At 39.3% G+C, this 266,640-nt stretch overlaps 1 long non-coding RNA gene across 3 annotated transcripts; it reads left to right on the forward strand.

Annotated features, from left to right (window-relative positions):
• Positions 1-5,041: 5,041 nt before the first annotated feature.
• Positions 5,042-231,595, forward strand: LOC109025663 (uncharacterized). 3 transcript variants are annotated; one of them, XR_008677186.2, is made up of 6 exons: positions 5,042-5,164; positions 8,087-9,614; positions 10,297-10,450; positions 95,618-95,718; positions 227,184-227,336; positions 230,856-231,595. It is a non-coding gene; the product is annotated as an uncharacterized lncRNA (long non-coding RNA). The 3 variants fall into 3 exon arrangements; XR_008677185.2 differs by lacking the exons at positions 5,042-5,164; positions 8,087-9,614; positions 10,297-10,450 and adding an exon at positions 84,435-84,943 and having other exon boundaries at positions 227,184-227,377; positions 230,856-231,589; XR_008677184.2 differs by lacking the exons at positions 5,042-5,164; positions 8,087-9,614; positions 10,297-10,450 and adding an exon at positions 84,435-84,943 and having other exon boundaries at positions 230,856-231,589.
• Positions 231,596-266,640: the final 35,045 nt, after the last annotated feature.

A 266,640-nucleotide genomic window follows, 5' to 3' on the forward strand; every position in this document is an offset into this window, starting at 1 on the left:
GTGCATTGGGATACTATTTGGCCATAAAAATGAATAAAATCCTATCATTTACAGCAACATGGATGGAAATGGAGGTCATTATGTTAAGTGAAATAAGACAGGCACAGAAAGACAACACATTCTCACTTATATGTGGGAGCTTAAAAGGTGGATCTCATGGAGGTACAGGAGATAGAGAGTAGAAAAGTGGTTAGCAGAGGCTGGGAAGTGTGTGTTGCAGGGAGTGGGGATGAACAGAGGTGGGGTAATGGGTGCAAACATACTATTAGATAAAAGAAAAAAGTTAGAACTTCAACATCAGAATGTTTAATAGCACTGTAGGATGAGTACAGTTAAAATCAATCTGTTGTATATTTCAAAATGCTAGAAGAGAGAATCTAAAATATACAAACACATAGAAATGATAAATGCTAGAAATGATGGATATCCTAAATAACCCGACTTAATCATTACACGTTGTATGCATTTAACAACCTATCACATGTACATTACAAATATGTACAAACATTACATATCTTTTTTATTTTTTTAAGAAACCAAGTCTAAGCAGGTGCAGGGCAAGAAGGATCCTATTCCAGGCAGATGGGAAACAGACTGCAAACCTCTGGGGAAATCCAGAGCAAAGAGACCAGGAAGGTCACACAGACCTAGGCTTTATAGAAAGTATCTCTCATTAGGTAGAAGAAAAATGAAATAGGGCTGTACAACCAACATCCAAACAGGCCCCAAATACCAGTGAGGATTGTAGGTTGGTCACCACCTTTTGGCTTGATGACCGCTTGACAGACAATAGGGGTCTTCGCTACAAGTTTTCCCCTCTGCAACCTAAGGCTAGCATCTGAAAAGTGCTATGCACCTTGCCAACGTTCAATGAACATCCAACCACACTGCGAGTGTCTTTAAATAGAAACAACTTTTATCCAGAAGGGGAGATGTTAAAAAAAACAAAACAAAACAAAAAACCCTACAACTTCATCACTGAGAACAAGTAATAAAAGTGTTAAGATCTCTGCTGATAAAAGATAGCAGTAAGGCAGATGACTTAAAAATGCCCTCTGGTTTAGCAATTGTTCACATACCTTTTTTCTCCCAGATGAGTTACCCTCCTTGATTTCCTTAGTTATAAGAAATAAGAAAATAGGTGCACAATTCTCAAGGAAACATTGGTGTTCTGATCTACTGAATAAAGTTATTGCAGCAACAATATCAATGGGAATGGGGGAAGAAAACCTCAGTCTGTTGTCTTTCTGGAGGGGTGTGTGTGAGTATGTGTGTTGTGTGTGCGCACTTGTGTGTGTGTGATTGAAACACAACATTGAGTGCCTACCTTGGATCAGGCCCCTGCCAGACGTATTACATATATTATTTCAAATCCTCTTCAAAATCCTGTGAGATCATCATCATTATCCCTTCTTTATAGATCAGAAAATACATTCAAAGGGGTTAAGAACATTTCATCAAGTACTGTTCAAATCTGATAGCCAGTTGCACAATGAACACCAGATCCACCTGGGGCTACAGTGTGGGCTCCTTCCACCACATCACAGCAAGGCTGGGCAACAGCTTGGGGTCTACAGTGCTGAACTCTGTGGTTGTCTGAGGAATGAAGTCAGGGCAGGCCGAGGTTCCAGCAGGCAGTGGAACCGGTGAGAATGCTCTTGTGCTGAAGAGCCACCTTTTCAGTTCCACGTTCCCCTCTGTCCTCCACAAAAAAGCCAAAAATCCATCATGGATCAGGGTAACACGCATTATTTACTTGACAAAGGATTTCTGCAAAGAATTTGACCTTGAGCTCCTGCCCTTTCCCTGCTTTCATTCTATGTGGACTCCAGTGACTATCCTTTAAGGAAATTACAGTGAATCAAAGCCAGATTGACGTCAACGTAACTGAGGACCTAAGCAATCTAAGAAAAGATTCTCTATGAGATCCATTTGGCAAAATTAACATTTATTGGGTAATGGTACAAAAATATTTTCATTCACAATACCAGTTACATAAACATATTGGTACATAGTATATATATATAGAGAGAGTAATCATATATATATAGTAATCATATATATATACACACACACACACACACATATATATATATACACACACACATACGTATATTTTTAGTTGAAACACTATCTGACCAACCAGTTAGTTTAGTTTGGACACTTAGGTCATTAAATGATATCAGAAAATGAATTTTTATATATATATATATATATATATATATACACACACACACATACACATGAATATATATATATATACATATTTCTATCCCTTTGGTCTACTGATGTGATTGCTTCAGAACTGAACAAGTGTCCTCTGTAGGATTACTTTTCAAATAATTCCTTTCTTAAAAATTAATCCATTAACTTCACTTGCCACCTGGTCAGAATTCAGCTCCTCCAACTCTGAGGGTGTTCTGTCCAGAACTATAGCAGGAGAGAAGAATTTCAGTCTATCACATACACATTAATTCATTTTAAACACTTTGCATTTGATCCTTCAGGATATGCAAGACTACATTAGTCAACCCAAGGAATATAAAGTAGAGACGTGCTAGTCTTTTCTTAGCCTTGAGAATACGCATTCTATGTTGCTATAGAATGGAGAACACATTCCTATTCTAATTTATTTCTATTCTCATCTTTGGAAGATATGTTAATTCCTTGTAGTTCTCAGGGGTGATATAATCCAAAACAGAATTAACTGAATATCCTATTTGAAAAATTGCTATTGCTAAATGGCAACCATGCAGTTTTATTGTGTGAGTCATAAGAAATCAGCTTGCATGGGCATGCCGGCTTGGGAGCATCAGCCTGCTTCATCCATGCTCTGATTTGAGAGGTCGAAGTGCTGGTGCTTTCTTCCTGCAGCTCTTTGAAGATAAGCTGTGGGAGTCGTGAGCAAAGTCTAGGGGCTGGAGGTTTTCCATTGTAATCCACCAGCTAACCAGACAAACCAATGCACATCCCTGGGCCTTCAAATGTTGTAAGACCTGGCCCTGCCTGTGAGAGGACAGCCAGTGGCCCACCTCTTGAATTTCCCTACCTCCCGCTGGTCCAATATAGATGCTGACTTTTGAACTGTGGAAGGAACGAACTGTGTATAGAGAGATGTTTACAGATGCCCAATTGTCAGATCATCTTTATTTGCAGGGCAGTCACATATATTGGGCAGAGTTTGGGCTTCGGAATCACCTAGATAGACAGACACTAGAATCCCAATGGTTAGTACCTTGTTCAGGGACCTCAGGCTACTCAGCCTCTCTGAACCATCATTTACTCATCTGTGGGGATGACTGTCAGCTGTTTAATGAGGATTTTAAGAAGGCAATTCCAGTGTGCTTTCCCAAATTGCTAGATCATAAAATTCACCTGGAAAGTCTGCCGTCATTCAAGAGATCTAGAATGTTCCCCAGAAAATTTTATTTTTTGAAAGCAAGTTTGGGAAACATAGATAACTTGTTAATATGAAACATTAAATACATTTTAAAAATGTGTATCCTTTTTCACAGAACATTTAAAAATTATTAACGTTCAAAGATTAACAAAATCTAAAATGACAACGATTTTTTGATCCAGTCATCCGTGAAGGCTTTTTAAAATCCCTGAATGGAACCATTGTTCTTAATTCTCATGTGTCCATTCTAATATCCGAGCAAATCTCATTCTGCTGAAAATCTTCCTTGCCTGTTTTTAAGGTGATGAACAGACTTCATACAATCCTACTCAGTACGAGCACTGCATTTTTATTTACCTAAGTTATTTCTTTGATTCTTCTAAAACTAAACTCACATGAGTTATTTTTTAAAATCACAAATATGAAAAATGTTACACTTTAATTTGACTTACTCCTAAGGATATATATATATATATATATATATATATATATATTCTTTTGATGTCCAAATATCTCCCAAGGAGGACTGATGACATTTGAAGCATATTTGCCCACCAAAATAAATAAATAACGTTAAAGTATTAGTGTGAGTGTGATCAATATTCTTCCCAACTAGAGATTCCCAGAGTTTAACTAGAGTCAAATCTAAAGATCACAGATTTTTTTTGTAAAAATCTTAGCTTTTCCTTCCAATGAATTCACATGGTTTTTGCCTCATGAATTTCCAATACTTCATCCCCCATCCCAGCAGGCAGTAAAGTCCAACCTTTTCATTCAGGGTTAAGGTTGCCCTGAGCCCTCCTGAACTTTCTAGCCCTGCCTCTTGTATCCTGCACACCCAGCCAGATGTGTGGGGGGCACCCTGAGCTAACTGACCTCCATGCTCTTTTATGCCAATTCCCTCCACCGTAAATGAGCTTCTTCACTTTCGATCATCAAAATGTGAAGACTTGCAAAAAGTCACTGCCAAGCCATTTCTGATTTTTCTTCTATGCCCAATGCTGCTTGGTCCACAGTTAGTTAACTTTCACAGGCACGTTTCTGTAACATTCCCGCTGTACTTCCCACATGAGAAATGCTGTCCTCCGGTTTGTGTTCAACTTACTGGGTGTAAAGCCCGTCTGCATACAAGCTCCTTGCGACTGTGTGACTCCCTGTCTCCACGGCCAGCGCCTAACACTGCTTCAACCCTGAAGTGTTGTACAACTTTTTTTGGTGTGAACTAAAATCACCAATAAAAATGATATTGAAATGATTGAGCTTGTTCAACTAGTCAGAGAACAGCTGGGTCCATTTGGTTTTACATTGGCCAGAATTAGTCTCAGCTGCTGTGTGAATGATTATTTTTAAATGTAAATATACGGGATTCTGGAGCTTCATTCTGTCCTGGTTCTTATGACAGAATAGTCTCTTTATTCTGCTCCCATTCCCTGAACTACATACAGCTTTAATGCATTGATAAATCCTTTGCAGGGTGTTTTTGTCTGTCGCTGGTAGCCTTGGAGTTACAGGAAAAATTCTAGGAATAATCACCAGGTGGCGCCAGAGCCACATTACAAAGCGCCTCTGAGGTCTCCTCCCAAAAACGGGGTGTGTTTGTCCTCCAGCACTAGGTGGGTTTGCTTCCTGCCTAGATTTTCCATCCAGGATAGTCCTGGAAATGATCTTGATGCTGTCTGTTCCTCGTTACAGCAGACCTGCTCAACTTCAGCAGCTAGAAGGAGGATTGTCTTTCACCAGCTGCAGGAGCCTGTTCCCACTACAGTGAGATAATAATTTCGTTTTTTCAAGCCAAGAAGTATTTATTGAAAGCCAGCTATGTGTTTTGTTTTATTATCTCTTGATTTAAAATCTAGCATTTTGCTGCTGTAAGGGAACTTAGAGTTCTTCTATCTATCACTATCTCCAGTTCTATTTAATAGGGAGAGACACTGAGGCTTAGAGAGGAAAGGTTACCCGGCTAATACTATTCACAGAGTTTGTAGCAGCAACTGTATTTAAGACCAGACTTCCCAGCTACAAACCACCTCCTTCACGCTCAATGGTGCTCCAAGGCCGCTGGACTATAAGCATCTCGAACACACAGATGTGGTCCCATTCTTCAAGTCTTGACATAGCAAAATGCCTTTTTAGATTCTCTAAGAGATGTGCAATTGATTGATGAGTAAACTGACTTTATTTTTTAAATTCTGATTTAAAAGGGTAAGTATTTGACACAGAAATGCAAAGATTTTCTTTTCTTTAGGAATATTATGAATTTTTAATTCAACCCAGTATTTTCGATAAAATTTAACAAAATGAAACTTCCAAGAATTGAATAACAATCTCTTGGAAGTCAAATTTAAGTGCTCATTTGTGTCTTTAGCAAGTCATGGGTATGCGGCATATCAGAAATGTTCGTAGGAGGTTTAATTCTTACAACACTGAAATTGTTTTTAATGACATGCTAAAGCATAGTTACTGTGAAGACTCACTCATGTTTTCACAAGCTATGTAGGAAGTGCCTTTTACATGGCAGGCACTGTTCCAGCTCTGGGGGTTCAGCAGAGAACAGAAAAGATAGAGGCCCCAGAATTCACAAACTTATATGCTGATAGCAGCAGACCTACAATAAACCAAAAAAATAAATAAATAAAATAAAATACCATAGTATGCGGGAAAGTGATCGGGGCTGTGGAGGAGGAACAGAGGCAGGAAGGAGGACAGGAAGCACTTAAGGGAAAAGGCTGCACGGCTATAAAGGATATGTGCAGGAAGAAACGGCCAGTGCAAAGAACTGGAGACAGGAATATGCCTGATGTATTGGAGAAGGGCAAGGAAGCCAGTGTTTCTGGAAGGGCGTGAGCAAGAAAGAAAATGCCAGCAGTAAAGAGGAGGCCCGAGACTATGATAGCAGTTTTTTGTTTTGGTTTGGTTTTTGTGTTGTTGGGTTTTTTCTTGTTTGTTTTGTGTGTGTGTGTGTGTGTGTGTGGTTGTTGTTATTGTTTGTTTGGTTTGGTTTGGTTTTGCATAGCCAAAGAAGAGAGACACTGACTTTAGTCTCTGCAACAGGTTCAACTCTTATGAAATAATACATGGTTTTCCTTTCGCCAATGTAGAAAATACATAAAATGTCCAGGCTGCTAATTGAGCTTCAGGACTTGGTAACAGGGGAAAACTGTCATCTCAGAACAAGTAAGGATTGATTAATATCAAAATAATTTCCATCTCAGACTGGAAATTCTACCTATCTATTGGAGCTGACAAGCAAGATTGATCACCTAAACTAAGTTAATCATAACAAATGAAAATGTTGAGGCACCTATAATTAATTACTACCCAAATGAGATTCCCATCTTTGCTAGAGATAACCCCTGAATATATCAGGTCATCCATCTTTCAGTTCTTCTATTAGAGTCATAATTTCATTTTCCTGCTGGTTCCACTCAGAACCCACCACGTGACTATACAGGCAATGTGTGTGTTTTTCCCTTCGGTTTTTAATATAATTATATGCAACAAATATGCAACTAAAGAAAATGTTGAGTTCTAGGAAAATGAACGTCATTCTCTATTTAAAAACTGGTGAAATGGACATTCTCTATTTAAAAACTGGTGAAATGACTTTGAAATTCCTGATTTCTTTTGCACTTTATCTTTCTGATCTTTCTCCCAAACACTGTGAATTGGATGTTTTTGTTATCATTATTATTATTCATACCTTACATGTGAGATATGGTTGTCAAAGTGTTTAAAAACTTCTCAGTCCTCTTCACCCCCATCGAACTGCAATTTGTTTTTAACTTGCTTAATGTCTGTGTCCAGCTTGGTCTCATTCACTATTTTAAACCCAGAAATAAGTTCTGTGCTAGTCATAGAATGGCAAAATAAATGTTTGTTGGATTGAACTGACTTGATCGCCATGGAAATCAATTATGGGGAGACCTGCACTAGCACCCCAGCTTTACCACTGACTTTGTGTCCCTAAGCAACTTCTCTGGTTCTGTTTCCACATGTGTATGACGGAAATTTCAACCTTGTTGTACCTAACTTCATTTTCTTAAGTGCTGGCCTTCATAACAATACAGCAGAATAAGAATCATTGCTGCCATTTTTACAGATGAAATATAGAGTTGTCTGGGGCATATATTATAATAACTAGAGGTTCTGCAGTTTAAATTCCTCCACATGCCTTTGTATTTATTCACACAAGTAGAATCAAATTGCGATTTCCAATATTCTTGAACAAATTGTTGCACCTTGCTTAGAAAAAAAATCTGTACTTAGATGCTACCTCCCTGAACCCAACCCTTTCTGGACATGTTATTGATTCATTAAGGACTTGGATTGCATAGACACTCAACATTTAATTGCATTGCTATCAAACATGTATCTAACAAAATAATATATAAGGTTGTTTAGGTTTCTAACTGTGTAATTATACTGTTCTATGTATGTAGAGTTTATAAAACCGTTCACATGTTACAGTAGCTGTGTTCATCAAAGCCCTGGAATTGGCAGCTCCTTTCCATATATGGGAACTAGATCAAGTCCTTCTGCTGCCTTCCTCATACATTTCTTAAGAGCTTTAAATTATCAATGTTTGCAGTTTATAGCACAATAGCAATAAGAAGTAAGTGCTTATCAAATGTCAGTGTAGTTTTCAATATCATCATGTTTGTCATCAATGTATTTTTTCTTCCTAAGAGCCTGGTGGAGTCTTCGGAGCACATGTGACTGTCCTACTTGTATAGAGAAGAGAAACTGAGGCTCAGAAGAGACGCCTGGCTGAGTTTAACAGGACTGCAACAAGAATTTTGCCTTTCTACTTTCTGGTACAGTGGTCTTTCCTTTGCCATCATGCCTCAGCATATCCATGTTAGTAAATTCTCCCAGTTGGGGAAAAGCTTGGCAGCAATGAAAGTTAATGTGATGAATCATTTAGATGGACAGATTGGAAAAATGTTGTTCCTTTTGCATGTGATGTTCTTGCCAGAAATCAAGTAGGTGGAGTTTTTGAAGCGTAATCAGTTAGATAAGTATGGTGGTTTTAAATAATCAAGCGTGGAGCCATACCGGTTATGTTTAATTTATAACAAAATCAGACAATTCAGGCATGATGTTGAACTCATTGCGCTTGGCTCACTACTACATTTCTCTCACCAAAAGCAATGACTATAAAGAGTTACAAATACCATGACCTTATATCATAAAGCATAAATTATTCCAGGAAGTTTTCCATTTAAGTCACCTTCTCAAAATCTTAGGAGAAAACTACCAATATTCAGTTCAAACCCCAGAGGCTTAAGGAAAAATATTAATGTTGAAATAGCAAGTAAGTGGTAGTATCCTCGCTATATGCACAATTGCATCTGCTCGGGGGTTAGTCTTTCTTTAGCTCCTGTCTACAACTCACACCAGTCTCCGTAAAAGAAATGAGGTCTCACTGATACCATCTAGCTTAATGAGATAAAAATCCTGGTGATCTCTGCAAGAAAATAAAACTAAGATAAACTAGTATCTGCTACTGATAAATATTTAACAGATGTGGTCCAAATCCCTCTGCCAGCTGGAGGAAGGAAAAAAGTTCTATTTTACAGCTTGGATATAATTATTGGCCACATTTCTCCAAGCAAAGACAGTGACATTGGCTCACTCCCCAGGAGAACTTTCTTCTGATCTTGGCACTAGGATTTGCTTTTCTTTAACAGATTGCAGCAATGTACCCTTCACTTGACCCAGTTTATTCATTCAAAAGATACCTGGAGCCAAAACCATGTATGAGAAATAGCAAAGGAAGAGGCAGGCACAAGCTGTGTTTATATACCCACCAAAGGACTACAGCAAAACACATATATTCTAGTCAGCACTGAGTGCACCTATCTGTGTCAACAGTAGACCAGCTTGGTCTGGCAGATGACCATATGACCCAGCTGATTCACTCCGGAGTTAGAGGAACTTTTCCCAGACCCTGAAAGTCACCTTTTTAGACAACTTCGCAAACAGCCATCCTTGTTCACGGTATCATGCCCCTTGTCACTGCTAAACAGACCGTTTGCAAAGAATTTTCCTAAACATCACCACTGAGGCTCCTTCCAGCAATGACTCTGGTCCATCATTGGGATTGCTGAGCAGCTGTTTCATAACATGAACAAGGATGTTTTAACCATGTTTCCTGACCTGGCCATTTGGATCCCAAGGATGTTTTGGTCCAAGAATAAATTCCAGAGCTTAGGTAGGTTACATACCACAACTATATTCATTTCCTACTTCTATTCTTTCCCTGTGCAATCCTTTTCCTAGCACTGTAACTGAAAGAATTTTTCTAAAACATTAATGTGATCATACTATGTCTCTGCTGAAAAGCCATCAATCACTATCTACCTATTACTGACAAAAACATGACATTCTGATCCCACCTGATCTGCTCTTTCTCATCAACAACTCTTCTCCTTATGTAATTTCTCACCTGGTGACCAACCACACCCTGCATGTGCTATACATTCATTTATGCTTTTTCACCTGCTCAAGGCCCCCAGAATTATTTTCAAGTATTATTTTTCCCAACACAAAGCATCAGTCGATACCTGTAGTAAGTCTGAAGCATCTCAGAAGCATTTATTGACAACCCAGTCTTCTACTCTCCTCTGCCTCTAAACACACAGCACATACATTTTGTCCCAAACATTTGTAGGCCATCATTGTCTTTTGCCTGGCATTTCTTTACTAATTAATATATATTTTTATTCATGTGTGTATATTTATCTCACCAATATTTGGGAGCAGAGCCTATGTGTTATTTTAGTTATACAGGTTGTTGGGTGATATGGCTGTGAACCTGATATGCTATAGATTATAAGGGGAGGTGGAACCTGTCACACTTCCTCTTCCTCCATCACTGGTTGTCTGTCTCAAAGTTCACCGAAGAAGACAGGAAAACTTGTCAGATGGGGAAGAATGTGTCAAGAGCATGCACACAGATTTACTCTTCAGCTAGAAGCTCCAATTCCTAGATGATCTGAATCCAACTCAGAGTGCTTGCACCTGTTTCCTGCCACACAGCTAGAGCTGGTGAGTCTGATTTAAGTAATTCTACGGGAAGACAAGGCTTACATAAGAATAAGTAGTCGAGTAGACAGATATTTCCTACATGGAATCTGCCTTGTTCAGGAACAAGTTTAATCAGTTACTGACTTATAGTAAGAATGTGAATGTGATAATTTTATTAAAAGTTTTTATAAATAATTTCATTGTAATTTAAGCATCGATGAAAATGTGTTGTATATGGTCATGTACTTGCTTTGTTTTCTTTTTGTTTATTCTATCGACTTTTACGAAGCACTTACACTGTGCATGAAGACACATGGGATAGAACACTATCCCTGCTGTTGAGGAATCCCCTGTAACCATTTCAGTGACAGAACAGCTGAAGCTCAGTATGGTCAAGCGACTGGCCACTGGCCAGACCTGATTGTCATGGACTTCAGTTAAGGTCCTGTGATTCCCATCACAGTCTCTTTCCACTCCTTATGCTGTTTCATGGCCCATGTTCAGGGAGGGACTCTGCTCTGCCTGGATTTCTGAAATCTTGTACGGAAGGCTGGTGAGCTTAGAATAAAGATGCAACATGAGGAGGCGTACCTGTTTCCCATATGACTTCCAGGAGGCCAGGAGAGCAGTCTTCCCGAGTCAGGCAGGAGCACTGTGCCTAAAGCAGCTTCCTGGGCAGAGCAGTGACATTCCTGGTCTCAGAGAATATCTGAACCCCATCGCCCCCACCAGTTTACCTTTCAAAATGCTTCTTTCCACTGGCACGCAGTGCTCAGTAAGACCTCACAGTTTCCCTGGGCTGTGGTCCAATTTGATTACCTCCTTTTTCCATGCTTGGAAGCTGCTATGCAATAATCTTTTTAACCTCTGCAAAGCCAGGACAAATGTGACAGCAAAAGCAATGTTAGTACTTGAGGACATTTTCTCCTTTTAGATTTTGAGGATTTATTTCATGTTTATAAAAAAAGCAGAAAACTCTGTCACTTTCTGTTGGTGTTATCCTGGTCATCTCAGAGCTCTCATTAACTCTTTTCCTACCCCCGGCAGAAACTAGAGAATTCTGAGGAAAACACACTTTCACTTCATGGAAATATCTCAGCCACTCTTTCCAGCGTTGCTTTTCCTTCCATCCTAACCATCTTGTTTTGATCTTAAATATCTTCAGAATCTGACTTTTGAAATTTATTTTTATATCTCTTTCCAGCCACTTTTGATTAATCTCTCGATAGGGTAAGCAACATGATTTTCTTTTCTTTTCTTTTCTTTTTTAAAAAAGCTCCAGCTCTGGCTTCTGGCTGGAGTGCAGTGGTGAGATCTCCACTTCCCAGGTTCAGGCGATTCTCTCGCCTCAGCCTCCTGAGTAGCTGGGATTACAGGCACCTGCCGCCGTGCCCGGCTAATTTTTTTTTTTTTTTTTTGTATTTTTAGTAAAGACAGGGTTTTACTATGTTGGGGCCAGGTTGGCCTCCAACTCCTGATCTCGTGATCTGCCCGCCTCGGCCTCCCAAAGTGCTGTGATTAAAGGTGTGAACCACTTCACCCAGCCAATTTTAATTTTTAAAAATTCTTGTAATAGTTTTAAAACACCCTGAGTCCTGCAGTCTTCAGCCTTTGCATGAATTTCCTCACCACCGTGACAGGCAAGGCCCCAAAGCTTCCCAGCTGAATTTCATCCAGTATGTTTCTTTCTAAGAGGAGAGATTAGACAGGCACAGAGGAGAATAATGAGCTGTGTCAGACTAAAAGACTTCCTGAAAAGTTCTAATTATTTTTCTTCAATAGACTAAGCATTTTAGTTTGTTTTTTGACAAATGTGGTAGAGGTCGCCTAGGTGTCCCACAAACATGTTTCCTCTTGTTCCAAAAGCCACTACCAGATATTTCCCAGCCTCCCTTGAAATTACATATGACCACATGTAACTTATTTAACCAATGAAAATGTAGATAAAAGTAATGTGGACAACCTGTAGGCCTGCGTTATAAAAGCTTTCTACAAACAGACCCCTAGTCTCTCTCCTTTGCCCATAGGCTGATTCATGGGACTTTATTATACTGGGGAATGGTAGAAAACATAAATAATAGATACCTAGGTAGGTCTTTAGTTTACTATTAGAAAGCCATCACTTATTGGACTTTAGGTGGCTGAAAAATAAACTGATCATGTTAAGCTACTGAGGTTTGGGGGTTTATTTGTTTCAGCAGCATATTGTTACCCTCAACTGTTATACAGATAGACACCTTGGCCTTGGCTTAGTGATTGGTTTGTGGGTGGCAATTGTGTGTGTGTGTGTGTGTGTATATATATATATATATATCTGCAGTCTTCTGGCCAAACATATATATACACGTATATATTTATTTATATGTTTAAAGGCTGCCTCAGATATATATATATGTATGTGTATAGATATGTATGTATGTATGTGTATAGATATATATGTATGTATGTGTGTACACACACACACACACACACACACACACACATATATATATTAGGCAAGAACACTGGAAATATTTGTTTTGCCATGACAAACATTGGTAAGTAATTGCTTTAATTTAGACTACTTGATTTCTGTAACTCCCAGGGAAAGTAGTTGGAAAAAGTCACGGTGACTGACTGTCAAATTCTATTGACTTTATTTGGCACAGTATTACAAAAAAAGGGGAGTTCAGGCAAGTATTGCCTGACTTTTAAGTAGATATCCAAGACAACTGGAAAAAATCCAAAGGTCCAGAGTCCTACAGCATTGAAAATGCAGGCTGCTACCAGACTCCAAATAGCAACACATAAGATTGAAAGAGATTTTTAGTGACTGGAGTCCAGTAAGTCTTTGCAGTTGAACTAAATAACTCCAATCGGAGGCAGCCTTTAATGCACACAATGGCCTTCCCAACTCTCATTTCAGATAGCATTGAGGTGGCCAGCATTAAGTTTGGAAGAAGAATAGGAAGAGGTCGAAAAGCAAAGAAATGAGAGTTATGTCTAACAAAGGACTTTGTGTTTATAAGGACATAGAATTGCCTTGAAGAAAATCTGGAACAGAGGTTGATATAGTTTGAATATTTGTCCCCATCCAAATCTTAAGCTGAATTATAATCCCCAGTGCTGGAGGTGGGGCCTGGTGGGAGGCATTTGGATCATGGGAATGGATATATAACATGTATATCATATATAGTACATTGAATATTTGTTCAGTAGTCATTTTTATTTGTTTTTGTTTCATTTTGACAGAGCATGGGGAACTGGTGACACTAATATTTCCAAAGAAACCAGTCTCAGCTAAATTTGGGGGAATCATGTACAAAAGGAAATTGAGAATCAACATTATGTGGGAAATAAATTTGCCATCAGTAAAAGAGAGAAATAATTATAATCAGAAATAAGCTGTTATTGGAATAACACATGTAGAACAACTTCTTATCACTGTTTTCAAGGAGTAAAGGAAGCTGCCTTTTCCTTGGTTATACAAAGTCAAGGAAACACACACACATGCACACACACATGCACACAAACACACACGCACATTCTGGTGACCAATATGCCTTCTTGTTGGAAGTCTTCAGAATTTAGATCACGAATGTTGCCCACTTGTAAAAACTCTAGAGTATCATATGGCAGTGGCTTAGTACTTGGAATTTTCCATTAGTTAGTTACTGTCTAAGCATTATCTGAGTTGTGTGAAATAGTTTGTCTACAATTAACTCTTTAGTCATTCCTGAAATGTACACTGGTATAATATTCATGTCGTTGAAATTAGAAAGACCACTACAATGATGACAATGACTATTACAATGAATATAATGACAACTGAGATCACTTCAACTATAACTACAACTATTATTATTACAATTACTAATGCTAGTATAATATTGATAATAATGATAAGGTTTATGTTATTAATAATGATAACAACAGTCAGGTATTGTGCTGTTCCCTGCACATCCATTAACTTATGTATTCCTCACAAAGCCTTTGTAAACAATATTATGACTTTTGTTGTAAGGAAGAATATAAACTCCATAAAAATAGAGACCTTACTATTGGTGTATCTCTAGTGTCTAGATAGTAATTGATTTAAAATATTTCCTCAATGAATATTTTTTTTCATTTCTTGCTGGAAAATTATTATTATTATTATTATTATTATTATTATTATTATTGAGATGGAGTCTTGCTCTGTCGCCAGGCTGGAGTGCGGTGGCACGATCTCAGCTCACTGCAACCTCCACTTCCTGAGTTCAAGTGATTCTCCTGCCTCAGTCTCCCCAGTAGCTGGGACTACAGTTGCGTGCCACCACCCCCGGCTAATTTTTGTATTTTTAGTAGAGATGGGGGGTTTCACCATGTTGGCCAGGATGGTCTCGATCTCTTGACCACGTGATCCGCCCACTTCGGCCTCCCAAGGAAAACTAAATTTTCTTAATAATAAAATAAGTTGGGAAGAGGAAAAAGAAGATGGGCTAAAAAGAGGCAGAGGAGGATTAGCAAGAAGAAGTAGGGAAGGAAAAAGAGTAGAAGGAGGAAGAAATAGGCTAATATTTGAGCTTTTGGCATTTCCCATGTAACGTGCCAAGACTCACACATTCTCTCATTTTATCCTCACAACTACCAGATGTGGTACGGATGTTTTATGAACTCCATTTTCATACTTAAAAAAATGGTTCTTAAAGACTTTGACTAAATTGCTGAAGATCACACAGCTTTGAATGTTCTTTTTCTGATTTAGCTTCCTGGGCACAAAGATTAAAAGCGCTCTTTGGTTATAGTAACAACTTCTGATCTTCTAGAGAAGTTATTTTGGTTAAATTTCCTCTGAATTTCCCTTTCTACAACTTGCTTATTTCCAATTTTCATATGCCTTAATAATTTAAGTTGTTTTATATATTTCTTGGAAAAATCAAGACTATTATAAATAAATAAATTCATAAAAATAAATCAATTAATAATCTCAGACCAAATATTATAAACAAATAAAATAATAATAAAAGAATCCAATAATAATCTGCAGATTCTACATTAAAAGTAAAGCAAATGTAGAAGGTGAGTTTTACTTCCTTGATTTTTTTCTGAATATGTATCTTCAGGGACTTATTTCTCAGTAAGCTTAAGTATAAAACCCAGAATTTCAAGCTCCCTTACAAAGAAAATGCTGATAATTTCCAGGGAAGCCCAGCCATCCTCTGAATCCACCTGACTGCCCAGACACCATCCAGCCTTCTGCTGAAGTACTTCTTTCCCACATGTGTTTATGAACCTGTATTTCTCTCAGCTCTGAGGTACACCCTGAGACTCACATGTGTTCTACTTAATTCTACTACATGGCAAGAGGTCAACATTATTATTGGTTCTTTCCTCTCTAAGTCTTAAAACAACCACACTTCAATCTAGGCTAGAGTTTTAGGCTGCATTCTATTTTGAGACACACACTGTCAATAAAAGCTTTTAAGAGTAACTGGTAATTATGTATCACATATAGTTGTGAAATTTAATTTGTTGGAACAAAATACCTAATTGTCTGTTTTTATAATATTTCCCTTTATGTAATATAATTGTTATAATTACATTTCTACTATACACATACAATGATTTTAATTACACAAAAAAGTCGTATCTTTTCATAATAAATATAACTAAACATTCAGTGTAGAAGTATATGATGAAATATATTTTATAAATCAGAGACCATAAGATCTTTATGTGTTAATGTTTTATGATTCCTGAAAGCCTAAAACAGTTGAGCTAATATAGATCTACAATAAGTGATTTGCAATGCATTTGTATAGAACAAAACCTTTTTGCTCTTTAAAGTCATTTCACTTTTAAGTCTTTGGACACCACAGCAGTTTGCCTGATGAAGAATAATAAGCAGTCATATAAACTAAAAAGGTCAATTCTGCACCTACAATTTCCTTAGTATGTTTAGGACAATTAAGATACATAGTCTCTTTGCTGTGTATGCATGTATGTGACTTTGTCATTGTTTTGCTGTTATACTTATCAATTTCTCTCATCAAATATTTACATGGCCCAAATCTGACCTGGCTTGTAGGCTCACATTATCATGCTGGTGTTAGGAATTGGGTCTCCCTCTACATTTTGTTATGACATCTGTATCCCAGTCATACTGTTATGTCTACCATTTCACCAATAAGCCTGAACTACCTCAGTGTCTTTGTTAAAAGTTTATTTCTTTTTATTCCCAAGGATCAATTTAAATATTGTGCCTCCCAGTGAGCTTTCTTGGATATTTCTAATCATGAACAACCCATCTACTTCCAATAACTCTATGACAATATGTTTATGTGTATCTACTTATCACATTCTCTTCACTAACCTGTTCGTGTAATAAATTCTAACTAAGATAGTGGAAAAAAGGGTATATACCTTTTTTTTTCCAGAAGAGGTGACTAGCACAGATTTGGGAGGCCAAAGAAAGCATAAAGAATAATTTATGTTCAAACTAACAAAGGAAGAATGAGAAGAAATTAGTTGGGTATCGAAGGCATGGGCAAGATAGCACCCAAGCAAATGGGATAGCCTTAGGAAGACACAGAGGCATGAAAATGTTACGTAGCTGACTATGTGAATCCTCCATCAATATCCCCTAAGTCCTTATAATTGCCACAGCCTGAAACACTTTTTCAAGCATCTAAGCCTGTATCTTTCTGCCTGGAGACTATCTCTGGTTGCTGGAATCTGTTCCGCCTGTGTGCAAATGGCTGGAAATACCAAGAAACTAATCCCCCTCCCAGGATTTAGTGTATGGATATCCTGGCTCTCTTGCCTCTGAGACTGGACAACTCAAATGCATGTGTTCTACACTGGACCCCAGAGCTCCACAGTTAGGTTAAGCTTTCAAAACCAACAGCGGTAACATGTTCACTAATCCATCCATTACTGACTGCTTTCCATCTTTGTCTCATTTTCCTATTACCTCACTGGTGATTTCTGACATCAACTCCCTATTAAAATGTATGTGTGATGGTATGAATGTTTTTGTCCCCCAAAATTTATATACTGAAACCTCAAACCCCAAGATCATGGTATTAGAAGGTGAAGATTTGGGCAAATAATCAGTCCCCTTAAGTGAGATTAATGCCCTTATAAAAGAGGCTTCAGATAGCTCGCTTGTCCATTCTATCTACCATGTGAGGACACAGTGAGAAGTTGCTGTTTTTTTTTACCATAAAATGGGCCATCACCAGACAACAAATCTGCTGGTGTATTGATGTTGGACTTCCCAGCTCCCAGAACTGTGACAAGTAAAGTTCTGTTGGTTATAAGCTAAACAGTTCATGGTAATTTGTTTTAAGACACCGGATGGACCAAGACAACATGTAAGTAAATCATTGTCTCAAGGTCTGCTTTTGGATAAACTCGAACTGAGACACCATGCCGTAACTGATGAACTGAAAGAAGTTCAGATTGGTTGAAACATGGAAAAAATGGAATAAAAATGAGGAGCATGCATATAGAAAGGTAACAACCAGTGTGTGCAAGAGCTCTGAATAGAGTACATGTTATATAATTGATCTGAAAGGCATTTGGATACCAATGTTTTACTAAAAAAGAGGGGTACAGTTAAACAGTACATTTGTGTTTAGAAAAAGCATTATTCTGGCCACAAGAAAAAAATCAGTTTGTGTGGGGACAGCAGGGACAAAACTGAAGGAATGGTGATAACCCTGGAGGTTTTAAAAGTGACCAAGGTTCAAATTAATAATAATAGCCTGAACTTTAATAGTGGAAAAGTGAATGGGGGAAATGAGGTGTTTTGATAGAGATTTAGTTAACATACATTCAAATGACACTGATAAAACTGAGTGACTTGATCAAATGTAAAGAGCAAGAAATAGACATCTACTCTGCTTACAGCATGGTGACTATAGCTAACAATATCGTATTGTACACTTGAAATTTCCTATGTGGGTAAATCCTAAGTGTTCTCATCACCAAAATGTAACTGTGTGAGATTCTGGTTATGCTAATTAGCTTGATTGTGGTGATTATTTCACGACGTGTACATATATCAAAACATCACATTGTACACCTTAAATAGGTACACTTTTTATTTGTCAATTATACCTCAACAAAGTTAAGGAAAATTAAAACAAGAAAGAGGGTTAAATCAAATAAAATTTATTGGGAGCTGGTTTGGGGAACTGGATGGAAGGTGATGGCATTTTTTGAAGTATGAAACAAAAGAGGAGAAGCAGGTCACTCAAAACTTTAGCCAAAATGAAGAAAATATTTTGTTTGAGACAATGAATATGAGGTCCTAATTGAACTTATAAATAGATAGATTAGAAATAAATAGACATATATAGCCATACCTCAAAATTGTGGTGATATAAAGTGATGATTGCAATCAAGCAAGTCACAGAAATTTCTGTTTTGGTTTCCCCATATATATAGAATTTATGCTTATGCTATACTGTACTCTTCTGTGTGCAATAGCATTATGTCTGAAAATAATTCACATATCTTAATTTAAAAATACTTTATTGCTAAAAATGCCTGCAATCATCTGAGCTTTCAGACAGTGGTAGTCTTGTTGCTGGTGGAGGGTCTTGCCTTGATGTTAATGGCTGCTGACTTTTTAGGATGATGGTTGTTGAAGGTCAGGGCGGCTGTGGCAAATGCTTAAAATAAAACAGTGAAGTTTGCTGCATCAATTGACTCTTCTTTTCATGAAAGATTTCTATGTAATATGCAGTTTTGTCTAACGGCATTGTATCCATGGTAAAATTTCTTTCAAAAGTAGAATAAAGCCTCTCTAAACCTGCCATTGCTGGACCTACTAAGTTTATGTAATAGTATAAATCCTTTCTTGTCATTTCATAATTTTCACAGCATCTTCACCAGGAGTAGATTTTACCTCAAGAAACCACTTTCTTTGCTCATCTATAAAAAGAAACTCCTTCATCTATTTATGTTTCCTCAGGAAATTGCAGCAGTTCAGTGAAATCTTCAGGCTCCACTTCAAATTCTAGTTTTCTTGCTATTTATACATCTGCAGTGACTTCCTCCAGTGCAAACTTGAACACCTCAAAGTCGTCCATGAGGTTTGAAATAAACTTCTCCCGAACTCCTGTTAATATTGATATTTTGACCCCCGTCATCCCCGTTAATCACAAATGTTCCTAATGGCTTCTAGAATGGTGAATCCTTTCCAGAAGGTTTTCAATTTACTTTTCCCATATTCTTTACAGAAAACACTATCTATTGGAGCTAAAGCACTATGAATGTATTTCCTAAATAATAAGACTTGAAAGTTGAAATGTCTTGTTAATCTATGGGCTACAGAATGGATGTTGTGTTAACAGGCATGAAAACAATATTCGTCTCCTTATCCATCTCCATCAGAGTTCTTGGGTGACTGGGTGCTTTGTAAATGAGCAGGAATATTTTTGAAATTTTTTTAGTAATAGGTCTCAACAGTGGTCTTAAAATATTGAGCAAATCATGTTGTAAACAAACGTGCTGTCATCCAGACTTTGTTGTTCTATTTATAGAGCACAGGCGGAAGAGAGTTAGCATAATTCTTAAGGGCGATAGAAATTTTTGTATGGTAAATGAGCACTGCCTTCAACTTAAAGTCATCAGCTACATTAGCTACTAACAAGAGAGTCAGCCTGTCCTTTGGGACTCTGAAGCCAGGCACTGACATTTCCTCTCTGGCTATGAAAGTCCTAGATGGCATATTTATACAACAGAAGGCTGTTTCGTCTACACCGACAATCTGTTGTTTAGTGTAGCCACCTTCATCAATGATCTTAGCTAGATCTTCTGGATAACTTGCTGCAGCTTCTACATTAGCACTTGCTACTTCACCTTGCACTCTTATGTTATGAAGATGATTTCTTTCCTTAAACATCATGAACCAACTTCTGCTAGCTTCCAACCTGTCTTCTGCAGCTGCTTCACCTCTCTCAGCCTTCATGGAATTGAAAATAATTAAGGTCTTGCTGTGGATTAGGCTTTGACTTAATGGAATGTTGTGGCTGCTTTGATATTCCATCCAGACCACTAAAACGTTTGTCCTATCAGCAATAAGGCAACAGCCTTTTTGGCTTTCTTTTCATTTGTGTAGGTAACACTTTTATTTTCCTTCAAAAACTTTTCCTATGCATTCACAACTTGGCTAATGGTTTGGCACAAGAGGCCTAGCTTTTGACTTATTTCAGCATTTAACATGCCTACCTCACCAAGCTTAATCATTTCTAGCTTTTGATTTAAAGTGAGAGATTTTTGGCTCTTCCTTTCACTTAAACATTTAAAGGCCATTGCAGGGTTACTAATTGGCCTAATATCAATATTGTTGTGTCTCAGGGAATAGGGAGGCCAGAGGAGAGGGAGAGAGATGGGAAACAGCTGGTCAATGGAGCAGTCAGAACACATACAATGTTTATTAATTATATTTGATATCTTATATGGACATGCTTCCTGGTGCCCAAAAACAATTATAATAGTAATATCAAAGATCATTTATTACAGATCACAGGAGATATTAATAATAATAAAGTCTGAAATATTGAGGGAATTATCCAAATGTACAAAGAGGACATACAGTGAGCACATGCTCTTTGAAAAATGATTCCAATAGACTTACTCAACACAGGGTTGCCGCAAACCTTAAATCTGTAAAACACACAATATCTGTGAATTGCAATAAGGTGGAGTGAAATGAAATAACACATACCTGTATTTAATAAGATTTATGAGTCACAAGTCCAGCAATATAATGTGAGCTGGAGCTCTAGATTTAAGAATTATTTATTTACATGTTAATAGAAGCCATGAGAATTATGATTTCATTCGATGTGATTCTGCTGAACAGTTCTCCTTTGAGTATTTCTGCCCCCTAGAGGATTAAAAAATAATAATAAATGGAGTGTTTTCTGAATTTTTTTTTAATTCCCCTTGTCACAGTGATGAGAAGACATTTGTATCCTCTAACCAAAAGCAAGTGTGACATTGCAACAAAGGGAAGAGAAACAAAAAACCAGGCTCATGAGTATTATAAAGTTCCAGTTAGGAGGGAAAAGTTCAACATGGTAACTATAGTTAATTTATTGTATACTTGAGAACTGCTGAGAGTAGATTTTAAGTGTTCTCAACACACAAAAATGATAAGTATGGGAGATAATGCAAGTATACCAAGTTAATCAGGTTGAATTAGACATTCTACAATGTATACATATTTCAAAACATCATGTTATGCACCATAAATATATTCAATAATTTTTATTTGTCAATTAAAAAAAATCATGGCCACATACAGTGGTTTGTGCCTATAATCCTGCACTTTGGGAGGCCAAGGCAAGAGGATCACTTGAGGCCAGGAGTTTGAGAGCAGCCTGGGCAACATAGTGAGACCTCATCTCTACAAAAAAATAAACACATTAGCAGAACATGGTGACATGTGCTTATATTCCTAGCTACTGACAAGGCTGAGGAAGTAGACTGTCTTGAGCCCAAGTCTAAGGCTGCAGTGAGCAATGAACACAGCCCTGCACTCCAGCCTAGATAACAGAGAGAGACCTTGTCTCTAAATAATAATAATAATAATTTTTAAGTAAAATAATGTTAGTTTATAAACTGTATCTATTTCTGTAATAAATCATCAGTGTGGTTATTAGTTTTATTCCTAAAGTTTACTTAAAAAAAAGCAAAATTCTGGCCGGGCGTGGTGGCTCATGCCTGTAATCCCAACACTTTGAGAGGCCAAGGCGGGCTGATCACGAGGTCAGGAGATCAAGACCATCCTGGCTAACACGGGGAAACCCCGTCTCTACTAAGAATACAAAAAAAATTAGCCGGGCGTGGTGATGGGCGCCTGTAGTCCCAGCTACTCGGGAGGCTGAGGCAGGAGAATGGCGTGAACCTGGGAGGCGGAGCTTGCAGTGAGCTGAGATCGCGCCACTGAACCTGGGTGACAGAGCGAGACTCCGTCTTAAAAAAAAAGCAAAATTCTGTATTATTTTAAGGAGTTAGGAATAACAATCTTACTTATTTTTATTTATGCAGTACTAAAGATTATTATTGAAAAAGTAATTATTAAAATTCTGATTCTGATTATTTTCTTGAAATACATTTTCCTGAAACAATGCGAAAAGGAGAGCTTTTGGATTTCACTTAGTGAACAAAGGTCAAATATCAAAGATATCCTGCTAGGCAGTAATGTAAGTGAAATATGTATTTATAAGTATATAGCCTAGGACCTAATTCATTTTTTAGATATAAATACAAAATGTGTTTTGTAAAATTATAATACACATTCTATTCTTCAGAAACTAAACTATGTGTATTAGAAAAAATTTTTATTTAGTTGTCGCTGGATACTCATGAAGTTATTGACCATTTTGGAGTATCATATCACTCACGGAGATGCTGCTTATGACATTTAAGTTACCAACGTAATATACCTTCATCAATTTGAATTTTTAGCTCTTACAGCACAAATATGAGAGAGATTTGAAATTTCTTTTGATGGACTTAGAAGGCACAATGATAAGGAATATACATAAAAAAATACTATAAAGATTTTCTTTTGTATCTGAATTTCCATTTGTGTTCAACTTGATTATGATACTCCCCATGAGGGTTTTATTCATGACTTCTCTGCAGCCTCGTGTATTATATTTTCTTTTTTCCAAGCCATTGTTATCATCTTCTGCCTATTAAAGGATATTGTCTCCAAGTCTTTTCAAGTACTGGAAACTGAATTTTGGGATAAAAAATGTGTTGTCTGTGATACTTTATTACTTTATTCCATGCCATATAATAGGGAATTACTCCAGCACTGAGTATCAGATTTCTTCCTTTTATCTTATTAGACTATCTGTAATTTATATTGGTATGTTATTTCTACTGAAATTAAAGATAATTCCTTTTTTTAATATCATAGACAAATTAGTGAGGTTTGTATTTATTTAACATTGCTTTAAATCTAGTATCCAGCTATAGACTTAATTTCTTATTTCCTACACTACTTGATCACAATGTCTTCTCCTCATCTTAATTTTCTTAAATTTAAATATTTGCATTTTTGCCACATAAACTCTTTAAACTCCTTAATCCATTTTTCATGTGTCACCATTTTTATTTCAAAATCTTAACTGGTAAAACTATATCTCTCTTGACTTTCAATGACTATTTCGTAAAAAGAAAGTCAGTTTCAAACAGTCTATTTTTAAACAGGCATTAACAGATGTAATTCGTCCTTAGTGGTGTAGATAGCTTGTAAAATTTTATTTTCTTGGTAATTTTCAGAAGGCCATACCTACCCGTTTGAATCTTTAGTTTTTCAGGAGACTTGTTTTTGTCTGAGCAAGTGATTAAGGACAACCCTAAAATAGAGCAAATAAAAATATTATCACAATGGAATTGATTTTTATTGGTCACTGTTCAAAGAGATAATTGTATTCTGTTGGATTAAATCTCATATTCCAAATGTCATTTCCTATCAAAGCTAATTTCTCTGCTCTCTTTAGGGCACTGTGGACACTGGGCATTTCCACTGTAAATAAAGGAACAGCATGATTTCAGGGAGTCTTTCTGGTATAAAGCCTTTTCCTTTTTTTCAAGAGTCAGAGAAATAAAAGGTAACCCTTATCCCATGAAGAAGAGCAGCCACACTTAAGATGACACAAATGACAAAGTATCATCTAAAGTTAAATTATCTGTTTGCTTATGAATTTTTCTGTTTCTGTTAATGATAGGGTTAGACTTTGTGTCCCCACCCAAATCTCATTTTGAATTACAATCTTCACAGTCCCCATAATTCCTACATGTCAAGGGAGAGACCAGGTGGAGTAATTGAATCATGGGAGTGATTTCCCCCTTGCTGTTCTCGTGATATTTCTTCTCATGATATCTGATGGTTCTGTAAGGGGCTCTTTCCTCTTCGCTCGGCACTTCTTCCTGCCGCCTTGTGAAGAAGGTGCCTTTCTTCCACTTCACCTTCCACCGTGATTGTAAGTTTCCTTAGGCCTCCTCAGTCATGCTGAAATGTGAGTCAACTAAACCTCTTTCCTTTATAAATTACCCAGTCTTGGGAAGTTCTTTATAGCAGTGTGAAAATGAACTAATACAGTTACCCTCACTGTACTTTAATCTATACATGGACAGGAAATGAGTTTTGTTTCCTGTTGTATTCTCAGCACCTAGAATTGTGTCTGGTACATAACAGGAATCCAATAAACATGTGGTTGAATGAAAAATTATTTACCAGATTAATTAGATAACATTAATGGTATTGTGTGTGCCTTCTAACCTTTACAAGTTGAGAGAGTGTAAAAAACATGCAAACCAAAAACCTAAAGAAATGGCAGGAGCAGTAACTAATTTGAAGACTTACCTTTCCTTATATCTGATACTAACTAGCTGTATAGTATGATATAAATGGTTTCTCCTTAAGAATTGGTTTTTCCGTATAAAATAAAAGGATTAGAATCAATCAATATTTTAAAATATGTGAATACATAATTCCTTGAGTATTTAGTGAAATGTATGAACTATTTGTTCAGAGGGAAAGCACATCATACGCACAAAAATATGCAATGATTTTCAGGGGTCCTATGACCCCAGGTTATAAAAACAATATTTCCTTGAGCTTTAATATTTTAATAAATCTAGGATGCAAAAATTATCATCATGTTCCCCCGCAATTCTTAGAGCTGTGAAAGACAGAATAGGCATAGGAACTCATGTGGAAATTTGCCAAAAGTCAAACAGACTCATTCTAAAAAAAATCAATTCTTTCCACTATGCCGTGCTTCTATTACATGCACTTCCACGAACACTGGATCTATATGGTATGATTAGCATGTCAGAGCAAAAACAGAATCTATCATGGCAATAGTATTTGCCTGTATATTCTTTTTCTTATTTGTATTTTTTAATTATGCGCAAAATATAGAAACACTGTGTTAGTTACCTAGTGGAGAAATTACTCCCAAGTTCAGTGGCTTAAAAAATAAACATTATCGCATAGACTCTGCAAGTCAGAAATCCGGAAATGGTTTAGCTAGGTCCTCTGCTTTGGGTTCCTTTACAAGGCTGCAGTCAAGGACTCAGCCAGGCCTACAGTCATCTCAAGGTTCACTTGGGGTAGGACCTGCTTCCAAGCTCACCCCGTGGCTGTTAGCAGGATTTGGTTCCTTCAGGACTATAAGTCTGAGGGCCTCAGTTCCCTGCTGGCTATTGGACAGAAGCTTCCCTCAGTTCCTTGTCATGTCATCCTCCCTATCACAACCAGCAAATGGGAGAAGCGAGGGAGGACACCAGAAAACCACGATCTTTTATAACCTAACCATAAAAGTGACACTTCATCACTTTGCCATTAAAAGCAAGTTATCCTCTTCATCATGTTCAGTGCACACTCAAGAGTGTAAACAGTAGAAAGTTGGAATTATTGAAAACTATCTCTGAAGCTGCCCACCACAAGTATACTTGCATTACATTGATGTTTTTTAATTCAAATTTTGTAATTACTCTCAAGAAAACCTTGATTGATGAATGCATGTGGTATTTCAGAGAATGTGTTCATTTATTCCTTCAAAACCATTTAGTATTTGCCACACCTTGTGCCAGATACTCAGAAGAAACTGGGTATCTCACTCTTTGCCGTCACGCAGCTCAGTTTCTATATCAGGAAACAAATGTTTAACAAGCCCATGAACAATGCTGTAATGAGGGACATCTGTGTGATCAGAACCTTTCCATGTCAATGTATCCTCTTTGTGGTAACTTCGAAGTATGTGACTTGCTATTACCCCGGCATTAATTACATTTTTATGCTTAAAATTTGTTTTATTTGTTCAACCAAACTACAGTCAGTGAAATGTATGGACTATTTCTTCTGAGAAAAAAACACATTTTATGCACAAAAATATACAGTGATCTTCAGGGGTCCTATGACCCCAGGTTATAAAAACAATATGTCCTTGAGCCTTAATATTTTAATAAATTTAGGAATTTAATAAATACATTTAATACATCTACTCCATTATAGTAAAATGGAAAAAGGAACACGAGAACAAATTAGTAAAATTATAACACTGTGATACAAGTCTGGCACACACACACACACACACACACACACACACACAAGGAATGGTCACATCCTTTCTCGAGATCAATAAGGAAAGGTTTTCATAGGGAAGGTGGAGTCAGGTTTGATTCTTGAAAGTTAATATCCCAGCTGTATGGCTGGATGTCTGTGTTTGGTGGTACCATTTAGCAAGGCAAGGAAGACATTAAAAGAAGCAGATTTGGATGTAGTATGAAGTATTATCTTAATATTGCGTTGGTCAGGGTTTAATTGAAGAAAAAAAAGGATCCACACTAGTTAAAACAAAACATGATTTAATAAAGGTAATTAGGTTCTTGCAAAATTCCTAGAAGAAGCTGGCTCTAAGCTGAGGTACATGAGGACAACTTTAGAAGGGAGAAAGACAAATGTCCTTTCCTGTGTATCTCTAGAAATGCCACGCTACCAAATTTGCACTATTTTCACATCTGTGATGGTCGTTTTAAAGAAGTCTGGGAAATACAGTCCTTGGTTCCTTTGATTCTGCTAAAAGGGAATTGAAATATAGGAGCCATTCTCAGCATTAGTCTCTCTCCTCTCTCTTTCTCTCTGTCTTTTTCATTTGTGTCAATTTGAGAAGTATAAGTACAGTTTTGTGGCATAGATATATTACATAATCATGAAGTCTGGGCTTTAGTGTAACCATTAGCCAAATAATGTGTACTGTACCCATTAAGTAATTCTTCACATTTTAATTTTGAATATGTAGTTTGCAGTGCCTGTGGGACTCCCTTGTGGAGATGCCCCACAAGCATTTGAAATGCAGGTCTAAATTCCAGAGACAACAGAGGAGTAAGGCATCTGTGGGCTGCTGAAACTCTAAAAATATATTTCACCCGGAAAGAGGGTGAGAAGAAAGAATAAAGGCTCCTAATACCTATTTGGCTACTATATGTTCATTTTAGAAAAAAGCCAAAAACATTAGAAACTCAAAGTTGCCAAGTACCAATTAGAAATCTGTTTCACCTTTTATGTGATATTTGAATTTGATTGTCAACTTCTGGGCTTAACTGATGAGTGATTACATTGTACTAAATAGATCCTCAATGTACCTAGCCCATTGCAGACAGCTCTGTGTGATACTTCTGTTAGGTGGAGTCGAAATCATCCTCCTCATAACTTTCACTCTCTTTTTTATTCCTGCACTTTGGAGTTTTTCAGAATATGTTTGCGTCAATTTCCTTCAAAGGTCTACCAGAAATTGAAGGGAGTTCATAAGTCTCCGATTTGGATCACAAGCCTTTAGTTCCTTTGAATGCTTGGCAAAAATGTTTGTGAAGAGACAGAGATCTTGGAGGAATCTATTTCCGGTTGCTCTGTGGGTTTCCAGTGCTTTGAAGAGCAGTATGAAGCCTGACCACTGCCACTCTTTCTTCCCCACCTCCACCTCCCCGTACCCTCCCAGGGCATCTACCTCCCTCCAAGGTGGCGGCCCAGGTGCCACCTCTGCTCGCCTCAGTGGGTCAGTCATGCCACAGACTGGTCTGTACATTTTCTTCCATGACCTTTCAGAAAAAATCTTGCCATTTTCTCGCCTCATTTGTCTCTCCTGAAGTGTGTCCTTCCCTGGACAACATCAGAGGGCTTAGAGAAAATCTGATGCCTATAAGTGAGTGGCCGCGGGGCCAGAGATGAATGAAAATACAAAGAAATAGATCTCAGGACCCCATGTTAAGGATACGATTTTTGGTTTTCAAAATATGGCTAGGAAGTTTCAAGCAAACCTAAGTACCTGGTGCTAACAGTAGGCACAGCAAGAAAAGGCAGCTATAAAGGTCTAGAAAGCAGAGTGATATTAGGCCACATTTCATTAAAAGGAATTGTTTTGCAAAGGCAATTCTGTAGCATGGTAAAACCAACTATATTTTTAATCTACCATGCCCTGAAGGTACTATGCTAGATCCTTCACTTACGGGTTTTGATTAATACTTAACAGGAGAATAGTCATTATTTTCCCTTTAATGTAAACAAGAAAACTAAAACTCACATAAGTTAAGTAACATGTTGTAATAGTCTGTTCACACATTGCTATAAAGATACTACCTGAGACTGGGTAATTTATAAAGAAAGTAGATGTAATTGACTCACAGTTCAACATGGCTGGGGAGGCCTCAGGAAACTTACAATCATAGTGGAAGGTGAAGGGGAAGCAGGCACCTTCTTCACAAGGTGACAGAAGAGAAAGAGAGAGCAGGGGAAACTGCCACTTTTAAAACCATCAGACCTCCTGAGAACTCCCTCATTATCACGAGAACAACATGGGGAAAACCGACCCCATAATCCAGTCACCTCCCACCAGGTCTCACCCTCAATGTGTGGGGATTACAAATTGATGTGAGATTTAGATGGGAACACAGAGCCAAACCATATCACAGTTACCTGTATTAACTAATTACTTAATTCTGACAGTGTTCTGGATGACATAGCATGCTGAGAGGCAAGGTGAGGTGCTAGGCTCAGATCCTTTTTGGTCTGTTCTATTGCTCAGTGGATTAATATGACCAGGGTTAAGATCCAACATAAATTCTTAGGATGCTTTCATTTTACTTTATTTTCTTCAGGTCAGAAAATAGGTTTAGCTTTTCCCTGTCCTTGCATCTATAAACCTCTACCCAAAATGTAGAGATTGTAATAAGTGCCAGGTGATTAACTTGTTAAGACAATTAGGGTATTGTTTAGGAAATGTGGGTTGCATTCTCAATTCTTTGGAGATTGGCTACCTGCTTATTGATTTAAAGACTATTATCATTTCAAGAGATCTAGAGTCCAGTGACCTTGACCCAGTTCCTGTTAGCAATTTTTAATTTGCAGATGAAAAACCTGAGACCCAGAATGATGAAATGATGAGGTGCTTTGTCAAAGTCATTGAACAGATTAGTAAAAGAAAATAGGCCAGAATTTGGAACTATGGAAACTCATATCCAAACTTATCCCTCCACTTGAACTAGAGACTTTTGTTCCTTTCTGAGAAATGGGGTTAAAACATTACCCATAGGTAAACATTTGGTCACATGGCCAGCAGCTGGTTTACACTGACTATTAAGCAGTGATCTCTGCTCTCTCTTAGAAACTTGAATTCCTAAAAGGGGGTTGCAGGACTTACTCATTTTCCTGTATCATATTCTTCCATCATCTTTTTCCTGAATGGGATATTAGACCACTTGGAAAATTTTTACAAATGCATATTGTATCCATGTGTGCAATACAAGCCCTGCTTCAAATATGTATGTACATTGGCAACCTCTTCTGTTCCTTTCAGGAAGTTGAAAACAGATGTTTCAATTAAACTAGTAACTGTGCTTCTGTATTTGTGTCTGGAATTCAAAAAACTTCCATCCAGTGGATTAAAGTCACATTCATACAATTTACCTGATGAAGTGGGAGAATAACATATTTGATATATTCAGAAATATTTTGTCATTGGAAGGTATTTTTCATTTACCTAAAAAGGTATTTGAAAAGATATGTATGAACCAAGGACTGAAATTCCACTTTGCCCAATTATTATACTTTAACAAATATCTCCTGCTCTAAATCATTAGGACTGCTATGGACTGGATATTTGTGTCTTCTCTCCAGAAATTCATATGTTGAAACCCTCATCACAATGTGAGGATATTAGGAAGTGGGGTCTTTGGAGATAATTAGTGCATGAAACTGAAATCATCATGAATGGGATTAGTGCTCTTATAAGAAGATGCTAGAAAGCTAGCTATCCCTCTCTATGTCATATAAGCATACACAGGATGGGTGTCTATAAACCAGAAATGGGGTACTCACCAGGACCCTAACAATGCTGGCACCCTGTCCTTAACCTTCTAGCTTCCAGAACTATAAGAAATAAATTTGTGTTGTTTAAGACACCCAGTTTATGATATTTTTAGAACAGCCTGTGCTAAGACAAGGACTTATTGATATGCCATATCATATTGCTTGCTAATGCCTTCCAGGTAGCCTCCTTTGTCTACATAGGAAGATGCCAATCTTCTTATACATCAATAAACCATGTTTGTTTCTTGTAATCTTCAGGAACTATCATAGTAAATAATTTATTTTTATACTGGGTGTTCACCGAATACCTCCTTTTTCATTTCAGTGAGCATTTGTTATCTATTACATTCCAGGCTCTTAGAAAGTAAAATTAAGTAAAAATTGGTTCCCGCCTTCAAAGAGCTCCTATTTTTATGAAGGGTACATACATGGACTCGGCAGTATACAATATAATAAACGTACATTCTACAGACTATCATTGATCGTCTCTATGTATACCAGACTTTATGTTAGAGGTTAGAAATACAAATATTAATAGAATTCAGCCTCTGCCCGGGAGGCAAGAGGCACTCTCCAGGAGTGCCCAGTTTCCTGTGTTCTCCCTCTTTCAGTCCAGTGAGAGAGACATGATGGCCCAGCTTGAAAAAGAAATTGAGGATAGCAAGTGTAACATACCCAGCATTCCACAAGCAGGTAAGTTACAGCACATATTGGAATTCAGGCCTCCTGATTTCCTCTTTATCGCTTGCCAACCCTCTTCGTCAGCATTTGACATGGGAACTCTGCGCTCAAAGATAATAGGTTCATACTAGGCCTGGAGGGGCTGGAGGCTTAATGAAGGGGAGGGCAGGATATAGCTGTGGAAACCTGCTCTGTCTTTATATTCTAACGTCCTCTCTTTCACTCTTCTGTTAGTGAGAAAGAGAGATCTGTAAAAAAATAAGTGCTGTTACCCAGCTTCCACGCCCTAATGAGAACAGCAACCCACTCCTCCCCTAGGGGCTCAACTCAGTCTTTCTGCTTATTAGGTTTGTTTTTACTTAAAAAAAAAAAAAAAGTGTGCCTGCAGCTTGTTTTCATCTCATAAAGACTGGTTGAACACCATGAAAATTGGCATTCATTTTTCACCTGATGATTTTATTGGCCACTATGTTTTAATCTAACATTGACACTTCGCTTGCTTCTGTTCTCTTCTCTTGACCTTGCCTTTTATTTGATCTGAAATAACCCAATTAAATTAGCTTGGCACTTGCTGTTCTGCAGTAAAGCACACCGAGGCTTTGCTGGTGATACTGGGATCTGTTAGTTGTTTCAATTGTTCACAGTTAAGCCTAAGTCCTCTCTGTCTTCAAAATGTAAGAGAGGCCATTCCATCATTCATTCATTCATTCATTCTACAGACTTTCATTGATCATCTCTATTTATAACACACTTTATGTTGGAGGTTAGGGATACAGATTTTAATAGAATTCATTCCACGCCTGGAAGGAGCCAGAATGAATATGGTATAGAGTGATGAGTGCTTGAACAGAGGTGCACAGACTGTGCTATCAGGGCACAGAGAAGGTAGCAAGAAAAAGTACATGGAAAACTAGGTTTTATGGAAGAAAAGGAATCTGAGGTAACGTATTGAAGAATAATGAATCAGATGATGGTGAGAAGATGGCTTTTTCAGGTCGAGAATGGGATGTGCAAAGGCACAGATGCATGAACATGTCAGTGTATTCAGAGACTGATGTGGTGTGTGGTCACCTAGAGGTGAAGGCGGCATAGGGTGAGCAAAGTGAGAAGGGTCTGCTTGGGAAGGTAAGGAGCAAATAAAAGAATTTGAAAGCAGGCTGAGCAGGTAGGTGGACATTTACCCTGAAGGCCAGTGGATCCGATGCGAGAGTCCATGTGCTGATGTTAACAGTTCATAAGCTACCCGAAATGTCATATATTTTGCCTACATATGCATATTATGTTTTGGGAAGAGGGAGAAAGGAAGATGACTTACAAAACTGTGACGAACTATTCAAAGACTTTTTTTGCCCCAAATAATTTGAAGCCATTTCTGTAGGAAACAATGCACCATTGTAGAGTGTTAAGATGATGAGAAAATGATTAATTGAAGTGCTTGAGAAATTCTTAATATGCAATCAAATTATTTGCTTCCTGTGTCTTTAATGTAAATAAGTGCAATTGTTGTTCTCATAGTGTGCCGAAAAATACTTATTGTGATCAGTCAGAAAAACTTAAAGATTTTTGACCAGCTATACAGACTCCTTCTTAACTTTTGGCAACTTTGTTTGCTTCCAAAATTGGTCATCTGGGAAATTTTGAAATAGGTATTATTTGAAAACAAAGCACTCTATTTGAAAGTGCTTGCTGACTCTTGCCCATAGGCAGCATGGCATTTCAGGCAAGGGTGTGTCGCAAGGTCTCTGGGTCTGTGAGCCATGGCTCTGAATAAAACATGGAGTGGCTGACGCATCCACTGGCATTAGCCTCATCATTTCCATATTCATAGCTTCTACACAATTTTTAAACAAATGCCTGTATTTTCATCATGAGCAAAAACGCAGTCTGGAAGCCCCCTTGGGAGCTTATGCAAGAGGTTTACACAGGATTTGAACCTTGAACCTTTTCTACATCTACACTGCATGAATGATGTAAATTCTCCACAGCTTGGGGAAAATGTGATGCACATCAGTAACAATTACCATTTTGGTCACAAAATAAATGGTATATTTTTCTGATAAATGAGTGAAGCAAAATATCCAACAGTCACTACTCTGTGAGACTTGATTCAGAGAGAAAGTGATGGCTATCTATATTTCAAATGACACATTTAATAGAAAGAACAAGAAAGGAGACCCTATGACCTGGCAATCTTGGGATTGGACAGACACATTTCAGAGCCTTAGTTACAACCTAGCGTAGTTAAATGAAATTGAGGTCTAGGTTTCATTATTGGATGTTAGAAGTTAAATTGCAGGTAAATAAATATACAAATTGGAATAAAAAGGGCAATGCCCCAGGCAACTGAAGTTAGGCTTACTAAGTGCAAGTGCTTTTTTTCTAAGTATGATCTTACTTAAATCCCACCATAGCCCCATAAGGTTTTCATTATGTTTTACTTCCTTTTAAAGATTAAGAGAAAAAAAAAAAGAAGACCCAGTAAATGGCTTTCTCAATTTAGTCAGTGATAAACGTGGATTCTGTGTGTTAGTTTGGTAATGATTATTGTTATAGCAAAATTGCCCAAATTGCAATGACTTATCAAAATAGAAGTTAATTTCTCCCTCCTGGAGAGTCCAACATAGATGTACCTTGGTGGTCAGAGAGTCTTCACCGTCTTAATTCTGGGATTTGGTTCTTTCTAACTTGTAACTGATCCATGCCCAAGTCTATGAAGTTCCTGACTTCTAGCCAGGGCACGGGGAGGTGGGGAAGGCTTACCCATTTTGCAGTATTACAGTGCTGAAAACTGTCACATCAGCTTGCTTAGAAGCAGGAAGAGTTTTACAATATTGTTCCATTCTGGGCAAGCACTTCCCAGAAACAGCTGCATACTATAGAACAGTAGTTGACAGTTTTGGTAGACGATTTGTTGTCTCTGTTAAAGTTTCTGTCCCTAGTTCAGTTTATTATATGAAGTTAGTGGTATTCAATGCAATCAGATCCAAATCCGTTTTATAATAAATAGTTGAATACTTTCTTTGTTACCTGGAATTATAATGGATAAGTTATACTACCTACTTATATACAAGTTTTCAAAAAGTAAGTAGAATTTTTCATGTAACATAAAAAAGAGTAACAGGCAGTTATGACAAATAATAGATGTTTTAAGACATGAATACTGAAAAATAACCACCCTAAAAGATATAATGTATTAGATATTTGTGCATAAGTATAGAATCACTGTATATGTGATAGCGACAAACACAAACTGACTTCTGTTTTGTATTAGATATTCAAATTTCATTTGCACTGATGCCTTTGTTTACATGATTTTTCCAATAGAGCACAGCAAGTCTTAGTAAAGTTTCAAGAAAAATAATTTACAATCTTCCCTCAGTACAAAAAAGAAGTATCTTCATGTATTGCATATTAAAACCATGAAAACATTACTTTGTACTTATATGTAAAATGAGGTTGGGTTTTTATTCCTAAATAATTATAAGTGTTTTTTTTTTTTGTTTGTTTGTTTTACCTACATGAATGGGCGAATGGTTGAGGGCAGCGGTGTGTTTAGTAGTTTCACAATTGGCAACCCAGTCCTGTCTTTGGCCCATTAAATTTGAATAATGTCTTACCGATTATTGTGAACAACAGAGGGATCGTCCAAAATTTACAAAATGCTACCCAGAGAAGTCATATTGCTTTCTTGAGTTTATATATATATATATATACACACACACATATATATACACATACATATATATGTATATATGTGTATATATGTATATGTATGTATATATATACAGAGAGAGAGAGAGAGAGAGAATCATTTTAGATTTACAGAAAAATCATGAAAATAGTACTAAAAGTTCCCATAGACCCACAACCAATTTCCCCCATTAGCGACATATCCTCATATGGTACCCGAGTCACAATTATGAGCTAAAAATGGATATATAATTATTCATTAAGTCCAAGTTTGTTCAGATTTCCTGATTTTTGATAACCTAGAAAGTTTTCAGTACTCGTGAGGTTATTTTGTAAAATGTCCTTCAATTAGGATTTACCTGATATTTTCCTCATTATTAGACTTGGATTATGTGATTTGGGGAGGAAGACCATGAAGGTAAACTGTCCTTCTCATGACATCGTATGAACGATGCCTGCTGTCACCATGACTGCTCACTCTTGATGTTGACCTTGCTCACTTAGCTGAAATAGTGTTGGTCGAGATTCCTCACTAAAGTAACTCTATTTTCTTTTTTCCATACTGTACTGTTGGAAATGAAGTCACTAAGTACAAGTCCAGGCTTAAGGAGCAGGGAGTTATGCTTTACCACCTTGAGGGAGAGGATCAACATAAATTATTTGGGGCTTTTCTGCATGGAAAATCTCGCTCTTCTCTGTGTTTTTTAAGCTTATTCAATCATTTATTTATATGTACTTATATGAATATATATCCATAAGTACATACTGATATACATAAAGATTTAAAAATGTTAAAATATAAAAGTTAAATATAAATAATAAATTAAAAAGAAATACATTTGGGAATCAGAGAGGAGAGACAATTTGGTTTATATAATTCAAACTATTTAATTTTGTTTTTCAAATTGAGTTTTGGCCATTGTTGCTCTCTCAGTTAGTGTTTTGTTTTGTTTTGTTTTGTTTTGTTTTGTGAGATAGAGTATTGCCCTGTCACCCAGGCTGGGGTGCAGTGGTGCAATCTTGGCTCACTGCAACCTCTGCCTCCCAGGCTCAAGCAATTCTCCTGCCTCAGCCTCCCAAGTAGCTGGGATTGCAGGCATGCACCACCATGCCCAGCTGTTTTTTTTATTATTTTTATTTTTAGTAGAGACAGGGTTTTGCTATATTGGCCAGCCTGTTCTCAAACTTCTGGCCTCAAGTGATCCACCAGCCTCGGCCTCCCACAGTGCAGGGATTACAGGCTTGAGCCATCACAACTGGCCTCAGTTGACTTTTTTTTTTTAATATATATACCCACAATATTGTGGGCTCTTCTTCTCCCCCCTCCTTTTTTTTCTGAGAACTCTCTTATTTACTGATGCTACAAGATGCTCCAGGCTCATCCTGTATATTTTTTGACTAAGTCCTGGAATCAGCCATTTCTCCAAGGAGCCATAGTTTCTTTCACTGGAGAATCAAATCAAAAACCAAAATCTGTATGCTAGGTGTCCTCATTGCTACTGAGAGTCATGACTTCTAGGTCCTCTTTCATGACAATTCAAAAACATAAATGTGTGTATATTCACCACTTGTGTATATATACATATCTTTATTTTTATATGTAACCATTTATATTTATCTAAACAGGAGTTCTTACTGATGTTGGCAACTCTACTCCATTACCACATAGATCAGCTTAACATTCTCCTCCTGCTTGTCTTAACCTCTCCCTGAAACAGTGAGAAACATGGCTTGCACAGTCTTCCATCCATTTACTTAATTATTCAATTCCGGCATAAATGTACAATGGTGTCAGAATTGTTAACCTGTACTCCTGGGGGAAACAACTTTTCAACTGGAATACATAGCTTTTATACAGTTATTTTTTGCCTTTAGTCTTACAGATTTCTCTCACCCTCTTCAGTGTGGTTATTTCATACATTTAAACTACAGTTAGGTTATTTTGTCAAAGTTTGCATTCCATTCTTAAATCCTTAATTTTCTTTTTTTTTTTAGTTGACATGCACTACAGTTTGCTCTCTATGCTATCATTTCAATAGGTTTCTACAAATGCATTGTGTTATTTATCTACTATTACCTTACTGTAAACAATAGTTCACTACCTAAAAAAAAAAAAAAAAAAAAAAAAAAAGAAGTCCTTTGCTTCACCTATGAACCCTTGAAAATTAGTGGTCTTTTTATAGTTCCTATAGTTTTCCTTTTCCATAATGTCATATGACTAGAATCATAAATTATGTAGTCTTTTCAGATTGGTGTCTTCACTTAGCAATGTGCATTTAAGATTCCTTTATGCCTTCATGTGGCTTGATAGTTTATTCCGTTTTGTAACTTAATAGTATTCTGTTGTATAGATGAAGCATTTGTTTATCTAGTCTCCTACTGAAGGACACCTTTGTTGTTTTCAGTTTTTGATGATTATCAAAGAACTGCTATAAACCGTCATGTGTAGGTTTTGTGTGTCAGTGTAAGTTTTTCAATCAGTTGAGTAAATTCCTGGAAGTGAAATTGCTTTATTGTGTGGTAAAACTATGTTTAGCTTTAGTGCGACAAGGACAAACTGTTTTCAAAGTGGCTGTGCCATTTAGCCTTCTCACTACAAGGGATTAGTTATAAAATCATAATAATAGTCCACATTCAGTATTCTCAATTGAGATATTAATGTACTTGGGTAGAGCAATTAGTTTTAAATTTCAAGACTGTCTTGCACATTGCAAGAAGTTTAACATTCCTGAGCTCCTGGTGCTAAATGCCAGTGGACCCTCAATCACTGTTACAACCAAAAGCCCCCTCAATATCGTTTAATGTTCTCAAGCAGAGGGGAGATGTACCACCACATGATAAACTGCATTGACTTCTATAAAGAGTTTATAATACATTTGAAAAGCTTATGTCATAATAAGAAAAATTAAAGATACAAAATTAGCTCTTCAATGAAAAAAAGGTGTCCAGATTATATTAAAAGCTGAAATAAAATATATTAACATATCAAGGAAAATCAGCTCTATATGTTGGACTATGAGTAAATTGGTACCAGTAGAGTCAGGTATTGCTGAAAAGATACCCAAAAATGTGGAAGCGACTTTGGAACTGGCTAACAGGCAGAGCTTGGAACAGTTTTGAGGGCTCAGAAGAAGATAGGAAAATGTGTGAAAGTTTCAAACCTCCCAGAGACTTGTTGAATGGCTTTGACAAAAATGCTGATAGTGATATGAACAATAAGATCCAGGCTGAGCTGGTCTCAGATGGAGATGAGGAACCTGTTGAGAATTGGAACAAAGGTGACTCTTGTTATGTTTTAGCCAAAAGACTGTGGCAGTTTGTCCCTGCCCTAGAGACTTGTGGAACTTTGAACTTGAGAGAAATGATTTAGGATATGTGGTGGAAGAAATTTCTAAGCAGCAAAGCATTCAAGAGGTGACTTGGGTGCTGTTAAAGGCATTCAATTTTAAAAGGGAAACAGCATAAAAGTTCAGAAATTTTGCAGCCTGATGATGCAGTAGAAAAGAAAATCCCATTATTTTTGAGAGGAAATTCAAGCCAGCTGCAGAAATTTGCATAAATAGCAAGGAGCCTAATGTTAATCCCAAGACCATGGGGAAAATGTCTCCAGGCCGTGTCAGAGAACTTCACAGCAGCCCCTCCCATACAGGCTCAGAGGCCCTGGAGGAAAAAGTGATTTTGTGAGCTACGCCCAGGGTCCCTGTGTTGTGTGCAGCCTAGGGACACGTACCCTGTGTCCCAGATGCTCTAGCCATGGCTGAAAGGGGCCAATGTAGAATTTGGGCTGTGGCTTCAGAGGGTGGACCCCCAAGGCTTGGCAGGTTCTACATGGTGTTGAGCCTGCCAATGCACAAAAGTCAAGAATTGAGGTTTGGGAACCTCCAATGCCTGGATGCCCAGGCAAAAGTTTTCTGCAGGGGTGGGGCCCTCATGGAGAACCTCTGCTAGGGCAGCGTGGAAGGGAAATATGGAATCAGAGCCCCCACACAGAGTCCCTACTGGGGCATTGCCTAATGGAGCTGTGAGAAGTTGGCCACCATCCTCCAGACCCCAGAATGGTAGATCCACTGACAGCTTGCACCATGTGCCTGGAAAAGACACAGACACTCAATGCCAGCCTGTGAAAGCAGCAGGGAGGGAGGCTGTACCCTACAAAGCCACAGGGGCTGAGCTGCCTAAGACCATGGGAACCCATCTTTTGCATCAGTGTGACCTGGATGTGAGACCTGGAGTCAAAGGAGATCATTTTGGAGCTTTAAAACTTGACTGCCCCGCTGGATTTCAGACATGCATGAGGCCTGTAACCCGTTTGTTTTGGCCAATTTCTCCCACTTGGAACAACTGTATTTACCCAATACCTGTACCCCCATTGTATCTAGGAAGTAATTAGCTTGTTTTGATTTACAGGCTCATTGGCAGAAGGGATTTGCCTTATCTCAGATGAGACTTTGGACTGTGGGCTCTTGAGTTAATGCTGAAATGAGTTAAAACTTTGGGGAACTGTCAGAAAGGCATGATTGGTTTTGAAATGTGAGGACATGAGATTTGGAGGGGCCGGGGCAGAATGATATGGTTTGGCTGTGTCTCCATCAAAATCTTGACTTGAATTATATCTTCCAGAATTCCAATGTGTTGTGGGACCTAGGGGGAGGTAACTGAATCATGGGGGCCAGCCTTTCCCGTGTTATTTTCATGATAGTGAATAAGTCTCATGAGATCTGATTGGTTTATCTGGGGTTTCTGCTTTGCTTCTTCCTCATTTTCTCTTGCCGCCACCATGTAAGAAGTGCCTTTCATGTCCCACCATGATTCTGAGGACTCCCCAGCCATATGGAACTGTAAGTCTAATTAACTTTCTTTTTCTTCCTGGTTTCCAGTATGTCTTTATCAGCAGTGTGAAAACAAATTAATACAATAACTAATTTTTTCCTTACTTACTCTCTTTTAATTTTTATTTTGTAATTAGTGTACAGGAAGTACTCTTTTAAGAGAAAAACAAAGAATTATTCAAAAATGATTCTATAGCAAAATAATTCAGTTTATTATATTGTGTAGATTGTGAACAGCTCTTTCTGAGAGAGGGATGTTCATATGTTTTAGACATTCTTCCATTCTTTTTCTGAATCAAGGCCAATGTTCTCATATACTCTGTTTGATTGAAAATGGTGACAGGACAAAAACGAGAGACAGGGAAAATGGCAGAAAACAACCAGAAGGATTTTTCTCCCCCATGTTCTGTGTGTGCTTCCAAATGGATTCTGCAAGGATAACAGATGATCTCAACTGACTGTACCTTTCCTTCTCCAATTGTTTTGAATCTCCAATTGCAATTTAAAACACCAGAGCTTTCTGTTTAAGATATTTCTTCACATTATATTTCAGAAAGGGAAAAAATGAGTAAAGTTAACAATATAAGGCATGTTGAGAGGAGAAGACTCTTTAAAACTGTTTTAACTTCTCATAAGACAGGTAATTTTAGCATAAGACATTTTGCCTGGCAACAGTTACCAGTGGATTTGAATGTTAAGGGAGATGTTGTAGAATATCATATCCTGGCTATTTTCCACTCACTGATGAAAACTAGTTGAAGACATTTACAAGAGCAAAATGATGTCTGTAGGGACTGCTAAGAACATTTTCAGCTGAGCTTAGGGGGAAAAACGTACTTTTGTGCCAGACAGATCTAAGTTACAAACCCGTCTCAACTTCTTTCTAGCTCTATGCCCTCAGACAAGTGAGTCAATCTCTCTGTGCCGCAATTTCCTTATCATACAATGAAGATTCTGACTGGTTATTGAAAAAATTAAATACGTAAGATTTCTAACACCCTTGAAGACATATTTAACATATTAATATTTTCCAGGACCTGAAGTTAAGAGAAGGAACTAATTTAAGTCAGCATCAAACCAATGTTTGCTGCTCTTTTGCTCACTGGCTTTTAAGAAATTGAGTATTTTCTTACTTTAAAAGAGGAAAATAAATCATATTGTAATCACCTTATATGTTTATCAGATATCTATTGCTTTATAACTAGTCACCCTAAAAGTTAGTGGCTAATAACAAAAATCCGTTTATTGTTTCTCATGATTCTGTGGGTTGGCTGAAACATTCTGCTCAACTTGCCTGGGCTTAATCATGCGTCTGCATTGAGGTAGAATTTCAGCTGGAGTAGAAATGTTGAAAATGGTCTCATTTACAGCTCTGGTGATTGGCTCTGTCTATTGGCTGGGTCTCCTTGGTTCTCTCCAACGTGGCCTCTCATCCTCCAGTAGACTAGACTGATCTTGTTTATATGATGGCAAAGGCATTCCAAGACACAAGTGCACAAGCCACAAGGAATTCACACAACATCACTTTTACCCCCATTCTATTGCCAGAGTGAGTCACAAGATAGCCTGGCTTCCAGAGGCAAGGAAACTGATGCCATCTCTTTATGGAATGAGCTACAAATATCGCAGCCACATTTTTTTCAGTCTACCACAACACATTTCAGGACTTTTAATAATTAATTATCACAAATGCTTTGTGAGATGAACATTGTTATTCACATTAATTAAATATTAGCTAGCAAATTTAGAATGAATTATAGTGTACGGTGGTTAAAGGTAAAGATTTTGGAATCAAATTGTCTTGATGAGAATTCAAGCTCCCTCTATTCCCGCTCTTAAATGAATTGAGTGAACCCAGGTGAGTCACTTGATTTATTAGTTTCCTATTTTTGTTCTAACAAATTACTGAAAACTTAGTAGCTTAAAAATAGAACTTTTTTTTTTTTTAATAGTTCTGGAGGTCAGAAATCCAAACTCAGCCTCAGTGTTCTAAAACTGAGGTGCCGGCAGGACTTAGTTCCTTCAGGAGGCTCTAGCAGAGATTATTTTTCCTTGCTTTTTCCAACTTCTAGAGAATGCCCACATTCCTTGGCTCATGTTCCCACATCGTTCTGACCTCTCTTTCATCATCACACACAGTCCTGACTCTGACCTTCTTGCCTCCCTCTTTATAAGGACTCTTGTGATTATATTTGGCCCACCTGGATAATCTAAAACAAGCTGCCCAACTCAATTTTCTTAAGTTAATTGTATCTGCAAAGTCCCTTTTGCTAAGTAAAGTAACGTATTCAGAGGTTCAAGGGATTAGGATGTGAACATCTTTGGGTGGGGCAGCCCCTTTTTCAGCCTAAAACACTTGGACAAGTCATTCTCCATGGCCTCAATGTCCCATCTGGTCATGGGAGTAATAGTAGCTATATCATAGCTTTGTTATGAAGTTTCTGTGAGTTAAATATAGGTGGTATTTACAACAATGTCTGACACTGAGGAAGCTCTCTATAAGCAACAGCTATTGCTACTCTCATTATCATTACAGCTTCACCTGGCTTACTAAATGGGAAGTAACTATCTAAACTCATATTTGGCTGCACATGAATTCTGAATAAATCATTCATTTTTAAATAATTGATAATTTTATATATTTTCTCAGTATTCATGCATAGTAAACATATCAAACTGCCAAGAAACAAGTGTCTGGTTAGAAACCTGGTTGAAATTGTTCAAATATAGAAAAGAGGCTAAAAATGAACTTTTAATAAACATAGTCCATGCACAGTGGCTCAGGCCTGTAATCTCAGCACTTTGGGAGGCTGAGGCAGGCAGATCACCTGAGGTTGGGAGTTTGAGACCAGCCTGAACAACATGGAAAAACCCTGTCTCTACTCAAAATACAAAATTAGTCAGGCGTGGTGGTGCATGCCTGTAATCCCAGCTACCTGGGAGACTGAGGCAGGAGAATCATGTGAACCCAAGGGGTGGAGTTTGTGGTGAGCTGAGATCGTGCCATTGCACTCCAGCCTGGGCAACAAGAGTGAAATTCCGCCTCAAAAAAAAGAAAAAAATTAACAGAACACATCCTGAGTGCTTACCAGGTGACCCTGTACAGCTTACTTTCTCATACATTGTCTTATTTATTGCTCCCAAAGTCCTCTCTTATTGGTGACTTCCTCCTCAAAGTACACATTATTATTTTCATCTTACAAATGAGAAAAACAGAACTCCAAATGGTTGAGGCTACTCAGGTCCCAAAGCAATTCAAGTCAGTCTCACGATGAAAAGCCTGCTCTCATCCCATCCAACTGGATTGTCATAAAAGGATTTTTTATCAAACAACTTCCAGCATATATTGCAGTTTACACTTTCACTTGCCTTGTTTGTGTGAAGAGAAGTCATAAGAATATTCTTCCCTCAATTTCTCCAAATAAATACGAAGGGAAAAATCTAGTGCAGTCAGGATGGCAATCTTACAAGCATGGCCCTTGGTAGCCCAACCTGGAGACAGCCCGAAGAGGCAGTCCTCTAAAAGCTCTGAAAATAGGTAGGCAAGTCTTAAAGTCAAAAAGGCACTCAGTCCACGTCAACTAATTGCATTTTAGAAAGGTGAGTATAAATAAAGGATTTATTGGTGGGCACAAGGAAAGTGGGGTATATGGAAACCTGTTTTTACCAGCGTGGGCAGTTACCAGCCTGGGTGGTCCTCACAAACGCAGACATCGAGCCCACTAGGTCAGGGTTCGGATATGGTGTTGTTGCTTACAGGATTCTTTAGGGTTTAGAGGAAAGAAAAGAAAGTGAAAAGCAAACCCAGAGGATACGTGGAGAGTGGCTGAGACTAATAAAGAGTAGGAAAATCTTTCATATTACTTCGTTATTTGGAAAATGTTATCAAAAACCAAAGGACACATGAATTCAGGAAAAAGTGACAGCTATATTAAGTTTTTATATAATTTAACTCATACAATGAAGCTGAGAGTTTATTACTCCCATTTTACAGATGAAAAAGCTGAGTCTCTGGGATATTAGATTGGTGCAAAAGTAATTGCGGTTTTTGCCATTAAAAAAATGACAAAAAAACACAATTACTTTTGCACCAACCTAATAACTAACTTTGCTGAGATCACAAAGCTGGTAAGTGACAGAACTAGAAACGGAGTCTAGGTATTCTTGCTCTGAATCCAACATAATTGCAGAAACATCAGGTGTGTGTTTGCCTCCAAAATGTTCACCAGTCTTTCTTACCATTGTGGTATCTATAGATAGAGTTCAAAGGTATGAGAAAGGGTGTTTATGAATGGCTTGTTAATGGAGGTGTGAGCAGAGTGAAGGGAACCGATGAGGCACAGCTACACCCTAGCTCCAGAGCCTGGCAATAGCGGGGAGCAGCTACTGCCTGTAGGCCTGGAAGGGAGAGAGGAGGAAGCAAAATTACAGAACCCTGGAGTGCTGAAGCCCTGAAAGAAGGGTGCCCCACAGAATCCGAGTGTTGGCAGAGATGTAGCTACTTTCAAGCCATGGGCCTGAGGCGGACAGAGGTTGTGTGGATAAACCCTCAGACTTCTCTTTTCCCTTGCTCAGTGTCCCTCTAGGTTCTCTGATTGGCTGAAGCTACTCTAAGGCAAGAGATCAAAGAAGTTGATAATGTAGAATGTAAGTTTGTCTCCTGGGCCACAATGGAAAGCGGAGACTGTAGCTGGAGGAGTGAATAGAGGATATGCAGCTCTGGTAATTCTCAGTACAATTCCCAGTGGTCCACTCTGCAGAATGAACCAAGTTTCATTTTGCCCAACTTCTGGCAGTCCACATTTGGACTGTGAACTCACCTACAGATAAATCGTACGTGGATTGATGCAGTAACTGGATTTGTAGCTGCTAAATCTTAAGTGAGGATCTGTCCAGTACATGTGAAGACCACCCATCCACTGAAAGTGATAAGTGAAGCTGAATCAATACCAGACTGAATCAATACTGAGCTGAATCAATACTTTCCCAATTTTGAGGAAATCTTGGAAAATCTCCGAGAAATGTGGTAATAATTACTTTGAAGAATTGGAAAACTTTATAGTTGATTATGCTATGTGTGGAAGATACAACAGGATTATAAGAGAGAGAAGACAACATCCTTGCTGTGTCCAGAAGGCTTTAGCCAGGGTGTCCTACTGAGAGATGACAAACTTAAGGTTTTTCTCTTCCCAGACATTACTGGACAACTAGCTATGTAATTAGGTCTTATGCAGAAAAGACTGAAAGGAAAACATCTCAGATCTAGGAATGTGATCAAGAAAGAAGGCTGGTTAAAGAATAACACAGGGAAAATGAATGCAGTGAAATGGTTCACGCACAAGTTCTAGGAATTCAGAGTGCAACAGCAGAAATGCGATTTTTGTTAGCTATTTCAGAAAGTGATATGAGTCCCTGAGGTCATACTGCAGCGTTCAGGTTCTGTTTGGCCTCCTGCACGAAGCTTTCCTTGATTGGAAAAGCTGCATACTCTGAAGCACATCGCATGTGTCCTGTCTATAGTTCATTTCATTTCCCCAGATTTGTTATCATCCACCATCGCTCATACAAGCCTACCTTCTTCATGCCAACCTTTGTAATCTTTCTACCTTGCTAACCTGGTCATGTCAAGGACCAGCTAATAAATAGCAAAGTTGTACCTTGAGCCAAGGTATCTTGACTCTTAGTCCAGTGCTCTTTATATACCTCTGAAGTCTTATTTGAGCTTCAGAATTATGAGTCTGTGCTCTCAAGATTTTTTTGAAAATGTACTTAATGTTTCCCCTAAGCTTTTATGAGAAATAATAAAGTTCTTTCCAGATTGAATATCTAGTAACTCCATTTCATTTTATGCTTTCTCATGTATGGATGTATATAATTGGAATGCTATTTGGGCTACTGAGATATTTTCTTAATTCTCTGTTTTGTGTTAGTTCTTTTTGTTTGTTTATTTGACAACCATATTTTTGCACCTGAGATAAATATGGCATTCTATTCAACTTCAATTTCAAAGAGAATCTGAGAATGTACTGGTAGAATGATATTTGAATACTAATATCTTAGAAATACAGAAATAAGTATCATACATTTTGTTACATTCTGTTTGTGTACAAATAATATAAAAATCAATGAATGAGAATTTCGTATTTGAATTGTATATGGATTGATGCAATAACTTGATTTAGACAATACTTTTTATGAATAAGGTAAAAACAATAAAAAATATAGAATTGCTTATAGTTTTGTAATATATGTGGTCTAGATACTGTTTATATAACAACAATCCCAAGCTCTCCATGCAATTCAGGCAAAACTTATTTGTCCGGATATTTGGCCTTACTGCAGTAGTAAATTTTCAATTTGATGAAATAGTCATTTACAGAAATGTAGATCAGTTGTTTGAATTTGTTTGTTAATTCAGGCAAGATTGTTAATCTGGCAGTACAACTAAAGTGAAGCAGACCATGTTCTAAGAAATTTACACTTCATGTAGGTCAGATCATGTGATATGATAATTGTCTGCAAATATCTGAAGATATATCACCTGGAAAAGGGCCAGAAATATTCTCCTTGGCTGTAAATTTCGGGGATAGAGCTAAAAAGCTGAAGTCAGAAGCCATCAGATTTTAGGTCCCTGCAAGCAAAAATTATCTAAAGAAATTGTTAAAAGCAGAATTAACTTCCTGTGGAAGTGGTGAGTTCTTTATCACAGGAGGTGTTAAAATAAAATGCAGATATATCTCCTTCTATGATTTATACAATTTTAGTTTTGGAAGTAGAGATTGAGCTGCCTGAAGAAAAAACAGAATGTATTAATCACTGCTCATTTTCTTCCATGCTGTGTTCTAAATATATAATTAAACTCTTGTGTATTAACAAGCAAAGGGCTTTTCAGAAAAAAAAAATTATCTCTGAACACAGAGGAAACCAATTCAACTGTACTCAGAGTGGGAAGGAAACAGACATGATGATCTCATTGTTGTATTTCTAGGAAAGATGAGTCATGCAGTCTGCTCAAATTCAGGGTAGCTGGAGGGAAGATGGACATCAATGATGCTTTCTTCCTTTTTAATAGAGACCAGGGTCTCAAGTTTCTTTTAAAGTAAAAAGGAGGAAAGAACTTAGAAATTAGCCTAAATCAAGAAAATTTCAGAAGAATATTCTGGAAAATATAAGTATAAATAAATCTGTTTCAACTTGAAATTAATTGAATTGGGTGTGGGGTGTGCGGGGTGGGGGGCGCGGTGGATGGGAAGGAGGGGCCATAGAAACTATCCGAACTCACAGGCTCTCCTGTTTCTAACTCTAGCCAGCCATCATCCCTGAGATCAATTTCAATTTCCCTTTGATTTGCTTGCAAGGACAAAGAACCAGTTCAGAGAAGTGAAGGGCTGGGAGGGAGAGGGAGGGGCCATAGGCAAAGGACACTAAAGCAGAGGCACATGCTTTTTTAGGAGTAGCATTTTTTCAGTTGGGTAGTAGAGTATGGAAGCCATGGCTCTCCGGAAGTTTCTTTCTTTCTAAATGTCTCCAAACTACATGCCATGGTTTTATGATTCTATAAACTAGCATTCACTGAAAGTCCACTGTGGACCAGGCACTGTGAAACAGATTTATGGATGTGAAATTGCCAAGCTTCTTAAATGGTATTCAGTTTCTAAATTTTGAGAGAATGCTTTTGTGCTGATAGCCTTGGCCATACCCTTTCTACAAAGTTGGGGCACTTCCTACTACTAAGAGAAAGAAAAGGTAGGAATGTTGACCTTTTATAGATTGCGAGAAGATGTGAAAGTTACATTTTTCTCAATACTCCACTTGATCAAATAACAGGTTCAAAATATATTTTAGATTCTGCTTGCTATATTTGCTTGCCAAATTATCAGTCTTATGATAAAGAGTTAAAATCGGGGGTAAAAATTTAACAATATTTAAAGACAGTATCCATATAACTTTCCACTGAAGTCTTAGTAAATATTAAGTAGATTAATAAATTCCTGGGGTTTTTAAAAGGATTGTAATGTAGGTCAATACTTTTTTCTTGAGTTAGTAAACTCAAACCTAGCAAGGACAATGACTTGTTCAAGGTTCCACCTAATTATTACTTGGACAATTGGGTAAAATGTAGAAGTTATAGATACAGTAATATGTGCAAGGTATCTTAATTATATTATCCTACCCACTTGTAAAATTAGTTTTATTTTTATTAAAATTATACTTGCATATAATTGAAATTGTAGAACAGTTCAATAAAGAACGTTGAAAACAATTATTTTTAGTTCTCGGAGATACTCAGTTTTAACTCAATATATTATTTTTATAGCTTCTTTTATAGCTTCAAAATATGTTAATATTTCTACTCTTAAATTTTCAATTCTGGTATTTCGGTTTAGGGCCATACTCTGATAGCTTCCTGAGATGTGACAAGTAACATTGTTCAGAAATTAGATTTCTGATAGTGTCTTTACTCTATACTCATACTTAATTGATAATTTGCCTGAATATCAAATTCAAGGGTGAAAATCAACTTTTGAAAATGTCAAATACATTTTTCACTTTATTTTAACTTCCAGTGTTACTGATGAGGAAGCAATGACATTTTGATTTTTGTACCAATTTTGGAAGTCCACTTTTTTCTGCATGGAAGCTTATCCTATCTTCTCTGCCATCAATCCTGAAATCTCAGATGATGTATATTGCGGAAAGCCTATGGCTGTATTTTCATCTGTTTTTCTGGGTGCATGGTGGGCCCTGTGAAAATTCTTATTATTCAGTTCTGAAAATACCTCTTGATTTGTTCCTTGGATGATTTCCTTGCCTCTGTTTTTCCAGTCTCTCTTTCTGAAGCTCTTGTTATTCAGATGTTGAGAAATCTCTATTCCTCCTGTACTTTTCTAATCCTCACCTCCTATTTTCTACTTTGACTTTTTGTTCTAATTACTTAGCTGCTTCTTCTTATTAATCTTTTTTTAAGTTTTTTATTTCTGCCATCTTGTTTTTAATTTCCAAAGCTTTATTTAATTCTCTAAAAGTTTCTTTTAAGAACAACCTACCACTGTTTCATGAATACAGCATTTAAACAAATTTTCTCTGGTGATAATAACTTCATTTTTTAAATGTTTCTTTGCCCTGAAAGGAGTCATAGTTTCAGTTTTCTCTAAGTTACTAATTTTTTACCAGTTGGTTTTGTCTTCATTTCATATTGGATGCATTTCTCAGGACTGGTGATTCCTGGTGATTGCTGTTTAAAATCAGGGCACCAAAAAACAGAATGGAAGTTGTGTGGTGTTTGGTCTGACCATGGTCTTGCTCTGCCTTCTCAACTGGATGTTGTATGAAAATTAATTCCTAATTCCCTCAGGAGTCTATCTACATAATGAATTAATTTCTCTTCTATGAAACTAGAATATACTGTATGAGCAATACACTAATAATATTATTACTGATAATACACTAAAGCGCCATGGGGAAATTTAGAAAATGGTCACCAAACTCATTTTCTGGAGACCATGGTTCAGATGAGGAAATCTGATTGAAATTATAATCTGACTGGGTCATTTTGTGGGGATCCTCCATTGTCAAAAACTTTAGCTCTTTTCTGTTGAGTTGCTCAGATTCCCAGGAAGCCTCTTAAAATCTTCTTGAAGGCTTGGTCTGGGTTAATAGCTAATAGTCCAAGAGAAAGAAAAGTGAAAAGTCCCACCATTGTTAAATCTTCAGCTAGCTCTCTGATATCTGTATATTATTCATCTGTGTCTTATGTCCCCCAGATACAAGACTGTGCTTTACTTCTATAGAAAACAAACCACATTCTAGGGTTGGGGAGAAAAAAAGTAACCAGGATCAAGGAAGTGTGATAAAGTATGTATATCTAAATGCTTTTCAAATATAGGAACAATCACTCCCATTTATAGTCCCATCTTTACCCCTTTTTAGACACACCTGGAAGCACTAATTCCTGGATCTCTTCGATTTATGCAATGTAAATGTGTTTGCTTCTGGGCTTTCTTAGTTGCCAGCTTAAAATGTGGCTTCCTTCATTTGCCTTATACCTTCTGAAATTGCCTTCCTACTCTCACATTTTCTTTGCCCTTACAGTCCTTCCCACATGCCCTTTTACTATTGTTTAGATAGTGTTCTTAAAGGATTAACAAAGATAAACGTGGGTTAAGTTCATGTCTTTGGAACAATTCGGCTTGAAGAGTGTATTCCTCTCTCAGGACTTCCATAACAAAATACCATAGACTGGGTGGCTTAAACAACAGGGAGGCATTATGTCACATCCTGAAGTTCAAGATTAAGGTGTTAGCAAGATTGGTTTTTCAAAGGGCCTTTCTCCTTTCCTTGTACATGACTGACTTCTCTCTGTTTTCACATGGTTTTTCGTCTGTGCGAATCTTTGTCCTAATCGTCTTTTCTTATTATGATGCCAGTTATACTGGATGTATGCCCACCCATATGAACTCATTTTACCTTAATTGCCTCTTTAAAGATCCTACTCCAAATATAGTCACATTCTGAGGACTGGGGAATAGGACTTCAATGTATACATTTTTTAGAGGTGAGGGCACAATTCAGCCCATAACATGAGGTATTTCATCACTGTGCATTTTTTCTCTTTATACAGAGTTGCCTTACCAGGTTCTTGACCCCAAACATCCTCCACTCTTTGGTTCTTTCCTTCCAACGTTGCTGCCATTTGGAATTGCAACATGTTTTAAATCATCCATCCAATTTAATGAAGATTTCCTGAAGTATCTCTAAAAAAGATCATTCAGAGTGACATATCTGAAAATAGCAGAGTAGAAAACTCAACTTACGCAATGTTTAAGAGGAATAAAACTGTCAGACTCAATTTTGTTGAAATTCTGAAATCTAATAAAAAATTACAATCATTATAAAAGTGCTTAACAGATAAAGAAGCTGTTAAAGTTTTGTAAAACAGAGTTGTGGTGTTTTGGAGACTAATATGAGGATGGCGGTCCACGTTCCTGGTGCATCTTACTAGTGGTGTGAAGTGCACTATAGACCATGATCTCAGTTAAAGAATTGTTGATTTGCCTGTCAGGAGCTCCCTGGGAGATAGGTTCAGGGGCTTGCCTTTGTTTCATCCCTCTTAAAAGTTTCTTAGGAATAGAGCGGATTACTGAATTGTGTCTGTCAAAGGTATTTAAAAACATACTAACTACAGCCTCATGGAGAAAGGGACAACTGTTGGAAAAGCGAAGGATAAACCAAATCCCTAGAAAGAAAGAGGCTGAGGAAATAAACAGAAGTAAAAGCTTTCAAAAACTTCCACATATAGGGGGGAATTGTCTTAGTGAGTTCAGGCTGTTATAACAGAGTAACATAGACTGAGTAGCCTAAACAACAGAATTTCTTTCTCACAGTGATGAAGGCTGTAAAGTCCAATATCAATGCAGACCTGATGTCTGGTGAGGGTCCACCTTCTAGTTTGCAGATAGCCATCCTCTCATTTTGCCTAACATAGCAGAGAGCAGACAGAGATGATGAAGCAAGCTCTCTATAAGGACTCTAATACTGTCTATAGCGCCTCCACCCTCAAGACCTAATTACCTCCCAAAGACACTACCTCCTAATACCAGCACATTGCAGGTTAAGAGTTCAATATATAAAATTTGGCTGGCCAAAAATATTCAGTTTGTAGGAGGAATCTAGAATGCTGTGTTCATGCTTAAGATGATGCATACTTTTAAAAAATGAGAAAACCCAAAGGTTTTACCTCTGGCTGACTTCTAGACTATGTCTAAGCAGGAAGAGAAAGCTAAGACATTCTGCAATGACAAGAAAATGTTTTTCTTCTTTCTTTCTTTCTGTTTTATTTTTTCTTTCCTTCCTTCTTTTTTGTTTGTCTTTTTTTTTTTTGGATCAAGGCATTTAAAGAAATTTCTGTGTAATCACTACCTGAACCACTAAGTTAATTGAACAAAGATTTCAGTTGCCACGCACAGCAAAGAATAGTATTTCCAAAATAGTTTATAAAAATTACTAAGCAAGCAGATAACCACAATCTATAACAAGAAGCAAAAACAAACCCTGGGGAGACGGGAGATAATTGGATTTCAACAGTTACCACATTATAATATTCAACATGTCCAGTTTTCAACAACAACAACAACCAAAATAAATGAGGCATGCAATAAAATAAGAAACTGTAGACCATTCATAGGAAATAAAATTAACAGAAATTACTGTTGAGGAAGCCCAGATATTGGATTTACTACACAAAGACTTTAAGTCAACTTCCTTAAGTATGCTCAAACAACTACAAGAAACCGTAAACAAATAACTAAACAAAATCAGGAAAATGATGTTTCACCAAATAAAGAGTATCAATAAAGACAAAAAATTTTAAAGGAAACAAAAAGTCAAGCTGAAAACGAGTGAAACAACAATTTTACTAGAGAGTTTCAATACCAGATTTGAGCAGGCAGAAGAAAAAATCAGTAAACAGGAGCACAAGTCAATTGAAAGTATCCAGTATGAGATGCAGAAAGAAAAACAATGAAGAAAAATGAACAGAGTCTAAGGGATTTCTGGTATACCATTAAGTATACCAACTTATGCCTAACAGAATTCTTAGAAAAAGACGATAGAAAGAATATTTGAAGAAATAAAGGCCAAAATCTTCATAAATATGGTAAAAAAGAGGAATCTTTGGATCCAAAATATTCAGTGAACTTCAAAAAGGATAAACTCAATAGATCCACACCAAGATACATTATACTGAAAGCCAAAAACGTAAAAGGGACTCCTGAAAGCAGGAAGAGAGAAGTAATTCACCATGTACAAGGGATTTTTAGTGATATTAATTTCTTATTAAAACTCATGGAGACTAGAAAGCATTAAGATTATATATTCAAAACCATGAAAGGAAAAAAAAAACCTGTCAAAGAATTCTATATTCAACAAGAGTAGTATTTAAAAGGTAAAGAGAAATCATGACATTTTCAGTAAACAAGAGTTTAAACAGATCATCACTAGTAGATTGTCCTACAAGAAATGCTAAAAAGAGTCCTTCAGACTGAAATGAAAGAACACCAGAGAGTAACTCAAACCCTTATGAAGAAATAAAAGCAATGACAAAGGTATTAACAGAATAGATGCAGAGATATGTATAAATGTCAGTACCATTGCATTTTTCATTGAAATTCCTTTTCATTCTTATATGATTGAAAACACAAGCACATAAAACAATAATTATAAATCTATGTTAATGGACTTTTTCTCATATATAGCTTGGTCAAAATTTTCAACTAATGAGTGTCCTTTAGATTCTAAAGTAAATTATCTTTTAATACACAACTGCTAACCTCACAGTAGCTCATTTGAGCTAAAATCTACCTCCATATAACTTTTCCCTACTGGTTATTGTTCTGCCCCGATGTGCTTCTTGTTGAACATGGCAAGACATCCTCAGATGGACATACAACTTAGCCTCTCTAGAGCAGGTGATAGAACTTTCTCAGTTCCATGCACACCACGCTCTGAATTATTTCTTTCAATGTTTTAATATGAGAAAAAATCTAAAGCTATTTGAATTTCTTATTTTTAAAAAATGCTATAGGTAATGAGAATTCTTTCTCCTGTTTCTTTTTTCCTACTTATTCTGAAACAAAAACTAACCAGAATGCTAAACCAAGAAATTCTGGTTGTGAGGGGAAGGGAGTTCATTCTAAATTTGTAATATATCTGTGAATACAGACTGTAAGAAGAAAATGCTGTAGGTGTACTCTCTTCTGGGAAACTGGAATCTCTTGAAGAGGTAACAATTATGTCTTGGCTAAATTTGAAACTCAAGGATTGTATGAGAATAAAAGGTTGCTGATTGGGTCAGGATGGCATTCAATCCTTACACTTGAATATCTGCTTTGAAAAGTAGTGACCAAATTTAATATTAATGATCAGATGTCTTGTCTTTGAAATGAGATAGACTTGATTTCAGATTTTATCTCCATTGTATACGAAGTGGGTGACTTATGGAATGCATATAATCATTGGGATTTATTTTTCTAAATTACAAAATGGGGAAAACAACTAACTCATAGCTTTGTTATGAAGAGGAATAAGTAATAAAAATTATTTTGGAAGCCTATAAAGAAACTAAAGATACCATAACTCATGAGCTGGTAGGCAAAATTATTGTTCATTTATTTATTTATTTGTTTATTTATTTATTTTCTCACCTCTGTTATTTATCAGGCACAGTACTAATTTCATTTGATATTGCAAATTCTATTGTAGAAATAAGAATCAGGAATAATGTAAATACAAGGGAAAAAGCATTTAATTATACTAGTCTCAGGGAGCTTTATAAATAAAGATAAAAATCTTGGTCTTGAATTAAGAGAGTACAGGCAGAGTAGACGGAGGATATTTCATAAATAGAAAAGGATATGTATGAATTTCGACACGATAGAAAAGTATTCTATTCGTATATATTCTGGGAACATTATGTAGAGAGATAAGGGTGGCATTTATGCATATTTTTAGAAAATGGGAGAGATGAATTTTGGAGAGGAAACCAATACTCAGATCACAATGGGTACAATGGGATTAGAAAATTATCATAATTTATCATTAAAAATATAGTGTTTCAACACAATGTAAATATCTTTGAGGTATTATTAGGACTTCTGGTTTATCGTAGGGATGTAAAGAGCTGGGAAAAGGATTTTTTCCACCCAAACAAGAAAAAATATCAAACAAATTGAAAGCTTAAGACTTTTCTTGAAACTACCTGAGGTCACAAGGCAACCAAACAGCCTGAAATCTCAGGATAGAAAGGCTGGCTTGCAGGTAGAAACAGAACAAGAATACTTGCTTACTTGGGAAAGGTAAAACCGGGCACCAGTAGGAAGAATTCAGCTACAGTTATTCACAAATTAGTGTAGACCATCTATGGGCTGGTGACAGAGTATAGAGTCCCTAGAGTCCACAGATTTAGCAGGGAGTTTTCACCAACTCATGGGCTCTTCCCCGTGGAATGTATTGGGCACTCACAGAAGAGATTGGTGAAAGTTCTGTAAGAAGTGTTTCTCATGCTATAGACATGGAAGAGTGAAACTGCAACCACTGTGGGAATAGTGGAAGACCTCATCCAGATTCATATTTCCCATCTTCCCTACAGAACAAAAGCCTTACTGTTTCAGGAAGGACAGGAAACACCATTGTCTTCAAGGCGCTGGTGAAATGGTATATTCAAGGCACATGTGCACTATCCACTTAACTAAGGCAATCGTAAGGCTTTATATAATGTGGCTGAAGTCACTATTTACAATGGCAAAGGTATATGAAATCAACCTAAATTTCTGTCAATGGTGGACTGAATAAAGAAAATGTGGGCTGGGCGCGGTGGCTCACGCCTGTAATCCCAATACTTTGGGAGGCCGAGGCGGGCGGATCACGAGGTCAAGAGATCCAGACCATCCTGGCTAACACGGTGAAACCTCATCTCTACTAAAAATAGAAAAAATTAGCCAGGCGTGGTGGCAGGTGCCTGTAGTCCCAGCTACACGGGAGTTGAGTCAGGAGAATGGCGTGAACCCAGGAGGCAGAGCTTACAGTGAGCTGAGATCGCGCCACTGCACTCCAGCCTGGGCGACAGAGTGAGACTCCATCTCCAAATAAATAAATAAATAAATAAATAAATAAATAAATAAATAAAATGTGGTATGCATACACCATGGAATATTACACAACCATAAAAAAGAATGAGATCATATCCTTTGTAGCAACATGGATGGAGCTGGAGGCCATTATCCTAAGCAAAGTAACACAGGAACAGAAAACCAAAGGCCACATGTTTTCAGTTATAAATGGGAGCTAAAAATTGAGTATATATGGACACAAAAAGGGGAACAACAGATACTGGAGCTGACTTGAGGGTGGAGAGTGGGAGGACAGTGAGGATAGAAAAACTACCTTTCTGGTACTGTGCGTATTACCTTGGTGACAAAATAATCTGTACACCAAATCCCTGCAACATGCAATTTAGCTGTATAACAAACCTGCACACGTACTGCTGAACCTAAAATAAAAGTAAGAAAAAACATTGAAACACACATAAAGGTGGCTGAATTGATCTTCAGACTTGAGGAGGGTAGAAACCTGTAGGAGTGTGGGATAGAGCAGAAGTGCAGAGTCCCTAGGTTAGATTGACAATTTATGAATTTTAGAAAATTTGATGGGTAGAAACTAGGGGGCAAAGAAACAATATTTAATCATTGTAAGCATTTCTACCATAAAAGCTAGAAAGATTTCAATACCATTTTTGAGAAGCTAATTCCTTTGTTAGAAGAAATTAAGAAAAAACATCAATGACAAACATCAAATGGGATTTCATACTGTATAAATGTAAAGTCAATATTCTCCTCAGGAATCAAAAGGTTTGAGATTCTAAGGAGCAAAACAGTTCTGGAGATGAAAATCTAAAATATTTTCTATGTTGGAGGCTGAGTTTGTTGTCTGTAAAAGATGTTCTGGGAAACACGTCTTGGAAAAAATGGTATTCTTTATCTTAGGATGGAATGGAGAGTGATGTCATCGATGACACTTGTGTTTACTTAGCCCCTTAGAACAGATGTGGGTTCTCTTGTGTCTTAAGGGGTAGAAGCTAGAACGTTACAGATACTGTGACTCCTGACATAGGAAGGGGTACTTCTAGGACTTTCTGCAGAGTGTAGCAGAACACTGGGTAAAGTCAACCCTCTTGTTCCAGAGAGAATCCAGGACAGGTTCCCATTGAGATTTGTAGCCATAGGGATTGCTGTTTCTTTCCATTATTTTTTCCCAACTAATAATTTGTTGGGTAAAAGAAAGATCTAGATTTTAACATATTGAATATTTTTTATCTAGACATCTTACTAGACTCTTTTTTATGTCCTTATGTCATTATTTACTTTTTTTCAGTTTTACAGTCATACCATAAAAAATTATGATAATTTTTGCAAGTGCCTTCCAATATTTATTTCTTTTATTTCTGCATCTTCATTAGCTACGATGTAGGTTGGTAATAATAATTTGTTTTTGAGTAAGTTTGTAAAGAATGGATTTGAGAATTGAGAAAATAGAGTTAGAACAAATAGCAAAGAGCTATTGTAGGTTTCTAAGTGGTGTGTAATAGTTTGCAGGAAAAGAATGATGACTAAATGCTTATAAGGGAATGGGTATGCATTAGTCCATTTTCACACTGCTGATAAAGACATACCCGAGACTGGACAATTTACAGAAGAAAAAAAGGTTTATTGGACTTACAGTTCCATGTGCCTGGGGAGGCCTCACAATCATGGTGGAAGGTAAAAGGCACGTGTCACATGGCAGCAGACAAGAGAAAAGAGCTTGTGCAGGGAAATTCCTCTTTTTAAAACCATTGTATCTCATGAGACCTATTCACTATCATGAGAACAGCACAGGAAAGACCTGCTGCATGATTCAATTACCTCACACTGGGTCCCTCCCACAACATGTGGAAATTCAAGATGAGATTTGGGTGGGGACACAGCCAAACTATATCAGGATGTATGAGTGAGATATTAACGTTGCTGCTAAAATTTTTAAATAAAATAATTCAAAAGGTGGTTCAATTAAGAAAGATCAAATTAGCTTCTATTTTTTCAGATAGTTGAAGCTATTTCCATGACTATGAGTAAGGAAGGCTATTGTAAACAAGATTAGAAATCCACTTATCATACAGAAAAGAAGATAGAATTAATTGCTTTTGATACATAATTCTGTTTACTAAAAAATCCCATTAACAGAGTGAAAAGTCAAGCCACAAGTTGAGTATTCCTCGCACATTTTTGCCTAACTTCTAGCTATTTTATGTACTTCAACAGTGTAAATAGTAATGTTTTAAACTTTATTTTCCAAACTGTGTGTTAATTTGGATATTAATTGCTTAGATATTAATTTTGTAGCAGCAACCTTGCTAAACTCCTACTAATGCCTAACTTATCTGTAGAATATTTTTATTTTTTTCTTTATGCAATTATATCATCTGAGGATAAAGACACTTTTGCTTAATCCTTTATAACCCTACACATTTACTGTCATTGTTGTTTTTCTTTTTCTTGTTTTACTGCAAGGGCCATTGGCCTCCAGTACAAAGCAGAATAGAAAATATATGGTGCAATAATTCTGTGGCTTTTGCACTCAAATTATGAACTTTCAATTCTTTAACATAAAGCATGTTGATGGCAAGACCTTTTTTGCCAAGCTTTATTAAGTTAGGGTGATTTCCTCCTATTTACTCTTGTTTTGCCAAAAGTTTATTTTTCCGTTAGTTACCATTGAACTTTGTCAAATTCTTTTTCTACCTTGATTGAGATCACCATAATAATTTTCTCTTAATATGTCAATGTACTGACTTAATTGATCTTTGAATGTTTGATAAATCTTGCAATAATGAAATCATCATAACATGGGCCTGATACCATATCCTTTGTTTTGTTTGTACATCTGGTGCTTTATCTGATCTTTCTTTAATGTTTCTATGAAGTTTTTAAAATCATTAGTAGTTTTTTAAGGGGAAATAAATGGAAATTTGCAATCAGTCTTTGAGTGTGTCAAACCTGTAGTCATTTACTTCAATATGTTCTCTATTTCTAGATAAAAGACCCCCAGTGATTAGCCAAGTATGTAATAAAGACTGTTTCCCAGCTTCCTTTGCAGTTAGATTTGGTCATGTGATTATGTTCTAACCAATGAGGTATAAGCAGAAGAGTTTTATAAAAATGAGCAATACCTAAAGTGAGCAAACCAGTAGTGTGGTCTATCCAAATTCTATCAACAACAGAAATTCAATATGATTCAGATTTGGGGAACTGAGTTCATCTCTACAGTAGTCATAGATGTTTCAGATTCAAGTGATAAAGAATGAGCTCAGATAAGCATAAACAATAAATAAAAGGAAAGGCTTATAGCAGAAAAGCCAACATGTCAAGAATTGGTGATTATCTTGGGTATGACTGGATCAATTGGACTTTCTCTTTTTTGTCTCTTATATTTGTTTTTCGTTAATTATTCTTTTCAACTGCACTAAAAAAGGCTTTCTTCATGTGTCAGGAAATATACCTGTGAACATTCTCTTATTCTCTGATTCTGGAGTCAAGTTTCCTTCTCCTCTATAAGCAAATTGAAAAAATTATGCCTATAAATTTCACTTGGCCCAAGTCAGTGGCAAGCCCAATTCTAGGTTCATGTTAAGCTCAATATTTGGTTATAGAGGAATATGGCTCATTACTAAGAATCCTGTGATTTTGAAGGGAAAAAAAAGAGTTTCCCCAAGTAAGGGAGGTTATGAGTTCTGGACAAATAAAAACAAAATCTGTGCCATACAGGCTAATTAGGAGTAGGTAATGGGAAAAAAGGATCAGAGTTTCTTGGCTTCAGTCAAGCAGACTAGAGTTCAGGACCAGACTCTAATCCCAGTGTGGATTTACACCAAGCATACCTACAGTTTGTTAGATTGTGAGGTGAAAGGTTCTTACTCAGAAGTTAGGCAGGTATTTTGAGCTCACCATGGTGCTAAGACACAGAATCATGGCATACATAGTCCCAGACTCCACCCAGTGGAGGCATGGGGCTTCAGCCTTTTGGGGTTGGCTCAGCAATGAGCAGAGGCTAGGCAGAGGCTTCTAAGTCCTCAGCTGATGTGGGGGATCTCTCTCTCTGCTCCAAGTTCACATTTCCTCTCATGCAAAAGTCTCTTAGAGCCTTTATTTCTTTCCATATTGAATGAATCATTATATTTATACCTTTGCTCTTTTAGTAATCTGTGCTTTTTTTATGGTGGGGGAGATGAGGAGGCTCTTTTTTATTATATGTCATCTTCCAGCTTGTGTCTCAGCTTTCAACTCACAGCTGAATCCCTGTTGTGACTAAAGACAGAACGAGTGAAAGCAGGAGACACACCTTTCAGCCTCTCCTCAGATTCTTAAGGGAAATCTTTTTTTCCTTCTTTGTATCATTATTACAGCTCCTGCAGCTCAGTAGTACCTGCCACATAGTAGGAGCTCAGAACTTGTGAACAGAGTGAATACATAAAAGAACAAATGTATTGGGTGGGCTAGGGAGACCTCGGTCAAAGGACACCAAATTACAGTCAAGTAGGAGGACTAAGTTCAAGAGATCTGTTGTACAGCATGGTAACTAGAGCTTATGCCTACATATTGTATTCTTGAAAATGCTGAGAGAGTGAATGTTAATCAGCCTCACCACAAAGGTGATGGCCATGTGAGGTAATGCATGTGTTAATTAGCTAGGTTTAACCATTCCACAATATATGTATTCCATAGAAAATCATGTTGTTTGTGATAAATGCATATAATATTATATATCAACTTAAAAAAGCAGAGAAAAAAAACCTTTTTAAAATACTAAAAGAAATTTTAAACGTATATTTTCTCTGAGACACCCGTAAAGAACACTGGGGTGGATACAGTCCACAAATTCTATTTTGTAGCTTCTGGTTTTGCCCAATTTTTCTTTCAAGCATACATCAAACAGACCAGGCTGAACAATGTGATGGTCCAGGCATCAGACAAGCCCAGATTCCAGCCATGTGGTCGTCCCTTTTCTTCCAGACACAGCTAGCATTCTGTCTCTATTTGATAATTTATGGCTTTAATATTTGAATCTCTCAGGGAGGAACCATAAAGAAAAACATAACGTATAAAAATATGTATTTCCTGGTTCTATAGTTTAAACATATGCTTTTAATTGCAAGAAAGTCATTCAGTAAAGAATTTCTAAGTGCCTTTCTACTAATGCAGATATTATGGAAAGGTTAGATTACTTCCTCCAGTGGCCCGAACATTCAGTCTCTTATCCTTTCATGGAACTCCAGTAGAGATAGAGATAGAGAAGACAGAGATAGAAATAGAGATAGAGATAGAGTTAGAGATAGAGAGATATAGAGATAGAGATTGTGTGTGTGTGTTTGCTGCCCTGTGACTTGAAAGTACTTGTCAAAAATCCGTAAATATATAGCACGGTTTCACAGCATGGGAAATAAGTCACTTCCTTTTGTCTATGCAGAAAGGAATTTAAAGTTTTTGAGAATTTCAACTATTTGGAAAGCCTGAGGCAAAGTTCCTTTTCAGTAAAATCGGAACAAATGTGCAAAAAGATCTATATACCTGGTTCAAGAAATATCCTCATCTAACATTCTAAAAGAAGGAGTAAAAGGAAAGTGAAGAGTTCATGCCGAAAGCAAGGGCAGCACTCATGGATGTTTACGCAGTTTTTACCCAATATCAAAGGGCTAGATGCTATTTAAATGACAAATTATACTTATGTGCCTGCTGATTTAGGGTTCCTAAGTAGTGAGGTCTCAGGTATGCAAGGCTCTCAGAGACATGAGTCGGGGGATCCTTGATAAGTATTGATTTACCCTCACTATTGCCACCCAGAAGCATGGCTCTACAGTAGCAGCTTAGCCTACCACAGTGCACAGAGGTTGTAGGCACTGTAAGAACTGTCTTATCTGTGTTACCTCGGTAGATTTTCATAAGGGAAGGGGAAAGAAAAGTGAACCGAACTGACAAATTTTGAGCACCTTTTGTGTACTAAGCTCCAAGTTATGCACCTAACTTATTTTAATTAATACAACAATCCTTGATGTAGTTTTTATCAGCTTCACTTTACACCTAAGAAAACTGATTTTTAAGAGAAACGAAGTCTCATTTACAATTGCTACAATTGGTACTTGACAAAGATGAGGTTTCTTTCAATGTCTGTCTCTAAAGCTAGTGCTCATTCTATTCATCACTCATCCATTTACTGGAAAAATCAGACCATGTTCAGTGCCATCTGAGAATTCAGAGATAAAAGAGGCAAAACATCTACCTTTGAGTATCCATTCACATTATACCAAAACAACAGATACTTGGACAGTGCCATATCTAGCTGCTTGTCATCATCTCAGCATGATCCTCAAATATTAATCCAAAGTTCTCACCATTGAGAAAAAATACACAGAAGTCAAGCAAAGCAAACCTAATTTCTAAAGCTGAGGCTATCCCGTTGGGAAGAGACTACAGCCTTGTTAGTCTAGAATTCCTCACACTATTCGCAGTTGCTTTCTGTTTCCCCATTAAACGTGTGGTCTTATGGTGATGCTCAATGTCCAGTTCTTTATAGGATCAATGAATGCAAGCGTAAATGAATGGCAACCTTCAAAATTGCCTATGTAGGCAATTCGGCCGTAACCAATTTGAAGCTGGAGGTAAGTGTAAAATGTGCTGCTTTAGAAAGGCTGGTTTGGTTGGGGTACAGAGTCTGCAAAGGATAGGGAGTGCCTGGAAGCTGTAAGACTGGGTAATCTTCAGAACTGTACAGAGAGTAAAGATTGAGAAGTAAGAAGGGATGTGGAGGGTTGAATTTTTTTTAAATAGCAAAATATGGGCATTTCAAAACAAAATTGAGATCCAGCTTCAGATGGCACCTCCACTAGGAGATGCCTTGGAAGAAAAGGAAAATGGAATGAATAAATATATACTATCACTTACTTGCAGTTGGCTCTTCAATATTTTATCTCATTTGATAGTTTTCAGAACACTTAAGAAAGTATACATCTATATGTATATATACACACACACTAATACTAATACTATATTTAGAGTAATATATATATTATAGTAGATGAAACTATGTAGAGGATAAGAAGATACAATTTCATCTTCCCATGGTAAATTTGGGAGCTGAGATTTGAACCAAAGTTTGACAATTTCAAAATTAATGCTTTACCCCCAATTCATATAGCTTTCTAATCAAGATGAAAGAGAAAAAGGAAGAGCTGAATTCTGAAATTGGAAAAAAAAATATATAGCATATATCTCTTTGGAAATGTGCTTGCAGACTCAGAGTGACACAGAGGTACAGCTGACAATATAATTAAACGCAGCTCTAGACAAGCTAACCATACTCTGAAGCAGTAAGCATGATATATTTATTTTCCATTTCCTCTCTGTGGCTAGAGATTCAAAGGATAAAGTCATTTAAAAATCTTTCAGATGTTTGCCTTTTCTGGTGAAATGAGAGTGTGCTGGGTCTGGAAGGAGGATATTTTAATTAGCAGGACTTATTATTTATATTTGATGAAAATAATGATATATGAATCAATTCAGTCCCTTGTCTGTATGCAAGGATCTTACAGTAGTTCAGAGGTCTGTATTTGAGCAGCAAATGAACCAGAGCCCTTTCTGCCACGAACAGAAAAAGCTGAGAGTAAATTGACTTTTCATTTTGAGACAAAGCTGCATGTTCCTTGTGAGGGCCCATCATATTTCCTGGTGGTAGTAGCTAAATTTTTCATGCAGGGGGGAAGAGTAAGTTGGAGATTAGTGAGGGGTAAAGGAAAGTGCTCGACCATTGAGCAGACACCAGACAGTTTCAGGGGGAGTTTTGACTGGTTTGGTGGTTTTTGCTAGTGTGGATAGAGGGCAAGCAGAACAGTCATTTCTTCTCCTCACTTGAACTATGAGGTTGAGGGAGAAGTGCTTTTTGTGACTCAGGTGTCTCCCAGGCATACTGAAGGCCCACCTGTCCCCTAGCGTCCTTGGCTGTGATCTGTAAGAGCAAGGCCCAAACTTCACACTCAAGGCTGTGGTCACCCTATTTACATTCAGCGTGTAGCTATGGAACTATCACTCTAATTATTCTTCACTTGTAACTCGTGCACCCAGGCAGGGCAAATATCCATCATCTGAAATTTTACAGATCACAGCTGCCTTGTTTGCATCTGCACCATGTAAGACAAATAATGCAGTCACATCCGGCCTCAAGGTAGCCAGAGACCCACAGGATGGAGTCATTATTTGGGGGTGTTCCAACTGCTGCTAATGCAGCCCAGATGACACCAGACATGAAGTGATAAACAATAATGCCCCTCGAACTACTCTTGAGCTGCTCCTGCTCAGTTGATATTTAACGATGCAACACAGGAAGTATTCTGGGGTCCGCATGTTCAGATGCTAAACACACAGTCTAAGGTGATGCTTCTCTCCAAAAGGAATATTTTAAATGTTCCTCCTCCTGCTCCAGATCACACAAAATCTGATATTGCAGAGAAAATGCCAGAGATAGAGCTATGCTTCAACACAGACTCAGCAAGCAGGATGCAGAGCAAGGCTTATGCAAACATCCACCAATACTCCCAGGGCTTAGGGACAGTGCTGACAGCAAATGCTGCAGCAAAACTAAGACCCAGGCAAATCCCTGAAGTCAACACCTATGCCCCGTTGCAGACCAGACCACATGCAGCTAGAGCACGGGAAACATCACTACCAGGCAGAAAGAGAACAAGTGTCTTTGGGCCATAGAGTTTGGGGTTCTTACAAACATGAGTGAAAAGAGGATGGGCCTGAGATCCTACCATACTCTTCATTTCTGGTTTAAGTATGAGTGCTTAACTGTGTCTAATCATATTCACATGATTTGAAAATTTTCATAATTCTAGTTAAAAAATCTAAAAAGTGTGGAGAGCAAAATAAAAATGTCAATAGAAATTTTTCAGAGACTGTTATTTACAGATGCTGGAGGCTTACCTCAGCTTTAGAGCTCAGCAGCATCTTGTTCCTAGAATGCTAAGAGGATATGCAACCAGCAACTGTTACTCCGCAACTGTCCCAGACTGAGTACCCCTGTCCTCCCCAGACATTAAAAAAGAGACAAATGAGCCGGGTGCAGTGGCGGTGGCTCACGCCTGTAATCCCCGCACTTTGGGAGGCTGAGGCAGGCGGATCATGAGGTCAGGAGATCGAGACCTCGAGCCAGGAGATCATCCTGGCTAACAGGGTGAAACCCTGCCTCTACGAAAAATACAAAAAATTAGCCGGGCGTGGTGACACACGTCGGTAGTCTCAACTATTGCGGAGGCTGAGGCAGGGGAATCACTTGATTTGGGAGGCGAAGTTTGCAGTGGATGCAGATCACACCTTTGCACTCCAGCCTGGGTGACAGAGCGAAACTCCATCTCAAAAAACAAAACAAAACAAAAAAAAGAGCGAGAGACAAATGTAGGGTTATACTCTAGAAACTGCTATTGCTGATAGTTTTCATGTAATCTGTGAATTAGTGGCATTCAAATAGAGAATATAAAAATTAACTCGAAGTTTGAGTCAGATTTCCTAGTTTTCTTCCTGGTGTGAGCTTTTGGCTTATGTTTCAAATGGAAATAACACCAGACCTGCACGGTGGGTCTAGGATTACTGAACATGAACATGAACCTGTATGAAACCTTGTAGGATATAGATCCTTTGCGCACAGTTGATACTCAAATATATTCTTCCTATCCCCTGTAATAATCAACACTGGCATACCTCATTAAATATGTCAATGGATTTGATAAACAGTATCATACTTGCTCACTCAACAATTATGAGACAGGTAGCAGAGCCATTTACAGTCTCCATTTGAGAATTAGGACATTGAGACTTGTTTACCAAATGCAGTTGGCCGGAGTGAATTAAGCTTACATCGAGGAGTTGGGTCCTACACCATGGTTGATTGTGCTCTGTGGGGCTTGTACAGCATTGGGAGGGTGAATATCTCAGGTTAGCACGATTTGAGCTCAATCACTGTCCCCAGGCTTGGCTTCATTTTCACATTTTAAGAAAGAGCCACTCTATTCTTCCCCAGTAGAGTATCAACCCTTGGAACTCCCTATCATAGCACTCTGGGGTATACTTCAAAGCACTGAGCACTGTTTATCCTCATCTTTTGTCATTAATTTTCATATTTATTTACTCTCTGTTTTCTTCCCTGACAATGTAAAAATTTTAAGAACACTACATAGCCCAAACCTCATACTTGGTACTTGGTAGGTGTGAAAAAAAATCTATTTTATAAATTGAGTAGTAATTAACTAATATTATTTTTGAGGACACCTTTATTAGTAAGGCCTATTTCCAGTTAAGACATTGAAAATCATCATAATGAGCCCAGAAATTTAATAGGCTTTTTCCCATTCTGTAACATCTCAAAGGCCAGAAGCAAGAAGGCTCACAGGGTTGTAGTAACAGGCCACAGAGCAGTCAGTCCTCAGGTGGCCACCAATAGTTCTACCACTGACCCCACCTCGGGACTCAGCCTCTTCTGTCATATGAGGGCAGAGATACAATTCACACAGTGTCCTGGTAACCAGAGCATCTAGTCTGTGCGTGAGTCTCCTTGAATGGATTTCCAAGGTGGGATGGGAATGGCGTGTGGGATATTCTGACTGCTAAGGTTCCCGTGCTTCCACAAATTACTCATTTTCACTTATGAGGAAAGAAAACTATCCACTGCCCCCACCAACTCCAACAGCAGCAATCCTGAAATAGCGAACCAACTGTACCTTCCAGGGAACTTTTGACATTGCACTTGGTGACATGAATTTTAACCCCTCATGGTGTATCGTAAGTCTGTATGAGCCCTCAGTTCAAGTCATGGCTGGGACCCCAGAATCAACCTCAGGACAGATTGTTGTCTTGGAGCATCTGTGAGATGAGACCGCAAGAAGAGATAATGCTCTGGATTTGGGCAAATCTTAGTATCACACTGAGAAGACCAAATAACTAAATCATATGAGGGACAGAAGAGAGCCCAGAAGGGAACATCAAAACTAGGAGTAAAGCACTAAACAGAGATATGAACCGAGAGGATAGATTAGGGGAGGGAGACACAGAGAGAGAGGGGAAGTAAAAGACAGAAGCAGAGAACAGAAACAGGGAGAGGGAGAGAAGGAGAGGAGAGAAGGGAAAATGAAATAGAGAGAGAAAGAGGGAGAACAGCCTGTTGGTAGAGAACAGGTTCTCACCACATGTCTCCTCTTTATCTGCTGGTAAGAGCCTGGTGCACAGGTGAGTCCAGCTAGCTTAAAGAGGTAGAATCAGGGCAAATTTAGCACATGGAAGATGCTTCACCCAGACCCTGGTGTATGCAGATAGTAAACAAAAAATAAAGGGTAGTCATCCCCCACTTCCTACAAGTCCTGGGTTGTGACCCTCTGCATGTTCACCAACACATGCGAGAACACTTGTTCTGATAAGTTTCAAGCACCCTCTGAGTGGGATTTCTCAGGGGTCAGATTTCAAGCAACCCTAAGTTATGTGGTTTCAATTTACTTTTAAGCCACCTATTTCTGCTGACCGAGGGCTCCAGCCATGCCAGGATGATCGTCCGCCTGTAGCAGGTGTCTTTCATATATAAATATGCAGAACTGTTAATTTCTGACTACAATGTCTTCCACAAACAATCAATAAGCTAATAAAAAATCTGGTGTTCACCAAACTCTCTTCTGACAGAGAAAATATTGTTACTGCTCAGGATCATTTTTGCTACCCAAGTAAATTCTCTCAGGGAATGTATTCCCTCTAGGTTCAAAATAACAGTAAGTCCTAACATTATTAAGTCAGGGCGAGGTAATCTATACTAAGTCTCCAGGTATATCTCAGGTTTCTCTAGCTTCTGAGTGCAAATAAAACCCTAAAGCAAGCAGATGACATCCTTGTCATGGTCGTAGTTTCATCTCCCCGAGAGCCCTGAAAATACTGAATTAAGAAACCCTATGAAAAGTATAGAAATTTCGCTCTGTCTTTGAATCTATAAAAATGGTTATAACACCTCTAACCTATGGGGTTACTGTGCGATTTTAAGGCCTGACCTATAGCATAAACTCTCAAACTAGTATTTCACTTTTCAACTTGTTTCTCGTCCATTCTGCTCTTAATACCACCAAAAATTTTTTTTTCTAAGACACTACCCATTTTCTAGCCAAATTCCCAAATTTTTCAGAGAGTTCCTCACCCCAATATTTTCATGGGTCTCAGGGAGGCCAACCTCTGACCCCAAGAGTGTTACCTGCTTTCTAGATTCTCTGACCTGGAGAGCTGGCATCCAGGCGACACTCCTCGTATGGACTGTGATGTTGCTGCATGGCCAGCATGAGGCTGCTGCAATCTCAGCTAATGGTGGAGCCTGAAGCCCAGTGGAAATAACACCAATAATAATAATACAGTAAAAATACATACAAATCTGTCTCACCGTGATATCTAGTTCTGAGTTTCTCTTCCTACCACTTATGCCACTGGAGTTCCTGAGCCACCTGTTCCTGCTGACAGATGGAGTGCACAAGCCCTAAATAATCCAAGTCATTAAGTCTCCTCAAGGTGAGGGAGAAAGCATTTTCTCTTCCCATGATACACACAGTCAGAAGTGTCCTAGACTAAAACTGCTTCAACTCCAAGTTGCACAGTTCGTTCAGTTTCAGTCACCAAGACAGCTGGATCATGATGTATTTCCCTAATCATCTACCCACTTGGCCAGGTATGATGGTTCCTTTACTAAGACTTATGAGTTACACAGGATAAATCCATTGCATCATGCTCACTATCTGCTTTTCAACCTCAGAAATCAAGATCTTGGTTCCTTTCATTCTCTCAAGAAGTCTTAGCCTTTAACTAAATGTCTTGATTAAATCAGTACCCCTACGTCAAACCTCAACATCACACACTATACTTATGTAACAAACCTTCGCATTACCTCTTGATTCTAAAATAGAAGTTAAAAAAAATCAGTTATCTGGAGAAGAAGACCCTCACATTTAATTGAAGTCTCCGACAGAGCCCAAGCTTCAGGACTCAGATGCAATCAAAATGAACATCTAAAGTAGCATTGATTTTGATCTTCAGAATAATCTCTTGAAAAATGTTTTAATCCCTATTGTATACATGAGAGAATTCTCCAGTTATTACGGTAGGAGGTGTCAGAGCATACGTCCAGTACCTGACATGTCTGATTCAAATTCTATTCATCTGCTGCTGTCATCAGCTTACATGACAGCAGTGGATATATGTTAACATGAAATTGTGTGTGGATCGTTCCATGATTGTTAATTGTATCACCAGCTGGACTATGAGATTCTGAAGGGCAAAATTCAGGCCTTTACTTTTTTCTGTCCTCAGCACAGGGACCCAGCAGACGATTGACTATTTAATTGGTGCTCAAAAAGTAATTTTAGCTTGAATTGAATTGAGTCATATTGGGTTAAGTAAAATTAAATTCATTCACTTTATTGATGAGGCTATTAATAACCTTGACCCTTGTGCAAACCACACTTATATGTAATTGATATGCCCCCTTCACACTGAAACCACATGATCAGGGAACTCAAAAAACATCACCGATGCCCACAATGAATGCGGCCTCTGGAACTATCTATCATTGCCTCTTATAATTTTTGGAGATCATAAAATGTACTGGAAGAAAACATGGCTTTGGTGTCTCAGATACTTGGTTTAAAATCCTCACACTACTGCATAAAACTGTCCAAACATTGACAAGGTGCATAATGTCTCCAGGCCTCTGTCTTTGAATCCATAAAAATGGTTGTAAGATCACTTACCTATAGGGTCATTGTATAATTTTAATGTGATATGATATGCCTAACTATAGCATAAACCCCAAACTAGAGTATTTCACTCATTCTACTCCTAGTATCCATTGGACTCATTGTCCTAATTAAAGCATCAAAACAATGCTTTAACTGATCAGATTATATAGAAGACTTTTTCTCTAATCTTGTACAGTTATTTCTGAAGAAAGGAAGATAATGTTCTGGCAAGAGCCAAAATATCTGGCTTTCAATAAAGATTTGCTGCTGCTATGACTGCTGCCACCACCATGAGGTATAAGAATATAGCATGTGTGTAGGTGATACCCCAGATGGGTCACCATAGGAAAGTGAGATGTTCTATGAATATCCTAGAGAAATTCATAGAAAAGCATGAAAGACTGCATTCCTTAGGATCCAGAATACTAGGCCACTCTGGATTAAAAAACAGAAGGAACTAAACTGTCATTTCTTTGAGCAGGAAGGAAAAATAATATCAATGCCTATAATGAGCCAATGCCATTTGTTTTTATTCTCTATAATTGCTGGCAATGAGTGAAGACTCATCAACATTTGATATGGTTTGGTTGTGTCTGAACACAAAATCTCACCTTGAATTGTAATAATCCTCATGTGTCAAGGGCAGGACCAGGTAGAGATAATTGAATCATGAGATGGTTTCCCCTGTACTGTTCAAATTCTCACAAGATCTTATAGTTTTATAAGGGGCTTCCCCCTTCACTCAACTTCCATTCTCTCTCCTGCCTGCATGTGAAGAAGGATGTGTTTGCTTCCCATTTCACCATGATTGCAAGTTCCATGAGGCCTCCCCAGCCATGGAAAACTGTGAGCCATTTAAACCTCTTTTCTTTATAAATTACTCAGTCTCAGGTATGTCTTTATTAGCAGCGTGAGAACAAATAATAAAACATCATTACCATTTTTAGCCTGACTACATGTATAAGGCATTAAATGGAGAATACAAATGAAAAAATAAATGCACAGTTAAAAACCATTTTTAAACCATTCATCCTTAGTATTTCTTTCTTTTTGGAAATGGATCTCATGCAGTGGCCCAGGCTGGAGTGCAGTGGTGTGATCTCGGCTCACTGCAACCTCCACCTCCCAGGTTCAAGCGATTCTCCTGCCTCAGCCTCCTGAGTATCTGGGATTACAGGCGTGTACCACCATGCCTGGCTAATTTCTGTATTTTTAGTGGAGATGGGGTTTTACCACGTTGGCCAGGCTGGTCTCGAACTCCTTATCTCGGGTGATCCACCCGCCTTGGCCTCCCAAAGTGCTGAAATTGCAAGCATGAGACACCGCGCCCGGCCTCATCTTTAGTATTTCAAAAACAACAAATTTTTCTAAACTGAATATTTTATATTAAAATGATGCCTATATAACAATTTCTTAATCACTGTTTTCAAAGTTCCCATGGAAATATTCATTCTATTAGAATCTAGAAGCATTAGTCTATGTTTTACTAGATTTCAGAAATATTTTTTCCCTTAACAAATGCTTCATGTCTACATGTTTGAAATATTTTTTCCCTTAACAAATGCTTCATGTCTATATGTTCGTATATGTCTCTCTCTGTGAAAATATATGCTTATATATTTATTACACATAAACTACACCTTCAGAAAAATGTTCATTCACACCTACATACCTGATCTGTGGGCTGAAATCAAACACTGTCATCAGCTCCAAAAGCCAACATTGCAGAAGTTTGAACTAGAGTGCCAAGGCCAAATAGAAACTCTCAGGTAAAAAACAAAAATAGAGGCAAAGTCCACCATGCCGTGCACCCTCATCCTTTGCATTGACCCTATTTGACATAGCTTGACTAAACAATGACCAGAAAATCATACTCATCTACTCTACAGGGAAGAGACGGAGGCATTTTATTTTTCCTATCCTCTGCCTAGAATCACAAAATCTTATTCCACTGCTTTTTGAGATTTGTTAATTTTCATGGTACAACTATACAAAGAAATAGCCATTTAAAGAGTCAACATAGATAAATATTCATTGACATGAAAAGTTGTTTACAAATGTTTAGTGAAAAATTATTTTGTGTAACCAAATACACATGTGGATATACTGATTGTATTTAGAGGAAAAAGTTTTTAGAGATACTGGTTATCTCTGGGGAGATTATGAGTATTGGTTTTACTGGTTTCTTCTTTTTTTTAACCTGTAATTAACTGCAGTTTTTGTTTCAACGATGTGGTTATATTGTTTATAAAAGAAAAAATGAATCTGATTTTTAATATTGTATGGGATCTGAATAAAATACAATTTCAATTGACAATCTTTTTTTGGAAACAGAAAGTAGCAGAAATGAGATCAAAAACTCTAATCCAGATTTCATGGAAATTCCTCTTAAACCAATACCAGCCTCCTCCATATTTAATAGTGAATCACTACAATCATTTTAGTTAAAATCATGAAATAGACTTAGATGCCAATGCCTGCCTTCACAGTAAGTTGTTAAACACACAAACAAATCCACTAGAATGTGATACAAATTAGGAGTATCTGCAGACAGTATGACAAGCTACATTCCTCAAAGACAAACCTATTCGATCTATACTACTAAAACTAGAAATAACATTTATAAAATACAGTATAATAGAAACATATAAATTAAAAACCACCTGTAAATGTCCAATCTTAAAATAACCATAGTAAAATTCAATATTTCTTTTTTATAGCGCTACATGTTTTGCTTACCATAATTAGTAAATTATCAATCAGATAGTATATAGACATTCATACATACGCATGTTGTTTTGTATTTATCATTCTATCACAAACATGTTCAGATGTTATTAAATAATCGTCAGAAAATGACCAAAGCAAATTTTCCATTGATGTGTTTTGCCATATTAATACACTGTTTTGGCATATTAATATACTGAAAGTGTACTTTCTTCCATTAGCTACATTTTAGATTTCAATTGCAGTTCTATAGAATTATGATTTATGAGTCTAGAGTTATGACTCTACCAAACAGGTATAATTAAAAGTTACTTTAAATAGAATCCTGAGTTTACCATGCCTCTTTTACCTTTGTGGTTTTGTTAAAGGACAGTTCATTCTCCATTTTACATCTCCATATCTAGTAAAGAGATTGTGAAAGATGGAATAGAAGATGTTCTCATCAAAATCTAACTGGATCTTAGTCACGTCTACACAGCAATCATCAGATATAAAAGACATAAATATAGGAATGAAATATATTTTTATTATTCACTGACACATGAATGTGTACATGAAAATAAAAAAATATTATTAGACAATTTATTAGGGACAATAATTAAATGTAACAAGTTTGGGGACTACAAGGTCAATAACAGAATAATTTCTATGTGTCAGCTCCAAGAATGGAAAATACAATTTGAATATTATATCACTGAAGATAGTATCTTGAACACCTATTGTTGGCCTACAAATGGAACATAATTCTAAACAAAATCCCAGCAGACACTTTGCGAAAATTGACAAGCATATTCTAAGTTTTGTATGAAAATGAAAGGTCAAGAATACAATTATTCTTGAACATAAAGATCAAACTGGATATAATAACAGATACTAATAATTTTATAAAACTTTCATAATTAATGTAGTATTGGCATAAAAACTAATAAATAGAACAATGAAACAGAATGGAGAGCCCAGAAGCAGCCTACCATGTTTACAATAATCAATTTATGACAAAGAAACAACTGAATTGTGATGGAGGAAAAGATTTTCTCTTCACTAATAGGAGCTGAGTCAATTGCATATCCACATGAAATAAAATAAATATTGCATTTTACTTTCTACATAAAAATAAGTTTCAGATGGATTGTACATCTCAATGTGAAAAGAAAAACAATAAAGTATCTAGATGATAATAGAGAATTGATTTTGGGGTAAGTGGAATACTTTTTATAAGAGATCACAATCAGTAGAAACATGAAGAGAAAAGATTATAAACTGGACTTCATTGAAATCCAATTTGGTTTATCAGAAGTCACAATATATAAACCAAGAAGGCAAACCAACAAAGAAAAATATATTTGTAAAGTATGTATTCAACAAAGGACTCATATTCTGAATATGCAAGTAATATCTAGAAGTCAAGTAGAAAAAAATGCAAAATTTTAAATGAACAACTCAATGAAATTTTAATGGACAATTAATAAAAGGAGATATGCCAAGGCTAATAAGTATGTGAAAATGTTTTCAACATCACTAGTCATTAGTAAAATGAAAATTAAATCCCAAATTAAGGAGCACCACATATTCACTTAAATGCCTAAAATTTGAAGAAGAGGGAGGACAATGCCTGTTGGTAGTGGGAATATATAATTGCATTAATGCTCCTGAGAGTGTAAATTGGTGCAATCACTCTGGGAAACTGTTTGGCAGTACCTACTAATGCTGAACACTTTCATATCCAATAACCTGCTATTGTACTCCTCAGTACATAATTAACAACAATTTATGGTTATCTGCACCAAAAGATGACACAAGAATGCATAGGAGCATCATTCATAAACACCCAAAACCAGAAATGACACAAATGTCAGTCATATTACAATGAATTAATGAATTGACATATGTTAATACCACTATATATAAAAGAATGAACTCTAGTAATAATAATTATTACTCTTTTGAACAATATGTTGAGTAAAAGTACTGTTTATTTCCATTTATAATAAGTTCAAGAGCAGACAAATGCATCTATGATCATCAGGATCACACAAGTGTTTCCTTTTAGAGTGGGGTAATGCCTGGAAAGATGCAAGAGGGAGACTTTGGGGATCCATGTAATCTTTTATATTTTTTGAGTGATAGTTACATGGATATGTTTGCTACAGGTGAAGAAACAAATGCAATAAAGTAAAAATGCGACTGGGCATGGGGGCTCATGCCTGTAATCACAGCACTTTGGGAGACTAAGGAGGGCCTATCACCTAAGGTCAGGAGTTTGAGACCAGCCTGGCCAACATGATGAAACCCCATCTCTACTAAAAGTACAAAAACAAAAATTAGCTGGGCGTGGTGGGGGGGCATCTGTACTGCCAGCTCCTTGGGAGGCTGAGGCAGGAGAATCACTTGAACCCAGGAAGTGGAGGTTGCAGTGAGCCAAGACTGCGCCACTGCACTCCAGCCTGGGCAACAGAGTGAGAGTCTGTCTCAATAAAAAATAAAATAAAATAAATAAAGTAAAAATGCATTCAACTTTGTGCAGTTTACTTTGTGTTATAGTTATAATAAAGTTAAAAAGCAAGTATGGTGCAGCTGGCATGTTATGTTGCACAATGGAAGAAGCAAATATACTTAGGATTATAGCAATGTATATATAACACTTAAATTTAACTTCAAGAAGTTGCATAAGTCCTTACAATTGCAATTTGTACATAGGTTGATTGTAGTCACCTACGCTTTTATCCTGAACATTTTTAACTGTTAATTAACAAACTCATAAATAAGTTTGCCAAATTACTTGTAATGAGAAAGCAAGGCCAGGAGAACTGGTGCCAAACTTTCTACACAACACCATAATTTAAATGCTACTAGGTGTCACTCTAACAGGTATAGAGCCGTCAGTTATTGAAATCCGGTTCCAACAATTGCAAAACAGGCATAATTTTCAAGCAAATGTGAAAGTTTTACATCCGTTTGTCATTTTGGAAAGCGTGAAGTAATTCTCAACAAGTTTTAAAATAATAGTATCATATTTACCAGTATTTCTCATCAAAACACAGTTTAGAAATCAATTAACAACAAATATATATTTAACACAACACATATTTGGAATCCACTACCAACGGGCTCAGGTATCAAAAAAGAAATACTAATGGAAATACACAATTTCACATTTGGTCTTATAAATATCAAGAACATTGAGAAAAAATGAGCATTGAATGTGATCTAAAGGGCCCTTAAAATAGACACTTTGTACAAGGTTTCACAGGTTAGTGAAGGATGGGAATTATTCAATAAATGAGGCTATAAGTTTGCTTATTCATTGAAAAACACAAACAAACAGAAACTGGATCCCTACTTTGCACTATCCAAAAATCAGCTTCACATGAAATCAAGTCTTAAAATGTGAGTGACAAAACTTTAAGACTTTATGAATACAGTCAGTAAGGGGCATTGCTGTATGAGGTAGGAAGCTCTTTAAAATAAGATAAAAGGTGTTAAACAAATGACAGATTGAAGAATTTTACTACATTAAGAACAGTTCACACATTCATAGCACACACTGACATGCCCACAAATAAATTGCCAAAAGGAAAATGAAAAGATAAGTCCAAAACCAGGAGATTATGTCTTTAGCCGTATGCTAAGTGCAGAGGCTGAAACAGAATAAATATTCGAAAAATATTTGTTGAATTATTGTGAGGAACAGAGGGAAGAAAGAAGGGAGAGAAGGAGAAAAGGAATCAAGTGTTAATTTTCTTCCCATGACTCATCCTAAATTGGGCACTCAATTCTCCCATTGGGAAAGACAGCCCTTCATGGAGTCATTAACACTTTCTCTAATGGTGCCTCTGAAATCATTTGTATATATAGATAGCTAGGCAAGTATTGCAGTGTGCAACTATAGGGCAGTGTGTGTGTGTGTGTGTGTGTGTGTGTCCTTCTAACAGTATATTATAATGGGAACAGTTGTAGGGGGAACAAAACTCAAAATAGGCTCTGATACCCAGCAGGCCTGAGGTCAAATCTCACACCAGCCTCTTAAAAGGTACATGATCTTGGTCATTTTACTTAGCCTCTTTGATCCTCAGTTCCTGTATCTATAAAAGTTGGATAATATGTGCCATGCAAGTTTGATGTGAGAATGAAATGAGTTTCAGATAATCTGTTTGAAACACCTAGGACAGTATGTGTCACAGGATCAGTGCTCAGAACTATTTATTTCCTCCCTAAGGGGTTTGAACTCCAGGCTTCACTCACATCCACACACTGCCTCAAATGCCTGAGTAACCAGGAGCTGCCACATCTCTCTCCTGGTCCAGGGTGGATAAAGCTGAGGACATTCAGGAACTTAGATCTCTGCCATCTCAGCACCCTGGTGAATGAAAAAGCCGGCATGAGCATAAGCCAAGCATACGTTATTCCAGGCTAGAGCTCAAAGCAACTGCCACACGCAGCTGGAATTTCGAATGTCGGACACATTTCCCACTGCGCCGCTGGGTGGGTAATTCCCTGACCAAGCTGAAAAAGGGACTTTTACAAGAGCCTGCAAGGTCTGAATGAAATGTTTTCCCTGGCTCTGGACTCCCGCCCTGGATTAACAGCAGAGACATTAGCGAAACACTGACCGCAGGTTTTTATTTTCTTTTCTGTGGAATGTGGCTTGGTCCTCAGAACTGATGGTGGGTTATTTCTCCTTACATAACCATTTCTTCTCTGGAGACCATTTAGATATAAATAGGAAAGGCAAAGCTCTTTTTGTGGACCTATAAGCTGGACCACCTATTTGAAGAAGCCCCAACAATAGTAAAGACAGTCCGGGTTGGCCCAAATCTGAGAAGGGTGTAAAAGCATATATGCTCAGTGAAAAGGGAACATGCAGGTTTTGACATCCAGCACTCATTCAGAGATACACACATATACATGCATTCACACACACACATGCATACATACAAGCCTGTAGAAAGAGAATGAGAGAGAGAGATGCTGAAAAGAAGGTAAAGAGGTTGCAGCATCAGTGACATCTTCCAAATCTTTGTCTTAGTTTTCGCTGATCTAACATGTTGGTTTCCATAGCAACCTAGTGTGGCCTGGATAACAAGTGAAGCTCATTTCAGAGAGTTCTACAGAGCCAGGCAGAGCATTTTCAATGAAAGTTCCTTCTTGTCTCCCAGGAACTGCAGTCACTGGATTTCAGGAGGTATTAATACATGTGAACTTGGTAACAAAGACATTCTCTAGCCTGGAAAAATAAAATTCCCTGCTCCTTTTAGTTTTGAGATTCTAAAATTAGCAATAAGAGAGGAAGGCTTTACAAAATCCATGTTATCCCTGCTTAAACAGTAAGACAAATATTCTAAAACAAAGGATCATTTATCCTCTAAAGCGGAGATCAAATTGTTTTCAAGGGTCATGATCACAAGAGAGGGTGAAAAATTAGAAGAAGTCAGACTGGAGGAAAGAGTGGATAAAGATGACAAATTTTGGTGGGAGTGTTACAGAAACTTAAATTGCTGGTAAAGAGTTAAAGAGTAGATTGTACTAGTAAAATGTATAAATAGGTTTATTAGGTTCTTCCATAACTGATAGGAGCTATAAACTTCTACATCACGGAGATATAACTTGAGATGTCATGTAACTTGTATTTATCAAAAACAAGCACCTGAAGAAGAAATCATGAATTCTGTGGAGCTGTGGTGATCCCAATGTAAGAATACAGAGAAAAATCATTAACTTGCTCATCATATGTTTGGGAAATTGGGGCTGGACATGAGGAACTGGAGAATATCACAGAATACTTCTCAAAGGAGACAAAGTCAGCAGTCTTTAAGGAGATGCAGGTGTTAGCGCCTGAGCAGGGGAAACCAGAGCAATGAGGAAGAACGTATCAGTGAAGGGAAACCATCTAGAAATATGTGAAGGTGAGGTGCAAAATAGCCTGTATGGGAACAGAGGTATAGGCAGATGGAATTAAACTGTAAAACAGAGTCTGAAGGGACGTGAATTTGGAAAGATAGGTAAGGACCAAAATGTGAAGAGTGTTTAGATTAAAGAGCTTCTACTTCCTGTCATCAGTGTTGAGGACAGTTGGAAAGAGGTCAAATGCATGGCAGAGGCATGACCAGTGAGCCTTTAGACAGCCATTGTGACCGTGCCTGTGGAGAATGACTTGGACATGCCTGAAGCCAGCAAGCTGATACGCAGGTCACTGAACAGATGACACAAAAAGAAGATGACACTCAGGAGTAAGCCAGTAGTGGTCTGGAAGAAGACAATTGACATATTTAAGAACGGTGGGTGTCACTAAGCTTGTGTAGGTGAGTGATTGGAGTAGGTCGATTAGGAAGCAAAGGAGAGAGTGAGGTATCACAGAGACTCTCGGGTAATCATGAACTGGAGCATGGATGGGCTAGGAGAAGGACTTAGGGACATACGAAGTTAATTCATAGGCTTCCAAAGCTGATATTGCCTTTCCATATTGTTCTCATGTTCAGATTGAACACTAACAAGTCTGGATTTGAATTAAAATTATTTTTATGGCATATTTGGAAGGATAAAGTGTGAGATTGACCAGGATATTTTTAAGAAGAGTAATGAAAAAAGACTGGGATTATCATATTAAAACATCCTTAAGTTGTAACAATAAAATTCCTGTGGGATCATGCAAGGGAACCCAAGCAGTGAAAAAATACAGAAAGTTAAGAAAGAGAAAAAAGTATTTATAAACATTGAGGGCATGTTGAGACGTTTGGTTTATTCATGAAGTAATGGCAGAGCATCTGGTTACACTTCTGAAAAATAATGTGTAGTCCCTAATTTATTACCAAGTTAAATATTCCTATACTAAAATAAAATTTTAAAATATACATGTGTATATAAATATACATCTGCATTCTTACATAAAGGAATGAAAAAGCTTTACCAACTATGAATCCAGTTATTTACCAGCTATTAAAAGAAAATATGAATAAATTGGATTACAAAAATGTTATATCAAAAGATGCCATAAATGTAATTGAAAGACAATGAACTGGCATAAAATCTGTAGTAATACATAACAGCAAAGTTAATACTTTAAATAACTGTAGTAAAATGATACAAAAAAGTAAAACAAATCCTAGTGAAAAAAATCATGAAAAAATGTGACTAGGAAAGGCATAAAAAGGATTATAAATATACTATATACTTATATATGTACATAATATATAGGTAAAAAATTCAATCTCACTGGAAATATTTGCAAAGACAAAAAAAAAAAATGGTGGCAGGAATGCTGGATTGTCAGGACTTTCCAGGAAACAGTTTAATATCATGTGTCAAAATAATACACTTTGACCCATAAATTCCATTTCCAGGCATCTATCTGAAAATAGTGCAAAAGAATTCTATTGCCATGTTGTTTACAAGTGCAAAAATTGAAAAGAATCTAAATTATTCAATAGCTGGAAGTACTTATTTAAATTATGGTATATTTATACAGTGGAATTACATATCTATAAAAATGAAAAGTTATATAGGCATATTCCTCAATATAGAAAATCTCTTTCCAGGACACTAGATGTCAGCTACATGAATGCAGAGTTTTTATGTATTCTGTTCACTATCATAGCTCTAGAGCCTAGACTCAAGCACAAAGTAGGCTGTCAATAAATATATTTTGAAAACATGTTTGTTAAACGTGGTAGCCAGAATTCTAAAATGCCCCTTGACTTTTGCCCCAGTGGCATTCCCAGGATATACTACATTACACAGCAAAAGGGATTTTGCAGATGTCATTATGGTTACTTATCAGTTGATCTTAAGATAGGGGAGGTCATCTTGGTAGACCTAACCTAATGGTAAGAGCCCTTTGAAAATAGGAATTTTCCCAGATAATAGTAGAAGAGAAGTTTCGAGAGATTAGAAGTGGGGAGAGATTTGACCTGGAGGAGGCTGTCCATTGCTGAGATAGAGGGTCACTGTCAAGGACCTGAGAGGAGCCTCTAGGAGCAAAATTGGTCCGTGGCCAGCACCCAGCAAGAATAAAAAAGGTCCTCAGTTTTGCAGTGACAAAAAACTCAAGTCTGCCCAAGACCAGAATGAGCTTGGAAGCAGATTCTTCCCCAGGGCCTCCAGATAAGAGCCCAGCTGGGCACATTATCTCGACTTTGTCCTTGTGAGATCCTAAGCAGAGAATCCAATCGAGCCTGCCTGGACATCTGACCTGCAGAGCTATGAGATAAATGGGAGTTGTTTTCAGCTAAATTTGTGATAAGTTGGTGTTTAGCAATAGGAAGCTAATAAACTAGACAAAATAAGAAAGTTACAAACAGCATATACAGTATGATTCCTTTTTTTGTTTATATATTCATGTATTTATGAGTTTATAGAAGAAGACCAACTGAAACATATGCACAAAGATGTTAGCAGTAGGGTTTTGGTTGCTAAATTAAATTAAATTGAACAGACCTAGTTTCATTTAACTAGTAGACATCTGGGAAGTCTGATACCCATGATTATCATGGGCTAAATCTCGTGCAAATAAACTTAAGCCCTTTTCAAATGACACTTGACCATTGGAATTAATCTCTTCTTGCTGTTTGTTCACAGAGAAGTATAGTTCTGGCTGTGAGATCTCAAAAATCAGAGTTCAAATCCTAACTTCACTGCTTAGGAGGTTTTTAAACTAGGGTGTTTTAAATAACCTCTTATAGTTTTAGTTTCCTTCCATCTGAAATCTGAATGAGAATACTCACCAGTGAGGATCGTTATGAAGATTCAATGGGATGATAAATGCAGAGGACATAGTACCACCATTACTAAGTACCTGGCCAACTCTGTCACCTACATTCACTAGTTGTTGTTCTTAACGCTTTGATAAGCATTGAGCTCCTTTAAGAGTTTCCAATTTGGTCTTTCCCAGGATCTTTCTGTGAGCATGTCATAGTATTCTCTAGTATCTAGCACAGTGCCTGGCAAATACCAAGTGCTTAGTAACAACTTCTGGTTCAATTAATTCACGAATGAGTAAAATGAATATTGGTAAAGTTGAATGCTTGGCTCCCAAGACAATGCAGATTGCAGTCACACAGCACTACCACGAGATGTCAGTATAAATAGGAAAGCTCTACAATTCAGGACTATTCTGGACCATCTTCCCCATCCCTCTTCTAGGGCTCCCGGGAAAACACACAACTGCATTACTGAAGACAGAAAGCAACCTGCCAGGACTTTGCTCACCTCTCTCCTATTTTCACTGTGTGGTTTAATGCCTTAAAAACACAATTCCTGATGTACAGAGAAAAACATATCTCTGCTGAGCTTGCCCTAAATAACGACCCAAGAGACCTCATTTGGGGCCACTTCTGTATGCACACCCTCTTTCCTGTCCCTGCCTTAAATCTACATTTTGGGCTTGGATAAGGAGGTGGTGCCATAAGGAAGAACATGCAGAATCAAATTCTGATTCCTTTACTTACTAGTTGTGTGTGTGTGCAAGTTTCTCAACTTTTCTGAGCTTCATTTTGTCATATGAAAAAATAAAAAAACCAATATATAGAGATTACTGGTGCAATGTTGCAACCATGCAGATTTAAGCAGAATAGCCTTCTCTAAAGACTAATTCCAAGACTGTCCTGGAATCAAAAGGAAGTATTTTCTTTGCAACTCTGGATGGATATGGACAGTAAGCCCACAACTACTTGGCCTACAGCATTCTATCTCCAACAGGTGCACAAGTCTCTGAAAAAGGCTTACTTTGACATGGCCCCCAATGGTAATTTACACTTGCAAAAACACACTCTACGGAGCACAGAGATTGTTCCTCAGCTCAGCAGACTCTAAAAAAAGGGTATGGATGTCATTGTCTCTCTGGCTTCCTGTGGTCTCCATAAAACCTCCAAGTAGAGTATTTTGGGCTCATAAAAATGTCCACAGCCCATTTCTCATCTGCTTTAATGATGTTTCCTAATGGTTAATGTTGAGATTGGCATCTTTTCTCTGGGGAAAGTGTTGTGAGACTGGCTTTCCCCTTCCCCAAAATAGCTGGTGCACACAGCCCATGAGCTGGAATGCAGAGCTAGGATTTTTCTCTTCCCATGACGAGATATATCCTCCAAGATATGGGAACTCTACCTCATTTTTTGCAGTAACAGGCAGAACGGCCCTATTGCCACTGGGAAAGAGTTGACACACCCGTTCAAGGAACTCTCTCATGGTGTGCCCACCAGGAGGGAGGAATGAAATAGACAATAAAGAAAAAGATATTACTTAGCATAGATTATGTGTGAAAAGGGTTTTATGAGCTATATTTTATAGATTAAAAAATCTTGTTTTAGAAATAAGCACATTATTTTGTTTAAAATACAGACTCATTTCACTTGACTGGGCCACTTCAAGGAAGCTAAGATAAAATCCAGTCATGCCCATAAATAGCCTTAGGGATAAACATCATTCTGACACACAGAACTGTGATGAGAATGTGGTGGGGTGGAGGAAGGGGGAAAGGTGCATACTAAATAGAATGCCCTGAAAATGTAGGGGAAGGAGCAGTTCGATCTCACTGGAAACTTCTTAGAAGCTGGCTGGCTGAAACAAGCCCATCCCTCTGTCATCATTTAGGGAACACCTGCTCTCTGTGGGCCTCCTATGGAGCACAGCCCTGCCTCCATCACTCACATTAACACCAGTATAAGTGGGGACTCCTAGAGTCCAGCCACGTAGTAGCTCTACGCAGGGCTAGGCTTTTTACTGGGTTCTGGGCATATATGGATGAGTAATGTCCAATTTCTGTCCTGCAGGGGCTCACAACATAGTGAGAATAAAAATGCATAAACAGCCAGTTGTTTTTTAAGTACTTTTAGAGAAGCGAAGAGGTGCTCTGTGGCATGGCAGAGCTAAGCACCCAGTTGCTGAATCTCCCTTGGCTGACAGAAGCTTCTTCTTTTTTGAGTCACAATTTGCTAAAGAACATATTGCTGCTCCCTTTTGGTGTTACTTTGATTTTACATAACAGAAATGTTTTTTCTGATGACTTTGCTTTGTGTTTGTACTTGAGTGGTTGAGGAATACCCTCTAGGGCATCATAAAGATCTAAATTTAAATCCTGGCTCCTACCCCTTGGTCCTTTAGTTTCCTAATCCCCCCAAACAGGAAAAACAATACATCATTGATTTTTTTTTAATTTGTTGCTGTTGTGGGAAAGCGGGGAATTAATGAAGATGATATGTGTAGTTTCCATCATAGTGGCTACTGCCTAGTAGAAATTCTACAAGCAATGACTCTCTCTTGCCCCACCCCAAGCCCATAGCTCTATCTGGACAGGCAGGCATGCACATGTGCTGCTATGTAAATAGTGCTGCTAATAATAAAACTAAACACTACTATCTACCCTCTTCTGGGTAATGGTTATGTCTTTCTTCTTCCATCACAACCATAGCTGTTGATTTTACTGCTGCTGCCTTCTTTGCTAAGAATGACGTCTATTTATCTTTTCTGTCCTAGAGTCCTGTTCTTCCATCCCCCAGGAAATGACTTTCAGCAACCACGGTATTAGGAAGTGGTGAAAAAGTTAAACCTGCAGGTGGAGAGATGAGAAACTCATTATTCTTCAGCATCTTTTGTGATTCTAATTTTCTTTCAGATGCTCTTCCTCTCCCACCCCTCCCCCCAAATTATGTTGCATCTGGGTGTCTAAATCCTGCTCACAGCTGTGCCAGTGCCTTCTCCACTCTTCCCATCTGCCTGTTTGTTTTTCTTGGTTTTAGTTTGCAGTCTGCTATTTTGTATAAGCAAAATTATCCTTTCATGTCTTACCCATTTCGGCAGTTTCTTCTGGATATTGTAAACTGCAGCATCTGTGGTGCTTGTCTTCTAATTATATTTCCAGCCTCCTAATAGGAAGGGTGAACAGGCATATGGAATAGCAATACGGAGCTTTCTATATCTCTGACCTCCATGGAGGACTCCTCGCAGAATCTCCAAAGCTTTCTAGGGAGATTCATTAAGCCTGGCTTCCTAAGATAATGCACAAACTTCTGCTCTATAGAGATGACTAGAACACAGATTTAGACATAGCTCCTGGGCACATTTTCCACATAAATGAGTCATCGTGCCTGTAAAAGAATGACTCTATAAGTAGATACATATCTCCACTGTCTTGGTTCTACTAATGTTCACATTATTGCTTATTTTTAAACTAATTTGAACAGCTGAGTTACAGTAAGAACAAAGACAGCAGGATTAAGAGTCAAGAGACCTAGGTTTGAGATCCAATGTAGATACTCAGTTGCTGGGGCTTTAAAGAAGGTCACTCAACCTCCTTTGGTTTCAATTTCCAAATCAGTTAAATTAGCAGCTGGACTAGATAATTCATAAGCTGAATGAGCAAAATGGACTTAATTAACCCATGGATCATTGTAGCAATATTGTATGAGGAGTTAGAAAAACCAAAATGAACTGAATATGGTTTGTCCCTGTCCTAAAGGAGCTCACAGTCTAATAATGGGAGAGAGAAATAAGAATACAGATGATCTTAGTACAGAACGTGCAAGCACAAAAGCAGGAACAGTCCTCTGCATTGTTTATAGATTGATCTATTCCAGGACCCAACAACTATTTTTTTATAAATGGCAAAATAATACATATTTTAGGCTTTGCAGCCCACACGATCTCTGGTGCAACTTCTCTGCCATGATAGTATGAAAGCAGCCATAGATAATAAGCAAACAAAGGAGTGTGGCTGTGTTCTAGTCAAAGTGTATTTATAAAAGCAGGTAGGAGGCTGGACTTGGCCCACAGGCTGCAGTTTGCTCACCCCTGATCTATTCGCAAACAAATCTCATTGAGGTTTGCTCCGTGAGTGGCTGCTCTGTTCTCTTCTAAGACAAACTCCGTACTATTTAGAGGTGACAGCGTGCTGGCAGTCCTCACAGCCCTCGCTCGCTCTCCGCGCCTCAGCCTGGGCTCCCACTTTGGCGGCACTTGAGGAGCCCTTCAGCCCGCCGCTGCACCGTGGGAGCCCCTTTCTGGGCTGGCCAAGGCCGGAGCCGGCTCCCTCAGCTTGCGGGGAGGTCTGGAGGGAGAGGCGCGGGCGGGAACCGGGGCTGCTCGCAGTGCCTGCGGGCCAGCGCGAGTTCCGGGTGGGCGTGGGCTCGGCGGACCCAGCACTCGGAGCGGCCGACCGGCCCTACCGGCGCCGGGCAGTGAGGGGCTTAGCACCTGGGCCAGCAGCCGCTGTGCTCAATTTCTCGCCGGGCCTTAGCTGCCTTCCCACGGGGCAGGGCTGGGGACCTGCAGCCCGCCATGCCTGAGCCTCCCCCCGACCCGCCTTGGGCTCCTGTGCGGCCGGAGCCCATGTGAAGAGCACTCAGGTATGGCTTGCTTTTTTTACAGTTTCTATTTAGCATTTAAAACAGAGCCTAGGACAGAATAAACCCTCAAGACCCTTGATAAAGATTGGATATTTGTCCCTGTCCAAATCTCATGTTGAATAGTAATCCTCAAAGCTGGAGGTGGGGCCTGGTGGGAGGTGTTTGGATCACGGGGGCGGATTGCTCATGAGTTGGTGCTAGCTTCCTGTGTGAGTTCTCCAGAGATCTGCTCATTTTAAAAAGGCACATCCCCTCCGCTTTCTGTCTCTCGCTTGCCCCTGTTTTTGCCATACAAAGGGGTAGCTCCCCCTTCACTTTCCGCCATGATTGAAAGCTTCCTGAGGCCACCTCAGAAGCCAAGCGGATGCTCCACCATGCTTCTGGTAAGGCCTGAACAATCGTGAGCCAATCAAATCTGTCGTCTTTATAAATTACCCAGTCTCAAGTATTTCTTTATAGCAATGTAAGAACAGCCTAATACGACCCCCAAAATGTGTTGCTGGCTGGATGGATGTGTGACAGAATTGTGGCCGGGCGCGGTGGCTCACGCCTGTAATCCCAGCACTTTGGGAGGCCGAGGCGGGCGGATCACGAGGTCAGGAGATCGAGACCATCCTGGTTAACACAGTGAAACCCCGTCTCTACTAAAAATACAAAAAATATTAGCCAGGCGTGGTGGCGGGCACCTGTAGTCCCAGCTACTCGGGCGGCTGAGGCAGGAGAATGGCGTGAACCCGGGAGGCGGAGCTTGCAGTGAGCCGAGATCACGCCACTGCACTCTAGCCTGGGCGACAGAGCGAGACTCCGTTTCAAAAAAAAAAAGAAAAAAGAAAAGAATTGTACGGAGGAGCATGCAGTTATTATCTATTGTAACCTGATGAGAATATCAGGTGGCTGGAAATGTTTCATAGAGCAGGTGACAGTCTGAGGTGGGATTTGCAGGCAAATAGGAAGACGAGGAGATTATGTAAACTATCTCAATGTGAAATATGGATTTCACTCATTTACACTTTTCTCCCTCGTCGAATCTCAAAATATTTAATATTATATTATTATTTTTAGTTATATGTATGATTTTTATAGTTATATTATTTTATATTTATACATTTTTATATTTATATTATTTTATATTTAAACATTTTCTTATTTCACCAATTCTGATCAATATTTAACTATTATTACCAGATTGTGAATTAAGTAAACTGGTCCCTTTACATTGCTGAATTTTCTTACCCAACTGTAAATTCCTTCTTTATATCAGCTATCCTTTTCCATTAGTGGTGATTTTTATATATGGTCATATAACCACAACCAAAACTTCTGGTTTTTGTCCAAAGATTAACTCTACACATTTACACTTACGTGATTATACTAGATTTATTTATATTTAATTTTTAAAATTATATAAATATTATTCATTGTTAAGCATAGATAGATCCAATTCCAAGATGTACAGAATCCCCAAAAGTGAATATTCCTACTTGGTAAGATTAAGTGGTTTTTGTTTCTTTAATTCACCTTACTTAGCATGCAACAATATAATCTACTTCATGTTTGTACCAGGCCTTTCTTATTTATCCCCTACCTTCCTGCCACTCATTACTAACATATGCAAGGTTTTTACTTGCCTTTTTGCTTCCAGCATTATTTCCCCGTAACATATTAGGATATGTTTACTGTCATCCAAACTCTTGATCATACTTTCTATCCGTTACGTCCACCACATTTTTTTTTTTTCCTGAAAACCTCCCTCTCTACCTTTCTCCCTGATCTGTACTTTGCATCCTTTCTCCTCTTTTGCCATCTGGTTTGTTGCTTTCGGGCTATATGCGATCATCCCAGCACAGCCCCTTATGCTCCTTCTGGGCAGATTCTGTTTCCTTTCCTGGTTGCCTCCTTACTTTACTGAAATAATCCTCAGGTAAAGCCCTACAAAGAAATGAATAATAAAAAAATGGTTGACCTCTTCCTTACCTGAAAAGAAAAATATTTTTATGCCTGATACATAATTTGGTCCACGTATCATTTATGATGCATTCCATACCCCAAAATGGCTTAGGTAATAAAGATTCTTAATTATCTCAAATAACAGGAAATCTGGAGGTAGGTGGTACCAGGCTTGGTTCAGTAGCTAAACAATGTTATCAATGACCCAGGCTCTTTCCATTATTCTACTTAGCCATCCACAGTATGTTGGCTTATGACCTCCTGGTCATAAGTTGGATGACACAGATCCAAACATAATATCCTCAAAGAACTGAGTTTGAGTCAGGACGAAGAGCTGTAAGGAGAAAAAAAGACCTTCTTGAATAGCTCTATCTTCTTTATCAGGAAAACAGAAATGTTTTCCAGAAGCCCCTGAAGATGTCTTGGCTAGAATTGCATTATAATCCCAAACTTCAAATAATCAATATAAAAGAGAAGAGATTTTGTCATGATTGATTTAGACTAATAATGATTCATCCTCCAGGACTGTGGAAGGCTCCCTCCTTAGCATATTTCTCTCATGAAATGCCTTATAAACTGGAAATGTGCTTACCAATAGGCAGAGAAGAAATGGTTGGTGGGTAGGAAGCCAAAACTTTCCACCACTTTTGAGCTATAGTGTTCTCTGTTGAAAAACTATCCTCTGAATTTATTAAGCTATTGCTCTATTGTGTTCTTTTTTTTTTTTTTTTTTTTTTGAGATAGAGTCTTGCCTGTTGCCCAGGCTGGAGTGCAGTGGTACGATCTCAGCTCACTGCAACCTCTGCCTCCCGGGTTCAAGCGATTTTCCTGTCTCAACCTCCTGAGTAGCTGGGACTACAGGCATGCACCACCATGCCCGGCTAATTTTTGTATTTTTAGTAGAGTTGGGGTTTCACCCTGTTGGCCAGGCTGGTCTCAAACTTCTGAACTCAAGATAGTTCCTCCCGCCTCAGCTTCCCAAAGTGCTAGGATCACAGGCATGAGCCACCGCACCTGGCCCTGTACCGTGTTCTTGCATCTCGTATTGCTAACGAGAAATCCAGTGCCTGTTACTTTTCATTCCTATGGTGCTTTTAAAATCTTCTTTTATTCCAGTGTTGAAAATTTCTATCTAATTTCTAATTTCTACAAGGGTGTGTCCAGTTGTGACTTTCTTCTTCCTTTTTTTTTTAATTCTGCCCTTCATCTTTGAAAATCTTTTTTAAAACGTGATTTATTTGAGATCATGGAGCTGGCTATTTGCTAAGGCAAGACTCAAACTTATTTCCAACTAGCACTGAATGCTGGCCTGTCTTACTTCCTTCATGCACTCTCCACAATCCAGTTCTGTTTCAGTTTGGACCATGCCACCCCCCTCCAATATTATCTCCAGATTTTGAATTCATTACACACTTAGTTGCCAGATTACTTATGCTAATGAAGCCAAGGCCAGCATTTTGCTCTCTACCTTAAGCACTTCTCTATTTTTGACTAAACCCTACCTTTTCCTCCACATCCCATCTGTGCACCAGGTGGGCCCACTGATCAGCAGTGAGCCAGGAGGGATTCAGGAACCATTAAGTTCTTGTTAAGCACAAGTGCAATTCATTGATGGACATCCATCATGCCTCTGTTCATACTAAATTGTTTAAATCTTATTTTTGTCAATATAATAATCTAGACATTTAAAAATCAGTAAAAGTCACTTGTACAAGACAAGATCATCTCCATAATCTACCATTGCTGTTAATTTAAGCTACCAAATTTTGGGGGTCGTTTGTTAGATAGTAACATAAACTAAGACATTAACTAAAAGGCTGAATAAACTGTTTTGAAAGAATATATAGAATATTTTGAAAGAGTGTATGTGCCTGTGTGGGTGTGTGTGTGTGTGCGTGCGTGTCTCAAAATAATAAAGGATATTGCAAGAGGCCAAAAATAATGAGAAACAGAAACAAACCACTGGAGACAACTACTGCCCTGGTATATCAGTTAATACCATACGTGTAAAGGTTAAATCACCACGGACCTCTATATAAAGTCAAGACTCCAAAAGAGCAGTGTCCTCAGGGAATGGATAAAATTGAAGAAAAAAACCAACAAACTCTAAGGGAACATAGAAGGACACTGAACTGTATCAACTTTGACTCTAGGTGGAGGCAGGCAAATATCTCCTCTTAGAATTTATAAACCCATGTTTCCATTGCCCACACAGTCCACAAGAACCCCGCCAAGCATTTGTTTGATATGGTCCTAAACTGGTAGTACTCCCAGGGGAAAATAATTCTGTATGTGAGCCAAACCTCATGCCCAGCCTCAAGTAAGTCACAAAATAAATCTCACCTGTATTACAGGTACTGTCTTCCTCATCTTTGCTACATTTGATTCAAGTTGAACTAAAATTTACCTTCATGTTTTAGGGGTTCATTTTCTTTTCCAATTTTGCCTTGGCCTTTCTGGAATACCATGCCATCACTCAGATTATTAGTGAGTATAAATTAGGTGGTGCCCTAAAGATTAGAAAATCTGTATGAGTGAAAAAAATGTTTATATTTAAGATTAGATATAACTAAATTTAATTCTAGTGCTATAATAAAGCTTAAAATAGTGTTTTGCTTCCTTGACTTGAGGCATGCTATATTCCTACTTAGAAAGCTTTTCTCCTGTTTCTATTTTGAGGAATTCTTTATTTTTTAAAGTTTCCCTGACATACTGCCCCTGTTATCTTTTTTACCATATAAGCAAAAGAGTTAATTGCCTTTTTTCTGTGTTCTTATGGCACCTTATTCTTCAGGATAACACTTAGCTGTGTGGCTTTCCCTACCCACAATTAGGAGCCCCTTAAAGACAAAATCTATGACTCCTTAAATCACTGTCCCCAGCATCTAACCAAGAATCTGACACACAGAGGATACCTCATAGTCACTGTATTTAATACACACACGTGCTTTGAATCCAAAATTAAATTGAAAGAGAATGCAAGCTCAATGTCTCTCCCTCTTTCATAGGAAACTTCCAGTGTGGACCACAGGAAGAAAAATCAAAGTAATCCACCCTCCCACATTTCCCACATCCTTCAAGTCACACTACACTGAGTAAAGGTCTCCCGACGCTTTGGCAATATCCATGTGTCTTTCTTTAACAACCAGAAATTATGAGGCCTGGACAGGATGCAAATTGTTCTCAGTCAGCCTGGGAAATAGCTAAGGGAACATGAGGCAGATGAAAATGATCTGTTTTGTCTTTCCTTCCTTGGCCTTTGGGAAGCAACGTCAGCTTCGATAAACATCAAAAATATAAGGAGCACAGAAATCAAGTGAGTGGGTGCCCTTCTTTCCCGTCCATTACCATTCCCGAAGATGGCCCACCGATGCTGCTTTATTCTGGGAGTCTTGAGCCTTCAAGAGCTCTCATGTCCCAACCTGTCCTTAAGACACAAGGAGAGATTTAGTGCCAAGCTGAGGTAGGACATCCACCTTGAGTGGCTATAGCCACACAGGTCTGTTGCTCAGTATCACGGCAGAAAGAACAGACCTAATGAGTCAGAAGCTTCATTTTTACAAGACCCCAGGTCAATCATATCACATTAAAGTCTGGAGCAGTTTGGTATGGCCCTGAGTTGGTAGCATACCAGGTGAAGACAATTGTGTGTGTGAGCCAAACCTTTTAATTAGTTTGAACTGATAGAAAACTGAATCCAATTTAGTTACCAATGAAGAAAAACAACTTGGATATCTGGAGTCACATCAGATGGTTGAGGATGATCTTCAGGTTTACTTCCAACTTCACTTTGGAATCACCTGGAGAACTTTTTAAAAATACACAGCTGAACTATTCGCAATAGCAAAAACATGGAATCAACCCACTCAAATGCCCATCAATGATAGACTAGATAAAGAAAATGTGGTACATACACACCATAGAATACTATGCAGTCATAAAAAGGAAAGAGATTATGTCCTTTGCAGGGACATGAATGAAGCTGGAAGCCATTATCCTCTGCAAACTAATGCAGGAACAGAAAACCAAAAACCACATGTGCTCACTTATAAAAGGAAGCCGAACAATGAGAACACATGGACACAGGGAGGGGACAACACACACTGGGATCTGTCAGTGGAAGGCGGCGTGAGAGAACAATATCAGAAAAATTAGCTAATGTATGCAGGGCTTAATACCTAGGTGATGGGTTGATAGGTGAAATAAACCATCATGGCACACATATACCTATGTAACAAACCTCTACATCCTGCACAGGTACCCTGGCACTTAAAATAAAATTAAATTAAAATTAAATACACAGACGGGCCACACACATTGGATATTCTGAATTAATTAGTCTGAGGTGGAACCAGGGAATAGGTGTTTTAAAAATCTCCAGTGGTGGTTCTGATGCATAGTGATGTTTGAGAACCATTGATCTCAGTAAGAGCAGAAAAAGCCCAATGGAGGAAAGTGATGGATCAACCACACGTAGCACTGGAACTACAGCTGAAGTTTGTGGACAGCTAGTAAGCACCCTTTAAACTCTCACTGTGTCCTTATGTGTCCGAAGTTCATCCCCAAACGTTTGATGTGACTCCACATATCCAAGTTGTCTTTCTTCATTGGCAAGTAAATTGGGTTCAGTTTTCTATCAGTTCAAACTAACTAAAAGTTGGTCAAACCTGCAGAGCAGTGAAAAGTAAGGATCTCCCCTTTTCCAGGGATTATGTTTAATGGTTCATTACATAAAATAGACTTCCTGCCATGTGGGAGGTACTGTGCTTGGACCACAGAAGTGGGACCAACAAAGAATCTGAAATTACTTTGTCATTTAGTGAGCCCTGTTCCCACGTGCATGGCCATAGGGCACATCCAAAGAAAGCTAATGGGGCCAGGAGTATTAAGACAAGGAGGTGGAGCAATTCATTCTCCAATTTCCCTGAAGATATCACACACATGCACTTTGCTCAGGAAGTGGTCTCTCACCTAATCCCTGAAACATTAAAAATATTGTAATAGCCTTAGAAAAAGAAGAGAAATTTATATCTTTAAACCTGACAGAAAAAAAGCATATTTAAGCATTTAAATATTGCTAAAGGAAAAACTTTTTTTATTAATTAAAAAATATATATCAAAGAAAATGTATACGTTTTAGGAAGACTATGTTTTATGATTTTTAAATTAATAAGTAGTTAATACTGTAATTGTTTCTTTGCATAAAGGAGCTATTATATAAAATGAGTATATTTAAGATAACCACATACTCATTCCTTTCCTTTCTTCATATGCAGTACATTTTCTTTAGAAGCCAAATTTGTGCTTTGGAAAAGGCAGCTGAATAGCCAAAGTTGTAATTTTATGAAACCACAAAAGATTCTTCTAAAGGAATCTGACTTGAAAACACACTGCAAGGAAATTAATAGTCTCAGTTCAAACATCCTCTTTAATCCATCTCGTTTTGCCTCTTATGAAAAAGAGAAGAATGCAGTTGTCAGGCTGACTTAGGAGAAGGACAAGTATTGGGCAACATGCTGTTGGCGCGAGGCTATGGAACTTCTTTCTGGGGTATCTCAGCAGCCTTCGGGGAGCTGCCAGGGCAGAGACGTGTTGTGTGTCATTATCAATTTGCACTCTGATTTCCTAACAATTCAAGAGGCCTTTTGACAAAAGCCTCCATTTAGATCTAATAATAACTCTGGATTTTTGCTAAACGTCTCACAACCTGGGAACAGGCCCAATTGCTAAACATACTTGCACTGCATGAGTTTCTTTTACTGAGCCCAGAGGGGACGGCCAAGCAGACTAGAAAATGTGTGCGGGGGAAATGTTCTCCCTTTTAAAAGTTATTTTCAAAAGAATTTCTTCAGTTCATTTATGAAGTCCACCTGAAAGATTATCGTAATTGTAGAACAACTGCAGGTTGTCGAGTCCTAGCTGGGATTATAGCAGCTAAAATTCAACAGCTGTGCTTTTCCTATTGCATCATGTAATTGTAATATCTAATGGATTGACCTACTTCCCCAACTTAGTCACAGAACACGTAGTCCATTTCCAATACGCTGCAATATCCACATAAACCTTCCAATGTCCTGAGGGGTGTATTCAAAATCTATCATACTCGATTTCTATTGATTTTTTCTCATAAGGATACACAGAAATGCCTCAGCCCCTTTGTGTCTCAAAATATTTCTTGAATTTGTTCAAAGAGAACAGTATTTCTTAATTGCCTCTTTCTTCTAATCAAGTTCTTATCGTTAAAGTAAATATTCAACATTCCTTTGAGAATTTTTCATGTTGTCATATGAGAGCCACATTTCCCAGCTTGGGCAAATTGTAAGGGAGAAGAATAGGGGGAAAAGTCAACAGAAATGGGGACTGGTGTGCTGGTATGGGAAGGGACAGGATGGATGGCAGAGTCCAATTCCAAGATCAGTAAGTGTGCCATGGCTTTGTTAAAATGTCTTAGATACCTTGCCTTGTCTCTGTAAAACTTCCTTAAGTTCTCAAATCATTTTGCCTTTGCATCCCAATTCCTAATCCATTATTGAATTTAGGTAGGTGTTTTCTTCTTCTCCTTCTGTCTCTTTTGAGACATTGGCATGTCCAATATGAAGTAGGGAGAGGCCCAAGGAGGAAGCAGATAAACTCAAGCTATCAAAAACAAAAACAAAAGAAAATTCCCAAACTACTGTTCTGTTACTTTTAGTAGTTCATTCAAAGGGCATTAATGAAGCAGAAGGTTGAAATAATGGATTAAAATTTAGTTTACCGTCTCTTTGGAAATGTAATAGTTTCCAATTATTTAATAGCTTGCATGTGCTGGATATGAGGTTTACATCATGGCGCCAGCATGAAGCAACTTTACATTATGTCTAGTTGGATTACCCAGCTGGAACTAGAGCACCTTTAAAAATCTTCCCAAGCATTGGTCATCCAACCTCTCTCTGGACATTTCCAGAGACACAACACTCCTGATGTAAGTCTAGCAGTCAGCTCATTGCATAGGTGGTGAGTCCAAAAACATTAGAATGTGGTTCCTTACATTGAGTTTGTCTAGCATTCCAGGAATGTCTTCTTTAGGGGATCAGTTCCATACTCTGGAGGGTAAGAAAAAAATCCATATTCTTTTCTACATGACTGCTTCTTGGGGAGAGTTGATTCCAAAATTATCATGTCAATATTTGTTTAGACTAGAGCTTTTGAAATGCCATATAAACTTCTATGAATAGAGTGCCATCATGGAAAAAGGCCTTTAGCAATTCATCACATTTGTTTCCATTACTAAACGTAAGAGACAAGGTACTTCTACAGGAGGAAGAGACATTTTAGTACTTAGTATATATTCAGGTTCTTTCTATACAGCAATTGAAAATCAATAAAAAGTACTTTAAAGTATTCACAATTTAGACTTACATATTCTCTTTTTTGGGGAATTAATCCTAAGGAAATCAGCCAAAATTTTGGAAAAGTTTGTAATTCATTTCTATTTTCCAAAAGTTTTTTTAAAGAACATACTTTTTAGTGTTAAAAGTTGTATTCTTTTAAAAGGGTCTAGAAAAGCTAAATCTTTAAGAAGGACACTGAAAGGACACAGAGTGACTAAGCTCACTTTTTTTCATGTTAAAGAATGTTTATTTTACTATTTTGCATTTTCTCTAATGTCTGAAATCAATTTAGTAAACCATATATTCACTTAGGCCTCACTTTATTACTCAGTAACATGAAAAACAAGGTAATGATGGAATTTTACAAATTCAATATTTGCTAACCACTGCAGAAGGCACGGGTCCCATTCTATCAAACACTATTAATTTAGCAGACTAAGCCTGTATTGACAGTCTTAATCTTAACCCAATGATCTGTTTATTTAACAATTATCATTAGAAACCTCTGGCTGCACAGGAAAGGATGTTCAAAATACTACATAATTTTGGGATGCTGAGGTGGGTGAATTATTTGAGGTCAGGAGTTTGAGACCAGCCTGGCCAACATGGTGAAGCCCTGTCTCTACTAAAAATACAAAAAAAAAAAAAAAAAAATCAGCCAGGCATGGTGGTGCACACCTGTAATCTCAGCTACTTGGGAGGCTGAGGCAGGAGAATCACTGGAGCCTGGGAGGTGGAGGTTGAGGAAAGGCAGAGGTTGCAGTGAGCCAAGATAGCACCACTGCACTCTAGTCTGAGCAAGAGAGTGAGACTCTGTCACAAAACAAAAAACAAACAAACAAAAAAACCTAAATAATTATTCCTGGGCACAATTTTCACAAACAAGATTGTGTGCAGTTTTGTACTGCAAAGACAAGATACAATGTCTCCTTGTGGCCATACACAAATGCCATGCCATGTCTCAAGCTAAGTTCATAGCTTTGCTAGTGCAAATGAAGTACTACAGAACAGTTTTGATACATTTTATCAAATTAACAAAGATATTTTTCTTCTAAGTCAATGTTGTCTTCATAAATCAAAGTCAGCTAGAACTTACTTACTGTGAAGGAATATAATTTATTAGCCAACATATAGTATATAAGTCATTTCTCTGTTACTAATATCTGGAAAAAAATTTAAAAAAAAACAAAACAGAATTTCACAGAGGGTGATGTTTACATTAAAAAATCAGTCATAAAACGAGGATTGTGAAATATTGTTAAAACTGTGGCTTTGTCACAGACTGAAATTGCAAATTGTCTGGAATAGTTAAATGGTGAGCTATTCTTAATACCTTTGGCAAAAACTCTACTTGCAGTATGATGACCGGAGACACAGCTGTTGGAGGAAAAAAGTTTATGTCAATTAAAATCCTGAGTTTCTCTGATCTGGAAAGAAAAACTGCTATGAACTTTTTAGGTAAGTCATACACTTATTTATTCACTTACTAAATAATGAACATATTCATTAATTAAATAATTATACCATAATTAGCCACTCAATCATTTCCTCATTTCCTCAATCACTATTCAGTAATTTACTGACTCATTAATTTGATCACTCATTCATTCACTTAGTTTTTTCATTGGCTAGTGTGTTCTCTATAGTTGCATTAATTTTTATAACCAATATTTACTAAGACATGTTGCTAGGTGCTGGCAGTAAGGAAATGGGAAAGGTGAAGTCTCTACCCTCAGGGAGTTAATGATGAAGAGGACAGACAGGTGGCTTTGATCAGTTTTTTACTACAAGTAGGGAAAAAAGCAGTAGGGGTGCTGAAAGAAAGAAGTAATTAACTGCATTGGGAGTTTGAGAAGATTTTGCCATGTAATTTTCACTGTGTCTGCAACATGAAGAGTAAGTCATAAGAAAGGGAATGAACCAGAGAGTCAGGAGGGCTCATGTTAGAAATAGAAGGAAAATCTTTCCAAGCAGGGAAGGCAACTAGTGCCAGGTACAGAGGTGTGAGAAATTGTACCATATTTAGAAAAATTGTGGATAGTTTAAAGTTTCCGAAGCAATAGGGCAAAGATTGAAAAGATCCTAGGTAGGACAAATAGGTTGGGGTCCGGTTGTGAATGGGCTTTCCAACTACTGCTGGAGATTTTAGAGGTTTCATTGCATTTGCACAGAGACAGTGAATGTGTCACAGACCTATTGTTTTCATCATCTTTTTTATCCTCATGATATCTGGATGTAGATATCACCATTTTAAGGAAGTTGAAGATACTTAGTTGTTTCTGTGTTTGCATCACACTTTCATACCCCTGCTATAACTTTGTCTTTAAACTTTTCCACCTTCCTTAACAGAAGGTGAGGTTCTTGAAGACAGGAGCTCTGTCTAACTCAGTTATGTACCCTCACTACCTAGCATTGTGCTTTACATATGACAGACACACTCCACAATATCTGAGAAATATAATAACTGGGGATGAATGAATGAGAAAATTAATGAAGAAATGAAGGAAGTTACCTGGTCAAACTGCTAAGAAGTAACAAGGCAAAGGAAAGAACTATGTTTCCTTTCTTCAACTCAGCCCTTATTCCTACATCCCGTGTCTATGGTTCATGTTACAAACCACACCAATAAGAACTTTGTCATATTATTTGTCACTGTGATCCGTTCTATGGAAGAAAATGGTTCATTTTACTCATTAATATTAATTAAGATATATATTAAGTAACATAGTTGAGCTTCCTTACGGTAGATACTATGGCTTTTTCTCCTTTTGTTCTGTTATTATCTGACACTTAGTATGTCCTAATTCAGTTAGCAAGTTCTAATTCTTTAATGTTCGTCAAATGAATGAATCCAGAAATTCTTAAATTAAAAAATGTGATAATTAAGAAAGTTATGATGTTGCTTATAAAAATATATTAAAATATAAATATAAAAATATAGAAAAATATATAAACTTATAAAAACTAGAGCACATGAGATTCATAACCTTTCAAATCACGAGAGTTCAGATGCCCTCTCTGTGTGTACTCTTATGTCAGCCAGGATTTTAACAACTCATATATTTATTGAGACTTCTCAATATTTGCCCATTCAATTATATTGTTAAATTCATACTCAAATCATATTTTTATTTTAGCATTTTCATATAAAAATATCATCACAAAGGATATTAAAGAAAATTAATAATACATAAATCTTTAAAAACGCTGCTATGACACATTTTTCTTTTCCAAAATGCTTGTCTTTTCTTTGTTTGGCTTTTATAATCATCATGAAGAGATACTTTTCTTCTGCTTTCACTACTTAACACTTCTAAAACAATTTTCATGATTACACAAAGTTGTGTTGTAACTTAGAAGCTGAAGAATAATTTGTTAATTAATCCTCTGACTTTTGCTACTTCAATTTTTCAATTTTTTTTTTTTTTTTTTTTTTGCCATTTGGTAAATATTCTGGGAAAACAAGCCAAATAATGAAGAAATAGGTTTCCAGGGGTCAAGTAAAAGAAACAGGACTTAAACCTGGGTCTTCAAAAATTAAGTCTAGCCTTTTCTCCTCCACTCATTGCAAGAAATTATCTGCCTACTATTTTTTGAATATTTTCTTAAAATGGAATTTTATATCTAAATATAATGAATAGAGTTTAATATACATTTCTATTGGCCATGATGCTCCTGTGCTCTTGCTTTCCAACATGGTTGAACAAACTTAACAATGCCCCTAGAAATGTATGTGTTAGGTTTTGCTACAGTTTCCCCAGCATTCAGGTTATTATGTTTTCATATTGCTAGCTTAGGTAAAAAAAAAAATGTTTCCCCAATGTTGCTTTTATTTGCACTGTGATTCCAAAAAGTACAAGTAATAACATTACATTATATTAATGATGGCCTGAAATTCTGGATTTTCACTAAATCATAATGATGCTTTCCTACATAATCCTATTCTATGAGAGGTGATATATCTTGTAAAAATACATGCAGGGTCATGAGCCCATGATATTTTTGTTATTTGATTATAAGTCTATTTTCTAAATCCCAAAATAAATATGTTCTTTTTCTAGAATCAACCTCATTTTATTCTCTATGTGGCTTATATTTCTAACATAGCTGGGGTAATGATACTCTATTACTTTTAAGTCTAACATATGCATAGTAAAAATCATGCTGTCTAGCCTAAACTTCCCTAAAGCGAATTCAATGAAACTATACTTCTGGAAAATATGAAAATTTGTCATAAACTTTTTCCATAATTTGGAAAGTGATGGGGTAAAGAAAACAAAACAACTTTTTAAATGCATATATTATCACTTTATGTATCATGTATTTCCAAGAGAAGGATATCATTTGTGAAACTCTGAGACAGGAGCATAGAATGCTTTGAGCATTCATCCTCGAAGGCAGAGTCATAACTCATGGTCAGGGAATTCTGAATCTAAAGTAACTGATCAAAAAATAATAATAATAAAACAGGTTTTCTTTTTATTGGTTTACAATGTCTGCTAACAAATGGATTATTTTTTCTAAACTCTTGTTTATTTTCCAACAAATCATATACACCTGATTATTAATTGTCGTGCCTTCAAAAATTTTGTGCTTCAGTGGAAAACAGAAAGCTAAAATATACGTGTCATGATGATTCTCAATGTTCTTTGGAGATTTTGACTGGATCATATATAGATGAGATCAGAAAACCCCTCAATCCTAACCAAACCAGCTAATTACTGGATATAGGGTTCATAAGCTTTATTATATGGAAGTTTAGAAGCAGTTTGTAGAAGAGTTGCAAATTAAGTACTTCAAAGAAATAAGCCAGCATGTGCCTTCAGGGTTCTCAATGTATTTCCCGTTCACTCTTTTTGAAAAATAAATATGGTTTGAAATCTCAGGCAGTAGGGGAAAGACTATAGCTAGGTTCTTTGACCTGGTTTCCAAGACAAAATTTTAACATAATGCCTCCTTTAGTAAAGAGATATATCTCCAAAAGGGGTCCTAAACATTTCTGTTCATGTCACATTTCAATGACTTCCATTTATTCAGTTTCTAATATTCAGCATCTTTAGATACAAAGTATACAACCCCCATGACAACTTTGCAAAATAAGTTTGATTAGTATTTCCCTAAATTTATGTGCAGGCTGCAGATTAGGGAATTTAAATAGCTTGCCCAGGACAGCAAAGCATATCTGTGACTCACTCAAGTCCTTCTTTCTTATCCTGATTTTCTCTTCCCTCAGTAAAAACATATAGGTGCCACTCTGTTCATGAAACTGATGCCATAGGCTTGTCACTGTGCATAAACTTTGCTGGTCTTTTATTTCCGAATCAAGTAAAAATTTGACATTCAAAAATTCAAAAACAAAATACGCTAGGAGGAAAACAGACTTTTGTAATTTTTTTCCTCCCAAAGGAAGCTCATCCATCATGAGAAAGTAAAATTAAAATATTGAAGGGGACTAAATTCCCAGACAGATAAGGAGATAGAGGAGCACACAGTGACTTTTGGAGGACAGCAGGAATGACGCCTCTAACATCAGAGCAGAACATGTTCACATCCCTTTCCCTCTCCAACTGTAAGACTGAAGGGTTCAATCAAATAGTCTGCATATTAGTCAGGATCCCCTTGTCTTCAAACAATACACCCTGAATAAAATTAATATAAATGATAGATGATTGACAGAGAGATAGATGATAGATAATACACAGATAAATAGATCCATTTAACCATACCATGGAAAGGCAGGGTTGAAATTTGCTTCAAAAGATTCATAAGGAATCTTGTTAGTGTTCTAGCTTTCTCTTTCCTGTCTCCCTTCTCCCCTCTCCTCTGTCCTCTCTGTATCCCTCATCTTGGCTTCCACCTGTTCATTGGGTCATTCTATGGGAGTCCTCCATGAGAAAGAACACTGAGACATGCCAAGGACAGGACCACATACCAATAATGGCAGCCAAGGTTAAAGAGATAGCTGCCGTTTGTCATCCAATTCTGAAAATTCCATGGAATAACAATGGTTGATCCAAAATAATCCATCTTTCATTTAATTGGATGAATCATACTGGCTCAGGGAACATGGTACTAAGCTGCAAATGTGACTAGCCCATCATGTTTTTATGTTTCACTCTTAGATTACAGGTTATTTTAATCTCTTTGTTTCTTATCCTCCTGGTTATGAATATGTAGAAGTTTCTATAAAACATGTACCCTTAAAATGTGGCTAATAAGGATATTGGTGAATCTTAGGTGAACAACTGGAAAAAAAGTTTAAAAATTGATTCAATTTTTTTTGATAAATTGATAGTATAATTGATGGTATGCTTTATAACATTTCTCCTCACTAAAATGTGCCATTATGGTAGGCAGAATAATGGCCCCCAATGATGCCCATGTACTAATCCCTGGATCCTTAAAAGTATGTTACATTACATCACAAAAGGAGCTTCGCAAATTGAATTAAGGTTGCAGATCTTAAAATACGAAGATTATCCTGTATTACCTAGATGGGCCAATCTAGTCACATGGGCCCTTAGAGGCAGAAAAGAAAGGCAGAAGAGTCAGCCAGAGAGTGGCTGTGGCAGAAGTACAGACATGAGAGAAGTGAAGTATGAAAGAAATTCATCATGCCCTTGCTGGCTTTGAAGATGAAAGAAGGAGGCCACAAGCCAAGGCATATGGGAAGCCTCTAGAAATTGGAAACAACTTTCAGCTGAGAGCCAGTAACCACAAGGAACTAAAACCTGCCAACAACCTAAATGAACAGGAAAACAGATTCTTTTCTAGAACTTCCAGAAAGGAACAAACTATTGCTAATACCTTAATTTTATCACGTGAGACCTGTGTTGCTCTTCTGACCAACAACATAGTAAGATAATAAATTTGTGGGGTTTTGTGCCACTGAGTTTGTAGTAGTTTGTTACAGCTGCAATAGAAAATTAATACACCCAGGTAAAACTACTTTTATTATTAATTTTTTTTTTTTTGAGATGGAATCTCGCTCTGTTGCCCAGGCTGGTGTGCAGTGGTGTGATCTCGGCTCACCGCAAGCTCCGCCTCCTGGGTTCATGCCATTCTCCTGCCTCAGCCTCCCGAGTAGCTGAGACTACAGGCGCCCGCCACCACGCCTGGCTAATTTTTTTGTATTTTTGGTAGAGATGGGGTTTCATTGTGTTAGCCAGGATGGTCTCAATCTGACCTCATGATCTGCCCACCTCAGCCTCCTAAAGTGCTGGGATTACAGGAGTAAGCCACCGTGCCCGGCCATTATTAATTTTTTTAAGAACGTGTTCAGGGCCGGGCGCAGTGGCACACGCCTGTAATCCCAGCACTTTGGGAGGCCGAGGTGGGCGGATCACGAGGTCAGGAGATCGAGACCATCCTGGCTAACACGGTGAAACTCCGTCTGTACTAAAAATACAAAAAAAAATAGCCGGGCGTGGTGGCGGGCGCCTGTAGTCCCAGCTACTCGGGAGGCTGAGGCAGGAGAGTGGCGTGAACCGGGGAGGTGGAGCTTGAAGTGAGCCGAGATCGCACCACTGCACTCCAGCCTGGGCGACAGAGCGAGACTCCGTCTCAAAAAAAAAAAAGTGTTCAGTAAGTGGATTTTGTAAACTGATGTGTTCAGCCCTAAAAAGCAGAATACTGATGATCTTGATTAGTCAGGGTCCCACTGGTCTAGATTTATATTTTTAAGAATAACTAGGCTGGGCACAGTGGCTCACACCTATAATCCCAGCACTTTGGGAGGTCGAGGAGAGTAGATCACCTGAGACCAGGAGTCCAAGACCACCCTGGCCAACATGGCGAAACCCCATCTCTACTAAAAATACAAAAAAAACAAAAGGAAGAAAGAAAAAAAAATTAGCCGGGCATAGCGGTGGGTGCCTGTAATCCCAGTTACTTGGGAGGCTGAGGCAGGAGAATCGATTGAACCCAGGAGGTGGAGGCTGCAGTGAGCTGAGATCACACCATTGCACTCCAGGCTGGGCAACTCCGTCCCCCCCCCCCCCCAAAAAAAAAAAAAAGAATAACTAAACGGGCTTTTTCTTATTTGAAAGTTTATAAAATGGGCAAAGTCTTCGTTAATAACAGAGTCCATGCTCTGTAGAAAAATGGGGTGGGATGCAGATTACCTACTCACACAAAACCAACTCTGCAAAAACAATACTGTGTATTAGTGAGACTCATTAGCTAATGTGGCCGAGAGAAGCACCTTTTCTTGGCTTGGCCTTGCTTCATGGCTTTTCTGCCTGGATGGCCCTTACCTAAGTTGCCCATGATATTAATATTTCTCTTATTTCTTTAACATTCTGCTTTGCATTTCACTGACTTTTTGCTCATCTCCAACACTCCTAGTATCTGTTTATAATTCTGCTGAAGATAAAAATTCTATCAAATATGTTATTTTTACAGAGACTTCTCTCACTCAAATTGATCCTACAAAATACTGGCTGCCAAAAAAAAAAAAAAAATACTGGCTGCCTGCTTTACTTGTAAACCTGGAAGGTAGGAATGGGGTGTTGTAATTCTATTACTAGCCTGGGTGTCACCTATATAAATTATCTTTGATGTCTGCCTTTTTTTCTAACTGCATTTTCTCAGGATACTAAGGCAATACACAAAACATTTAAACTTGTTTTAAGAATTCCAATGTTGACAAGATGGCAGATTAAGGTAATTAAAAAATCATCTTTCCCACTAAAAGCTTAAAAAGATATGATAAAATATATCTTTGAATTAATAAATGCTTGAAAATAACAGCTGGAAACATGTAAACAAATGTTGCAGCTGAGGTTGAGTGGGTTTACTACACCCAAAAACATAGGATCTTGAGTGTTAGAACCTATAGAAGCCTTAAAGATGAGACCTTGGACCAAATAAGCTAAGAGTTGCACATGAGACCACTGCTAGTACCTCCAATATCACAGCCTCAGTGAAAGTGAACCACAAAATTAATCTCCCTTCTGTCTAAAAATTAGCAGGAAAGCTCCCAGCTACTCAAGAGGCTGAGGCAGGAGAATGGTGTGAACCCAGGAGGCAGAGCTTGCAGTGAGCCGAGATCGCACCACTGCACTCCAGCCTGGGCGACTAAGCAAGACTCTGTCTCAAAAAAAAAGAAATTAGCAGGAAAGTTCATTGATCTCTACTGGCACCTCACAAGAGTTTAGATTCTAAATTTATACACCTGATTCACCAGGCAGAAATAAATATAAAAGGCTTTAGAGGTACCTCAACAACACAGGCTATATAGGTTTTCCCACAGGGCTCAGAGGACTGGGAAGAGGGAGGCCTTCCTACTTTGAACTCACAATTAAAAATTACAAAACGCATGAGGAAACAATGCATCCTGAGCACAATATAGTAGATGCAAACACGAGCATCGTTAAAACCTAAGGACATTAGTCAGTACAACAAAAAACTTAATTACAAATGATTAAAGACAAAGTCAGGAAATCAACACAATAAAAGAAATAAGAGACACATGAAAACAGGCAGATTTGACAGAGAGAATGGGAATAAAAAAGATCATCCTTGAATTTAAAAACTTATCAGACAGATGAAACGTAGATTAGACTTATCAGAATAAGGAACCATGCAATAAAGCAAGGAATGATAAGAATAAGATCATTACAAAGAGATCATTGAGGGAGGATGGAATGAGAAGGTCCAAAATGCATCATCTACTAGGAGAATACAGTAGAAAGAATGGTGGGGGTTGGCACGGTGGCTCATGCCTGTAATTATAGCACTTTGGGAGGCTGAAGCAGGCAGCTCACCTGAGGTCAGGAGCTCGAGACCAGCCTGGCCAACATGGTGAAACCTTGTCTCTGATAAAAATATAAAAATTAGCCTGGTGTGGTGATGTGCGCTTGTAATTCCAGTTACTGGGGAAGCTGAGGCAGGAGAATCACTTGAACCTGGGAGGTGGAGGTTGCAGTGAGCCAAGATCGTGCCACTGCACTCCAGCCTGGGAGACAGAGTGATACTCCATCTTAAAAAGGAAAAAAGAAAAAAAGAAAGAAAGAATGGTGGGGAAGCTAGGCGCAGTGTTTCATGCCTGTAATCCCAAAACTTTGGGAGGCTGAGGTGGGCGGATCATGAGGTCAGGAATTCAAGACCAGCCTGGCCAACATGGTGAAACCCTGTCTCTACTAAAATACAAAAATTAGCCAGGCGTGGTGGTGCGCGCCTGTAATCCCAGCTACTCAGGAGGCTGAGGCAAGAGAATCGCCTGAACCCGGGAGGCAGAGGTTGCAGTGAGCCGAGATCACGCCACTGCACTCCAGCCTGGGCAATAGAGTGAGACTCTGTCTCAAAAAAAAAAAAAAAAAAGAATGGTGGGGAATGGGGAAGTGGTGGGGAAGCAATATTTAAAGAGATAATGGCTGAAGATCTTTTAGAAGTGATGAAATATCATGCATTCTCACATAAAAGTAGCACTCAGAGAGAAATAAGGCACATACATACACACATATACACACTTAGAATCTAACAGACAGATCAGTTAAAACATCCAAAGATGGGATTAGATGCAGTAATATGTACAAAGGGCTTAAAACTGCACCCAACATACAGTAAGAAACCTGTAAGAGTTAACTATTCCTATTATCCTTACTTTACTTTTCTATATATGAATGAAATTTCATAAGTAGAATAAATGAAAAAACAAGTTGTTTCATGATAAAAATCTACACTTTGAGATTATTTGTATATAATTTAAATACAGGGGCCAGTAGTATTTATGGGAATGATACATAGCAAATATGAGGATGGGTTACCTGTGCAAAGGAAGAGGTTAGGAGTCAAGTGGTCAGGCTTAGGCCATAGTTCTTAGGTTTGGGCACTAAAATCAAACATGCAGCAGCATGTTCACCACCGTTTAACTCAGTGGTGGTTACCTCCACTTACGGCTGTCAAGGTTGAGCTCCCTCGTGGGGGCCCAGCTCAGTCAAGGATTGCCCAGCCATGTACCCTGCTGCGGTGTGAAAGACAGAAAGCCTTTCTCTACTTTGCACAGACATGAGCTTCTGGTGGCCCTGTGCATAAGTGGGTGCCTGTTATATTATTTTATGTATTTTTCTATGTTTGAAATATTTCATCGCTTGAAAAAGGAACCATGACTTCCTATCTGTAGTTTAGTAAATGGGATCCCTGTTGTTCAAAATTTGTCACGATTCCTGTGGAACCCTATTACATCACCTGACCTCCCAGTTTTCTATTTTTCCATCATCAGCCAATCCTACACAGGCTACTGTGGGCCTCAACCTCCCCACCTGAGGAATGGGGTAAGGATTATAAGATGATTACTCCAGAAATCAATGTCAGAAAACACAGTTTTCAACTTTCCCCAAAATATATAGTTTCCAATTGTCTTAAGCAAGTATTGGAAGAGCTGATAACCACCATTTATGTCCTACTGTTAATAGATTAAGAAGGCTGACATCACTACAGCTGGGCTTGGTTGTTAAGGGAGAATTTAGATTCAGATTAATAATACAGATAAAGATTAATGCAAAAGAATACCAAGGAGATCATTTGGGCAGTTGATGGAGGTGTAACTTTTATAGTTTTTTTTTTCTTTTAACTGTGTTATTAAAACAGCTGAAATACCAAATGCTGATGAGAACGTAGCAGCGGGATGCATCTCTGGTGGGAGTATAAAATGGTACAGGAACTACAGAAAATAGTTTGGCAGTTCCTTTAAAAAACTAAATATAAGCTTGCCATATAACCCAGCAGTCACACTCCTGGGTACTTGTCCCAGAAAAGTGAAAAATCATGTCTACATAAAAACTTGTAGATAAGTAAAAATTATATAAAGCAACTTCTCTGATAATGATACAACAATACAATAACAAACTTGGTGAAAAGGGAGGAAAGTCTTACCACCTAGGACTTGTAAAACTTTTCTCAAGCAATTCTTAAGTGAAAGAGGAAATTAAATCTGAAATTGTAAAGTATTTTGGAAATGGTAATAATAACAGTACTGGATATCAGACTTATATAGATTTAGCTAAACTATGACTCGAGGAAGATTCATCACCTTAAAAACATTTTAATTAATGAGAGTGGCTGAATATAAATATATTAAAAATATTCCACTCAAGATGTTAGAATAATGAACCTGAAGAAATCCATAGGAAAAAATGAAAATAGAAATAGAAAATAAGAAAATAGAAAAATTGTAGAATATACAAATAAATTCATGATTTTTTTAAATTATAGTAAGATGTGAAAAGCCATTAGCTAACTGAATTAAGGAAAAAAAATACAAGTACATAAAATGAGATTGCAGAATAAACGCAGAAATTTAGAAAAGTTATGAGACAAATCTATTTCAACCCTATGAAAATAAATTTGGAAAAATGGATATACAACAGATAATTTTCTATGAAAATATAAATCCCCAAAATTGACCTTCCAAAATACATAAGATATGAACAGACCAGTTAACATAGAAGAAATAAAATTGTTGAAAAAATACTACCCCCTAAGAGAAACAAAAAAACAAAAAATAACCTGTGCATAGATATCCATAGCAAATGTATTTGTAATAGGTAAAACCCAGAAACAACTCAAACGTTCTTCAGTGGGTAAATGGGTGAATGAGTTATGGTACATTCACACCATAGAACACTCGTCAGCATTAGAAAGGAATAAACTATTGACACATCCAACAACTTGCATGGCTCTCATTGTGTCATTGTGCCTAATGAAAACTATCCAGTCTCAAAAGGTTGCTTATTTGAGGATTCCGTTTCCGTAAGACTCATAAATGATGAAATTATGGAAAGAGCAAACTGATGAGTGGTTGTCAGAGGTTTGGATCAGGAGGACGGAGTGTTGGGTGTGAATATAGAGATATCAGGTAGGAGATTTTTGTGGTATCTCTGTTATAGGAATCTGCATGTGTGATAAAGTGCTTAGAATGAGACACACGTGCGCACATGGAGGAAAATCCGTTCTTATAAAACTGGTGAAACATGAAAAAGATTGATGGATTGTATAAATATCAATGTCAGTTTCCCAGCTTCCTGATTTTGGTGTGGTTCTATTGTTGTAAGTAAAAGTTATTGCCACTAGGAGAAACTGGGTGAAGGTTACACCCAGGACCACACTAATACTTTTGCAATTTCCTGTGACTCTATGATTACTTCAAAATAAATAGTTAAAGTAGAGGGAACAGGAAGAAGGAGGAGATGGTGAAGAAGAGGAGAAGGACGATGTCTGCTTTGTTTCATTCATTCCTGGCTTTGGGGTTAGGACTTTTGTTCTGGCTTGGTTGTTTTGCACATGGAGCATGGGAGAATCCAAGAAATCAAACAGTGATATATGTTAAAATATACATGGATACAGTGTTAGGCTTTTTGGTGAAGGGGACTGGGGGCTGGGGGCTGGTGATGGGGTTTATGGTATCATGTGTTGTTTAAAAATTCACCTCAGATCACTCTGTAATAATTCTTTCCAGCCCATTACTTCCCCAAGTTGAGGACAATGGTATATACTTGGTGGGTATATGGAGGATGTTGATTTCAACCTCACATTGGTTTTCAGTTGGAGAAAGAATTGGTTGTTTTCTTCACAGCCAGAGACTCATAGAGACATTTGATCCACTTTCAGGTTCACTCTCAGGTTCACCCCCGAAATGACTCCGTGGCCCACACAACCTTTGTTAGGCAAAGGGCTTCAAGTTTCAAGTTAATTTCTTGTCATGACCAACATTTTAGCAGAGGAATAGAGACTGCTGTGTGGGTCTTAGGAATGCTAGCAGGGTAACACTTAGTAATGTTGAGGCTGATGATGCCACCAACTACTGCTCAGCAAAAAATGCCTCACAGTCTGCAAGTCTTTTAAGATAAAGGGATCAGGTAATTATTTCAAAAGAAATTTCTTGCTCTCTAATCTTCAATGTCTGCTGATAAGAGGTGAGATAAATAGCAACAAGTATAAGAGGCAAGCCCCAGATAAAAGGTCTGTGTTGAATTCCATGGCATTCTTTTTCACTTCCGTATTTCAGGCCCAAACTGCGTAAAATAAATTCTCCATGGAATTCAGTGGCTTTCTGGGAAATGTTTCCACTTTTAAACCCAAAGTATGGAGCTATTTGACTTCTGAAAAATCTGGTCTGCTCATGGATTCTTAATCTGGCTAACAATTACAATTAGGAATTCACTGTCCTTCAGGTTAGAGAGGCATCTTATCCCCAGATAACCTGTGTCCTTATTCTACCTCTGCTGCTTGCTTGCTGTGTGACCTTGAATGAGATAATTTATCTTTTAGCATAAGTCCTTTCATTTGTAAAATAAAATTAAGAGTAGTACACACTGCATAAACGTTGGAAGTATTTGAATATGCTAATATATGCAAATTATTACATACAGTATTAAACTCATGCGAAAAACTCAAGCTCTGTCCTTTGGTTTGAAGGTGGCCTCCAAATTTCATGTGTGGGAAACTTAATCTCCAATGTGGCAGTATTGAGAGGTGGGGACTTTAAGAGGTGACTAGATCAGGAAGGCTATGCTCTCATGAGGGGATTAATCCACTCATGGATTAAGGGATTAATGGGTTAGTGGATTAATGGATTATCATGAGAGGAGAACTGGTGGCTTTATGAGAAAAGGAAGAGAGACCAGAGAGAGCATACTCAGCCCCCTCCCACATGATACCCTGTGCTGCCTCGGGACTCTCTAGAGTCCCCATCAGCAAGAAGGCCCTCAGCAGATGAGGCCCCTTGACCTTAGACTTTTCAGCCTCTAAAACTTTAAGAGTGAACTCTTTTTCTTTATATATTACCCAGTTTCAGTTATTCTGCTGTACGCACCAGAGAATGAGCTTATACACAGTAAATGATAACTAGTATATCATTATTAGTCTTCCAGCCAAAAAAAGGAAAGGCACCAAACACGCATCTTGGATAAAATTCCAGCCTGACATTGTTAAAGTCTATAATATCAAAAATTATAGCTAACCATCAATGACCTAAGTATTTTCAATTAAAAAAGGAAGAAAGAGTCAGGCGCAGTGGCTCACGCCTGTAATCCCAGCACTTTGAGAGGCCAAGGCAGGAGGATGGCTTGAAGCCAGGAATTTAAGATGTGTCTGGGCAATGTCGTGAGACCACTTCTCTACAAAAAAAATTTAAAAATTAGCTGGGTGTGGTGGTGTGCACCTGTAGTCCTGAATATTTGGGAGTCTGAGGCAGGAGAGCCCAGGAGTTCAAGGCTGCAGTGAGCTATGACTGTGCCACTACACTCCAGCCCAGGTGACAGAGTGCAAACTTGTCTGTATTAAAAAGAAGAAGAAGAAGAAGATAGATATATTTATGATTCAAGATATGAGCAGAACGGGAGATAATATATATTTGGAAATATTAAGGCTTTAAACAGTTACACGAATGTCTTACTGTTCTATAAAAATGGCTCTCTTTTGAAATAGGAGGAAATGCCACAGATCCAGTTTTGACTGTATCATCCCATGTAAATACAGGATAATGCCCTCACAATGTGGACCTTATGGAACTTGTCCCACACAACTTAAGAAGCCCTTGGCCTTCCTCCCACCAGGCACTACCTAGCCAATCAACATAATATACAACTGAATCAATTTCATAAAGAATGATTCTGATCATGCCCTTCTTTGACAAAAATATCTAATAAATTTTCAGTCTTTTAGAAAAGAAAAAATACAAAATCTGTAAATATTTGCATACATTCAGTCTTCACCACAGTATTTCCAAAATGTCTTTTCCATACTCATCTTCCACTCCCAGCCTTCATGAATTCTGTGCCTAGAGGTGGCTCATCACACTCCACAAGCCATGCATGTTCTGCTCAGCCTCTACACGCAGTATTGGCTCCCCTTTGAATCCCTGCACCACCCTATAGCCAGATGCCATGTACAGCTCTCCCTAATCTACAAAGAAGGTTCAAGTGCTATCTGTTCTTCTTGTTCACCCCTCACCTTTCTGTGTTAGTCTTCTGTGGCAGCTGTATAATTATCACAAACTTAAAAGTTGAGAAATGTGTTTTCTCCCACTTCTGAAGGCCAGAAGCCCAAAATCAAGGTGTTAGGAGGGTTGTGTTCCCTCTAAAGGCTCTAGGGAAGATTCCCTTTCTTGCCTCTTCTAGCTTTTTGTTGACTACATTCTTCTGGTTTGTGGCCTGTATTAGTCAGGCTCCTCCAGAGAAGTAGAACCAATAGAATGTGTGTATATACACCAGTGGCCCTTGAACAACACAAGGGTTAGAGGCTCTGACCCTTCTCACAGTTGAAAATCCTCAGATAACTTTTTGACTGCCCCAAAACATAACTACTAATAGCCTATGTTGACTGGAAGCCTGACAACATAAATAGTGAATTAACAAATAAATAAACTAGTTATCTATATGTATTTTATGCAATCATGACATACCTAACTTTTGCTTAACTTTTTTGATACTTTTAGGCTATGCAATTTGTCTGTAAACTTTTTCACATTGTTACAAATCTCGAAAAATTGTTCTATTTATTGGAAAAAATCTACATATAAGTAGACTCATGCATCTACATAGTTCAAACCCAGGTTCTTCAACCTGTGTTGATAGACAGACAGACAGATAGATAGACAGATAGGTAAAAAGAGTGTGTTGAAGATGATATAGATAGATACAGATAGATAGATAGATAGATAGATAGATAGATAGATAGATAGATAGATAGATAGATAGATGGATGATAGGCAGAGAGACAGACACAGAAAAAAATGTAGAGATATTTATTTTAAGGAATTGGCTTCATGATTATAGATATTGGTAAGTCCAAAATCTTCAGGATAGGCCAGCAGGCTGGAGACTCAGCAAAGAATTACAATTCCAGTCTGAAAGCAACATACTGGCAAAGTTTCCTCTTGCTCAGGAGAGGTCAGTCTTTTGTTCTAGTAAGGACTGAGTTGATTAAATGAGGCTCACCCACAATTATGGAGGGAATCTGCTTTATTTGATATCCACTGATCTAAACTGATTCCACAATTATGGAGGGAATCTGCTTTATTTGATATCCACTGATCTAAATGTTAATCTCATCCAAAAAAATCACCCACAAGGAAACATTCCAAAACTGTATGACCAAATATCTGGGCAGTATGGCCCAGCCAAGTTGACACATAAAGTTGACCATTGCCTGGCTCCATTTCTCCAGTCTCTGACTCCTTGGTCACATTGCGTCCACCTCATCTGTATGCGTGTCTTCTCCTCTATAGGACATTTACAAAATGCATCTGATTGCATTTACAGCCCACCTGGATAATCCAGTATAAGCTCCTCCTTGCAAGATCTCTAACTTAATTACATCTCCAAAGAGTCTCTTTCTAAATAAGGTAACATTATCTGTTTACCACATAAGGTAATGTTCACAGGTTCCAGGGATTAAGATGTAGATGTATCATTTTGGGGCCACCAATCAACCAGTTACATTCCCCCATACCAAAAGTAGCATCTTATTCTCTAAAGTTTCAAAAAACTTGTCCACATCTTTAGTACCCATATGTTAGGTTTTATTTATTATATCACTAACACAATCAACAAATAGATATCAATCACCCTATTCTGTGACATGCATTGTGCCAGTTGCTAGGGTCACAAAGAAGACTAGCAATGGTTCTGGCTTTCCATAGCTCAATGTCTAAGGAAAGCGTATATATAAAGAAGTAATCTCAAATTCAATATAATATGTGCAACATGCAAAATATTCCAGACACCCCACTGTGCTCATGGAGTACCTTGCATTTATCCCTATGATAACAGCAGCTGTTAACATGTCCATATCCCTATCTGAAGCAGGAGGATGGGTCTTAGGATTTGCTAGCAGGATAACACTTAGTAACACTTGATTTCTTGGATTCTCCCATGCTCCATGTGGAAGCTCCATGTATGTCTTTCTTAACTTCTGTGTCCCTACTGCCTGTACAATGCCTAGCCTACAGTAAATTTTCAGTGCAATGTATTGAATTAATTCGTTAATCTAACAAAATAATAAGCTCCTACTAAATGCCAGTGCTTTTCTAGATGCTACAACTATAGCAGTATAGAAATCATTCAAAAATCCCTACCTTAATGAGACCTGCTAGACTAGTGGAAAAAATGAGTGCATGCACAAATTAATTAATGGCTAAACAATGTGCTTTCGAATGACAGAAAGGAAGCAACTCTCCTGATGAAAAAGGTAAAATAAATCTTGGATTCTGGAGAGGAGTTTTAGAGGTGAAGTGAGAGCAGAAAGAGCGCTCAGATGAATACACACTTCCATGATTCTGCATTTAACTTCTCTGTCGTAGACTTCATCATCCTTGAGGAGAGAGTTCTTTATTTTTTTAATATTCCTATGACTCATGCTTAAATCAATGTCTTGAATAGAGAATACTCTTCAATTTCAACAAATGTCTAGACTACTGTGCTATTCCTTATGGTAGAACTAACTCCATGTGGCTATTTAAATTTTAGCTAATTAAAATTCAATAAAATTAAAACTTCAGTTCCTTAGTTGTGCTAACCACACTTCAGTTTCTCAAGAGCTCCACGAGGCTATTGGGTACTGTATTGGACAGTGAACGTAGCCATCCTTATAGAAAATTCTACTGGACAGTACCATTCTAAAATAAAAGGATGAAGTGACAACAATGTCTTAAATGTTACAGCTGCAAGTACTTGCATCTCATAAATCCAATTTCCTCATTTTACATATGGAGACACCAAGACCCAAGAAGGAAAAGCAACTGTCAACTGTTTATGCCAAGTTGGTTGATATCATGGCTAAACTGGAGCCCAGGTGTGTTGACACTTCATGATGCACTGCAGTCTGCCCTCTGTAGCTCATTTATACTATATCATACTACCCCAACTTTTGCTCTAATGTTTTTCAAGAGCACACGTTTTGTTGTAACATACTCTCGTAGAAAAATTTACCCAGGCCTTTCTCTTATGACTCTGGGCAGGGCCAGCAAGGAATTTACAAGAAGGGCCTAGGTAGCTCTGTCAGAGCCTTGGAGCAGTTGATAGGTCAAGGAATGGGTTTAGGCCTATCATCAGCTAAAAATTAACACTGATGAGTGCAGTGACAAATCACTAGAGATGTGGAAGAAAATATGAGAAAGTAGAGAAACAGTGGATTATGGCAAAAAGACTTGCATTAGAAAGGCTTGAGCTCACAGTCCATTTCTCCTCTTACTGTGGCCTTAGGTAACTTACCTTTTTATACTGAGACTTTTCCTTACCTGCAAAATAGAAATAATGACACCAGCATCATTAATCAATATATAGCATATTGATTACATAGCAACTGACCAAAGGAGATTCTAAAAATTATGGTAGCTTTACGATGATTATAGTATTATTACTATATTATCATAATAATGAGAAGAAAACTATTAGAAAATAGGTTCAGACATAATAATAGAAGCAAATATTTATAAAGCACTTATGAACTAGGCAATGATCTGAGTGCTTTGCACATATTTATTTATTTAATGTCTATAACAAGACTGTGAGGGATAATAAAAGTACTCCTGTTTTATATATGCAGAAACTGAGGCACAGAGTGACTTACCCAAGATCATCAGCTAGGAAATCCAAAGCTGAAACTCAGGCAGTGGGTTGCAAAATGTATGCTGTTAACCACTCTGATTTTGAAGGGAAGGGGCCCTGCTTCCCTCCAGAGAGGGACACTTTTACACTTTTACAGTCTCTCCACCCTGCAAGAACCCATGAATGACCCTTTGTTGAATGAGTATCCTGGAACTTACAGATTAATCAGTGGAAGGTGGGAAAGCTGAAACCCAAGGTACCGTAGGACCTGGGTCCCAGAATAATGTGATGATTCTTATGGGCTGCTTCTGGATCATTCTCAGGTGCAGCTCTGCACTTTTTCTTTCAACTCTTGCAGATGGAGCACTGACACTTGGTTGAGCTAAAATGCAAACAGCCACAGTTTGGCCTCAGCCCTCCTGAGCTAGTTCCTGTTTTCAAAGCTTCACAGGCTGTTGAAACACAGACATCCTACCTAATAATTTTAACTCTGCAAAAAGTGTCTCCAGTGGAAAAGTGTCCATATCCAGTATTCATTGGTTCATTTGTGTAATAAATATTTATGGAGGACGACAAGTGCCAAGAACTGTGCATAGAGAAACAATACAGGCAAGACTCTTCTGTAAGAAGCTCAGAGCTCGTGAAGGACAGAGATATGTAAACAGAAAATCAAATCAAGTCTTTTAAATTTTGTGAGAAAGTCTACGTAGGGAACAGAAGGTGCATAGAAGAGAGTGGTCTGAACTATCTGAGATGCCAAGGAAGATTCCACAGGCTTCTCAACTCAGTTACTTTTCAGACGGCACTGAAACTGGGACACTAACTTTTCTGGAATATCTGAGGAAAGTTTGCTCTGGATTTCTGGGTGTGTGAATCTTCTTTCTTGTCTCTGTTCTGAGAAACATTAATGAACATTTGCATTGAGTAAGATCTGGCTGTCTGCCCTATTTGGCTTAACTGGAATTTTGAAGCAAATTCTGAGGGGTGGGTGAGTTTTTCCAATTCCTTAATTAAACAACCGGAAGGCTTCATGAGAGTCATTCATCTGTGTATCTTTTCAAATGACTTTCACTGAAAGGGCCACTATGTTGCAGTCACCACTTTCCTTTAAATAATATTTCTACTGTGTTCTTGAGCTGTTTATTTTTATAGTTCTGTGTATTTGACCTAAAGCTTTTAACCTTGTGTGTGTGCCCTGAAGTGACTTTATTGCAAAAGGGTTTGGCTTATAAATCTCAATAATAAATAATATTCAGTCGTAACACAAGGGGAAGAAATATCAGAACTGCCTGTTCCCTTGAGAAACGTAACAGCAGAAAGGAAAAAGTATGAGGAAGCTCAGGTCAATGAGTGGCCACAGAGGGCACTGAAACCCTTGAGCAGAATTAAGAAAAATTGTGTGTATCAACTATGCAACATACACCAGGAGCTATGGATCCTGCTTTGGGACATAAATCTTAATAGAGCAAGCACTATGAAAGAGGGAAAACCTGTGGCTCAGCAATGTCAGGAGAAGTCCCTAATGTTACCTAGCTGGTTGGTACAGGGATGAGAACTTAGACTACCTTTGTGCAAAAGCTTTTGCTGGTTCCATTACACCACACACCCTCATTATTAAAAGCTATCTATTTCATGAAACTGGTCAAAAGATATGGCTTTCAGGAATTTGGATTAAGGTGTACAGAGAACTATGCACATCATGCAGAAAGGCCATTCGAGTTCCTATAGTTTAATACCCAACATGTTAATTCCTAGGTTCCCCTATTATTTTTTTTTTCCTTTTTGATTCAGATATTTAGAAACATTTGTCTCCTGACTTCCACTTCTAGCAATACTACAAGTGACAGACCAACATTCCTACTGTGCAAAACAAAAATGCCAGATCAAAAAAGCATCCAAGAACCGCTAGGGCAACCAGGTTCTGGAGAGTTGATAGAGTGAAGGGAATCTTCTGGGAATACCACAGTTGCTGTCCCATCCTCAGAGTCTTGCCTTCCACCATGATCCTGTGGCCTCCCCAGCTTTGCTGCCCATTGTGAGAGTTTTAATCCCCCCAAGTTCCTGTGGTCTTCTGCCATCCTCCAGGCTGCTCTGCTGTTCCTGCATCATCAACATCACACCAAAGAGCCCAGAACCATCTCTGCATCTCCTGCTATGAACCTTCTTCTGGACAGGATGCCCCACCAAGCTTCTCATGGGTGCTGGTGCTCCCTCCCTCATTCCTACATTCTGTACCGCCATGGTGCAGGGGCATAGTCAGGTGCTGGAGTCTCTGGTCCTGTATTTGCCAGCCTGAGCTGTCATCATCAAATGCCACAGGCTAGATGGCTTAAAAAACTGACATTTACTTCTCATGGTTCTGGAGGCTGGAAGTCCAAGATCAAGGTGCCAGCAGGGTTGGTTTCTTCTGAGGTCTCTCTCCCAGGCTTTCAGATAGCTATCTTCTCACTGTGTACTCATGTGGCCTTTTCTCTGTGCTCCCATACCCTTGGTGTCTCTTCCTCTTCTTACAAGACCACCAATTCTATCAGATTAGAGCCCAGTCCCTATGATGTCATTCAACTTTCACTACCTCGTTCTAGGCTCTATCTCCACATGTAGTCACATTGAGCATTAGGGCTTCAACATCTGAATTTTAGGGGAGGAACACAATTCAGTCCATAACAGATCTGATGTCACAATCCATTCCCTTAGCTTTCTTACCTCTTCCTTAATCATACTTTTCTAAGCCAGTCCCAGCATTTCTACTTTATTTGATCTAGTGACCAAATCGATGAATGCATAACTTTAGTCACCAAACTACCCCACTTAAGATAATGAAGAGGAATGCTTGTTGGAACATTTTTAAAAGTTGCCTCTCAAATTATTAATTATTTTCATCCCTTTCCTCAACCTTTATTATTCAGTAGTTTGCTAAATTGGATGTTCACTATAAGATAGCTTTTTCAGCTGATAAATGTCAAACTACAGCAATAAAAATTGATTATAGCAGTATTATTTATTGAACTTCTACAAAGTGTTAAGGTACCTGTGCTATGTTCTCTGCTTCTGTTACTTTTAGTCATCAAAAAAGAAACCCCAAAAATACTTGTTTTCACATTTTACATATTATAGGTAAAGAACCTAAGTCTCAGTACTGAGGGTGTGTCGAAATTCACACAGCAAATGAACAACTGACCCCCATGATTTGAACCAGGTCTGTTATTTCAAAATTAATGTGCTTTCAACATAAGGAGTCCATTCAACAGACACGTTTACCCTAAGTGTTGGGATTTATAGAATATCAAAAAGAATTTGCAGACTCTATCAATATCTTACAAATGCCTATGAGTCCTAGAATTCTGTCATAAGATCCGCTATTCATATTCAGCCCCTATTTACAGATAAGAAGACTGAGGGCCAAAGAGCAGAGCTGCATTACAACTTTCTTGGACACTAGGGTACATTTGCCTGTGTGGTCCTTTTTCTTCATGAAATTTGATTTTACACTGTGTAGACATAAAGACAAAAATGTTAATATTATGAGATCTGTATCTTTTTTCTGTGCTTCCACACCCTTGGTGACCCTTACTCTTCTTAAAAGGGCACCAATTCTATTAGATTAGGGCCACATACCTATGGTGTCATTTAATCCTGTGATATAATATTAATCAACATTACCAATCTTATATTATCAAGATAATATAAAATAATAGATAATATAAAATTGATAATATTATAGACTATTATAATCTATATCAGTCTTATAATAATCTATAAATTATTATAAGTTTATAATCTATAATTATTTTTTATAACTCATTATACAAATTATTACAAGTTCATTTTTTTCTTCTTCTTCCTTAAAATAAATTAAAACACTCTTCTGGACCCTTGAAAGCTGGCACTGTGCTTGCTGTGCCTAATGGGTAAGTTGGTCCTGCTAGAAAGGTTAAGCAACATCCCCATCCATGTATAGCTCTAAATGGACATGCCAGGGTTAAAGGCCAAGTCTTCTGCCTCCAAGTCTGTATCTCCCTGCACTGTATTATGTTTTCTTCTATTGGAGATTTGAAAAATATAAAATATTGGTTTGAAATGCATCAAAAAGCAACCACTTGGTTATAGTTTTGAACCTGTATTGAGTTAAGGGTACAAATTTCATTGGAAAAATGAAATAATCCTTAATCAAGTAAGGGAAGGCCAACACTGTCATACTGACATGCAAAATCCTGAATCTTATACAGAATCCATGAAATATAAACTGCACAAGATGTGGATATTCACACACAGAAGCCCCCCGAAATGGGAAGTGAAGAATTGCTTGTATGACTTGGTTTATTCTACCATAAATAGGACTTTTCTAAAACATAAGACACTCATTATTCCTGAGGTAGTTGCTGGATTCAGATGGATTCTTTACAAATGAAGGCTCGGGGACATTCATCAAAGCCTCATCTTCCATGCTCAGCATAGAGATGGGTGAACAGTATTCTTAGAACACAATTGTGCCTATCCATTTCTGCAGGTGACTTGATGACCAGGAAATGCTGTTGAACTTGCTCTTTATTCATTAAGACCTGTGAGTCTTCTCCATATCCTTGGGCCTAGGGCTTGCCATCAGTGTTGCAAAAAATTATCCTCAAGTTAGACCATTGAGCAGGCAAGTCATTGGCTTGACCAGGGGATCTTATCCAGGGAAACCAGGAGAAGAGATTTCAATGGGTAAGGTTAGCCAGAGTCCTTAGGTGGTACTGAGGGTTGAGAGCTGAGTTGAAGAAATGAAGTTAAACCCTCAAGTCCAATGAGAAAAGGTAAGAAATTATGAGGGTTTATCTCATGCATCAACTTAGCTGGGCCACAGTACCTAGATATTCGGTTAAATATTATTCTGGATGTTTTTATGAGAGTGATTTGGGAGGATGCTAACATTTAAATGGGTGGACTTTGAGTAAAGCAGATTGCTCTCCATAATATGGGAGAGGGGTCCATCCAATCAATTGAAGGTCTTAGTAGATGAAGACGGATCTCCTGTGAACAAGAAGAAATTCTGCCAGCAGATGGTCTTCAGACTTGAACTGCAACATCAGCTCTTCCCTAGGTCTCTGAACTGCCAGCTCACCCTGCAGATTTTGGACTTGCCAGCCTCCATAATCTTATGAGCTAATTCCTTAAAATACATCCTCCCAGTATTTATGTGTGCTATTGGTTCACTGAAGAACACTGAATTGATTAATTAACATTGATTTATACAGAAGGAGAAACAAAGTCAAGATTCAAAGGCTGCAGATTTTGAATGGGATGCTGATGCATCTGAGGTAGGTCAAGGCAACAGAGTGATGGCTGGCATGGGCCTGGAAGTCTGTAGATGTGCCACTGTGGCAGCTGGTGTGTGAGCTGATAGAGTAAGGAGGGATAAGGCTTATCCACAGGAGAGCAGTTTCCTATAGCTTCAACATTACTGCTCTATGACCACAAGCTAAGAGCCTGTATTCATTTTCTGTGGCTGCTGTATTAAGTCATCACTTAGTGGTTTAAATTAACAAAAGTTTATTCTCTCACTGTTAGTTCTTAAGGCCAAAAGATCAAAATTAGTAATAATGGGCTGAAATCAAGATATCAGGAAGTCCAAGCTCCCTCCAACGCTCTGGAAAGCACCTATCTGTTCCTCACCTCTTCCAGTTTCTGGTGGCTGCCAGCATTCCTTGGCTTGCAGCTGCATCACTCCAATTTTTGCCTCCATCTTCATGTAGTCTTCCCCTCTGTGTGTCTATTTTCCCTCTACCTCTCTCTGTATAAGGTGACTTGTGATGGTATTTAAGACCCACTTGACAATCTATGATAATCTCTTTATTGTAAAGTCTTTCATTGAATCACATCTGGAGAACTGTAACATATAAGGTAACACTGAGAGGTTCCAAGGTTTAAGGCCTGATATCTTTGGGGCCACCATTCAGTCCACTGTGGATTCCATTCTTTTTTTGGTACAGCCATCCTCCTCCTCTGTTGGTATACATCAGAATCACGACCACTAGAACTTGAACTCCTTATTCTATTCTGTGCTTATGGAATCTGTACAGTGGTTCTGAATGAATTCTTCTGTTTCATGCAAAAAACTCCTATGCACTCTTGAAAACATGCTAATCTTTGTTGCACATAAGTTACATGTAAATCATTCGCACAGCCCTCAGCGAGTTCTCAAGACAGAAACTCCATGCCCTGAGGTCAACACTCTCCTTCCTCTCTCTGTACACAGCATAATAGTTACAAACATGGTCTCTGGTCCAGAATCCTAGATTTAGATATGGAATCAGTCATTTACTAGCATCATGAACTTGAGCAATGTTTAACTTCTCCAGGTTTCAAGTTCACCATAAAATCAGGGTGATGATAGGATCCACTCTGTAAGATTGTTGTCAAAGATTGAATTTGTACATACAAAGCATGTAATTCAGTACTTGTTCTATGAGTGTCAGCTCAGATAATGATGATAATGCCTGGTCTGTCCATCCCTCCCCTGGGCCCTATTAAGTGGATTATCAGTTGTCCAATTACCACAGAGCCTTTGGGTCCTCTTAAAATTATCAAACTTCTTTATATAATTTGAGTGTTGCTTTCTGAATCTTTTACCATGATTTTTATTCCATAATTTTTGGCAAATGGTATAGAATAGTGGTTAGGAGCACAATCATTGGTATCAGTGAATGACTCTCAGCCTGGTTTCTTCCTCTGTGAAGTAGACATAACCATACCTATCACATGGATTCCTGCAGATGGCGGATAAGGAAACCATGTAGGTATGTGGAAGATAGTAAGTGATCAATAAATGGAAGCTATAGTTATTTCCATTTTTTTTTGCAGAAGCCATGAAGCAGGGAGTGGTAGAGGCAGTAGCATCAGGTCTGAGGCTGGGCCATGTGCAGTCCACTCCACTCCATGTAAATAGCCTTCATGTCAGTCTTAAATCTTTTCTCTTTAAGACACAGCTCATTAAAACCATCTGCTAGCCACCCTTGGTTAGCTGAGGCTAATCCCTGTTTACTGTAAATGTCAAAATGTGTAAGGAGACCTGAGGGTGGGGAGTGGCTGGAGAACAACACAAAAATCCTTTGAAAAAAACAAGGAACCTCTAGAATGACGAGTGTCCTCCTGCAAGTGAAAAGTCTTCGTACTTAATCCTCCTAATGTCAGCGGTGTCGATTCATACAAAAGGTTGCCACATGTTCTACAAGACTGAACTTGCATTTCCGCTATAAATGTGTTACCAATGAGTCCAGACTTGCAGCTCCACCAACTGAGGTAGGTATATGGAGCCTGAAGGTCCTGAGGGTCAGGCTCTCCAACCTCCATGGACCTGCAGAAGGAAGGGACTCTTGGCCTTGGCAGAAAAGGCAAATCTAACTGGAGGTGCCTGATGGCATTGGCAGCAAGGACCCGAAACCCCTCCTTGACCCCCTTTAAATGCCAGGCACAGATGTCACCTCGCTGGCTGTGGTATTTTGTGCTCTCATTCTTTGCTGCACATGTGTAGGGTCCTTTTTCACCAGGGATGACCTAAAACAAATGTCGAGGCAAAATCTAACATTAGACAAAGAGATTCCAAATCTCAAATGGCTTCAACTGCTTTTGCAGCTGTCTCAGAAAAATTCTTCCCCACTAACACCAATAGCTTTCTTCGGTCCCCAAACTTGTAAATATTAAATTCTCCATTCAAGCTCAAATAACCCTGCAGCTCCTTTCCACCCCACACAACCCTTCCCTCACTTTCACCTTCTCATTAACTCTCCTTTGTTCTATCAAAAAGCTCAGGAAGAGTTCAATTTTTTGAAAGTCCTGTTGTTTCTCTTTGAATCCTATCTCACCTCCTTTTTTATTAAAATCCGCATTGTGGGGCTGAGCATGGTGGTTCATACCTATAATCCCGGCACTTTGGGCAGTAGAAATGGAAGGATCATTTAAGGAGTTTGAGACCAGTCTGGGCAACAAGGCAAGAACCAGTATCTACAAAAATTTTTAAAAAATTAGCCTAGCCCATTAATGTGGTGTGTGCCTATAGCCCCAGTTACTCGGGAGGCTGAGGCAGGAGGACCACTTGAGCCCTAGAGTTCATGGCTGCTGTGAGCTATGGTCATGCCACTGCCCTCCAGCCTGGACAACAGAATGAGACCCTGTCTCAAAGAAAAAAGTCTACATTGTGAAATAAACAAAAACAGCGGAAGAATATCTGCCTCAGGGAAAAAAAGAAAGGCTTTGATTAGAGATTAAGATGGGTTCAAATGTTGTTCTTGCCACTAGTTATCTGGGTAACTTTGGGCACATGAATCATTCACATGTGACGGGCATTACCTGGAATTATGCAGTGGACAGACAACCTGTGCTACCATGGATCCTGCCTCTAAGCCATGGTTCCATATTCATAAAATGGGGGATGTTTTCTGACTCATGAAATTATGAGAGAAATATGTCTAGTGTGAAAATTTTCTGATAATGGTAAAGCAAATTTAATTAGAAATGTTAATAAAAATTGCAATAAAATCAGTAACTTTACCTTTGATAGCTTGTTTTGTGTTCTACAAAGATATGAACACATCATATGGCACAAAAATGCAAAGACATCATCCAGTCCATTACCCTCTTTGATTCTTTGTCCTGAACTAGGTTGTTCAATAAAGGAACTTAAAAGCATTCTTTTTTTTTTTTTTTTTTTTTCCCGACAGAGTCTCACTCTGTTGCCCAGACTGGAGTGCAATGATGCAATCTCGGCTTGCTGCTATCTCCGCCTCCCAGGTTCAAGCAATTCTCCTGCTTCAGCCTCGCGAGTAGCTGGGACTACAGGCATGCACTGCCACACCGGGCTAATTTTTTGTATTTTTAGTAGAGACGGGGTTTCACCATGTTGGCCAGGCAGGTCTCAAACTCCTGACCTCAGGCGATGCAACTGCCTCGGCCTCCCAAAGTGCTGAGATTACAGGGATGAGCCACCAGGCTCGACCAAAAGCTTTCTGAGTAACTTGTGTCAATGTTTCTTTTGTTAACAATTAATTGATTCTCTAGGGTGAATCTTAGTATCCCACTCTACTACCTAAAATTTAGTTCAGACTTTATTTGAATGCAGGGCCCACATCGTAGCCTAACATTGAGTTGAAGAGAGTGAGGGGCCTGGGGCTTTACAGAAAGAGTAGTGGTTCCCTCTGCACACACTCTGTCAAATTGGATTCTTTTCAACAAATTTTTACAATTGCACTTGACATAAAGAAATCTAAGCCTATGATGACAAGATGTTAGAAAATGCAGTGTGTAATTTGTAACTGAGACACTGACAGTTAGCTCCCAAAATACAGAGAGGGTCATCAAGATGTGGCACATTTTGGGGTCTTCTCTCTCACCAATCACAGATTCAGGGCCCCTGATACAATGGACTAGTCCTCTGTCGCCGGGCTTTCCTCACTTTCATGTTGGTTGTTATTGGAACAAATTAGTCTTCTCCCTTCTTCCCTTTCAAGGAGGCTTCTCAATCTGCTTTTCAGACACAGAGTTTGCTTTTTCCTGTGGTGCTCACCCTTTAATTTGTCCTGATGTGTCTCTTCCTACCTTAAATGCAGTACGGGTATAATTTGGATTTATGCTCTTGTACCTTCCAAAACTCCCCTGGGAGCAACTTAGCACATTTCCTGCATGGTGTAAGAGCTCTGAAAATGCTAGATGCTAGTATTAATATTATCAAATGGCCCAAGAGAGCAAAGAGGAGGCCACAAAGTCTCTAATGAGCTGGCCTCAAAAGTCACACACTGTCATCTCTATCACACACTCTTGGTCACCCAACCAGCTCTGATTCACTGTGTAAGGAAATTATCTAAAGGTGTAAATACCGGGAGGCAAACATAATTTGGGAGTACATGGAGGCTGCCGACTACATATATTTTCATGTTTTTTAAATTGGCATCTAAAATATTCTTCACAAATACAAATAGTTGTAAATGGTATACTTCTGTGTGTATATTATTTAAGTACCTAGTTATGTTAATATAGATTATGTACATATAAACCTATTTTAATGAAACTCTTATATCTGTAATTTAATTTTAGTATATGGAAGATGCCCACCATAAAGCCAATTGAAAATGAAATTTGACCCCATTTAAAAAATTAAAATAAATATATTGATATCCATTGCTATCATAATACACTTCTGAATTCTTATTCTAACAAAAAGAAAGAGAAAGAAAGAGACACAGAGAGACAGTGACGAGAAAGAGAGAGGAAGCTGTCGGGCCTTGCTGGGAGTCTGTTACCTGGATTCAATAAGCCTAGTATTTTTTATGGATGCTATCTTTACTTTGTCCTAGAAGGATGCTTCCTTCAGAGAGATGCGTGTTCCACTTATGTTATAATATTCTTTTGTTGGAATATTTTTACACTTTGGACCAATGCACCATGCAAAGATTCAGAATGGGCATATTTTGACTGCAGTCGAAGGACAATTATCAAAGGCGTGTGGGATAAGAGAACAGGTAGACCCCAGGTATCCTCCTAGGCAGGTCAGTTTTAGGAAAGAGCACCTATGGGTGTCATGGGTCTAAACATTGATAAGCTGAAATCTATCCTTGCCCTCATGTCCTCGGAAGGTGTTTGAGTACCTACCCTCAGTGGTACACATTTCCTCAGTTAGGATACCTCAGCTTAAATGACTTAATACAAGTTTAAGTATAACATGAAGATTGTATGGCATGTATTCATTAAGTATCTATCAGAGAATTCTAATTCCTGAGAGCAAAGTTCTCATACAACTGCCTGTTCTAGTGCAAATAAGGGCTTCTTTAACATGGGCATCTATATCCTTGATGATGAGAACCATGTACTCCATGCCTATATTGCCCCAGGGCTTAATTCAGTGCTATCAGAAATAGGACATTGATGGACATTGAGTAGCATAATGCTACCATTCCTTCTCCATACCCTCATATATCCATGGCCAACATCACTGATGTGGCCTCAGAATTCTTCGCAACACAAAGTCCCAGGTGACCCTCCTAATCTACTAACTTAACACATCAATTAGGCCCTATTTCCCATCTTAGTGGCCAATCCATTGCTGTAATGTTAATAAATGCTGTAACAGCTTGCATGACAATCTCTAACTTCGCATGCCTAAAAGTCTCATAAAGATCACAGTATCACATTGCTGCATTCTATTGTCTGGAGAAAGTCATAAGAGCAGACCAACCCCAAGGGATAGAAAATTGTGTCACTGCTTTAAGGGAGCTGCTGCAGACTCACCTTGCAAAGGACATGGATACAAAGAGGAGGAAACTTTTGGCCAACCTTTGCAACCTACCATACATATTTTTGGCACAGGTAGCATTCTACTGTTTGGTTCCTCACCCCCAACCAGGCTGGACTTCTCAGTTAGTATTGTTTGAGAGAGCTATATGTCAGGCCACAGCATAAATGGTTGAGATTTGAAGATGAATGATATAAACCTCCAAATATCTTCAAGGGGTTCACAATATAAGTAAATAATTAGCCAGTTCAGTTCAAATGCATTGAGCAATAGCTCTGTAACATCTGCTCTACCTGGCAATAGAGGGACAGAGAGGAGTGACACCCCACCTCTCATCTGGAGAAACTCAGAGAAGAAAGGAAAGAAAGAAAGAAGGATTTTGCTCTTCTGTAACAAAGTATGTCACAGAAGCCGTTGGCATTTTTGAAGGCTGAGATTTCCTTATTCACACATTGCCTTCTTTAAGAAAAGACACACAGTATATATAGGGTTTGTAGGGAAGAGAGGAAAGCGAGAACATGAGTGTATACTGGAGGACTCCTCTCACTTACCCGCTGATGAAATGGGCTTTCTGTACTGAGCCTCTCCATCTCTGTGCACATGAGAATGTATGGACATGACATTGCCTTGGAAGAAGAAATAGTCTGTATGCTGAGATGCTGGGGGCCTCTAGGAAATTCAGCAGAACTATCCCGCCCCGCCCCCAGCCTTGATTGTTAGGCCCTTCTGAGGGTCTATAAATAGCACTGTTTATAACAGATATCTATAAATATACCTGTTATGAAATTGCAAACATCAACTTTTGTCTGCCATATATGCTCACATTCATTGATGGTCTGCAGCAGATAATTATTGTAAATTAGGCATTATTGAATTTGAGAACTGCAAAGGAAACACTATTTCTTGAGTTGAACTATGCAAACAATACATCCTTACATCAGGGCACAGAGGCACTGTGGACTGATCATCAGCTCACCCTTCAAGGACACAAAAAGGAACAATCCGTGAGCTTCAATTTCCTCAACTGTAAAGCAAGAGGTGTGAGAGTCAGATTGGAGTCTCTGGGACCTCTCGTCCTTCCCTCAGCTTCTACTTCCATTTTATTCTACATCATAGTGAAAATTCCAGATGTCACCTATCAGTGGGACTGTTCCCATCTTTTTAAAAGCCTTTGAAGTCAGGTGTTATGTCAGTATTGCTCATAGTTTGTTAGGAGCATTCATCTAGCATAGCGTTTCATAGATAGGGTGAAATAAATCATTAAAGAAGGAATGCATAAATGACTGGAGGTGACAAGCAACACTAGGATGGGAGATGGTGTTTTGGCAGGATTCAGACCTTCAGCTGACAGTGTGAATCATGCAAGTCCTGCTTCTTGCCAGCAATGTCCCAATGTCAGCAGAAGACAAACCCGAGCAGTGACATGACTCCCATGACCCATTCCTTCTTGAAATATCAGCCAGGCTGCTTCCTCCAGTCACATGGGATAGGCGCTGGGGTTGGGCTCCTCTCACATTCTTAGGAATGCAAGCTCTTGTCTTCCCAGGGACCCTCAAATATATGCCACATTGCTAATGTCCTCCAGGGAACGGCTATGGGAACAACCTCGGGCCTTGCAGGAAGGAAGAAGGTTCAGGGAAGGCCGTGACTCACAGTTATTTTAAGCTCAAGTTCTCTCAGTTCAAGCAGAGGTCACACTTCTTTCTTGGAGGCAGAGGAGCCCCAAACCTGGTGTGGGCTTTAATAGAAAGAACTGCCATCTTGGGCTTTTAAGAAGGTGGCCTCTGCCCCTGTTTCCCAACCCTGACTCCAGTGATGTCCTTGAGCTAGTGTCTTCTCTTCAATGAATTTTGGTATTTCAATCTTTAAAATTCATCTACTTAAAAATATTAATTAAGAACCTACTACATGCCTGGAATAGTACTGGGTGTTAAAGATAAGGCTGTTAAAAGGAAAAAAAAAATCTGCTCCTAGGAAAAGTTTATTTTAGTGGGAGGAGACAAATAATAAGCAAATAAAAATATAGTATGGCAGGTGATGGTATATGCAGAAACAATAAAGCAGAGTTTGAAAAAGAATGCTGTATGGTGGCTCGTGCCTATAATCCCAGCACTTTGGGAGGCCAAGGCAGGAGGGTCACTTGAGGCCAGGAGTTCCAGACCAACCTCGACAACATAGTAAGACCCTTTCTGTATAAAAATAAAAAATAAAATAGGTGGCGTTAGGGGTAAGGGAAAGACATGCAAGGACTTTGGTGTTTTATATAGTCAGGTCAGGAAACGTTATTGGCATAGTGATGTGAAGGCTGTGAGGGAGTAAGCTAAGGAGACATGCAGAGGGAGGGAGCTAGAATGAGAGGCAGGGGAAGTGCATTCCAGGAAGTACACAGACTCCCAAGGCAGGAGCATAGTGGGGTGTTCAAGGAACAGAAAGCAAGTCAGCAGGCTGGAGAGGGACAAACCAGGAGAGGAGCCCCTGTGAGTCACAGTCAAGATGTGGCATTTTCTTCTGAGTGAGATGGCATGAAAGCCATGGGGGATTTTGGACAGCAGAATATAATAGACTACTGGGTCAAAGCAGAGAGATCAATTAAGAGAAGTAGGCAGATTCAGGTATTTGACAGGATGTGCTCATCCAGTTAATATGGAGTTGAGAGAAAGAACAAAATTGAGTTTAACTTCAAGGTTTGGGGCCTGAGCAAATGAACAAAATATATATGAGATGTACTGGAACATTTGCATATATTGTTTTTGAGAAGTCTTTTATAAACTCAAATAGCCATGCTGGAGAGATAGTTGGGTATCTAAATCCGGAGAACAGAAGGAAGTCCTTGTCTAGTCATGAAACCTTTCAGAATCAAGATATCTTGCCTGAACCACAACACACAGAAAATGACTTGCGTGACTATTTTCCCAGTTCTCCCAAGTATTATACATAAATTTAGTACCAAATGCATAGAAGTTAATTCTTCCCATGCAATGTGTGCCTTACAGTGATGGTTCTCGAGGTATAGCCCAGTACCCAGCAGCATGACATCACCTGGAACTTGATGAAAATGCAGATGCTTAGGTTCCACCAGAAACTTCCTGAATCAGAAACGGGGGGGCAAGAAGTATGTAACCAAGCCCTCCAATTGATTTAGACCCCTGAATTAATGCCTAGGACACTGGTGCTTAATTTCTTTTGGAACCTGAATGAGGAAACCGAGAAACTATAAAATGATGTGATTTGGTTTAGTGATACTCTGTAAAAGTCATTTCGTCTACTGTACCTTCTTACAGGGCAAGAGACTTAAATATGTCATGGGCTTTCATGTACGGTACATCTCTAATCAGCTTTGTGCTTCCAAATGTGCACTTTAATGTTGGCTTGTCCAGCCACATTGTCAATGGCAAAGACATAAATTACAACTGAGGTTAGCGCTGGAGAAGGTGACTTGAAATATAGTCATAAGTATAATAGTAAAAAGAACTCATAATCTAAATTTTTTTTTAGAACTAATATACTCTATCATGAATTTGTCCATTGGTGAGTGCATCCTTGGAGAAGCATGAAACACAGCTTTAAGCCACGAGTCTTGAATATTTTACACTAGTCTACAAATCATTTCCATTCTTAAGGGAATGATTTTAACCGAATCGGAGTATAAAATTCATTCATTCAGTTGGTATATATATGCTATATGCTAAATGCAAGGAAGGAAGGGAGGGAGGGAGGAAGGAAGGAAGGAAGGAAGGAAGGAAGGAAGGAAGGAAGGAAGGAAGGAAGGAAAAGAAAGGGAAGGGAAGGGAAGGAAGGGGAAGGGAGGGGAGGGGAGGGGAGAGAAGGGGAGGGAAGGGAAGAGAAGGGAAGGGGGAGGGAATTATCTAAGTCCCTCATTGCCTTAGTGTGGTTAGGTTTAGCAACTAGGCATTATCAAAGCTCACTGCTGTGTGTTTCAACTCCAGCTTCCACAGATTCTAGCTGTTTTAACCTCCTGCAAAGTGTTTGGCTTCAATAGGTTTTCGTTTGCTTCATCTGACTAATGAGAATAATGATAATATCTACTAACAATGAAGCTAAAACTTTCAGAGGGAACACAGTGAGCCATCATTAAAATGTTACATCTTTATAGGGCCATTTGTCTTGACATTGGTCATATTTGTAATTGCATATACATATTGTACTTTTACAAATGTATCATTCACAGTGGATAGGAACAACTCTAGAGTTTACAATCTTTTTATCAGGCATATCTGGAACAATATCTAGAACTTACTATGCATTCAATAAATAGGTTTCAGATAATGAATACATGAGTAAACAGGAACCCTGACTTACAGCATAGGACTACAGGACTGGGGAGAGAATCATGCTACAACTGCAGTCGAGGTATGTGTGAAGCGCCATCTGGCTCTGAACTTACTAAGGTGTTTGGATTTTTGAACTGCACCTCTTCAAGAATCTGTTTCCTCTTAATTGGGAGTACCTAAGCCTGGGCCATATTAGCCAATAGTTCGTAGTTATGCTTTTCACAACTTTCCAAGCATGTTCATTGAAAATCAGGCTGTAACTGAAGAGCACACGAACAGCAACAATTAAGACTTTATGAGTAACAGAAAAGCCAACTAAGAGGGACTCTGACCTAAGGGCCTTTCTTTTTACGTAAAAATACCTCTTCACTTACCCAGAAATCCAAAAGTAGCAGTCTAAGGATTGTTCCAGCATCTTGATGGTATTATAGAAGAACACATGACTTATCCCTCCACTCTGCCATCCACAGGTTCTTGACGTCAGCTTTCAGGTCATTTGCTTCCTCCTGGATACAAAATAGCCATTTTAGCTCTCTGCATTAGGTGTTCCTTCAGCCTGATTTTTAATTGTATTATTTTAAACGTAATTTATACAGAAAAAGCACATAAAGACTAAATAAAGAACATAACAAAGACAATGTAACCACCACCCAAGCCAAGAAATAAACATTGCCAAAACACTTTATGGGTCTCTTCCGGTCCTCCTTCAGGACATAATCATGGTCCTAGTTTATGGAAACCCTTTGCTTGTGTCTCTTTAGAGATTTACCACTTATGTGGACATGGCTAAATGGTATGGCTTTGTAGTTTCCTCCGGTTTTATACCTTATTTAAATGGAATTATATTATATGTATGCTTTTGTAAACTGCTTGGTTTAGTCAGCGTTTATTTGGTAATTTTCACGCATTTTATTTTGTAGAGTTGTAAGATAATCATTTTCATTACTGTATAGAATTTTATTTTAAGCATATACCACAGTCTGACTGGACTGTGTCTTGTTTGGGGCTGTTATAAAAAACAAAAAAAAAACAACAAAAACAAAAACAAAAACAAATCGCCACTATGAGCATTCTTGTAACTTGCAGGTGATATTCTTCATCATGCTAAGGAACTTCTCTTCTGCACCAATTTGTTAGAAGATTTATTTATTTATTTACTTAGAGAGGGAGTCTCTCTCTGTCGCCCAGGCTGGAGTGCAGTGGCGCCATCTCGGCTCACTGCAAGCTCCCGCCTCCTGGGTTCACTCCATTCTCCTGCCTCCGCCTCCCGAGCAGCTGGGACTACAGGCACCCACCTCCGCGCCTGGCTAATTTTTTGTATATTTAGTAGAGACGGTGTTTCATCGTGGTAGCCAGGATGGTCTCGATCTCCTGACCTCGTGATCCACCTGCCTCAGCCTCCCAAAGTGCTGGGATCACAGGAGTGAGCCACCGTGCCCAGCGAGAAGATTTTTTTTTTATAAATCTTGAATAAATATTAAATTTTATCTAATACATTTTACTGCCTCAAGATGATTATATAGTTCTTCATTATTTATTAATATAGTAAATTAGATTACTGACTTGCTACCTTTCAAAACACTTTGCATTCCTGTGTTAAACCCAATGTGATCATAATTCGCATCTTTTTAAATTTATTCGACGTCAAATTCAGCTTGCTGATTTGTTAACAATTTTTCATCTCATGAGTGAGGTTTGCAGTAAATTTACTTTCTTCTAATGTTCTCATTAGGTTGTGTATTATGGTTATGCTTTCCTGATAAAATTAACTAAGGAATGATTCTTCTTTTTCTGTTCCCTAGAAGTTTACATTTGATTTCCATGTTACTTGAATGTAAAGCCAACTGAGCTTCAACTTTTCTTTTGGGGGCTTTTAACCATTAATTTAATTTGTTTAATGATATAAACCTATTTAGGTTTTTCTGTTTTTCATGCACACTTTTGGCAAGTCCCTCACCCCACATACACTTCAATATTAAAAGGAAATATTTAAATGCATTGGCATAAAGTTGTTTGGAGTACCATCTTATTAACTTTTCAGTGTCTACAGGCTCTGTAGTAACGTTCTCTGTTTATTTACAACTTTGGTAATTTGTACTTCCTTTTTTCTAAATCAGCCTCTGATAATATTTTAAACTTGAATATTTTTGTTTAGTTTTGTTTTCAAATAACAAAGGTTATCGGCACAACCTTTCTCAATTTGAAATCCATGAGAGAATTAACTCCTACAGAGCATGATGTGAGTGGCCCTTTTCTCAGTTCTCCCAAGGTTGGTACAGAGCTTTTAGCACTCCAGATGTACAGGGAAAAAAAGTTAACTCATCACATACAGCAGATGCCTTAGGACAGAGGTCAGCACACAAAGGCCCCTGGCTTGGACATCTGGCTCATCATCTGTTTTGTAAATAAAGATTTATTGGAAACATAAGATTCCACACTCAAATGCAAGGTTCCCTAATATAAAATCCAGCAAAAGTCAGAGGTTGCAAACAGGGGCCTGGGTTGTATTTTGTTTGGCTAACACGTGGTTTCAAATACAGCAGCTTAAAAATTAGGGAAAAAATAAAGGTTTATTGAAACATAGCCATGATCATTTATTTACACACTGCCTGTATGGTTTCCACAGCATTTTCACACTGCAAGAGCAGAGTTGCATGGTTGTAACAGAGACCAAAGGCCTTATGGCCTGAAAGCCTAAAATACTTACTGTCTGGCCCTTTACAATAAAAGTTTGGTAGGTTTTCGCCTAGAAGAAAACCTAGGCAATACCATTCAGGACATAGGCTTGGGCAAAGCCTTCATGACTAAAACACCAAAAGCAATGGCAACAAAAGCCAAAATTGACAAATGGGATCTAATTAAACTAAAGAGCTTCTGCACAGCAAAAGAAACTATCATCAGAGTGAACAGGCAACCTACAGAATGGGAGAAAAATTTTGCAATCTATCCCTCTGACAAAGGGCTAATATTCAGAATCTACAAGGAACTTAAACACATTTACAAGAAAAAAAAACCTCATCAAAAAGTGGGCGAAGGATATGAATAGACATTTCTCAAAAGAAGACATTTATGCGGCCAACAAACATGAAAAAAAGCTCATCATCACTGGTCATTAGAGAAATGCAAATCAAAACCCCAGTGAAATACCATCTCATGCCAGTTAGAATGGCGATGATTAAAAAGTCAGGAAACAACAGATGCTGGAGAGGATGTAGAGAAATAGGAACACTTTTGCACTGTTGGTGGGAGTGTAAATTAGTTCAACCATTGTGGAAAACAGTGTGGTGATTCCTCAAGGATCTAGAACCAGAAATACTATTTGACTCAGCAATCCCATTACTGGGTATATACCCAAAGGATTATAAATCATTCTACTATAAAGATACATGCACACGTATGTTTACTGCAGCACTGTTCACAATAGCAAAGACTTGGAAACAACCCAAATGCTCATCAATGATAGACTGGATAAAGAAAATGTGACACATATATACCATGGAATACTACTCAGCTGTAAAAAAGGATGAGTTCACGTCCTTTGCATGGACATGGATGAAGCTGGAAACCATCATTCTCAGCAAACTAACACGGGAACAGAAAACCATACACCGCATGTTCTCACTCCTAAGTGGGAGTTGAACAATGAGAACACATGGACCCAGGGGAGGGATAGCATTAGGAGAAATACCTAATGTAGATGACAGGTTGATGGGTGCAGCAAACCACCATGGCATGTGTATAGCTATGTAACAAACCTGCACGTTCTGCCCATATATCCCAGAACTTAAAGTATATATATATATATACATATGTGTGTATATATATATATACACACACACACACATGTGTGATCATATAACATATATATGTTGTGATCAAACTTTTATATATATATATATATATATATATATATATATAAGTTTGCTGACCTTTGCCATAGGACATTCAGGCTTCATTGCCTTGTGGAGCTCAGGTTAAGAAGGATTGCTAGGGTATGCTTGCTTTCAATTGCCTTAATTTCTGCATGTTTATTTATTATTCCTCCCTTCTACTATCTTTAGATTTATTTTGTGGTTCTTTAAATTATTTCTTTTAACAGCTTTCTTGAGATAAAATTTATACATCATATAATTTATCCATTTGAAATGTTCAATGCAGTGGCTGGTAGTATATTCACAGAGTTGTGCATCTATCGGCACAGTAATTTTAGAACATTTTAATTACTCTCAGAGAAATGCTGCACCATATGCTGTCACCTCCCATTCCCCCTCCCCACACCCCTAGGCAACTACTAATCTGCTTTCTGTCTTTGTAGATTTACCTAATCTGTATGTTTCACATAAATGGAATCATACAATATGTGGTCTTTTGTGACTGGCTTCTTTCCCTTAACAAAATGTTTTCAAGGTTTATTCATGCTGTAGCACGTGTCACTAATTTATTTCTTTTCATTTCTAAATACAATTCCATTGTATCAATATCCACATTCTATTTATCCATTCACCCATTAATGGGCATTTGTATTGTTTCCAGTTTTTTGCTAGTACAAATAAAGTTGCTACGAATGCTCACGTGTAAGTCTTGCTATGGGCATATGTTTTTATTTTTCTTGGGAAAATACCTAGCAGTGGAATTGCTAGATCACATAACTCCATGTTTAACCATTTAAGGAACTGTAAAACTGTTTTCCAAAGTGACTGTACCATTTTACATTCATACCAGCGGCATATAAAGATTCCAGTTTCTCCACAGCCTCACCAACATTTATTATTTTCTAAATTCTTGGTATTTATGTTTAACTCACTAAGTTTTAGCACTTCTTCTTTTCCAATATACATATTTAAGGAGATAAATTTTCCTCTAAGTACAGATTTAGCTACATTCTCACATTTTCTTATTTTTATGTTGTGTACTATTTTTGCTTAATTAAAAATATTCTTGAACATGTCTTATAATCTTCCTTTGACTCAGTGTTATCTAAATCTCAATTTCCAAATTTGTTATGAAAAGAGAAGATACTTTGCATGATTTAATACCGAAATTTGCTGAGGCTTATTTTATTGCCTAGTATATGTGTGATTTAAAAGAACACTTAATAATAATTATTAAATATGGTGTTTGGCATTTGTGCATTAAGAAATCATGACAATAACTCTTTCCTTCATATTAATCAAATATTATATAAATATGTTATATCATTACTGATTTTACCCCGCTTTTTCTATCAGTTACCAAAAAGGAAGTGTTAAAATTTCTAATCATATGCTTATTGATTATCTATTGACATTGATTTATCTATTTTACATGAAGTTATGTGTATATTGTTTTATATATTTTGAAGTGACAATTTAGTAATATTTAGTAATATGAATTAAACATAGGTTTCTAACTTTTAATATTTTGTCATTATTATTATTATTTTTGAGAAGAAGTCTGGCTGTGTCGCCCAGGCTGGAGTGCCATAGTGCGATTTTGGCTCACTGCAATCTCCACATCCCAGGTTCAAGCGATTCTCCTACCTTGCCCTCCCAAGTACCTGGGACTACAGGCGCTTGCCACCACGCCCGGCTAATTTTTGTATTTTTAGCAGAGATGTGGTTTCACCATATTGGCCAGGCTGGTCTCAAACTCCTGACCTCGGGCGATAGGCCCGCCTCAGCCTCCCAAAGTGCTGGGATTACAGTCATGAGCCACTGCGCTCAGCCTATTTTGTCATTAAGTAACCTTTATTACAATTAGTAAGGCTTCTTACTGCCTTAAAATCTTTTGATCTGTCTATAGATCAAAAGATTCTATATCTAGAATATAGATACACTAGCTTCCTCTTCATCGCTGAATAGGACGTGTCATATTTTCCTGTTCTTTCACATGCAACTTTTCTCTATACCTTTTGTACATGTCTATGAAACATTTTAAAGCAAATTTATTGTGATAATCTTTCTCTTTTAACTAGAGTGTTCATTTATATGGATTCAAATTTATTATATTGTAATTTTAAAATTTTTCTTAACCTTCAAAATTTAAAAATTTCTCTTTATTCAAACTTGGCCTGTGTTTTTCTTTTCTTTTGCTTCTTGCCTATTTTTGGATCTTTCTTGTTAACGTATTTTTCCTCTACTATAAAGTTTGTATTTCTGAACAATTAACAGTTGACGTAACTCAAAATGGCTTAATGTGATGTGACTTCAATCGAGGGGCTATTTAAAAAGCAGTGGACAGGATTAAGGGAAACCAAAAAAACTGGGAAGAGGGGGGCCCAGTTTCAGCCCCCCAGCCTGAAGGGATGAGAGAAAAGAACAATTACTAGAACGCAAAGACAGAGAAGGCTGAGTAGAGAGGGCTGCCTGGCAGGAGCTGAAACCTTCACTCAGAGAAGCAGCCCGCCCATTCCAACCACACAGGGAGGCAGCCTCTCATGTCCAGCCTCCACCTCCTCATTCTCCTCCCTCCCTCTACTCTCCTGCTGGCGCTCCCCTTTGGCTGAATCCAGTCAGAGGCCAGAGGGCAAGGGTGCCCCTTGATGCAGTCCACAAAGATCACTCTCTCGAGGCACCAAGCAGGGTGCAGATGAGGGAAGAGTGGACCTGGAAAAGTTGGTAGCAAAAGGAAGCTCTCTAAGACACAGTTTTACACTGTTTCCATTCTTTTAGTGGAATTTCCTTTGAACTTACAGCAGGCATATCAACTCCACTTAGCTTCATCTAGAAATAATTAATACCTAGATAATGCAAGTTCCTTAAAACTGTTTAACTACATTTATTTCCCTGAAAACTTATAAATGATTATACATTTTGTATTTTAATGCTACTTTAAAAAATAATAACTAATTACACATACTATTGTTATAATAGGTAGTCAGGTAGATATGAGCAGGGCAGGAGAGAGACCCACCCCCCGCAAACCAGGGATGTCAGGCGGCCATCAGGCAATGGTCAGGCAGTTGTTAAACTGCTTCTCTAAAATAATAATTGGTAGCAGCCAGCACCAGGGAAAAACCGTCTCCCAGTAAATAGAAAGCACCTGAAACTGGTGATCAGCAGCTTCCCAATAAAATCTGAGGAGCTGGGCCAGTGGGCTCAAGCATGCGCACTAAGAGGCAAAATGGCAGAGTTTAACTGGTATATAAACATGACTAGTAAAAGGAAAAAATCACCAACCAGAAGTGAGCATGTGCACAGCTTCATTCAACACTGTGTGCATGCAGCCCTCCCCAAGTGTTGGCAGGCCACTGGGCATGCGGACAGCCCACCTCAAGGGGAGAATTGGGGACAAGAGATGCAATGCCCCGGAAACGTGGTAACCTATAAAACCCCAAGTCAAAGGTCAAAACCCATACTTGAATCTCTCAAGTTGCCCGCTTGGCCCGTCTTCCAACTGTACTTTACTGCCTTTACTTCCTGCTCTAAAGCTTTTTTTTTTTTTTTTTTTTTTTTGAGACGGAGACTCTCTCTGTCGCCCAGGCTGGAGTGCAGTGGTGCGATCTCAGCTCACTGCAAGCTCCATCTCCCGGGTTCATGCCATTCTCCTGCCTCAGCCTCCCAACTAGCTGGGACTACAGGCGCCTGCTAGCACGCCCGGCTAATTTTTTGTATTTTTAGTAGAGTCTGGGTTTCACAGTGTTAGCCAGGATGGTCTCGATCTCCTGACCTCGTGATCCACTCGCCTCGGCCTCCCAAAGTGCTGGGATTACAGGCGTGAGCCACCACACCCGGCCTCTAAAGCTTTTTAATAAACTTTCACTCCTGCTCTAAAACTTGCCTCCCTTTCTCCCTCTGCCTTATGCCCCTCAGTCAAATACTTTCTTCTGAGAAAGCAAGAATTAAGGCTGCTGCAGATCCATACATATGCCCTGTCACTAAGATACTTGGGTGCTACATATCCAAGTGACTCAGATATGTTCCCTCGTGTTACACTACTAGTGTTCTATGCATCCGTCTTCCCTTAGTTTTACCCAGTCATTCATGACTCTCTTTGATCTTTCTTCCTTCCTTCCTGCATCTCGAATCTTTCATTTAGTAACAAGTTGTTTAAAATAAATCCTTGGGGCCAGGTGAGATAGCTCACACGTGTAATTCCAGCACTTTGGGAGGCCGAGGTGAGTGAGGTTCCAAGTTCAAGAACAGCCTGGCCAACATGGTGAAACCTGTCTCTACTAAAAATACTAAAATTAGCTGGGCCTGGTGGTGGGCACCTGTAATGCCAGCTTCTCGGGAGGCTGAGGCAGGAGAATCACTTGAACCTGGGAGGCGGAGGTTGCAGTGAGCAGATCATGCCAGTGCACTCCAGCCTGGGTGACAGAGTGAGTCTCCATCTCAAAAAAATTAAGAGATAAATAAATAAATAAATAAAATCCTTGGGAATTTTTATTATTGAAAACCTGGTTGTAAACTTTTTCAATATTTGTTTTTCTAAAAATGTATATTTTCTCATTTTTATTCTTAAAATATATTTTCACAAGGTATTGTCCTCTCTAATGACATAATTTTTTTTCCCTTATGCTTTCAGGACAACCTGTCTTTTATCTCACTGATTCAGTATATTTTGCTGGCTTTATGTTTGCTGTTTCACTACATTGCATCTTTTTATTTGTTTAACTGTGTAAAATATTCCTGGCTTCTGAAATCTGCAGGTTGTGTTTCCTCTTGCTTTGGGAAAATGCTCAATTTTTCTTCAAATAGTGTCGCTTCCTTCTATTCTCTTTTTCTCGAATTCGGAACAAACCTTAAACCATCTTTATATTTCTTTTCTCTCCTCCATATTTTGCATTTTTTATCTTTATATGCTTCATTCTGGAAAACTTCTGATCTATCTTTAAATTCACTTCTCACTATTTCAAATCTGTGTTCGATTTTAATATTATCCTTTTATAGTTTTCGTTTCAAGGTATGCTAATTGGTTCTTTTACAAAGTCACAATGCAACTTTTTGTAGTTTCCTTTTCCCTGCAGCTATTTCAAAGCTTTTCTGATACTTTTTCAAAGATTAATCATAGTTGCTACTGTTTCCTACATCTTGTAAATCCACCATTTGATTTTTTTGCAGCTATTTTTCTATTACATACAAGATAAAACACACCCATGCAACGCTGCCTTCCAAGAAAGCATCCCTAATAGATCCCTAATTATAAGCAACAGGTAGAAAAAGGTTGGCATCAACCAAATCTTCTGCATACCTCTCATTCAAGGATGTATCCAGCAAAGTAACTCCTTTGAAATTAACCAATAATTATACAGGCTGAAAGTCAAGAAAAATAAGGATTGAGTTGAATAAACGTACATACTTAAGAATGGGAGAGACAAAAAGCCATTTTCAAGTAAACAAACCCAAACCCGAGTGATAATCCTAAACTGAAAACTCTTTTAGTAGGAAGGAGGAATGCTTTTAACAGTAAGTTAGTATTCATTAATCATCCACTATGGGTTAGACACTTTAATGCAAAATTAAATCATTAATCTATACTAAAGTACGGAATTTCTCCAGTTTATGAATAACAAAACCAAGGTTCAAATAATGTAGATGATCTTCCCAGGGTTACACAGGAAGTGACAGATCTGAGTTTGGAAGCAAGATCTAAAAGCAAAGTTTACCATTTACTATTCCAAAGTTGAACCTATCCGCCCGAAAGGAGAGGAAAGATAAGGTAAAACTAAAATTATGAATTGCCTAAACCAGAATGGAGAGATTGGAAGATTAGAAGACAAAGGCAGAAAGGTATGCTGCCTGCTCCACCCGCCCCCAACACTGTGTGGCTAATGCAGCCGCCTCAAACTCCTATGGCCTCTCACTCCCTCCTCCTGTTGGGCCTGGAAGACAGCTTCAAGAGGTCAGAAGCCTTTAGAATGAGAAAACATTAAGCATTTTGACACGTTGCTCATTTTCTCCCTCCTAAGGATTCATATTTCAAAATGAACCATATTACTTGCTGACCCTTAGAGCCACTTCATACTAAATGTTATAAATGTGCAATCTCAGAATTATAAATTACTGAGGATGATGCTTCCCATTTTGTTGAATAAGTAGCAGGTCCAGGGAGGTTTGATCACTTGCCTAAGGTCACACTGATGCATAGGAGTGTATTGGGACTCTCCCTTGCTTATTTGTCTGTCTAAACTTGTGGGTTTATTTGTTTTTCTAGAAGATCATGCATATTCAATTTAAAAGCAAAGTATTCCCAGTCTGTATATTTCTGAATATTTCAAAAGGTATACCCATCTTCAGTACAGTCTCCAGATGAAGGAAATTTTCCTTCTAGGGCCAGGTGATTTTTATTGTCTGTTTACTCCCCTCAGGACTTAGAAGTAAAAAGCTAAATACGTTGTTCTCAAGCTTCATTTCTTCCACTAAATTGCTTTGAAAACTCAGCTTCTGGTTCCTGGTTTATAATATAGATGTTGCATAAACCATTTGGTTTCCAAGGTCCTTCCTCTGTGATTACATGAGTTTAAATGCATCTCAGATAATATATATATAATTTCATACCAGGCATTGTGATAAGCAACTAGATTACAGAAATTACATTCATTTTTTTGCTCTTGAGAAACTTGAATTCAGAAGAGGAAGGTAGATCTGAAAACATAATTTTCATAAAGTAAATTCAATGTTCTTAGGTTAAAAAAAAAGGTATCATTTGTCTGTATTTGCCCCATTGAGTATTTTTATCTGTGATTAAAACTTCAGAGTAAGCCCCTAGAAAGCTCACTGGAGGCTACTGTATCCTGTTTCAACATATGCCAGTCATAAAATCCAAAATCTGTCTTTAAACTCACTTCTTTCAATGGGCTAAGGCTGGCCAGTTGGGTGTAGGGCGTGAATTTCGGACTGTAACAGGATGTTGCAAGTATTTTGTACACAATGACTTTAATATTTTAGTGGAGTGATGATCCCCATTGGGAAACTTCGGTCAACCTTTCAGCTGCTCAATGGCCAATCCCTCTATCAGCACTTCACAGTCAATGCAGACTACATGCTTACAGAAACTGCTTGTCTGGAAGTGGTGAGCTCATGTCGAAGTCGCTGAAATGACTTCCAGGCAGTTTCCAGACTCCACAAACAAGAGTGCTGTTTTGGAGAAGGTTGTGCAATATCCATCATCACATCTTGGCTGGATCCAGGAGGAGGACCCACATGAGTCTTGCATGCTGGTACATTATAGAAAGATGTGCACACAAAACATCCCATAGCTAAAGTAAATCTAAATCATTTCACCCATCCTCTTTCATTTGCAATGGGGAAACTGAGGCCCTGGGAATGGTTGTGACTTCTAAAGTCACATGGTAAGGCATGAGAGGGCCAAAACTATGAACCATTATCTCATTCAAATTTGAGTGCTCTTTCCAAAATTCCACACGGTCACAGCTTCAAGAATGACTTCTCCATCTGTGTATTTCCCCAGAATTAATAATTTAAAGAAGAAAGCTTTCATCCAGAACTTAACTCTTCCTTTTTCTGCATCTCAACTTTTGCCTCAAACTCAAACATAGCTTTGCCCAGCACTGTTATTGATCCCACCTTCTATTCATTATGGATATTTGCACTGATTTTGATTTTTGAAATTTTGCATTCAAATCTTACTTATGTTGATTATTGAGTTTTTGATGCCTCCCATATTGTGTCTGAGACAAGAGCCTCACCTCCCTTATCCTAATCCCAGCCCTGTGTCTAAGTTCCGTGGCATCTTCATGTAGAGTAGCAGGGAAGCAGCTGACAATTGACTCCCCTGGGGCACAAGGACTGAGGATGGAAAACTCATGGGACAAGCTGATAGAAAAGCTTCTGAGGAAGAGGCAGAAGATACCCCTGAGGTGGTCTCCTCTAGGACCACAAATACAGGTGCACACAAGGAGGAGCGCTTCTGGTCACAGGGCCGCCTGGTGTGGTATCTCCAACAGCCACTTTCAAAACAAGCTTCTGCAAGAACTCCACAGATGGAAGGCGGCTCCAGGAAGTCGCCTCCAAATTCAGAAGGAGGGAGCTCCCATCTGTAAGAAAGTGGGATGGCCTTCCCCAGATGTTTCTTTCACACATTGTCCCTGATGCACAAAAGGTAGTTCTAGAAGTCATTGGCCTCGATAATGGAGCCAAACCTAGTGTCTAGAGGAAGGTGCGCTGGGAAAAAGCAGGACAGAGGAAGGTATAGGTGCACAGGCGGGTAGACAGGCTGCCCCAGTGGCCACTGGGTCGACCTCGATTTGCCTGAGCTGGGAATGTGGCCACACAAACTCCTTTCTGCCTCTACCTCTTCACAGCCTGGGTGGAACCTTTTTTTTTTTTTTTTTTTTTTTTTGAGACGGAGTCTCGCTCTGTCGCCCAGGCTGGAGTGCAGTGGCGCGATCTCGGCTCACTGCAAGCTCCGCCTCCCGGGTTCACGCCATTCTCCTGCCTCAGCCTCCCGCGTAGCTGGGGCTACAGGCGCCCGCCACCACGCCCGGCTAATTTTTTGTATTTTTTAGTAGAGACGGGGTTTCACTGTGTTAGCCAGGATGGTCTCGATCTCCTGACCTCGTGATCCGCCCGCCTCGGCCTCCCAAAGTGCTGGGATTACAGGCGTGAGCCACCGCGCCCGGCCGGGTGGAACCTTTTAAAGGTTCTGATTTCTTGTCTTTTCCTGCTAATGGATATGAGCTTCTTGAGGACAGCATCGATGTCTTACTCAACTCACTATTACCGGCTTAGAACTAAATAAATGATCAATATGTGGGCGGAAGGGAGAAAAGAAATTAGTTTGTCCAAATCTTGTCTATGAAGACCCAGAAAGTAAAAAATATTTTCAGCTTTGAAGGACATAGAGTATCTCTTACAACTGCTAACTTTGCCGTGTGGCCTGAAGGCAGCCATAGACAATGGCAAATGAAAGTGTGTGGGTGTGTTACAACAGACCTTCATTTATTGGCACCGAAATTCAAATTTCATATAATATTCAAGCATCACAAAATGTTATTATTCCTTAGATTTTTTTCAACTATTTAAAAATATGTAAAAACACTTTTAGCACATGGATTATTTTGTCAATCCCTGAGTTAAACCAACAAACTTTGTCCTCTCCATTACCATCAAAAGCTATTCTTATATTTCAGTCCGAATGTAGACCAAAGGCCATCTTTTTCAGAGAATATGGAAGTTTAATGAAGTCAGAATCCCTAGGAAAGGTAAATAATTAGAAAGTAAAGAGTAAAATGTGCTCATCTGTGAAAGGAATTATAAACATAAGGATAGAAAGACCAGGAAAAGACATTCCTTCATGCAGTTTTGTTGGGTGATTAGATTATTTTTGTGGCATTTTCTGTTTTTTTGGAGTATACTGATTTTTTTGTTTTCTGGTTTTTATCGTTTCTATTTTTTTGTTTCTTTTGGTTTATTTGTTTGTTTGCAAGCAAAACTTGTCAGAACAAAGGAATTTCATTAATTCAATGTCTTTCTCAAGCAAATAACATAATAATTCACTACACAGAGCTTTAAAGTTTATAAAGTAAATTATTTTCTCATAACCCTTCCAACAGCTCTATGAATTAGACAGAGCCAATATTGTTAGTAGTATTGCTAAGTTATGGATAAAGATTGGAGAGTCTTAAGTAACAGATAAAACTGACCCAAGTAGCAAATAGTTGGGTTGGTATCTAGTCCTCAGAACTGCAGTTGAGTTTGGTACCAGGAGAGAGGCACCAACAATTACAGAGCATTGTGAAAGGTACAATAGCCAGCAGTGCTGCCAACAACGGCATATGTAAGAGTGCCGGTCTCAGTGATATATGATGGGAACTAACTGCATCGAAAGGGGAGCTGCTGGTCCCTAGCCTACAGATGTTTGTGGTACTGAGGTAGCAAGTACCACAATTTGGAAAATAATAGACACAAATTGCATAGATGGATAGAGTTTCTAAAGTTTTCAAGTCCCTCCATATTCCAACAAATTGAATAGGCCAAGAAATAAATAGCTAATGCATATCTACAGTGAGCAATATCTCATAGAGCACTGACATAGCCAAGGGGAAACATTTTCCAAAAGCAGCCAGATATGGAACAGCCTGTCCTTTAGGGGTGTGTGTGTGTGTGTGTATGTGTGTGTGTGTGTATGTGTGTGTGTGTAGCATAGCTTGAGAACGCTCAGTGTAGAGCTGCAAAGATAATAGCTGTAAATGTTTACTTTAAATGTTCTTTCCCCAAGGTTTCTAAACCCTATGAAATAAGGATGCTAAAGGCATAACTATTTTAACTCACATTGGTCTAGAGGAGAGCTAGTCACTCACTCCTTGCTATCTGACCCTGCAACTCCTAATTGGTATAAACTAACATCATGTCATATTAAATATTTATTGTGCCAGCTCATCTGTGTCTCCAAAAAGTAAGCAAGGAAGCCCTAAGTTAGAATTCTTTTCATGCCATCCTGGAGGCTATCCTGTTTCTCTGGCTTTAAATTTCTCTTCTCTCAGCACAGGGATCTGAATTTAATCGTGAGAAATAAATCTTTAATTGGAAGTTGTGTTGACTGGAGGATTCACTGAAGTAAGCAAGGACTTCAGCTTACTGATCAGTCTGAACTTGATTAGGAATTCCACCGCGCAAACTGAATACCAGACCGTAATCAAATAGTCATCCTAACTTTGACCAATAAAATATGTATTCATAACCATAAGAGTTACAAGTTTTGTGGCTCCACTATGTGTCAGGCACAATGTTTGGTGCTTTATAGAATGAGCTTTAACGCTGACAATGAGTCTATAACATAGCCAACATCGTGAAGAGTTTAAGTGCAGGGACACTGAAACCAGGCTGCCTGTTTGGAATCCTGGCTCTATGATCTTGGAAAAGAAGGGCTAATAACACTACTAGTTTACTCACTGTGGCAGGTTGAATGGTGCCTCCACGAACCCCCAAAAATACATGTCCATATCAAATTCCTGGAACCTATGAATGTTACGTTATTTGGAAAAAGGGTCTTTGCTAATGTAATTAAGAATCTTGAGATAAAATCCTGGTTTACCCAGATGCTGAAGTGTCCTTATAAGAGAATTGCTGAGAGAGATTTGAGACAGACAAGAAGAGAGGAGGAGGCATTGCGATCACAGAGGCAGAGATTAGAGTGAGGTGGTCATAGGGTCATGTGTCAAAGAATGCTGACAGCTAGCAAAAGTTAGAAGAGGCAAGGGATGAGCTCTCCCCGAGTGCTTCCTGAGGGAGCGTGCCCCTGTCGACACCTTGATTTTGGTCTTCTGGCCTCCAGAATGAAGAGAGAATAAACTCCTGTTTATAAGCCACCCAGTTTGTGCTAATTTTACAGTAGCCCCCAGAAACTAACACACTCTTAAAATCACTGTAAATATTGAATGAGTAAATATATGTAAAGCACTTAGAACAGAAACTGACACATTGTAAATGCTAAAAAAAAAAAATTCAGCTATTGTTGGTATCATTCCCATTTTAATGATTAGAAAATAGATGTTTATACTAACAGTTTTCACAAATGGGATACAGTAAAAACATTTAAAACTGGTTTACATGATTATAAACCCAGGTTAGAAGGATTCTCAAATGTATGTTTCCACCTCAACTTCTTGATGAAAACAACAAACCCAGTGAAAATAACTGAAAGACTGGAATTCAGATGGCCAGAGTGGAGCAACCATTTCAACACCCAAGATATTTGCTAAAGACTACAAAAGGTTTGTAATTTATTACTTGGCTAAACTTGCCCCATAGTAAAGAGTCTCTCGACCTGCCTGATGAAAAAATAGTCTAACCAAGTTTCAACAGAATCCATTTGATCTACATGTCACTAAATGATCTTACCAGATAAACTTTAACACTCTTGAAAGGAAGACAAAAAATACGGCAATTTTTTAATATTTAGCAATAAAGTTATTAGATACAAAACAAAGCAGAAAAATATGACCAAATATGTGAAAATGGAAGAGAAGATGGCATTAGCAGACAAAGGTTTTAAAGAAGCTCTTATAAATATGCTCATGGATAAAAATTAAGCATAATCATAGTGAGGCTTCAGACAGAACCAAATGGAAGTCCTCGAGATGAAACAAAATTATCTGAACTTTTGAAAAAAAAAAAAACACTCTCTGGAATTAATAGAATATCAGTCAATGTAGATGAAAGTGACTGAACTAAATACAGAAAATTGAAAGTATTCTTCGACTTGAATCACAGAAAGAAAAAACACTTAAATAAAGTAATTTTGCCATTATAATCTGTATGAGAGTAAAAATCAGTCTAATGTATTAACTGTCATCCCAGCTAAGGAAGGGGGATTAGGAAGAAAATCTGAAGAAATAGTGGGCAGAATTTTTCCAGATTTGATGAAAATTATAAAGTCAGAGACCCAAGAAATTCAACAAATACTAAATAGTATAACCCCAAATAAAATCACATAAAGGCATATAGTAATTAGAATTTTACAAATTGGTGATGAAGAAAAAGTCTTAAAAAGCAGCCAGAGAGAAAAACACACTTTGCATATAAGGAAATGAGTTTAAGATATTCTACAGATGCCTTGTCAGTTAAAAAAATAAAAAAAGAAAGAAGAAGGAAGGAAAGGAGAGACAGAGAGAGAGAAGAAAAGAAATAAAGAAGAGAGAAAGAGAGAAAGAAAAGAGAGAGAAAGAGAAAGAAAAGAAAGATGAAGAAAGGAAGAAAAAGGAAGGAAGGAACGGAAGGAGGGAGGGGGGAAGGAAGGAAGAGAGAGAGAAAGAGAGAAAGGAAAAAAAGAAGAAAGAGAAAAAGAAGGAAGGAAGGAAAGAAAGAAAGGACATAATGGAGTTGCATTTTTTAAATGCTGAAAAGAGAAGAAGGAGAAAGAAGAAGCAAAGAAGGGGAAAAGATAAGGGAAAAATTAACAGTTAACATGAAATTTTATTATACTCAGTGAAAATATCTTTCAAAGAAAGGTTGAGGCCAGGTGCAGTGGCTCACAGCTGTAATCCCAGCACTTTGGGAGACCAAGGCAGGCGGATCATGAGGTCAGGAGATCAAGACCATCCTGGCTAACACAGTGAAATCCCATCTCTACTAAAAATACAAAAAATTAGCCAGGCACGATGGTGCGTGCCTGTAGTTCCAACTACATGGGAGGCTGAAGCAGGAGAATCATTTGAACCTGGGAGGCGGAGGTTGCAGTAAGCCAAGATTGCACCACTGTATTCCAGCCTGGGTGACCCAGCGAGATTCCATCTCAAAAGAAAAAAAAAAAAAAAGAAAGTTTGAAATAAAGACTTCTTCTGATAAATAAACCTGAAAGAATTGTCAAAAGCAGTGTGAATGTTACAAGAAATGTTAAAGGGAGTTCTTCATGATGATGAAGGAAAAGTATCTCAGAAGTTTGAATCTATACAGTGGAAAGAAGAGTGCAAAAAATGTTAAATATATGTTTTGTTTTCTCCTTTAAAGACTTTCATAGGAAAGACTGGACTACTTGAAGCAAAATTTATTACATCATTGGGCTCATAGAATATATAAAAATAAAATGTGTGGAGAAAGTAGCACAAAAGATGGAAAAAGAAAATGGAAAATTACTGTTGTAAGGTCCTTGCATTGTCTGTTAAGTTTATAGAAGTCTCTGAAGATAGAGAGTGATAATTTAAACATGCTTTGTAAATCTTAGAGCAAGCTCTAATATATGAGACATTTTATTTCTAATAGTACAGATGTAATGAAATACTATTAATACTAAATCTAATGCAGAAAAAAGGTAAAAGACAATTAAAATTTGGTGGACATCAGAAAACAAATATACTAAAATTCAGTAATATCAATTGGGCTAAATATTTAAAGCAGAAAAGCAAAGATTATCATTTTTCCTTTAAAAAACGTAAGACCTAAAAATCAGGGAGATTAGAATATGTTTTGAACTAAATGATAATAAAAACACAAAACATGAAAATTGTGAATTCAGCTAAAGCAGTGTGTCAAACCTGTCAGGTGTTTAGGAGGTCAATTAGGACATGAGTCCAAATGAAGGAGTCATCAAGCCGTTGGGTACTTCTTACTAAAATGCCTGGTGTTTGGTCTAGGTCCTCCCACTTGCTGCATAGAAAGCCAATCACTGAGACACTGAGTATTGCCAGAGAAGAAGGCTTTATTTGGGTGCTGCAGCCAAAGAGAATGGGAGATTAGTCTCAAATCTGTATCCTCACCCAACTAAAATTAGGGGCATATATAACAGGGAAGAAATGTAACTATGTGTGGGAAAACAGGAATTAGGGAGGTAAATGAAGGGGAGTTGGTAAACAGGCAACAGGTGGTTAGTTAGGCAGTCATGACGGGTGAGCAGTCTGATGTCTCATTGTCCAGATGCTGTGATCTGGTGAGTTTCAGCTCCTTGATATTACTTGGCAGGGCTTATGGTTGGTTTCCTAAGAAAGGAACCCAGAGAAGTCAAAGGTAAATTTCTCAAGTTTTAAGACTAGGAGGGTCAATTTCTATGTTTATTCAAAAGAAACCATAAACATGAGTTCTATGTGACAATAGAGCCAGTTTCACTGTTACTGTGATGTATTATAAGATAAGCAAGGGGCCAAAATTTAAAGAGGTGCTAGGTCCCCACTGTTCCATTTTGCCCTTTGGAATGGCATTAGGCAAGGGTCAGGTGACATGAAGTGGAGGCAAGGGAAATTGTCTCACTGCCAAGGAGCTCTGAACAAAAGTTCCCTGCCATTCTATAGACCTGGGATAGGAGGAGAGGGATAGAAAGAAAAATTAGAATTGTAAAAGACTGAATCAGGGGGAAAAATGTCTTAGTCAAGTCTCCCTGATAAGTCTCAGTACAGGTGACTAAAAGCATCTCACCTGAAACCCCATCGTAAGAAGTTTTCTGAATGGAGGCACCTGGGCTAGGAATACCATGATGTGTATGAGTATGACTGGGCCCAGAGGGCTTGAGTTCTGGACTGTAACTGTCCTCAGAAACTGCAGTGCACTGACTGTGTACCAAGACTGCTGTGGGGATGGTAACTGTTCCCTGTGAGGTGTGTCAGTTGAAGCTTTTGTAATTGTCAGTGTTCAGGCCCAAAGAATCATATGTAGGGTTTTAGCTTGGAGTTGGACTTCTCACAATGCTTAGAGGAAATTATAGCTTAAAGTGTTTATATTATATGATAAAAAAGATCTAAAACCAATGTTCTAAGCTTCACCTTAAGAGTACAGAAAAAAAGAGCAAGATATGCCCAAATAATAAGGAAAAAAAAAAAAAGAAAGAAAATAGTGGAACCCAATGAAGTAGAAATGGATAAGCAAGAGAAAAAACAACAATAAACCAAAGTATTTTGGCATTAAAAGATTGATAAAATCTATAAAATTTCAGCTACATTAATAAAGAGAAAATGAGACAACATTTATTAGCAATATCAGTAATGTAAGAGGGGACATCACTGGAGATTACACAGATGTTAAAATTACCAAAATTGCAACAGAAATACTTGTTCTGTAACTGGCTCTGTTACACGTGTTGAGAGGATACAAAATTGGGTAAGACAGGATGCCAGATGTTAGGGGCTCAAAATTTGGCAGGATATAGACACAAGTACAACTGAATATATAGAAATACCTTGATTCATGGTATTGTAGAGGTTGACTATCTCAATTATTATATATAGAAGTTGAAAAAGGCTAGCAGAAGGTGAATCATGAGACCTAAATTTTGTAGAGTGTGTATTACACAAAACTGGGCAAAAGAGTTATCCACATCAAACAGACTGCTTGAGAAAAAGAGCAGAGCCTAGAGAACATCTTACGTTGTTTCATAACTGATTCGGCACATGTGTTTGGAATGTTTGATGGTGGGTGAATTACCGCCTCCTAACAGGTCTTTCTGCTTCCACTCCTATTCTTGTTACAGTCTACATTAGTTATCTGTTGCTGTATAACAAATTACTTAACAATGTGCAGACTTAAAACAAGCACTTAATATCTCATAAATTCCATAGATCAAGAATCTGGGCCTGGGCCGGGCGTGGAAGCTCACACCTGTAATCCCATCACTTTGGGAGGCCAAGGCGGGTGGATCAGGAGGTCAGGAGATCAAGACCATCCTGGCTAACATAGTGAAACCCTGTCTCTACTAAAAATACAAAAAAAAATTAGCCGGGCATGGCAGCAGGTGCCTGTAGTCCCAGCTACTTGGGATGCTGAGGCAGGAGAATGGCGTGAACCCGGGAGACAGAGCTTGCAGTGAGCTGAGATTGCGCCACTGCACTCCAGCCTGGGTGACAGAGCGAGACCCTGTCTCAAAAAAAAAAGAAAAAAGGAATCCGGGCCTGCCTTAATTAAGCACTTATGACACAGGGTCTCTCAAAAGACTGCAATCAAGATATTCCCCAGGGCTGCAGCCATCCCAAATCTTGAATAGGGAAGGATGCACTTTCAACCCTCTCAACAGCTGTGGGCAGGCTCAGTTTCTCTCTGAAAGTAAGTGGCTGGAGACATCACTTCCTTGCCCGGTGGACCTCTCCTTAGAGCTAGCCACAGTGTGACAACTTGCTTCTCCCTGCCCTTAGAGTTTTCGGTGGAAGGGAGAGAGATTGATATTGAAAGAGAAAGAGAAAGCAACACAGAATTCACAATCTTTTTTACTAAATGACATCCATTACTTTCACTATATTCAATTTACAACAAATAAGGCACTAGATCCTGTCCTTATTCAACAGGATTGGATTACACAAGGGCATAAAATACAGGAGGTATGAATCATTGGGAACCATCTTAGAGGCTGCCTGCAGAAGACTGCTCTCTGCCTCTCAGTGATTCTTGTCCCTCCCAAATGCAAAATATTGCCTCTCAAGGTGCCCTAAACTCTTACTCCATTGCAGCACTAGCTCAGAGTCTAGAATCTCATCATTTGGGTCAGGTTCATTTATGTCTGAGATCCCTTCAGGTATTGTTCAGTAAGTACATCTCTTCAAGTACAGTTCTTCTCAGTCTATAAGGTTATCTGTCCCCACACAGCCAACAGATAATGGTGAAATGAACAAGGGATAGCCACCATAAACCCTCTTTTCACAAAGGGGAAAAACAGGAAATACAGAGAAGGAATTAGGATATCTAATCGGGCAAATGGTCATAGTTTGTTAATTAAGTCTCAATCTCTGGGAAAGATTATCTATGGCTTTCATCTCTATTCTCTGGACTCTTACCTCCCTGTTCCCAGCTGCCCTTCCTTTTTTGTCAAAGTTAGCACATATTTGAAACAGAGTAGTTTTATCAGCCTGCTTCCTGCCAGAAAACTAATGGGGAATCCAAGAAACACTTTTTGATTTTATACTGGCAATATCCTTTCAGTTCAAGCTGACAGTATGTATATTGTTTTATCAAAAACAATTGGCATCCTGCAAATATCATTGATATTTTCTTCATTAGACAAAAGCCACACCCACAAATCTTATTAAGATCCATATTTTTTTTCCTATCTTGGGCTGTTGGTGAGATGGCTGGGGCACAATGCCCTTAGGCTTCCTAGAGACCCTGTAGTTCAGTTTGAGGTAGGGAAGCTAAAGCAGGGAAGAGGCAAAAGCAGCTCTCTGTAAGACATGCCCACCAGTGCCATGTCAGTTTACCATTGCCGTGGCAACACCTGGAAGTTACTGCTCCTTTCCATGGCAACGACCCAATGACCCAGAAGTTACCACCCTTTTACTAGAAATTTCTGCATACTCTGCCCCTTAATTTGCATATACTTAAAAGTGGGTATAAATATGATTGCAGAACTGCCTCTGAGCTGCTACTCTAGGCATACTACCTATGCAGTAGCCCTGCTCTGCTAGGATTAGTACCTCCACTGCTGCTGTGCACAGCTGCTTCTATAAAAGTTGCCGTCTAACACCACCAACTCACCCATGAATTCTTTCCTGGGCAAAGCCAAGAACCCTCTCAGGCTAAGCCCCAATTTTGCAGCCCGCCTGCCCTGTGTCAAGTTGAGAGGCTCTGTGATGTGCAACCTTGATCTCTTCAAATGGATTTTTATGTGATGGATACTTTGAGGTGCCACACTTGATCTTTCAGACATCCTAATGATAAGCCTGACAGTCCCACTTTCAGCCTTACCTGTAGATTACATTTTCCTGGCAGTGCTATGGTTCTGAACTTTGCTTGGAAGCCATGTATTAATTTTGGCATCTTTTGGTGTCTGAAAAAGCTAATAATTTTTAAACCATCCAGTCCTGGCTCCTTTAAGTTTAATAGTTGTTTCCTCAATTTATCTCTCTCCTCTCACCTTTTACTTTAAATAGCAAAATAAAAGCAGGCAATACCTTGAACGCTTTGTTTGGAGAGCTTATTAGCTAAATGAAAAAGTTCCTTACAAACATCTGCTTTCCACATAACTTCAGGTGACAGTGTTACTAAGCTTTCTGCCACTACATAACAAAGAAACAAGGATTGCCTTTCCTCTAGTTTTTAATAACATGTTCCTCTTTTCCTTTTGAACCCTCACTGGAAACATCTTCAGAGTCTATATTTGCACTAACAATCTGTTAGTGCAAGCAATTTAGGATTTCTGTAACATGTTCTTCAAAATCCTTTCAGTCTCTACCTTCTGCCTGTTTCTGAAGCCAACTTCACATATTTAGATATTTTTAAAGTGCATCCCACTCCTGATACCAATATCTGTTATTAGTTATCTACCTCTGTGTAAAACATTACCTCCAAACTTAGCTGCTTAAACAATACCTAATTTCTATCTCACATATTTCTATGGGGTAGTAACTAGACATGGCTTGGTGGAGCAGCTCTGACTCAGGGTCTCTCACAAGGTTAGAAATTGAAGTGTCACTGTAATGGTAGTTATCTTCAGGCTCAATTAAGGGAGGATCTGCTTTTGATATGGGCCAAATTGTGTCCCCAAAAGGCATATGTTAAAGCCCTAACCTATAATACTTCAGAATGTTACTGTATTTAGAGATAGGGCATTTAAAGAGGTAATTAAGGTCAAATGAGGCCACAGGGTGGGGTCCTAATTCACTATGACTGGTGCCTTTATAAGAAGAGGGAAAGACAGGAGAGGCTCACATGCACTGAGGAAAGGCCATGTGAGAACGTAGTAAGAAGCAGATGTCTGTAAGCCAAGGAGAGAGGCCCCAGGAGAAACCAACCCTGGCAACACCTTGACCTTGGATTTCTAGTCTCCAGAGAAAATAAATTTCTGTTGTTTAAGCTATTCAGTGCGTGGTATTTTGTTGTGGCAGCCCGAGCCAACTAATAAAACTTCCAGGCTCACTCACATGGCTGTGGGCAGTGATTGTAGACTGCTGTTAGGAAGGGACATTTTTTTCTTTGTTAGGTAAGCCTTTCCATAGGGCAGCTCACAACATGAAACCTGCCATATGTGCATGTATGACAGAGCAAAGGAAGAGAAGGACCAGGAGAGGAAAAGAGAGAATAAGAGAAAGAGAGAGATGAAAGCCAAAGTCTTTTCACAACCTAATATCAGAAGAGATATCTCATTTATTTGCTGTTTTCAGTTAATTAGAAGTGAGTCAGTAGGTCCAGTCAACTCTCAAGGAGAGAGGATTACACCATGGTGTGAATATATGAAGGTGAGGATATCGTTCAGTTTATTGTCCACAGAAAGGCCAAAGTAAACTCTTTAAAAATGGCAATCATGTTCCTCCCAGATTGAAAAGTGGATCATAACTTTCTATGGTCCTCCAACAAAACCAACACTTCCTTTTTCTGTGGTTTTAAGACATGTCATGATTAGACTTCTTGCTCACCTCTTTAGCTTACTAACTGCCCTCCACCATGTCACCTTTTTTTACATTTTTATTCTTCAAACATATTTAATTCTTCCACAACTCTGGAAATTTGCCTTTGTTTCTCCTTCTGCTTGGAGAGATCATCCTCAGATGTCCCCAGAAATTACCTTCTTTCTATTAGTCAGGTCTCAATATCACTTCCTGAGAGTGACCTTTGCCAGATATCCTCAGGTTGTTACACTGCCCCTGGACACTTCTTATCACATTACCTAATTTCATTTTCTTCACTTGCCTATTTACTTGTTTATTGTTAGGTACTTCCACTGGAATATATGCCCATTCTTGTTCAGTTTAGTGACCTGATCCCTGGAGCAATGCCAGACACATGCTACATATACATCAAACATGCTTGAACAGTTTATGGATGGTCTGAGTCAAGGAAGAAGGCCCCGATGCTAGGCTGGGGAGGCAGGATGACGTTTTATAAGGCCATTTTTGAACCTGGGTATAATATGTTGAAAAAAAGATCTAAAGGCACCAGGAAGCAGGTAGAAGAGTGATTGGTGGGGCAAAACCTGGAGAGAGCCCGAATGCAGAGTTGGGATTGCAGGCAACAGGGGCAATGGCAGTGGGAAGGATGGGCCTTGGCATTTTTTTTAAACCATATTTTATGGAAATATTTCTATATGTTTGTGCCTGAATATCCCTGGCAGGAATGCAAATAAATATCTACTTTCCATTTTGAATATGACAGGGTTCATGCAATTCTATTTCTAGCCAATTCTGGCTTCTTCAAAAGAGAATGGCTATGCAGACATTGTCATAAACATGGAAGGGACTTTGTCACAAAGAGTAGGCACCTTTATCCCTTTGTTTTAAAACATATGTCCCCATAATTCTCATGCATTTGATATATATTCTGTTTGCATATTTTGAATTCCCAGAAAAATGTGTTATGTCTCTTCACTATGTACTGAGTCATAAATAGTGTACTTCTATAAACACATCAGCAAGATAGAAAAAAAAGTATGAATCATGGTCCCAATGCCTTGGCCCTGCCACTCAGTCCTCTTGGTTTCCTATGTCTCCTTAAGAGAGGCAACAGAGAAATAAAGGGAGAAAGAGAAGCGAGAGAGAAAGAGAGAGAAATTGAGAGAGAGAAAGAGGCAGGGGAAAGAAAGAGGTTGGTGTTGATTTTGATTCTCTCTCTGGAGTGGTTGTTACCCTGTAGACAAGAATTTTATCCTGGCATGGCATTTAAAACAGGAAGTTTAAGCTACATAGCTGTGGTTTTTTGGCCTAGAATTGGGCCAACCTTTCCTTCCTTTTAGTGACTCAGATCATATACTTTTTAGAGCTAGAAAGAAACCCACTTCAGCCTCAGTTACCTGATCTGAATAAGGAAGTGGTTGAACCAGATAAGGTTTAAGAAACCCAGATCATAAAAGCCTGTGATTCTAAGCATCTGCAAGCACACGTGCACACACACACACACACACAATCAGCAAAGTTCTGCTTGGAAAGCCTTGTGCATGGTACACACTCAATAAACATTTGTTTATTTGATGTTGTTTAATCTTATCTAATCCAGCATCATCTGCTTTCCATTTCCAAAAAGGATGTGGATTGTTCAGCTCCTTATCCTTGCTAATTAATTCAATTCCTTCTTTTCATGGACAAAATGCTATGCGTGCACAGAGGAGGGAGGTATGAGTTTAGTAGGGACAGCTAAAAAGGAAGCTCCACAGAAGAGGTGATATTTCAGTCCTGAGGCATAAGTAGAAGTTTGACAAACAAAAAGAGATGAGGAAAGGCATCTGAGGACAAGAGAACAATCTAGTACAAAAACTTGAGGTATATGGGTCTGGTATATTAAGGAATCCTGAAATGTGGGGTGACTGAAGAGATGTTCAGGAAATTAGACCATACAGACAATGGACATGTTTTGTATTTGTCCATCTGCTGTCTGTTCCCCTGTCTGCTAACATCCCTTCATCTCTCTGGGAGCTTCTTCCATCCTTCTCAGGCTTGTGTATTGGGTTAGCCTGACCCCTACCCCTAGCTCTACAGAAAGATGTGTGTCCCAAGTCTGGCCAGCCACAGCACTGAATCCTTCCACTCTCCAGGTTTATAAATTACTCAGGTAGGACCAATCCTACTCAATGGAATCAGGATTCCCTACTAAAGCAAATGGGAAGGAAGAACTGTTGCTCTGTGGACATCGCTAAAAGGGTAGCCTGAGGCTGTAGGTGGCTATTTTGCCAATACCTGCAGTAACCCCACCTGGGAATACAGCCATCATCACATAAGCAAAGCAGAACCAAGAGAGATTCTTGGTGAAATGCTTTCATCACCTGCTTCAGATTTCTCGAAGGGAGAGCTACTGTCATTCTGGGTAAATTTTTAAAAAATCCTCCTTGGGTGGGATGTTTTGCCCACTGCCCCACCTGCACATCCTTGGCAGATGCCCTGAACGCCACCCCCCACCCAGTTGTGATAAAGCACCCTCACATGTTTCCAAATAGCCCCTATGGAGATGGCATTGCCACAGGGAAGAATCTGATCTGTATGCAGTCTTGCCTACCTTGGTAGTTCAAAAGTCTATTTTTTTTTTTTCAGTTTGGTTTTGGTTTGGCAGCTTGAACTGGGTTTCTGTCACTTGCAAGTAAAATGTTCTAACTACTTCAAAGAAGTAGGGGTCAAATGGTGAGCATTGTCTCTACTTGCATCCTTTATTATCTGATTCATGAATGTGTGTGTGTGTGTGTGTGTCTGTGTGTGTGTGTGTGATCTTGAGAAGCATAAGAGGTAGGCACCATTAATAGTGAAACTAGACAACCCTAATTTGCTGAGTGTTAGATGTCACTTTAATGTCAAAACCCTTGGGGCTAAAAAAGATGTAACTACAAGGGAAAGTAAGAAGGGGCCCAAATCCCAAGTAACTTGAGAAATTGTACCTTGACATAAAATAAGCTTTAAAAACAAGATACCCAGGCAGGATATTTAAAATATTCATCAAGCAATTTAGCAAGACAATAAAAATGAACCCATCAGTAAAAATGGATTCCAGTGGGTAAGAAATGGGACGATTAGCCCTATATCCAGGAACTCACAGGATTCTCACTAAGGCTTCATTGTTATATCATCAGAGTATCTTAATATAACTTTGCTTTTAACAACAATATCCATTAGAATTTTTCTTTCTTTTAGTAACCAACTCCTTCACAGTTAGTCCAGCACCAAAGGAGAGGATCTTAGTTTCAGGCCAGTGTGATGGTCAAGGTTCTTTCATCATTTCTCACTGATTTTGCATGCAGATTTTTCTTTCCGTATGTAATCTACCAGTACAGGTAGCTTATTAAAAAACTGATCTTAAGGAGAACAAATGTGATGATGATTAATGTGCACATATATAGTTTTTCTCTTTTGTTTTATCTCTTTTCTCTTTCTTATTTCTTTCTCCTTATAAAGAAACCCATAGAGTTTTCTTTGCTTGGGAAGCATTAAACCCTGTAATCTCTTGTTTCCTCTCATTTAAAAATGTGTCTTACTACTTTCTCAAAAGAGAAAAAAATAACTGTCTTTTCCAGTTTCCTTCAGTTAGTTGCTTTCCCCTAAAATAATCCATTCACACAAAAGCATTCATGAGCAATATATAATTTACTAGAGATTGCATAGAGCCAGCAGAGGGTTTATGTTGGCCCAGCCAACAACAAATTGAAATCTTCCTTAGACTTTGCTGTGGTGCCACAAATTTTCCATAGTGGGGGCTGAATGGTGATTCTCTCTCTTGCTTCTCCAGAGCCTCTCCCTGCCTTGCCTGCTCTCTTTATTCTATCTTTAGTCTTCATATTGAGAGGTGACAGCATGCCGGCAGCCCTCACTCGCTCTCCGCGCCTCCTCGGCCTGGGCGCCCACTCTGGCCAGGCTTGAGGAGCCCTTCAGCCCACCTCTGCACTGTGGGAGCCCCTCTCTGGGCTGGCCGAGGCCACAGCCAGCTCCCTCTGCTTGCGGGGAGGTGTGGAGGGAGAGGTGTGGAGGGAGAGGCGTGGGCAGGAACCGGGGCTGCGCACAGCGCTGGCGGGCCAGCACAAGTTCTGGGTTGGCGCGGCTCAGCAGGCCCCACACTCAGAGTGGCCGGCCAGTGCCGCCAGCCCAGGCAGTGAGGGGTTAAGCACCCGGGCCAGCAGCTGTGGAGGGTGCACCGGGTCCCCCAGCACTACCGGCCCACCGATGCCACTCCAATTCTTGCTGGGCCTCAGCCACCTCTCCACGGGGCAGGGCTCCGGACCTGCAGCCCGCCATGCCCGAGCCCCCCGCGGTGTGCTCCCACGGGGCCAAGCCTCCCCGACGAGCGCTGCTCCCTGCTCCAGGTGCTGGGTCCCATCGACCACCCAAGGGCTGAGGAGTGCGGGCGCACCACGTGGGACTGGCAGGCAGCTCCCGTCCAGGATCCACTAGGTGAAACCAGCTGGGCTCCTGAGTTTAGTGGGGACTTGCAGAACTTCTATGTGTAGCTGGAGGATTATATACACACCAATCAGCACCCTGTGTCTTCCTCAAGGTTTGTAAATGCACCAATCAGCACTCTGTATCTAGCTAATCTAGTGGGCACTTGGAGAACCTTTATGTCTAGCTAAGGGATTATAAATACACCAATCAGCACTCTGTGTCTAGCTCAAGGTTTGTAAATACACCAATCAGCACTCTGTAAGTAGCTAATCTGGTGGGGACTTGGAGAAACCTTTATGTCTAGCTAAGGGACTGTAAACACATCAATCAGCACTCTGTGTCTAGCTTGGGGTTTGTGGATGCACCAATCAGCACTCTGTATCTAGCTAATCTGGTGGGGACTTGGAAAACTTTTATGTCTAGCTAGGGGATTGTAAATACACCAATCAGCACTCTGTGTCTAGCTCAAGGTTTGTAAATACACCGATAAGCACTCTGTGTCTAGCTCAAGGTTTGTAAATGCACCAATCAGTGCTCTGTGTCTAGCTAATCTACTGGGGACTTGGAGAACTTTTGTGTCTAGCTCAGGGATTGTAAATGCACCAATCCATGCTCTGTGTTTAGCTAATCTAGTGGGGACTTGCAGAACTTTTGTGTCTAGCTCAGGGATTGTAAACACATCAATCAGCACCCTGTCAAAACGGACCAATCAGCTCTCTGTAAAATAGTCCAATCAGCTCTCTGTAAAATAGTCCAATCAGCTCTCTGTAAAATGGAGCAATCAGCAGGATGTGGATGGAGCCAGAAAAGGGAATAAAAGTAGGCTGCCCCAGCAAGCAGTGGCAACCGGCTCTGGTCCCCTTCCACACCTTGGCAGCTGTGTTCTTTCGCTCTTTGCAATAAATCTTGCTGCTGCTCATCTTTGGGTCCGCACTGCCTTTAGGAGCTATAAAACTCATCATGAAGGTCTGTAGTTTCACTCTTGAGGCCCAGGACACCACAGACCCACTGAGAGGAATGAACAACTCCAGATGCGTGGCCTTAAGAGCTGTAACACTCACCGCGAAGGTCTGTAGCTTCACTCCTGAAGCCAGGCAGAGCACAAACCCACCAGAAACAAGATAACTCCGAGCACCTCTGAACATCAGAAGGAGCAAATTCCAGACATGCCGCGTTTAAGAACTGTAACACTCACCGTGAGGGTCCGCGGCTTCATTGTTGAAGTCAGTGAGACCAAGAACCCACCAATTCTGGAAACAGTATGACAGTCCCAATCCTTCTGTTCTATATGATAGGTCGTGCAATTCTGCTGTGTTCTAATGTTATCCGGAAACTTGCCTATCTAGCCACCTCATTATCTGGCAAAACAAAAGCCCCCTCCCCTTGCTAGGACCTATTCTATTTAGAAACAAGGAGCTTGAAATGATAAAACGTATTATATTCTCTTATGCTGAACGTTCAAAAATGCCTATTTATTAATCAGACATTGTCCAATGATGTTTGGATAAACATGCACTTTCAACACGTAGTATAATGTTTTAAGCGTAGTCTTTTGTTGAAAGATAAGTAAAACCAGTTCGTGACCTTGCCATTCAGTGTAATGTTTATGGCAGGATAGTCTCCTTTTCTGGCCTTATTTGCATTTCTGGAGAATGCCACAGTTTATCTTCATTTTTAGGACAGTCTATCTACTTGCCCCGTCCCCCCCACACCCATCTCTAGATTACAGCCTCCCAATCAACTGCTTTTCAGTTCACAAAGGGAAATCAGGAATTCCATTCTAAAAGTAGAAATGAGGGCCAGGCTCAGTGGCTCACGCCTGTAATCCCAGTACTTTCGGAGGCCGAGACGGGTGAATCACCTGAGGTCAGGAGTTCAAGACCAGCCTGGCCAACATGGTGAAACCCCGTCTCTACGAAAATACAAAAAATTAGCTGGGCATGGTGGCAGACGCCTATAATCCCAGCTACTCGGGAGGCTGAGGCAGGAGAATCGCTTGAACTTGGGAGGCGGAGGTTGCAGTGAGCCGAGATCACGCTACTGCACTCCAGCCTGGGCAACAAGAGTGAGACTCCGTCTCAAAAAAAAAAAAAAGTATTAATGCAATGAGATTTCCTGTTTCCCATATGCAGTGGCTTTTCAGAATAGGAGATGTATGTTCACCTCCCTGGTAATTTTAGGTTGTATGATTTTTAAAATATTTGGATTAAAAAAGAATAACTGGTCCCTTTCTTAAGTATACAGTATTTTGAGTTCTTATCTTTTTATTCATTCAAATATATATTCTGAGTACCTATGCTGTTCTAGACATTGTGTTAGGTGTCAGGGATACCAAAATGAATGCCCAAGCATTTTCGTGATGAATGTTCAATCTAGTCATGTACGAAAAAAGACGAGCAAATATTGTTTACAAAAAAGATGGTAATGGCTCGATGATGATGATGGCTGATATTCATTGAGTGTTTACTATGTGCCAGCCACCACGCTAAACAATTGACCTATATTATCTTATTTGATCCTCAGAACAATCACATGAGATATACACTATTTTTTTATTTTTAGTTTTTGTGGATACATAGTAGGTGTATATATTTATGGAGTACATAAGATGTTTTGATACAGGCATGCAATATGAAATAAGTACCTCATGGAGAAAGGGGTATCCATCTCCTCAAGCATTTATCCCCTGAGTTACAAACAGTTTAATTACACTCTTTATTTTAAAATGTGCAATCAAGTTATTATAGACTTGTCACCCTGCTGTACTATCAAATAGTAGGCCTTATTCATTATTCATTTTAACTATTTTTGTACCCATTAACTATTCCCACCTTCACCCAGCCCCCCAGCCTCTGGTAACCGTCCTTCTCCTATGTCCATGAGTTCAATTGTTTTGATTTTTGGATCCCAAAAATAAGTGACAACATGCAATATATGTCTTTCTGTGACATAATGATCTTCACTTCTATCCATGTTGTTGGAAATTACTGGATCTTTTGTATGGCTGAATGGTACTCCATTGTGTATATGTACCACATTTTGTTTATCCATTTATCTGTTGATGGACACTTAGGTGGCTTCCAAATCTTGGCTGTTGTAAACAGAACTGCAGTAAACCTAGGACTGCAGGTATCTCTTTGATATACTGATTTCCTTTCTTTTGGGTATATACCCAACAGTGGGATTGCTGGATCATATGGTGGCTCAATTCTTAATTTTTTGAGGAACCTCCAAACTCTTTTCCAGAGATATACCCTATTAATATTCCCATTATATCAGTAATGTAACTGGAGTTAAAAGGGGCTAAGTTACTTGCACTAAGTCTTAATATGAGGTAAAGCCAGGATTGAAGTCAAGTCTGAGACCACAGTCCATGCTGCTAACTCTTGTATTACACATAGATATACGCAGTAAAAAGGATAAGGCATTTAATCAGAATGGGGAGAGAATAAAGCATAGAAAAGAATGGCATCCTTGAGAGTCACAATGAGAAAATAAGCAAACATAGGTTTAGCTTTGATAATAAGTAATAAGTGGATGTGGCAGGAACTTAGGGTGTTTGGGATGTTTTGGATGTTACATAGGTGTTGTTAGGAAAATTGTCCTTAAAACAGTTGGATTCATGTCACAAAAGGCTTCAGACCATCACCTTCAAGTGCACTTTATCTATCTATAAAAACGTGTTTAATAATGTTACCCCCACTTAGGGCTATGATGTAGAGAATGGAATGAAGATACCGAAATCCTTGAAATATCCTGCCATTCCCTGCTCACATTCATCACGAAGTCCTAACATTTCTAAGTCCAAAATATATCTCAAATGCATCCAGTTCCTTCCATTCCATTGCCTGTGCCCTAGTCAAAGCCTTTCATTTTCTTTCTAGATGTTCATGGCAGCCCCCTGAGTGATATCTTGTGCCCGACTTGCCCTTCTACATCCCAGCACAGTCTCCATCCACACTACAATCAGGGAAAACTCTTCTTCAAACACTAATGTAATTACACCACTTCTCTGATAAAGAATTTCACACTTCTGATAAAATCCAAGAGCATTTAACATGATACCAAGCCCTGTTGGTCAGGGATAGCCAAGCCCCAAAGCATCCTCCAGAAAACTCTTCTTGACTGCTACTCATTCATTTTACTCCAGCCTTCTTCGGTGTGATGAGTATTTCAAGACCCCATCCCCAGCTTTCACTCTCATCATTTTCTCTGCTGTGGTTCCCTCCCAGACTCCTCCTTTAGCTAAGACCTATTCAGCCTTCTTGGATTTATCATCCTGTCCTTGAAGTGGCCCTCTCTCTTTTTCCATCTAGATGTTGATCTCCCTCAGAGCCTGCCTGTTCTTCATGTCACTTAGCACAGTTTGAACTTACAGAATCCTTTGAGTAATTATTTGTCCAAAAACTTCTACTCCCTCCTCTAATGTAATCAGAGGAGAGAACTTGTCTGGTGTGGGCTCCTCATGTGTCTCTAGTGCCTGAGTGGCACCAGGTACAGCACCTGCTGCATGGAAGTTACTTCAGTCTGTTTTCTGTTGCTATAACAGAATACCACAGACTGGGTAATTTATAAAGAAAAGCAATTATCACTCAAAATTCGGGAGGCTGAAAAGTCTAAGAGCATGGCACTGACATCTAGGGAACCCATCTCAGGGTGGAAGGACAAAAGGCAAAAGTGAACATGCAAGACAGCGGGAGAGGAAGGGGACCAAACTTTATCCCTCTATCAGAATTCTTTCCCTTGGGAGGCTAGGGTGGGTCCAACTCTTGAGGTCAAGAGTTGGAGATCAGCCTGGCCAACAGGGCAAAACTCCATCTCTACTAAAAATACAAAAATTAGCCTGGCATGTTGGTGGGTGCCTGTAATTCCAGCTACTTGGGAGGCTGAGGCAGGAGAATCAGGAGAATCTCTTGAACCCAGGAGGCAGAAGTTGCAGTGAGCTGAGATCACGCCACTGCATTGCAGCCTGGGTGACAGAATGCGACTCAATCCCCCCCCCCAAAAAAAAAGAAAAAGAAAAGGAAGTTCACTCCCTAGATAACTAACCCACTCCTGAGCTGAGGGCATTAATCTATTCATGGGGAGATGAGGAGAGAGCCCTCATAGCTCACTCACTTCTTAAAGGCCCCACTTCTTGATATTGTAGAGAAATTACTGATTCATCTCCCATGAGCAAATCTCTGCACAGACAACACCAGAAACATTACTGCAAATTGTCCTTTATAATTCTTCACTTTGTAATCAAATGTAGGCTTTTAGACATTTTCTGCCAATGAACACCTCGTGTAACACATTAATTTGGGTGGGGGAGATAGATAGATGGCAGTTAAATTTCAGCGTGAGTTTTTGTGCTGACATTCAAACTGTGGCAGAAGTGTATGAAAAATACTTGTGAATGCATGATTGATTGACTCAATGGATGAGTAAATAAATGCTGGAAATCCTACTTGAAAAACACATCTAGAACCCTACAGCCATCTTCTTCTCACCAATAAGGAAATTCACAGTAATCCTAAGCCCTCTGGAGTGGATATGCCTTTTGAGAAAAGCAGAGTCACCAGGGGCAAGGCTTGAGAGACAAGCAGTTGGCCACTCCAGAGGAGGCCACTGGAACTGCCAGTCTGGGGCCATATAGTGCAGCAAATGGTTATGCTGGGGTGGTCCCGGCAGGACTGTGACATGGTGTATGCACAGAAGAGGAATGTGGAAATATTTTAGCGGTGGCTTTCCTAGAAAATCATTTCAAAGGCAAACATTCCATCTGTATGTATGATAATCTGGAAGGTTTAATGAACATCAGGCTTATGATTCTTATTATGAAGTTGCCTTTCACATAAACTGCAATCTTGTGCCTCTGGATACCATATTATGTCAGCTGCTGTAGGGGGCTGTGCCTCCATCTATCTCTCCCACCCAAATTAATGTGTTACACGAGGTGTTCATTGGCAGAAAATGTCTAAAAGCCTACATTTGATTATAAAGTGAAGAATTATAAAGGGCAATTTGCAGTAATGTTTCTGGTGTTGTCTGTGCAGAGATTTGCTCATGGGAGATGAATCAGTAATTTCCCTACATGTTATCCCTGATGTTTTTGCTATAGGCAGCTGTCAGGACTGCCAACTGGCAGCTCACGGAAGCCTTGCTCTCACCCGGAGACAGAACAATCCTTGTCATACGCAGCCAGCTATGGGCACACAATCTCTGTCTGTTGCTGGATCACAGCAGCTAAAACAAAGCCCTCAGAGGGCACATCTATAATGCAGAAAGCTGCTCTTGCTTTGATTGTCTCTATCTGCTCTGGAAAGGCACCTGAATATCCCCCAAAATAGAGCACTATAAACAAAGAAAGCAGTGCTCATTTTCGGATGGAAATAAGCTATAGTCATATGCTGCATAATGGCATTTTGGTCAAAATGGACCTCATAGATAACATGACAATGGTGCCATAAAATCATAATATGATATTTTTTCTGTATTTTTTTATATTAACATGTTTAGATACACAAATACTTACACTTACCATTGCATTTCAATTACATACAGTATTCAGCATAGTAACCTGCTATACAAGCTTGTAGCCTAAGAACAATAGGCTATACCATACAGCCTATGTGTGTAGTGGGCTATACCACCTAGGTTTGTTTAAGTACACTTTATGATGTTTGCACAGCAATGAAATCACCAAAGGATGCCATTCTTAGACGTTTCCCAGTCATTAAGGGACACATGACTATATATGACTTTGTTTTTATAATGAAAAACCAGGTGAGAACCTCAAAGTATATTAGATCCGGTGTTAGAAGGCCTGGGATCCCAAATAGGCTCACTATTAAGGCTCTGTATTGTTTGGGGCTAGACTCTTGGTCCGAATCTCATCACAGATAAAATTTGAGGTGAGGGGATACCATTATAATTCCTCTCACCTGCCATATTCAACACAATCAGTAGACTGATGGCCCAGGGAGGTAGATTTTTAAATTACATTCCATGGACAAAACAAGTTGGGCATTTGTTTATCTTTTGAACTCTCAATTTCCAAAACTATGGACTTAATATGACAAAAATAGAAGAGAAATATAAATGGCCACCATACAGAAAACATGAGAATAAATGTGAACAGATGTAGTTCATCACAACCCTTTGGCTTGTAGAATTTCTCTAGGCAGCCTCAAATGGATTCTATCCCTCGCTTCTTCCCACTGCTGCCCTCTTGTTTGTTCTGGGCCAGTCCTTGGTTCTTACTCTTTGGACTTTGGTCTTCACATTGCTGGTTCTTTCAAACAGGACCCTGTGCTCCTTTTAAATAGGCCTTCTGCATGAGTCCTTTAAAATCTGTTTCTTTACTCACATTGCTGCTGCTGCTTCTTGGAACATCCTGCCTCTCACTCTCTAACCTCCATATCTCTCAAATCTTGTCTCAAATGGGTTGAATTCCAGCATTTTCCTTTTCCCACTTTCAACCCCTGCCTCCTCCTTCTAGGTGAAATTTCTGTCATTTATTTCATCTTGGAGCACTATGTTGGAAGTAGTATGACTCTGGATGTGGAGGTCAGAAGACCCGCCCTCAAACCTAGCTCCAGTGGCTCCTCGCTATGCAACTCTGGACAAGTTACTTTGCTTATTTGAACCCCATTTTCCTCTTCTGTGAAAAGGATATGACACTATTTACATTAATGGATGCCGTAAGGTTTAAATGAGACAACCTATAAAAGTGTCTGGTGTATAAAATTCTTAGTAGCTGACGGTTTCATTTCTCCTCCTCTCTTTTGTGGCACTTTCATTGTTTTCTTTTGCAACATAATTTTTTGTGCCATCCCTCTTTTTCTCCACTACTAGGGTTATAAGCTCTTTGAGGACAGGCAAGTTGCTTTATCCAACTTTATAACTCCACAGTAGTTTATAATGAGAAAGAGACATATAACATTGCATAAATTGGATAGAAAGAGATCAGTAATGTTGCATGAATTAAATGGAGCAACATAATACATATTGCCATTGCCAGATAGGGACACTGGGGTTGAAAGGAAATAGAAATCTGAAGTTCTCAGGTCTCGCAGTGACACTGGTTGAGTGGTAAATAAAAGAAAAAAGCCCCATGCCTCTCTCACCCACACGAAACACAAATATTCCACCCATTTTAATCAGGGCCTTAGCTAATGCATTATATACATTTCTTTCATTCTTAGCCTCCTTCTAAAACAGTCACAATAGCCCACTATAAAGAACCATTCACACACCCTACTCATTCCTTCTTCTTCTCATACCATACAAGTACATGAAACCAAAAATGCCAGCCCCTGCAGGATTTTACAGAGTGACCTTTGCTATTTAGTGGCAAAATTTCCTCATACACCCTCAGCAAGTCTTTGACTCATGTGCTGAGTGAGCCCTCTTCCATAGAACTACAGGATTTTCCAACACATCCAATGTCCCTCGCTGTACCTTCAGTGTCATATGCATCTATTTAATTGAGAAGACCTACCCATGTTTCCTGTAGTGAAGGGCAAGAACCCCAGCAGAGCAACGGGCCCGTTTTGTGCATGTAGGGAATTTTAGACATTTGGCCTTGGGTGTGTGGATGGACTAAGGTAGAAAAGGAAGTAAAGGTAACTGCTAATAGCAATCAACCGAATCTGGGTTAACTCATTCTCATTTCTTTGATATAGGTTTTTAGTCACCTATTCCCTCGATACTGGGTGGGAGAAAAAATAGTGAGATTAAGTTAAAGTTTCCAGGGAAAAAGGGAGTGGATAGCCAAATAACTGCACCCAAGACTACTGTTCTGTGGCTTTGATTTTGCTAGTCTTTGTTTACATCTTTTAACAGGAGCTACTCTTGTGACAACATTAGGAAATTTTTTTTTAAAGATGAGATTCTGTGTCTGATTAGGTTGGAGCTATGAAAGTTATGAAAACAGCACAGAACCTGATGTCAGATGAAAGGCAGATCACCTACCCCATTTTCTACTTAAGAGCACTTTGACCTTGGTGAAGTGACTTAATTTCTTGCAGTCACCGTTTCCCTTTTAATGAAGATTTAAAAGTAAAAACAAAGTCTACCTTCTTATAACAATTTGAGATAATGAATGCAAAATACTTAAAAGGCAGCAGGCATAGTGGGCCCTCAGGCAGTGGTGGCTACCCCAATCTTTTTATTTTTTTTGATTAATTTTTAGTCTGAGTCTGGAAGGGATAAGAATAACGGAAATAATAAGGGAGAGATCTTCGCAAACTTTGACCTTACTGATTGTGTGCTTTCAGCCCCATTCCAATCCTTCAAATTCTCCTCTGCGGAGAGCTGAAAGTCTGCAAATTACAATTCCGGGTTCCAGTTCCAGCTGGCTTTCCATTAGCTCCTGCCAAGCTGGGGCGCTGCCTGCAGATTGGAAGGCTGGGAGAGGTTGTGCTGTGTTTAGATTCCTTCTGTCTGCTAGCCAGCCGCATCTTTGGCGGTGAAGGCATCCACAGGGGCTGGAGGCACAACAGTCCCTGGATGAAGTCCCTGGATGCCTGACCTCACAGAAAGATCCTAACAACAGCAAGGTGCTGGCGGCCCAGAGCAGGGGACTTCCATGACTATGTGGGCTTCTGCAGTGTTCTAGCAGGGGTGATGGCAGTCACACTGTTCCTTGGCTGCACAGTGATTGTGGGCTCTGGGTACCATTATCCTAACCATCTCCACTTTCTTCTTATAACCCCAGGAATGGTAGCAACTTCCTAGAGTTACAAATTTGGGGTCGTCTACCCCTCCCCACTTTTGTAAAAATAGATTTAATTCTTCAGCGCAGTTTCAGGTTCACAGCAAAACTGAGCAGAACATAGTGTTCCTGTATACCCATTGTCCACGCTCTTGCACAGCCTTCCCCACCGTCAGCATCCTGCACCAGATAGTACATTTGTTACAACTGATGAGCCTACACTGGCACATCATTATCATCCGAAGTTTGTAGTTTGCATTAGGGGTCACTCTTGGTGGTATGTATTCAGTGGGTTTTCACAAAATGTACTATGACATATATCTGCCACTACAGCATCATACAGAGTAATTTCACTGCCAAAAACATCCTCTGTGCTCCACCCACCTATTCGTCCTTCTCTCCCTCTTTTGGTTTTTTTTTTTTTTTTTTGAGACAGTCTCACTCTGTCACCCAGGCTGGAGGGCAGTGGCGCGATCTTGGCTCACTGCAACCTCTGCCTCCGGATTCAAGCGATTCTCCTGCCTCAGCCTCCCGAGTAGCTGGGATTACAGGCATATGCCACCACACCTGGCTAGTTTTTGTATTTTTGTAGAGACGGGGTTTCACCATATCGGCCAGGCTGGTATCGAACTCCTGACTTCATGATTCACCCGCCTCAGCCTCCCAAAGTGCTAGGATTACAGGTGTGAGTCACCGCTCACAGCCCCTCCCTCTCTCGTAAACCCTGACAACCACCAATCTTTTTGCTGTCGCCATGGTTTTGCCTTTTCTGGAATTTCATAAAGTTAGAATCATACATATGTACCTTTTTTAGATTGGCTTCTTTCACTTTTTGATATGCATTTAAGTTTCCTCCCTGTCTTTTCATGGCTTGATAGCTCATTTTTTTTTTTTAGCACTGAATAATACTCCATTGTCTGGATATATCACAATTTATTTATCCATTCACCTTTTTAGCACTGAATAATATTCCACTGTCTAGATATATCACAATTTATCCATTCACCTACTGAAGGACATCTTAGTTTATTCCAAGTTTTAGGAATTATAAATCAAGCTGCTTTAAACATTCATGTGTAGATTTTTGTGTGACCATACGTTTTCAGCTCCTTTGGGTAAATACCAAGAAGTATGGTTGCTAGATTGATCCTATGTTAAGAGTACGTTTAGCTTTGAGAGAAACTGCTAAACTGTGTTGTAAACTGTCTGTGTCATTTCTCATTCCTACCAGCCATAGATGAGAGTTCCTGTTTCTCCACATTCTAACCAGCACTTGTCATCAGTGTTTTGAATTTTCACTATTCTAATAGGTGTGTAGTGGTTTCTCGTTACAGTTCTAATTTACAGTTCCACAGTGATATATGCAGAACATCTTTTCATATGCTTATTTGCTATTTATACATCTTCTTTGATGAGGTGTCCGTTTAGATCCTTTGCCTATTTTTTAATCAGGTTTTTTTCTTTCCTATTGTTGAGTTTTAAGAATTATTTATCTAACCTTCCCTTTCTGCTCCTTCATTTCTTCCAGTACCTTTGAAACCAATTCTCTATGTTAAATTCTTTCTTTTCAAAATAACTAAGGTGGTATCTGGGTTTGTTTTTTGACTGAGTAGTAATTGAGACCTTTACCACTTCATAACTTTTATGATTTTCAAACAAAACGTCAAGCAAAATTATCGAAGGAGCCTTGAAATATGGAGAAAAAGAGCTGTAAGTTGTTTTGTAAGAAGACACATTCTATCAACTAGGAAATTTAAAATCGTGCTTTAGAAAAATGAAGTAATTTAAAAGTCTTAGCACTTTTTGGAGGGTGATACCTGATGTTCATGAAGAATTAACTCTTAGTGATCCTTGACAGCTGGGAAGTCATTCATTCATTTGTACATTTATTTGAAATGGAACTGAAGTGGTTTCCCCACTCTCCAGGTGGGAGTGATAGTTTTATTTACGGGAATACATCTTTTTTTCCTGGTTTAAGAAACATTTAAAGGTACAGCTAGTCCGTTATGAATAATACTTTAAAAATCAAGTACTAATATAGATCATTTACTATAAAACAGCCCAAGAGCAGGAAGCTCGGTCCCCTCTTCTCCACTTTCACTGGGTTCTACAGAATTCTGGTCAGATCTGACCTGCAATGCCATAAACTTTTCCTGTTGTTGTTTTTATTCCTATCCTTTCATTGCAATCTTCAGATATCCCCTTTTCATCCTCATCTTGGTTGTGGCAAAACCCATCCAGAGATCATGTTCAGGTACAATGAGTTTCTATTCAAATTCACATTCACTCTGACTCAGGAGCAAGTTCCTAATGGTGGCGGTGAAAGCAAATCCTTTCAGTGGAGAGCTCTTAGCTCATTTCCAGCCAATGCCCATTGTTTCTGGTCTCTGAATGCTTTCAGTTAATGCATTCGCTTCTGTTGGTACTGAGAAGCTCAGGTAAAACAGGGGTGTCCCTTTTTGTTTGTTTGTTTTTATAATAGACAGAATTGGTTTATTTCAATCACCAAGAAGTTTCCATTAAACTGAGCTGAATTCAATAAAGATAGCCATGGCTTTGCTTGGCATCTTTTATTTTGTGTCACCAAACAAAATGCTTAATTATACTTTCCCATTGAAAATTTAATAGTTTCCTGTTGATTCTCACCTACATATCTAGATTCCTCACGCCACAATTCTTTTGAAGGCAAACACTTTTTGTTTTGTTTTGTTTTGTTTTGTTTTTTGAGACAGAGTCTCATTCCATCGCCAGGCTGGAGTGCAGTGGTGTGATCTTGGCTCACTGCAACCTCTGCCTCCCAGTTTCAAGTGATTCTCCTGTCTCAGCCTCCCGAGTAGCTGGGACTACAGGCACGCACCACCACATCCAGCTAATTTTTGTATTTTTGATAGAGACAGGGTTTCACCATGTTGGCCAGGATGGTCTCAATCTCTTGACCTTGTGATCCGCCCACCTTGGCCTCCCAAAGTGCTAGGATTACAGGCGTGAGCCACCATGCCTGGTCACAAATACTCTGTTTTGGCTTTGCGGTCACCAACCTATATTTAGCTTCTATCTCTTCCCTTACAATATGGCAGCAGCTCCCCAGTGGTTCTCATGCCCACTCTGGCTTCCCTTGGATCTTTCCTGCACAGCCACCTGGTTCCATCCATCTAGATTTTGATGTGTAGATATGGCCCTATCTCTCCCGTCCTATGGTTCTCAGCATAAAGTCTCATGCCCCAAAAGCTGTTCATCTCCTACCACTTCCCTATGTTCACCAAACTACTCAGACTATGTCCATTTATGCTTCGTGGCTCCTACTTCTTCATCCTTTAAGATACGAAGTGAGGCTTGAATTTTGTTTCTGCTGCAACTCCTTAGATGACAGTCCCTTCTCCCTCTAGTAAGTAGAGATTCTTTCTCTCTGTGCTTTAAACACTCTGCATTTTCACAAGTTATAACACTTGTCCCATTGGGTCATAAACTTTTGTTTTTGCATCTGTGCCCTCATTTACCTGAGACAGCCTTGAGAACAGAAAACATATCTCAGATTCATCAACGCATCCCTAGAGACTAGCAAAGCCAAAGGCATATAGTAAGAGAACTGGATGGCTGCGTGGGCAAAGCATTCAATATTTTATATAAGTTGCCTTGCATTTACCGAAAGGCCAGATTCTAGGCTCTTGCAGGCATATACACAACTGGGAGAGACACTTCCTGCTACCAAGGAGCATATGATGTAGAAGAAGAGATAAAGTTGCACAAATATCTTCAGTACAAGACTGCATGGGAGAAAGGACAAAGGTAGAGGGGAAGTAGCTCCCACGTGGCCAGAAGTAGTCAATGAAGCCAAGGTTATCATTTAATCCCAAAACTGGACAGTTACTTTTCCAGAGAGATAGGCTGTCTTGGGTTCCTTGCATCCCACTGCAGGTGAGGCAGTGATGAACTTTTCATTGAAAAATGATTGTGCAACCATCACACTCTTGATTGTTCCAGCTACAAATTCCAAAAATGCAAATTGCTGTGAGCTGAAAGGTGCTAGAAAACGAAATTTCTTGGGAAATTCACTGGAGATTCTCCATGAAAATTAACATGTCCAATTTTCTTTAGGTAGCATATATTAGATACCTTATTATCCCTCCTCAGTAATTACAGCCTTTGGGCTTTTTGAGCTAAAATTACATAAAGGTAAAATGGAATCTTAGAATTGTATTACTAGGAGGAAATGAGAAAAGACTCTATGGATATTTCATTGACTGCATTTAAATGTAAAAATGTAGTGGATACACACACACACACACACACACACACGCAAACACACTCACCCAAATCTCAGATTTCATGTATTCATTTTCTATTGCTGCCATAACACATTACCACAAATGCAGCAGTTTAAAACAAGAACTATTTATTATCCCACAGTTCTGTATGGCACAAGTCTGGGTGCAGCATGGCTTAGTTGGGTCTTCGGCTTAGAATCTCACAAGGCCAAAACCAAGGTGCTAGCAGGACTGTACTCCTTTCTGGAAGCTCTGGAAAGTAATCTACTTCCAAGCCCTTCAGATTGCTGGCTGAACTGAGTTTGTGCAACTGTACCCCTGGAGGTCCTGTTTCCTGGAGGCTGGCTGTCAGCTGGGAGCCCATCTTTGCTATTAGAAACTGTTTGTCTACCTTCTCATGCTCTCCATAGGGTACCCTTTCTACAATGGTGGGCCAAGTCTCCTTCACACTTTAAATCTCTCTGACTTCTGTTGCATTCTGACCTCAAACTGAAAAAGCACTCTGCTTTCAAGGTCTCGTGTGATAAGGCTGAGTCCACCTGGATCATTTCCCTACCTGAAAATCTATAACCTTAATCACATCTGCAAAGTCTCCTTTGCCATAGACTGTAATGTATTCACAGGGATCTGATTGTGGGCATCTTTGGAAAGCTAGTATTCTGCCAGTTGCACTATAGATATTTGTAGTTCACCATAGTATTAATGTGCAAAGATTGCTCAGTCAATTTGATTTCTATTTATATATGGAGATCAGTCAGACAGATTTAAGATTTCTGGCTCTATTAATTATTATCTATTTAAACTAAGACAAATTATTTAGTCTCCTTGAAGCTTGGTTTCCTTATTAGTACAACAGGATATGTTTCACTTTAAAAGCAGTTTTAAGAAATACAAGAGATAATGAATGTAGTAGACTCAGGAGTATAATAGATGCTCAGTAAATACAATTCTTTTTTTTTTTTTTTTTTTGAGATGGAGTTTTGCTCTTGTTGCCCAGGCTGGAGTGCAATGGCGCAATCTCGGCTCACCACAACATCTGCCTCCCAGGTTCAAGCGATTCTCCTGCCTCAGCCTCCTGAGTAGCTGGGATTACAGGCATGCACCACCACGCCCTGCTAATTTTATATTTTTTTGTATTTTTAGTAGAGATGGGGTTTCTCCACGTTGGTCAGGCTGGTCTCGAACTCCTGACCTCAGGTGATCTGCCCACCTCAGCCTCCCAAAGTGCTAGGATTACAGGTGTGAGCCACCATGCCCGGCCACAATTCTTAAAGATACTTAAGTGTCCATTCAGCCTCATACCTAGTCAATACACCTACTGAACACATGCGCAGACACTAATGCATAGTAGTTGACTCTACTCAATATCCCTGATACTTCTGAAGAAATATGTTTATAAAGATTCCAGGGCCAATGACAACATTTCTATTTTCTCATGCCAAGACAGAAGGCAAAAGGAAGCTCCTTCACGAAATACAGATATTATTGTCTGAGTCCGAGACCCTCAGTACTTCCTGCATTGCTAAATGACTTAGTCCACTTCCAATATCTGTAAATATAGTTGACATCTGAGAATGTTGCAGCCCTTTGATTATTACTTTGTCTTTTTGTGGTGGCAAAAAGTAGTCACCAATGAACCCATAGGCTTGAATAGTAGGGAATAGAGCTACTAAATCAATTTAATGGTAGTAAGTAAAAGAGTACCTCATAGGACAATGCTTGTACATGTCAAAATGAAAGTTGAGGCCGGCGTGGTGGCTCATGCCTGTAATCCCAGCACTTTGGGAGGCCAAGGCGGGTGGATCACAAGGTCAGGAAATCGAGACCATCCTGGCTAACATGGTGAAACCCCATCTCTACAAAACTTAGCAGGACGTGCTGGCGGGCGCTTGTAGTCCCAGCCGCTCAGGAGGCTGAGGCAGGACAGTGGTGTGAACCTGGGAGGTGGAGCTTGAAGTGAGCCGAGATCGGGCCACTGCACTCCAGCCTCGGCAACAGAGTGAGACTCAGTCTCAAAATAAATAAATAAAAATTTAAAAATAAATAAATAAATAAAATTTGAGCAAGCAAAGTTCAGTGGGAATAGATCAAACATCCAAATTGAGTTAGATTTCTGTTTTTCCCCTATTGATACCTCATAAAATTATATATATCACAAGACTATCAGCAATTATGAAAATATAGTTTTGAAAATGTTTTGCAAATATTTATTATCAGGTGTTTTTTCTTTACCGTCCATGATAAGCATTTTTAAATGCTCTAATTTCTGAAATCATTGCAGAAATTCTGAAGAGCAAGCATAAGGAAAGCAAAAAATTATTTAAAAAACAAAAAGCCATTGCCACTCCAGGTATCACTTGGCATTCACAGTTAGAAATTAAGCCTTTCACAAAATGGCTACGGAGTTTGCAATGGGTGCCTTCTCTGTGCAAAACACCATGTAGCAATTACCAAGTATGATTGTCTCTATTATATGTTAACCATTGTTGACTTTGTTAACATTTTCCCTGGGTTATTACAGATGCAAGATTTCAAGTCCCACAACTTGCTAAAGAGCCTCTCTTACTTGCCTGTGCTTCTTTTTCTCCCTGAACCAAGAACAGAGTTACCACCCACATGTATGGTAGTGACTAGCTCACACTTATTTAGAGGCTGGGTGGGAGGAGGCGAGGAAGGAAAGCGGGCCGCCCTTCTCTGCCTTTGTATACAATATACAAAACCAAACTACTTTCAAAGGCGTGTATAGAAAATAAGTGGAAATAAAAGATTGGAGCCCCCCCACCCAGTTCAGAAATACAATATCATAAATACACAGATTTGTTTTGTTTTGCAAAAACTAAACAAAAAATATAAGCACAAATCTCACATTTCTATTCTTCCAATTTAACTGACTCCAGAATTTGGTGAATTACACCACATGAAGAACAAGCCCACTCCAATTGTTTTGTTTCCACTTTATCACTTGTATGAACAATTGAGTCAGACATCTTAGTTGACTTCAATTCTCTGTAATTCGTTCTGAATTTTTAAAACTAATTCCTTGACAGATGATTATTCATAGCTTTTAAAGAAAAAAATAAGATGAGTCAAATCCCTATCTGTAGTTACTTATTTAATTCTAAGATATGGGAGGTACTGATTTATTGTAAGAGTTGGTAAACTAAGAAAAGGCACTATTCTGTGTATCATTAGTAGTTGACATATTCATTCTGCAATATTCATAAGTGCCAGGTCTTGCTTTTCTAAGTATATTGAGAACTATTTGTGTATGACCCTTTGTAATGTATAAAGCACTTTCACATATACGTATCACCACAATACATAATGTGATATATATATATATATATATATATATATATTTTACTATACCAGTTTTAAAGATGAGAAAACTGAAGTCCAGAGGTTTTAGATGACGCAACCCCTGCTAGTCAAGATTCTAACCAAGTTTTGTGTGATGCAAAGCTTGAGTTCTCCATCCCTGGCTGTACCACCTTCCCAAAGGAGTTTTCTCTTCTTTCCCCCATGCCTTCCTGCTTGCTCTCTTCCCTCCCACCCGCCTGAGAGGAGGAAGAATCGCTTTTCATTGCAAAGGGACCAGTGACTACACACTTTCTCCAAGCCCAAGAATGTTCACTCTCATTCTTGCCTCTGTTACCTTGTCATTCTTCCTTGCTTGGAACTCACAGAGTAATGGGAAGATTTTCAGGATGAGTTAGACTGCCTTCTGCCAAAAAGAAGACATGGCTTAAAATTACCTTCCCTCGATTATTCTAAGTACATGAAAGGTCTGGTTACCACAGCTGTGTAACAGTTAATCCCAAAATGCAGTGGCCTCAGCACACGCGCGTGCACACACACACACACACACACACACACAGATTTCATTATGCTCCTGGATTCAGTGGGTAAGGAATTCAGACAAGACAGATTGGAGAGGTTTTGTCTTTGCTTTGCCATGTCTGGTACTTTGGCTGGAAAGATTTGAATTGTTAGGGGAGGCATGGGGGAAGAAGGTTGACTCTCCGGCTGGAGGAGTCGAATCACCTGGAACCATCTCCTGCCGCGCATGTCTATGGATTGAGGCCGCCTGTGGGCTAGGACCTCAGCGTAGCTGTTAGCTGGAATTTCTGCAGGTTACCTCTGCATGTTGTCTCTCTGCACAGGAAGGTCTGGACTTCCTCTCTGCATGACAGTTAGATTTCAAGGGCAAATGTCCCAGGGAAGCCATGTGGAAGCTGTATGGCATTTTGTGATCTAGCCTCAGAAGTCACTTGATGTCACTCCACTTCAGTCAGAAACCTGTCTCAATTCAAGGGTAGGGAGCACAAACCCCGCCTCCTCAGTGGGGAAAGAGTCACAGTTACATCTTAAGAACATGTGGAATGAGAAGCATGGTTATGATTATGTTTGAAACATATAACCTGCTATATTTTTACTTGAAAAGGTGACTTAATTACCTTTGTTTCCTCTATAAAAATTCATCCCTTTACCCACTATAATCTGACTTTCATCTTTACCATTCTGTCCACAACTACCTTGTGATCCACAATCATCCTTTGGTCCAGTCCTACTGAGATAGTTGCATTTCTTCCCCGAACACTAAACACCATGTTATTTCACACCTCCTCACTTTAGGACACTCCAGTGACTGCTCACAGAGTCAAAGCAAAATCCATCAACATTTCTTAGAAATAGGCTACCCAATACAGTAGTCACTGGCCACGGGGGACCATTTTAATCTAAATTAATTAAAATTAAATACAATTGGCCGGGCGCGGTGGCTCATGCCTGTAATCCCAGCACTTTGGGAGGCTGAGGCAGGCGGATCACCTGAGTTCAGGAGATCGAGACCATCCTGGCTAGCATGGTGGAAGCCCGTCTCTACTAAAAATACAAAAATTAGCCAGGCATGGTGGCTGGCACCTGTAATCCCAGCTACTTGGGAGGCTGAGGCAGAATTGCTTGGACCAGGGAGGCACAGGTTGCAGTGTGCCAAGATAGTGCCACTGCACTCCATCCTGGGCTAAAGAGTGAGACTCCTTCTCAATAAATAAATATTAAATATTAGTTCCTCATTTACTTTAGCTGTATTTCAAGTGTTCAATAGCTAAATGTGACTAGTGGCTACCCTATTAGCTAGAGTAGAACATTTCCATTACCACAGAAAGTTATACTGGAGGGTACTATCTAGAATCCATTTAGGGCAATGATTTTTAAACCTTTTTCTCAAGGAAACTGTATATGGAAGGCTATCATACAGAACGGATATAAGTGAAATCCTCCAGTTGAACTAGAGTAGGGGGACTTGGAGATCTTTGCCACATATTACCTCTAAGACATGCCTTTTAAAATTTAGAGCTCCACGGAGAACATCAGAAAAACAATAGAGGAACCCACCCAGCCCATGTAAATCAGAACTCAACCATACCCACAGGCATGTAGATCAGATACAATCAAAAGAAAAAAATGATTCACATCAAATTAAGATCCTGCTCATGTCTTACCCAGCTTATCTAAGATAAGAATACATCTGCTTGTACTCACTCTAAATATAGCAAGATAGAAACATTCTAGGTTAAAGTATTTCCCAAAGGACAACTTTTGCTAGAAGCCTTGTTCCCCATGGAAAAGCCACACCGGGTTCCCATCAGGACAAGGAGCTAAAATAGTCCTTACTACTTCAAGTGATGAAGTTACAGAGTCAGACCATGTACTTCTCTGATAAAAGAGGCTGAGTTTCAGAGGGCAGGGAACACAGGGTACTTAGGAAGAAAGAAGTCACTGAAATATTAGGGGAGGGTCTGACTCCGCCATGAAAACCTTGAAAAGGAGGTTATAAAATAACACCATGAGAATTATAAGCACATTGGAGAGTTATCTGTGACTGTAACTTTCTCACTCTCTGGTGTCTTTCCAGCCTTATCCTTGTTTTGTTCCCTTGACATTCAGCTTGTTTTTCCTCCTCCCCTTCTATTGGCATCTCAGATCTGTAATCATAGGACCCCTGCCCTGTCCCATTCTGTAGATTTGCAGCTCATGGTCATTCTTTTCCATAGGGCCTCACCCATTCCAGACGGACATTTCAGAACCCGAGCTCCAGCTTACTCTCACCCCAGTGATACGTTGGGCTAGCTCAGTTTCCAACTCCACAAATTCTAAGGAGGCTGAAGGTCAGAGGCCATATAGAGGAAGTGGAAAAGAGATAGGTAGACGTGTCCACATGGACAATTTTTGCCATATAAAATCCCTACAGATTGACTGTTTCTCAACATACCCTAATATTCATTGAGCCAAATTTTGTCAGGAGCTTTATATGTATTAATTTTACATATTTTATCTTTAAATCATGCAGGGTAAATATCGTTATATATTGTAAAAATATATAAATGAAGTATCTGAGAAGTCCACCAACTTGTCCCAAGGTTACACAGCTCGTAAGATGACAGGAAGCCAGGATAACAACTTGCATTTGACTGTAAATCCCATGGTTTTCCCATTCTATCATGATCAATTTCATACAGCAAGGCATATTGCCCAACTTGGATCTACTGATTAATTTTCATAAGACCTTACAGTTGATTAACCATCATGGCAACCTTCTTACTGAAAGAAGGAAGTAATTTCCAGACCTAGGCCATCCCCTTTTTTTGAAGAACGGCCCTGTTGCTTCATCAGCCCCTTAAAAAATGCCCTCGGCGTGGGATGATCTCCAAGTTTTGACTTTCAGGAAACTGGCTTGAGATGAGGATGCCAGCACCCCCAGTTGAGTGACCGTGATGGAGTTCATCAGTGCTGGGACAGAAGTGGCTCGTTCTCTGTCTGTCAGGGTGTGTTTTTCCTCTTCACTCACACTCTGAAACTGAAGAGTCCTTGAGCCTTAGGCAAGTTTGCGTTGGCCAATGGATACTTGAGTCAAGAAGAGCTCAATAAGGTCCTCACGCTGGGGCTGGAGAAGACCTTGGCAGTCATCTAACTCTACCTTCTCACTTTGTAGAGGAGAAAAGGGCTGTCTAAGGTCACCACATGAGCAGCAGTCATATCTATTAGCCCAGCCTGTGACTCTTAAAAAGAGGGTGTTTTATACCATTCAGACCACCTCCACACAAAGTATGAGAGGGCTCTTCTGAAAACTGAAGTTTTTCTGACATTACGTTTTTTGACAGTTACACTGTGTAACACAAAAGAGCATGTGCTTTGTAGTCAGACAGATATGACAGGAATCACACACAGCTGGAGTCTTAACACCAGAGCCCCATGTGTGATTTGGAAACTTAATTTCTTTATCCGGAAAAGAGAAAGAAGAATATCTTCCTAATACATCTATTGTGATGATTTTTTAAAAAGTAATTTAGGCAAAGCTTTGTTCATACAGGAAGTATATGAACATCCAGTTGAATAAGTATCTGTGTTCTACCCATTCATTTTAATGTGATTCTGTAACCCACAGAAGAGTTCAAGTACTTCTTCCCTAAAACATGTCTTTGTTTATTTTGAACTTAATTTGCAGCAAGATCACATGTAGATTCAATTATTTGCTGAAAAAAATTATTGAGATATGACCACATGTCAAGCACTATTCAAGCAATTGGAAATACAGAAACAAAACAGAAAAAAAAATCCTGTTGCCATGGAGCTTCCATACTATTAGGAGGAATTCGATGGTAAAACACTAAAGTCAACCAAGAGTTTGTTAGAAAAGAGAAAGTTATGGGGGAAAATACATCATGGGGAGGGGAACCATGAGTGCAAATGGAAGTTACAATTTAAAATAGGGTAAGTTGAGCTCACCTTGAAGAGGCTGAGGAATGAGCCATGTTGGTGTCTGGTGAAAGAGCATTTAGATAGAGGGTGCAGCCCATGCAGACTTTTGGAGGCAGAGGTTGCCTGTTGTGTGTGAAGATAGGCAGAGGTCAGTTATGACTGGAGCCATACTGGATCACATGAAGATCACATTTTAATTCTTACTGATTCCATATTACTCATTCTTACTAATTCTTATAGAACTTTAATATTTAGTGCCACAGGACTAAAATTGGAAGAAATTCTTAGGGAGTTTTGAATCTGACATCTACAGAGTCTGAGCCTCCTGAAAGGGAAAGGCAGCTTGTCACTGGCAGAACCAGGAGTAGAACATAGGCTCTCTGAGTCTCAGTCTATTCCATTTTGGTCTTCCCTAGACATGCAAAGATTAACATTAAAAATCTGTGCTCAGGAACCAGCACATTTCTGGCACTGAAGTGTGTCTTGCCTTTTAATAATGCGCCTAACTCATGCCAGTTTCTGTGCTAGAGAAGATGTGGTCCATGCTTTGGAGCTCACAGATCACTGGAGAAAATGGACATAAACACTGCACATATTTACTGAATGCCTGTTTTTTACCAGGAGCAGGGAGCACAGAACATAAGCCTTGAACTCAGGGAGTTCACAGTTATCAGTGAAACGGAGATTACAACAGATGCTTTATGAAGTTAATGTGAAGTTAATTAATATAACATCTTATCTAGCAGTACTCAGTAAATAATAGCCTAACCCCTCTCCTTACTGCCATTACCAGCAGGCTGTGAACAGATCAGACAACATATTTATGTGGTAGCCTCTGAACACCACAAGTAGACCATAGAATGCATTACTAGTGCTGTTAATACTTTAAAGTTGCAAAGATGGAAATTAAGATACTAACTACCAGTTTTTGAGTATCTACCTGGTGCCTATTGCACCATGTATTTTATATGCAGTATCCCTTTCCACAAAACAATCTTCTAAGGGAAGTATGGTTATCTCTCTGCTACAGAAGGAGAAATTAGTTCTTCAAAGTGTAAGTGAATGTTTCAAGGATAGACAGCGTCATCTGTGCTATTTGTGAAATATACACTCATCAACACTGATTTGCTTTAACATGGTTTCAGCCCAGGCACAGCCAGGAAAACCATTAAATCTGCATAGGATTCATGCTGAATTTAAATGCACAGTAGGAAAAAAGTTGGGAGGAGAAAAGACACTAACAACTCCCCAGAAAATTGGGAATATAGTCAAAAATACAGATGGATCACTCATCATCAGGATTTCTCTTTTTCTTTTCATAGGACATTCAATTTGTCAGATAAGAAAAGGTAGAGCATTTAGCTGTCTCCCTCCACTCAGACCAAGCCTGAGGAAATTGCTTCTAGAAGTGCAAATTTGGCTTAAAAGCCTGTGGGCTGACAAAGCTATTTAGACTACAGTAGAAAGCTCTGTTGCCTATTGTGTTGGTGTGAAAGTAAAATTGAGAGGAGATACTTAGGTTTTATATAAATTGACTCTTCGACAAGTCTAAGTAGAAAGTCTTTGAAAAAACTCAAGAAAAACTCTCTTTTTGTTGCCTGCTCCCAAAAGCTAAGACTCCAGAGTTCTTCTGGGAAACTCAGGGCCGGCTTGTGCTTGACACTTGTACACAAAGAGTTTGGAAGAGAACAGGACAATAATCATTTATGGTAATCAGACTCCAGTCCAACTTTGTCTCTACCAGTTAAGTAGAGGGGTCATCTGGCATACAATTCACTTCTAGAAGCCTCAGTTTTCTTATCTGTTAAGTGGGTTCTATAAGGTGGACCTAGTGAAATTGCTGTTAGAATTGGAAGGTGATATGGATAGGGTCCTTCACAGGAACATAACATGCGGTTATTATTATCTTTTTAAAGTTTCCTCTGCTTAAAATGCTGCTACCAGTAGATATCCTTTTAAGAAGTTTTCCTAAATGCCATCCATCTCCTATAACCTAAACATAAAACTGTCCATGAAATGGAATTTCTCTGTATATAAGCCCAGTTGCATTTTATGATATTAACCATCTCCATCTCTCCAATGATTCTGACCATCTCTAACCTGTATTACAGGTATTTGAATGCTTGTCCTTTCTCCTAACACAAGGTGAACTCACTTTGAGATGGCCAGCCTACAGCGCAGAAGTCAAAGCTCCTAACAGATGCTTAATAAGTGGATATTAAATACATTAATGAGTTCACTGATAAGTGTTGCTCCCAAGGGTTAGTGCTTGTTGGCTTTAGATAGATAGTACTTCATTTCCTCTGTGATTGCACTTAATGTAGCATGTCAGGTCTGTATTATTTATGCAAATCTCCCTGCATCCATAAGAACTAAATGTAGTAACATACCTACTATATCTAAAGCAGTGTTTGGAATGCTGTTAAGGTTACTATACAACTGTGAAAAGAGCATCATCATGATTTGATATACTTGCATGGGGGCTTAAGAAAAATTTATTAGCTGGAATTTCTAGATTGGTAGGGAGGCACAAGGGCCTGGCAAGAGGTAGACACTTCCTGGGAGAAAGATACAGTCAGAATGTCAAATGCTGAGAACACTGGGATTAGAAGGCTGTCCAGTGGGAGAGGTGGTGCCTGCAAGGATTTCAAAAGCCACACAAGGTGATGAGACACTGACTCCTGAGAAACATTGGCTGGACACAGAATAGGATTAGTTCAAGTGAATTTTTTTTTAATGAAAATTATTTAAGGGGTAGAATATTGGACCCAGTTTGGGGACACAGATCCAAGAAGGTAAGTGTAATACTGGAGAAATAAAGGTGAACATAAGAAGAAAGACTGGAATTCTCAGAATTGTCTTCAGGAGTCTGGACTCATACAAGTTATGAGACTGGGTGTTTGAGCCAAATTCACCTAAACCCCAGACAAGTAAGATGACTCCAAATGACATCTGGGCTGCACATGCATAGAGCTTTTTATACTGTGCAAAACACTTTTATTTAGCACACATTTGTGGGCCCCCACCCTGAACCAGGTCCTTGGCTAAGCGTCGACAATTCAAAGATCAGACACAGTCCCTGCTCGGACTGTGAAGATGCTTCACAGACAGATCAGGCAGATGGTGTCATTGCATATTGATGCACATTCGCTTGAATGTGAAGTAACCATTTGCATTTGTAAGCACAGCAGGCGGTAGAAAGTGGATCAGGAATCTAAGAGAAGAGTAACAGAGGGAGAGGAGGGCCGTACCATCTTGGTTGTTTCGCAAGAAAACCTGAGTGGGTGCCAAGGTCAGTGCCATTAGCTCTACTCTGAGGATAAAAAGTGAAAGCCCAGGAGATGGAAGTTACTTGCCTAAGGCCCCACACCTCGGTGGTAGCAATACGGGGAGAATGCAGAGACAGGTATTCCAGCGCCAGTATTACCATTAAGTCACTCTTTTGCAAATCCAAGATAACATGGAAATGAAGGGTAAAGCAAGTGACTTTTACAGAACACCTATTACATGCCTGAGGGTTTCCATTCATTATTGACATTTTTCAGAGTACATGCATGAATGCAAGTATGTTCATAAATACGGAAAGGTAATTTTATTATGCTGTTGTTGTCTAATGCTTAGGGTTTCTTTTTTTCTTTGGCTTTCTTCTTTCATACCTTCCACTTCACATTAACTCTTCCATATTTTCCTTTATTTTATATGCATTCTTTCACCGAATTCATTCATTCATTCAACTTTTTTTTTTTTTTTTTTTTTTTTTTGAGACGGAGTCTCACTCTGTTGCCCAGGCTGGAGTACAGTGGCCTGATCTCGGCTCACTGCAAGCTCCGCCTCCCGGGTTCACGCCATTCTCCTGCCTCAGCCTCCCTAGTAGCTGGGACTACAGGCGCCTGCCACCACGCCCAGCTAATTTTTTTGTATTTTTTAGTAGAGACGGGGTTTCACCGTGTTAGCCGGGATGGTCTTGATCTCCTGACCTCGTGATCCGCCCGCCTCAGCCTCCCAAAGTGCTGGGATTACAGGCGTGAGCCACCGTGCCAGGCCCACACACACCATATTTTCTTTATTTATTTGATAAGGAAGTGCTGGGAAGGGAAGAACATGGTCCCTTTAAATAATATGGAAGTGGGGAAGAGAAGTGCTGAATAGAGTAGGGCGTGGTCCTTGGCTAGGGCTTCACTCTCACGGACCTAGGTAAGGACAGGCATTTCCTACCCAAATGTTGCATTTCCCAAGACCACCCTGGCCTGCCATGCCCCCATCCTGTGCCCATAAAACCCCCTGAGACCCCAGCAGGCAGACATGGATATGGAGAGAAGCACATCAGCAGAGGAATAGGCAGGTAGCTGGACGTCCAGAGGAACACACACACCGACAGGCACCAGCATCCCGGCAGGCCACCAACCAGCAGAACGACGCAGAGTTTGGCTGGGGCAGTCAGAGGAGAGCCCAGGCCGCTGAGCGCCCGACTCCAGGGGAAAACCTTCCCACTCCATCCCCTCTTGACTTCCCCCATCTGCTGAGAGCTACCTCCGCTCAATAAAACCTTGCACTCATTCTCCAAGCCCACGTGTGATCTAATTCTTCCAGTACACCAAGGCAAGAACTCAGGATACAGAAAGCCCTCTGTCCTTGTAACAAGGTAGAGGGTCTAATTGAGCTGGTTAACACAAGCCACCTATAGATGGCAAACAAAGAGTGAAACTAAAAGAGCACCCTGTAACCCACACCCACTGGGAGCTATGAAATTCGCCCCTAGACGCTGCCGTGGTGCCGGATCCCCAAAGCCTGCCCCTCTGTATGCTCCCCAAGAGGTTTGAGCAGCAAGGCACTGAAGAAGTGAGCCACATGCCGTGTGAGGGGGACAGGGGAAACTTTCCCATTCCATATTCATCCACTGATGGACACTGAGGTTGATTCCATATTTTGGTTAGTGTGAATTGTGCTACAATGAACATGGGAGTGTAAATATCTCTCAAACATATTGATTTCATTTTATTTGGCTGTATACCCAAAAAGGGGATTGCTGGATCACATGATAGTTGTATATTTAGCTTTTTGAGAAAATTCCATTCTGTTTTCCACAATGGCTGTACTGATTGACATTCTTACCAACCGTATATAAGGGTCCTCTTTTCTCCACATCCTCACCAACACTGGTTGTTTCTCGTCTTTTTGATGAAAGACATTCTAACAGGTAATATTTTATCATGGTTGTAATTTGCATTTCTCTGCTGATTAGTGATGTTGGGCATTTTTTTTTCTTTTTCTTCTTGGCCATTCATATGCCTTATTTTGGGAAATGAGAGATTTGAATGTAACCATGCTGTAGGCAGGACTTCCAGTATTGGAGAAAGGAGTCTCTGTTCTTTGCTTCCCTTAATGTGTTCTCACACTGTTTTTACCTCATAAACTTGAGGTTTGTTTTGTTCTTTTTTCTTGGATGGAGCTTTTGTATGGACTAGAAGTTGTAAGAATCTAAAATCAAGTAAAACAAATAGCAACATCAGAAAGGTTTTAGAAGTTAGCTGCTTCAGTTCCCTCAATTTCTAAATGGGCAAGCCAGAAACCTACACGTAAGAAAGGATTCCTTAGAGTCATGCAGGCTGTTTGTAACAAATCCAAAGAATGTTTGTCTCTTGAATTCTAGTGCCCTGTCCCCTATACTTTTGATACTCAAAGTGTGGTCCATGGACCATCCACACTGGCCTAAGCTGGGCGTTTGTTAGACACTTAGAATCTCAGCCCTTTCCCCAGACCTACTGATCAGGTTCTGCATTTTGGCAATATCCTAATGTGATTCATATAGACACTACAGTATGAGAACTCTTCCCAGAGGAAAGGGGAAAACAGAGGATGTCAGCTTACCTAGGGAATGGACAAGAAGTATGTGTGTTTGGGGTGAGGGGCAGGGTGTGGGTATATGAGTGTGTGGGACACAGATGGAAGAACCTCAGTCTGCTATTGTCTGGAAAGATAGACAACTTCGAAAATAATAATAATAAATAGCTTTACCTCTTCCCCCTTCTTTCTCGCAAAATTTCTAAGTAGTATCAAGAGGCTTAAGTATCTCAGATGAATCCCTGGGATGAGATTTTAGATTTGGCATGAAATTAGGCACGCTTAATGTTGCTCTTTACCAAATCACAGATCCATCAAAAAAGGAAAACAAAGGAACAATTTTCACTTTTTTTTAATAAAACTGTGCTTTGCTCCTTTGCCCTTGGAGTAGCAGCATGAACAAGGAATCGCAAGAAAATGTGGAGTGGGAGGTAGAAGATCTGTATTTCGGAATAAATGCAGTGCATTTTTTAAAGAAAATTAATTCCTATTTTTCTCAGAAGGGCGAGAGATACTCTATTGTTGGGAGGCAAAAGTAAACACATTTTTTTCTCTTCTTTCAAATAGCCTGTCATTTACCTTTTAGCATTACACATTCCTAAGGAGAATTTTTACCCCAGAAATAAAAACATATGTTCTCTGCATATGAGAAACCCACTTATTTTTTTTAATGATCTATGTCCTGTCCCAAAGTACTACTGCTAATAGCATCTCCATTAACCCTTACATTATGAGTTTTATGTAGCTGAAAGTATCTACTCAAATCTTTTGCAAGTGTGTACTAAATTATAACTCCCATATTTTTGAAGCGTTCCTTTTGGGTTCCTATTTAAATGGTAGGCTGAAAACCTGTTTGTAGGGAAAAAGACAAAAAACAAAAAAAAACCCCACAAAAACAAGAACAGAAAACAAACAACAAAATATTGTTTAAAAATATTTTATTTGGATCTACTCTTCCATCTACTTTGTGCTAACTATATGAGGCTTCGTCGAAACAACAATTTCTCAAGGAAGAGCTTATTATTCTGATAACGGAGATGAAGATTTAGAGGTGAAAGAGGTTAGTTAACTTGTCACACTGTCAAGCCAGAACCAGAAGCAAAAGCCACGTATGCACAAGGCTCAGGTCCTCACACCACATGGTTCCTGTCCAAGCTGCGTCCAGGGCACCTGACTTCCAACAGCCACTATGGAACACAATCAAGGAAACGAAATCCTCTTGGGAGGGAGCAGATGACAACGCAGGCGAGGGGACATGGGCGTTTTCCTGGATGGGTCCCTTGGGGTTCTGGGAAACTATGACCACAAATCAGAGGGCCTGCCCAGCATTGTGTAACTGCAGTTCAGAGCCAGAAAGTTCTCCTTCCCCTAGGAAAGGCTCCAGCAGGCCTGTCATGAAAAACCACTTTTCTGGACCTCTTTTCTTGAGCTCAAGTTGCATGGAAGAAATGAACTTGGAGATTCCGGCTGGCTTGAGGAATGGATGACCAACAAGTTTTGAACAAAGCAATCCCACTTCCTCTCTGTAGTGTCCATTTGAGCTAGACAAAATGCTCCTTTTGCCAGAGATGACTCCCTGGTCTACGCTGGCTGCTTGGAAAAGCCCTCTCAGACAGCCGCGGTAAATCACTAGGCAGCCACTCTCTGCAAGCCCCATGGCAGCCACGGTGCAAAGAGTGATTTATCAGGCAGCTTCCAACACAGCTTAATTTTTGGAGGCAGGCAAAAGATGCCAAAAGGCTTTCAAAGCTGAGCCAGAATCCCCCAAAAGAAGGAAGCAGGAGAGACACTTTGAGGAGGGGCCCAACCAGCTGCTGGAGCATCTGTGGCAGCGAGTAACTCCTCCAGGGAGCTGGGAGCTGGCATCTGGCAACCTTTCTTCCCTCCTTCTGTGTCTGTGTTCAGAAATGGAAATCCTGGGGCGGTGCAATCAGGAGACAAGAATGCTCCCTCCCTCTCCCCTCCCTGGAAACCCCTCCCCACTCATGCTTCCTTAGACAGGAAACTAAATTGCTGGGATGGGCCACCCTAATTGCTACTCTTTTAATAACTTGGTTCACTCCTTGAAGTTTGTGTAAACATCTTGGAATTCCTGTAGTTAAGGCAAGGAGGAGAAGCATATGACTCGCAGGACAGCCCCTCTACTGCAATGAACTGGCTTCTGAGGAGTCAGAGAAGAATGAGTCAATCAACACGGCCCCTCTGGAGAAGGTCCCCTTCCTCTCCACAGCCCCCAGAAGGTCCTGGAACTTAGCTTCACAGGTGTCCACCGGATTTCCCCCGCCTCCTGTACCTAGGAGACTATGTGTTGTCCTCTCCCTCCTAACTACCTGGATGCACTCCTAGGATGCTCACACACTCCTCACCTGCACTGGCAGAGCACCGCAAATGCAGCCCAGTATTCCACCTTTTCCTTCACATCATGATCCTGGAAAGGACCCATAGAGGTTATTTCATTGCATAAATAAGAATTCTGAGAGCACCCAGAGAAGTTAAGAGATTTGCCCAGCACAGCTCAGCAAGGTGTTGTCAGAGCAAAGACCCCAGGACTGGCCTCGTCACCCAGCCAGGCCTCACGGTGAGGCACTCGCCTGCTATCCTAGAGAGTGCTGGACTTTTCCATAGCTGCCAATCAGGTTTCGGATCTGGGATTTTCAGAGCCAGCCTTTCTCTGTGGCATCAAGGAAGGCTTTTATATCTTCCTCCATATGGAGTGAACAAGTGAAAAGAACTATTTGAAAACCAACAGAGTAGGAGGGGGCTGGGAAAGACACATGACTTCATCGGGTGCCATCTATTTCTTTCAACTCCTGTCCTTTTTGTACAATTGTTTTGTTTTATGGGGGTTTAGGAATTCAGACGCTGTGGTTCATTAGAAGCTCAGATAATTTGATGCAAGGGTGGGTAAGAGGTCTGAGAGGTGTTTGCTGCTTGGTAGCAGACACAAGACGTTTTCTATTTCTCCTGTTATAGAAAAACAAACCTTCTAAATTCCCCTCTCCATGAGGGGACTGGGCTGGGGTTAGGCAGGCTGTCCTGACAGCAACACAGCCAATGTCAGGGCACAGAGGCTCTCCCAGCCCTGTGAGAGGCACTGAGCAACAAGAGAGAGAGGCATTGCCAACTCCGAAAAGACCAAGTACAGCAGGTCCTTGAATAACGTCATTTTGTTTATTATAATATTGATGAGAAAAAAAATCAATTCCTCATCAGGACCACTGTCTCTGTGGAGTCTGCATGTTCTCCCACGTCTGCGTGGGTTTTCTCCGGGTACTTCGGTTTCCCTCCACATCCCAAAGATGTGCACCTGAGGTGGGGATTGGTGTGTCTGCGTGGTCCTAGTGTGAGTGCATGTGGGGGTGTGTGTGAGTATGCCCCGCAATGGGAGGGTGTCCTGTCCAGGGCTGCTTTCCATCCTGAGCCCTGTTTCCAGGACAGGTTCTGGCCAGTCATGACCCTAAACTGAAATTAGTGGGTAAATAATTCTCTTACTTGTTTTTATTTATCTTTCTTAAACATGTGCATAGCTCACATTTATTTTCATGTTTAATATAGACATGCGTTGGCCTTTATTTACAAGTCGGTGATGTTTTTGTGACCAGAAATAAATCATAGAAATTTAATTCTCATTTATATCAATTAACCCATGGGAAAATTGGTTTCAGTGTAAGTGGTTGAGCTTAAAGTCTCAGTTTCCAAGAGCCTATTGACGAGGGTAAGGTGTATCTTCTAAAAAATTAATGCTGAACACTTTAAGTCCCAAGAACGGTTTCGATGAGAATTTTAATTCAATTTCAACCAGCGTCTAAGTGTTGTTATACATTTTTCTGTCTTCTTAAATAACACCACATTTTATTTTTAGTGCGGGGTCATCTTAGAAAATAATAAATATTTATTGAGGAGTTCACTATAAATATAAATATTCTCAGGTTTTTGGACACTTTTATGTTTTGTGACCTTATAACATTTTTGCTACAAAATGACATTTTTGTATTCATCAAAAATACTTTAATAGGAAGAGAGAAAGCACAGAGTATTAGTGGAAAACTACACTAGGATTGCAAGCATTGGCTTCTAATGCCAGCAGTTCTGGATATCATAAGGGCTCAGTGTACAGGAACCAATCCAAAGGGGTCAGTAGCAGTTTTAGAGCAAGATCCCAGACTCAGGTGGAACTGGATTTGGGATGAAAGCACATCAGGAACCAGAAAAAATAATTTTTTCAGTAGGTCTTGGGCACCATCAGGTGTCTGCAGTTATCTTCAAGGACTGACAGGTAAGTTGGTCTTTGGTGAGTGGAGTTATCTGAAATGGCCAGTGGCAGCAGGGATCAACTCAAGAAGGCAACTTCTCAGTGAAGCGACGTGTTACGAGGCAAGAGATTTAGCATAGTAAGTAAGGCATGGTTAGTATTATTTTAATATAGAGAATGTTGGCAGAGACTGTCTTCACTCTGAGATGTTCAGGTTCAAAACATTCTGGGACATTAGCCATGAAAACTAGAACTGGGTTCTAAGGACAGAAAATGAAGGGTGAGGAAACCTAAATAGAGTAGGATGGTGGGTAAGGAGGCTGAGCTGATCATGACAGTCACCCCAGCAGGGTATGACCAATGCCCAACTCACAAAAGATGTGGTTTCAGAACATGTCAGTCCTAGATGGGTGGGGGAGGATGATGGTAAAGGTGCCCATCTGAAGGCTGGTGGGTCCTAAAGGATTAGAAATGACTTAGTGTTAAGATAATGACTAACGCTTCGGACTTTGCAGGCAGGCAGGACCCTGGGTTTGAATTCTGCCCATGTCATTTTTCATACGGGCAGAATTCAAACCCAGGAACCTGCCTTATGATCTCAGGTGCGTTATCTAAATTCTGTAAGTCACTATTTTCTCATCCAGAAAATTAATATCTATTCCATCTAAAAGGGATGAGTTTAAAGACTGGTCACCATTGTGTTTGTGCGAAGTGATGTAAGAAGAAGGAGGAAGGGCAGGAGGTGGAGGAGAAGGAAGGTGGAAGAGGCAGGATGGTATAGCTGTGGCAGTGGAGTAGGTGGATTGGGGGCTACATGGTACCAAGGCTCAACCTAGGTAGGGAAGTGACACAGTGAATGTCAGCAGGACACATTTCAGGCCACCTTAACACCTCATCCTCAGGGTAGAAATTGTAAGATACTTTCTCTTCCAGCTCAGGATTGGCTCAGGAACTCTGTGCAGTAAAAGATGATTCCAACTGCAAGGTAGGGGCAGACACTGTTTACAATGTAGATATTTTACTGATAAAATAAAGCATGAAGACGTGTGATTAGCCTTAATTTAATACTCAGGGAATTTATGTATCTCTGTAATATTATAAGAACATATTGAAAAAAAGTATAAGTCTTACTGCAAGTGTTGAATGCTAAATAGATTTAAGGAAGAGGTTGACATACCCTTGCTATACAGAACTCATCTTTTAAAATATTGTTTCTACGTTTTAAGCCTTTATTTGACAGTTGTCACAGGGAGTAGTAGAGGAATAGACGTTATTTGTAAGGAAAATCAGGACTTTTAACTTAGTAGTCATGATTGTTTAATAATAAACCTGTTGTCTTTGTTAATTATGCTGTGGTCATGTAAAATTTACCCTGCATTTCTTTCATATTGTCAAAGTTCCACAGAGGGCATAGGAAGAAAGGGTGATTTTACCAAAATGAAATTAGCTTTTGTATTCATCTGCACCTGGAAGAGCTCCTGGCACATAACAAAGAGAGAATACAGTACAAAGAGAACATACTTGGAGGTCAGACAGATCTGTTTCCATCCCAGCTTCATGCTGACCTACCAACTTACTGACTGTGTGGCTTGGGGCCAGTTGCTTGACCTCTCTGAACTTGATTTTCATATATGTAAAATAAGACAATAAAACATCCTGAGAATGTGTAAGATATGAATCATTTTGCTTCCAATGCCTACCATTGAGTCTGGCAAACAATATTCAATAAGTGGTTCATTATTCAATATGAATTTGTTTAAGTGAACCAGGTGTATTTTCTAGAAAATTAATGTGGATTAATCCCCTTGAGTTCCAAGAAGAGTTTCCATGAGAATTTTAATTCAATATCAAACAGTGTCTAAGTGTTGTTACATAATTTTCTGTCTTCTTAAACAACACCACATTTTCTTTATGGTGCAGGGTCATCTTGCAAAATAATAAATATTTATGGAGGAGTTCACTATAAATATAAATAATCTCAGGGTTTTGGACACTTATGTTTTGTGACTTTATGACATTTTAGCTCCAACATTACATTTTTATATTCATACACGAATACTTTACTGAGTAAGAAGAGAGGAAACACAGTGTATTAGTGAAAAACTATACTGAGAGTTGCAAGCATTGGCTTCCAATGCCATGCATTCCGTATGTCATATTCTCATCTAGAAAGAAAAAAAGAAAGTACACAGAAATATCTAGAAAAGACCTTTCTGTTGTTCCTATATTCTGTTTTGTTTATGTACGTCATTTTTCTCTCTGAAGCATTTTACTGGCCACCCTGAGGAATTCAGAGCCAGTGTCTCAAAGGAGGCCAAATGATAGCCAGGGTTTTTCTTGTGAAGCAATTAAGGCAAAGCCAGTTGCAAGAATGTGATGTGGGTTTTTGTGTAGAAAGAGGAAGTATGTGGGCAATTTGCTTGTTTGGTTATCAAAAACAAAATGTTCCAGGTTGTTGCATGTTAAATAGAGGAGTCTCTTCTACTTAATCTTCAGTCTAAAAGACCCCTCCCATACAAAACCACCACAGACACTGGTTCTAATCAGCATTTTCTTCTTTAGTAGGAAAACAATCAAGGCACTTTTCTCTAACATTAAACTGATATAAAGATTTGAACAAAAAGCAAGGATTTAAGTAAAAATAAAAGCAAAATGAAAGAAAGGTAACGAGGACACAAATTCAGAGAGAAAGACCTAGTGACAGAGACAGAAGAGCAGAAAAGGAAAAAAAAAAAAGCAGATCCAGAGTACAACTGAAAGAGACCTTGACTATTTTCAAATTAAGCCTGTCTTTTTTCCCATAATAACAGTTACTTCATATCCTCTCAAAGTTGGCATGTTTCTCTTGGGAAGATAAATCCTCTCTGGCAAGCTCGCCACATTCAAGCTGAAGCAGGAAGCCCCAGTCATCATCGCATTATGCAATCCTGTGTCCGGCCAATAATTGCCTATCTGACATGCTAGCCTCCCACATTCCTGAGATTCATCTAGAACAGCCAGATTAGATTAGTGTGTATTTTCAGCTAGCCGACATCACCCTTAGCTGATGTGTCTCCTTTTGTCAGCCAAGGCTCTCCTGTTTTGCTCTACCCTGTCCAATTTGTCCATACCCAGAGCAGCAAGTTCTTCCTATGGAAAGAAGGAAAGACAGATCTTTAGAGAGGACAGGCTTTATCCCAAGCCCCTATTACCAAAAAGTGTGGTATGATGAAACTCCATGGTCAAGAAGCAACTGAAGGCAGTAAGAAAAATCTGGGTGACCAATTCGTCATTCCAGCTTAAGAGTACACAACTGACATCATGTAGTACAAAGAACACAAGTGAAAGTTTAGAAAAATGAGGCTTGAGCCCTGTGTCAGCCACCCACTTGCTGTGTGATTCGAGATGTTTCTTCACTTTTCTAAGCCTCAGTCTCTTCATCCTTAAGTTAGGCACAATAATAGATACTTCATCGGGTTATTGAAATGATCAAATGAGATGATGTGACCCTTGGACCATATTTTCCCATCAATAAATGCTATTGATGTGTGCTGGATATTTGTCAAGCATTGCCTCAATGTTTGTGTTTCCAGTCCTGTGTTCTGTGATAGCGTTTAGCATAGTGTGCTGTAACTGTGTATGCACGCTCTTCTAACATAGTAGCAGTGCGTGCCTTCATCCGGAGCCTACCAGAGGGTATGAAAATCAGGCAATCAGTGCATTTGCATTGAATATCAAAGAAAAAGAAAAAAGAAGAGAGGGCGAATTAAGGAGAAACGAAGGAAGGAAGAAAGGGAAGGAGAGAGGGAGGGAGGGACGGAGGCTGGGAGGGAAGGAGGGAGGGAGGATGGAGGGAGAAGGGAAGGAAGGAAGGAAAACTCATGATTAAGCAGTCAGCCAAACTAGGGTTAGAGTAAATGGATTAACCTTCAACGCTTGATTCTCCCCTACTCTCTATAGACCACACTACTCTAACCAGCTGAGCTTCCTCACTGAACAGCATCTGCCATTCTATTTCTGTCACCATGCTTTTATTCATGTGGCCCCCATGCCTGGGATATTCTCCATCCTCATCACTAGCTCTTCCAGAGTTCCTCATCTTACAATAGTTGGCACTGTGGCTTCTTTGGGGGAGCCCCTCTTGACTACTCTAGGCCACACCATGACTAATTTCAATGATTCCACTTTTTAGTCTATTTCATGGCCGAATCATCTCTGCCCAGGACGTTATTCTGTAAGTCCTATTGCTAGAGTTCTGAGAAGAATGCTCTTGGCATGACCTATACTCTTCAGTCTTGGGAGGCTGGAGTCCTTGTTTGCCGGTGGTTCATAGAACTGGGCCTCAGATACGTGTTAAGTCATCCAGATGTTTATACAGAGGAGATAGATTTTTCTGTCAATGGAATCAACAGTTAACACCCGCACTGAGACACCATGTTGCAAGACACACCTCTAGTGAAGAGAGAGAATTGTAAGTGCTTCCTGGACTTCAGATTGGGTTACCCAGCACTGGCCTTGCCTCAGGCCCTGCCTTAGGAAAGAGCATTTCTGCCTCAGCCCTGTGTGTAAGGAGGGTAGAACTGCTGTAACTAAGTACCACAAATCGGATAGCTTCAAACAACAAAAATCTAGTCTCTTACAGTTCTGGAGGCCGGAAGTCTAAAATCATGGTATCCATGGACCATGCTCCCTCTGAAACCTGTGGGGGATCCTTCCTCACCTCTTCCTAGATTCTGGTGGTTTGCTGGAAACGTCTGGCATCCCTTGGCTTTTAGCTGCATCATGCTCGTCCTCCAGTACTCACGTGGCATTCTCCTTGTGTGTCTCTAACATGGATGTCTTCACATGGACGTTTTCTTATGAAGACAGCAGTCATATTGGGTACAGAGCCTGTCCTACTATGACATGAACTCGTGAACTAATTATACCTGCAACAACCCTATTTCTAAATAAGATCACATTTGGAGGTACTGGGAGTTAGGGCTTCGATATATCTTTTTGAAAGGGAATACAATTCAATCTGTAACTCACTGAATTGTACACCAAAGCCAAGAAGGCCAAGAGGTAAGGAAACAAACATCAGAACCACAAGAGAGGAACAGAGGGTGGAGTGACTTCAGAGAGGCCAAGAAGTTACTGTCAATGGTTTTTAGGACTCATTTTGATTGGTCTCCTGCTGAGTGGTGAGGCCTGATTCAAGGGCACAGAAAGAGAGCACCAGTGAAGTGTCTTGTAATAAGCAAATGCCTGTTGAAGGCCGTCTTTGAGCTACACACTCTGACCACAGTGACCTGGCAGTGTAAAGTGTGTGTTTAATGCCTCAGAGCCTCACAGAATAGGGTGAGGGGAGAATAGTGGAAGGAGAGATGACTATCAACTCTCATTAGCCCTGTGGGAGGTGAAAACTAGAAAGATTGTCTCGTATGAGTAATAAATATGGAAAATTGAATGAAGTCAACCTCTCTGTAAAAGTAATTTATTAATTACCCTGCCTTTAGAGTCTCACTTTACTGAGTCCTACAATTTGCAAATTAACTATTGGCCCAACTTGGCCTATTGAAGGGATAATGAGTATTAAAGAGAACCTGGTCTCTGAAGTTCGTGGATGAATCATGATGATTATCAGTGATTCACAACCCTTGCATCTTCAAAAGGCTTCCCCTGATGCACCAGTGGAGGACTCAATCCTCAGCTTTTGAAGTGGAGTTTGGCAGTAAAGGTGGGGCTTGGGGCTCCTGGTAGGGCCACCAAGGGAGAGGGTCTTGAGGAATGTGGGTGGGAGGAGCATGACATCCACAGCTTCAGCTCCTGCATTTGATATTTATTAGGCACAACTTGATGAAGGGCACTCTGGGAATGTTCTTCTAGGACCAAGAAGAGAAACACTTGGTGGCCTTTAAAATATGTGCCTTTAACTGCCTTCCCTGAGGCCAGGTGGCTGTGCCAGGGTTTAGCAGCACTTCGATCCCACTTCTGTGTTCAGAGTGCTCAGAGCTCTGGTTCAGGGTCATCAAATTCGTTCCAAAAGTGGCGTATTCCATAAATGAGGAATTAGTTGTCAGTAACTAGGTCATTGACAATGAGTTATTGAGTGTCTTGAGAACTGCAGCTAGCAGACGAAAACATTAACAGAATTCCTTTTCCTTCCTTTAATAAAGACCACTGATATCAGGGGACACAGAGTGAGGGATCCCTGGAGGTAAAAGAAGAAATTGTCCTAAAAAATGTGTAACTAGCAAATGCAACTAAAACCCACATCAATGGATATGAGCACAAGAGAACTGCTTTTTGGTTATCAGGGGCAAAGTTTGGCAACACAATAACAACAGTTACCATTTACTGAGCACCCAGGATGTCTCAATTTCTTGGTAATCTGCAAAATTACCAGATATTTTGCAGATTCAACTCTGAAAGGCTGATATTATTATCTTCAAAGTTTACTTGTTTTAAACATGAAGATCCTGGGCTTACATTGGCGACATAACTTTCTCCAAGTCACACTCAATACAATTGCCAGAGCTGTGATGTGAAACCACCTCTATGTCACCCCTAAGCTCTGTAGTCTGAGGGAGGAGGAATTACTTTGAGTTCTACTTGATGTGAATTTGAATAGGTCTTCCCCACAGAGCAAGTTCTCAGCATGTATTTATTGAAAATTGAATGATCCACTTTGCAGCCAGGTAACAGTGCTGAACCATTTCTGGTGGGATGACAGAAGGGATACATGCCCACCTGCTTCCAAGAGCAACTTTATGCCCCAGAGCACATGCCAGAGCTGCTCTTGACACCTTTCAAGAGGTTTTGCAGGTCCAGGACACTGCCATGCTATAAATCAGCAACTGGTTTACCCTTTCCAACAATGATTGCTGAATTTGGAGCTCAAATGTATATAATTATCATCCTTAATACATGGGCTTTGCACTCCTACAAGATTTTCCATCTTCAAAGTGTCTTATGAACATTAACTAATTAATCTAGGCTGCACATTGTGCCAAGGCCCAGAGGGCTTAAACTGCTCAGATCTGGGATGGTCCCTGTTGATGGTAATTACAAGGAACACATTGGGTACTCTTTCACTTAATATATATTGGTGCAGTGTGTCATCACAATGCCATCATCCCCACTACAGACATTGCCCAGTGGCTGGCCCTATGGGTTAGGCCTATACTTGGGGCTACAAAGAAACAAAAGCCAGAGGCCCTTGTCCAAGCAAATGATGCACTGGTAGCTAGCAAATGCATAGTGCTTTACAATAAGAAATAAGGCTTCCGGACTGGCAAGGTGGCTCGTGCCTGTAATGCCAGCACTTTGGGAGGCTGAGGCATGCGGATCACCTGAGGTCAGGAGTTTGAGAACAGCCTGACCAACATGGAGAAACCCTGTCTCTACTAAAAATACAAAATTAACTGGGCGTGGTGGTGCATGCCTGTAATCCCAGCTACTCGGGAGGCTGAGACAGGAGAATCACTTGAACCCAAGAGGCAGAGGTTATGGTGAGCCAAGATCGTGCCATGGCACTCCAGCCTGGGCAACAAAAACGAAACTCTCCGTTTCAAAAATAAATAAATAAATAAATAATAATTTTAAAAAAATAAGGCTTCCCATGAATTTATTTGTTCCAATAGGTCTGTTTTCTTTCTTTTCTTTTCTTTTCTTTTTTTGAGACGAAGTCTTGCTCTTGTTCCCCAGGCTGGAGTGCAATGGAGCCATCTCGGCTCACTGCAACTTCCGCCTCCCAGGTTCAAGCGATTCTCCTGCCTCAGCCTCTTGAGTAGCTGGGATTACAGGCACCTGCCACCACGCCCGGCTAATTTTTGTATTTTTAGTAGAGATGGGGTTTCACCATGTTGGCCAGGCTGGTCTCGAACTCCTGACCTCAGGTGATCCGCCCACCTCGGCCTCCCAAAGTGTTGGGATTACAGGCATGAGCCACTGCACCCAGCCCATTGATCTTTTTTCTATCACTGCAGATTAGTTTGCATTTTCTAGGACATAATAAAAATGGATTCATATACAGTCATGTGCTGTATAATAATGTTTTAGTGAAGGATGGACTGCATGTAAGACGGTGGTCCCATCAAATTATACTGCTGTGCTTTTTTTACTGTGTCTTTTCTATGTTTAGATACACAAATACAGTGAGGCATTGCTTAAAAATGGGGATATATTCTGAGAATTGCTTCCTTAGGCAACTTCATCCTTGAGTAGACATTATAGTGTACTTACACAAACCTAGATGATATAGCCTACTACACACCTGGCTAACTGGTATGGCCTATTGCTCCTAAGACTACAAATTTGTGAGGCATGTTGTACTGAATACTGTAGGCAACTGTAACACAATGGTAAGTATTTATGTATCTAAACATAGAAAAGGCCCAGTAAAAATATGGCATAGAAGATAAAAAAGGGTACACGTGTATAGGGCACTTACCATGAATGGAGCTTGTGGCCTGGAAGTTGCTGTGTCAGTAAGTGGTGAGCAAATGAGAAGGCCTAGGACATTACTGAACTACTCTAGACTTTATAAACACAGTACAGTTTAGGCTACATAACATTTATAAAATGTATTTTTCGTTCTTCAATTATGAATTCACTTTAATGTAACTTGTTTATAAATTTTCAATTTTTTTTAACTTTTTGACTCTTTTGTAATAACACTTAGCTTAAGACACAAACATATAGTACAGCTGTACAAAGTATTTTCTTTATATTCTTGTTCTAAACACATTTTTCTATTTTTAAATGCTTTTATTTTTTATTGTTTTACTTTTTAAACTTTTTTGTTGAAAACAAACACACAAACCCAATTAGTCTAGGCTTACCCAGGGTCATGATCATCAATATCACTGTCTTCAACCTCCACATCTTGTCCACCTAGGAGGTCTTCCAGGGAAAACACACCACACATGGAGCTGTCATCTCCTGTGTGAACAATGCCTTCTTCCAGATACTGCCTCTAGGACCTGACTGAGGCTGTTTTACAGTTAACTTTGTAAAATATACAAGTAGAAGGAGTATACTCTAAAATAGTGATAAAACCAGTAACATAGTCATTAATTATCAAGTATTATGTATTGTACATAATTATGTTATATTTTTATATAACTAGCAGCACAGTGGATTTGTTCACACCAGCATCACCACAAACATGTGAACAATGCATTGCACTCACACATTAGGAAGGCACTAGGTGATAGGAATTTCTCAGCTCCATATAATCTTGCAGGACAGCTGTCGTACATGTAGTCCATCACCGACTGAAACGTTGTTATCCGGTGCATGACTAGAGTATGTTTATCTGGCTTCTTTCACCAGGTGTAATTATTTTGAGATTCATCTGTGTGGTTGTGTTCATTCCTTGTTACCACTAAATAGTATTACATCTTATGGATATAGCACTATTTGTTTATCCATTCACTTCTTGATAAACCTTCAGGTTGTTTCCAGTTTTTGTCTATTGCAACTAATGTTGTGATTAATGTTTGTATTTTGTATAAATCTTTGCATGGACATATGCTTTCATTTTTCTTGGGAAAATACCTAGGAGTAAAATGGCTGGGACATATGGTGAGTGAATGTTTATTTCAGAAAGAGTCAATGGGAGTCCTAGAGTATACAAACCACTTTACATTCTCACAAGCAGTATATGAAAGTTCTAGTTGTTCCACAGCTTTGCCAGTACTTGGTATAGTCAGTCATTTTAATTTTTAGACATTCTTATGAATGCATAGTAGTAGCTTGTGATTTTAATTTGCATTTCCTTAATAACTAAAGATGTTGAGCATTTTTGAGATGCTTATTTGCCATCCAAATATGTTGAACATACATAAATGATCAAACTCTTACCATTTTAAATTGGGTTGTCTTTTTGTTATCAAGTTTCGAGATATATACAGGTGTTTGTGTGTGTGTGTTATTGTATATCACTCTCAGATATGTGATTTGCAAATATTATCTCCCAGTCTATAGTTTTTTATTATGTTAATACTGTCTTTCATTTTTGTGTGCAATTTATTAGGTTTTGTGCAATTCATTTGTTTTGTGCAAGTACACTCTGATGTTCACACAAGGATGAAATTACCTAAGGATGCATTTTTCAGAACATCTCTGAACATCTGAGAACATCTCAGAACATTAAGCAATGCATAACTGTACACTAAATCATCAATTTATTTCTTCCCCCAATTCCAATGTCATTGGTGTTCTGGAACTGGCTTGTACCAGCTTGGAAGGACCAATTTTTAAATGTTTAGGGATTTTGCAAACTGATTATTAAACACAGTCATTACTAAAAATTAAATTACATAAATTTATAATTAAATTATATTAAAAATAAAGGAATAAACACTCAAAAATCGTCACTTTCTAGTTACTTTCCTACATCTTACCATTATTTACATTGTTAAGGTTGAGGTTGTAACTTTATGTTGGAAATATCATAAAATGGTGTGCTATTAACAGTTTCTTCCCAACTCAGCGTTCAGCACAGTCATGTTGGTAGATCGAAATCAGCCATTGAGTTTATATTTATACAATGAAAATTTGCAAATACTATAATATAGGGCTTGATTTATTGTTTTGCTGATTATCTAGGCTTAATAAAATTATGGAAAAGATGTTCGTGTAGATTAAACTTAAATGTGTGACATGTCTGTATCTGAAACGCTACGAATAAGCATTGTGAGTACTATGAGTAAATATTTTTCCAGCATTTGAGAACAATAATTCAATTCAGCAAAAAAAGTTGCTCACATTATTGACAAATGGGTGAAGTCCAGACATGCATCTTTGTTGTTTTACTTTGATATTTCTTGTTAAGATAAATGAAAGTATCAACTAATATTCTTGTTGGAACTATATTTGTCCGTCAATTGAATCCATATTTTGTCTAGGGATACGGGAGTTTGGCAAAAACCAGCAAAAGCATTCAATAAGAAGCAATTGCCTATTTGGAATTTGCAGCAAAATGTTTTGTATATTACTATTAGTTACTTGTAAATTGTATGCTATATATATTTTATATCAGCAAATTTAGATATACTTTTTCAGAGAGGCAAATGTTAAATATTTACCAGGATACCACTGTTCAAAATTCTATTTTTTATGGGCCACTCTATGTACACAGACCTTGCCTTTTCCATATTGCCTGGTGATTTGGAGAATCTGTGCTCTTTAGCAGAAGATTGAAGGACAAAATGAATCGCTTATTGTGTTTTTCTGGCTAAATATTTTTTGAACTAATGTAGTTACAGTAAATTATTGCCTGAAAAGAGACAATATAGTAAGTGAGACTGACCATGCCAGGGCAATTGCACATGGAGGGCCAAGGATGCAGAACTGTGTGGCTCATTTATTCACCGAGTAATTACTGACTTTGAAATTATCACTATGCCCTAAGCATTTCTAAAAGCTGGGAAACTACTAGTTTTGCATTCTGTTTACAATGAGAAATTAGTTATTGCTTCAAAAATAGTGACCAACGTGCATAAAACATTGAAACCTTAGCAAGTTTTATAATTAAAGATGCCCAGTGATTCTTGATTTACATTCATTTCAGGCTACTTTGTTGGCTGCCAAGGCGGCAAAGTCATTTTTTGGACTAAAATGTGAAAAGATGTGTGTTATGGATTTCGGCTGTCATTTAAAGATGTAACCCCAGTGTCCATACACACAGAGTGAAGGAGAGAAATCTCAATGACTTCAGCAGGGAGCAAACAGGCTATGCCCCTCTGGAGGCAAAGAATTCTTAAACATCAAAAATGGGAGAAAATAGAACTTGCAGAATTGTGTACGATCAGAGCCTTATACTGTACTTAGAAAAGCACCCTTTCTGATCACTCCTACTAAGCCTTATAACCAGTTCTGTATTCCTGTATCCTTTAATATCTCCTGTAAAATTTTAAGGAGAGTTTTTCTAGAGTTAAAATCTGCAGGCTAAAATGGTACATGTGCTCAGCAATGCAGTGTTTGGTTGATGGGTGTTTTCTAATCATTTTCTACTACACCTTTTGGGACTCAGATACATTTTAACATCTTCCAATGGTTTAACTATCTCTTCCTATATATATGACTTTAGGGAGTTATTAATCCTGGGTTATATTCTTGTCTATATTAAAATAGAAATGAAAAGATAGCTCTTAGGGGTTTTGTGAAAGTATCTGGCCCAGGCTCATCACAAAGCAGATCCTTAAAAACATTTTCTGTCTTACTTTCTTCCTTCCTCTTTGCCTCTTGTCCTTCCTGTTCACGCTCGTTCCTTAATTTCTTCCTTTCCTTCTTTCTAAGTTCCTTTACATATAAATTATGATGATTGTAGTAATCACTCCAAGCCTTCTCAGGTCAAGTTTCATTGTCTTCCCCTAAGCAAGACGTGACTGAGCTGTGAACTGACTTCTGGGAAGAGATCTCACCATGGGACCCCAGCCAGGGGGAAGCGTGTGGGGCAGAGAAGGGGAGCTGCCTCCTGAAACTCCACCCTCCAATGGGATGGGGGACCAGGAGGACAAGAAGCCCAATCTAGCTACAAAGCTCCAAAGGAAATGGCAACAGCCAGGATCAACACAGTCTCCGAAAGAATCAGGCAAACGGAACTGTGTGATCACACGCCTCACCTTGCTCTAGGCCCGAAGAAGAAGACATGAATCAGAGAAGCCCTTGTCCTCAAGGAGCTCCTTGCTTAGAGACCCAGATGCACAACCATTCAAACACACAAGGCAAAGAGTGTTGCACCAGAGGTAGGCATTTCAGCTGAGCCTGAGTACAGCATTTTCTGGTGAGTACTGTGGCAGGTAAAATGTAAAAATCTAAGACAATCAAGTGGACCTCTGGCCAAAGATCAGAGACAGTACAAAAACTGAGTTTAGTTGCCAAGCAATACTCAAAAATCCAGGTGTGATATCAGACGACAGATTATCTCGTAGCTCAGGGACAGATTATTATTGCTTTAGAGAACATTTAGGGAAAGACTATTGAGTCACGTATGAGTGATAATAATAATAATAGCAATAATGATAATATTCACAAATGACATTTAATAGTATCTGTACTGTAACAAGCACTATTTTAGGTAATTTAGGTTAAGCATCCCTAATGCTCACAGTACATTTATGAGTTATCCGTTCTACTTTGCCTGGATAGAGAAACAGAGACAAAGAGGAGAAGTGGAATGCAATATAACTTACACAGCTCATTGGTAGCAAAACTGGGAATCATCACCAAATTTGCCTGGTTCTAAAGCTACTGTTCTGTCTTCTAGGAAGCCCTTAAATATTTCTAGCCCTGAATCAATGGAGACCGTGGGCTTGGGTAGGAGATCTTAGCATAAAGACAAAGAGGAAAGACTGAGAAACAGAAATAAATTTGATGTTGAAAGTTGTTTGTTTTTTGTAGACAAAATGTAGAAATTCAGTGTTTAGAATCAGAGTACACATTTAGAAAACATTGAAATCATTAAGTCTGCTTACATACCCACCGCACCCCAAGAGATTAATATTGCCCAAGTAATTTCTACCTCATTGACAAAGAGTTTGTGGGACAGTGAGTGACGCAGGAACTTCCCCAAATGCCCACATTACTCCCCAGAGAAGTCATAGGAGGCTGGCATGTCTATAAGCCTATTGTTAATATCCAGAGGCCTTCTCAAAGACAAGCTGGCTTGGCTGGAGCAGCTGAGAGCACACTGTGTACTTATTTTTAACATTCTTTAATGTTTTCAGATGAGCACAACTCTGAAATAGAAAGGCTGACCCATTTCAATGACATTTTCCCAAGGACGTCGGAGTATTGTGTGTTTGTCTTCCCTTTACCCTAGATAGAGTCCCAGTGTCCCCGAACGAAAGGAAACTTCCCTTCAGGCAGATAAATGGCAGGCAGTGTGACTTGGTTTAATGATATGTCACCTCTACAGTCACTCTTTCCACTCCGTGCGTCTCAGTCACCTAGAAAGTATCAGCACCCTGCAGAAGCAAGCGTGTTCATGTGCTATCCATGTCTAAGGGCACACATGCAACCCAGGAGGAAAAACAGAGTGCAGGATAATTGACAGAGCCCCAGAGAAGCTGGAAGAATATGAACTAAAAGGATTTCTTGCATTGCATCACCATTTTTGTATTTTGTTTTTAACAGATGAGGGAGGAAACTCAGAGGTACCGAGTCATTTCCCCAAGCTCATACAACAGATAAAAGGTAGCGCCAAACTCTCTCAGTGGTTGCTGAATGGAGAGGTATTTGGCAAGATCTCAATGTCCAGTCTTTTTTAAAATACAAACTGCACAGTTTTAGTTTATGTTTCTTCTGTTTTTTTTCTCCCCAAAGTAGAAAAGTAGAGTGTAAATCTGAGTATTCCCATGTGTCTCCAGGAAAGGTTTGAAGTATAAGACTTACGTGCCTTGAAAGAAAAAAATACAACAAAACCACAACAATAACAACTAGTCTTTAGTTTGTTAATGGTCCTGGTTCTGCCTCTGTTCAAAGTTCCATGAGTTTTGTACCATCAGCGGGTGGTACCATCAGCGGGTACCACGTCCCTGATGGCCATCCAGTTGGATGTATGGGTGGATTCCTCTTCCATGCTAATTAATATTTCCTAGATAAGGGATCTTCTCTAAGGTTTGTGTGGGGCCAGAATGTCTACGCTGCAATGCTGCTTTTTCTGGTGTTATCACTGATATATCCAGAAAGACCTCTGTCTGCCCCTGCTCCAAGACACACTCATGGGTGTATGTACCAGCGTTGCCCTCTCACCAAAACTGGTTGGGATTTACCATTCCCTCAGTGGGACTAGCTGTCTGACTGTTAGCTATTGACAGGGTGGCAGAAGAAACATTGATTTACCCGAAGCTTCTAGTGATTTTGTCTTGTGCATCCTCCAGTCACTTATTCTAAGCCACTCTTGAGAGTTCATATAGACTCTGAGCTGGACAAAACCATAGCAGCATTGAACTCAAGTCTCTCACCATACAGATGTGAGAAGAGATTGGGCTCCATAAGGCACAGTGACTGCCTAACTTTGTACAGCCTGGAGAAGTTTATTTTCTTATAAGTAACCCTTGACCATAGTAAGAAGTTATCTATGGTAGATTATTCTTTTTGCTTCCATCATCTCAATAGTTTTCCCATTTTGCCAAACTCATCAGAGCAATATTGACTATTAAGTTTGTGTGCAGTATACTCCAAAGCCCTGAGCTTCCTGTATTTTAAACATGACGTATTTCAGCTACGGTGCCAGTTACACATGGTTTCTAATTCCTGGAACACTCTCCATATGTGTAAATCTGTCAGGCCATGCCTTCCTAAAATGGTAGTTATTAATTTACAAATCAAAGAAATAAATCTTACCTTTTCCAATCAGTATTTGCATTCCTATTTTACCACCAAATGTGCTATCTTAGAGAGGTTAAGCCATTTTTTCTCAAGATGGTATCACTAAGCAGGGGTGGAGCTGGAATTGTGAAGTGAGCTTTGTCTTTACTTTTTCCAGTATATACAGATATTGTTCCAGCACGGGAACACAGTTAGTTTCCTCTGTAGGCTGACTTCATTTCCAGTGCTGCAATGGAGTTGGAGCTGACCTAGCAGCTGGAAACATCAGCCAGGAATCAGCGTGGAAGGGTTATGTTTTTTCCATGAAAGTAGGATCTAAAGTGGATGATAGAGGTATTAATACATGTGGTAAGTGTTCAAAGAAAATTATTTTCTGCCTCAAAATATAAACTAGAATAAATGGAGCTGTAAAACAGTATGAAGTCAGGATTTACTGTTGTTCATTGAACATGCTTTTGCTCACTCTTGTATTTTCACAACACACTGGCATTCACTATTCTACTGCCATAGTAGACACTGGATAAATAAAAATCACATGAACCAGTGTAGAAATAAAAAAAATTAAGAGCCCATCTATGCATCCCAATTAACCTACCAGCAAGAATCTAAAAGATTCTGAGAACTTAATTTGTCTGCTACTTTGGAATGTGGAGCAGAAGCTTAGAAAAGGAATGAGCAGAAGAAGTCAGACATCAAATTACGACTTTAGACACATTTATAAGGTATGTGAAAGGCCATTTAAGCTACTGACCCCATAAGGGTTTCTTTCCAGAAATGGCCTTGCTAAGGAGTTACTAAGCTTCTTCTTGCACACCTCCACTGATGGTGATATCACTACCTTCAAAATACCCCATGCACTACCGCTCAGATGTTAATGTTGGAAAGTGGCTTTTTCAATCTAGACTAGACTTGACTTCACTTATCGTTTATCCATTGATCTTTGTCCTCTCTCTTGTGTCACATGAGGCATCGAATTGTTTTTTCTTTTTTTTTTTTTTCTTTTTTTTGAGACGGAATCTCACTCTGTCGCCCAGGCTGGTGTGCAGTGGCACAATCTCGGCTCACTGCAAGCTCCACCTCCCGGGTTCACACCTGACTCAGCCTCTCGAGTAGCTGGCACTACAGGTGCCCACCACCGTGCCCAGCTAATTTTTTCTATTTTTTGGTAGAGACGGGGTTTCACTGTGTTAGCCAGGATGGTCTCGATCTCCCGACCTCGTGATCTGCCCGCCTCGGCCTCCCAAAGTGCTGGGATTACAGGCGTGGGCCACCGTGCCCGGCCCAAATTGTTTTTTCAAAAGACTCCCTTCCCTGTTACTGCTTGTAAAGAGTGGGATGTTTGTGGCCAGTGTCATCAATATGCAAACAGTGTATTAAGTCTCCTTACTTCTCATTTGTCTGTCACTTAATAGGGTAAATGCTTTTAGATAACATAATTTCATATTATTTGATGAGAATTGATTTCTGAGCACAAGCAGATAGCTCTAATTTCATGTTACCAGCTTTGAAGTTATCAAAATACTGTAAATTAAATAATTCCAAGAAGACTTGCAAAATGATATGTGAGATAGACAGAAAAGAGGCTTAAAGTCCTAAATAGTCACAAGCAAGAGTCCAACCACACACCATTTTACTCCAAAGTCCTGCCTTAGAGGACATTCTGGTTGTTACCAGCCTAGTAAAGATATCTTGCCATCAGCACCACAAACACCTTCTCAACTTTGCATATTCAGTAGGACTCAGCAATGATTAGGCATTTCCTTTTTGATGTAACTTAATGAAGGCATGAAAACAGATTCCTTTCTGAGCAAAATTGAACCTAATAGCATGTGATCCCACTTTTTCCTACCAAAAAATCATTTAACATGAAAAAAAGATATGAAAGACAAAGGAGCAGATTTTAAGTCTATAAACATTCTATTTTACAGAGACTGTGTTTATTTTCAAATTTTACATGCACAAAATAGCACTTAATAAACTACGAACTATCCAAATTTGGCAAAAACAAAGATTTTCATAATATATATCTGAAGAAAACTAGCTTAAAATCAGAAGGTTAGTATTTCATTATAGAAAAAAATGTAATTTAATTGTTCTATTTTTATGAATTTTTAATCTGAGCTGATTAATACTGAACGTATTAAGCATTCAGAAATAATTTTCTTGGGGCACTGACAATTGTATTCTTTTCAAATTTAATCCAAAACCCACATTTTCCATTTTTGCTTTACAATATATTAATACTTTGATTTCTTCTTCTTTTTGAGGTCTCTGGGTGTGCTGTGCTGCCCTCTGGCCCTCTCTGTCACTGCCTATTTTGGCAGTGAGTATTCTGGCCTGAAGCATCTGGAATACAGAGTCTGAAATCTCAGATATTTTTGATGGTTGATCACCTCTCTTTGGGCATTTTTTTTACCACTACCTTGAGGTTCTAGGAGTGGGAAGTAAAAATAACTCTCTTCAAAACGTTTGACAGTGCTTGTCACAGAACACATATCTAATAAATGCTCCTTTAATGGGTTCAGGCAACAGAGAGTGAGAGGCTTGTGACATTATCCAACACAATTGAGCAACTATCCAGCAGTGCCCTACTCCTTTCTAGGGAATATCTCATATCTGTCATTTCTGTTTCTTGAGAATCCACCCATAAAATAAAACTAAGCCTATTTTGATATCTTGCTGAAGGACATTCTTCAATAGGTATAGACCAATGAGAGCTCAAGTTAAACATTGTAGAGGATGTTAGTCATGGAAGTGTGAAGAGTTACAACAAAAAATAATTCACACTGAATTTCAAAGTGAATTTGATGCTAGTCTATTTTATCAATTATCTTTCCAAACATTGAATCTATCTTGGAATGTCTTGGTTTTAAAAAACTCTTTTTTAAAAAGTGAGAAAGATTAACTTGCTCTCTATGGGTAGGCTTTTTGATGAGATGCTTTATAGTTCAGGCTAATGACCCTTTCTGTATTTCTGCAATAAAACAGTCACTGATTGGAAAAGGTAAGATTGATTTCTTTGATTTGTAAATTAATAACTACCACTTTAGGAAGGCATGGCTTGACAGATTTACACATATGGAGAATGTTCATTATCCCAAAGATGACAGGACAAGAGATCTTTTGGTGATCTGTGGTAATAGATTTCTAAAATAATGCCACAAAGAATACATCATGATGCAATAATGCACCAGGCATATGAATGAAAACAGATGTTATATAGAACACTCTTTCAAATGCACATGTGCACATGTAGAATTAATTACATTGCTTTCATAGACATTCCACAGATGTTACTAAAGGGTTAATGTAAATAGCTAGAAATTGTCTTATTTTGGTTGAATAAATAAAAATAAAATAAACTACATAATTTCCTTGTGTTAAAATTCTTGTTACTCAGGTCACATTCTCTCTGTATTTTCAACTTACCAGTCATGTTGAGAAAGTTTCCAATTAGACTCAAAGTCTGTTAAGGAAAAAGGCAACAAAATCAACAACACTAAATAAAAATTCTTGTTTTATGTGATAAAGATATATATGTATATAAATATGTGTGTTTATATATATATGTTTATCATACATATGAGAAACTCAGCTTTAACAACTGTTCAGCATTCAATATCAGAAATAGTTCAGAAAATGTGAGATATTCTGGAGACTTAAAACCTCCCATCTTCAAATTCCATTTTGCTACGACAGAAATACCCAATTTGTAAGTTGTCTCTGTTTTTCTACATTCCTTGTGAAAGGAAGACGGAAAGCCATAAGGTGAAAAGTGGTCAAGGGACTCTCAGCACGCATCTCATTGTGGTCTTCCAGGGAGTCCATCAGAGCCAATGAGGGAAAATATGTTATAGGCTCACAGGCAACCCTTGGAGAAGTGCCATTGAACCTCATACTTCAGGTGCCACCTTGAAAATGAGAGCATTCCAAAGGAACAGTCATCCTTTCATAGGGAAGTTTGTGTTTTTTCACTATCAGTCTTCTGTGTGCTTCTCAGTCTAACCTCACGCCTCCTTATTCTATCCCATAATCTACACTCTGGCCACACCGAGCTGCGTGCAGATCCCCACATTCCTTTGTGTATATACTGTTCTGTCCGCTGGGAATGCTTTTTCCCACTGTCTATGTGACTGAGCTAATTCCCACTTACCCTTCAGAGCTTAGAATAGGAAACATGTCTTGTAGAAAACTTTTCCTGGGTTCCATGGTCCTCTTCTTTGTTCTGTGGGAAGGATCAGATGAAACAGAGGTGAAAAGACTCCAGGAGAGTTCCTAGGTCTGCTGTTTACTGACTGCCAACTAACTAGCATTGTGTAAGGACTGGTCTGTTTGGCTTAAATGTACTGGGTAGGACTGGAATACATCCTGGTCCTACTACCACAAAGTACATTTCCTAAAAGACCAGAGTTTTATGCTTTATTTTTCAGTTATACTAAATGGATGGTCAACGCTAAGCCACAGCCATGTGAATGCCAGTAACAAGCTCCACTTAGCTGCTTATGTGGTCATCACAAATAGTATAATCTGAAAAAGTCCCTACAACCAGAGCTAGACAATTCTTGTTGACGTCGGTTATCCTTACAAACTATAGAGTGTGCCTGATTTATCTGTCCAGTCTGTACTTAACTACTTCTTCACACTCTGCTTACACATTTGCAGCTACATGATTGAAATCACAGTGTGAATGAAAAGCCAGGGGCTCAGTCTAGGTCCCGGTGCTCACTGCACAGAAAGCCCATCACTGAGGCAAGTATTGTCAGGGAAGAAGACTTTAATCAGGTGCTGCAGCCCAGGAGATGAGAGATCAGTCTCAAATTCATCTCCCTGACTGCCTAAAATTAGGGATTTCTATATTAAGGAAAGAAATGTAACCATGTATAAACCATATATTAAAAAAACAGGAACCGAGGAGAGGTCAAGATGAGGAGTTGGTCAAGAGGAGGCAGGTGTCAGTCAGGCAGATATAATGGATGAGGGGTCTGGCATCTCATTGTCCGGGTGCAGTGATCTGGTAAGTCTCAGCTCCTTAATTCTATCTGGGGAGGCTGATGGTTTGTTTTGTGAGAAAGGAACTCAGATAAAACAGATGTAACTTTCTCAAGTTTTAAGACAGGGAGGATCAATTTCTATGTTTATTCAAAGAAACCATAAACATCAGTTCTGTGGAACAATTAGGTCGGTTTCAACAGATCATCGAGAGGAAAGATTGCTGCCCATTACAATTCAGAAACTAAACAAATATTTACCTAATGCAAGTGATATGGAGGTGAGCAAGACCCTGCCCTATTTTGGCACCTTGCTTTTCAATGTACCCTGGACCAGCACAGTTGACATCAATTGTTAGAAATGCAGACTCTCAGGGCTTGCAGCAGACCTACTTGATTAGAAACTGTACTTTTTTAAACTTTTAATTTCAGGGGTACATGTAAAGGTTTGTTATACAGGTAAACTCATGTCATGAGGGTTTGGTGTACCAATTATTTTGTCACCTGGGTACTAATTCTAGTGCCCAATAGTTATTTTTCTGATCCCCTCCCTTCTCTCATCCTCCATCCTCAAGGAGGCCTCAGAGTCTGTTGTTCCCCTCTTTGTGTCCATGTGTTCTCATCATTTAGCTCCAATTATAAGTGAGAACATGTGGTATTCAGCTTTCTGTTCCTGCATTGTTTGCTAAGGATAATGGCCTCCAGATCTTCCATGTTCCTGTAAAGGACATGATCTCATTTTTTTATGGCTGCATGGTATTCTATGGTGTATATGTACCACATTTTCTTTATCCAGTATACCATTGATGGGTATTTAGGTTGATTACATATCTTTGCTATTGTAAATAGTGCTGCAATGAACGTGTGTGTGTGTGTGTGTGTGTGTGTGTATGTGTGTGTGTGTGTGTGCCTTTATGGTAGAATGACTTATATTCCTTTGGGTATATACCCAGTAATGGTATTACTGGGTCAAATGGTGTTTCTGTTTTCAGCTTTTTAAGAAATCACCACAGTGCTTTCCCACAATGGTTGAACTAATGTACACTCCCGCCAACCATGTATAAGCATCCCCTTTTCTCCACAACTTTGCCGGAATCTGTTATTTTTCTACTTTTTGATAGCATCCATTCTGACTGATGTGAGAGGGTGTATCTTTGGGGGTTTTATTTGCATTTATCTAATGATCAGTGATGCTAAGCTTTTTATTGTATGCTCGTTGGTCACATGTATGGCTTCTTTAGAAAAGCGTCTGTTAATGTCCTTTGTCCACTTTTTAATGGGGTTGGTTTTTTCTTGTAAATTTCTCTTAAGTTTTTTATAGATGCTGGATATTAGCCCTTTGTCAGATGCATAGTTTTCAAATATTTTCTCCCATTCAGTAAGTTGATACAGATAGTCGATAGTTTCTTTTCCAGTGCAGAAGCTTAAAGAGTTTAATTAAAGAGTTTAATTAGATCCCATTTGTCAATTTTTACTTTTGTTGTGATTGCTTTTGGCATTTTCATCATGAAATCTTTGACAGTTCCTATGTCCAGAATGATGTTTCCTAGGTTATCTTACAGGGCTTTCATAGTTTTGAGTTTTACATTTTAGTCTTAAATCTATCTTGAGTTGATTTTTGGGTAGTGTGTAAGAAAGGAGTTCAGTTTCAGTCTTCTGCATATGGCTAGCCAGTTTTCTCAGCACCATTTATTGAATAAGGAGTCCTTTCCCCATTGCTTGTTTTTGTCAACTTTGTCAAAGATCAGATGGTTATATGTGTATGGTGTGGCATTACTTCCGGGCTCTCTATTCTGTTCCATTGGTCTATGTATCTGTTTTTGTACTAGTACCAATTCTATTTTGGTTACTGTAGTCCTGTAGTATAGCTTGAAGTCAGGTAGCATGATACCTCCAGCCTTGGACTTTTATTTTTTATTTATTTATTTATTTATTTATTTATTTATTTATTTGCTTACGATTTCCTTGGCTATTTAGGCTCTCTTTTGGTTCCATGTGAATTTTAAAATAGTTTCTTCTAGTTCTGTGAAGAATGTCATTGGTAGTTTGGTAGGAATAACACTGAATCTGTACGTTGCTTTGGGCAGTATGGCCACATTAATGATATTGATTCTTCCTATTCATAAACATGGAATGTTTTTCCATTTGTGTCATCTCTGATTTCTGTGAGCACCGTTTTGTAATTCTCATTGTAGATATATTTCACCTCCCTGTTAGCTGTATTCTCAAATATCATATTTTTTGTGGCAATTGTGAATGGGATTGCATTCTTCATTTGGCTGTCACGTTGGCTGGTTTTGATGTATAGGAATACTACTGATTCTTGTATGATATAAAATCTGTTTGTCAACAGGATCCTCAGATGACTCTTACGCACATTGAAGGGAAAGTGGGTAGTCATCAAGTTCACGAAACAGCTATGTAGGGGGATAGACAAGCCTGTGGAAGGCTGGGACAATTCTTTTTGGACCTATTACTTGCCTTACCAATACTTGCCATAAATGCTTGCTCTGCCATCTCCGTATCTAATTAGTAGTTTATTCTGACTTTTGACGCTCAATGTCTCTATGGCTATTGTGGCTTCCCCTTTGACACTTGGCTGCTCTGTAGAATGCAGATAGGTGAGACAAACTAGTAACTAAATGTCTTCATATTAGTTGGCCTGTAGAAAGGTAGTAAGGTCAGCACTGGTGGCCCTGTCTTTAAGCATACTGGTCCATGATCAGTTTGTTAAATGGATAAACAGATGTAGTTATAACATAAACTGGTTGGCAGATAACACTCTAGCTGGCTACTAAAAAATACACAGGCATCCTTCTTTTCTAATTGCTTAGGAAACTGAGCTCTCTGACTTTCTCTGGGATGTTCTCCTCTCCTTGTTATTCCTCCTGCTCCTCTTTATTCTCACTCTCTGTCTCTCTCTCGCTTCCTACCCTTAATGGGTCTCCCATAATTTGTAGCCTGATCATTATTTTAAAATGTACTACATGTTAGTCTGTCTCACACTAGGATCTTTGCCTCACAAATTGGTCGCATTTTCCTTATAGATGTCTTGGCCAATCTGCCATTTTTCAAGCAAACCCTCTTTTCTTAATTCCATGCCCTCAATCTCAGTTTCTACTATTAAAAATATTTTCCAATTAAATAAAAATGTTTTCTTCTTCAAACCTCTTTCAGTTTGGTGAGAAACCCTTTTAGTGTCAGTGTGATAGTATTACCTAAGGGATGCAAGCACCATTGATTTTTTTTCGTTGACTACTTGCCATTGGAATAAGGTCAAAGGGATTCGGTAACTGGTTTCCTGTGATGAGCACCAGGGTTATTTGGAGGTGTCATGGATCAAGTAGAAAAATGGAAGTGATGCAAAGACTGGACCAACTCACAAGGGGATGACCAGCCTCCGAAATATCAGCAGCAGACATACAGAAACAGTCCTAATGGCGCCCAGGAGGGCATCATTCCTGTGGGCTGGTGGTTAGAGATGTCCCACAGGAAAGTATTGGAAATAATAAGACATTAATGACTTATTATGAGTTTATATAAAAACCTGACTATACTAATGGCAGAAACAGTGGTCAGATATCCATGTTTATGGAAACTAACTAAAACAGATGATTCCTTTCCTGAAAGATTGAATTTCTCCTAATTAATGGGGTTATTTCCATGTTAGGGTGCAGAGAATCTTTCTTCCTGGATCATAAAATATTATGAGCAGAAGGAGCCTACTCCTGGAAAAAGAGTCAGATACAAACGTAGTTAACATATCCTAAAAGTTACTCTTTAGAGTTTCTTTCTTTCTACAATTCTAAGCTCAGAGCTTTTGCATTTAACTTTTTCCGCCTCACAGGTCATTTTCATCCTCTATTACTTTCAAAGAGTGAAATCTCGTTTCTTCCACTTCCTTATTTCTGTCTCATGAGTCATTTCCTCCTTGCAAGAAAACCATGCCAAAAAGCCTTCATTATTTCCATGACATTGCTTCTTCATGTTCTATTGTAGTTTTTATTTTACCTTGGGGACTCCAACACCCAATTCCTGAACGGCTTTGTGTTTTTTATGTGTGAGCAGGCACATGTTCTTTCAGAAGGAGGAGTTAAAGCTTTCTTTTCAAATCAACAACTGACATTGGCTAGCTCATAAAGCCTCACAAACTCCAGATGTGTTTTACCTGGAATCTGATTATGCACAGACCTATTCAGCTTTGCCTATCACTAAATAACAAATAAGTTTAGTCAGAAACAGGAGTTATTCAACAAAATGTTTCAGGACTTAGACTCTGGTTTCAGACAGACCCTGGTTCAAATTCTGGATCCATCAGTTTCAAACTATGGGAAGTTGACTAATTACTTAACATCTCTAAGTCTCAGGAACATCATCTGAATATGTAAAAAAAAATAGAGCCCACATAACGAGTTGTCATGAAGATTACATGTGATAATTCACCTACAATATGCTTGCCATTGATTGGAATTTAGAAAACATTTAATAAATTGAATGAAAAAAACTCAATTTTTCAACTTGCAGAAAAAACGTAAGAAGAAGATATTGTTTTTAAGTTCAATTGAGAGACATAGCTATTGGTTTTATGACACATTAGGTGTTAAATCAGGGTCTCATTAAATCCAAAATAAAAATTTGAAGTTAATAATTGTGGGTCATGGGCTATATTAAAGTTGAAAAGTGGGAAAACACTAAAAGTAGTAGAAGTCCTCCATAAAGAAATGCATGCACTAGTCTTTTGTACTCTGGTTAGATGAGGACCAAAATTTAACATTATATTTCCTAATGGCCAAAGAAAAGAAATAGAATTTCATTTATAGACTATCAAGTATTCACAAAATAAAAATATATCAAATTTATAGAAGGGGCATTGTTACTTGTTTGTTCTTTTTTTTTTTTTTTTTTTTTTTTCTAACATGAGGAGTAACTGCTATTTTCCCTTGGTTTGGTTGTTTTATTTTGCTTTCCCTTTGAGTCCCATTGCTGGGTCAGCACGATGTTACTTGACACTATTGGAATTCAGTTGGTCCCTTAAGGTGAAGGGTATTGCTGAGTCTCTCCAGCAGAAGTAAATTATCCTCAGAAGGGAGAGGAGCCTCATTTTCCAGCTGGCGGGCAGCTGGTGTGCATGCTCAACTTTTGATGAATGGAGTCATTACATTATCTGTCTCCTGTATTCTAGACCACCCAGCACCTTCTTGGCGCTGTCTGTGGATGAGAATAATGACCCCTTTGTTAGGCTCGCCAAAGCAGTGCTTCTGCAATGTGACCCACTGAAGAACTGTTTCTGGGCTGAGCAATTCCTCTCTGAGAGCGTGGCCTTTTCTGAGCATGGAAGTGCTGTCTGAAGACTAGAAAAGTACCCTGCTCACCAACGATACTCAGTGAATGTTTAGATTCCTACACCCGCAATAGCACCATTACCACCACCACCATCATCATCATGATGGTCACCATCTCTACCATTTATTAATAACTTTCTATATACTAGTTAAATTACACGTATTATTTCAATTAATCTAATCAACAAGCCTAAAATGTCTCATTCTTGTTTAACAGATGAGAAAGTTGAAGTCCATGGGCAAAATAACCAAGATCACACAACAAGAAAGTACAGAGTAGGAATTCCTATTCCAATTCCACGGTATGCTCTTCTAGTATACAACAATAATCCCATAGAATAATATTACTGCCAGGACCTCAGACATCAGATATTTTAATGTCTTTCTCAGTTATTGAACAAATATTTGTTTGATACTAACAATGGACTAAATATGAATCTAGACACCAGAGTGAAGGAGACACATAAAATTCTGTCTTTTGGAGCTCTTATATTCCAGAGGTGGAAACAGGCAATAGATAATCCATTTGGTTTGAGGTCCGTTAACAAATTATGTCCTTTATTTTGTCTCATAGTTCAGGGTTTTCTGCAGCAGAGTCAACTTCAGACCACAGTTTCTTGAAGTCATGGTTACAGACATACTAGAAAATGCATTCCATGCCAATGCTGCATTGTAAAAAATATCAGCGAAGTTGATAACTTTAAATGATTTTTCAAGACACATATTTATGTTTCCTATGTTTTATTGTCTGTTTTTCTTTTTTGAGAAGAAGTCTTGCTCTGTTGCCCAAACTGGAGTGCAGTGGTGAGATTTTGTCTCACTGCAACCTCTGCCTCCCCGGTTCAAGCGATTCTCCTGCCTCAGCCTCCTGAGTAGCTGGAACTACAGGCGCTTGCCACCACATCACATCAGATAAATGAGGATGTATTTTTAGTTGAGACAGGGTTTCACTATGTTGGCCAGGCTGGTCTCAAACTCCTGACCTTTTGATCCGCCTGCCTTGGCCTCCCAAACTGCTGGGCTTACAGCTGTGACATGTTTCCTATGTTTTCTAAAACAACAAAAATCTCTTTTGAGTAGCATTTCACTGAGCATTCTAGAACTGCAGAAACTGGCAAAAACATGGCCTCTACATCTTCCTTTTTAGGTTCAGCATAATTGAGATAGGAAGTTGTTCAGATAAGTTTAATGTATAAATCTATGTAAGTAAACAAAAAACGTTCTTTTAACATTCTGAATCCCTCTTGGCTGATTTTTACAGCATCAGTGAACTGATAATGATACATGATTTAATGTTAAATTTTAAAAGAGGTAGGATTCTTTAATTTACTAAAGTCAAGAAATGACAACTTGTGAGTTTTAACCTATTTTTTGTATGAAATATTCTTCTTTGGAATTTTGGTTTCCCGGGGTTTTTTGCTCTATTTGGTATGCCATTCTTCTTGCAGATGATAATTTGTAATTTAAACCTGTTTTATCTAGTTGTAGAGTTTTTCTCTGATCAAGAGTTCTCAGCCGGATGTGGTGGCTCACGCCTGCAATCCCAACACTGTGGGAGGCCGAGGCAGGTGCATCACTTGAGGTCAGGAGTTCAAGACCAGCCTGGCCAACATGGTGAAACCCCGTCTCCACTAAAAAGACAAAAATTAGCTGGGCATGGTGGTATCTAATCCCAGCTACTCTGGAGGCTGAGGCAGGAGAATAGCTTGAACCCAGGAGGCGGAGGTTGCAGTGAACTGAGATCATGCCTCTGCACTACATACAGCCTGTGCGACAGTGTAAGACTCCATCTCAAGAAAAAAAAAAAGATTTCTCCATTGAAAAATGACCCCAATTTTTTGTAAATGTTTGAATAGGTTAATTAGACCAAAACATTCTTTCTAGTATGACATATATAGACACCATGAAGTTTTTCCCACCAGCTAAGCCTTCACACATTTGCTATTAAACTTGCGGTAGGCCAGTCTTTAGATGTAGCTCAAGGACCTTTCAAAACTTTTGTCCAATTACTATTTTCCTTGTGGCCTAGAAAAGAATTGTAATTAATTCTCTGTCATTTTCAATTTTAATTTCTTTACAGAATACAGGAACTTCAAAGCACTTGTGGAGTGATTTTTGTACAGAATACTTCAGGATCTAAATGCTTTCTTTTATTCTATTCTACATTTTTATAGTTGTCTTTCACATGTCTAGTTCAATATTTTTTTTAATTTATTCACACATTCAGAAACTCTCCAAAGCATTCAACTTCACAGCAGCATGGTCTGTATTTTGCATTCACTTGTTTTAAATATATGAAATTAAATTAAATAATTGAAATAGAAAGTAGACTGGGCGCTGTGGCTCACTCCTGTAATCCCAGCACTTTGGGAGGCCAAAGCGGGCCAATCACGAGGTCAGGAGTTCGAGACCAGCCTGGCCAACATTGAGAAAACCCTTCCCCACTAAAAATACAAAAAATTAGCTGGACGTGGTGACAGGCATCTGTAGTCCCAGCTACTTGGGAGGCTGAGGAAGGAGAATCTCTTGAACCCGGGAGGCAGAGGTTGCAGTGAGCCAAGATCGCTCCACTGCACTCCAGCCCAGGTGACAGAGTGCAACTCCATCACAAAAAAAAAAAAAAAAAGGAAATGGTATAAACAGGTTGGGGAACAAACATGACTAAATTGGTAAATGTCAGTTTAGCTGGTGGAAGAGAAGAGTACCATCCTACTCAAGAATAGTCTGCTATATTGTCGGTTAAGTGGAGGGACTCAAGTATTGGTAAAAAAAAAAAAATACACATTTAAAAAAAGGTTTTTTTATTATACTGTAAGTTATGGGATACATGTGCAGAACATGCAGCTTTGTTACATAGGTATACACGTGCCATGGTGGTTTGCTGCACCCATCAACCCATCATCTACATTAGGTATTTTTGCTAATGCTATCCCTCCCCTAGCTCCCCACCCCTTAACAGGCCCCGGTGTCCCTGTGTCCATGTGTTCTCCTTGTTCAACTCCCACTTATGAATGAGAACGTGCAGTGTTTGCTTTTATGTTCTTGTGTTCGTTTGCTGAGAATAATGGTTTCCAGCATTATCCATGTTTCTGCAAAGGACATGAACTCATCCATTTTTATGGCTACATAGTATTCCATGGTATATATGTGCCCATTTTCTTTATCCAGTGTTTCATTGATGGGCATTGATGGGTTGGCTCCAAGTCTTTGCTATTGTGAATAGTGCCACAATAAACATACATGTGCATGTGTCTTTATAGTAGAATGATTTATAATCCTTTGGGTATATACCTAGTAATGAGATTGCTGGGTCAAATGGCATTTCTAGTTCTAGACCCTTGAGGAGTTGCCACACTGTCTTCCACAATGGTTGAACTAATTTACAGTCCCACCAACAGTGTAAAAGTGTTCCTATTTCTCCACATCCTCTCCAGCATCTGTTGTTTCCTGACTTTTTAATGATCGCCATTCTAACTGGCATGAGATGGTATCTCATTGTGGTTTTGATTTGCATTTCTCTAATGACCAGTGATGATGAGCATTTTTTATATGTCTGTTGGCTGCATAAATGTCTTCTTCTGAGAAGTTGTCTGCTCATATCCTTTGCCCATTTTTGATGGTGTTGTTTGCTTTTTTCTTGTAAATTTGTTTAATTTCTTTGTAGATTCTTAATATTATTAAGAATGGCATACCATTCTTGATATTAGCCCTTTGTCAGATGGATAGATTGCAAAATCTCCCATTCTGTAGGTTGCCTGTTCACTCTGATGATAGTTTAAATTACAAATTATCATCTGCAAGAAGAATGGTTTTGATTTGCATTTCTCTAATGACCAGTGATGATGAGCTTTTTTTCATATGTGTGTTGGCTGCATAGATGTCTTCTTTTGAGAAGTGTCTGTTCATATCCTTTGCCCACTTTTTGATGGGGTTGTTTGTTTTTTTCTTGTAAATTTGTTTAAGTTCTTTGTAGATTCTGGATATTAGCTCTTTGTCAGATGAATAGATTACAAAAATTTTCTCCCGTTCTATAGGTCGCCTATTCACAGCTTTTGCTGCGCAGAAGCTCTTTAGTTTAATTAGATCCCATTTGTCAATTCTGGCTTTTGTTGCCATTGCTTTTTGTGTTTTAGTCATGAAGTCCTTGCCCATGCCTATGTCCTGAATGGTATTGCCTAGGTTTTCTTCTAGGGGAAAACCTAAGCAAACTGTTATTGTAAAGGGCCAGACAGTAAGTATTTTAGGCTTTCAGGCCATAAGGCCTTTGGTCTCTGTTACAACTATGTCTGCCATGTTTGTTCCCCAACCTGTTTATGCCAGTTCATTTTCTATTAAAGCTGTAACTTTTTAAAAATATGTTAATGAAATTGAGTGTTTTTAAATGTTAGTGGCCATTTGTATTTTCTTCTTTTATAAATTGCCAACTGAAATCTTTCATCTTTTTTAAATGCAATGTTAATTTCCTTTTTACTTATCATTTTATAACAGCTTTTACACATGATGTCATATATGTGACTAACATTTTATCAAACCTCTTTTACTTTAACTACAATTATGGTGTTTTCTGTTATTCAGAAGTTTGAAATTGCAATATACTAAAATCTATGATACCTTGTTTTTATACTTTCTGGGTTTTGTAGGAAATTTAGAAATCTCTTCCAAACCTTAATTAGAACGTTTCCAATATTTTCTTCTAGTGGGTTTATAGAATTTTTTTTAATAAACTTAATTAAGTTTTGAATTTATTATGTATATTAGAAGTGAATCAAGGACGAGAACCTATTCTTTTTCCATGCCTCCCCCAAGTTATTTGCCCTAAAAATATTTACTGACTAAGCAAGATTTCTCATTATTTCAAGTATCACCTTTATGACTCATTCAGTCTCATCACACACATGCAGATATAAGAATTATGGGTTTTGTTTCACTGAGTTGACGAGCTTCCATCTCAACATCAAGGTCTTTTCATTGTAATGGCATTATCTTAAGTGTACATATTTGATGGAGCAAATCTTCCTTCATTATTCTTACTTTTCCAAAAATGTTCTGAGCACTTTAATTAGCTTATTCTTTGGGAGGAATTGAAATTTTTTTTGCTATTTCACTAAAATTTATGATGCCACTACATTGAATATGAAGATTAATTTAGAGATAACTGGCACCTTCATGGTATTGAGATTTTTTCCATTCAATACAATGTACTTAAATTTTGTTTTGTATCTCTCTAAAGAGTTTTATAATTTTGTTCATATGGGTTGTAAATGTGTGTATTTAAGCTAGTATCAAATTATGTCCTATCTTTAATATTGTTATAATCAGGAATTATTTCACATTTACTATGTAATTATTGTCATATGTGAAAGTTATTAATTTGTAAATATTTTGTGGCCAGGAAATTTACAATTACCAAAGCTTTATAAAGCAATTTCAGTTGACCTTTTTTGGATTTCTAGGTTGATAATTTTCCATCAGAAAATAATGATAAATTTGCCTCCTACATGTCAATACTTCTATCTCTTAATTTTGTCTGTTTAATCATCTAGTTTGTACTTCTTCAGTCCTGAAAATGGCAGAGAAGGGAAATAAAAAGATAAATATAAAAAAATTGGGGAATAAAAAGGAAGGTATAAAAAATAGTCTATAAAGATTCAACGTCTTGTTAACTGTGGTCTGAAAAAGATAACAGAGCACATGGGAGGGAAATCTAAATATATAATAAAAGGCTCACTGAGCTAAAGGAAGACTGACTCCCATCCCACCACACTCCCACCCACAACCATAGGCTAGGAATGTGTCCCCTCTCCTGCTGACTTTGAAGCTCATCATAGCATTTGCCTTGAATATAGGCGGAAATGATAGTAACCTATTCCATTCCGAAGTCTACAGAAGCATCACATGCTTTTATTCACCGTTTTGAACTTCTAACTATTTGGCGAGAAAGACATACTCCAGGTATCAAGGCTACTTCACCCTGCGCTCCGGGATGAAGACACATGAAGCACAGGACCCAGCCTGGAGGTGGGAGGTGAGCAGGGAGATGAACAGCAGAGTTCAGCTGACTCTCAGGAAAGTCAGAAACCTATGAGCTCATCAGATATCAATGCTTTTGGTTGTTGTACGATATTGTTGGAGTTTACTATAGTATTGCAGCAAAAACTAATATACATAGTATTACAGGAAAAAAATTAAACAGAAAAAAGCATATTTTGATTGAAGTTGGCAAACTTCAAGTATAAAGAAGTTTCTTTTTTCCAGAAAACAGTTTCTAGACTAGGATTACTAATAAAGGAAATTAAATTGTGCTGACTTTAGGTAACTCTTCAGCAATATTAGAAATGGGCATACAATATTTTAAAAATCTGCAAAGATTTGAAAGGAAGGTTGTAATACCCAAATTTTTTAACTGGCAATGTCACTATACATCAAGACAACAACAATGAAATGATCCTCATCATAAAAGATCTTAAAAACTAGAACATTTGTGATCCTGAATACGTGCTTAAAATAACCACCATGAGAGTGAACAGGCAACCTACAGAATAGGAGAAAATTTTTGCAACCTACTCATCTGACAAAGGGCTAATATCCAGAATCTACAATGAACTCAGACAAATTTACAAGAAAAAAAACAAACAACCCCATCAAAAAGTGGGCAAAGGATATGAACAGACACTTCTCAAAAGAAGACATTCATGCAGCCAAAAAACACATGAAAAAATGCTCATCATCACTGGCCATCAGAGAAATGCAAATCAAAACCACAATGAGATACCATCTCACACCAGTTAGAATGGTGATCATTAAAAAGGCAGGAAACAACAGGTGCTGGAGAGGATGTGGAGAAACAGGAACACTTTTACACTGTTGGTGGGACTGTAAACTGGTTCAATCATTGTGGAAGTCGGTGTGGCGATTCCTCAGGGATCTAGAACTAGAAATACCATTTGACCCAGCCATCCCATTACTGGGTATATACCCAAAGGATTGTAAATCATGCTGCTATAAAGACACACGCATATGTATGTTTATTATGGCACTATTCACAATAGCAAAGACTTGGAACCAACCCAAATGTCCAACAATGATAGACTGGATTAAGAAAATGTGGCACATATACACCATGGAATACTATGCAGCCATAAAAAAGGATGAGTTAATGTTGTTTGTAGGGACATGGAAGAAGCTGGAAACCATCATTCTCAGCACAAGGACTATCACAAGGACAAAAAACCAAACACCGCATGTTCTCATAGGTGGGAATTGAGCAAAGAGAACACATGGACACAGGAAGGGGAACATCACACACCAGGGACTGTTGTGGGGAGGGGGGAAGGGGGGAGGGATAGCATTAGGAGATATACCTAATGCTAAATGACGAGTGAATTGGTGCAGCACACCAACATGGCACATGTATACATATGTAACAAACCTGCACGTTGTGCACATGTACCCTAAAACTTAAAGCATAATAATAAAAAAAAGTTAATTAAAAAAAGAATCAAAATAAAGATGTCAAAAGTGAGGAATTTATGGTGTATAAAGAGAGGTATTGAATATGGAATCAGTTTAAACTTGGTGTCAAGTCAAAATAGATATTTTCGAAAGAAAAACTGCTTAATGTAAAATACCACTTATTGAAGTGTTATTGTTGAGGTTCACATTCATCCCCTAGTATCAATCCAATATAAAGTATTTGCCTCTAACTTTGTTTTTTTCATTTTGGGGTTTGCAGTGAGAGCAGTTAGGAAAAACTTACTCATTTCTCTAAATAAACTGAATAATTATATTAATATTTTCCAAGATCTTGTGTGGATATTTTTCATAATTGCCCTTTACATATAAAACATTGATTTTTAAATTGGATCATTTCTCCTATAATTTAATAACTTAAAACCAATGCCTAGTTTCTGTGTTTTCATCTTGTCATCTAATGCAGAGAAGGATATGACAACATGAGGCATTTTAGTGAGAATTAAATTGGAAAATGTGTGTGTAAAAATAACAACAATGAAGGAGCTCAAAAACTGTGACTTGTGTCTGAAGGCATAATTTAATCAATATAGCAGCCCTCCCCAACATAGAAAAACACTCACTAAATATCCTTCTGACTCCACAGACCACAATTCCTTAGAGAACTGGAGCACTGTCTTTGCATCTTTGTCTGTCCAGGTCCAAGACAGTGCTTGGCAGCCAACCACCATTCAGGAGATCCATGTTGAATGCAGGCAGAAAAGGACTTAATCTCTTCCCCAGCTCCTCAGGAAGAGAGCTTGCTTAGAAAATATATTTCTAGTACACATTTGTTTCATATTAGTCTCTCACCAAGTCTATGCAACTGTGGGATCCCGGAGACACAGAAGGTCAAGTCCTTCTTGCTATTTACTGACTTGCCTGTCCAACAGTTCCCATCATGATAGTCTTTCCTGGAAAATATTTAGGAAGACTAAAGCTTTTCTTAGTCATCTATGTAAACACTCTCGGAACATTTAATACGTGGCTGACACCATGCTAGACATTTTCACAACGATTATCTCATTTAATTTGCACTGTGATTTTTAAGTTGGATAGTATCAACCATATTTTACAGATGAGAAATGAAGATTTAAACATGTTAAGTTATTTGCCCACAGCTAATAAATGTCAGAACACAGTTCTTAAGCCCCAGTCTCTCTGACGCCATATCCAGGTCTCATTCCACTCCATTACAGCGCCTAACAAAGAACAACTTAGGAAAATATTGTCTTTCTGTTTCTCTTTCTCTCTTCTGTCCTTTCTCCAAACATTGCTCATACAATGGAATGGAATTTTAAGGAGAGAGAAATAAATTCTTTTCTTTTGGAACTCCTTTTCCTTTGGATTTGTTCCCGGTTCTTGTGTGAACCATGGTTCAACTTCCACATCCTCTCTTTGACCCTAACTTCCTCTCAGATCCCTTTTCCAACAATCCTCTCCCACCCCATGTGATGAATCACCTGGCTTGCCTCAAGACAGAGAATAACAGACTCCAACTACCCCATCATTGCCTATGGTTCCAGCTAGCCATATATGCAGCCCTACATGCCTTATTTGGGTGAGTGGATCTAAGACGGTCATAGGTTTCTAATTGTTTTAATATGTACGTCATTCAGCAGAATAAACTGGTCATACTTACTAGTATTAATTTATTCATTCATTTATTCACTAAATGTTCACTCTTAATAAAGCATTCTGTTAGACACAAGGAACTCAAAGGTAAATACATTATATTCTCTGCATAGTAGGATACTAAAAACTTGTAGGAGGTGCAAATGAGTAAGCATTACAAAATAATGTGGTAAATTATGTGAGAGGTAGATAGGGTATAGTAGTGTAAGCCTTATATGCTTTGAGATAAATTAACCAGAATTGGAAGCCTAGCTTTCACACTTACTTGGAAGTATGCTGTCATGCAAGTCTCTTAGTCTTTTTGAATTCCATTTTACTCATCTGTAAAACTGGAATAAGAATTTCTACCCATATTGCCATTATGAAGATTAAATGAAATGACAGAGAACATGGCCAGAGAAAAAGAACCCAGTATAACCCATATCCTATCCCATTAGAGAAGAGGAGTAATGATAATAAAGTATAATTTTTCTCAAAATGAAGCCCAAGTTGAGAAACCAAAAGACAGTAATTTTTGAGACTGAATTACACAAAAATTGAACTAACGTTGTTAGACTTTTGTGTTTGATCAAGTAAGACCTAAAATAACTACAATATTTGATATGGTTTGGCTGTGTCCCCACCCAAATATCATCTTGAATTGCAGCTTCCATAATTCCCACATGTTGTGGGAAGGACCTGGTGGGAGATAATTGAATCATGGAGGCAGTTCCCTCATATTGTTCTTGTGGTGGTGAATAGGTCTCAAGTTATCTATTGGTCTTATAAGGGGTTTCCTCTTTTGCTTGGCTTTCATCCTCTCTTGCTTGGCTTTCATCCTCTCTTGCTTGTCCCCAGGTAAGATGTACCTTTTGCCTTCCACCATGATTGTGAGACCTTCCCAGTCACATGGGACTGTGATTCGATTAAACCTCTTTTTCTTTATACATTACCCAGTCTCAGGTATGTCCTTATTAGCAGCGTGTGACAGACTAACACACTAAATTGCTACTGGTGGCGCTGCTGTAAAGATACCCAAAAATGTGGAAGCAACTTTGGAACTGGGTAACGTATAGAGGTTGAGACAGTTTGGAGGGCTCAGAAGAGAAGACAGAAAAATGTGGGAACGTTTGGAACTTCCCAGAGACTTGGAGGGCTCAGAGGAAGACAGGAAAATGTTGGGAAGTTTAGAACTTCCTAGAGACTTGTTGAATGGCTTTGACCAAAATGCTGATAATGATATGGACAATGAAATCCAGGCTGAGGTGGGCTCAGATGGAGATGAGGAACTTGTTGGAAATGGGAGAAATGGTGACTTTTGCTATGTTTTAGCAAACAGACTGGTGGCATTTTGCTCCCACCCTAAAGATCTGTGGAACTTTGAACTTGAGGGAGATAATTTAGGGCATCTGGCAGAAGAAATTTCTAAGCAGCAAAGCATTCAAGAGGTGACTTGAGTGCTGTTAAAAAGCATTCAGTTTAAAAGGGAAACAGAGCATAAAAGTTTGGAAATTTTGCAGCCTAACAATGTAATAGGAAAGAAAAACCCATTTTCTGAGGAGAAATTCAAGCTGGCTGCAGAAATTTGCATGATTAATGAGGAGCTAAATGTTAATTGCCAAGACAATAGGGAAAATGTCTCCAGGGCATGTCAGAGGTCTTCTTCACAGCAGCCCTTCCCATCACAGGCCCAGAGTCCTAGGAGGAAAAAATTGTTTTGTGGGCAGGGCCTAGGGCCCACCTGCTGTGTGCAGCCTAGGGATTTGGTGTCCTGTGTCCCAGTCACTCTAGCCATGGCTACAAGGAGCCAAAGTACAGCTCAGGCTGTGGCTTCAGAGGGTGCAAGCCCCAAGCCTTGGCAGCTCCCATGTGCTGTTGAGCCTGTGGGTGCACAGAAGTCAAGAACTGAGGTTTGGGAACTTCCACCTAGATTTCAGAGGTTGTACAGAAATGCCTGAATGCCCAGGCAGAAGTTTGCTGCAGGGGAAGAGCCCTCATGGAGAACCTCTGCTAGAGCAGTGCAGAAGGGAAATGTGGGATTGGAGACCCCACACAGCGTCCCCACTAGAGCACTGCCTAATGGAGCTGTGAGAAGAGGGCCACCATCCTCTAGACCCCAGAATGGTAGATCCATTGACAGCTTGCACCATGCACCTGGAAAAGCTGCAAACACTCAATGCCAGCCCATGAAAGCAGCCGAGATGGATGCTGTACCCTGCAAAGCCGTATGGGCAGAGCTGCCCAAGACCATGGGAACTCACCTTTTGCAATATTGTGACCTGGATGTGAGACATGGAGTCAAAGGAGATTATTTTGGAGCTTTAAGATTTGACTGCCCTACTGGATTTCAGACTTGTGTGGGACCTTTAGCCCTTCATTCTGGCCAATTTCTCCCATTTGAAATGGGTGTGTTTATCCAATGCCTGTACCCCCATTGTATCTACGAAGTAACTAATATGCTTTTGATTTTACAAGCTCATAGGCAGGAGGGACTTGCCTTGTCTCAGATGAGACTTTGGACTACGGATCTTTGAGTTAATGCTGAACTAAATTAAGACTTCCGTGGACTGTTGGGAAGTCATGAATGGATTAGAAATGTGAGAACATGAGTTTTGGGAGGGGTTAGGGTCAGAATGATATGTTTTGGCTGTGTCCCCATGCAAATCTCATTTTGAATTTTAATTCCCATAATTCCCATGTGTTGTGAGAGGGAGCTGGTGGGAGATAATTGAATCATGGGGGGCAGTTTCCCCCATACTTTTCTTGGGGTAGTGAATAAGTCTCATGAGGTTTGTTGGTTTTATAAGGGGTTTCCCCTTTCGCTTGGCTTTTATGCTCTCTTGCCTGCCACCATGTAAGACGTGCCTTTCACCTTCTGCCATGTTTGTGAGGCCTCCCAAGCCACGTGGAACTTTGAGTCCATTAAACCTATTTTTTTTTATAAATTACCCAGTCTCATATATGTCTTTATTAGCAGCTTGAGAACAGAATAATACAATATTAATAACTAAAAAGTATGTTTGTGTGTGACTACATGTATGTGTTGGCAGGGAGAGGGGATATTTGTAAGGACTCATATTTTTAAATTATTTAAAATTATTTTATCAGATGCCAACACAAGTGCTGAAGAGGATGCTACATGAGAGAAAGATGGATTCGTATGTGGAAAAGCCTTCTAAGGATAAAGTCTACCATATACTGACTTACTTTTGGAGGTAACAAGGGTTGGTGAGATCTCAGTAGCGTCCTTCTCACGAGGAGGTCAGTCTCTTAAACTTCAAGTGGAAAACAGATGAGATGAGGTGACTGTGCTGAATTTGAAATATGTGCCCTAATCCCAATGTTATTTTGTTGTTGCTGTTATGTTTGTTTCGAAAATAATTACAAGGTAATTGCCCTCTGATTTCTGTTACCCACAGAACCTCATCTCTCACCTTACCCCCAGCTTTAATGAGGCTTCTTGTTGGTCAATTCCAATAAGAACTCTCTAAGTCACCTGGGCTGCTCTGAGATCCACCTTACAGTGACTCAGGAATACAGTCAATACAATGGTAGAAAGTGGCCCTGGCAAGGAAAGACTTTAAAACACATAGAACAAATCAGCCCAGAGGCTCTGCCAGCACTGCTACCCTCAACAAGTGGCAATGTGGTGACCTTTAGGAATCCCATGTTTGGTTCCAACTTCTTTCCCTTCATAAGGGATTAATCAAGACATGGCTTCCAGCACTTTCATTGGTATTAATATGTGAAGTTGGGAAGTCAGGTTGGGGGACCTTACTGCCATTAGAAATGGGCTCCAGCCTTCTAGGAATGCCTCTGTCTTTCGCCTACCTAAAGGATCAGCATTGGAGGAAACTTTCTTAATTTGTAATCACTCCCAGTGTATTTGAACTCCCTGGGTATAAACCCTAGCTTTACTATTTGCTTGACTGTGGCAAAGTTAATTAAGCTCTTTGAACTTCATTTTCTTTTTTTTTTTTTGGACAAACATTCATAGCAACTTTATTTGAAATAGCAAAAACAACTGGAAGCAAACCAAATGTCCATCAAGAGGTGAATAGATACACTAACTGTAGAATATCCATACAATAAAACTTTTTTTTTAAACTACATTTTCTTAAACATGAGCTATATGGAGTCATTAGAGTTCATTGAGTTTACCCATGTAAGATTCTGAACATTAGTGCCTGGTATATAAATGCTCAGTTAAGTTGGCTATCAATATTGATATCATGGCTGCTAAAATCTTATAAAGCCCTTTAAGCTTTTCTAATCCATATGTTCACTGCTAATAACCTCATCCTGAACAAGTGAAAATCTAAATTGATGGTGATACTCTTTCCACCCATTCCCAATTCTAACTTCTGACTACTGCTGCCCTGACTACTCTTCCCACAACATTTTCACCTCTCTCCTTATATCTGTTACATAACACTCAGCTCCGACTTCACAATCTGAACATAAGTTGGTCTTGTGGGTCAGTTCATCCTCAGCCACCTTGGATAATATCTCTCCTTTATGCTACCCAGGGTTTCTTAGCTTTTCCATTCCAGGAGCTCCTTTGACACTGTGGCAAAGCCTATGAAGCCATTCTGAGAATATTTTAAATGTGTAAAACAAAACCAGGAATTTTAAAGGAAATAAATTCTATTGGATTACTGTTATGTGTATTAAAATAAAGGTATGACATAGTACTATGTGTGTTTCTTTAACACATTACATTTTTAAAAATCTAACTGATTTAATAAATATAATTTTGCAGTTGTGATGAATGTAAATAATATTTTGAGATCTCTACAACAACTGTAACAGAATATAAAATATGTGATAGCTATTGATTTTACAGGTACTGCAAATGCAATTCTTGTTTGTTGCCTACATTCCAAAGTAAAGGGCATGCTGAATTTCAGTTGGAGGCTAGTGAAAACAAAGATGGAATTTTTTTTCATCCATGGTTACAAACGACTGAATTCCAGCCACAGATTTCTTGGGAGACTCATGGACCCAACATTAACATCTCCTAGTCTAGCCCAGCACCTGCCAGAGGCTCCTGCAGTGGTGTGTCTGATAAACTCACTCTAGATGTCTGCATGAACAGTCTGTCCCTGTGCCTGGGGGTTCCTTTCTTTGGGGTTATTGTAACATCTTTTCACTATAGATAGAAGTTTCCATGTCTCAATGCTCAGATCAACCCCCGCTTCCTTCGGAAGCCTTACCAGACCACGGTTTCTACCAAGTTCTCTCCCCTCCAATGCCTCTGCCCTACCTCAGAAGATTGCTAGTGGAGTCACGTGTGTGTGAGATTTATTGCTGTATTAGTGACTGCTCAAGTGTTTGCCTTGCCTCACTGGTATATTTGATAAATCTGAACAGTAGACGTCAGTTGAGTTTTCTTTTATCATTTCAGCAAAATCACTTTGCATTTTACCAAGCTTATAAATGATCCCATTTGATTCTAGTAACAAGACTCGGGGTAGGTAGAGCAGTACTATTATCTTTCTCTTACATATGGGGAAAAGACAAGTGACTTTCAAAAGGAAGGAGCTAGTAATGGACAAAATGGGAATGGAATTCCCCTCTCTGCTTCTGACTTTGCATCTGCATCCCCTCCAACAGCACAGACTTGGGCAATAATGGGGGGTTAGTGAATGTCTGTGGTTGATTCTTTTAAGACTTCTCTTCATCATGAACCTCATGAATTGCAGTTGAAGAGATCAAGGTATGTGGGAAGAGGAGAAGTTGTTCAAGAAATCACTAATCTCAAATAGGAGTCTTCAAAATAAATTAATCTTCGGAGTTCTTCTCTCATTGTCCACGCAACTCTAGTTCTGAAAATGTTGCAGAGCTGAGTCTGGGTGTCCAGTTAAGGACTGCCAAATATAAAAAGGCAAAGCATGTTACCACTGACAAAAAATCTGAGAACTGTTTCATACAGCATTCTCATGTTAAAGAGGAAGAAACAGAACCCAAGCAGAAGCAATGTAAATTGACAAGTACGCTGTGGTCAGTGGCGGAGCAGGACAGGACCCAAGTCTTCAGAGACCCAATGAAATTTTCAGTTTGCTTATTTGAGCAACTAGATTACCTACACAAATCCTGTTCATTTTGAAAGAGATAACAGGGATATTCATGGGTGTCTACTATATGCAAAGACTTTCCCAGACATGCTTGAAAATAAAAAAAGATGTCTCAAATTTGCTCCTTTTTATGTTCCCTCTACAAAAATATCCATGTTATATATTTTAAATCTAAGGCTTGATAAGGCTACATGCAAGTGCTTATATCTCTATTTCTGCGTATGTAGAAAAACATTTATGCATACTTGCTCATATGAATAATCAGAAATGGCTACATCACACATATATACACAGAGATCACTACATTTACATATAAAGTGTTACATATTTATGAATATATTTATGTGCATGCATACATTTGAATGAGCCTTGCTATGCCTTTATGTAGAAAGGTAATCAGAGCTGTGCATGCATAATGCATGACATGTATGTAATACACAAATCAAATATACACATATGTATACAGAGACGCACATGTTCAGATGCATGCATATATAGAGATATACATATATGCATATGTATAAAAAGCTAGAGCAATAAATGCACACATTTCAATATATATTTATATGTTAAATACACAGACATGTGAACATGCATATATACATGCTATACTTAGACAATATGTGTGCATAAATCTACATAGACATATACATGAATTACTTGAAAATTCAGTACTGATTCACTTGTTTTTTCTTCCTTGTAGCCTTGACATCCTTCATGCCACACCACTTTATCAGTAAACCCTCCAGGATGGAACTATTTACTGAAATGCCAGTACTCACCCTCATTTTTTAAACTACATGACCTGTTCAGTGCTGTCTATTCTGGAATGAAAGGCCAATATCCAAGTGTTCAGAAAGACCCGGGAGATGGGACAAAGAGGATGAAGCTGGGGCTGGAAGGCGACTCTGGGAACGGCTCATAAAGATGTCCCACAGAATGACTGAGGCTTTGTTTCATGAATAGGTGTCTCCATTCCTCCTTGATGGCTAACCAGCCAACTGAACAAGTGTAAAGCGCCCAGGAAAGGCCCGTAAAACCCATGACATGAAAGAACGATTTAGGAAAATAACAATTAAGGTAAAAATATCATTTTTATTGCATAAATTGCATGAGGAGTTGTGAAATTAAAACCATTTATTTATAAAAGTTATTTCCTCAAAAAATAAATAATATTAGGTATATCTCCTAATGCTATCCCTCCCCCCTCCCCACCCCACAACAGGCCCCAGTGTGTGATGTTCCCCTTCCTGTGTCCATGTGTTCTCATTGTTCAATTCCCACCTATGAGTGAGAACATGCGGTGTTACACCTAACGTTAAATGACGAGTTAATGGGTGCAGCACACCAACATGGCACATGTATATATATGTAACAAACTTGCGCGTTGTGCACATGTACCCTAAAACTCAAAATATAATAAAAAGATAAATAATATTCAAGGTATGTGGATCACTTTTCCATTTATTTGACAAATAACTACTTGTCACCGACTGTGAGTGGGGAGGCACTGGGAACATAGACAGGAAACTCATCCATGCCCCCAAGGAACTCACTGTCTAGAGGGTTCAAGCAGGTGTGAGGCGGCACAGTGTAAAGAGTGCTGTGATGGGTGAGGCAGCTCAAACTCAGGTGTCATGCTCAGAGAAGGGTGCCCTCAAGCTATAAAGGATGAGTAGGAGTTAGCCAAGAAAGACAACAGGAAGGACATCTCAAACAAAAGGAACAGCATGTGCACAGACATAGAGACCATGAGAGATTGAGGCAATGTAGGGGAGAACAAACCACTTTTTATGGCTGGAGGAAGGAAGCTGAGGTGAAGGGTGGACCTGCTATGAGACAGGATGGGAGAGAAGACAAGGGCGAGATGGGTAACATTCTAAAGTACTAAACGGAGGACTTTGCATTTTCTGTTAAAATCAGTGAGAAACCATGGCAGTGCTTCTATGAGCTGAGAGGTCTCACTCTGTAATTCTAAAACACCATGACTAGGGAATAGTACACTTTATTTTCTTCCGTTTCTCATTAGGTGTCAATTATAATTTAAATTAATTAGATCAGAATTTTATTATATATCTTTGAACTTAGATATATGTGCTACTTAAACCGAAAGAAAGGCATTATTGAAATTCTAGCTTCTTTACAAGAAATGAATGTACACAACTCTCCAATATTCTACATGTGTGGCACACTGGCATAGTGAAAAGATCACAGCTTTTGTAATAAAATGATTTCGTTAAGGGCACCAATCAATGCCCCTGCTATATTCAGCCATCTTTGCAAGTGTGACATTAGAGCACCTCCCAACTACAAATGGAATCTATTTCTCTGTGCTTGAATCTACACCTTGTGCTGGCCAATAGAACGAGATAGACATAACACAGTGGCAATTCCAAACCCAGGGCTATATGCCTAAGCTCTTGTGCGTGGACCCCTGCCATTCCCAGAGAACAAACCCAGGCTGGCATGTGGGAGGCTGAGAGCCACGTGGCGCAGGGAGAAATCATCCAAGCAGAAATCATCCAGGATAACCCTGACCCCAGCCAACCCAGCAGCTGGCCAAACACACAGGAATGAGCTGAGTCCCAATCAGTGGAGCCTGGTCCAGATCAGCAGAACTTCCCACCTCCCCTGTAGACTAGTAAGCAAAAATAAACATTGAGTGTTAATTGGCACTGAGGGTTTGTGGTAGTTTGCCACGCATTTTTATTGTGGCACAAGATAATAGACACAAGCTTGGGATCCAAATGACTGATTTAATACCTCACCTTCTGAGCTATGTGTTCTTGTAAAAGTGATTTTGTCTTTCTGAGCCTTGGTTTTATTATCTATAACATGGGGATAATCATACCCACCAGCAGGAGTTTTGTGAGGATTAGAGTGACGTGTAAAATCCCGTTAGTAAGTTCTCAGTAACCGGAAGCTTTAATTATCATTTATGCTGCTCTGGTGTGGGAGTCATCCTATGGTTCTGCCAATATACACCTATCAAAGATATGCTCTCTATTAAGGCCAGCAAACTAGCACTATGAGGTGAAAGTGGCTTAGGGATCTGAACACCTCTTTAAGCCCGAATTATAAAACTAACAGCTAATTTAAAGCAGGCTTCTAAGGACAACAGAAGTCTCTAAAATCATAATGACTGCATGGCTGGGAGCTAACTGTCTCATCTGAATGGTAAAACCTTTCTCTCTGAGGCTGGGCCCAACCACCATTCTGCATGCCTAGAGACCTCCCTGGTAGAGCACCAGCAATGGTTAGCAACTGGAGAGCCACACTCAGACCACCCAGAAGTCTCAGCTCATGCACTTGGCTGCCTAATTAGGAAATGAACCCATGGGAGCATGACGATCCCACAGCCTGGGCTTGCAGATTGCCCGGACTTTGGCTCTCTGGGCCCCTCCACGGGGGAGGCAATGCCTTTGATCTACAAAGCCCATGTCCACTTTGATCCTGGTCACCTTTGAGGTCACTCTTTCAGCATCTGGCCCTTCCCACCATGGCAGTCACCTGTGCCCTGAAAAAGACTTGTATAATATTTCCAGATGGAGAGAATCTGGGAGAGAAAGAGAGATGCTAGCTGTTTCTGTGGTATAGCCAAAAACATGGTTTGAAAGACTGCTGAGATGCTCCACGCATTTTTTTTAAATATACTTTAGAATCCTGTTAGCAATGGGAAAAGAAGAATTTAAATTCATTAATATCCTACTAGGCGCCGGGCATTGGTACATACATTAGGGAAACAAACCTGGAATCAAAATTGAACTCCAACACTTGCTGGCTAACATCCATGAGAAAATCCTTATGTTCTTCAAATCTCAGTTTTGTCATGTAGGAAATAATCATTTTTTAATAATAATAATATAGGTAAAGCACCTGGCATTTACCTACTACTAAACATACTTCTTATAAAACTGCGTAATTTAAATATCATTTGCCATTTTCGAGTGCAAGAGATACTCAGGGGCCCAGGATAAGGAAGAGCTGAAGGTGAGATATGAACCCGGAACTTGTAGCCTCTGAGTTCCCTGCAGAGTCTGTTCATGGTACTGTGTAGTGTAAGCTGAGCACTCCCATCCATAGGTTGCTTGGTTCTCCTGGACTCTTACTCTGTTTGGCTCCTGCATTAGTTCATTCTCACGCTGCTATGAAGAAAAACCATATAATAGGTAATTTATAAAGGAAAGAGGTTTAATTGACTCACAGTTCCACATGGCTGGGAAGGCCTCAGGAAACTTACAATCATATCAGAAGGCACCTCTTCACAGGACTTCAGGAGAGAGTATGAGTGCCAGCAGGAAAAATGCCAGATGCATATAAAACCATCAGATCTTGTGAGAACTCACTCACTATCAGGAGAACAACATGGGGGAAACTTCCACCACGATTCAGTTATCTCCCACCAGGCCCCCCAGGACCTGTGAGGATTATAGTGAGTACAACTGAAGACGAGATTTGGCTGGGGACACAGCCGAACCATATCAGCTCCATTGATGAGGTCAATTTGTGAAAGGCAATGGCAAAAAACAAAGTCCCTAAAATAAACTTAGTATCTATGCTGCGTTTTAGTTATTCCCTATTAAATTCACCTGTAAGCTTTTTTTTTGGTGGAAATTGGTGTTCCAAATAATTCATTTTTCATTTTTCAGCTTTTCCAATTCTAGCTTTTCCAGGTTTGGGTGGAAACCTTCCTAAAAGGATTTATACGTAACTACTTTTTTCCTAAAGAGAGATTATTGACTACGAGTTTAAACTTTTCTTAATGATGTGGTGTCATTATTATGACTGTCTATTAGACTATTACGACCATCAGTTCAAAACTTCTGCAGTGAGTTGGTTCTGACTCTGCCCACTCTCCCCGCATTCACCCATCAGGTTTGCAGCTCCTTGCCAGTGTTTGCCTCTGCAGCCTTTGTCTGCTTCTATCTGCTACAGTCATGATTCTCAACATCAGTGTGACTATAATGAAACAAGGAGTGTGTTAGCAATGCAGATATCAGAGCCCCACCCGAGAGAAGCTGTGAGTCTGTGGTGAGGCTCAGAACCTCCCAGTTTTAACAAGCTCCCCAAGGATGTGTTGCTGCAGGTGGTCTGAGGATCACACTATGAGAAGTATGATGCTATGGGCTGAAAACCAAGTTATTCCATCATTTATCTATTGGACAAATATTTTCCAGGCTAGCTATTCGGTTTGGGACATGCAGAGATGAAATGCACTGACCTCTCTATCCTGGAAGGTTCACAATCTACTGAGCTAACAGCCCTAAAACAAACAAGCATAGTCCTGGGCCAAGGGCAATAAAAAGTTTACATTTGAAACAGTGCTTAACCCATCAAGGCTGGCTTCCCTGTTGTCTAGGCTAGAACTGAGCAAGAACCCATCCCATTTATCATTGTAGACTCTGAGGAGAAGGTGGAAATTTATACAGAAAGTGATCAGGAGCAAGTGAAAGGTTTTCATCAGGACAATAGAATGATTAAAGCTCAGTTTTAGAAAAATGAAGTGTCTGTGACCTCCTCATGTCCCTTCACCTGTCTGTGTCCCTGAACACTGAGGTCCTTAATAGAACAGAGCCACTTATTTAGAGGATCTCTTACCCAGGCAGAGGGACAGTCAGGCCCATGAGCTTATGGATCTATACTGGTCAACCACAGTAACCTTAAGAGCTACCAAAGCAAAGCCCTATCCTATTACTACTTGCTAGTTATTGTTTTAAACTTGTCGTAATGTATATACACTATTATATAATATCATACATGTAATAGTGTGTGTGTATGATTTCCAGTGCAATCCCTTTGCCAATCCTATAAGTTGGGGATTAGCAGGCCTATTCTAACATATAAGGAAGCAGAGATCCAGAAAGGAGAAAACTCCCTCTAATCACACAGGTAGTAGGTGGCAGAGGCCAAATTCTAGCCCACGCTGTCTGTGCTCCTTCTTTGCACCTGTCTCTCAGAACTAAATCACCCACTGCTATGGAACAAAAGAGCAGATATGAAGATTTCTGAGGAACGGCATCCTGAAAGTGAAAACCTCACTTCCTTAGCCCCCAGTGGAAGGCGATGGTCGTGTTCCTTAGGATGATCATCTAGAGACATGAGTGTTTCCAAAGTGGCTCCCTCGCTCTGCTTGTCCTCAGGAAGATAGGGAATAGAGCCACGCTACTCAATGCAATGTTATCCTTCGTCCCCAGGCCAGCTCCCATTGTCACATGGAGTGGAGGTCACCATGATCCACAATTTCATTTAGATGACATTATCCACAAAGGAGTTCCTGGTAGAGAGTCCGGCACCCCAGATCAGGCAAGCAGCAGACAGAGCCAGCATGCCCAGCATCTGCCCAGCCACAAGACTAAAGCTACTCACCCCTGGATCTGTCCTCCCATAGCCTTTCAGGCAGGACAGAGGTTTCCAGACAGGGGCTTTCCAGAAATCTGAGGTGCTCTCAGTCTTCACTGCTGGTTTCTTTCTCCACTCCATCCCCTGTGCTTAAGTTTGCTGGCATTAAGTCCCACACTTCCTAGATAATTTCTGGGACTGCTGAATTGCCTGGACACTGACCCATGTGCCTCCACCTGTCACTCAACTGCCCTTTACCCACCAACTACTTGCTCTTCTGCTTTCTCTTTCTGTAACTGTGAATACTCTTGCTAAATCATTCACAATTATTATTATTGAACAACACCTATGTGCAAGTTTTTTAAATACATTATTTAGTTTAAATCTCAATGCTCTCTGAAGAAAAGCATAATTATGTTCATCATAGAGATGAGAAAACTGAGGCAGAATGATTAAGTGGCTTACTCAAGATCACACAGGTGGCCTGTAGTATATCTGGGATTTGAATGAAAGGTTGTAAGCTAGTGCTCACTGTACCACTGCCCTCTTTGGCTCTTTTGCCAATAGAATATGTGGATTTTCACTTCTTGTGCTCCCATGTACAGATCTTGGAGTTTCAATCCAGTCTTTGGACTCATATCCTTAGATGCCTGTCCCTAGAATAATAATCACCACCCCAGTATTTCTGGGGCACCTATAGAGACTTTAACAAAAAACAAACATCTTTCTGAATCCAGAAGCATGTGAACCCTTTTGTAGTGTGTGTTCCGTAAGAAATCATTTGTGTAAGACATTTCATAAGACAAAAACATAGCAACAATAGAAAGGATGTAGAAATGTCAGGTTAAGTTTTTGAAGTTTAAATGTTTATTAATACCATGTGGAAACTAGCTGTTAAATATAACCATGAAGGAAGAAAAAAATCCCCCTGTCTTTCTGCCCTTCAAAGTCTCTCTGTATCACAGCTGTGAAATTTCAAGGGGGGTTGGGGAGGGAGTTTTGTAGAGAAGACATTTCAAAGATGGAATCTCCTGCAGGAATGAGGCAGCATAGTCCCAGGGGGGTTATAGGGAGGCTTTTTTCCTAATTGAATCCTCCTGTTTTTCGTGTTCAGCCTGCTTTCGGACCCTCCCTCCCTACTCCCACCCCCAATAATGTCTAAAACCTCTAGAGCACTTGATAAAATACATATTATATTAGGTGGGGTTTTTCCAGTGTTAAAGACACTCACAATTTGTAATTAAGAAATCTTTAAAAGCAGCTTTGAAAAGGACAGGCCTAGGCTCAGACACAGTTAAGCAAAGTGGATGTCCCTTGGGGGTGATTTTAAGCTAGATCACTAGATAGCCTCTGGTTATAAATCACTCAAAATCAGTCTACCACCCCCAGATTTTTTATTGTCTAAAGAATCCTTTACTTATTAGAATGTAGCTTGGGTTTACTTATGCTCTCTTTTAAAATTTGAACACCCCAGGAAGTATGAGGAGGCCTCTATTCAATGACACTCCAGTGCAAACTTATTCAATCCGTGTGCTTCCTTTCTCACACCTAGCTCTGAGCAATCACTTCAAACAACAGGGTTTGATGACAAACAAAGGAGGTGAGCAGGCGGGAGGGAGTGAAGAGGAGCTAAGATGTCAGAAAGAGAACAAAGTTTCCTGAGAGGAACAGGGTCAAAAGAGTCCGGGGTCGACAGGGGGTAGGTCTGTCTCAGTGTCAGAAGGCAGTCCTTCTGCCATTGCTCTCAGCTGGAATCCCCACTCTGCCACCTCCCCAGGAACTTTGCTCAAACATTGCACTGGGTCCTTCTGGCAGGCTTTCATGTTCTCCTCTGGTTACCATACACTGCCCCCTTCCTTTTGCTAGCCACACTTTTCAAGGTTTCCATATTCTCTGGTGACACTTCTTCACCACACATTCACTCAACAGGGCATGGTAATTCCATCTTCATCCCTACTACTTCATTCCACTTATTCTTTCTCATTTTGACTTCCTTACTGGGTCATCCAGTGCCTTCCATCCCATTGGCCATTCTCTTTATCCTCTTTTCTTCCTTGACCACAGCCTCTCCTGGTGTCCTCCACCTCTAGATCTGCTCTCTCTCAGTCTCTTTTGCACTTTTCTTCAGCCTTCTCCTCCTTCAGGCCATCTTTTAGTTGCCCATTTTCTTCTGGTCATTTTATTTTTTGATTTTTTATTGATATATAATACTTACACATGTTTGGGGGTACATGTGGTATTTTGATACCTGTATACCATGTGTAATGGCCAAACCAGGGTAATTAGGATATACATCACCTCAAACATGTATTATTTCTTTGTGTTGGAAATATCACAATCCTTCTCTTCTAACTATTTTGAAATATACAATAAATCATTGTGAACTATAATTTTCCTACTACACTATTAAATACTAGAACTTACTCCTTCTATCTTTACTGTATTTTTGTAAACTTGTTCATTGCGATTGTTACAAGGAGGACAGGCCATCTCCCACATCCAGTCCACTGGAATACCTCATACAGTGTGTCTGAGCTCCACCCTGCAGCCTTTCCAGTGTCCCCTGCCACCCCTCAGCCAGAGCTGCCAGCATTTCTCGTCTATTCTATTGCAGTGACCTCCCAAACTATCCTTCTGTTTCATTTTATTTATTTATTTATTTATTTATTTATGAGATGGATTCTCAATCTGTTGCCCGGGCTGGAGTGCAATGGCATGATCTTGGCTCGCTGAAACCTCCGCCTACCACGTTCAAGAAATTCTCCTTCCTCAGCCTCCGGAGTAGCTGGGATTACAGGGGCACGCCACTACGCCCAGCTAATTTTTGTATTTTTACTAGAGATGGGTTTTCACTATGCTGCCCAGGCTGGTCTCAAACTCTTGACCTCAAGTGATCTGTCCACTTCGGCCTCCCAAAGTGCTGGGATTATAGACGTGAGCCACCACGCCCAGCCTATCCTTCTGTTTCAGAGTGTTATCTCAAAAACAAAAATCAAATTATTCATTTCCCAGGCTCAGTAATCTTCTATCATCTGACTACATCTAAAATAAAAATCTAAGCCTTCCCCTATACTATCTCTAAAGGCCGGTGTGACCTCCCCAAGCCTCATTGTATCACCTCTGTCTTACTTGTGAAGGTCCAGCAACCCTGGATACTCTTTCTCTGAACAGGCAAAGTTTATTCCCACCTCAGAGCCTTGGCTCCTGCTCTTCCCACTTCCTGGACCGGAGTTCCCAGATTCTTCTCATAGTCGTTGCTTCTCATCCTCCAGCTCACAGCTTAGTTGCTATATCTTTTTTTTTTTTTTTTTTTTTTTTTGAGACAGAGTGCAATGGTACTATCCTGGCTCACTGCAACCTCCCCCTCCTGGGTTCAAGCAATTCTCCTGCCTCAGCCTCCCTAGTAGCTGGGGTTACAGGCATGCACCACCATGCCCAGCTAATTTTTGTATTTTTAGTAAAGACGGGGTTTCACCATGTTGGCCAGGCTGGTCTCGAACTCCTGACCTCAAATGATCCACCTGCCTCAGCCTCCCCAAATGCTGGGATTACATGTGTGAGCCACAGCATCCAGCTGTTGCTATCTTTTTGAGAGGTTTTTCTTAAGCAGGCCATCTAAGATAGCACCCCCAATATTATTGTGAATCACATCTCTCCATTTATATTCTTGATATTATCATCTGAATTTATCTCCTTTAATGATTTGTTTATATTCCGTTTTCCCCAAACTCCCACTACAGTGTACATTCATAATATGAGATAATTTTGTCTTTTTTTCTTCTTTATCTCAAGTGTCTCAATTATGTCTGGCATGGAGTTGGCCCTAAATTAATGTGAAAGGTGAGTTGAGTACCTACAGATGGAGTTATGAGTGGAATATGTACGTCAGGCTTCTCTTTCTTGAGGACCACCTACTTAGCAGAGGGACCAGAGAGTACGGCCCAAAGGAATCATAAGAGTGTAGGCACTGAGTTAAAGACAGAGGCATATGATGGTTCTCCCTTCAGATCTAAACTTTGAACATTTAGTTCAGGAACTAGGAAAACTAAACTTGAATATTTGCTGGTCTATATAATAGAAATGTGGCATTCAGAGCAAAAAATAACAACCCTGCACCTCAGTACTCTCATCTACAAAATTGAAACACATGATCTGCTTTATAGGATGATGTCATCATTCTAGTGTCACACTGCAAGTTAGTGACAGAAGTGGAATTAGAGGGCTGACCTCCCACGTTCCTATTCTGCTGTATATTCTCTGCCCGTATGTGTATGTATATTTGTGTGTGAGCGTGTCTACATCTCTGTGGGTGATTGTACAACACCACCTCCAAACAATGCTCCTGTATTAAACCACAGCTTAATCCAACAGGATGAAGCATGAGACCTCTCTAAATCTGCTGACTCCTGCCTGCATACCTGAAGCAAGTAATGATGACATTTCTTATCACTAAAAACTCTTCTGTAATTCTTGAGAATCCTGTGACCAGATGGCATGAACAGCTTATTCTCCTTAGAAAAATTAGTAAGAAACGGCAGGAAATAGAAGAATACAAAAATACGTTCCAAAGTTTCAAGGGAGAAAACAAAAATTGTGCAGATGAGAATAAAAACGACACACTAAGGAAACCAGTTCTAGGGGTTCAACTTGATGGGGAAAAGTATTAATACATAGAAGGCTATAAATGGCAATGCTGTAGGTAGTCTGGATGTGGATGAAAAGCATCCCTCCAGGTGAAAGCAATGCACTTCAGTGGAGCTAACACCAAAGCTAAGTACACAGAGAGTCGGCAGAAAATAGATGCCATTGAGATGCCACCAACTTCTTTGCAAGTGAATGAACGTCATGGGGCCTCTGTGGTGGCTAATTATCTCTTCTTCCTTCTGAATGTATTTGCCACATAAAACCTTTTTTTGTTAGCTTTTCAATATAAATTATCATTTTCTAGTAGTGCATATGCTTTGGTGAACTTCACTGAATGGTAAAATGAAGAAAGAAGTGGAATCAGAAGCTTAAAGAGCTTAGAACTGACAGTCGCTGAGCGCCAGCCAAATGCCAAACAGCACACAAAGAAGCAACCAGACCCTCCAGAAACAGATCTGCTTTAGTCAAGAAAACCTAAGTCTCTCATTCTTGCAACAATTTCTACAAGACTGGTAGTGTTATCCCACAGTTGAAGTAAGAAGACTGAGACTCTGAAAGATTAAACGACCTGCTCTGAATAAAATACAGTAGGATTTGCATCCGGGTTTTTGTGGTGCTGAAGAAAACTCCTTTAATTTTTTTTTAAAGAAAAGTTCCCTTAAAGTAATTTTAACAAAACAAAATTAATCAAGATGATTCTGAAAGAAGTTTGGACAGAACTTTGCTATCTTCTCAAAATTTTCTCTACTTCATTTCATTGCCTTGCTTATTCTTTTTGGACTCTTTACAGAAATGTGAAGTGTGGGCTTGGAGTGCCCACTTGTATCCTTCTGCTCCTGCATTATCTCCATGCTTGCTGAGAAATTCGGATGCACAAACAAGCCATGGGGCAGCACAAGAGGTCAGAAAACCATCAACCCAACAGTGTTCTCCAACTGCCTATTTCTCCTGATACAGCACTGGCAAGGGAGCAAGTGTGAAGTTTTCCACTTCCAGCATCCTTCAGAGACAGCAGTGACTGTGAGCTGAAAGGCAGCCCGGGCAGCCTGATCAGCTCCACAGTTGCACAAGTTCTTCCTTGGAGGAAGTCATCGCCTCGTATGGGGGCGGGCAGGACTGCAGCTGCCTGGAAACCCATCCACATTTGTCTCTTTGATTTCCTTTCATCACTCTCTTCTCTTCTTTTTTCTCTTTCTCTCCTCTCTTTTGTCCCCTTTCTCCCATTTATGTCTCTTCTGTTCAGCCTCCTTACATCTTTGCTACAAGTTACTCTTCCTTTTTTCTTCCTTTCTTTTCTTCCTCCCTCCCTTTCTCCCTTCCTTCTTCCTTTTTTTCTTGCCTTCTTTCATTTCTTTCTTCCTTTAACTTTTCTTCCTTTTCTCCCTCCTTCTCTTTCTTTTCTTTCTCTTTTTCTGTCTTTTTGCTTGCCTGCTTGCTTGCTTTCTGAAGCCCCACAACTAAAATGTTCTGCACAACACATTGCCCAGTTTTACAAAAAGAAAAGAAGAAGAAGAAGAAGAAAAGAAAGAGAAGGCAATCATAATTTAAAAAAAAATTCAGAAGCCATGTCGTGCTCTTTGTTCTGTATCTCTTCCTTCTGATTCTACAAATTATTTAAGTCTTCATCTCAGAATTAAGGGGAGCTCCAAAGAACACCTAGTTAAATTCCCACCTGGTGCAGGAATCACCTTGACAACACCCTCAACAGGTATTCTCCAGATAGTGGTCAAATGGATGCAAATGTGGCAGAGGAGAATACAAGAAGGAGAGATGAGGGGGTGCCAGGCAGCTCAGCATAGCACCCATGTCCCCCTGAAGAGTGGAGGCCTTAGAGAAGGCAGCCAACTCTAAGCTGAACACTCTCTCTCGACAATCACTTGGATCTGTAGAAAAGCTGACAGGTTTTAAAATTGGCATGGCAAAGTGACCTGGGCAAATTAAGTGGTCCTAGGTTTTCTCTAGGGTGCCAGGGCAAGTGACCAAGATGCTATTGTAAAGGAAGATCATTGAAAAGACCATGCACTGTCTTTATTTTGTAGATGAGCAGAGAAAGGGAAAGGTATGTGTCAGTTAGTGCAAGAACCAAGACAAGAATTCAAGCCCCTTAATAGTTATTATTACCTTAATCCATTGCACTCAGCTAAATATTCATCCCCCGAAATAAAGCAAGCTGGTCTTACCAAAATACTTGGCTAAAGGCCTTCCACACAAATACAACTCCACAACAATCCTCCTCTGCCACCTCACACTCGTGTCTCCTTATTCTCCCTCTCTGCCTCTTCTCCTACCTGATCTCCTCTTCACTGACTTAGTCCTTCCCTTATCCTAGCCAATGGCTCAGATCTGCCAATGACATATGGTGGCCTTCCTAGTCTATTGGTCATCAACACCTAGCCAGATCTTTGTCCTGAATAAGAAGAAAGAATATCATGCTAGAATGAAAACACAAGAGGCAACCCCATCAGCCAGCACTGAGCCCCAGAGCAAACATTCATCATGGGACTCCAGCTGCCTTTGTGTGCAATCACGAGGTATTGGGGACTGCTCTTTTTCACTGAGTTATTGCAGGAGGAAGCATTGGTCTGTAAAGATTCTGTATCTCTACATGCATCAGCCTAGATGGGAGTTTAGAGATATCTACCCCAACATTTTTGGAATGTAAAACAAAGCCTAGAGAGGAAAATGACTTGCCAAAAGTCGCACATCATTTAGTGATGAATCTAAACTGAAAACAAAGTCTGTCTCTTGTTCCGGTCTCAAAACACCAACCACTGGGTGAGAGACACAGAAGTCAGTAAATGCTGGTGTCTTCATTCATTTTCCCCTTCCTCCCTCCTTTTGCTCTCCTTTCCTTTTTTCTCCTCAGATTAAAGTGAGCTATAAGCACTCAGTGTTTGTTTGCCTGGGATTTTTCCAACTTCGGCTAGATTTATAGATCTATATTTTTCTCCTTTCATTCATGTCTATAAATGTACTGAAAGGGCTTCTGAGGTCCTTTCTCTGACCTTCTTTTCTTTCCCTTCTACATAGAGTGGGGGCGAAGCTAAACAAATGACTTCCCAGATAGTGTTCAAACCCTGCATAAGCTTCCACAGGACTCCGGAAGGAGCACCAAGGAGCCAGACATGCTCCTGGCATGCTGAAGACGCCGCACTGCTGGCACTGCCGGGGTGCGCTCAGGAGAAAGAACAGGATAGGCAGAGAAAGAGCTGAGGAAGATGGAGGTGGTAGGAGGAGGAGGAGTTCCCAGTTCTCAGTGTCTCAGTCTGGCTTTGTGAATATGCAATGTGCGGTTGGGTTTGCCAAAGACAAAAGGGTAACATTTGCCTACAAATTCCAGTGGATTGAAGCCATATAAAATCTCAGTGCTGGGCCGATGAGAGCAACCATCATCTTGCCTTGCCCTGGAGATGAATTTCAGGGGTTCTTCTCTTCAAGGAAGTGGAGTGGGGGGCAAAGAGGAGAAGGCAGGGTATGAAACATAGGTCAAATGTGGACTGGGCTTTGAAACCAGAGACCTGATCTGAACTCCAGCTCTGTCACCCACCACCTGAGTGACCCCAGCAGAGGCATTTGGTAGGTTGGCTGGCCTTATTGTCCCAGGTCCACCCAAGTCTGGTGGACCTTGGGTAAGCTACTTAATGTTTGCAAATCCTCATTTCCTCACACATACAAAGAGTTTGATGATACCTACCTACTTAGCAGGATTGTTATGAAGCTCAGAAATTATTAGCATGGAGTACAGAATGTTTATTACACAGAGGGACAAGGGAGGGCCATTTCCGTAGTCCTCCATTTAAGTGGGAGGATTTTGGAGTGGACGATCTTGCAGGCCACTGGGCATGGGCAGAGTGAGTCCTGCACTTCAGCCTGAGAACCTGCTGTCTTTGAGTTGTGTGCCTGACGGGAAGCACACAGAATGCTCACCAGATGGGTGTTGTATAAATAGCGTCTTTGCCACACTATTGCTACTGCCCAAACTTCCTTACCAAGAACCAGGTTGCATCTGCACTTGTGGGTGCCCCAGCCTCTCACCCTGACTGGCTGTGGCCCCTGGTCACCCCAGGGGACACGTCCCTACATGACGATTCCGGGGACTCAATGAGCTGCGAGTGGCTCCCTGGCTGCAGCACAGTCTATTCAGTCAAAAGAGAGCAGCACCGGCGGTTCCGGATCCAAGTGTGCAGGCGCGTCTCCATCTGGCCAAGCATCTTCTGTCTGGGATGCGACCACCCACACCATTCTCTTCTGATCAAACAGTCAGGCTTGCCATGATTCAGCTTCCATTCCAGTTCTGCAGGACCCACTCTCCTCCAAAGGACTGGAAGGCCTGTCTAATGAGCGAGCAGGAAGTGTAGGCTGTGAAGTCCTCCCAGCTGAGACTCCGGGAGAGCCAACTCACATCTGAGATGTCGGTGGAATTTTTCTCCTGTCATTATTTTTAGCCTTATTAGCTTTGCATTGTTTTTGAGAGATGAGGCACAAAGAAGGCATAGAGAGAGGCAGTCAGGCAGCTTGGCTTCAGGTTCTGACTTGCTCACTTGTAACTGTGTGACCTTGGACATTTGTTTTTACCTCTTTGAGACTCATTGTCTTCATCCGTGCAATGACAATAGTACTGCCTGTTCATCTTGCCATCGAATGTTGTTTCTAGACTCAAAAGAGAGAATAATGACAGTGAAAGAGGTTTGTCACTGTAAAACACCAGTTTTTAGTGATTATAGCTTACTAACCCCCGTGAAGATATTTTCTTTTTTCCTAAAACTACTCCTTTTAGATGCCACCTGAATGTGGGTTGGAGGCAGGGGTTGTGACAAGGGCTCAAGAGATTAGAGGGAGAGAGGAGGCTAAAGGTCTCAGAGTGAATGGGGGCAGATTCTAGGTTTCTGGAGGTTGCTAAACTTTCTTTCTTTCCCATCTTCCCTGCTCACTACTCTCCCAGTGCTCCTCCTCACTGAGACTCTGAGCATTGCTTTGCCAGACACTGATGCAAGTGCTAGAGGCACAATGATGTGAAATCTTCAAGGAACCAAAAGTGTAAAAGGGAGGCAGAAACAAAAAGGGAACTCAGACATGGCGTGTGAGGCTATCTCCGAGCAAGTGCAGGATTCAGGAAGCCCAGGGAGAGAGCAACTGATCAGCTTTAAGTAAAGGAGCTAATGGAAGCCTCCTGAGAGAGGTAATATTAACTCTATTTTACAGGTGAGGAAACTGATGCTCAGGAAGGTTGGATGATTTGCCTAAGGTCAAAAATCAAGAAGTGGTATAGCCTGGACCCAGTTGTATTCTATCCAAAGGTTCTTCTCTTTCCATTCCACCATTTTGAGCAAAGCTGGCTTTATGGGAGGAAGCATGATGCTATTAAAAGAAAATTCTGTATCAAGGTTATTGGAGTGAGGAGATAATCATCCTCTTTATACCCTAATTCACACTGAGAGGCTTTTTATTCTAAGGCCTTGTCCCCAGGCTAAGCCTTTAGCTTCTTAGATGAAGACTATGGCATTCCTGATGCTAGCGCTCATCTTTCCTCCTTGTAGACATTGTACAGACTCCATCAGGTCAGTGCCTGCAGGAAAGTGGTATAAACTTGTAAGCCACTTCTAGGCTCTACTCTGTTCTCTCTGTTCTACCTCACTGGCCTTCAAATTTCTCCCAAATTCACACAACAAAACTTGCTCTCCATTCTAATTTTCCTGAAGTTTGCTATCTGAGGGTTTGAGGAGTGAAAAGAACAGCTCACAGAGTCAGAGACCTGGACTCCGCTCCCAACTCTGCCATTAATAGTCTGTCAACTTGAACAAGGTTACTGAGGTCTTTGAGCCTTGGTTTCTTTGTCTCTAAAATGAGAACATTAACATTGACCCCTGTATGCATGATGCAAGGCTCAAGTAATGTGATTTATTAGTGATAGCTAAGTGAAGTGTAAGGCATCCCATTGTTACTAACATACAGTGCAATCTGCAGATATGGTTTTGATCTGGAGGGCTCTCATTTTCTTTAAAGGAAGGACCGTGTTGAATGTCTTTAATCCTATAGGACTTAAATCATCTTTTTTGCAACGATCATCTTTCAGGCGATGCCCCTTGCATATAGGCTCTGGAAGTGTATATCAGTTCAACCACAGAATGAATCAATGCTTGCAGTTGATTCAATCAATTGCTTGCAATCAATGCCTAGCTTTTCTTCTTCTTTTTCCTGCAAAATGTGTTTCTCTTTTCTAATGAAGATTCCCTGCTGATAGCTGTTTGGGGCCCAAGAATTCAGCACTTGGAATGAGGTTCTGTGAATACATGCTGGAAAATGTGGGCCCAGTATCAAAAATGATCGCCTCCAGCACAGTCTAGACTGTAGAGCCAGCCTCCAAGGGGAAGTGGTGGTAGCAGTGCTGCCTGAGTCATTAGGCAACTGTGCCAGAACCCAGGCTTAGAGCAAGCAGCTTGCACATTGTTAGGAGTGCTCTGCAGCTGGAGGGGTCCAGCACAGGATGACTTTACCAAGGTGGACTTCCACCTCTTGTTTCTTTGAATCCTTCATTTGTGTGACATTGCAACTAGCTGGCTGTGGTTTTCTCTGTAAAGTTCCCCTGGAAGATTTAGAGCAGTATGGGGTGAAGTCCTCCCTTGCCAGGTTCTTTCCCTACCCAGTCTTTAAGCTATCTAAGCTTACACAGAAACATGGGGTGGGGATACACAATGCTTCCCTCCTACTAGAAGCAGAATTTGATTTCTGGCATAGTTCACCGAACCCACTGGCTCCATTGTGTGTCTTGGGGGGAAAGTCTGTGTAATTTCCTTTCAGCCTGGGAGTAGTAGAAGGTCAGAAGGACATAGGTTTAACTACAGTGTATACCACCTTAGATTAGAGACCAGCTTCCCTGAGTTTGTTTCCTCAGGTGTAGAAAGTACATAATAATATTGCATTACTTAAATCCAAGATGCCATTATTTTATGCCGCCTAAGAAAAAAAAGCAATGCTGCCAGTTAGACTGAGACACTATTGACAATAAAATATATCCTAAAATCAGAGATGTTAAAGTGTTTAAAAAAGAAAAAAAAAAATCTAAGAACAAATGAAACATGGCACCTACCTCCGAAGGTTCCTGTGAAGATTAATTAAGATCATGCATTTGAAAGTGTTTTGAAAACTGTCAAGTACTGTAGATACTCTGTTATATTTAATAGAGGGAGTGCATTGCCATGGAAAAGCACTGGCTTTGAGGTCAGCCAGGCTTAGTTCTAATTCCAAGGATACCACTCCCCAGCTGTGGGATGTAGGACCACTCCTTTAACTCTCCTGGATCTCAGTTTTTCACTCTGCAGCAAGAAAAACTAATCCCTTCTCTGTTTCTCTTGCAAGTGCGGGATCACAAATATACAGAAGATGTACTAACTTGAAAAATGATTTCTCTTATTCAAGTGTAACTGGAAATCTTGCATTTTTATTTGCTAAATCTAGCAACTCTATGTAAACTAAAGGGATCAACAAATGTAACATGCAGGGCAGTCTGGGGCACGGGAATAAGACCTGGGAACTTTAGAAGAGCAGGAAGGATGAAAGGGGAATTCATACTGATCTAAGCCTAGGGATGGATGTAAGCTTCACATGGTGGGCTAGAGACAGCAGAAGGGGAGCCTGAGAGACGACAGAGACAAGAAGACACTGCCTCTGAAGGCTTCAGCCTTGGCTGGCAGGAGTCTGGAGGCGGGTGCTCAGATCCACACTTTGCCTGATGGTGTCTTACAAAAAGCCAGGAGCAACAGACTCCAAATAAATGTCTTTAAAAAATGGAGATGACTAAGTGAGTAATAGCTGCGGGAAGAAAATTCAAGAGTTGCATTGAGTAAGAAAATGTTCCAATGTTTTTCAATAAACCAAGGGAAAGTGTAAATTATTCATTTGTTATTTTTGTAAGGGTTTCAAATCTGTGATTTTTTTTTCCTGTTTTGTCTCCAGCTTTTTTGTCCACAAGAATGTCTCTCCTCCATTGAAAGGAACTTCTTTTTGCAAATGGAGTCTCAAACCTCACCAAAATTGCAAATGTAAAGTTCATTTCACCCCTCTCAGGCCCCACTGGATAGAATCCTAGGTAGGCTCTGGGCTTAATACTACTACCTTGTTCCAAGTAGAAGGCAGAGTTTGTGTGGCGCTTGGTTTGTTTTGACTTTAAGAGTTGCTAAATTCAGGTCTTTGATATTTGACCATGTTTCGGAGCTATTGAAATAGACTTGGGTTTTTGTCAATAACAAATGAATGATATTTTTGTTTTCTCAGAAGACACTCATACCTGTGAATGAGTTAGGCTGGGATTATGGTTTCTGGTTTACCTGTGGGGCTACTGACTCTCAGGCTACACAGAGCTAGTCCAGGCTCCTGCAGTAGGTTGGTGACAGCTGGACTCAGGCCTGGCTGCCCGCTTCTTACTAGCTGTCTTGGCACTTCAGTCAAACCACCTGGGGCTCCATTGCCTCATCTGAGAAATACAGCAAATACTGCCTATTTGCCTGGTTGTTTGTGAAGGTCATTTGAAGTATTTTCTATAGAAGGGTATTGTAAACCACAAAATGGTTTACTGGTATTAATAATTCTTACATATTTACCTAGTTTATTGACAGAACTGGAAGATGACTCTCAGCCTTCTTAGACGAATCCTCCATTTCCCGTTTTCAACACACCACCTTCATGAAGGTAGAAGAACCAAATGTACAAAGTTAAATCCTCTTCTCATGTAGGGATCTCTGGCCCCTTCTCTGGAGGCAGGGAAAGGTAACCTTGACTTTGGAATCCACTCTTACAAGGTGGATGGGGTAGAACAAGTCTCCTTGACAATTGACAGACCTAAGTACACGTCATAAAGACAAGCTACAGAGAAAAATCGCTTTAAGGAAACTTTAAATCTCTCATTATTTCTTGTATATTAAGGAAGATGATTACTCATATAAAGCAAACTAGTAGGAGTGAGGAATATTCAACAACCTTCTCAGAAAAATGTAAGTTTTGTTAAGAAAAACAGGATAAAAGGAATATATTTTAAAAAATATGAGACTTTGTTATTAAGACTAATTTCCAAAAACTACATGTGAAAACAATATTGTCACTTAACAATCAAATAGGCATAGTGTTCTAAGACCAATACTCTTAAAATATGATTGATATATGATCATTTAAAGCCAGAAGAAATCCTAGTCATTAATTATACACACCAGGACTTGGTGTTTTACAGATTTTGAAAACAAAGTCCAAATAAGGAAGGGATTTTGACAGGTCCACATAGCAAATAAGAAGCTGAACTAGAAACAGAATTTAGGTTAATTGGCTCTTAGGATCATTCATTTTTAGGCATGTCAGCTCTTTTTGCCTTTTTATAAAATTTTTGTGGATTCTCCTGTCTGGAAAGTGGAGGGATTGCCTCTGATAATACTGCAATAATGCATCCAAAATCACCATCACTGATGTCAAAATTTTCTAAAGAAAACTTCTTTACAGTGACTTTCTCAATTACATTGACCTTATTTATGAGTCGTCATTGGTTCCATCTTGTTATGAGACAGGAAGGAAACAGTTGCATCAAAGGGAAGATGGTTGTAGCTGATCTTCATCAGGGTCTGATAACATCTAAGTTGATTATTTAATTTGCAGCACAGGCATTTTTTCCTCAACACTCTCAGCTCTTAAAAGCATGGCTCTCTCATTTGAATAACATTTTTAAAAGATGATGGATGGGTGCATTTTTCAAAAAAGACTCACAAAAGACTGATAAAAAGGCCACCAAGGGTAGCAGGGAAGGACCATCTGCTGGTTCAGAAAAAAAAAATAATACATGAATCCCTCATAGACAAAAGTGGCTATGGCAAACTAAACAAGATTTCAGTATTAGCAAAAAGTGTGTTGTATAAGCAAAGTGTGTAACAAAGACAATGAAAATCTTGTACCCACTCTTCTATTTTTGCCTAAAGTGTTGAAACTCAGGGCTGAAATTGTGTTCTCAATGTTCATGTCTTTTCCCAGCTAGGATATCTGGTATCATACAATGATCACTCCTTTTTTGCCTTTTACCTGAGGTCAGGGGTTTGAATTTCATTTTTTCTGTGTGTTATTTTGAGCTGCCGGGAATCATCTTTGCTATTAATTAATTTTGAAAAAAAAACAATAAGTAGAATAGGGTCATAGAGATCTATATCAACTTAAACAGAAAGAAAATGTGTAATCAACCTTTGGTCCTCCCACCGGCCTGCACATTCTCATCCTGTCTTTCTGTATGACTATTCTGCCGTTCTTTTTGATCCTGGTGGGACTGTCAATAATAGTGCCCTGTACCCCCTCCACAGGTGTTGACACCTGAGCACTAGCTACTAGTAAGGGTATCCCTATACGCTTGCCTCCAGTGACTTGTCCAGAGACAAGCAAGCAACTCAAGCAGCACCTACAAGATTCGTCCCTGAGAGTGGTATATAGATATAGGAAGAGGGAATGTTTCTTTCTGCTGGAAGGTTGTAAATCTGGGGCTGCCAACAGTCATATTATCTGCTATTTGGAGGTAGATTGTGACTAGTGAAGCCAAGCAGAGATAAGCAGAATGGCAAGGCAGAGAGAAAGGGAGAAAGAGAAAATCCTGATGTCCTCATTCAAGTTATTGGATCTTGACTTATTTGATAGAAGATTTCCAATATATTATATTGTTTCTATTGTTGTTGTCAAGAGAATTTAACTTTTTGCACTTACAGCTGAAGATTTTCTGAGTAATACAAGGAAAGAAGCATGAACTCATTTAGTGGATTAACCAAAAAAGAATTCTGACTTCAATGGCCTCAAAGTAGACCTTGAGGCATCTCTGTGGGACTCTAGTACTTCATGTAACCAATTTTAAAACCAGCAGTATAGTAGTAGAGATTCTAGAGCTCACCGGATTATAAACTCAATGAGGGCAAAACCATAGCTGGTACCTGTTTTATTCTCTACCATATTCTTGCACCTAGCACAGTGGCTGGGTGTAAATACACAAATACTTTGTATGTAGAGGGAATGATGGTGCTATTTTTTAATTTACATATTCTTAACAAAGTGGCATGTTTCCCTTCTTAAATATGAATTGCTTCAAGAGCTGCTGAAAGGTTAATTTGGAAAACAATGTGTATGATGTCTAGCACTGTTCTCTTTGCCCTTCATCCCTCCAAAATTCAGTAGGTGTCTGTTGCATTTACTAGAATACACATGAGGTGGAATCAGGAGACCTGTACTTTAGGGCCAGCTCCATCATGGTGTCATTTTATGCAAGTCCTTCTCTTCACAGGGCACAAATTTCTGCAATGGTAACATGAGGGAGCTGAGCTGGATGAGCCCTGAGGTCCCTTCCAAGTCTGCCATTCCATGGCTTAGTATAGAGCAGGATATTGATGACTCACTTAGCAGGATAAACAAGTTCTCCCCATGTGCCGTCTGCTAAAGTAATGAGCGGAACTCTTTCTAAACAGAAAAAAATTTTCACACCAGACAGAATCCAAAACCTCTGAGGGTTAAATGAGGGGAAGCATAATACTAAGCAGATGAATCCTCTAAAATAATATTGCAACACCTCCTGGCATCCCATCCTAGTTTCCATAGGATCTCTCCTGAGCGATTTAACTGCTATGCATGGGGACACCTGAGGTCACTTCCAGCCCTGGCCCTGGCTCCACCGGTTGAGCATACCTTCTGCATTTTGTTGTTTCTGCCTATCAGGCCCATTAGGTACATGGAACATAAGGATTCCCTTACAATGGACTCCCACGGAGCTTATGGGTCCACTGGCAGCCAGTTTGTAATTACTCCTTTTTCTCTCCTCTAAGGAAATGTCTGTCCCAGAGGTTCCCAGGAAGCAAATTAAGATAAACTAAAATGGCCATTAATTAATAATAATATGTCATTATTGCATCTCTTGTGTACACTATACCAGGAAAACATTACATTAGACACACACATATCATCCCCAAGTTACAAATGAAGAAACTGAAACACAGAAAACTTCAATAACTTGCGTAACATTATTCAGCTTCAAAGAGATGAAACCAAAATTCAGACCAAGAACATTTTACCCTATTCCTATGCTTTCAACCCCTGTCTTAGGCCATTCAGGCTTCTATCGCAAAATACCATAGACTAGGTAGCATATAAAACAACAGAAATTGATTTCTCATGGTTCTGGAGGCTGGAAAATCCAAGATCAAGGCATCGGCAGATTCCGTGTCCAGTGAAGTCCCATTCCTTGTAGACAGCCGTCTTCTCACTGTCATCTCACATTGCTCAAGGGGTCGTGGGTTGCAATGGGGTTTCTTTCATAATGGCATTAATCCCATTAATGAGGGTTCTGCCCACCCCCCATGACCAAATCACCTCCCAAAGGCCTCACCTCCTATACCATTACTTAGGAAGTTAGGATATGAACATATGAATTGCATCCCCTATTATGTCGGTAGACATGTGAAGCCATGTTTTCCTTAGTATGTATAAAGAAATAAGCTTCTGGAAATTATTTTTTAAAAGGAAGAAACAATTTTCTCCAGGTGGTATAATACTGACAGTGTAAAGCATGAATCTTGGTGAAAGCAGCCACTTCATTAGACCTGTGATCCAGGGGGAACATGGCCCAAGTGGACCAAGTCCTGTTTAACTCCCTGAGCTGATAACATCAGATGGAATCTACTGTCAATGCGCCTGCATTGATTCTGCCCAGTTGGGGCTAGCCTTTTGGGGTGCTGTACAATATGAACACCTCAAAATTCGAGGCTCAGGCCCAGCTGTCAGCAAACCCAGAAGCAAAGGGTCATTTATCACCCCTTTTGGTACATATTTTAATTTTGGGAAATTAATCAATACTCAAGGATAGAAGTATCTTTGCAAAGAGTCTTCCTAGAAAGCCCCAGTCCCCATGAAACTATCTCCCTTCCTTAAGAATTTATACTCTCTGGCACGTTGTACCGCCCATTTAATGCTAAGAACATGCTTTTTAGGCCCCCTAAAAGACTATAAGATGTAATTAGGCAACATCTATATCTATGTCTATGACAAAATTTATTCTAAGAACTTTGCTTATTATGTCACTGTATGCTCTTTATAATTCCTGAAAAAGAATTGTTCAGAGTTTCAAAACAAGAAAGTATGTTTTCTTTGACTATTGAATAACTTTTATTGACTCAAACATGGTGCATTTTACAGCCTATTGATTTTGGATTTGGATAGCAGCTGCCAGGAACATACCATAGTCTCATACCTATAGGCTTTTGATACCTCTACCTAAAAATACTCATTTTTGCTTCATAGATGCTTACTCATTCTCCAGGACTCAATTTGACCATGATCTTTTCCAGTGAGTCCTTCTTTACCTCTGTGAAGCCTGGATCAAGTCTTCTCATACTCCTCAGGTGTACCTACGGAACAGAAATTCTCACGGAGCACAGTGGTCATGTAATTTGTCAGCTTCTCCATTATAGCCTGAGCTCAGGAATTTTCTGGATATTCTAGTTCTTTTGCCTGTATTTCCTGTGCAATGTGTGATGCAGAAAAGTTTCTCAGGAATATTTGCTGATTGATTGTCTGACTGAATAAATACACAAAGGAAGGAAGGGAGGGAGGGAAAGGAAAGAGGGAGATGAAGTTTAAAATGAAGACAGAGAAGAGAAAGAACTAAATTTATCTTCAGTCCTAAAGATTATCACCTTGGATTTTTAAGCTATTTGCTTTTTCCCCCTTTATCCTTTTGATCTTTGATTTCTATTCCTAAAGTTATATATAATTATTTAATCAAGAAAAGAGTAGAGTAACACATATATTTATAAATATGTATAAGATCTCCGTGGAGTGACTTAGGTATCATGATAAATACAATGACAATTTTGCTAAACCCCAGAACTAACCGGACATGGAAGTGAATAATTTATGCACCCACACCATGGGAGTTAAGCTATTGTTAGCAAATGGGCCACAGGGAAACTGAGTCAATAGCCCTCATGGATGAGAACTGCAAAGCTGTGTCCAATATTAAAGATACAATTTTCCAGGCCCTTCTCCCCGGGAAAGGTATTTGCAAGCCAATAGGAATGTTGAAGACTTTGAGACTGCCTCTTGGGACAATCTGCAACTAAACAGCTCAAACTAAAGAACAAGGCAGGGCCATGTGTCAGCCTGGCCCTTTCACCACACCTTGATCTCTGTAGTTCTTGTCCACCACGCCTACCAAGCTAATCCTGTCAACAGATTATTTTTAAAACCAGGGAGAAACTTACCAGTATTTCAATTTTATAAGTGACAGTTGGGTTCGGAGAGTCTAAGTGACAGCCAAATTCACATATTGAGAGAGTTGCAGTATTGAAATATGAGACACAGCTTTTCTCATTCTAAAATCCATGATCTTTCTACAACACACTGCCTTTTAATTGCCAAGGACCGCCACTGTAGGACTCAGTGATATGGGTTATTGAGTCCACTGGTCTGGTCTGGCCTTCTGGTGGGTTAAGACGCACAGAAGCATTTCCCATGGAGTAAAGTCAGAATCTCTTTGGAGATGGATGATATGTGTATGGCTTAAAAAAGTATTTTAAAAAACATTGCATGTTTGTATTTGGAAAAGGAGAGATATGCAACATAAGAAATGCAAATTACAGAAAATAAAGCTTGACAAAATTCTCCTCTTAATGACTATAAGCTAAAGATAAACTCTTTGGGGAAATATCTGAAAATCCAGCTAGATGGGTGGAGTTGAGAGACCATTAAACTTATTTAAAGGAGAACAGTCCAGTGGCGGCTTGGCTACCAGGAGCAGTTGCATATAGCCACTGGGCTGAACCTCCCTGAACCAGTCCTCTAAGTGTCTCTAGAAATTTCAATCTGACCCTGGTTAACAACGTAAAAACCATACAAAATACCCTTCTTACTCACATTGAGACAACTTCTGTACTATTCTCCTGAAAATTGTTCCTGGCAAAAAGATATCAAGCCACAACCGCTTTGTGAAGGTGCAGCAATGTGTTAAACGTAATATTCACTCTTTCTACATATATTTGTAGATGGCCAGCCATTGACCAGATCCTATGTGAAAGCTCAGAAACAAATGTTACAGGTGCTTGTTTAGGAAGCTCAGATATTCTAGATTTCAGTCTTTTAACTGGTATAAAGAGCTTAGACATTCAATCAGATCATGACTGTACTTTATAGTATTTACAGCTTTGTATACCATCCCAGCTGCCAGCAGAATCCAATACATTAAAAATGACAAAGTCTCCGAGATAATGAAGAAAGCTGTGTGCAGTCTCCAACTCACCAGTTGCTTCTTGCTTTCCTCCTCCATTGCTGCCTTCCTGCCCTTGGCATAACTAGCTTGGCCATGAGATTCTTATCAGACTCCCGTGCTCCGAGTAACTATTAGACTCATTTCTCTGGTTTGACACTAAGGATATCTCTGGTTTCTTTTCATGCATTTGACATATTTTTGATAAGCGCTGCAGTGCCAGGACCCATGTGGACTTCTGGGAATACAGAGATGAAGGCAAGCATGATTTTCTGGAGGCAGCTGCACAACTGTCTAGAAGAATGATGTGAGAACAAGCCACTATGTCTCTTCCCTTCCTCGGCCCTCAGTGTTCTCATCCTTATAAATGGGGGTCCAAACTAGATAACTCTTAAGTTCCTTTGCCAGATAGGGACTATTTAAAGACAGCACCTGCATGGTAACACACATAGAAGACTTAAGATCAGTGGTAGTTTTTATAGTTATTAAGGATATTATATTTTTAAATTTTTTGTTATGTCCTTAGTCTGGTTTTGTTATATGAGCAATATACTTGAAGTTAAAAAACCTGGCCCCTGACCCTGGCTCTGTGACTTCTGCAGAAGGATCAGAAACAGAGAACATCTCAGGGGTGCTGGCCTCACAGGGTAAATCTCCTTATCTCCCTGTCTCTGCTTTTCAGGGCACTGTGGGGATAGGAGCGGTGCTAGCAAAAAAGGATACACTTCAGCAATTGTCATGCATGGATGGGTATTCTCCCTCCGCACCCCTTCCAGGGTCATCCCGAGGAGATTCTCCATAGGCTACCTTTCTAGCCTCTGCCTCTGCAGCCAGGGCAGAGGGAGGACCTGGAATCTCAGATTACTGCCAGGCCCATAGATCTCACACTTCCTTCCCAGAAGAGGAAAAGCTAGCCTAAGGATGTAACTCCATTGTTTCTCCTTCCTATGGGCTGGGTTGTTCCAGGAAGGAACTTCAACTTCCCTTTGAAGTCTTAATTTATTATGATTATTTTTTAATGAGAAATGATCACGACCTTGGAATCCTATTGGCTCTGAAAACATAATGCCTTAAACTTGTGTCGCTTTAACTAGCTTTTAAGCCCCTTCAGAACCTGAGCCATCCCTCACACCAGCCTCACACAGAAACGAGCGGGACATATTTAAATTGGGAAATGAAATCTTCAGGGTGGAAATTACATTTTCTTAAGAATTATCTGCATTGACATATTCCACAAATAGTGTGGATCAACGCAGCAGACCCACGAAGGTGAAGCTCAGGTTCCACTTCAAGAAAGGATGGGTTGAGTGTAACTAGTTAGCAACCTCTAGCAGTTAACTCTTTCAGGTCCATCTCAGCACTGGAGCTAAAGTTGTGCTGTTCTCAGAGTGGCCCCACCAATGACCAAGCGAGGGATGATGTTACAAAAACCCTGTCTCTAATGGGCAATATTTGCTGTGGAGCTCCCTGCTGGGATGATAAAGACTTTTTCAGCTCTGCATCAATGTCTGATGACTCCTGCCCAGCCTTGCTTCCTCTGGCTTTCATTCACAGGTATTTCTCCCCAGTAGAGTAGCTGCACACACGATTGCAACTTAGCTTCTACTTGGAGAAGACCCAACTGACACAGTGGCAGCAAAGTGGGATGATCCAAGAAAGCAAGTGGTTAGATGGGTTTTGGAGACTGGATCACTTGCCAGTCTGTGGGCAGTGAAGACCCCACACCAGGTAGTATGTGGGGCACAGATAATCCCTAGCATAAAGGGGTGGCTCAATTGCTAACATTTCCACTAATGGTAACTTTAGAAAAATGTTCTGGTGAAGAGATATGGCCAACACGTTGATTCAAGCATTTTAAAAGTATGGGAAAAAACAATGCATAGAAGGACAATGGGATTGCATTGCAGTACCAAAGGGTAATGAAAAATCGAGGACCATTAACAAAGTGTGAAGTTAAGAGCATCTCTTGGGTAGCTGACAGAAAAGTTCTTCAAATGGTTTAGTGGGTATCTTAGTCCACTCAGGGTGCTATAATAAAAATACCTTTAACTGGACGGCTTATAAACAACAGAAGTTTTCTGAAATTGGAGTGCCAGCATGGTCAGGTTCTGGTGAGGCCTCTCTTCTTGTTTGCAGACAGATATCTAAGGGTATCCTCACCTGAAGAAGAGAGGGCAAACTAGCTCTCTGGTCTCTTCTTATAAGGGCATGAGAGCTCTGCCCCCATGACCTAATCATAACCCAAAGGCCTCACCTCCTAATACCATCACCTTAGGGGTTAAGATTTCAACATATGCATTTTGGAGTGACATAAGCATTCAGTTTTTTATGGTGGGAAAACACAAAATGCTGGAGTTCAAACTCAGGATTTAATACTTAGTGCAGAGCTTCAAAGACAACTGAACATTCAGCCAACGCAGGTCTATTTTGCCAAACTCATGGCCCTACTTGGGAAAACCTGCATTCCTGATACATCTTGGTGACTTTTCTCTGAAGATTTTAGCTTCCGGGAATCCTGGAGCCTCAAAGCCCAAAAAAGTTCCTCTTCCCTTCCCATTAAGAGCTAGCATTCCTCATGTGTACTTTTAATGGCAAAAACTGTAATTACTTTTGTACCAACCTAATAGACATTTGCAAAGGCATTTCCCTTGCAAGACAACATGGCTCATTTCAAAACCTCCTCTTTTGGATGTCAGGTTATGTTAATAGCCACATAACCCAGGTATATAATCTGTATACATATATTCTTTAATGATTTCTCACTCCTTCCACCAAGGGAACTACAGTCATTTATGTGGGCAGTTGTACACTAGGGAAACAGGAATATCTACACTTTTCAAGGACCTTTGGACACAAGGTAGGACTGACACTGATACCAAGAAACCCAGAGTGCCATCATGGCTCCTTACAGCATCTGATCAGGGACGAAAGGGACTACTTTTTTTCTTGAATTACGGTGGGGGATATCCTTAATTACTACCCATCGTAAGTTGAAAATATCATAAGTCAAAAATGTATCTAACACACCTAACCTCCCCAACATCATAGGCTGACCTAGCCTACCTTAGCTGTGCTTGGAACACTTACATTGGTGTACAGTTGGGCAGAATCATCTAACACAAAGCCTATTTTATAATGAAGTATTGAATATCTTGTGTAATTTATTAAATTTATTAAATTCTATACTGAAAGTGAAAAACAGAATGGTTGTATAGGTACTCAAAGTATGATTTCCACTGAATGCACCATCATAAAGTTGGAAAATTGTAAGTTGAAACATGTAAGCCAAAGATTGTCTGTACAATCCAAAACTGGCTGCAATAATTAGCTACCATATGTTAGTGAAGACCGGCAAATATGTGTGTTTCTGGATTTTAAAGAATCTTGGATCAAGGTGGTTAGGATATAAAAGTTGGTAAGGAAGAGTGCACTGATTTGGTGACACTTTCTTTGAACATAGAATTTGCTACCTGTGAATGAAAAAACAATAACTCCTCAAAGATGTCTAAGTACTAATCCCCAGAATTTGTAAATATGTTCGGTTATATATAAAAAATAAAGTTGCAGATGGAATTAATGTTGCTAATCAGCTGACCTTAAAATAGGGAGATTGGCCTGGATTATCCAAGTGGGCCCAATCTAATCACAAAGGTCCTTAAAACTTGAAGAGAGAGTCAAAAGAAGGGTCAGGGAAAGAGATGTGATTATGAAAGCAGGATCAGAGATGCTGTGTTGCTGGAGAAGGGGAGCAAATGAATGCAGTTGACCTCTAAAAGCTGGAAAAGAAAAGGAAATGGATTCTCCTGTAGAGCGTAAGAAAAAAAAGACAGCCCTACCAACAACTTGATTTTGGATTCTCCTGCAGAGCCTACAGAAAAAAAGACAGCCCTTCCAGCACCCTGATTTTAACCCAGTGAGACCTGTGTTTGACTTCTAATCTACCTAAGTTTGTCGTCATTCAGTATAGCAGCAGTAGAAAGCTAAAACACACTCATTAAGGATCCTAGGGGATGGTGAAAACATGCTGAGAGGGAGGTTCCTGGAAACCTGGAGAAGGTAATGGCCAAGAATGAGCCACGTTAAAATGCCTGAATTATTACGGCACAGTAGAAAAGGGGCTAAAGCCTCAGGGAAGAGAGGCTGCTGGAGTAGATGTCTTATGTGAGGCCAGAAAATTCACCAGAGGATTATGATTTATGGTGGCTCAAAGGTCCATCGAGATTATCAAGAGTGTACTGGTAATAGGGCTAGTACTGAAATGTGCTGATGAGAGGCATCACTAAGAAGATCCTTGGTAGCACTTTTTTAGAGGTCTCAGCTGAGGGTGGAAAAGAGGCTGCTATGGGGCTAAATTTCAGACAGTGATAGAGAGGATGGCGCCTGAATCAGTAGAGGTAAGTTGTTAACAACGAGTTGCCAAAACCTAACAGGCCACAGTTACCATGAAGTCTGTAAGACATTAAAAAGAAAGTAAGAATGACGAGCGGGAGAGACTGAGGGCAATAAAATGACTTCAATAGAATGCCACAAAATTTTGCCCAGCTTCCATATTTGAGTAAAGTTTTAGACCCAGACCCACTACCATTAAAGGCAGCTGGATCCTCAGGAGAAAGGGCCCTGAACACCACAAGAAGTATATACTATAATGATTCTTACGTCTCTTTCCAAATGGAACTAAAGCCGTTCATCTGGGTGACTATCACTGAGGAAACAGCAATATTGAAACATTTCAAGGACCTCTGAACACAGGGCAGGATTAACACTGATACTCAGAAACCCAAAGTGTGTTCGTGGCTCCTTATTAAAGTGGAGACATTGGAGCCAAAGAATCATGAGTTCTTGCCAATGCCCAGCTCAAATTGGAGCCACCAGCTCTGCAGGCATATTCGATGGTCATTTCTCCATTACCAAAGTGTATAATTGGATTTGACATATTAAGCAGTTGTAATAATAATCCCTACACTGGCTCCTTGGCCTGTGGCCAGCACAGTAGAGATGGCCAAATAAAGGGCGCTGAAATTGGTTACCTATCCCTCCTCCCTAAGTCAAGAAAGCAAATAAAAAATAACATTGCATTTTCAGGCAGATGATGGTAACCAATGCTACCCCCAAGTGTCTAAAGAATGAAGGAGCGATGGTCTCTGTTATATTTCCATTTGATAGAGTAATTGGCTTCCTGCAGAAACCAGATAGATCCTGGGCAATGCCTGTAGATGACCACAAGCTTAACCAATCATTAGCCTCAATCGAAAATGTTTTGCCAGATGTAATGTCATTGCTAGAGCAGATTAAGTGGCCTCAGGCACAGGATATGAGGCCACTGATTTCGTAACTGCATTATTTTCTATCAAACTCACAAAAGATCAAAAACGGTTTGCACTGACATGGAATGGACAACAATACTTAGTCACCAATTTTCCCAGGACTGGGTTAAGTCTACTGCTTTCTTTCACAATGTAGTCTGAAAAGTATAACCATCTGAACATCTCACAGATCATCACATTATTCCATTACATTGATAACATTATGCTGATCAAGATGGATGGGCAAGTGTTGGCTAGCCTTATTAAGATGCCTATCATTCAGAGGGTGGGAGATAAACCTTAAGACAATTCAGGACCTGCCACTTAAGCAAAGTTTTAAAGATCCAATGGTCAGGGACGTTATTTTCAGAATAAAATGTAAATGGCTGCATCTTTCATCTCCTACTTCAAAAGGAAGCACAATATCTACCAGGCCTTTTTAGGTACACAAAGAAATAAAAACTGGTAATGGCACAGGTAAGTGTAAAGATGTTTGTTTGTATTATTTTAAATACACTGAAAATAATCATTGGTTTTAGGTAAAAACAATAACAATGTATTCTGAGTTTTATAACCTGAAGGCATAAAATGCATAACAAAAAGAGCCCAAGATATGGAAAGAAACATTAGAAGTTTACTTCTTACTGTTATAAGGTTCTTATACAATATGTAAAGTGGCATAATATCACTTGAAAGTAAACTGCTATAAGTTAAGGATGTATACTGAAAATCTGACAGCAACCACTGAAATAACAAAACACAGCTATAGCTAATAAACCAACAAAGGAGAGACAATGGAATTATATGCTCAATTAACTTTTTAAAACATGTAATAAGAGAGAGAAAAGGGAAAAAAAAGAACAAATGGCACAAATAGCAGACAAATAGCAAATTGATTGATTCAAGCCCAATCATACCAATAATTGCATTAAATGTTACCAAAAGGCAGAGATTGTCAGATTGGATAAAAATGCAAGAGAAAACTATAAACTGCTGATAAGAAAACTACCATAAATATGAATATATAAATAGGTTAAAAGTAAATGAATGGAAAACAAGATATATCATGATGACACTAACCAAAAGAAAGCTAGAGTGGCTATGCTGATATAAAACAATATAAATTTCAGAGCAAAGACTGCTATCAAAATTCAATGAGGTGATCTCATAATTACAAAGTGGTCAATCCATTAAAATAATGGAACAGTACAAAACATTTTGGCACCTAATAACAGTGCTACAAAACACATAAAGCAAATACTGATAGAATTGTGAAGAGAAATAGCAAAACCAACAACTATAGTCAGGGATTTTAATACTTCACTTCTCGATAATTGGTAGAACTAGTAGGCTGAAATTTAGGAAATATATAAATTGTCTCTGCTCTTGTTATGTCTATTCAACATTGTTCTGGCAGCTTGAGCCAGTGCAACAGGCAAAATAATAATAATAATAATTAATTAAAAGCATCAAGATTGGAAAGAAATAAAACTATCCATTTGCAGACAACATGATCATCTGTGTAGAAAACCATACGAAACTCCCCCAAAGCAATTAACACAAGTAAGTTTAACAAAACCGCAGAATACCACGTCAAATACAAAATTTAATAGTCTCGTGAGTCTAGACGTATGCCAGACTTACCAAGTTGTATACTTTTAAGTATGTACACTTTACCATGTGTCAATGGCACCTCAAAAAATGTTTTTGAAAGACATTAAGAAGAGGCAAATACAAAAGGGAGGAATAGCTAGCAGAACTGTGGAGTGAGTCAGACTTTTAAACTACAAAAGTGGGGCATACCAAGAAATCAGTTGAAGATTGAACAAATGCAGCAGAGAATGTGATAATTGAAGTTCAAGTATGCACACACACCTGCCTATAAAACGGGACCTCTACTCTATGAAAATATCATAATGAGAAAAACTTCATGAATATTTAGTAAATAGTAATTAAAGGTAGAGCCCCACGTGGTCTTGGGAAAAGATATGAGAGCACAGGAGTGTTTTGTGCCAGAAACAAGGGGTGAGGTCTTGAGGAAAAGAATTCTTATAAATGGGCTAACTTGTGCTCACTGCACTTCTAGATGTGAAACATACCTGGGACGTTGGTATGCACCCCTAGCTGCATAGACACATAGCAGCTCCTGTTTTACCTGTCAGTATCACTTTCTGTAAATATTATCTGCCTGAAAAATGAAGATGTTTACTTTCCTCATGGCCTGTGTCTTCTAGGCTGATCCCCAAGCAATGGTAGCAGGGTGATATTTAGAGTACTCTCCATTATTCCACAGGAGCACTAGACCAGTCAAGGCTATGCTACTTGTGAATACTGTAACTAGTATGAAATGCAAGTTTTTACAGGAGGAATCATGTTTTATTTTTCTTTGTAGCCCTATAGTTCAGCAATATTCTGGAATTCCAGGAGAATCCCCAGTGTGTTCATTCCTAGTGTATCACACACGGAGCAGCTAAAACAACAGAAATTTGTCCACTCACAGTATTGGAGGCTGGAAGTTCAAAACCAAGGTATTGACAGGACTGTGCTCCATCCAAAGCCTCTAGGGGAGGACCCTTCCTTGCATCTTCAAGCTTCTGGTAGTCCCAGGCTTTCCTTGGCTTATGGCAGCATCACTCCAATCCCTGTTTCCATCTTCACATGGCTGTTTCCTCTCTAGATGTATCTCTATTTCTTTGCCTCTTCTATAAGGACACAAGTCGTATTGGATTAAAGCTCACTGTAATTGTGACCTCATCTTAACTTGATCATATCTGCAAAGACCCCGTTTTCAAATAAGGTCACATTTATAGGTATCAGGGTTAAGACTTGAGCATATATTTTGGGTGGAAACAATTCAACCCATAATACCAGCAAATATTATGAGTTAATTAAAAAATAGAGAATAAAAATTAAAGGTACTCCACTTTTTGTCTGTCTGCATGCAGATAGGAGTGCCTAGAATACAAGAATGAATGAAGGGCTGGGACAATTTATTGGAGGTTCTTGCAGGCACAGTCTGGGCTAGAGGTCTCTGAGGTTAATATAATAGACAGTACAGTTTGGGAGGCTTAGCATGATGGGTCAGGCTCCTTTCTGTGAGGCCCTTCCTCAGCCTCTACCTATCAATCTCATGTGGGTCTTCAAAGCCTGGGTTTGCAGATTAGGGGCTATGGGGATACCTATGCTCGCTGGATGGGACACCCCAGAGGCCATTTCCCACTGCTGTTGACTCACCTCCAGTCAAGTCCTAGTTTACCTTCACCCTTAAATCCAACTTAGATTTTTAATTTTAATACCTAAAAGCTGCCATATTGCTGAGGCCATCTGTCCTTATAATTGCATTTGTAGACCACTTTACAGTTTATGCAGTGTGGCAATTTACAAGAAGTTAGTTATCTTCACGACCCTTTGTTTCTATTTCACATATGAGAAAACAGGTTCAACAGGTGAAGTGACTTGCCTGGGGGATCTCATAGTAAATAAATGGGCAGAACAGGAAATGGAGCTAAGGTCTTCCAATTCCGAATCCTGTTCTGTTTTCCTTACATCAGATGCTTGCTATAGAATGAATCTGTGTGTCCCCTCAAAATTCATATGTTGAAACCCTAATCCCCAAGGTGATGGGATTTGGAAGTGGGGCCTTGGGGGGTAATTGGTCAAGAAAGTGTAGCCCTCATGAATGGGATTAGTGCTCTCTCAGGAAGATACAGGAGAGAGATTGCTTCGCCTCTCTCTCTTCCATGTGAGGACACAGCGGGAAAACAGCTGTCTATCCACCAGGAAGCTGGTCCTCAAAAAACACCAAATCTGCCCTCATTCTGATCTTAGACTTCGTGGATCCAGAACTGGGAGAAACGAACGCCTGTTGTTTAAGCCACCCTGTCTATGATATTTTGTTACACCACCCGAGCAGACTAAAATCATGCTTATCCTTTAAAAACTATAACAGTCTGGGTGAAGAGAAGTTTCTCCTTGAAGAAGGAAGAAGATTTAGGTGTTCAAAGGCTTCTGTCCAAATCTGGTTGAATTGTGATTAAGTTCAAGGAAAGTTGAAAAATTCATTCAGCTTCAATGATATTTTCATCTCCTCTCTATTCCCTTGGGTCTGGGAGCTCCAGAAAACATTCCCAGAATGGGTGGGAAGAAGAGAGAGGAGGGGTTCTGTTAATAGCTCCCAGGTTTTAGTATTTGTGTCTCTTTGCCGAGAGGTATCAGCGTGGAACAGCTTTGGGGATGGTGACAACTGGGTTTAAATAAAAGATTCACCATTTATTAGCTGTATGGCCTCCTTCGATTTGTTTAACCTCTCTCAGGCTCACTTTACTCATTTGTGAAGCTTGCTACCTTTCTTGAAAGACTGATCTGTGGGTTAAATGAATCTTGCTTCCTATTTTGTCTTTCCCTTCATCTCTTAGGAAAGGTCTTTGTTTCAGAGTTTGGTTCCTACAGTGGGGTCATATATATGGATGGGGATTCAAGTGCACAGAAATGACACCTACCTGGCAAGGGGCATTTATGGGCTCAGTGAGGGATGCAGGCTCCAAATTTGAATTTTTTGGCCCTCGTTTGCTGTTGGGACACTGGACAATTATCCAACTTGTATACATCTAAGAGCCACAGATGATGAATAGGCACACTTTTTAAGACATTTGATGTGTGATTCATAATTCATAATTATTGCAGATAATATCTGACACCTGTGAAAGATAATATCTACAAGATATTGGTCACTGAGCTAATCACCAAAGAGGGTGGGCTGGGTCAGGCAAGAAGGCCACAATGAAAGGGACCTAGGATTACAGTGAAAAGAGTTGGGATAACAAGAACCCCTAGAGTTTGTGCAGGGCCATCGTTTACAAAGCTCTTGCACACTTCGGTCCTTCAGGTCACACTCCATTATCTGGGTGACTCTCGGCCTTTCTTTCCTCTCTAGACCTTAGCTGCTT

Source organism: Gorilla gorilla, chromosome 12 (assembly GCF_029281585.2).
Source record: "Gorilla gorilla gorilla isolate KB3781 chromosome 12, NHGRI_mGorGor1-v2.1_pri, whole genome shotgun sequence".
Taxonomy (NCBI): Eukaryota; Metazoa; Chordata; class Mammalia; order Primates; family Hominidae; genus Gorilla; species Gorilla gorilla.